The 288,358-nt window shown below is 45.8% G+C and overlaps 1 protein-coding gene across 1 annotated transcript; it reads right to left on the bottom strand.

Moving 5' to 3' along the window:
* Positions 1 to 84,728: 84,728 nt before the first annotated feature.
* Positions 84,729 to 276,959, bottom strand: GAL3ST3 (galactose-3-O-sulfotransferase 3). Its single transcript, XM_085625741.1, has 3 exons — positions 276,324 to 276,959; positions 108,007 to 108,303; positions 84,729 to 87,053 (listed from the first exon to the last, which is right to left on the bottom strand). The coding sequence occupies exons 2-3, from the start codon at positions 108,147 to 108,149 to the stop codon at positions 85,853 to 85,855; spliced, it is 1,344 nt and encodes a 447-aa protein (XP_085481867.1). The 5' UTR covers positions 108,150 to 108,303; positions 276,324 to 276,959; the 3' UTR covers positions 84,729 to 85,852.
* Between the last annotated feature and the right edge of the window lie 11,399 nt (positions 276,960 to 288,358).

Genomic DNA, 288,358 nt, shown 5'->3' with positions numbered 1-288,358 from the left:
CTTAGAATAAGTAAGTTTTACTGAACTTAGGGTTGGGTAGTCAATGGTCTAGCAAAACCCTTTCTCCAACCTCAGAGAGTTCAGTTTTCACTAGGTTAGATAGGTGTAACACCTCACTACACCAAGAACCATGTCTTTAGTTGGGGATGCTAGTATACCCCCAATCTGCTAAATACAGTGGTCTAAAGTTCCAGGAACTAAGGACTCTGTGTAATCTTAGAAAGTTAAAGACAGGTGGCAACCCCACCATTAAGCTGCTCTTAGAGCTGCTGATTAAGAATGATATTCATCCTTTGAGGGCAGAAGAATGGGAAAATGTGGGTGGGGATACTCCTAGAGAGGGAGCATCAGGAGCTCTTCCTGATGATCCCAACTCTGAGTATGGGCAGGAGGACTCACATGAGTCCAACCTGCCAAACTCTGATCCCTCAGGACATAGTGCAGATGGAACAGAGTAGGCACCCTGTGTTCCTCCTGGGAGGGTCCAGATTAGGCTGAGGAGGTCTAGATCCTCCTCTAGAGAATCTAACACTTCAGGACATGCTATAGGGACCTCCATTTCTAGTAAGAGGGACAGCTCTTTTGACACGGTGTACCAACTGCTTGAACTTGAGAAAGTAAGGCTTAGGATCAGGAGAGCTCAGTTGGCCCTTGATAAAGAGTCCCTAGAAGTCCAGAAAGCTAGGAAGAATTAGGGACTAGAGACCCATGGTGGCAGCAACAGTGTCCCTAGAATCAAAGAAACTTCTTTTGACAATATGAACCTGAGCAGGATAGTCCCTTCTTACCAGGAGGGGGGTGCTATCCATAAATGGATCACTGCTTTGGAGAGAGATTGTAAAGTTCAGAGAGTCCCTCAAGAGCAGTGGGCGGCTATTCCGTGGCTCTCCTTTGCTAACAGAGGTAGAGATAAGCTCCTGGCTGTTAGAGAAGAGGATGCTGACAGTTACTCAGTACTGAAGAGTGCTCTCATAGATGGGTTTGGCTTAACCACTGAACAGGAGAGGATTAAGTTCAGAAACACCCAGAAAGCACAGGCCCAGGACTGAGTGGATTTTGTAGACAGTGCTATTAAGGCTCTGAAAGGCTGACTTCATGGAAGCAAGGTACGGGACTATGAAGGATTGTACAATTTGATTATGAAGTAGCACATCCTTAATAACTGTCAGAATCAACTTTTGCATCCGCACTTGGTGGACTCAGATCTGACTTCTCCCCAAGAATTGGGTAAGAAAGCAGATAAATGGGTCAGAACCATGGTTAAGCAGAAGAACCATGGTAATGGAGGTGACCAGAAGGAGCAAGATTCGTCTAAATCCCAGGATATGGGTAGTGACAAGGGCAGATATAAGAATGAGTCTTCTCAAGTGCCCCAAAAACCTGCATCAGGAGGTGAGTCCCAGAATTCTACGAAAGGCAAGAAGAAACCTTGGTTCTATGTCTGTAAGGTAAAGAATCATTGGACAAAGGATGCTGATTGTCCAAAGGCCAAGGAAACTCCTGCTACCACTGCCCCTAGGGCAACTGCGCCCCTTAGCACCGGTGCAAGTGGTAGCACAGCAACCAAGAGATTAGTAGGGTTAACCTTGGGTTCTGAGATAGGTTCTGGCTTAGTCAGAACTACAGCTCAAGCTGTTTTAGTCTTTGAAGGTGGCATAGATCTTGCCACCTTACTAGTCAGTCCCACTAACTTGGGCAAGTACAGACAACCAGCAGCATAACTAAACTTGAGGCCCTCCCCTGCAAAGTACACGGAGGGAGTCCCCCATTCTCAGTGCCAGTCAAGAGCTCTCAGGCCTGCAACCCGCCATACTGTAGGGGCTCACCCCATCTATAAAAAAGGATTCTGATTCATCCATTGGTCACATCGACCCTCTCATCGGGTGATTTACATACATCAGTAAATACTGCTGCCGCGCCCTCCTGCAAAGTTACATAACACTGCCTCCAGCCGGCCCACCAAACACATCCTCCTACTTGATGACCCACCTCCAAGCGAAGCCCACTTTGTTGACCACCAACAAACACAGACCACTGCTGTCGTGCCTGCTACTAACGCATCCATTACACTCTACGCTCACCCCTACAAAACTTGCAGTTGTGCTTTTTTCCCCCTTTGAAACCACCCCTCGGATGTCACTGCGAACCCATGACCGCCGCCCTCTGCTCTCCTGTCCACCACCGACAGAAAGACTGATGGCTGGCTGGTCCCCATCTAACCGCTGGCTACCAATAAAGACAGTGCCTTTCAGCTGCTGCCCTCCAAATGCCACTGTGGTAGTTTAAAACATGTTAAACAATCGCTTCAACTGACCACCCCAAAACAGTTCTTCCTGCAAGCCTCTACGGCATCAAACCTGTTCCTGCTACTTTTCATCCTCTGCATGATGCACACAATATTATTAAATGTACAAAGGATCCGATTTTTGTTTCCTCACACCAACATTAATTTACACAATGTACCCCACTAAACCATACCTCCTGTCAAAGGCAAACCTGATCCCATATGTAGCACCAGTCAGCAAGTACCTCAAGGACAAACACCAGAGAGAATGCATGATTCATGTAATTAAACCTACAGTGACAACGTAGCATTTCCCCACCCACTGTCAGCCCAGCGAAGTCTGCAACCGCTCAGTAGCCATCACAACCGGCAACGTCTAAAGCGCATTTACACTTCCTTTCATTGACTGCTCCTGATACATATACCTATGCCTTCTGGGCGGCATCTACCACAGACCACAGCATTCTTTGTCTCCCTAAGACTAACCGAATGCTGTCGGTGAACACTTCTATTACCCCTTCCTTACTAATAACTAATGGAGGATAACAAAAAAATATATAGTATTTTCTTATGCAAATAGCGTATCAAGTACTTGCTGGCCGCAGTCCTCACCAGATCCACACATATCAATATTCTGCTATCGCACCATTCTGTCAACCCTAATAATATCTGCAGATTTTTGTTATACCTTCCGTGAACTGGGAAAAGCAATACCTTACACAAAAACAAGTCCCTTTAAAACCCTTGCTACTTATACAGGCTGACAAAGCACTTACTTGTTTTACTAACTGTCGTTGTAAAGCAAACAGGTAACTCATTTTAGGATTGGAATTACTGCTTAGAAGTGTGGAAGTTAATACTGAGACGTAGTATGATTTTGTGCATGTTTGCCAGACACTCGTTCTTCCCTGCATGCGCACACAATGCAACAATACAATTTAGCTTAACAAATTGTTCAGAAATGTATCATGAGGTAAAGAAACAGCCCATATTATTTTTACAAAGAAAAATAGACAATCGTCAACTTTATACCCCATGACATAAAATCCTTAGCGTGCACAGCTTGTTCAAATCCACGCCACCTAATTCTACCACACAGCACATTTGAACATCTCATAATTCCATGCCACACAATTCAACTATAAATAATTTAACCCTACAACATTCCTTACCACATAATTACAATCCTAAGAATTTAAAAACACATATTTCCACTTCAGTCCATATCACATAATTCCACATCACATATTAAAATTCCACACAACTTAATACTACTCCAAACCACATAATTACACTCCACACAACACAATTCAACTACACATAATTCCACTATAACCTATATAATAATACTTCACACAACATATTTACACTCAACTCCAAAACACATAATTACCCTCCACAAAATACAACTCTGCAACATGCTGCATAATTCCACTCTGCACAGTTATACACCATACCATGCCACTTAATTCCATACGTCACACAATTCCCCAATTTATCCCCACACAATTCATAACACAACATAATTACACCCCACATAATACCACTCAGCACCACATGATTAACCACCACATAATTATGCTCTACTCCATATTGCATAAACACACTCCACGTAAATCCAGTCTATGCCACGTAACAAAATTCCACATAACTACACTTCACACCATGCCTCATAATACCATTCAACATAATTTTCACTCAACAGTGCATACTTCCTTGTCACACAATTCAACTCTACACATTTCCATTTCACACCACATAATTCAACAACAAACTACAGAATTCAAACCAACAACACACCACATACATCCAATCAACCACAAAATTCCACATCATGCTACAATATTTACCAGCACACCACATAAGTAAACTCCACTACATACCACACAACACAAAATACCGTCATCATCATCAGTCTTTATTCGATTTAAAACAATCATAAAAGACACAAACATAGTACATAAAACATAAATTTCAATAAATACATTAAAATACATTTAAAAAAAACATTAAACACATCAATGGACTGACATATAATAGTAAAAGACACTTTTAAATAATCCCTAGTTCAATAGTCAAAAGGAGAACCCAGACGCTAAATTCATTAAAGCCCATCAAGGGTACGCTTAATTGCTTTTCTCCGCAATGCCCATGCCCAGCCCAAATATTTTGCCAGTGCGACAGAAACTATTGTTAAAGAGCTAGTGCGCACAATGCGTAATGCCACAGCGCAGCTCCTTGTGCCAAGAGTCTTACACATGGGGGAAAGCCAAACGCGCCTTGGGATAGTAAATGCCGGACAGGCAAACAGGAAGTGGGGAGTTGTTTCTATTGCAGCCCCGCATGCAGGGCACTGCAATTCCGAGTTCCTGGCCCACCTTCCAGTCAGAAATCTAAGAGGCAAGGAGCCAGCTCTAAACTGAAAGTAGAGTTTCCTATCACCCACATTAGTGATCAGATCCCAGTATAATTCAAGGCTAGGGGAGTCTTTGGACTCAAGAAAATTACCGGACATCCCTGTAGCTCTACTCAATACCTGGGAATCTATTCTTTCCCAGTATGCTATTTTAAGAGAACTTTTTGATGGAAACTGGGCAGTCGCTGGGTCGTTCCATATCCCTTCCATACCCATGTCTTTTAAAGACGCATGTAAGTTCTTCAGCCACTCAATTTTGTGGAAGACATGGGTTTTTATGATGTCCATAAGGCCATTAGCATAGTGGGAAAGTTCAGGAGTAGTCCAGAGCCTCCGCCAGTATAGAACCGGACGGAGCCTTGTGATATCCTTAATGGACCTCCTGCCCAGATCATACCTAAGTGGGATCAGAGGGGTGCTCTGGGGAAGACCAGTTATGCTTCGAAAAAATTTATGCTCCACACTGGTCAAAGTCGCCAGCTGATCAAAACCCCAGAGCTCCGCCCCATAAAACACAGAGTTTAGGGCCTTCGCTTCGTAAACTTGCAATACCGGGCTTATTGGTTTTGTGAATGATCTATTAAATTCCCTACTCAGGGCACCAGTTAGCTGTTTAATTCGCAGGGAGGCCATTTCAAGATGCTTACGCCAGTTATTGCTACTTGAAATTTGCATACCAAGATACGTAAAATTGGTTACCATTTCTAGAGATTGCCCATTCATGGACACTCTTTTCCCTCGGAAGCTACTATGAGGGTTGAAGGCCATAAATTTTGTTTTTGCCACATTGACCTCCAGACCATGATCAAGGCAGAAATCATCAAACAGGCGGTGGGCTTTTTGCAGTCCATTAGATGTTCTGGATACGATAAGCGTATCATCTGCAAACATTAATATGGGGATGGAAACACCAGCCAACCTTGGAGCATCGGTATTGACAGAAAGCATGAGATCAACTATCCCATTAATATAAAGAGAGAAGAGCGTGGGTGCCATAGTACAACCTTGTCGCTCACCACGCTCAACCGGGAACTCAGGGGTGTCCTCACCTGCCCCACCCCACTGAATCCTAGCATAGTTGGACTCATGCAAACGCATAACCATTGTCAGAATTTCTTTGGGGAGACCTAGCCTCTCAAGAACTGCCCACAACCGGTGGCGGGGAACAAGGTCGAAGGCAGCTCTTAAATCAACAAAAGCTGCGTAGAGACTGCCCTTCCCCAATGTCACCACCCTCCAATGGAGCTGGACAAAGCAAAAGACTTGGTCCACCGTGCTGGTTAATTTTCGAAAACCTGCTTGGAAGGGTGTCAGAATGTTGTTACCATCGATCCACTCTTGAATTTGGTTCAAGACCATCCTCCCTACCACCTTCTGGATAGAATCAATAAGGCTAATTGGCCTATAGTTTCCTGGGAGCGTCCTATCACCCTTCTTAAATACAGGGATGATGACAGCCCCCCTCAATGATTTTGGAACTGGTGCACCTACAGCCACAGCATTAGCCAGTAGGGTTATGTACTTGCTCCAATTATCTTTGTCATGGAGAAAAACATCCGAAGGGACCCTATCCTGGCCAGGGGCACGTCCACTGGTGACTGAGTCCAGGGCCCTTTTAGCGTCTTGGATGCAAAAGGGACCCTGGGAAACAAAAGCATAATTTGGCACCCATGCGAAATTGAACGAGAAATTGTAGGCATATTGGGGTTTGAAATAATGGACCCACTCCACCTGTGAGACATAATTGGAAGGACTATCAGGCCGCCCACCTCTGTCCCACTTAAGAATGTTCCAAAATAACCGGGAATCTCTAGTACGACAAGCACTTTTTAAATCAAGCCAACGTTGTTCGTCCCAGTTCTTTTTGGCCATTCTTACAGCTTTTTTGTATGCTAATCTGGCGAAGCGGACACAATCCAATCCTCCATTAGACAGAGCTATCACCAGGTTGGCCCTAGATTCTCTGCAAGCGCCGTCATACCATCTATTTTTCTTAGTTGAAGCCTTATTCTTGTTCCTCAAAGGCTTCGTAAAATAAGAGCCTATTTCGGCAAACAACTTATCATGGGATTCAATGACTTCAACACTGCTTGGCACATGATTTAGCATACCCTCGAGCTCAGCAATGGAATCAGCTAATTTCTTATCTATATCGGCAATAGCCAGGATGTTATGCTCGAGCTCACCCCACTTAAGCCTACGCATGTTGTTCGTTGAAATTACCTCAGGCAGGCTCGGAGCCGTCTCCCCGTCTAATAGGCGATTACTAGACCACCATCGGTGAGTTACACAGATAGGGTTATGGTCACTCTCAGCTCTAGCCTCAACAACCATATCTAGAACAGATTGCCATAATTTCAAGCTACATAAAACATAATCAATCCTGCTGGAGTGCCGACCATTATCAAATGTCTTCGTCCCTTGTTTATCACCTGGCGTCCTCCCATTCAAGGCCCTCAGACCGTACTCATAGCAGAGAGCATTAACCTGTACAATAATCTCAGTCCACCTTTTTATTGGACTGAGATCAAGCACAGGTACCCCCCACAATTGATCTTCCACAGGGTCAACGCCCCACCCAGAATCAGGGTCTAAAAGTGGTTCGAAGGTAATATTCAGATCCCCGGCGACGAGCACTCGCCTCTCACCCGAGTACTGGTCTATAAGGGAAACTAAGTGAGCCAAAACCTGAGAGCCCGTCCTATTGGGGTCTCTCAGATACAAGTTATAGATATCCAGGTCACCCAGAATCCCAAGTGATTCCCTGACTAATTGGATATCCTCAGACCCAGTTAGTATTGCACAAGCCTCTGGAAATACATCCTGTCGAACCCAAGTTACCAGGCCTCCCATTGGACGCCCCCTAGGACCCTGGGTTGCGGGAACACAAAAACTCAAGAAGCCCTGCAAAAACTGGGGCTCACAGGACCAGGTTTCCTGGAAGAGGCAGACATCAAAGTCGCCTATATAAGCTAATCATTTCGGGGAGTCCATTTTTGATTTTAAGCCTGCAATATTCCAAGAAACCATTGATCCCCCATCCCTTCCTGGGCCATGAACATGTGCAAGGTCAGCACAAGACTGCTCACGTCCACGTTGCATTTCCCCGGACAGTTCAGGGGTGATTACATCTACAATCTCAGCCGTCCCATTAACAGGGGAATAATATACATTTTCATTAAACTTGGGCTCTCCGGCTGGAATGCTTGGATTGGGGGATGTAATAAGAAACTGCGTCCCAGATACCGGTCAGGCAAGAGCTACTGGGTAGCACAGGTCTTTTGCTTCCCAATTTTTCAGAACTGAGCTAGATCCTACAGGAATATTGGGATTGAAATTGTAAAAGTACCCTAAATCATGTACCCCAGTTTTTGACTGGTCACTAGCCACTCGATAGTCACAGATATAATGCACTATACGACTATCTCCAAAGTTGACAATAATAGAGTCCCCAGCAACATCTTTGGGTCTTGGGCCTACTCAGCTAACCCTTCTAGCAAAGAGGATCTTTCCGTCCAAATAGTTTGGGAGCGGTCTGTTCCTATTTAGCCAGAAGGTAACTTTGTTTTTCAATTGCTGATAGGATTCCAATACACCTTCTTTTAATTCCGGGACTCCTGTCAGTACGGCTACATAAGGAGTACAAGCGGGGGGCAAATGTATGTGAGCCCTGGACAATATACTGTTTTTAACCCCAGATTCCAAAATCCTTCCCTTGTGCTCGCGCTTTTTCCCAACATTGGTACTACACACACTCGTAGGGTTATCCCCCTCATGGTCAACACGTTGTTTAATAGAATTGTCAATAACCTGAGCCTTGGGGAGAGCAGCCTCAGGTGTTACCCCAGGCATTACTTCATAGGCAGAAGATACCAGTGGGAGAATGGGGAGAGTAGAAGACAGCCCTAAAAGATTATCCCTTTCCTTGGTAGCTAGTTTGATGACGTTTTTAAATGAACAAAAATTGTCTAAGACAGTTTGTTCTAGACGATCAACCTTCTCACTAACCAACTTAACCCTTTCCAGCAGTGGTAGTAACAGAGAACGGACCATTTTCTCTATCTGTGGAATCATATTGCTCGATTGGGGCTGATCTATATGCCTAGTAGCATTCCCACCTGGAGATAAATGATCTTCGTCCTGAATCACCCCCGTTGAAGATTTTTCCGTAACATTAGGGTGTTTGGCCTTTCTCCCTCCCTGAGACATCCCTACTCTTTTCCTCTTAGGGTTGGGAGGATTTGCAGTTTTTCTGCTAGCCCTTGTCTGCGGGTAGGTTAAAGCAGATTTAGTAGTAACGGGGGGGCTGCGTGTTGTTATGGCAATGTCGCCTGAATCACCAGGAACATCACACACTTCTCTACAGATCTGCGATATAGAAGTACTAACCCCAAGATTCTCCCGTGGTACTAAATCACCCCCATCCTGTCCCGCTAGCTTCGAAGGAGATTTTGCCAGTGCCAGAATTCCCAGGGATGAGCGTCTGGCTTGCGCTAGCTCTGTGGACAGGCGTCGCTCAGTTATAGCAAGTTCATGCTCTAGAACTGATACAGCTCTAGTAATGAAATGGTCAAGAGTACCGGTCACAGACCCACACCCACCGGTACGTTTCCCTTTAGTCGCCATCATACGCTATATACACAACACTAAGGCCAATATAGTCGGTAACCTAGATGGAGTCAATTAGAAGTTAGTATTTTATACCACCAGAGCAGAATAATTGCGGTGTGGAATATTGGCCTATAGGGCAAGACAAAGAGATACAATAAACACTTGCGAATCCAATCAATGTAAGTGCACCCTTCTACCTTGAGTACACTGCCACAGCAGCAGCGTTAGAGATGTGGCCCAGCCCAGTCAGAATCGGTCAGAGACGGGCAAGGACGGGCCCGCCCGGGCGCGGCCCGCGCGCGTCCCGTGCTGCGGAACACCAGAGCCGGCTTTAAGCTCCCCCGGCGCTGCCTGCTGATGTCAATGACAGGCGCCTGGGGTGAGCACTGGCCGCTGGGAATGGTAGTTCGTGCTGGCCGTTCCCCTCACGGCGGGATGGAAAATGCCGGTAAATGCTGCAGAAACCCTCGTGGCCGTTCCCCTCACGGCGAAAGCAAACAGGGCAATGAACTGGTAAGGGTCAAGGCTTGTAGCGCGTCCCGCGCTGCGGAACACCAGAGCCGGCTTTAAGCTCCCCCGGCGCTGCCTGCTGATGTCAATGACAGGCGCCTGGGGTGAGCACTGGCCGCTGGGAATGGTAGTTCGTGCTGGCCGTTCCCCTCACGGCGGGATGGAAAATGCCGGTAAATGCTGCAGAAACCCTCGTGGCCGTTCCCCTCACGGCGAAAGCAAACAGGGCAATGAACTGGTAAGGGTCAAGGCTTGTAGCGCACAAAATACCATTCCAGATAATCTCACTCCAAGACACACAACCCCACTCCATGACACACAATCCCACTCCACATAATTCCAGTACACTCAATACCACACAACTAATATCGACATAATTACCCTGCATATCATGCCACATTATTTCACTACACAGATCCGATCCACATATGTCCACTTGACACCACACACATTCACTGCACTCCAAACACAAAACACATAGGTAAAATACATTGTCCTTTACAACGTCAACAGCTCTAACTCTCACAAATGCGAGACCAATTGCATTGCAAATGCTTGTTTACCTTCCAATGCCTCCCAGCAGATCCTGTTCATGGAGCTGCAAACATTCTCCTGCCCCAGTCAGCATTGTGCTGCCTGTCCCTTCTCAGAGGAGCAGTGGCCCGTGGAGAATGCTCTCTCTGAGGGCCCCCACCCCCATCCTTTATCCGGGCCTGGCTCTGACTAAAGTGAAACAATGTAACTTGTTACTTTGTTTCTCTTCAGTCCTGGGTCAACCCTAGGAGCTCAGAGCAGGCTGCACACTGCAGCTGCTTTAGAGCAAGACACACACAGCTCTCTACAGATAAGCTGAGGGGGCCCCCTTCACGTACTGAAGACTATGGGCCCCCCACACCACGGGGGGCTGTGGGGGTGTTTGTTACGCCCCTGCAGACAACAGCCTTTAATTAATGGAAAAAAAGCAATGGCCTTCAGGTACACAGGGGTCAGTGTCACTATGGTGACAGAGAAACTTTTGTCTCCTAGTCAGATCATACTTGGACAAGTGTACCAAGTGACCAACGCTAGCAATGTCAGGACTGACCATTTCATGGCAGTTGTGAACCTCAGCTGGGGAGGGGTAACTGGACCTAAAAAGGTTGTGGTATCTCCAGACCTACCTGTAGATTGTTTGCTGGGCAATAATCTAGAAACGTCAGCCTGGGCTCAAGTAGAGTTCAGGACTCATGCAAAAATGTTGGGCATCTCTGTTAGTGTGTTTGCTGTCACCAGGGCTAAGGCCAAACAGCTTACCACTGAACAGGCCCTGGAGCCTGGCAAAATGGCCCAGGCGCCTTCTAAGAGAAGGAGCAGATAGGATACTGCTTTATTCTCCTCACAGACTCAGAGTGAAATTAGTCTCCTGAGGAAGATGATCTTAGTCCCTGTGAACGTACTGCCCCAGAGGAACATGGGCCTGATCAGGCTGCGTTCTTGGGGGCAGTGAGCCCTTTCAGGGCAGATTTGAGTTTAGAGCAGCAAATGTGGCCCTCTCTTGAACCCCTCAGACAGCAAGCTGCTGCTGAGGCCACAGGGTATTTCAGTGGGTCCCATAGAATCTACCGAGAGGATGGGCTTCTATACTCAGAGGGTAGAGACCCCAAGCCTGGTGTCACCAGGAGGTTGGTAATACCGTAGAGGTTTAGAGGTTTCACAATCTCCCTGGCACATGATATTCCTCTGGCAGGACACTTAGGGCAAAGTAAGACTTGGGAAAGGCTTGTCCCTCACTTTCACTGGCCCCATATGTCTGAGGACACAAAGGAGTTTTGTCGCTTCTGTGGCACTTGCCAAGCCAGTGGTAAGTCAGGTGGCATCACAAAGGCCCCCTTAATTCCACTTCCAGTGGTTGGGGTCCCCTTTGAAATGGTAGGGATTGGCATTCTTAGTTCCTTGAATCTTCCAACTGCATCTGGGTACAGTTATATCCTAATGGGGGAGGACCATGCCACTAGGTACCCAGAGGCCATTCCCCTTAGAACCACGGCAGCTCCTGTAATGGCCAGGGCCCTCCTGGAAATCTTTTCCAGAGTGGAATTTCCAAAGGAGGTCTTAAAAGACAGATGTACTAACTTCATGTCTAGCTACATTACTGCTATGTGAAAAGAGTGTGGAGTGAACTACATGTTCACCACACCCTACCATCCACAGTGCAAAGGGCTTGTTGAAAGATTCAACAAGGCCCTTAAGGGTATGCTCGTGGGTCTCCCAGAAAAGCTTAGGTGAAAATGGGATGTCCTACTATCCTGCCATCTCTTTGCCTACAGAGAGGTTCCTCAGAAAGGGTGTTGGCTTCAGCCCATATGAACTTCTGTTTGGACATCCAGTTAGGGGTCTATTGTGTCTAGTGAAGGAAGGTTGGGAGCAACCTCTCAAACCTATAGTATATGAAGAAGGCCAGCAAAATCCTGGAGGTCAGCCAAGAACTCCAAAAAGCTTGGCATGACCGAAAGGCTGTCTTGACTGTTTACCAGCCAGGCCAGAAAGTGTGGGTGTTGGAGTCTGTGGCCCCAGCAGCTCTCCAAGACTAATGGAGTGGGCCCCACACTATACTTAGGCAAAACGGTGAGGTCTACTACTTGGTGGACCTAGGTACTCCAAGAAGTCCCCATAGGGTACTTCATGTGAACCGCCTGTAACCTTTTGTTGATAGGGCTGACATGGGTTTGCTCATGGCAACTGATGAGGGACAGGAGGAAGAGAGTGACCCTCTCCTTGATCTCCTCTCTCAGAACCCTGAAAATTGATCAGTAGATGAAGTAGCCTTGGCAGCAGCCTCACTGATCAACAGCAAACTGTAGGAAAGTCATTAACCAGTACTGGCGTATGTTCTCCCTGACACCCAGTCAGACCACCTTCTGTACCCATGAAGTGGACACAGGTGATAGTCAGCCTGTGAAGAATAAAATCTACAAGCAGCCTGACCATGTCAGAGATTGCATCAGGACAGAGGTCCAAAAGATGCTGGAGTTGGGAGTCATTAAACATTCAGTTAGCTCTTGGGCTAGCCCAGTAGTCCTAGTAACCAAACCTCACACCAAGGGTGGAAAGAGAAAAATGAGGTTCTGTGTAGACTACATAGGTCTCAATGCAGTCCCTAAGACTGATGCTCATCCAATTCCCAGGGCAGATGAACTTATAAATACTTTGGCCTCAGCCAAGTTTCTGAGTACATTTGACCTGACTGCTGGCAAATCAGACTATGTGAGGATGCCAAGCCAAAAACAGCATTCCCAGCCCCTAGTGGGCATTATCAGTTTATTGTGATGCCCTTTGGTTTAAAGAATGCGCCTGACACATTCCAGAGGTTGGGGACAAAAGTCCTAACCGGCCTGGAAGCCTATAGTGCAGCATATCTAGATGATATAGATATCCTTAGCTCCACCTGGGAAGATCATCTGGTCCACCTCAAGAATGTTCTGGAGGCTCTGCAGAAAGCAGACCTCACTATCAAGGCCACTAAGTGCCAGATAGGGCAGAGCAAGGTTGTGTACTTGGGCCACCTGGTAGGTGGGGGTCAGGTTCAAAATCCAGACCATAATGGAATGGGTTGCTCCCACTACACAGACTCAGGTCAGAGCTTTTTTGAGCCTGACTGGGTATTATAGAAGGTTCGTGAAGGGATATAGGTCCATTGTGACTCCCTTGAATGAACTGACATCTAAGAAAATGCCCAAGAAAGTTCAGTGGACAGTAAGCTGTCAAAAGGCATTTGATGACCTTAAGCAGACCATGAGCACTGCTCCCATTCTGCAAAAGTCCTAACTACTCTAAAACTTTCATTGTCCACACAGATGCATCTGAGTCAGGGATGGGTCTGTGTTATCACAACTTAAATGCAGAGGGCCAGGATCAACCAGTAGCTTTTATCAGCAGAAGGTTGACCCCCAGGGAGAAACGGTGATCAGCCATTGAGAGGAAGGCCTTTGCTGTGGTCTGGGCCCTCAAGAAGTTTAGGCCATACTTGTTTGGAACTCACTTCATTGTTCAGACAGACCATAAGCCCCTTTTGTGGCTTAAACAGATGAAGGGTGAAAACCCCAATCTTTTGAGGTGGTCCATTTCCCTACAGGGCTGGACTATTTAGTGAAACAAAGTGTGAGAAAGTGCCATCTTTCTTGCATGGTATGCCCCCACTTTTTGCTGAATTGCTGATGTGCTTTGACTGAGTGTGCCCTGGGCTCCTGCCAATCAAGTACCCAGGGCCTGTGTTCCTTCCCTAAAACTGCATTGTAGCCTAAACCCAATTGGCATCTCTGGCCACATGTCAGTCCCTGGTAAATGGTACCCTAGGTACCCAGGGCACTGTGACCAGAGAAGGCCCCTAAGGGCTGCAGCACTTAGAGGCCCTGTACCTTGACACACACACCCTGCCTTTGCAAGCTGAGTGTCTTGGTGCAGAAAAAAACAAAGAGTCGACATGGCACACATCCCTGTGTGCCATGCCCAGAAACACACTGACCTGGCATCCCTCAGTCACCCCTCTAGCTGGGTGCCCCATGTCAGTGGTGTGGGTACAGGTGCATGAGCCCTGCACCCCTACAGTACCCAGGTCCATTCCTGGGCACTGTAAGTGCAGTGCTGCCATTAAGAGTATATGGTGCTGGGAGGTTGTCATTACGAACTCCACAGCACCATAATGGCTACACTGAAGACTGACAAGTTTGGTATCAAACTTCTCAGCACATTAAACCCGCACTGAAGCCAGTGTGGGATTTAATGTAACATGCACGACCGAGGGCAACTTAGAGTTGCCCCCTGAAACTAACCCACAACCTGCGTCCTGACTGAGAGGCTGCTTAGGCTGCCACCCAGCAGACATGTTGCTGCCCCCCTGGGTAGAGAGCCTTCCGCTCTCGTGGGCCTGCAACAATACACATCCTGGGGCGAGGTGCTAGGCCTCCTCCCCCAGGATGAGTCGGAAGGACGACATCTGGTCCGCAGTCTAGCAAGAGACCCGATTAGTTTCCACACCGTGCAGGATGGAACGCAACTTTATTGAACCGTTGGGAGCATAAGGATTTGTATCCCGGCGCACCCCTGGTTACATTAGAAGACTTACTGTTGGAGATACGGGAATTTCCGTTTCGGAGTAAAGAAATTCACATAGAAGCGGCCAGTGCAAGACTGACGCAAACCCTTTCCAGTAAACTTGTTGTCCGTAGAGTTCCTATCTCTTCGAGCCTAGGCAGACCAGCGTGACCCCCATGGGCACTCAAGAATGCTGCTGTTGCTTTTTGTCCTGAAGAAGCCGTAAGAAATAGTCCGGCTGAAACGTGACTGCGTCGACAGTTGTTCTATAGAAGCATTATAATTTGAAGGAATTGTTTGTGGATGTTACAATCTCACATTGCCTTTCATGAATAATTTGGAAAAAGATGATCCTATATGCAATGTTTGAACCTTCTAGGTAGTCCACACTATTTAAAGGTGGCTCCACAATAAGAAAAATTCTCCGGTGGACAGTAGCTTTAGTTTGTTGCTTTTTAGCTGCGGAGGTGTTTAGTGTAAATATATGTTTTTTGTATATGCTCAATGACAAAATGTTTAAATGCGAATTTATACGCAGATGACAGGATAATTAAAGGTATCCGTGTCTAAAAATATTTGTGTATCTTTTCCTCCTTACCAATTGTTTATATATTGTCCTCCCCCAGGATGGGCAGGGGAAGCTTCAAAGGCATGCCGCCTTTGTGAGCCTCTCCAGACCACTTGGTGTACTCAACAACAGGTCCCCACCGGTTCTGACCCCTACTCTGGTGGAAAGACTGGCGGGAAAACCCAAGTGAGGAAATGGAGTGTGCCAGCCTCTGCCAACCCCACCCCTCAGGTGGGGGAGGCGAGGTGAAGCACAACTCCGGGCTCTCGCCATCTTGAGGATGGGAAGCCCTACCCAATCAGGACTAGGCTCGTGCCCCCTTCCACTGGAGAGTGGCAGGATAGGGGGTGCACTCACCCCAGGAAAGGGACCCATTGGTCCCTGACCTTTCCCTACCTGTAAAGCCCCTACATTTAGTATTTAGGGGCACCCTGAACCTTCCTTCCTCAGATCCCTATTCTGAAACTACAAAGAAGAACAAGAAGAAAGAAGAACTGCCGTGCAGCTGCTCACAACAGGACAACACCAACTGACTTGGCCTCAGCCCTACCGGCCTGTCGACCCTCGAACCTGCTCCTGCTACAACCCGGCGTCTCCAGTGGTCAGCAACCTCAAAAACCCCAGAGGACCTGACTGCCTTGTTCATCTAAAGACTAGGACTCCCCCGAGCAGTGGTTCTGCTCAAACAGCAACAACCCCTGGTGCCAGCCAGGAACTGCGAATCCAGCACACTCTGCACCCGCCGAGTCCGGCCTGTGCCTGAGTGAACAAAGACCACGAGAACGTCCCCCCGGCGACTGTGACCAAGAATCCAGCACTCGAGGACCCTCCTTGACGCTCCTGACGACTCCTACAGCCTCAATACCAGGGACCCCTCCAATCGCGGCCAGCAGAGGGTAAGATATCCCGACACCAAAAGACACCCCTGCACCTGGCGCCCCACGGCCCCCTGTGCCCAACTCCTGGGTGTCTACCCAACCTACAGCTTCCCAACGTACCCCTCGAATTGGGGGTCGCACCTGATGAATCTCCGTCCCTGAGCCTGCAGCCTTTGTTCGTCTCGCAGTTTTCCCATTGAAATCCATTGGGCGCCAGAAGGCCCAAAAGCACCCTGCACCCAGCCGCCCGAATGCCCCTGGAAGCGCAGCATCTGTTCTATTCTACTTCCCCACTTGCCCTACGTAAGTGACCAGGAGCTCCGCTCCCACAGCCGTGTGGCCTGCCTCCTAGCAGCCACCAACCAAAGGCCCCCTGCCCGCCATAGGCTTACATTGGGCCTATTCACTCTGCACCCGGCTGCCCCTGTGCCGCTGAGGGTGTAACGACTGTACCAACCTGAACCTGGGAGACCCTGAGTCTTGCCTCAGAACCTTAACTCTGCCAGTCAAGTACTTACCTGAAAGCCGATAACTCACATTTTCTCCATAGGGTAACATTGACTGGTTTTCACTTGGAAATTCTTCTACGTGTCGAGTTTTGAAACTTTAAAATATTCACTAAAAATCATCTGATCAACAAAAACGAAATTACTCACCTGTTACCAGGAGAGATCCCAGTGCTGGATTCAGGTACCCAGCCCTGACCCGAAAAAGTAATTACAACTGTGATTTTCCGATAACCTGATTTTCCTCCATAGGATAACATTGCCTGGTTTTTACCAGAAATTCTTCTACGTGTCGATTTTTACAACTTTGAAATATTCCTTAAAAATCACCTGCTTTACAAAAATGATTTCTTTCACCTGTTTACAGGAGATGCACCAGGGCTGAATCCAGGATCCAGCCCTGAGTAAGAGAAACCTACGTAAAGTAATTTTTATTGTGGTTTGCTTAAAATTCCCATTGAGCTCAATGTTATTATTGTGTTAAGATTGTGTTGCATATTGCAACCCCTGTATCTATTGCATTCAAAAGTCTACTGCTCGTTGAAAGTATTAAACTGTAGCATCTCATCCTGAGAAAGTGTTTTTATACCAACCTGTGGTTCTTAAATAAAACAACAATATATTTTTATAAACAAAACAAGTGGCCTAGAGTTCAGATCTTGAGTGTGTGAGACCATTTGCTGTATGAGTCGGTACACCAAATGCTTTACACTGTCCTCTGATACTGCCTTACTGCTTGACCAAGCTACCACTTTAGAGAGTAAGGTTATATCTAACTTTAACCTCTGCCAAACCTCTGGGGACTGTTGGACTCTGTACACACTGTACCTTACTTTGGTGCAGTATATACAGAGCCACTTTCTTACACATAGACCTGGGAGCAACCATGCCAATGCAGATGAACTCTCCAGATATATCCTCTTAGAAAATGAAGACCCAACTGGGCAAGGCTAGTCTTATCTCGTTTAGGGGGGGGGGGGATGGGAAAGTAGGATCTGCTTTCATGGTTACCCCAACTTTTTGCTTGATGTAATGCTGTGTCTGACTAGTCCTGCTTATCATGATACCAGTCTCTGTGCTTTCGCCACTAAATGAAAATAGTAAGTACTTAGGCACATCCCAGATTGGATGCTGGGGTACCCTTATTAGTCCCTAGTATATGGTACTAACGTATAGGTATAGGTAATACCCCACACCATAAATTGTGTGGGAGGTATGATTCCATGCATTGTAAAGCTCCTTTGAGAGGCCCTCGGTGCTCCCGGTCCCTGTCTTCCAGACCAGGACAGCAAGCCAGGACTGCTGCTGGCCAGAGATGCGCCTTTGCCCTCCTGCTGCTGCACCAAGCTCGGGCAGGGGAAGGCAGAACAATAGGTATCCTGTCACAGGAAGGTGTGACCACCTCCCAGACAGGATTTAGTGTATTGGGGCAGGGTGGGAGCGCTTACCAGCACCACATAGTCTGCATGCAGGGCGCACTTCGTGCCCTTCATGCACAGTCCAGTTCAAACCAGGGGTCCGACCCCTTGTCCAGCCGCTCCTTTGGGAGGGACCCCTGAATCGTCCCAATCCTTTCCTTAGAATATTTAAGGGCTTATCTGTGAGTGGGTCCCTAGATTCGTCATGGGACAAGATTCATTTCTGTCAACACTTCTTTGACCGTCTGGGCACTCTGGACCTCGCAGGACTTCGCTCTGGGCATCAAGGCTGCAACTAAGAAGACTCCGATCTCAACACCCTGCTCGTCTGCTGCAACGTTCATGCCGGTGCACCACACAGTAACCTTCCAAGGCCTGTGGGCATCCAATGCACCTGAAGGAATCTCCCTTGGAGTGAAGGAGTCACTTCACTGCATTTGCAGGCACTGCAACTAAGCTGTCTGGTCTGCTGACCCTGAGCTCCCAAGTTCACCAAAAGGCTCAGCAAAACAGGAGGTAGTTCCTCACATCTCTCGAGGCCTGCCCTGTTTTCTCACCAAGTTTGAGGCCAGTATCCCTTGTTGGAGCCACAGGAATCAAACCCCAGTGCAGAGTGTGGACTTGCAGTTGTAAAGGTTTGTTGGCTTCCTTCTACCAAGATCTTTGGGCTCCAAGTAGCCCTAACCTCAAGCATCTCCAGCAACCAATATCTTCATCCTCACCACATCTCTTGCATCGTGGGCTAGCATCTTTGGTGAGCTGCTGGAGGTCCTCTTGTGACTCGAGTTCCTCCTGCCTGTGGGTCATCTTGAGGGTCATCTTTGTATTCTTTGGGCTTCTTTTGATTACTTGGGGCCTGTCCTGACTCCCCTGCTTGTGGTGAGTCTCCTGGACCTTGCTGGTCCCGACATTGAATCTTTTTCCACTTCCACGTTGGTTACAGTTGCCAAAGCTTGTTGTCGCTCCCACCGGACACCGACCCTTCAACTCTCGACATCCAACATGGGACAGCTCGTGCACAGCTCCTGGTCTGCCACCGCATCGCCTGATCCACACAGCTGCAGTTCGAAGTTCACCGTCAGCTCCCATGCAGCACCCGACATTGGTGGGCATTTATCTTTCATGCCTCCTGGTCACTGCTGAGTGGCATAGACTCTGTCCCCTCTGCTTGCAGGTTCTTCACATCTTGAATCCACCTTTGGGTTCTACCGGACACCTTCATCTTCTCCAGCAGCAGCATCTTTCTGATGTCCTCCATTGGAATTGACAGCAGTTTCCGACGCCACCCGTGGATACCTTAGGAACCAGGATACCTAAGCCTGGCTTCCCTGGCTTAGGTATCCTGGTTCCTAAGGTATCCACGGGGAGGTGGCTCTCAAACCTTCTGTCTTCCACAGGGTTTCTTCAGGGTCCACTGGGAAGTGCCTTTCTTCTTTAAAATCGCAACCGCGACATAATCTATTGTTGTTGTTTGTACATCTTCCTCATTGCTGTCCTGTTCCTTGCTGCTCAGCCATGAGTGATGTCACTTGGAATGTTGAGTGTGGGGGACTGGAGGAGTTGGCAGTTGGTGGAGATGGGCTGAGCAGCAGGGAGGCTGCTCCTGGTGGGGCTTTACAGGGGCTTTACTGGGGCCTAGCTGAGGCCTTACATGAGATCTACATGGACTTTATGGCTAACCAATAAACCTATAACTTCTTCTAAGACACCTGTCTACGAGACATCCTTCATTATTACACTGGCGACGAGTTAAAGAACCTGCGTGTACCTTCAAGGAGCTTGGACTTGTGAAACTGATGGGCCTACTTTGGATGAACTTGGAACTGAAGAAGCGCACATAAGAAAAAAAAAAGAAGTAATTTTGCACTCCACAAGCCCCACCAGTGACCAGTAGATCGGTCAGCCCTATCGTGGACGTGCTAGATGATGAATTTGGGTGAGTGTTTCCCCAAAGGACATTTCTGTCTATCTGGAACGGTCAGCTCTAGCCTGGGCCTGCCGATTTTAAAGCCTGCTCCTGTTCTGGAGTATTTGGAGTTTGCCCTGTAGAAGGAAGCTGTGGGGATTTTACACTGGCAGCGTGTGTTTTTGTATCCTGGGAGGATCTTTTGCGCACAAAAGAGGACTGTTGTGGTGTTGGGTGCGACCTGTATCAAGTGTTGCTGTGGAGAGACTGACTAACTTTAATGCGAGTTTACCTACTGACACTCCTTTGTCGGGGGCATAAGTCGAGCCCCAAGGAGTGTTTGCCTGAACTTTATGCTCGCATGGAGCATTTGTGCGAGGCAGCTGTGAGTAGCCGGGAGTTCGTGGCATTGGCAGTTTATGGAGAGGAATTTCTGCCTACCGATGTGTGCCTTTCATACAGCTGGCTCGTAAGGATTAGTATTAGTATTTTTGGGACATTTGCGACAGTTTCTGTTTCTCTTGCTGACATTTGGAATTTTCGTTGGGAACAGTCACTTACCAGTAACTGCCATTCGTCCGTTGTTCACAGCGCGAGTCTTGCTCTCGGCTCGCGCAGCAATATGCGGCTTCCACACTTTGATGCACGCGCGTGCCTTGAGCCACCCGGTGCAGCGTGCGCTGCGTGCCGCCATTTTATGGTTGGCGTTTTAGACCGGTGGTACTGTTGTCTCAGCGCACGTTGCCAACCACGTCTGTACTTGTTTACTGAAATGGAAATGTTTGCCGGCCACATATGTTCCACAGTTCGTTGCACGCCTGTTTTTTTAACAGCGTTGCTACACTCTTCGGAGAGCCTGTGAGGTTTGTAGAATTTGGGCAGACATTTATTTTAATTTGGAGCTGCATATAACATTGGCAAGTTTTTTTGTTTTTTTGGGACGGTAACCTGTGTTCCACGTTTTGGATGTTATCAGCTGAGTGGATCCTTTGATGAGGACCTCGGGTGAGAGATCGCTCACCGGAGTCAGAGACTTTCCTTCTCTTTATTTTCAGCAATGTCACACTGTTTTTGTTTTTATTTGAATGGTGGGTTTTGTTTTCCTAGAACGTGGGGGTTGGTCATTGGTTACTGTTTATTATTGGGGGATTTGTGCATTTGTTGTTGAATTCCTTCTTGTGGCTAGTTTTTCTTGGGTTCAAAGTTACCCATCATGTCTTTAGTTTTTAGTTACCCATGATGTCCCTAGTCTTTAGTTTCCCATGTAATATTTATGGGTGTATTGTCAGTTAATTTTATGGTGGTTTGGCCAGTATATTTTGGGTTCAAGGACATACTGGATTTGCTATGTTGCCCTGAATTGTATGGGGTTGATGGTGACCCTGTGTTGTATAGGGTTAAAGGATACCCTAGATGGTCTAGAGTCACCCACGTGAGGGTTTTTGGGTGTGTCTTGGGTTAAGGGTGTGTGTCTCCATTCTTGTTCAAGGGTGTTCAAGGGTGTTATGTCATGTTAGTGGCTGGTAAGTACCCATTGTTTTGGTAGGGTTGCGGAGCTGTGTGGAGCGATTTTGAGGTGTTTTGGGGGCTAATTGCCCGGTTTTGGATCATAGGGGGTTGTTCCCCTATTTCTCAGTCTAAGGGAGGTGTTTTCCCCTATAGGGAGGTGTTTTCCCCTATTACAGTTTTTGGAGTTTCATAGGGAGGTGCGTTTCCCTATTTCAATGTTCTATGTGCCTATAGGGTGGTGTTTTCCCCTATTACAGTATTTGGAGTTTCATAGGGAGGTGCGTTTCCCTATTTCTATGTTCTATGTGTCTAAGGGAGGTGTTTTCCCCTATAGGGAGGTGTTTTCCCCTATTACAGAATTTGGAGTTTCATAGGGAGGTGCGTTTCCCTATTTCAATGTTCTATGTGTCTAAGGGAGGTGTTTTCCCCTATAGGGAGGTGTTTTCCCCTATTACAGAATTTGGAGTTTCATGGGGAGGTGTGTTTCCCTATTTCAATGTTCTATGTGTCTAAGGGAGGTGTTTTCCCCTATAGGGAGGTGTTTTCCCCTATTACAGTATTGGAGTTTCATAGGGAGGTGCGTTTCCCTATTTCTGTGTTCTATGTTCTAGTGTGTACCCATCTAATTAGTTTCCCTAGGGAGGGGGATGGGGTTCATTATTCTTTGGTTTTAGATATTTTCTTGCGACTGTTTGCTGATTTGATGTATAAATATTTGCATAATGTACTTTCTTTTTATTTCGGCAAAGGTATTTTGTGCTATCTTGATTCAATGCATTTATATCTTTTGCTTAGTTTTTCTAAGGAAGGGAGATGTGCTATAATCTATTGTTGTTGTTTGTACATCTTCCTCATTGCTGTCCTGTTCCTTGCTGCTCAGCCATGAGTGATGTCACTTGGAATGTTGAGTGTGGGGGACTGGAGGAGTTGGCAGTTGGTGGAGATGGGCTGAGCAGCAGGGAGGCTGCTCCTGGTGGGGCTTTACAGGGGCTTTACTGGGGCCTAGCTGAGGCCTTACATGAGATCTACATGGACTTTATGGCTAACCAATAAACCTATAACTTCTTCTAAGCCACCTGTCTACGAGACATCCTTCATTATTACACGCGACTTACCCATTGACTTGTATTAATCATGCGGTCTTGTTCCCACTTAGCACACGACCTCTGTGGGGCTCCTAGTTGCTTACCTCGGGTGGTTCCTTGGGTCCCTGACACTTCTACATCTTCTGGGCACAGTCTTGACTCGAGTCGTGGTTGGCATTCAACTAATTTAGTATATGGTTTTGGCCCCCCCTGGTGACCACTATGTATTATGTGCTACTTGTTTCTATTGAAAATAATTGTATATATTGTTTGTATCTCTGGCTAGGAGATACCTGTATGTGTTAGTGTGTGTTATATAATAAGTATATATTTTTAGAAATACACTGTGTGGTTCTTTTTCACTTAATCTATATCAATAAGATTATGTTCTGGTAAAACAAGCTGCTTTACACTCCTTCTGGACTAAGTGTGAAGGCTGGTCTCCACAGCTACCACTTAGAGAGCTTTCTAAGGTTGTCTAAGACCACTAAAATCATCATAAGGGTTGTCTGGGTTGGTGCAGAATGACCGCTTACATAAGTGTGCATCATATACCAAGCCAGCTTCTCACAATGACAAATGACATAAAATCTTAAAACCACAAGTTAAATTAATAATTAGAATAATGGTACGTTAAAATGAGAAAATATTCTCTACGTTAAAAATGATACATTGGAATACTTAATTACTGAAATGTAGGCACTATGCATGATGCAAGGAACAATACCCAGATTGACAGCAAGGTGTCAACCCTGAACATTCTCAGGGCATTCCTATACTGGCGCACTCCTATCAAGTGTAATAAGGGGTCAATCCAGCGCTTCTGCTGCTTCAAGTAGAAGGGACAAAGAAACAGGAGACGATCGTCAGTTTCTATGCAGCCATTGCATGCTGGACAGGGATTGCTTCCCTCCGAGAAACTTTTCCATTTGGAAGTAAATGAAGCAAAAGGAAGGGTGCCCAATCTAAGCCTTATCTAAAGGGCTTTATTGGAGGGAGGGTCAATCTTGTCCCTTTAGGCCTCAAAAGCCGGAAAGGGCTTGTACTCAATTAAATGATCACTGTAGAACCCCGGGATTAGCTGGTTTATCAGCATCATCTCCTCATGTTCCCAATAAAGAGACTTCACATTTTTGACAGAGGAAGATATAATGGCTGTAGTATTCACCCAGAGCTTGTGCACCCAAGAGAGTGGAGGGACAGTTTAATATACCACAGCTATGGCAACAAGGCCCCACTTTTTTGCCTACCCAATATGTCACTCAAACCCGCCCTGTAGTTTGACAACTCGGTAATGGACAAACATATAACCAATACAGTAAGGGTTTGAGCCGCACCAGGGAGGAGATATGGCAGTTAACTTTTCAGTCATATTTATTATATATTTCAGTATTCAGGGACGAAACAAGAAACTGGTTCAGGACATCAGAGAATACACTATTGATAAGTTTCTGAAAGATTGCTGGAGCATTGGTAAGGCCAAAGCGTATGACCTGGTACTCATAATATCCAAAGGTTGTCTGAAAGGCTGTCTTCCTCTCATCACCCTTTATCTAGAGGAGATGGTAATCTCCAATGAGATCTAATTAATGTAACATGTATCACTCTGAACGGACTCAAGAATGTCTTTGATGAGTAGAAGTGGAAAAAGGTTCTTTATGGTAACAATATTCAATCCACAATAGTCTATTGATGGTCTTAGCGCCTTGGATTTTGTTGCGACGAAGAAGAGAGGAGCTCCAGCAGTGGAAGTAGACCAGACAAAACAACAGTTTTGAAGGTTTTCCTCCCAATAGCCCCTCAGAACCTGCTTTCCTTGCTGGAAAAGAGAATATATCCTTCAGTAAGGAATTATGCCTCCAGGTATGGTTGAGATGGCACAGTCCAAATCTGTATGAGGAGGGAGTGACACATGGGTAGTCTTTTGAAAAACCTTCACAAAATCTTGATAAGTCTCAGGGATGAGCAAGGTCTGAATGACAGTAGAATGAGGCTGGTCCTCCGAAAGTTCTTGTACAACCGGAGCCCAATAGCCCCGATCAGAATAACAATTTCCTCTAAGGAACTTGGAAAGAAAGAGACACAACCCTGGCTTACCACTTGATGTAGGGGTTGTGTCAATCCAGCCAAGGTGTCCCAAGCAAAATGGCAGAAGTGATCAGATCAAAGGTATCTTTCTCCTTATGATTACCTACGGAAAGTAAAAGATAAATTGTGATGGATGTTGCAAGACCTGATGTAAATGGAGAATCTTCAATAATATGTACAGAATCGGCAGTTTTCTTGCTAGCTGGAATTTTTAATGTTCTGGCACAATTCAAGTCCATATACATTGCGGAGGCACTGGGTTTCGAATAGGGTCCTTACATTTTCTCCTAGCCTTTCCGCAGCAAGGTCAATAGTTGGACAATCTTTCCTACCAGTCCCTGTGATAATCGTTCACGTCAAAGAACTTTGCACTTCATTCTTTTTTTGTTTACGCTATACTTCAGTGAGAACACTTTTTTAATTCCTGTTTAAAGACCACTCTGTTTTACTTCACATAAAATTAGTTTTATGTATTTACAGCAATTAGGTTCTCCTGAAGTTTGTTGCGTGTGATCAGTTATATTAGAGGGTTGTTAACCATCAGAAATTTTCCTCACCAGTTTGTATCCAGTTTCATTTACGATTTTTAGCTCTTGTATTGGACAATATCAAGACAAATTGTACATGTAGTTTTATTAAGTATATTAATTAAGTATATTGAGATTCTTATCATTTTTATGTGAATTATTTTATTAATTGGAATTGGTTGTAATTGATTGTGTGGACTTGTCATTCAAATGCTGATCTTTTATGGCTGAAATTGCAGAATGAAGTAAATATGACTGACTGAGTGAGTACAATAGGATAGCACATCAGATTTTCCCTGAAACATTTCACACAAAATTGTCCGCGGCAGAAGTTTCACATTCTTGTCTCTGAAACATCTTTCTGAAGCTTGCTCAAACTATTTCATAATTGTTCAGGCTAGGGTCTTCAGCGACAACCAGAGGATTTGCCCGGCAAGAACTGCACTGGTCAGGGAGCCAATAAGATACACAACCGTGGATCAGGCAGAGGAAAATTGACAAGTTCGAAAGACAAAACTAACCATCAATCTATCCAAAAACTCCTTTAAACTTGAAGGATGTCTAGAATAGTTAGGAGTTGAAAAACTGATGGCAGCAAGGTCACAAGACCTGGAGTGTGTTGCTTGATGAAGGACAGCATAACCGTTCCTTAGCTGATCCTGTTTCATTGATTGTTGCTGAAGAACAGTCACTATGTCAACACCAGGATCCATAGCAGAAACACATGGATAATTGGGCTTCACCACCAGTTCTGGTCAGGACGCTTACCCGCAATCCGGATCTGGGTCTTAGAATGCCGGAAGTAAGTGCAACCATTTCCTGAAGCCACTATGTTACCAGCCACTGGAATATTTGGTAGACAAGTGTCCTCAAGAAGCTGCCAACTTCTCAGGAGGAAAAAGCCAAAGGCGTAAAAAAAACTCCTTGTTGGATAAAGACGTCAAAGGATTTAAGAAAATTACCAACCAGGAACCTAACAATAGAGTTCTTCTGGAATGAAGAGTCAGGATCCGCAAATGGAGAGGCCGAGGAAACAACTGAAGGAACACAGTGTTGTTAGGACACACCCTCCAACCAGACCGAAGCCATTAAAAAGCAAAAGAACAGGACAAATAAATTGCATCAAACATCACATGGCAGAAACCATATTAGATTGGGAAAATAAGGAAGAAACAAAGTAAGAGAGGGCCATGATTGGAAAAGAAAGGAACATGAAAACATGATCTGAACTAGCTTCAGAGTAACTTTAAAAGACAGCTGCAAACTCTCAGACAGGTGATTGCCATTTTATAGCCAACGGCATGAGGAGAAGCAACCAAGAGACCAGAACGTGAGAAAGCAACCCAAGGTGCGTGAGACTTACAGCCTGCAGCTGTTGGCTTCTTGTAATGTTTTATGATGCCTGGAAATGGTGGAACCATGAAAGGTACAGTGGACCTCAGATGCCCAAGTGGCTGAGATACCACAGTCACACCAACAAAAACCCTTTCAGGGATGGTCTAAGCAACCAACAATCCTATATGACCTAGCCCAGACCTGATCCTCCCATATTTGGACTAGTGCATCAAAACTAAAGAATGAATAATTGTTCAGAACCAAAGAAGGCATAATAATCAGCTATTATACTCTACACAAACCTATCCCTCTTCAATGACAATAAGGAGGGCGCAAAGCAAACACACTAAAACTTGAACATTTTAAGAGGCACTAACAGTTCATCCACTATCTAAGCAAAAGGGCTGAGAGGGTGGGACAAACTAGTGCCTAGTGAGAAGAACTACAGTGCTGCAGGATCCCAGAGCAGAGACAGCTGTCGAGCAAAAGAGGGTAAACATCTCTTGCTCACTGGTTTTGCACCTAATCACCCGTCTTGAGGTAGCAGATCGCCACATCATCTAAGTCTCTTTTGCTGGCTGCAAATTCTGACCCAAGAGTCATTGTCCAGCTGAGCAGCGGCACGCTGAATTAGCCATCCCACCTCAGTAGAGGATGTTCGATTTCTGTAGGCATGAAGAGCGCTGCCACATGGTCAACCCTAAGTGCACTATTCCCTATTGAGGAAGCATATATTACATATGAGGGGATGACACCTATAAGTGGAGGGATAACACTAGTTAGGGCTAGGAAAGGTGTAAAAGGTGCAGAGTGAACTATTTGATGAGCGGTGAAAGAGGAATAGGTCTATGATCAAAATGGAGAGAGTGGACATAGTGTTTGTGTTATCAAAAAGAAGCATTCAACAAAGTCATTAGCAGCTAGTATGGAGAAAGAGGTCCTTTTGCACAAAAGAGAGAACAACTTATAGTTGAAGATTTGTGTTTGGGTTGGGATGTGGGCAATGTGATGAAATTCTGGAAAAGGCACATTTTGGGAGCACTAAGCTGGATTTTAAGTATGTTGGTTCCTAGATAACATTTTTCGAGATCAGTGGTGGGCCACATTTTTTCTCGATTTCTATAACAAGAAAAATATTTTGGTTTTAAGTCCTGGAGAGGAGGGGATACCCGTGGTTGGCTGAGGCAATTCTCTGTGGCATACAGAACTCATGACCAGATAGGCAAACTTGTTACAAGTACTGCAGGTGTCACTGCAAATGCAGAAACAAGTTACTCCTGCGAGTTCTGTTAAATGCTAAAGGCTTTTTTTATAGGCCTTGTCGGAAAACAACTCCCAGCGATAATTAATGACATGCATTAATTATTTTACCCAGGGCACACGTCCTAAAAAAAGAAGGTGGGGGACGCTGACATCACGACAGGAAGTGGCCTCACGAAAGGTGGCTGGCACCATCAGACTCATTACCTCCCCTCGCTCACCCCTTAGATGCGATTGCATCAGAGAAGCCAGCGCGTGAGCAGCGTTCTGAATGAGCTCTGATCTCGCCCCAGAGAGGCCAAAGAGTGAATGTGTGGCTCCATTTGCTCCAATTATCGAGCTCCCGGTAAAATAAGTGGGGGGACGCCGTCCACCCGCGTGGTACCGCAACTCGAGCCCTGATTTTACCCTTGTGACAAATTAAAATAACCAGGAGTGGCTCCGCTCCTTGAGCAGAGGAGCGTCGTCCCACAAGCTGAAAAAAAAAACGGTAATAAAGTTTATTTATTGCCTTTCTATTTTTCAGCAACCGATCCTGAGTTAAGTGTCAGGACGGGGCGGGGTCAGCACTGCCAAGTGGCTGCAGCAGAGCGCTATGCGCTTTAAAATGTGCATGTCTCTTTGGCTGGCTGTTTTGGGCCAGCCAGACATGCATATTTTAAAGTTCTCTAACCCAGCTGTCTACTGGGTTATAGAAAGCACAGGCCTCTAGTGCTCTTAGGAGCACTTATACTGCATTATCCAATTCTGGTGCTGCTTTCATGCTGTGGAAGCAGCACCAGGATTGGATAGTGGTCTCTCTTAGTGCTCCTAAGAACACTGCAGGCCTGCAAGCTTCCTGCTCCCAGGGCTTACAGAAGACGCCTGAGGGAGGAGGATGATGCTTGGCTACGAAAGGAAGGTAAGATTATTATTATTATTTTATTTGTTGTGCCCCCGCGCCCCCACCCTAGGTACATGGCAGCCGCCACTGAAAATAACACACACCGAAATACATTGTTCAAATTATTTAAAACACATCATGAAAGAAACTGTACATTTTTAAATGAAAGTAGAAAATCCAGTTACCCATGGCCAACAGCATCTGAGCATGGCTTACCACTACCTGAGTCCAAACTTCCAAGAGAACTATAAGCTCTCACTTTCTGTCCCTGACTGGAAATTGACCACATTTTCACTTCATGATAGATTGGGGTGTGTTTGAGTGTCCTTGTCATTTTTCCTCGCACCACCTGATCTGCTCTGAGACAGCATTATCAGATGATGGTCCACGGCCTATGAAAATGTGGACACCCTTGCCCAGAAGCACCCTCACCCCTTAGACAGTGGTTTTTGCCTGGAGATTACTCTCCTGCCCCCAACTGGAATTTACCTGTACCGGTGCAGCCTAAGGAGGAAGCACCATTTCAGTAACCAGCCCAGAAGCCTGTCAACTTACAGTGACTACAAAGATTGTGTTTTACTGACTCTTACATCTCATTCACAGATTGGGCTGCTCCTGCGTGGCTCCTGATTTAAACCTGTTGTGTAGCCTTGATCTTAGGGTTCTTGCACCTGGGCCATCCTTTGTGTCTGCTGTAGTATTATTGTGTTCTAGAGTAAGGATTTAGGGGCCAGATGCAAATAGACTTCCGTTTACGATTTCCAAATAGTGAATGTTTGCGATTCGCTACTAGGAAATTGCAAACAGCCATGTACAACAGTGCGTTTTACACTGTTTGCAGTTACCAACGGGTCGCAAGGGACCTGCCTCATTAATATTCAGTAGGCAGGTCGCAATTTGCGACCCATTGGGAATGGCTACAGTCACAGGGATGGTGGCCTGCTTGGGTCATCAGACTACCTTTTCTGTGATTGCTCTTTAAATAAAGCAATATTATTTTTTGTAATGCAGCCCATTTTCCTTCAAGGAAAATGAGCTGCATTTCAAAAATGGAAATGAAAAGCTACCTCTTCCTTTTTTAAGAGTAGGCAGTGGTCTTAAAAATGTTGGCGCCCACATTCACGTTTGCAAATGGGCTACCGGTAACTGCAAATTTTTTGTGACTGGTCGCAAAACATTCATACATACCAGTGTCAGTCGGTATTAGGAAGGGATGCGCTAAACATGCTCCTGACTAATACCGCATCGCAAAAGCAAAATACAATTCGGTAACAAGGTACCAAGTCGCATTTTGCCTTCTGTACATGGCAAAATGCATTTTACCAGTCGGAAATGGCTAATTCTGCCCCTTAGGTGTTCTGCCTTTTCCAACAGCAGTCCTCTGTGGCCATATCTGGATTGCACATTTGGGATGAGAAACACAATCTGAGATCTATTTGCAACAGGCATTGGCATTATGAAAGGTATCAGCTCTCTGTCATGTTTGGGACAAACAGCAATAGCCACAATCTTGCAGGGGCTGCTCCTACGCTAAGGTGGAGGAGTGTCGCCCCACTACTCTCAGAGCAGTGGAAAAATAAAACATTTACTGAAATAACAACATTAATCATCATTTTATTTTTCGTAGCTACGCGGTTAGGTTAGGGCGTGGCTGGTGTCACAAGGGGAGGAGTGGTTTGTGCACAATAAGTGCACATGACGGTTTGGCTGGGCGTCTCGGGCCAGCCAAACAGTCATGCGCACTTTACATGTTTTCCACCAGGCTGTATTACATCCTGGGTGGAAAACATGCACAGGCTGAAAGTCCCTGTCTGAGCGCCGAACCACGGTGCTCAGACCAATCATGACGCTGCTGTCATGGTGACAGCAGCGTCGCGATTGGCTTAGGGGAGCCTGTGTGCTTCCTCCTGCTTCTGGACTTGGAGTCAGGAATAGAATTGGAGAGACGACGGAGGAGGGACGGCAAAAGAGGTAAGTGTTTTACCCCCGCCTCGCCACCACCTTTTCGTACCAGCCGCCACTGCAATCTTACTGTGTCTTCAGCCCTTGATGCAGTAGCATGCCTGTGAGACAACAAGTCATTGACAATGCCTTGTGAATTACAAAGATGACCCGTGACTCCTGAATCTCCATGACCTCTTGGAAGCTTCCAATACTGTCGACCACATTTTACTCCACACTCTCTCCATGCGCATGGTGATCTGTTTCTGGTCCTTACATGATCGGCCATCCTTCTCGCAAATAGACCACACTATGTTCAACTGGACTCCTCTAAACTCCCCCTCAAGCCCACTCCCAGTCGAATATGTGTTGTTTAATGTTTCTTTATAGCGAACATGGTATTCAGTCTCTTCATGGATCGCCGAGCAGCGGTGCTGCATTATGCAGACGACACATGTCCTGCACAACTGACATACAGCATCTAAACCAATGCCTCCAATCCATTCATTTTTTTTGTTTCCCTTTTTTTCCTCATATTGTGTATGTACAGGAGCTAGTTATCAGAGATGCAAGCATTTGCATGAACGCATGCAGCAACTCCTGCTTCCAGCTCCATCATAGCCTTCCCAGTGCCACTGATCATCAGTGGTGATGCTGGCATCTGAGTTGTGCTAATGAGTTTGCAGCTGTGTCAATGATTCTATCACGATGTTACTAAGAATTTGTGATCAGAAAATTATGGATAAATCATGAAAGTTAATAAAAACAACTCTCATCAATGAATAATTGTTAATACGTTAATTATTCACAACTGAAGAAACATGAGAAGAAGAATAAAGAAGAAGAGTAAACACAGAAAATTGGCCACCTGACTTTTAGAATTCTGTCAAATGAAACCATTATTAGATAGAAATGTCCCTCCAGTATGGTTGTAAAACAATTCTTTAATAAACTTCCAAATGGAGATGTTATATCATTTGATACGAGGCCTAGGATTTTACATTTTTAAGACAGAAGCTCATCAAGCCTCAACTCACCATCAAGGGAATTTTAGAGGGCTTTTATCTTTCCAGCACCAAGCAATTGTGAGTCTAAATATTCCTACGGAAAGCAAATATGCATCATAGACGGGGGTGGGGTGGCCTATATGGCAGCCACATTGGATGCTCTTTAGGTGACCCATCCATAATCACCCTTCATCAGGACATAATGGTGACCTGTACACGTTGTTCACCTACAAGCAGCCCTACAGAGGTGTTGGGGTGCCGGTGGAAGTGCGGAGACACCCCACTCTGTGCAACCAGGAGTAGAGGCAGCATCACCGGCGGTGGCCTGTGTTTAACCGCCGCACTGCAGTGAAGCTACAGTCCGCACAATGGCACTGAGAGTACATGGGCCCTGGGCTGGACTTGCCTCAAGGGCCATGGTAGAGTCATTCTGATCTGGCCCACAAAACTGACCTTTACTTCATCGGCGAACATCTCGTCGGACTACCCCAGGGAAGTAGGTGACACTGGTCCCTTTGGCGGCTAGTGTGCAACCTTCCGCCCGACTCCTGCAGAGTTGCACTGCTGCAGTGTGCCAGATCCGCTTGCCGTCTTGCCAGTGCCAAACCAGGGTGACCGAGGATGAAGGAGAAGTCCAAGTCATCTGCTGGGTCCCTTCCCTTATGAGCTTCACAATGGCCCATTTGTGAGAGTGGCAGTGCCCCCTCACTCGGTGGGACTACTGGCTGGCACTCCCTGTCGATGTCTCTGTGGTGGTGAGGCGCACCGCATTATACCAACTGGGGGGTGTCAATTTGGAACCTACCGAGACACCTGCAGGCTAGGCACCTGGGTGTTTTGGTGATCTTAGACACTCGCATGGACAGGCTACCTATTCCGCCAGACTGGGGGGATCCTCTTCAGTGTCATCCTCCTGGTGCTCTGGGGGAAACTACCAGGGTCCCCAGTGAGCTCGTTGACCAGCGCTACTGAGCGGGGGTGACATGTGAGGCAAACACGTCTAGCTCAGATTGGGCCCATCATGCCTTACCATCCCCCATGGAGATCGGGCCAATACATGCCCATTGCTGAGGTGGGGCTCACGTCATGCTGATGTGGCTTGGATCTTGACAGGGCATCCCTGACTGGCAGGAGCTGCCTGGCTGATACATTGACGTGGGCGTGGACTTACCTTTGAACGGTGTAGTGGTTGCTTCATTACCTTATTTATCTGACCTGGTTAACACTCCAACTAAGGATCAAGGGCATGCAACGGGCCTTCCAGCCGCAGATCTAATATCTTGGAACATAGCCGGTCTTCGGTCCAAACGAGGTAATCAAAATTGGTTGGCTTTTCTTTCCTCCCATCATATTATTGCTTTACAAGAAACATGGGAGGCTAAAGATCCTTTTTTTATGGATGGCTACCAATCTTTTATTAAATACGCTACACCCTCGGATATGGGCAGACCACGAGGGGGCCTCCTGCTATTATTCAGCCTAAAGCTTCGCTATAATATCGAGTTATTACCAACTAACTCTCCTCATATCTTAGCAGTGAAAATGGACTGTGTTAACCTTCCATCATTTTTGGTGGTGAATTTTTACAATTCATTTACTAGGACGGAAGAACTGGAACATCTCAAAGCACTACTCAGTTTCTTGGATGAGTTTGATGCATTGAATGAAAAACCTTATCTTCTTTTACTTTTTGGCGATTTTAACATACACTTATGTTATCTTAATTGTTGTTTAAATAATTATTTAGATTTTTGCCCTAATGAAGTGACCCACTTTGAGCATTCTAAAGGCGGGATCTTTTTAGAGAATTTAGTTTCGGCTCATTATCTCTATATGCCGGTTCAAGACTTGTCGGACCCGGTTCATACTTTTACTGGTCATGGCCACGGTAGTACAATTGATTATATTTTTGTACCACGTAACATGTTCAATTTATTGGGCACGTTCCGTGTTACACAAAATGGCCTAAGTGACCATAACCCACTAATACTGGAAATCAAAGTTAAGGCTTTGAGGAAAGATGTTACGCAGCCTTTGATTTCTAATTTAAACCTTAAGCCTACAAATCAGGGGAGACGACTTAGATGGGATGTTATCACCCCGGCTGATTTCCTCGTCAATTTATATGAAAGTAAAACAGAGGATTTCAGCTTGTGTCTTTCTTTAGGGGCGGAACCGACAGTGATTCTGGATGCTTTCGACAGAATCACCAAGCACGTAGAGGGGAGTCTCACTTCCCATGGCAAACCAAAACCTAGGAAGTTTAAAAACTGGTTTGACCATGCCTGTTCTAGTGCTCACTCTGCTCTCTTACTGGTACTTAAAGAACCTGGGAGTACCCCCAGTAAGATAACTGAGGCAAGAAAATGTTATAAAAAAGCAATAAAGGATAGGAAATGTGAGCTAAAGTTCAAGGCATGGGATGATTTGACGGATGCTAGCTTACAGAAAAATAGTAGCCAGTTTTGGAAAGTGATAAATAGTCCCCTCTTTAATGAGTCGGAAAATACTATCAAAGAATGTCTTATTCCGCCAGATAAATGGGTGGCTCACTTTAGCGGTCTCTATTCGGAGATACAAGAAGCTAATCCCACAAATTATGTGGATTACACGTTAGCTTCAAGAATCCTTTTCAAGGAGGAGGAAGTCCGGGAGGCCATTGAGGCCACGGCGTCTGGTAAAGCACCTGGTCCGGACGGTGTCCCAGCGGACCTTTATAGGGCAGACCCACAGTTTTGGGCGAAACTTTTAACCTGTGTTTTTAACGCAGCTTCTGAGGTCGGTGCCCCTAGATCTTGGGCAAAAGCCGTTATTGTCCCACTTTTTAAAAAAGGTTCAAGAGATGACCCGGCTTGCTACCGGCCTATCTCTCTCCTCGATTCTGCCATGAAAGTCATGGGTAAAGTAGTTCTTGCTCGCCTAACTATGTGGTTGGAGGAGCATTCCATTATTTCCGATCTACAATATGGGTTTAGACAGGGAAGGGGCACAGTGGGCCAATGCCTCAATTTACACCTTATTATAGGAAAATATACAGTCGTTAAGCAAGGGGACCTCCATTTAGCTTTTATGGATTTGTCCACCGCTTTCGACCTTGTAAATCGGCAAAAACTATGGGCATTATTAGCCGGTTTGGGGCTTGACCCGGTTTTGGTATCTTTCCTGGCTGTAATCCACGACGACACAACCGCAGTCGTCCGTTATAGGGATGATGGAAGCCAGACTGATGCCTGGCAGGTAAAGCGGGGAGTAAGACAGGGGTGTATTCTTGCTCCCCTGCTCTTCTCGCTTTACATCAATAATTTGGGCCCGGTCCTGAATACGATCTGTAAGGACACCCCGAAAGCAGGTTCAAAAATGATTCCTGCTTTACTATACGCGGACGACACAGTTTTGTTGGCCAGAACCGCGAGAGGATTGCAAGCTCTCTTAAACGGATTTTATGATTTTATGGTTTCTTTAGACTTATTAGTTAATTTTAAAAAATCACATTCTATGTCGATTGGCTCAGGGAAAGCAAAAAGGGTGAAATTTTACTGCAATGGGCAGGAATTAACGAAAGTCCAGACGTTCCCATATCTAGGGGTAACATTTGACGACAGATCATTTTGGGTTACACAACGTGCTCAAAAAAGGAACATCTTAGCTAGTGCCACAGGTGCTTTGTTGGGCTTCGCAAAGCGCTTAGGCTGTAAACCACTCCCTGCTTTATTAAAAATATATAGTGCGAAGTGTTTGCCCATGGCACTCTATGGTAGCGAGGTCTGGGGTTACAAGGCTTCTCCTAATATTCAAACAGTTGAAAACAACTTTTTTCGGAAACTGCTGTCTCTACCCCCCTCTGCTCCTACTTTTAATATTCACGAGGACTTAGGGATGGGTTATATTAGTGACCAGATAGCAGTGGCCCCGCTACTAGGTTGGTTGAGGGTTTGGGCACCACAGCCACCAAACCTAAACCAACAAATTATTCAGGACTGTCTGACCTTGGAAAAAGCCTTGTCTATCCCTTGGTTAAGCTACATTAAAAATAATTTGACTTCATTAGGGTGTTCGGAACTGTTCTCTAGTCCTTGTGTGATTAGTAAAGAGCAAATTAAAGCCATTAAGACCCAATTTTTGTTAAAAGTAATGTTGTCAAGAGAAAGTGATGAGCTGGGGAAACCGACAGTGAGGAGGTTTGTGATGTTGAGTTTAGGGAACAAGATTCAGCCCTACCTAACCTACATTAACAAACCTTTCCATATGTTTTTGCTAATAAGATTTAAGCATGGTTTGCTTCCCTGGCTCCTGGCATACCCGAAAGGATTTTTTAAAGAGGGAACTCTGGGGCCCTGTCCCTGTGACAATATTTCTGAACAAAATTTGTTGCACATGATTTTTTTCTGTAAATTTTACTCTGTGCAGCGGAAAAAATACATCTTGCCGATTTTAAAAAACTGCCAATTTAAGCAAGTCAGGCCCGCATTGGCTTATTTACAAATGTTGGAATCTCCATTGATTTGTTTTGGGGTTGCCTGCTTTATAGTGGGTGCCCTGAGAGTCAGAAATAGGGCCCAGTTGACATAGATACCTGATAATGATTACCGTTCCCATTACGTTGTGGTATATGAAATGTTTTTTAAGGTCATTTTGGAATTTTACTATGTTTTTAACTTCATGAATGAATTAACTCTAAGTGTTATTTTATTGCACATTGCGCCAATCTGTTTTGTATTTATTATTTGTGTTAATAATTTTTCTGTAAATGCATTGACCTCTATCTTGTTTTCTGTTATGTGCTTTGATGGTTTTAAATTTTAACCGAATAAAGCAAACTTTGACTTTGACTTTGACTTTGAGTTTGCAGCTGTGTCAATGATTCTATCACGATGTTACTAAGAATTTGTGATCAGAAAATTATGGATAAATCATGAAAGTTAATAAAAACAACTCTCATCAATGAATAATTGTTAATACGTTAATTATTCACAACTGAAGAAACATGAGAAGAAGAATAAAGAAGAAGAGTAAACACAGAAAATTGGCCACCTGACTTTTAGAATTCTGTCAAATGAAACCATTATTAGATAGAAATGTCCCTCCAGTATGGTTGTAAAACAATTCTTTAATAAACTTCCAAATGGAGATGTTATATCATTTGATACGAGGCCTAGGATTTTACATTTTTAAGACAGAAGCTCATCAAGCCTCAACTCACCATCAAGGGAATTTTAGAGGGCTTTTATCTTTCCAGCACCAAGCAATTGTGAGTCTAAATATTCCTACGGAAAGCAAATATGCATCATAGACGGGGGTGGGGTGGCCTATATGGCAGCCACATTGGATGCTCTTTAGGTGACCCATCCATAATCACCCTTCATCAGGACATAATGGTGACCTGTACACGTTGTTCACCTACAAGCAGCCCTACAGAGGTGTTGGGGTGCCGGTGGAAGTGCGGAGACACCCCACTCTGTGCAACCAGGAGTAGAGGCAGCATCACCGGCGGTGGCCTGTGTTTAACCGCCGCACTGCAGTGAAGCTACAGTCCGCACAATGGCACTGAGAGTACATGGGCCCTGGGCTGGACTTGCCTCAAGGGCCATGGTAGAGTCATTCTGATCTGGCCCACAAAACTGACCTTTACTTCATCGGCGAACATCTCGTCGGACTACCCCAGGGAAGTAGGTGACACTGGTCCCTTTGGCGGCTAGTGTGCAACCTTCCGCCCGACTCCTGCAGAGTTGCACTGCTGCAGTGTGCCAGATCCGCTTGCCGTCTTGCCAGTGCCAAACCAGGGTGACCGAGGATGAAGGAGAAGTCCAAGTCATCTGCTGGGTCCCTTCCCTTATGAGCTTCACAATGGCCCATTTGTGAGAGTGGCAGTGCCCCCTCACTCGGTGGGACTACTGGCTGGCACTCCCTGTCGATGTCTCTGTGGTGGTGAGGCGCACCGCATTATACCAACTGGGGGGTGTCAATTTGGAACCTACCGAGACACCTGCGGGCTAGGCACCTGGGTGTTTTGGTGATCTTAGACACTCGCATGGACAGGCTACCTATTCCGCCAGACTGGGGGGATCCTCTTCAGTGTCATCCTCCTGGTGCTCTGGGGGAAACTACCAGGGTCCCCAGTGAGCTCGTTGACCAGCGCTACTGAGCGGGGGTGACATGTGAGGCAAACACGTCTAGCTCAGATTGGGCCCATCAGGCCTTACCATCCCCCATGGAGATCGGGCCAATACATGCCCATTGCTGAGGTGGGGCTCACGTCATGCTGATGTGGCTTGGATCTTGACAGGGCATCCCTGACTGGCAGGAGCTGCCTGGCTGATACATTGATGTTGGAGACTTAGTTCTTGTCTGGAACGGTGGTGCCGGCTATCCCAGGCACCTTGACCCCTGATTGCTTTCCCCTCCTAGTGGCCTTTATGTCCCCTTCTCACCCACAAATATCATGAGGGGAAAACTCAAGGGATCTAAATCCTCAACTGCGAATGCCACAGAACCAGCCTGACTACTTTACAGCACCTTATCAACACACTCTCTGCACAGTCTTTCCAATTCAAGAAAATCCTTCATGCTATTCTGGACACCAAACATTTGCTGTAGGCGAAAATAGATGCTGCTTCTTCTGATGGGATTCTACTTCGACCATAGAAACTAGTAGATCGTATGAACGATGCAGAATTTACCTTGACGTTCCTGCATCCCACAGTTCTGGACCTGCAGCATCAGATACGTGGCCTGAAAGACGAGGTGGCCCAGTTGTATCGCAGAGCGGAAGATGTGAAAGGGCGCTCGAAGCACAACAATATCTGTTTTTTGGGGTTCCCGGATTGTGCCGAGGAGCGCAGTGCTGAAATCTTCCTTGACACATGGCTGATAAAGTCCCGAAATAGTTCTCCTTGGAGCGACAACATCAAATCCTGTGTCGACCAACCCAGTCTGGAGCACCTCCCCCGCCACTCATTGCCAGATTCCTTAATTATATGGGCCGTGACCTGCTTCTCCAATGCTTCTGGACAAAAGGCCTCTGGAGATATGAAAATGCTGTGATAACTGCCTATCCCGACTTCACAGCCAAAATGCAACGATTGCAAGGTTCCTACGTGAAGGTCAAGCAATGCCTCCGGGAGCTTCACCTCAAGTAGGCTGTACTTTCCCCCGCAAAGCTCCGGGTGATTGAGGGGGAGACATCCACATCTTTTCATCACCGGAGAATGTGTGGATGTGCCTCCATGCGAAAGGCCCGATCCACACCAACATGACTCCCAGTGGGAGGAGGCCTGGGTGATCCCACACCCTAGACGCAGGAGATACAAAGTTACCTAGACGCACCCTACCCAAACCCAGGTGGCCGAGGAGCAAGCCTGGGCAGTGGAGGCAGCTTCATAGTACAGTATAGACTCTTTTTGCCACCTATGTTCTGAACAGGCATCGGAAACTGGCTTGGACACTCCTAATTCGGTGACCCAGACAATCAGAACCAACCATGGCCAGAATCTCACACCACGTGCAACAGATGACCAGAGGTAACTATGCCCCAGCTCTGCGCATTTACCCTGGCAGTCAATAGGAGCTTGCCTCTGTTAAACATCTGCTCAACATGAGCTTTGGCGGCAGCTTGTTGGTAAATGTGCCTGCTTGACGGGCTCAACCCACAATGACTGTGGAAAAACACGGGTCCCATGGCCCACATTCCAATGAGGACTAGTTTGACCTGTTCTTTTGCCTATCTAGGTTTTGTTTACTAATTGGGGAGTTTTGGACGGAGGTGCAAAAGCCTTCTGACCTGGGAGGGAAAGGTCCATTTCAGGTCTTTGTTAGTTGTATTGTTGTTTTAGCTTACATGGAGTCAACTCTACAGACCGTGGTGCACCACTACACTACAGTGCAACACAGCAGGCAATAGAGGATAGGTTTTCTGGGTGATTCTGTGGACCGTCCTAATAATATGCAGCACACAACCCTAACACCTGGTGTGAACTATCACTACACAAAATGGGTACTCCCATATCTGACCACACCCGACAATACAACATTTTAACATGGAATGCGCACGGCATAGCCTTCGCAGTAAGCGATACCATATCCAAGCCTACCTTTAGCACCATCACACCCATTTTGCACTGCTACAGTAAACACACCGTACGCTTACTGAGCTGCAGGAGCTTCATGCGAGATGGACGGGGCAAGGGTACAGCACAACAACATCATCGTACGCCTGTGGTGTGCTCATCTGGTTTGCCCTAGGAGTCCCATATGTGGTGGATCATTATAGGGTGGACAAGTGGGTGCTTTATTATCACAGAGGGTTACCTTGATGGAGCTCCACTCACATTGGCCGTGGTGAGCGCCCCTAATGTTAACCAATCTGCTTTTTTAGACACATTTACTCCTGCACTCTTCTGAGATCTTCACTCCCCGACTATATGGGGAAGGACTTTGACAGCATGCCAGATATTACCAGTGATCGCTCTACTCCACCGGTCCGCAAGTACACATGTGTCCATACAACTCAACATTTTTGCAATTGGATCACGCAACATCATCTGCATGACATTTGGAGATGCAGACACCCGTTAGACATCTGAATTCTCTGTTCTATTCCCCAGTTCACAATGCCCATACACACCTTGATCTCTTATTGGGCACTGCACACATGGGATGATTGGTGCTGCAGTCGGAATACCTGGTGCACACTCTCCCGGACTACTGTCCACTGCTGGTGGCTATACAGTGATTGAGGCCGTGTCCCAGGATAACTACCTGGTTGCTGCAAACCGAGACCTTTTCAGACCCCCTGTTCCGAGATGAGTTGATGTCGTGCATTACCTAATACGTCAAGCTGAATGCGGAGTTCACTTATTCCCGGGCTCTAGAATGGAACGCAAATAAAGTTGGAGGGCGGGGCCACTGTTGTTATATGGCAGTTAAGGTCATTGTCGACATTGCTAAGTTAGCATGAGCTCTGCTGCCATGATGCCGCTTTTGCGCATGTTACTACATGACTTTATTTACCAAGACTCTGTTTGTGCCTTTCACATGAGAATTGTCTGCTTTCTGCGTACTATGCTTGCTCCTGGAGTTTAGTCTGAACATGATGTGCAAGGCCGATAAACATGCCCTTTGTTACTCTGTTCTGGTCAGTCCCTAGCACCCAGACAAAACATGCTAAACACAGCTGCACTGCTGGAAACTTGTGCTTTGATATTACGGGTATGCATGTTGTTCACACACACTTGGAGAGAGACCTTTCCTTAGAGAAGAGCTGTGCTGTTCCTATGGTGTAAACCTACCATCTGGGCTCTAATGTGAGGGGTCTGCTGGCAAAGCCCAGAGATCTTCCTTTATATAATAAAGTTCAGCTTACCAAGGGGATGGTGGTTAGGCCTTATAGTCCTTTTTCCACTGTCTGTATATGATGACATCCCCCTTTATATTCTATGGTATTGTAACAATGCTAACTCTTTTAGGTTTATGAATTTTGCTGCTGGTAGGGGCTCGTATACATAGAGCACGATAGGTAAAATAAACTTTTTGAACTATACAGTGACTCTGACTATCCTTTTTGTGGACAAGTATGAGTGAGTGAGTGAAAGGGTATGTCTCGCTACCACTATTCCTGAGAGAGTCGGGAGTGTTGTGTTCTGGGTTGTCTAATCATTTGTAGCTTATGATTATGCAGGAGAACGACACTACAGCTAGTCAGTTTGGGGATGTTGGGTACTAAGGTGGTAGGAAGGTACAACCCCTATACACCGAGGTCTTGTTTTCCTGCTCATAGTTCTGTGTATGTGCAGAATCCCCCCAACATCGTATGGCAGCCACATAGGGAAATTTACCAGCTTTTGCAGGGTGACTTGTCCTTGCTTAAATGGGAGCTGCGCCCTTTGGAAATAGAGGTGTGAAAGTACGCAGCACCGGCTGAGCATCTCCAGTAGATGCGTAAACAACGTAACGAGGCAGATGCGCAACTCAGTAAGCATGACCATAAACGACGCATAGCTATGCTACATGCCGAGGGTAACCACTCTGGCAAATTGTTAGCATGATGGTGCAGGAAGACAAGCAAAGATACCCTATTGGTGCTATTACGACTGATGAGGGTGAAATGCTTACAACACAAGTCCCCATCAATGATACGTTCCAAGCCTATTATCGGCCACTGTACAAGGCTGTACCCAATCACTGTTTTGAAGGACCTCCCACAAGCCTATGGCACCTTCCACTTTAATTATCATCTGCAGAGGGGATATCTGGATGAGCCTCTCCAATTGGATGAAATGAGGGTGGCCATCTCCCAAATCGCATGGAATAAGATGCCTGGCACCGTTGGGCATTACATTACCTTCTCTGCTCATATTACGCAACACCTCTTGGATGCGTACACTGAGGCTAGGGAGCTGGGCCAGCTACCAGACTCATTTCTGGAAGCTCTGATTGTGGTCCTGTCTAAACCAGGACGGAACCCTCAGGATGTTCGGTCCTATAGGCCGCTGTCTTTGCTCAATTTGGATTATAAAATCATGGGCAAGGTGCTGGCCAATAGATTGCTCCCTATAATTGGTAGCATTGTTCACAATGATCATTTGGGTTTACAATGATCAATTGGGTTTTATACCAGGGCATAGCACCCTTCTCAGCATTCGTCTGTTGCTCCTCTTAATCCAGGACATGCCCCAATGCTTATAGCTGAGTGGCGGTCTTCCTGGACATAGAAAAAGCGTTCGACACCCTGAGCTGAGATTATCTACAACTGACACTTGAATACATGGGGTTTGGCCCAGACTATCTGAGTTGGATTTGTGCCTTGTATAGACACACAACAGCGCGAGTCTGAACATGACAGGTGATATCGGATAGTTTCTCGATTCACAGGGGCAACCAGCAAGGGTGTCCGTTATCATGGTTGATCGTTGCGCTGACAGTGGAACCCCTGGTCTGATAGTTGCGCCACCGGTCACCCCATTGGGGGATCCCAGAATTGGGTATGCATCACATTATATCACTAAATTCAGATGACGCATCGGTGCACCGGTGTGACATGGAGTGTTCCCTCCCAGAGCTGATGCTCCTCCTGGAGGACTTCGGTGACGCTTCTGGGCTCCAAGTGAACTGGTTAAAATCCTGCCTGCTTCCTGTGGCCCGACTCCTGAACAACACAGGGCTGCACAGGTGGGGTTCTGTATTCTCTAGTATTTTAACACCTTTTAGCTATTTAGGTATCCAGAGCTATCACTCAGAGAAGGATCTCAAGGAAGGTAATGTGGACAAGGCTGTACTCTCTATTAGACAATCACTGCCATTTTGACAGTCACTGTCCATGTCCCACTTGGCAAAGTGGCGGTATCTAAGATGCTGGTACTGCCTACATTGCTCTACTTCTTTGCTGCGTTTCTGATTATGCTTCCCGAAGCTTTTTCCATCAGCTTCATGGTATACTCTTGGATTTGATATGGAATAAGTGCACAAGACCGGTGGCTCTCCCCACACTACAATGCCCCTTTATTTGATGGTGATCCTGGGGCACTCATTTGTGGCCTGCTAGTGGATAGGGATGTCTACATCTGTGGTTGTCGGCCCCAGGGAGGTGATTTCGAAGGGAGACCCGCCAGATGACGATGGCTCAGATGTGTTAGCGGCGCTTTGTGCACAGCAAGGGGCCTTGTATACCTTACTCCTCTGCCAATAAGTTGTAGAGACTACTAGCACTCCATTGGGAGGTGCAGAGACTTAACACAGATACTTGGAGGGCAGCAGGGATGATCTGTTCCAAGACAGGAAGTGTATGGCATTCCTGGACATCATGGAATCCTATGGCATAAGGGCCGGCTACTTTTTAGCACACCACACTATACAGCACCTCATACAAGCCACCTTGGACAATGGGGATGCGTAGCCTACTCATTCCCTCACATTTTACAGGTGATGAAGGTGTCTCATAATCTGAGATTCTGATTCACATAATTCAACTACATACACCAGGCTTATTTATCCCCAGAATGCATTCCACAGATGTTCCCAACCCTGACCACTGAATGCCCTAGGTGTAGGTTGGCAACAGCTGGTTTTTACCACATGGTGTGGGAATGCCCGATAAATTCACATGGTCTGACAGGAGATTACTGCTGTGGTGCCTACTTTACAGACCACATTATCGCACCCACGCCTGAATCCTGTTATTTGGCGATATGCCCCAAAGACAAAGGGGACAAACACCTTCACAGGTTTATTGACCTGGTCTTTGTGCTGTTCAAACAACAGATAGCAATGTCATGGAAAGCAACTGCAACTCCTGACCCACAGCGCTGGCTAGCCACATTACTGACCTGGGTGTGAGCAGAAGCGAACACCCTTCAGGCACCTTAGGATGAGAGGGGCCCTCACACTGTGTCTCCCTCTTTCTTTGACTTACACACTATTGGGCCCCCCCAAATGCGACAAAGCATTGACAACCACGTGTATGTATGTATGTATGTAGGGAATTTATAGAGCGCAGGAATCACCCCCGAAGGGGTATGTCCGCGCTAACATAGAAAACAAGTCAGACAGGCACAGATTCCCATAGCTCAAGCCTTGAATAATTCCGTCTTCAAGAGTTTTCTGAAGCGAGCAAGACTAGGACATTTACGTCAATCCTCTGGCAGAGAATTCCAGTATTTTGGAGCCAAATAAGCAACAGTTTTGCCTCCAGATCATTTTTTATTAAAACGAGGGACCACCAGCAACCTTTTGCCTTCCGATCTGAGACACCGGTTCGGGCAGTACACTTTGAACTTATCCGCCATATAACTCGGTCTAGTACCATAAAGAGCTCTGTGAGCAAAGCAACAGAGCTTAAACTTTATTCTCTGGCGGATTGGAAGCCAATGGAGTGAATGGAGAGGTGCGGGGTGGTTTGTTAAGAGCTAGGCTAGCGGCCACATTCTGGACGATCTGCAGTCTGGTAAGAAAAGACTCGTTTGCGGATGCCACTAAAGCATTACAATAGTCCAGGCGACCAATAATCAAAGCCTGAATTAGGGTTCTACGTACAGTGAGGGTTAGCCACATGAACACTCTGCGCAAAAGGCTCAAGGTATGATAGCAGGTCCCGGCAGTGGTCATGACTAGATCCTTCATCGATAACCATACATCCAGCCAGACCCCTAGATTTTTTGCCACCGAAGTTAGAGAAGGGGCGAGGCCTAACGCTGTCGGCCACCACTCAGAGGGCCAGGAAATTGGTGCAGCACCAAACAGCAGGATTTCTGTTTTGGCTGCATTTAACTGCAAAAAAGTGTTCAGTCATCCATTCTGCTATGGCTGAAAATGCCATTAGCAAAGCGCTGATCGACTAAGTCTGTGTCCTTATCAAAGGACAGGAGTAATTGTGTGTCATCAGCGTAGGAGAACGGCGTAAAGCCGTACTCTCGGATGACTTTAGCAAGGGGGGGCCACATAGATGTTAAACAAGGTAGGGCTCAGACAGGAGCCCTGGGGCACCCCCTTGCTCAGCTTCACAGTTTGAGATCAAAAAGGACCCAGATTGATGGCTTGCATGCGATGATCTAAAAAGCTGACCAACCAATCGAGAGCCATCCCCTGCAGACCGGCCTCTCTCAGTCGAAATATCAGTTTCTGATGAGAGACCGTGTCGAAGGCTGCTGCTAGATCCAACAAAACTAACATCACTCCTTTGTTATTGTCCAAGGCCATTTCAATATAATCCGTGACCCGGATGAGAGTTATCTCAGTGGAGTAGTTGGACCTAAACCCAGACTGTGAAGGATCAAGGATGCCGTTGGCCATAAAATAGTCCATTAGTTGAGTATTAACATAGCTCTCCGCCCTTTTGCCCATAAGTGGAAGGAGCGAGATGGGACGGTAATTGGAGAACACTTCGGCAGGCACCTGTTCTTTCTTCTTGATAGGTAGTACTTGGGCGACCTTCCAATCTAAAGGCACACTGCCCTCACTTAACAATGTGTTCAAGATCTCAGCAATAGGGGCGGCCAACAGAGGGACGAGGATAGCAAATTTGTGGGCGGGCATCATATCCAAAAGAGATCCGGATTTCGCCTTTTTTAGCATGGCTTCCACTTGCCAGACCTCAATATCCTTAAAGTGTGTCAGACCTTCACCTGAGCCTACTAGCGGTGCTAAATTGGATTTAGTAAGTAGCACCTGTGAGAAAGTGGCTCTGTATATACTGTTCCCAAATAGGTACAGGGTGTACAGAGTCCACAGTCCACAGAGGTTTGGCAGAGGCTAAAGTTAGATATAACCTTACTCTCTAAAGTGGTAGCTTAGTCGAGCAGTAAGGCAGTATCAGAGGACAGTGTAAAGCATTTGTTGCACACACTCAGCCAGCAAATGGTCTCACACACTCAATAACTGAACTCTAGGTCAATGGTTTATATTAAAAAAATATATGCGTGTTTTATTTTAGAAGCAACAATAGGTATTAAAATATACTTTCTCAGAACGAGATGCTTTATATAAATACTTTTGCAATATGCAATTGACTTTTGTGGAAAGTTACAAGTGGTTGCAATAGGCAACACAATTCTAAACACAATAATACATTGAGTTCAATGGACGTTTCAAGTTATTTGCCACAGATTACTTTTAGGATTACTTTTGATATTCCAGGACTGGATCCTAGATTCAGTCCTGGGTCAGTACTTGGAATCAAGTGATAAAAGTCGACTTAATTACTGTGATGATTTTTAGACAATATTTTGCTATTTTAAAAGTTGACACTTCGAAAATATTTCATAGAAAACAGTCAATGATTCCCTGTGGCAGAAAATTCAAGTTGCAGGTATAGTATCTTCTCGTTATTTTTGTAATCCAGTACTGGGTGCCTAGACTCAGTACTGGGACCTTTATCCAAAACAGGTAAGTAATTATGTTTTCAGATATTATACGATTTTTAAAGACTATTTAAAGATTGCAGAAATTGACACAAGAAATTTCACAGAAAAACAGTCAATGATTTCCTATGGGAGAAAATTGGGTTACTGGTAAGTACAGTTGTAAGTATTTTTCAGAGTCAGTGCTGGGCACCAAGATCCAGCACTGGGAGCTCACCTAAGAGCAGGTGAGTATTTTAGTTTTTGTTACTCGGCTGATTTTTGGTGAATATTTTAAGATTTGAAAAGTCCACACTTAAAAGAAATTTCAGGAAAAAGCCAGTCAGTGTTACCCTATGAAGAAAATGGAGTTATCGGTTTAAAGGTAAGTACTCGACTGGCAGAGTTAAGGTTCTGGGCATAGACTCAGGGGTCTCCCAGGGTCAGGTAGGTACAGTTGGTTCACCCTCAGCGACACAAGGGCGGCCGGGTGCAGAGAGAGTTAGGCCCAATGTTATACTATGAGAGGTAGGGGGGCCTTGGTTGGTGGCTGCTGACTAGCAGGCCACGCGGCTGTGGAAGCTGGGCTCCTGGTCACTTACTCAGGGCAAGTGGGGAAGTAGATAGGTGTAGAGATTGCACTGCCAGGGCCACTCGGGCGGCTGGGTGCAGGGTGCTTTTGAGCCTTCGGGCGCTCAATTGATTTCAATGGGAAATCTCCGGTTTAGAAAAAGACTGCAAGCTCGGGGACGAGGATTCTTCAGGTGCCACCACCACTTCGAGAGGTAAGTTGGGTAGTTGGAGGATAGGTAGGTACCCCGGGATTGGGTACAGGGGGCCGCGGAGCGCCGGGTGCAGGGGTGCCTTTTGGTGTCGGGAAATCTTACCCTCTGTTGATCGCGGTTGGGGGGGCACCTTGTTCTGAGGCTGCAGGCTTCTTCAGGAGTGTCGAGGGAGGTCCTTGGGTGCCAGACTCGGGGTCACAGTCACCGTGGGGTCATCCTCGTGGTCTTTGTTTACTCCGGCACAGGCCAGGCTTGGCTGGTGCAGTGTGCACTGGGTTCGCGGTTCTGGGCTGCTGCCAGGGATTAGAAGTAGATTTTGAATAAAGCCTCTACTCATGGGAGTCCCAGGGGTTTAGAGTCAAAAGGTAGTCAAGTCCTCCGGGGTAGGTGAGGTTGCTGGCCACAAGAGATGCTGGGTTGGAGCAGGAGCAGGTTCAAGGGTCGACAGGCCGGTAGGGCTGGGGCCAAAGCAGTTGGTGTCTTCCTCTTCTTAGCTGTTGCAGGGCAGGTCTTCTTTCTTCTAGCTCTTCTTCAGATTTTGGAATCTGGAGTCTGGGGAAGAAAGGGTCAGGGTGTCCCTAAATACTAGATTTAGGGGCGTTACAGGTAGGTGAAGGGCAGGGATCAATGGGTGCCTGTCCTGGGGTGGGTACACCCCCTATCCTGCCTCTCTCCTGTGGGAGGGGGGCAGTAGCCTAGTCCTGATAGGGTAGGGCTTCCAATCTTCAAGATGGCGAGAGCCCGGAGATGTGCTTCACCTCGCCTCCCCCACCTGAGGGGTGGGGTTGGCAGGCTGGCACATCCCCTGTCCTTATTTGGGGTTTCCGTCCAAGCTTCCCGCCAGAGTGGGGGGTTGCAGTGGCCTGGGGAAGCTCACAGAGGCGGCATGCCTTTGAAGCTTCCCCCTGCCCATCCTGGGGGAGGTGATTTAGCACCTCGCCCAGGATGTGCATTGTTGCAGGCCCAGGAGAGCTGGGGCTCTCCTACCCAGGGGTCCAGCAACATGTCTGCTGTGTGGCAGCCTAGGCAGCCTCAGAACAGACGTGGATTGTAGGTTAGGTTTTAGGGGGCATCTCCAAGATGCCCTCTGGGGTGCTTGGCACATTAAATCCCACACTGGCATCAGTGTGGGTTTAATGTGCTGAGAAGTTTGATACCAAACTTCTCAATCTTCAGTGTTGCCATTATGGTGCTGTCGAGTTCGTGTTTGACGAGCTCTCAGCACCATGGACTCTTAAATGGCAGCACTGCACTTACAGTGCCCAGGAATGGACCTGGGTACTGTAGGAGCACAGGGCTCCTGCTCCTGTGCCCACACCATTGGCATAGGGCACCTAGCTAGAGGTCTGGCTAATGTATGCCATGGCAGTGTAGGTGATAGGCATGGCACACAGGGATGTGTGCCATATCGACTCTTTGTTTTGTCTAGCACCCAGACACCCAGCCTGCAAGGGCAGTGTGTGTGTAAGGGTACAGGGCCTCTAAGGGTGGCACAATGAGTGCTGCAGCCCTTAGACACCTTCCCTGGTCACAAGGCCCTGGGTACCTAGGGTACCATTTATCAGGGGCTGACATGTGGCCAGGGTTTGCCAATTTGTGTTTTGTGTTTTTAGGGAAGGAACATAGACCCTGGGCACCTGATTGGCAGGAATCCAGGGTACACTCAGTCAAAGTAAATTCAGCAATTCAGCAAAAAGTGGGGGCATACCATGCAAGAAAGATGGCACTTTCTCACAGCACCTGGCAGACTTTTTGAGGGAATTGTTGATAAATCAGGTTGATTTTATCTTCGAAGTATACGGCTATATTATCACACAGTCCCTGAGAGGGGGTGACCAGCTGTGCACATGCCGTGGGATTGGTAAAGGAGTTAATAATTTTGTAGAGATCCTTTGCCGAAATTCCTGCCTGATTAAGTTTAGTTATAACATGATTGTTACGTGTCCTTTTTAGATTCTTATGGTAAGTAGTGAGAGCCAGTGTGAATTTACATTTTTCTGTTTCCAGCTGGGATTCACGCCAGAAATTTTCTAGGTGTTTGCATCTAGATTTTTCACTACGTAGGTCATCCGTGTACCATTCTTCACTTTTTTTTTTTGAGTTACTGAGTTGATGTGTCATGGGAGCCAACCTGTCTATCACATCATGCATGGTATCATTGAAAACCCTAAGTTTTGTGGTACTGTCCATATGCTCATTAAAAACAGGGAGTACATATATTTTACTAAAAGATTCGGATGTGACTCTGTGCCAATGTCTTTGGAGACCATACGAGGGGCGTCCAGCCATTAGGGGTCTAATGCTGCTGTTGATCCTAAAAGGAATCATAAAATGATGACCACATCAATGGGCAAGCAGGATCAGCAACAATATGTGAGGATGTGGAAAGTATAATATCCAGAGTATGAGCAGCTGAATGTGTGGGCCCAGAATTGATCTTATTTAAGCCTAAAGTGGCCATGTCAGCTAAAAAGGTCGCAGACTCTACATTCTCCTTTTCTTCGCTATGGACATTAATATCTCCAAGTAACAGAAAGTGCTTGGATGTAATTATGTAAGAGACAATTTTCTCCATAATTTTTAGGTTAAAGTTTTTTAGTGGCCCTGGCGGGCGATAAATAAGAGCGCCCTTTAACATTTCTTAGGGTGTCAGCTCGATTTTAAATATGCACATTTCCATCGTATTACCCAAGATTGAATCAATCACTGTAACTTTCAACGCCTCTCTATATATTATGGCTACCCCGCGACCTATTTTCCCTACTCTGTCCAGTCTAAGGATCCGGTAGTACTCTGGGAGGGCGAGGGCAATATCAGGAAGGGAGGTGGGTTTAAGCCATGTTTCTGTTAAAAACCGAGATCTGGGGATTCCAAGCTCACCAGATCCCAGAGTTCAGTGGCATGTTTAGGTATCGAACGTACATTCGCCAGAAATCCGTGCTACTTCCCTCCCAAAACATGGGCATGTCCGACTCCTTCTCACAATGGCGTCTTCGCACGGTCGACAGTATTTTCTATTTCTTTTCTTTTGAACACCGACTTCAATGTTTATTAAGCTGCTATGATTGGTGTTCCCTGTTTACAGATCATCTTTATTCCCTCCTCCCATTTTCAGTTGAACTCGGTTGCGTCACTGTATGCGGTGCATGAAATGGAAAAATAGAAGTGCAGTCTCCCTGAACCAGAGTATCTGCTTGTTTCTGAGAAGTGCCGGTATGTTCCAATTAAAAACATTACGTCATTATTAAAAAGTGCTGGTCCTCAGTACCGGACAGTACCGGCCCATTTAAAGCACTGACTGTATGCACATAATGATCGCACTGATGAGTCGTATCTGCTTTAATTGTGTTTGTCATGAATGAACGATGTATTTTTCTGTACCAAAGACACAAATAAATATATATTTAAAACAATATATGTGTCTAAGGTTTTTTCTGTTCTTTTTATTGCTGTATGTAGCGTTTTATCTATTGAGGATTGTAGCATCGCCTCACGATGTAAAGTTATCACCATCATGTTTCTAAACCAGAGCACATGAAAAACATACGTGCATGGTTAGCATTGATAGATATCCTTGCATGGGGATAGCTACATTTATTTTGAAATTCCATTTTTTAGATATTTTTTGGGCGGTGAGATGTATGTGTGAACTGTTATGTGGTGTGGTTGGCCATATTTGGGTTTGGTGAAGGTGGGTTTCGTCATCACGATCTGGCACTCCAGTGGTTGCCATCAACTTGCACTTCTTCATTCATCCATTGAGACGTCAGATCTTTCTATCAGTCGTCACCACTTACCAATAGCTTTTCGTAAAGTTGAAAGATGACCACTTTTGCATTCTCCACATTATGAAAACCAGTTAGGCAAGTCATATGTTTTTGTCATGCATGCATATTCTTCATTGGCAAATAATTTTTATAATGTGATAATTGTTTCAACTCGCCAAATATTTTATCTGTGTACAACTATTAACATCATACCCAATTAAGGGAAATGTCTCCTTTAAGGTAGCATTCAAAGGGATCTCATGAAGTGGAAAATCTAGATTTCCTCCATAGCACCACACAACTTGTCAATTTAGGAATTTGGGGGCATATTATCAAGAAAGGCGATAAAATTATCGCCGTTTTATCGACTGTCTTGATAATATGCCCCTTGAAGTTTTGTATATTCATCTAAGCATGGGTTGCATCCCAGATAGTTTTTTACTTAATTTTATAAAAGAATATGGAGCAAATATATTTTGTAGGATATCGTATTGGTCTAGGTGGACGTGTAAGCCAGATAAATGCTTAAACCAAATACAATCACAACGACGTGGAGCCAATAGAAATAGAATGGTGTGCAGTGTGGCTGACCATTAGCATTTTTGGAAATATGGGTGAGCCAGGACAGCTTCTTCCGATTTGCGTGTTAATTCACTCTGGGCAATTGCAGGCACTTTACTACACAAAATGAATCTATTTTCTTTAAAATTATTTTTATTGCTGGTTTTGCACTTTAATACAACGTAGCAGAGGCATTACAACGTATAAATTGCAATTGTTTCATTCTAGCACGTTTACACTAGCCCTTGGGTGGACCTGCTGGGAACTTGGGGTGGTGTAGGGTTGGGGGGACCAACAGTGGGACGTTCCGTCGCAGATGCGCGGGAGGACGAGCTAGCAGTGCAGTCTATTCTGAATGCATTGAGAAGTAACTCCAGCGTTTAGGTGTGAGACGTGTGCACCTCTGAAACAGTAACTGTGGGGCAAGGGTGAAGATGTGTAGTAGCAGGAGCGAAAGTGACAGGGGTTCCTGTGGTGGGTGTGGCAGTGGACGGGAGGCATAAGAGAATATCTACGGTGGTGTCCAGAGCCCATGCCCAACTCTGTTTTTAGATCTCGCCTGACCCAGCGCATGCGCTGGTCTGCCGAGACTTATTGAGAGGGCTCCAAAAAGTGCTACCAGGCCAGCCTAGAGCTACAGTGCATGTGCGCAGGCGCGCGCGCCGCGATTACTTTCACTTTCGCGGCCGCTTTGATGTTTGATCGCGATCACTTACGCGGCTTGGCATAGCCAATAGGTCTCGCTTTTGGGACCTTATAAGTATTTAGTTATGCAACTGTTGCATGGCTAAACACTTATAAGGTCCCAAAGGCGAGACCTATTGCTTATGCCAATGCTTGTTTGTCTAGTGTCAGGGACAGCGGTTGTATAGGTGTGAGCTCTGCGGTGGGGAAGGACCTGACCTGGTGTAGCGTGTTAAATGTTTTGACGTCCAGGCATTCCTGGGAGGGAGGAGGGGTGTCGGCCTCTTTTCTCGTTCATAAATCCCAAGGCTGGTGCCACCAATGTATTCAGGTGCAAGAGTTCTGCGATGGAGGCTAGGGTTTCCTGGACTAACCATCAGTAGGAGGCTAGGGTGGGGCACTCCCACAGCATGTGTTGGACGTCTGCCGGTGTCGGAGTAGCATCTGTCACACGTGAGGTTGGCTGTTGGGAATATATGATTTTGTTTGGCTACAGCCAGGTAGATGCACGCTGTACATTGGATAATCTTAAACCTTGCGTTTTGGGAGACAGTCTGGGGTGACTTAAGTGCTAATGTCCATTCTGAGTCATGTAGTGGCCGTCCAATTTCGTCTTCCCACCTTTGTATCAGGGGCAACGGTGGCTCGTGCAGTAAGAGCAGTGGGGCCGTGGGGTGGTGGGACCAGGTAGTGGGGGAGATGATGATGAGGGAAAATTAAATAATTACTTAATTTTCTCTCCACGTCGTCTATCGAACTCCCAAACTCGGCTCCAATGCCCACCGCTCTTACCTGCAAGAGCTGCGGCTGATCAGGGGTGTTAGAAAGACCCTTGTATGCTCTCTAATTGGCTTGTATAACTACATGAACAGATGTCTCCCAGATCTATTGTGATATGTATATATCTATTATGTATTATGTATGAATTCATGGGTGGGGGGTTCTTCGTCTGCCGTATGCCATATATGATGGCATATGGTCAGTAATTGGCCGTAGAGGAGAAATTGACCGGGGGAATATAATGTACTTGGTGTAACTGGTCAAGCATCATCAGGTGCTGGTCCTGGAAAAGGTTTCCTGTTGTTTCAACAGACCTGTCGTGCCAAAGGGTTAAGTCTTCCAAAGTGAAGGTCCCCGGAAAGAAAGGTAGCTGATGGAGGGGGATCTTGGGGGATATCTCGGGGGCTTATGCCAAGACATGTTGCATCAGTTGGAAGACTCGGGCCAGGCATTTGATAGATAACATATAATGGTCATGAACGTTATACTTTGACGGATAGCAGCTGGAGCTGGCGAAGGACTTTTGTCAGCAAAGGCACATTGTCCGTAACAGTTTCATATAAATTGCTTAATGCCAAACGGTGTAACGCCCACTGAAGTTGGGTCGCTAAGTAGTATGATTCAAAGGCCGGGTCTCCCAGTACGCACTGCCTCATTTGCAACTGGAGTTTGCCAAGAGCTGCCCGATGACGCTTACCCTCCCAGAGCAACTCCCCTAACATGATGTCATGCTCGCAGAAGAATGATCTAGGCGGTCACACTGAGACATTGACAAAGTAGTATTGAAGGCAGGAGAGGACTGACGTTTTAGAGAGGGCTACTTTACAAGTGATGGGTGGGGGCAGTTGCTTCCAGAACTAGGCATGGGATTTGTGGGACATGAATGGCCGTTTCAGGTTCCCATCGAAAAGGTTGGTCTGTGAGTGGTAGAGCTGGACTACCCCTGCAGTGTGGTGCCGCTGAGCTGTATTTCTTGTGGTGGCTCATCTCAATGGAGGGGAAGACTTTAGGATTTTGTCCAGTTGGCCCGTAGGCCTGCTGCCTCTTCAAACTCCAGTAGTGTTGCATGTATCCTTTTGGTTCCTACATGAATGTGTCTATATATAGGTATAACAGGATGTTGTTGACATACATTGACACTGCATGGATTGTCCCACTCAGTGGCATCCCCCATTTGTGTTCCCTCTGCTCTGAGGCAAATAGCGAGGGGTTCCATGCTGATGGCAAAGAGGATGAGGGAGAAAGGACAACCCTCTAGGGCGCCATGGCCAGTCTGGAAGGGAGCAAAGATTAAGCAGCCAACCCGTTCCTGGGACGTTGGAGAGGTGTGTTGCAACTTCAAGTATGCGAGCAGTCACTGACCTATGCCGATTTTAGCTACGACTTGAAAAAGGTAGCCCAAAGCCAGCATTTCAAACTCCTACTCCAAGTCAAGGATCAAGCTCTTGGCGTGTGGGAACTTCAATGGTGCCCGATCCATCATCACATCTGAGATTGTTGGATGTGTAATGACCAGTGCTGAATCCATTTTGGTCTATTTGCACAATGTTGGGTAGAATCTAGACATAAGAGTCTGCTAATATTTTTCCTAAGATCTTATAATTGGCTCCAAGGATGGCTATGGGTTGGTAAAAAGATATGTAGGCAGATCTCCCTTCAGAAGGGAGGATATGAGGGATTCTCGGAGCAACAGAGGCAACGTACCCGTATCCAGGGCCTCATTATATATGTCCGTAAACTTTGGGGCCAAGTGGCTCGAGAAGTGGTCGTAGTATTCTAATGGGAGGCAATCCATGCCTGTTGTCTTATTGCGTGCCAGGTCATGGATGGCCTTTTCACTTCTGCTACTGAGCTGCCGGCATCAAGTTCTTCATGCTTGAGTGCTGAAATGCTGGGAAGGGTGAGGCTTACTATGAATGTGTCTGTCGCTGTGAGGTGTGTTGCTGGTGGTGTCCAAAAGAGGTCCGAGTAATCGTTATAGAAGACTTGGAGTATGGTTTGTTGTGTGCGCAAGGAGGGCCATGGCCCAAGTCAATCACTGACATTGGTGCTGAGTGATCTTCTGACATGATAGCCGTGCCAGGAGGCAACTTGGTTTACTTCCTGTAGAATGGGTACGAGCTGTGTAGGTCATGAAGTTGTAGCAACGAAGGCGGTTTAGGAGAGTAGCGTGATGGGATTTGGTCCCTCTAATTGCCGATCGAGCATCTGCGTTGTGCGAGCCCCATTTGTCTGAGTCTGCCAGCATTGTCTCCATCTGGCTGCAATTTCTCTCTAGTTTCCAGTAAACTCCACTATATTTTGGATGCAAACCCCCTTGTGTGACTACTTCAAACTAGTCCCATTCTATGGCATGTGTGGTGGCTGTGGCTTGGTTCTCAGTGAAATAGCAATTTATGTCTGTAAGTTGGGAGTACCTGAAGGTTGGGTCATCTAGAATGTTCTGAGGGATCCGCCTGGTGGGACCTGGGGCCAATGGTGCACTCCAATCCATGTCCATGATATGTGCCGCATGATCTGAGACGATGCGCCGCAGGTAGTCTGAATGCTTAAGCTGTGGCCTATGGGAATATAAGTCAGTAGGAGCTGCTTGATACTACATTCCTTACCGGGCTGTCCTTTTGCCCCCAGGCCCTGCAGTGGTTTCAAAAGGTGCACATATGCAGCTGGCAAAACCAGACCTGGTATTTCATAGCCTCAAAATATTACGTCAGGAGTTTGCGGACTCAGAATTGGCAGATCTGGCGACACCAGAGCACTTAGAAACACGAGTCTCAGAAAGCCACCCTTTCACTCCCATGGAATTCTGCCACTCGTAATGAAGGCTTTGTAGCTAATCTGATTATCAAATCAGTAAATCAGAGGATGTGCCTTTGCTTAACTGGCCAGGGAGGAGCAGTGCACTCCTTACCTTTGTGATAGCCTCGCCATCCCAAGTTCCCTTTCCCCCTCCACAGAACAAGCAGTGAAAGTATGGAGTTTCTTGAAACCTCAGTTGGTGATTAAAACATAAACTGCATGGAGCAGCGCAGGGTTGGATTGGGATCCCTAAAAAAAGTGGCCCACATTTCGGGATTGCGCCTTATCGCAAAACACTGCTTCAGTGTTATCATAAAAAGAAGGGGGTGGCTCTATAGTAAAAGAGGCATGTTTTCTTAATTTCACTGAGATAAAAAAAATTCAAATGTTGCCAGGACTCTTGTCACGGATTAGTTCACAATGCTGAAGTACACCTGAATATAAAAAGGCCACTTTTGCTCAGGCCCCCTGCCCAATATGCATACACAATGGCCGGGCCAAGCGAGAGACTGGGAATGACACCTCCGCCTTGTTGGTCAAAGAAAGGTAATAGCAAGGGGACTGGCCATAGCGGGCACCGGACAATCCCCCGTTGCGCTGCATGGGTGGGGGCCGGTTTTGGGCCCCTGGGGGCCGTTTTTGTTACAGGGCCGTATAAATTGCCCTGTAACAAAATCGGCCGAAAACCGGCCCTGGCAAAGAGCTCGGCGGCACCCCAACCCCGGGGGGGGGGGGTTGGGGGAGTAGGCCGAGCACTTTGCCAGGGCTGGTTTTCGTTCCCAGTCTGGCCCTGGGTAATAGAGGACCATCTGCCTCTGGTTAGGCCACTCAAGTTCCCTCTGGGTCACTGGCGACACCTGACCAGCACAGAAACAGATCAAATCGGCCCACAGCTGCAACTCTAATACCGGCCCCTCGCCCATTGCCCGAGTGCCGCTTTACCAATCCGACCCTGATGGCAGGGTTGGACTAGGCGATTATCCTCTCCCACCAATTTAGACCACACCCTTTTTCTGCATTTGCTATATTGCAAAGGACGTTGGCACCCGGGATAGGTAAATCGAAGTGTCCCTGTAATGATCGTGCCATATTTATCACTAAAGCTGAACTTTGATGACGACATATGATAGAGTTGTGGACTCTGAGAGCTCCGCTTCACGGAACGTTTGTCTGGTAAAGTTAGTTCTCCTTGCCAAGGATGCACTCAGTGCCTGTCACAATGGACCACCCACTCAGAGTCTGCAGACTCAGAGACATTGGCAGTTTCTCCAGTAAAGATGTTCATTGGACAGAGAAAGTCACTTTCAGACTACTTCCACAATTGAGTGGTTTTTTGTGTTGGGTGCAACTGGACCAGTTGTACGTCTCGATATCACGGTCGAACTATCGAATAATAAAAATATTACATCTACAATATCAACCTGGACTATATCATCAAGGTAAGTATAACAGGAAAGTATAGATTTGCTATTCTTAATTCAACCTGCACTTACATCTACGTACCTTGACGATATAGTGGTAGGCGATACTGTGGATTCAATATTTTTGTCGGTGGATATTTCATTCACGAGATAGAGACCTCGTAACCCAATGAAACATGTTAATCCAGGACTGAATCACAGTTATAGAAATTAGTTTTAGTTGTTGTTTACTCATGCTGCTCTATACTATATCTCACAATACTTTCTTTCATAATACTTTTCCATTATCTTTGATTTTGCATTTTTTCTTCTATTCATAAAGCAAATGCTCACCAATTTATGTACTAAATAACGATGTGAAAATAAAAAAAAAATGCTTCAAAAATGCTTCATTTATACCTCTTTCTATAGCACGTTAACAGTTGCTAAAACCAGAATTAATTACTAGCCAATGCAATAGCTTTCTTGTTTTCATTTTAATTTCTTTAGTCTACATAATATACCACTATGCTGCTCATACCACTGTAGCTGTTTCCTTTCAAATAACAGCACTTCTTTTCATTCATGTGCAATACACAGTATCACCTAGCATCTTCATGTAATCTTGCTGAATTTTCTAAGAAAAAATCTGTTTATGACACACTCTTCAAAACACACTTACATATATATGGCAAACTCACCAAATCTCCTTTCATGCTGTTCCTATAAACTGTCTCTATTTTGTTTGGCTCATCCTACTGTTAGGCCTGTCAGCCTAATGGGAAGAGATTACAGTCCAAGTTTGGTGTCTCAGGGGGTCACAAATTAAAATCCTAACTCATGGTGAAGTTGGATTTTAAATTGCCATTCTGAAAATGCCACTTTCAGAAAGTTGGAATTTTCCTGCCTTATCCATTCAGTTAGTGCCTGTAGCCTTCTCTGGTCACTTGACTGGGTGTAGCTGACAGTTGGGCTTTGTGTATTCCTCCTAGACAGCCACACACAATAGGGAGCTTAGGTGTGCCTGGATGGGCCATCACTGAAAGGATGAGAGAGAGCAGCTGTGCACTGCTCCACTTCCACCTAAATAGGCTGTGTCCTGCCTCCACACAAAGGCCTGCATACCCCGTGTAGTTAGTTTGGAGCTAGGACAAGGAAGGCAATATTCAAGGAAACTTCAAAGGAAAACCTGTAAAAGCTTCTTCCCCACTTCAAAGTCACAACTGGATATAAATACTGGACCACAGACACCACCACTTTAGTACACTTCTGTACCTGTGGATACTCTGCCAGGAGGAAGGACTGCTGTGCTGTTGAGGGACTGCCACTCTGCTGGGCTGCATCCTGCTGGACTCCTGCTTTGCTGTTCTGGCCTGCTGCCCGTGTGCCTGGATGAGAAGGACTGGACCTGTATCTCTTGAACTCAGATCCCAGAGTTAGTCCAAGGGCTAGTTGGCTGGCCTCCTGATCTGAAGCCTCAGGGACACAACAGGGTTCCAATAACCTTGAATCTGCACCTGTACTCTGCCATCTGTGAGTCTAACCTGCCAAGTGGGGCCACACCAGTCCGGGACCCTTAGAAGTGGGCTTAAGGTGCTTTGCCAACTTCAGTGGATGCAGCAGAACCAACATATATCCTCTGCTGCGTGGCACAACCCGAGCAGACCAGACACATCTCTACTGCGCGTGTATGGGTCCAGTCATTAAGACTCGCAGCGCCACTGCAGCCTGCAATGCCTTCGGGACCGCAACTGCGCGGAGCATCTCAGCGACAACTGCCTCACGACGATGCCGGATTCTGCATTGCAGCCTCCCAGCTCCTCGAAACCGGCTCATTGCCCCGACTGCATGACGTCTTGCCAACTCTGGACTATGCATCGCAAGCCCTCGTTGACGGGATCCTTGCCGCAACAGGACCTCGTATCGCAGCATCACCGCATCTCAGAACCGACACAACCATTCAGCTGCACGACGCATCTTTGACGCAATTCCACGCTACGCTCCACAAACCAGGATTTAAGGTACTTTGAGTATAGCGGGCCTAACTGGGTCCCTGTAGACAGCCCACACTCCACGGTCCATCAGGGTCGGCCAGAACTTGTGACTTTGTCCCAGTCCAGCTTGGCCAGATATCTACAGTTAATGCTTTAGCCTTTTGGCACTATTTTCCTAATTTGTAGGAAATATACCTCATTTTCATACAGCTCTCACATATGCCACCAACATTTACACCTAAATCGTAGATGAGCTTGGAGATCTCTGCCACAGTGGCAGAGATCTCTACATAATAAAGAAAGAGGAGGAAGCAGAGGTCTCCACGTGTAGGGTTGTGAAAAAGCATTTTAAGATATGTGTGTATTACTACTTTACATACTCCAAAATGCAGTTTGTGAATTGGGACCATTGTTCCTTACATTGCTCTGTACTTGTTGCAGCTGGCATGTAAAGAGGTTGGTAAGGTGGGGGGATAAAAGTAAAAAACTGAAATAAAGAAAAAATAATCTTTCTTCTTGGCATGACGTCCTCCTCTTCGTTCGCTCGGGTCTTCTCCAGGCAGGCTCCAGGGAACTGCAGTAACCAATTCTGGTGCTGCTCTCATGCTGCATCAGAGCGGCGTCAGGATTGGAGGGAGCGGCCTCTCTTGCTGCTGCCGAGGGCACTGGAGACCTGTGCTGTCTCTAACCCAGGTGCTTAGGACAGTTGGGTTAGAGAGGTTTAAACTGCACATGTCAGACTGGCCGTCGCAAGACGGCCGGACAAAAAGACATGCACACTTTAAACTTAAAGTGTCCCATCCATCACTGCTTTCTGCTGCTGCCTGACTGGCAGCAGCAGAAAGCCCCCCTCCGCCCTATCCTGACTCTCGGCTCAGGACAGAGATTTGAAAAATAAAATGGTAATAAGTTAACTTTATTACCATTTTATTTTTCTATCTCTGAGGGCATTTTTAGTGGGGTGATGCTCCTCCGCCTTAACGGAGGAGCAATCCCCTCCTCTGTCCTATGCATTAGAGTTATATGAGCCTTCTTTATAGATTTTGTGATGGAGCCTGTCTTCCTGAAAGGTTTATATACCTATACTGACTGTGGAGTGATAATTGAGCAATAACTTTTATAAGGTGAGCTGCTAGGCCAACTGGGCTTAGGGCCGTATTGACGGATACAACTTTAATAAACTTCACAACTTCCACCACTGTGACAACCTGCTCAAGATTTTCTCCTTCATGCATGCCAATACAAGCAGATTCAGCTCTTGAAGTAAGGAAAGTGCATCATGGTGGCTATTTGCTTCCACTAATCTAGTTTTTGGAAGAGTGTAGTAAACACTCAGGGGCATATTCACAAGAGCTTATCACCACAGGCATGTCCCTTTTTATGACGTTCCTGTGGCCATAAGCCCTTCGCCTTATTTACAAGGCAGCTTTAATCTACTTAACTTGGCTTAGGTCCACCTTGTAAATAAGGCCTCCTTTCACTGAGCACTTACCGTGAAAGGGGCGGGAAATTGTGTTGCAGTGGGCGTTCTGCCGCAACACCCAATGCATTTTGACGCTGCCCTCTATTTACAAGAGTGGCGTAAATACGGGGCAGCACCAAAAATAAGACCAGGGAAAAACTGAAATTATAAATTTGTCCTCGTTTTTAGGTCTTGCCTACGCAGCGCGAATGCGCTGCATAGGAGGGAACCTCTAGGAATCAATCAGCTTTTTTGCGCAAAAACGTGCACGCTTTGCATTGCTTTCAATTGCGACGCGTGCACGTTTGGCATTTCCTTTGCGGGAGCAAGCTTTGGCGACATCTGTTTGTAATTATCGTGCTCGCTCCCGCAAGGTAAACGCTGCGTGTACCTGCTCTCGGCCGCACTCCCCCCATCCCTCCCACTTGTTTATTATTGTAGGCGGCCACTCCCCTTCCTGTTTACGACACTCGCCGGGGCCGTTGTCTTTAAGCGCTTGTTATTCTACTTTCTGCAGCAGCCCGTCACTTGTTTATTTAAGCTGCAGACTGCTTGGGGGCTGGGTTCTGAGCTGCCTGCTTGCTACAATGTAAAGACTGGTTTGAATCACCGCACAGTAGTGTAGCTTACTTTCACTTTCGCTAGTCATGTGCTGCCTCCTGTGACACGAGCGGGCAGCAGCTGAATTTAGAAATGGGGCCCTGTTCGTAAGCTCTGCTCTCCACTGCTGGCGTGGTAATGAATCCCGCGTCTCTCTGCATTGCAAGTGACCAACTCTCAGCCAGTCTCACCACAACCCCGGGCAGCGGCGTCACTTTCAACATCCGGACTGACTGCAGTTTCCGGAGTGTTTTGCTCGAGGCCCCAGAGCACCGGGACCTCTGACTGTGAAGTTGAGCCCGCCACCGACCAGAGCAAGCCTGATGCGGGCGGCCGGCCACCCCAGAGAGAGGGAAGCCAGGCGGCAGGCATCACGTAAAATGCAGCTGCTCTCCAGCTGGCCGCCACTGAATAAATTTCAAGTAAGTGTTCTCCGTGGTCACTTGTTTACCCCCGATCTCCCCCTCCCTCCCACTGTCCATTGTCACTTGTTTACCCCTACCCTCCCTCCCATGGTTACTTGTTTACCCCCGCCCCCTCTCGTTATCCGTGGTCTCATGTTTACTCCCGCCCTCCCTCCCGTTATCTGTGGTCTCTTGTTTACCCCCGCCCTCCCTCCCGTTATCCGTGGTCTCTTGTTAACCCCCACCCTCCCTGCCGTTGTCCGTGGTCTCTTGTTAACCCCCTCCCTCCCTCCCGTTATCCGTGGTCACTTGTTAACCCCCGCTCTCCCTCCCGCTATTTGTGGTCACTTGCAAATTCAAGCAATGCAAGGTTATTCTTTGGCCATACTCACTGAACAGGACACTAATTATTTTTTAAGAACATTTAAAAATAAGTTGGTCTAAAGATTTACAAAACTATAAATGTGCCCTTGTTCCTTTGATCAGTGGGTTTATTTATTTGGGTGTTTTGTAGAGCGCTGATATGTAACTTTACAGTGACTTCAGAGCGCTGAGGTCAATGGTCTGGAAGCTGGTTCTGAGCTGTGCTAATCCTGTTTGGTTTCAGTTCTTTAGCTGGGATGTAGAAAACTCATTACATTTGGCGAGGTAGACCACTTGCATGTGAAAACAAGCATTGGCAAAGCCAAAAGGTCTCACCTTTGGGACTTTATAAGTCTTTAATTATGCAGCACAATATCCTTGGTGCAACATCATATGTTGCATGGCTAAACACTTATGTCCCAAAGGCGAGACCTATTGGCTATGCCAATGCTTGCTTCTGTTTCTATGTGTGCTCCATCGGGCAAATCTCAATTAGTGATTGTTCATGTGCAGGAAGGTGTCAGTCCCTATGGTCAACCAATGAGGGAAGGCAGCAGCCCAACCTCATCACAGAGTGGGATGGGGTCAGTGAGACGCGACATGATCAATCATTTGCTGCGTAATTTGAAGATTTTAACAAACAAAGTTTTGTTTTGGGCTCAAATTGACCAAAAGTTATTAAAACACTGCAGCGTGTCATCACGCAGTTGCATGCCATTTGTAAAAGTTGACAGGTCCCTTTCTGTTACTTATTGCACATTTGCATGTTAAAGTGGCAATAATGAGGTGAAACCTTTGCCCAGACAGTGTTATCTTGTGTAAAAATGACAAAATAAGGAAGCAATACTATCACAAAATCTACCACATCACACCACATAATTTGCCTTTTTATTGCCGCATAATTTAGTCAACCTTGCTGCAGAGTTTGGACCTCACCTGCTGCTTATTTCCGGTGGTCTTCGTACAGATGATGTGAGGGAAAAGTTTGTGACTGAGGGGAGACCTACTGTTGAAGTTGAAGTTGAAGTTGAAAAAGCTTATAAAGCGCACTGTGACCAAGCGGTTTCCTGGCGCTGGTAGATTGCATGCATGGGATGAAGTGACAGGGAGGGTTAATGAGAGAGGAACGCTAGGGTGAACAGGTGAGTCTTGAGTGCCTTCCTGAAGTGTGGGTAAGAGGTTATGGACCTGATAGAAAAAGGAAGGTCGTTCCAAAAACGAGGAGCAAGAACAGAGAACCTGGTGCCGTCTGCTCTCAACTTGCGGAAACGGGGGATGATGAGGCGGACCTGGTTGGAAGAACGAAGAGTACGGCTGGGGATGTAAGGTGTGATCAGTGAGTTGATGAAGAGAGGGGCAGTATGAGCTAGGGCCATGAAAACAATGCATCCCATTTTAAAAAGGGTGCGGTACATAAATAGGAGCCAATGAAGGGATTTGAGAAGGGGAGAGACATGATGATATTTAGGAAGTTGGTGGATGAGACGAGCGGCCTGATTCTGGATGGTTTGGAGACGTCGCAGCTCATAGGCAGGGACTCCCGCATAAAGGCAATTGCCGTAGTCTAAACGGGAGAGGACCATGGCCAGGACGATTATTTTAAGAGCATCCGAGGAAAAGAAGCGAGAAATCTTACGGATAATACGTAAAGCAAGAAAACATGAAGAGACAACGGAGATGATCTGTGGACGCATGGAAAGATCCTTACTGATTCTGATACCAAGGGTTCGTACAGAGGCAGAGGGGGCGGGGGGGGAACCAAGACTGGGAGGCCAAAAAGCTGAGGACCAAGGGTGGGAGGTTCCACCAGTAAGGATTAGCTCCGTTTTATCCGGGTTAAGTTTGAGGTGATTTGAACTCATCCAGTCAGAGATAAAGATAAGTGTAGTTTGGAATTTAGGAAGGGGGTTGGACAAGGGGGAAAGATCAAATATTAACTGGAGGTCATCCGCATAGTTGTACACGGTGACCTCCTGGTTAAGCAGAGATGCAATGAGAGGAAAAATGTAAAGGTTAAAGAGAAGGGGGGAAAGAGAGGAACCCTGGGGAACCCCACAAGACACCGTACGTGGTGGGGCAGAGAAGCCAGAAAGCTGGACAGCCTGTGACCGGCCCTGGAGAAATGAGGCGAGCCACAAGAGGGCGGTGCCCTGGATGCCCGCCGCCCTGATACGATCGAGAAGGATGGTATGGTCAACCGTGTCAAAGGCGGCGGAGAGGTCGAGAAGTACCAGGGCCTGAGGGATGTTAGAATCCGCCTTGTTCTTGAGCTCGTCCAAGACAGAAAGGACCACAGTCTCGTGGAATGGACCGGGCAAAAACCAGCTTGGTTGGAAGCCAGAAGATGATTGTTCTCGATGTACGTGGACAGACAAGAGGTAATATAGCTCTCCAGGACCTTGCCTAAATAGGGAAGCAGTGAGATTGGCCTAAAATGAGAGGGAAGGGTAGGGTCAGAGCCAGGTTTTTTTAGGATGGGGATGACCGTGGCAGATTTGAATTGAGATGGTACAATTCCCTGAGAGATAGAAGAATTTAAAAGGGCCAGAGGGGGATCAGGGCAGCCAGCAAGCAATTCTCTAAGAATGCGTGCTGGTCCGCAGTCAGCTGGGGAACCTGATTTGATCTTTGAAAGCAAAGTCAAGTAGGTTTCTTTGGGAATGGGGGGGAAATGAGTAAGAGAAGAGGTCAGAGGAGGAGGGGAAAAGTGGTGGAGTTGGGAAGAGGGTGGTAGAATTTTAGATTTGATAGTGGTGATCTTATCAAAGAAATAATCATTACGAGATAGACAGAGGGTATGTGAAGGAATAGGGTTGGAATTGACTCGGTCTGATGCGGCCAGAATGTGAACAATGGAAAAAATCTCCTTAGGTTTATTGGCTGCTAGTAAAATTTTACCGGAAAAAAAGTCAGTTTTAGCTGATAAAATCGCTCTCTTATAGTTGGCCAGGCGGGATCGATATTGGTCCTTCAGGGCAGGACTGTAATGCCGCCTCCACAGGCGCTCTGACTGGCGAAGTGCTAGTTTAAGAGCTTTAAGGTCGCTAGTGAACCATTTGTTGGCATTTTGGGGGCGGCAGGCTTTGACTTTCCTGAGCGGGGCGATCCGATCACATGAAGTGGAAAGCCAGGTGTAATGGCGTCCACTTGGAGGTCAAGGGAGAGGGCTGACAAATCCGGGACAGATGTGGTCAAAGAAGAGAGAAGGGAATTAAAATCCAGCCGATTCCAATTGCGAGCAAGAACATTCTTAGGCAGGGGGGGCTTATGAGTGGCTGCTAAATCGATAGCAAAAGAAATACGAGAATGATCAGACCAGGTGCAGGGGAGGATGGTGGTTGAAGAAATAGCCCGATTGGCTGACCAGATCTGGTCGAGAATATGGCCATGGACGTGAGTGGGGGCGTTGATATGGGAAGTGAAGTTAAGGCAACGAAGAGTGTCAGAGAAGTCCTTGGAAGCAGGGTCCTCCCTAGGGTCACTGGGCCAAAAATTGAAGTCGCCCAACAGAAGAACGGACAAATTATTGACCACAAGAGTGGCAAGAAGTTCCTGTAGGTCAGGTACAAAATGGGGCGTAGTATGAGGAGGACGATATACAAGAACTAAGGTAAGAGGAAATAGCAGATTGACTGAGCGAGCCACAACAAAATCGATTTTGGGTATGGGGGAAAGGACAGTGGCTGAAATTGGAAAACGGACCTAATAATCAAGGCTACGCCCCCACCGACTTTCCCATCCGGGCGATCAGCTCGAAGTATGTAATATGAGTCGGGGAGAGCAGACAAGACATCAGGCTGGGAGTCAGCGGAGAACCAGGTTTCCGTCAGACAGAGAAAATCAGGATGTTCAGTGTCCAAAAGGTTGTAGAGCTCCAACTGATGTCTGCCTGCCGAGCGGGTGTTAAGAAGATAGGCAGAGGCCGCAAACGCGGGACAAGGGGTAGGAGGGGGAGGAGGTGTGGGGGAAGCAGATACCTGTGAACAAGGGGAAGTGACAGCAGGGAAAGAAACAGAAGGGACAGCAACGTTCAGCGCCTGAATGCGCTTGAGAGTGATAGGGCTGAGAGGCCAAAGGCCCTGGCATGAAAGGAGCTGATCGGAGTCAAAAACCAGCCTGGAGACAGGGTCTATGGCCCCGAGTCCCGACCAGGCGCGGACGGGCGCAGACGGGCTTGCCTTTGGAGCGCCTTCGGCGCGCCGCCGGCGCGCCCGCTGCGCCGTCGGGGAACTGTGAGCATTTTATAGAGAGAGAGGAGGGCGGGAGGCAGCCGCGACTAGAACGCTGCCCCTGGCTTCTCCCAAGATGGCGATCGTCGTCTCTGCTCGGCGCCGGATCTACCGGGCGTGGGCAGAGGCAGGGCCGAGGTAGGAGCAGACAATGGGCGAAGCCAAAAGGAGCGCTTTTAAAAGGTAAGCAAGCGCGAAAATAAAAGCCAAAAGGTGGTACACAGCATCAATTTTAGTGCAGGCAGCAAATTAAAATAATAAAAAGCACACGCACTGTGGCAAGAAGAAGACGGCAAAAATATATACCAGTGAAATGTAAGAAGATGCTGTTAATATGCTTGTCAGTTAAAGAAGAAGTAGACAGTAGGCAGTGCACCCTAAAAGCGGACAGTTTCTGGCTAAAATATGAAGAATTGAAGACAAGACAAAGCTTTGAGCGCTACAAGATAACGCAGGAGAGGAACATTGGATCGATCTCACATAAAATAGTAAGATGCCATTTGGTAAACTCACATTAGGTTTATATTTTCCAGAATATGTATAAGTTCTAAAATGTTAAGTAAAGCGACCTTTATACACAACAAAATACTGCAGTCCCAGGTCGTGTGTGACACCCTCAGCTAGAATTGGCTTTGAACCAATAGCGCATAGCATTCTGGTACATGCAGTTTCGATTTTAGTATAATGAGCAGAGGATTGAATGGCCAATCATGCAACTTTGTTGGCTGTATAAAAAATTGTAGCTCTTTTATTAGGTTCCTGATACAACACACAGATATTCAAAAATCAAACATGTATTTTCATTTCTAAATAGTCTGGGGCTATTTTAAAATAAATTATCTTTTTTTTTAAATTTCAAAATACTTTGTTGTTGGAGTCACGTGAAAGTTTTTCCATGGCTGGGCTCAGGCTTATTTTTGGGGTCATTTTATTAGCATGTGAAAATGTGATATACAATTTCAAGTGACATCATAGCGTATAATAGATATATTAGGTAGTGTAGTTATAGCAAGTCAAAGTTTTTACCATATGTTATTACAGCATTCCAAATAAAACAATTACAATAGACATAGCATCAAGAATGGCTCTCAATGTAAATTATCCAACAGGGATGAGAGTATAAAGTTTGACATATGCTCTCTGTTCTACTATTCCAGCATTGGCCGAGTATGCATCATTTTGCATGTCGAAGGTGGAAATAGGGGCACTGGTGGAATGCTCTTCTGCACTTCCAGGTCTTCCCATAATGCATCATCCTTTCTAGCATGTTTACATTGTATTTCTTTAGCTAATGGCCATTCGGTTAGATCATTAAGCCCTTCAAACATTTTTGATGGATTCAGCACTCATCCGTTAAAAAGCAATGCAGCATCCAGGAATGTCATTGCCAGCAGCATTGCCTTCTTTTTAGGTGAGGCCTTGATCATGAGTGCCACAGAGGATGGTGAGATATTTATCGCACCCTTTAAAGGCCTGTACCTAAAGGATCAGAATTTATCTGGTGTGATAAAAGGCAACAATTACGAGATTTCGGGCACATGCATCATGCTAGGATTTTGCGAGTCCTTAATTGCGAATATTAAGGATTCGCAATTAAGGACTTGCAAAATCCTATGCATGTAGGAATTGCTATAATAATAGCGATTCCTACACATTCCTTAATTGCGACTCGCAAATTGAGGGTCGCAATTAAGGAATGCCGTCCCATTCATTCCTATGGGCCTCCAGGCCCATAGGAATGAACTGGAGATTGCATGAGCAATTTGCGAGTACCAGTAAGTACTCGCAAATTGCTCATGCAATTTCAAGGGTGCAAGGGTATCAAAATGACACCCTATTGCACCCTTGAAATTGATCTGTGCACATATGTTGCACACACACACATGCCCTAAGGGCATGTGTGTGCGCTACATGAAACTTTGAAAAATGCACAAAAGTGCATTTTTCAAAGTTTATGCAAATTACCATGAAGTTCAACTTCATGGTAATTTGCTCCCCCTATTAGTGAAATCGCAAATTTTTTAACTTTAATGCATTGCATTTAAGGAATCTCAATTTGGGATTCCTTAAAGGCAATCGCAATTTAAGTAATCGCTATTTAGAGATTCCTTAAATTGCAATTTTTGCATTTGGGATGATGCATTCCAAATGCAAAAATACCGGTCGCAAAGGGGCAGATTCTGAGAATCTGCCCGTTTGCGACCGGTTTTTCCTTTGATGCATGTGCCTAAATGTCCTAACAATGGCGAATCAAATGCAGAATTTTGGGGCACTTTTTGCACCAAAATCCACGTCTCACTATTTATTATGCATGTGTCCACTGGTAAATTTCGGCTGCTTTGACCTTCCAAAAATTTCATGGGGAAAATTGCGAGGGCTTGGTGTTTTCCACAAAACTTTGGAACAGTAACAGAAGTTACTGGACTTTTTGAAATTGACCGGGACACTGGTAATCAGTGTATACATTTTGGTTTTGGATGGTGATATATCCCCTATGTATATCCGTAGATGCCAAAGGATTGTTAGCGACTTGTAACCCAGGTGTTTTATATATTCTGCCTCACACCGATCCCCCCTACTCTACACGTCAATGGCATTCCCATACCATGTGGTGGAAAGTGGCTCCCTGTTATCTACACTTGGGCTATTTTCTGATTTGTTTTTATCCATTTTATGTAAGTTTATGAGGGTTGTGTATGTGGCATAGCATATTGAAAAATGTCAATATTGATCTAGCATTGCTGGATGTTTTTAAATAAGTTTACAAGCCATGTCCTACTCTTTATCTGAAATTTCTTCACCAACATCTATTTTTTATTTTGTTCTTATGCTCAACCTTTTACATAATTTGGATATCATTTTATGCCTGGTTAGAACTTGGCCATCTAAGTCAGTTTCCACATTGTTGGTCTCCCTGGGATGTATTTCCAAGTATCCTCCGTTGCTTTATGCATTCTCCCATACTGTAGAAATTGTAAATAGGGCGAAGGAGTTAACGCCACCAGAACGTCGGAAAAAGTGACCTTCTATTGGAGTTAACCCCTTGTAAATATGCCCCCCAATCTCTTTCGCCTTTGAGGTTCCATGAACTTGAAAGGTACTCGGCCTACGGCCTCGTTCCTCTATATTGTCATTGAACTCATCGGTGACTTGCAATATCCTTACAATGTTCAGCGGTGGCTCCCATATATTCCAGTTTATTTTGAGACCGTAAAAAGCCACAAATAGGTCAACCTTGTTAAGCAACATTCCAAAAGAAAATTCCTTGCCTTGCATATACACAAGCGCTTGTATGAGGAAAGGAGCTTTCTGTCCATAACCCTGACAGCCTGTCCTAAATTCCTGACCAAAATTTATTCCGGAATAAATAATTCAAACTAATCTGCCCATGTTTTTTCCTCTCCAAGGGATTTCTCGTCAGCATACATCTTCTGCTCCCTCATGTGTGGCAGCCCGAATAAATCTTATCTTTTTTCTGTGTTGTATGAAACATTAGTACTGATGTTTCATTCATGAAACAAAGGGGCATATCAGCAAGGGCTGGCGATAAAATTATCGCCGCTTTAGCGTCCGTTTTCGGACGAAAAGCTGCGATAATTTTATCGCCCTATCAGCATGGATATGCTAATGCGTGGATCCATGCCTTAGCGCCCATTTCCTTAGCGCCTCGCATCGCATCGCTAATGAGATGCGAGGTAGGCGTTCCCGGCAGGAATCCAGAGAAAATAAAAGCTTACCCAGCTTCTCCCTATCAACAAGGGAATCGCTATCCCGCCTAGCGACTTAAAAAGCAGCGCTAACCGGGTGTATTGCCGGTTTCTTACGCCTACTATTTTTATTACCTAGCCATACTTGTCATGGGAGGTGGATTGTCATGATAAGTCCACATCTCCCTATTTACTATATTTGCCCTAACGCTGTGTTTTATCTCTGGAAATACTGAGATAATGCCGAATTACACCGCTATTGCCGGGATTTCTATCGCCTCGGCGATGGGCGTTGCTAATAGTGCGCTAGCCGGGCGATAGAATCCGGCGATAGGCGGCGTTAAAATTGTTCACGCTAAACACGGCCAGCGATAATTATCGCTGGCCGTTGACGATATGCCCCAAAGTTTCTTAGTCTATTCACAAATACTGTAGCAAATATTTTATTGTCCACATAAAGTGAAGCCTGCATGTTATTCGTGCTCTGACTTTCTTTGGCCCCTCTGTCTCTTGAAGCATAGCCGGGTTCTCTCGGGCCTCTTGGGAGAGAAGGGGTAGCAGACATGTGACATGTCAGACAGCATGTCTCACATTAAGGCCTCACTGGCATGTGCCATTTCACATTATCATTGCAAGCACATTGCTGCTTTGTGAGCTGCAGACCAAGCAGGTCCGATGGCATCACTGGTTCAGAAGCGCCCCATTTCCAGGTTTACAACACCAGACATGTCTTCCTTCAGCTAGTCTTCGCTCCATCTATTAACTAAAACACGCAAATAGTTGACAGAATGCACATTTAATATTTCGGGTGCGATTGCCACTAAAGTGCCTTCCAAATAGCTGTAACTTGCGAACAGGATATCTCGCTATAAGGTTTAAAGGTGAAGTGTATATAACAATGTCATGTGAGCTTTATGTTATAAGACTCGTATATTATTATTATTAATTTATCTTTATTCGGATATAAAAATATCCATAAAAGAGCATGACAAAGAATAAAAAACATTGCATGTTTAGATCAATATACACATAATTAAAAACAAGAAATACTTTGCGGCTTCTACAATTATGCAAAACAGCGTCACTTAATCGTCATGGGCGTATGAGTTCGGTAGGGCCACTAAGGAAGTGGGACTCTGGATATAGCAGCATATTATGGTAAAGTGCAGGGATTTGGCGAGTTGAGGCGGGATATTTTATCATAGCCCGGCCCAATGTAAACAACGTAAGACTCCCTATTATTATTAGTCTGACTATTAAACAGTGTTAAACGGATCCATGGATGGTGCAGTATTAAAAAGGAAGCAGAAAATGTACATTAAGACCGCTACCGGGACATATTAAGAAGTAAGAAACGTTCATCATAAAATTAGCTAATAAAAACTAGAAACCTAGGCTATATTGAAGCAACATACACATCTTCTAGTGTTCCTTAGTTTTACAGCTAGTCTTAAAAAATTCACGGTGCTGAACAGCGTAAATGGGTCTGAGGAAAGTTTCAGGAACAAAAGTGCCACCTTAGCCTGGCTAAATTTAGTTTGTCTTAAAATAGTTTTTAAAAACATTGACCTTGGGTACGCATAAAAGGGACAAAGTAAAACAAAATGGAGAGTATCTTGCGGAGACCTCTGATCGCAGCCGCAAGGGCCCTTTGTGTCAATGTCTGCTGTGAACCCTGCAGGAACTGATAAAATGACTCGTATATTAGTAGGTGCAGTCGTTGTGGGAGACGGTCATAGCAGCAACCATAATATAGCCCTTCTTTTATGTCTGTGGCCTCTCTCGCTGTTTGGTTTTAGACATCTGGTCACACCTAGTCATAGTGTTGTGCCGGGTTATGAAAACAGTTATGTTTTTGCCATAGTGAGCCGTCAGTTTGTACCTCTCACTTCCTTACAAGAGTTTACTAAAAGCTCAGATCTTACCAATGAGCCTAAAGGATCTACCGGATCCACTGACTCTTCTAGGAAGCCACCCAAAACAGAGAATAGCCTAGGGCAAGTGAAGAGGAAAGGGTGGGCATGGATGGAGGGCACACTAGCCATTGATGGCCGCAAGCTTAGACCTTGGGTTCCAAAAAGGCATCCATAAAAACCGGTAGAGCAGGATTGGGAGGTAGGAGCCACTGTGAGATGGGCAAGAACATGGTCATAATAAGTTGTACAGGAAGGAGACGACTTCATCAATGGTACTGGGCCACAAGCCTACCTCAAGAACTCTGTCTTCCGGGGGTTAAAATGGAAGGTCAGTGACGGGGAGGAGTTTAAAGCACAATGTCCGCTAGCCCACCTCGCTATCAGAGGTATGGTCCCATATTCGCTGTTTTCAGAAAGACCAGGAGGTATGAGTTACTCGGCGATATCTGAGCAGCAATGGCCTACTAGAGCTCTAGGCTATCCTTAGGGCTTGGCCCACTAGTGGTCAAAGCAGGCATACCAAGAGCTATCAGAAAGTGGGTGAAGGTCAAAACTGTTTGGCACTGCAGCCAGATGCCACCAGGCTCATCACCTTCTCAATCTGATTAACCTGGTGGCTTTCCTGAGCTGGAGAATCAAGTCACTGGTTCTCAGTTTTGGCGCTCACCATCAGAATGCTAGAATATGAGCTGTTAAAAGGATGTACTCACAGTGGTACCCTTTTAAAATGGGTAAATACTGCCTCCAAACCATGCCACGAATGGTGGGTGTTGAGTAATAGGCGTGGAGTACAGTTAATTTTACAGCCACCCTAGTGGTGAGATTACATACTGGCTATCCCTGAATAAAACTGTATAGTCTTCCATCAAAGGCGTCCTGATTAGTGTACGTGTGTGAGTAATGCCTGCATATGGGAGGGGATTACAGTTGTGGATCCCCTTGTATGCTTGTAATTTGTAGAGCTGAAGGAAACGCCACATTGTTTAGTAGTAACGAAAACTTCTGTTTCCCATTCTCTATCCATCTCAATTCTCTGCTCTTGTATTTTCCATCTCACTGCAGAAGCCATTTTGAAAATAAGTGTGTGTCTGGTTTGAAATCCATTAACTAACGATGGAGTAGGAAGAGCTATTTGTATTCATCCTCACTGGACCAAGCTTTTTGCAGTATGTGAGTTTAGGGTATCAGCTGTGCAGTACCTGAACAAAGGACTGTGGGAAAGGGAAAAATGAAAGCCACAACCTAACCTCAAAAGGGACGGTCTCCTTGCTTGGCCACCGGTCTGTTTTGCTTCAATCTCCAAGGTGAAACGGACGTCATATGCCACCCTCAAAACAACTAGACCGGTGGTGCACATTGGGTACTTGGTGGCCATGGAACTGCACAACACACAAAGAAAAACGGCCCTTTGATTGATTGGTTCCCTTCAAAAGTTGCAGGCTTTCATTTTTAGTGGGACTAGCTGCCACCTTTTCCAAATATAAGCAGACTACTTTGGCTCATTCATAGTTGACCCTTTGACTTAGTAGCATCGTCACACCTCTGCAGAGAAAGGCGGACACTAGATCCAGAATACTTTTACTGTTACCCTTGAAGGCAGTGGGACTAGAACTTGGGGTGCGGGTGGTGCTGCAGTACCCCCATAAAACTTGAGATACTTTAAATAGAGAACAAACCATTAAGAGTCCCTTCAAATGTTTTTCTTTTCACATCATAGTTTTGTTTTCAAGAAATCACTATCAAATATCCCCTATGCCTTTCGTGAGGTGACCAGCACCCCCTCTCTAAGGGCCTCATTACAATATCGTTCGGAAAAGCTCCGAATGGCATTCGGATTTTCTGAACCGTGTTGTTACCCATGTTTCCGACCAACTCAGAAACATTTTCGACCGCCTGATTATGATAGAAGGTCACCCTTCGGTCTTTCCGACACAGTTCTGACTGGCATTTGGAGACTCCGAGTCGGTCGGAGCCAACTCGTACAGCTCTACGGACCACATTTCCAACCGAGTGATTACGATGTCGGATTCGGACAGCATTTCCAAATAAGTTTGTCTGACACGGAAAGGTTGTTGGAAACTGACTTTGGGGGCACCCTAGCAGGCCCCCTTCATCTTGAGGCCTCCTTTTGGGAGCCTTAGGGGTACCCATGGGACCCCGTGTAAAACCATGCATAGTGTGGCAGGCACCGTTGGGTGCTCGCCACAGGGTGCAAGGTTTTCCACAACCACCTGTTTTTTCAATGGAAGCCTGTGTTGTTGGTCAAAACATAGGCTCCCATTGAAGTCAATGGGAGTCCGACCGAACGTTGTTCGGAAACATTGTAATAGGTCAGTCTGACTCCCAGAACCCGAGTTGGTCGTAAACGATTCCGACAAGAAGTCGGTCGGAATACTTTTCAGCCGACATCTTAATGAGGCCCTTCAGATTGTTACTGCATAGTGACCAAAGGAGCAAGGAATAGACCCCTGTGCTGAAGAATTAATTTGCATCTGCTTGAATAACAGGAGAGAATAAAGTAGACTGGTAGAGTGCTTAACTTGTACAAAAATACGTGCCAGGGCCCTCATTAGGAGGCTACTGCTGCTTGCACCACGCACTGGCCTTGCTACCGCTGCCAATGACAGTAACAACACAACTACTAAAAATTATACGCTTATAAGTGTGACTATTCAGACTGTATCAGCCCCCCAAAGTTCAGCTTGGCTTGGGTGGCAGGTAATAGTCATTTAAAATGTATATTGAATTAATAAACAACAGTTGACCTCATCTTTAAAATAGGCAAACAGTGCCACCATGTAGCTGACTGTCATAAGTGCCTGTGTTGACCGCTAAGTGCCAGTGCCAAGCACTGGAAACCACAGGCTCAAAGTAAGCACTGGACTGGTGTATGAAGAACCCACCTTAATTTAGTTCAGAGCCTAAGTTTGGGTATCTAGTGCAGTGCTCTGTGGAGCTTTGTTTATTAGCGACCTCCAATACTGGAGCCAGAACCTGCTGCCCAGCCTTTATGACGTCTGCAGCACCAGAATGACTTGTGGAGTGTGGGAAAGTGAAGCTGCCACCAGCCAGACCACTGGAGAATCACAGGTTTCCTAAAGCACCTGTGCCCTCTGTGCCTTGCACCACTGTTATGCAATTGCAAGGTACCACTGCTGATCACCTTGTCACAGGCCTGTGACTCCCCCCAGCACCTGACACACAGTGCCCGCTTTTCGTGTTGCCGACCCCGTGACTGAGGGTCTATGGGCTTCCATTCTATGGGCAACAGCCACACCATTCTCGCTGTTGGTGGTATCGACCCAATGCACGAGAGGTCATAAGCCACCTTACCTCTTCCTCTAGTATCTTTCCAGCATAGGAAGATTATTGTTCAGGCCTTGATCGGATCTCGACTGGACTACGCAAACGCCCTTCTCTTGGGTCTACCAAAATATCTTTTGACCCGTTTGCAAGTGGTACAGAACTCGGCTGCCCGTGCTATTTACGGGCTCCCGAGAAGAGCAGGTGCCACGGCTTTACTGAATTCTTTACACTGGCTACCGATCGCTAAAAGAATTCTTTTTAAGTGCCTGACTTTTGCCTTCAAAGCTTTACAAAGATCTGGCCCTAAGTACTTAAGGAAACGTCTCTCCCGATATGTACCTAGCAGGTCTTTGAGATCATCTTTTCTATCCAAAATGACAGTCCCGGTTATCAGGCGTGCAAGGATGGGAGGTCGATCGTTCCGCTACCTTGCCCCGAAGGAGTGGAATGAACAACCACTTTCTCTTAGACAGGCTCCCAGTCTCCTTGCTTTTAGAAAAGAGCTTAAAACGTGGCTTTTTACTAAATAATTTTTTTTTTTTATTAACTAAACTTGATCCTTCTCTTCTGTCTGCTTTTTTAGTTGTTATGTCTCGTTTTGTCTGCCGATATTCTTCATCAAAGCGCCGGGATGCTCCTTGGAGTAGCCGAGCGCTATAGAAGAAATAAATTAACATAACATAACATAACATAACCTGCAGTCTTGACCTCATTCCTCCTGTTGGGTATGCACACCTAAAACGTCACATCCTGTGAGCTTCTATAGCAATATCTCATGCACTTCCCTATCCAAGCTGTGTGGGATGGGGTAGTCTCTCAAACCTGTACCCGGCAAAATGTGTGTCTTTGTTCTCGGCGTGAGACTGAACGATTATGAGCATGCAGTCCTTATTTTGAGCCGGGGCCCACCTGCCCTCATTTTTATTGGCCTGTGTTTCATCATCGGCCTTTGGCCCAGAAGAAAAGAGAGCAGGGCAGAAAATGGTTAACAAAGGAAGACGAGAAAGACGTAGAAACAGAGATGATGGTATAAAGTAGCGAAGAAAAAGCAATCTGCCAGAGTGTGATAAAGCGAGAGGGACTGCCTGGTGATGGATGAAAGAGGCATAGGGTGGAATTAAGACCAGACAGCCTTGGTGTTCCTCAAGCCTGGCCTTTCGCAGCACTGGCTGCATGAAACTGAGGAGCACTTTAGGCACTGGCACTTTACAAATTACACAGTGTGCTCAGACAAATACCACATGGTGCTCATAACCTGGTCAGTAAAAGTAGGATTACCCTGGCTCTGTGTAGAGATCAGAGTTCCACTTTGCTATTTGTGGTCAAAAGTAGGAAAAAGAGTGCGATTCACAGTGAGCTGCCCAATTTAAGAACATGCTGCTGGACTGGGGGAATAGCTAAAAAGTGGGCCCCAGCAGAAAGGAGTCAGCCCTATAACCCTGTCATGGCTAGCATGATGGTTCAATGCAGAGATCTCAAACTCTGTTATCACTGGAAGCTTCACGTGTGTGCTTATGGTTTAGGTTTATGTAGGACACAGTCAGAAGCTCAACATTAATCAATTCTGAAGGTTATCAGGTGGAGGTAGATCGGGTGAGTATCAGGATACCAGGATTGAAAACTGATCAATCGGGTAAAAGGAAGGGCTTAAGTGGACCGGGTCTGGCCGGTGCTCAGCACCGGCAGTTCTAAAAAGCAGATGCCGAGTCGGGTCCGTATCGGGCTCTCCATTTTTACCCTCAGGGTGAAAAAAACAAAAAAACGTGTCTGCACCCGTCACTGCTTTTGTTGTAACTTGAAAGAAACTCGCTTTTCAGTTTTATACACCACAACCTTGGAGCACTTTACATGAGTACCAGTTACATCACATAGGGAAATATAATTATGTTTTGAATCACAGGATGTTGAGCCGACCTAAGGCTTGAACCTGCTTTCTCTACTTGAAGTCGGCAGCTACAGCCTTAAAACACAACCTCGCCCACAAGAATGGAAACATTTTCAACATGATATACAACGAAGTCATAGTTGTTGCTTATTCATCCTATGCAATTTACAACCATTGACAAAGCCAATAATTCTAGATTGTTGTAGGTGTAATGTTAATTGTTGAATAATATATCTGGATGTATGGACCGAAGCAGCAAAATACCAGTTGGACAGCACACTATACTAAGTGCAGATTTTTTGCTCAAGTGTTTTAAGCCACGCCTTTAATTACATCTGCCACACCCCTATGAGAGACCCCCACGTTTTTTCATTCCACTTAAAGCCCCGGTAAAGGGATTGAGTAATCTTTGGCTCAAAATTCAAGGGGGTACTTTCTAGAAATATGAAAGTCCATCTTAGGGGTGGTGTGGAATGGTAATAGGGTGCTGGTTCCCAAGCATGAATTTTCTCTTGTTTCTAGGTAAACAGTGCTATGAGTGTGGCAGTGCGCAGGGATGTATGATGTTACAACGCATGCTTTTACAACGCATGCTGTTACAACAAAATTTTTACAACGCAAATGCAGTGACAACGCAAGTCTTTACAACGCAAGTCTTTACATCGACTTGCACTAGATGGCGTGCTAACATTAAAAAAGTGTAATTTACTATTCTAACTCCAGTCCACGTAACAGTAGGGAAGGTGTTTGGATAGTAAACTACACTATTTTTAATGTTAGCACGCCATCTAGTGCAAGTCGATGTAAAGACTTGCGTTGTAATGGCATGCGTTGTCAATGCATTTGCGTTGTAACAGTTTCGTTGTAATGGTAGTGCGTTGTAAAAGTTGCGTTGTAAAGGTTGTTCCCCAGTGCGCAGATGTGGTTCGGCCATAAGCATACTCGCTTAGGACGGGAACTTCTTTTATATCAGACTCTATGGAAACATTAAAAGAAGGAACCCTGAAGGTCTGAAGGATGAAATCTGGGCAATTTAAGCAGTAAGTGTTCCTGGTCAGAGCAACTTGGAACAAAGAAAGGAAGTCTGCTAGAGCAAGTGATGGGGCTGTCTGGAGTTAGTGCTACTGTCACTCTGGACAGTGATGCCTCTGGCTGGTACATCTTTGGTTGGCATATCTTTGGCCTACCTTTATTGGGCACACAATCACAACTGTTGACATACCGATCCTTGACTTGAATAGAACGTGGCTGGCAATGGAGATGGCATGAGGAATGCTACGAATATGTGAGTTTTAGGAAAGTGTGTGTTTAGGGTCAGGTATGACAGCTCCAGCATTTTTAGATTTCATGTGTTGGTCTCTTCCGCTGTGGTACCAGAATATCGTTCTCAGACTATTGTCTGGCATAAATATCATGTCTTAAATATTAATTCCAAGAATATCGCCCAATGCATTTCATAATACAAAATCTACACCTATTGGGACAATATTTTTGAAAACATCATTTACAGCACAATTATTACATCCAACGATATTTTTTACAATGTTATCAATAGTCTGAAATACAATCCCCTAGCAACATCACAAGCTGTTCTTGTAGTTTGCAGCATTTACCATGGCAAGCTTTTACATTTTTTTCTAATTTACAGTCAGTAATAGATTGCTTGTATATGTTTGCCATCCATTGATGGAACTCAGCTTCCCAGTAGGTGTTCTACCTTGTTTGCTCTAAACAGTGATGGTGAAATGTCTTCTTTCTGATGCAAGGGTGTACTCCCTTGCCTGCTAACCATCAACCCCCGGAAATAAAAAAAAATGTTGGAAGACTATTTGTGGTTACCGTCAGATATGTCAGCTTCATAAAATATAGTATTCAAGTGTTGGTCTCCACTGTATTCTGGTATATGTACTATTTTACATCACAGCTATGTCTATATTGAGATGTTGGTCCACAGTGTGTACTGTTACTTACAGTCTTTCAGGTTACCTCTATTCACAAACATTTTTTATGGAGGCTTCCTGGGCTGTTATGACTTTATGCATGCTTGGCACCCTTGCTCCTGAATGGAATATTTAGACTTCTTTATCAGTATCCTGGTAGAGCTACACATGATTACAGTGTTAAGTTATCTCACATCATTGTCTCTTTAAACTTGGGAGTGACAGCACACCTATGGAGGAGTGAATTTTACTCTTACAATAGGGTTCCATGTTATCCAGCAGTTCATCATTTGTGCTGGTTGTTGCATGTGGTGGGTACCAGCACTCATGTTGAGCCAATTACTTGTTTCTTTTAATCAGACTTTGACACAAAGCAAGAGAGTGAAATGCAATCAATGGAGAAAGAAAATGGAGACGTCACTTCACCTGTCGCCAGGCATCGCCGAAAGACACTTAGGATGCTATCTCCTTCCGGAACTGCAGCTCCAACTTCGCCTGCCACCACACAGCAACCCAAACCACTGCAATTTGTACCTGAACGCCTCAATTGTATCCTGCTCAACACATGCTTCCTCCACAAACACACAGTAGAGATCTGGGACCTGTTCGACTCCATAGACACCTACATCGCCTTCCTCACGGAAACCTGGATGAGCCCCACCTCTGCCCAGGACATCGCCACCACCATCCCGGTCGGCTACAATATCATTCACAAGGACCACATCAACAAACCCAGGTGAGGCATCGCCATCATATATAAAAGCAGCACTCCGCCTCACCACCCACGCAGATGACCACTCGTCCAACTTGGAGCACCTCCACTTCCAGAGCCAGGCCAACCCGAACACCACCATCCACGGCACCCTCATCTACAGAGCCCCCGTACCCTACCCACCCTTCCGCAACTCCATCATCGACTTCATCGCACCACGCGCTCTTGCCTCCACAGACTACATCCTCCTCGGCGACCTCGACTTTCACCTGGAAAAGTCCAATGACAAAAACACCTCATCCCTGCTGGAGAACCTCGCAACCGTCTTACTCAAACAATGGGTCACCTCCATAACCCACTCAGCAGGACACACGCTCGACCTCATCTTCTCTTCCAGCAACAACATCACCTTCAGCCAGACCACTGAGCTCCAATGGACCGACCACTGCTGGGTCCACTTTTCTTCATCAAACCAGCCATACACCACCACTCCTACCGCTAACCTCAAAGAGGTTCAAACAACATCACCGAAGAGCAGCTCACCACCTCCCTCAGCAGAACCCCCCCCACCAACCAACACCGCAGCCCACAACCTCCATCGTTGGATCTCCAACTCTGCAGACACTCTGACTCCCCTGAAGAAAGCACCAAGAGAGCAACACTCCAAGAAAGCCAGCTGGTTCTCTCCTGCCCTTCATGAGTCCAGATGCACTTGTAGACGGCTCAAGAAGAAATGGAGGACCAGCAAGACACCGGAAAACCACTCAGCCTTCAAGACCGCTGTCACCGCACACCACCACCTCATTAGAACAACAAAGAAAGCGGCCCTACAAGAAAGGATCAATGCCAACGTACTCAGCAGTAAAGAACTTTTCGCCATGGGCAAAGAATTTGTTGGACCCAGCACAGACACAGCAGACATCCCACCCTCCCAAGACCTCTGCAAAAACCTCAGCACCTTTTTCCACTGCAAGATTAAGGAGCTATACAAAAGCTTTGACAACCACAATATCCAAGACCCTCCTATCCCACCAGCACCCAAACCACCACACCCAACTAGACCGGACCCCAACAGACCCTACTCAGCTGGTCTCCCCTCACTGCTGACAACACTCTCAAGATCATGAAGAGCATCCACTCCGGAGAACCCTTGGACCCCTGACCACACCATATCTTCAACATAGCCGGCATCCCCATTGCCCCCAAACTATGTCGCACCATCAACTGCTCCATCAACTCCACCACCTTCCCGGAAGACTGGAAACACGCAGAGATCAACCCCTTGCTGAAGAAACACTCTGCCGACCTGACGGACTTCAAGAGCTTCAGACCCATCTCTCTTCTTCCCTTCTCATTAAAGATCATCGAGAAGGCCATCAACACTCTACTCTCCGAATTAATTGAAGCAAACGACATCCTGGACCTTTCCCAATCTGGCTTCTGAAGCAACCACAGCACCGAAACCTCCCTCCTCGCTGCCACAGATGATGTCCACACCCTCTGGGACCGAGGCGAAACTGCCCTCCTTCTCCTGGACCTCTCGGCTGCTTTCAACACCAGTTCTCACTGCACCCTATGCAGAAGACTTCATGATGCTGGCATCCGCCACAAAGCCTTGGAATGAATCTGCTCCTTCCTCACTGGTCAGACAACAATCTACCTTTCCTCTCTGAACCTGCAGAGATCAGCTGCGGAGTGCCTATGGCCTCCTCCCTGAGCCCCACTCTCTTCAACATCTACATGGCCCCGCTGGCAGCCATTGTCAGGAACCACAGACTCAACATTGTCTCCTATGCCGATGTCACCCAACTGATTCTTTCCCTCACCAACAAACCTACAATCGCCAAGAACAACTTTCACAACAGGATGAAGGCTGGCGCCACCTGAATGAAGAATAGCTGCCTCAAGCTCAACTCTGAGAAGACCGAATTCCTCATCATGGGCTACACCCCCGCTGCTTGGAACAACTCCTGGTGGTCCACAGCATTTGGAACCCCCTACACCCACAGACCACGTATGGAACCTCAGCATTATCCTGGAGTCCTTGCTCACCATGAACCACCAGATCAAAGCCATCTCATCATCCTGCTTCCACAAGCTATGACTGCTCCGAAAGAACTTCAAGGGGGTCCCAATCGAGGCCAGAAAGACAGTCACCCACACACTCATCAGCAGCAGAATCGACTACAGCAACGCACTCTATGCCGGCATCACCCAGAAACTCCTCAAGAAACTGCAGAACATTCAGTATGCCTCCGCCAGACTCCTCCTCAACATCCCCTGCCTCAGCCACATCACTGGCTACCTGCGAGACCTCCACTGGCTCCCATTCAATAAAAGGATCACCTTCAAGCTCCTCACACACACCTACAAAGCCCTACACGATGCGGGACCTGCATACCTCAGCTACCACCTCAAATTCCACGCACCCACCAGAGAACTCTTCTCCACCTAACTGGCTCTGGCTACCGTCCACTCGTATCCGCAAGACAACGGCTGGAGGAAGATCCTTCTCCTACCTCGCAACAAAGTCTAAGGAACGCCCTGCCTTTCCACCTCAGGCAATCACCGTCACTGCCTCAATTCAGGAAGGACCTCAAGAACTGGCTCTTCGACTGAACCACAGCGCCTTTGACAGACCAGCCATTCCCCCCTTCCATCCCCCCCAGCACCTTGAGACCCTTACGGGTGAGTAACTGCACTTTAATCACCTGATTGATTGATTGATTTAAAGATAGGAAAAGTGATAAAGAAGGGATGAAAGTGAACCTGCAAAAGTTAGATAAAGGGACAGGCAGTGCAGGGTGGTGGAAGAAAGAAGGTTTGCCCCTGAATATCAAGGCAGGATTCTTGATGGCACCAAATATCATGAACCCAAATTCAAAGGGGATCATTTTGAAAGGTAAGTAACCATAGATTTTCAATACTTAACTCCACATATATGCACCATGATGATGTATATATGTCTTCAAAGTCCATAGATGTGGAGTTAAGGATAGTACATCTATACTTCGTCTATAAGCACTTACCTTTCAATATTTTGTCCATCAATATTCTGTACAAGATAGTAGAGTATTTTAATATTTCTATTCGCAATATTTCATAGTACAATCAGAAAAGGGTAAGAAGTGAAATCAAACCTTGGCAGGCTTATTATTTAGCATCAGTACTCTGGAATGTCGGGGACTGGCTCTAAAAACTTCGGGCCCCTGCACTTATGTTTGTTACAGATTACACACCAGGTGATCGAACAAAAAAGGTAACACACTGCAGCAGCACAATTTCTAATGATAAATACATGAAGTTTTGAAGTAATCAATTATTCAGAAAAGAAGAAGTACTTAAAAAATGTGCTTTGTGTCTGCCCCTTCAGGTATTAGCTTTGATGTATTTTTCGTAGTTTGACCTTTCTTGGATGAGCTGTCCATCAGTGCTATGGTATTTTGAGGATGGTAACATCGTCCCACTTGTGATTCCATCAGTTGACAGTAAAGGGACATTAAGGTAGTCATTTTGTTAGAATGCAATGAAACATGACATATAGATTGTAAGTGAGAGCCAGTGTGTTCTTTTATGTGTTTGCTCACAAGAAGATACTTTGATTCATTTTTGGCTTTTTGTTTAGGAAGTGCATGCTTTTTGGATGCCTTAGCCTGTCATAAAAACCTATTGCTATTCAGAAATCTTACTGGCGTGTTTGTTTTACTATGTTCTCATTACTACATGTTGTTGGAATTGAGGCAAAAGATGTGTCTACAGAAAGGTTTTCTTAAAGGTGCAATGAAAGTACTGGCCTTTAGTCAAAAGTGTCTACTATGCAGTATTTGGCTCTGTGTGCCTTTTAGGCTGACCACTGGTAGTGCAAACTTCTTCTTCTGAGTCCTTTTTATATCATTCTTCTTTAGGGTACAACTTAGCCCTGCTAATGTAGTCTGTCCAGCAAAGGCGCTCTACTCCCAGCTCTACTTTTGGAGCCCAAAGCGTTGCTTCATTATTCAGACTTACTTCATACAACATCTGGGGGATACACACAGAGAGGCGCCCAACTATTACCGCACTTTTCCTGTAACAAAAAAATATACAGGCCTATGGGCTTTGCCACTTCTTGTTGTGTTCAACTTTGCCTTCATAGTTCATCACAATACAATTGATAGTGCAAAACATCCAGCTTTCTGGTGTGCTTGGAAGGCACCCCCGCCCCACCAGTACCCAGGGTAGGCAGAGTAGGGAGCGCCACCACCTACTGGCAGGAATATCTACCATATGGGCAGGGGCAGAAGCAGAGCTCAGGCAGATCGTCAGCCAAAAAGTATGGAAATGCAGAGCGCAGGAGTCGGGGCGCTATTTTACCGACCTGCCATTTCCGTGTTAGTTCTAAAGAGGTTTGTGAAGACCCTTTGCTAAAGAGGTTTGCTATGATCAGGCGCGCAGCACCCATTGGACTCGTCGTGGCAGCACGGGATGAGACAGCTTCCCGGGCACACACACAGCTGCACCCGAGCACTTCACAGGTCTTTAAAAGACCATTTGCATGTTAATGAGGCCTCGCTGTTGTTTCACCCCTACTAAGAGCTCCTGCAGCTCCACTCTGCCTATTGCTTAAAGATTCAGCCTCCCCCCCCCGAAATTTTTTCTTAGCCCCCCCCCCCCGAAATTTGGCTCTAGTTGCGCTTCTGGCTATGATGCAATAGAAAATATCCCAGACTAAAACGAAGGTTCTTAGGGAAAAACATAGTGAGTCACGCAGTGAAGTCAATTAAACACAAACTCACAGAGATCAAAACATCAAAAGAAAACGTTTCATCTTCCGAAATAAAAAATAAACACTTTTAATATTGCTCTTGCTTGTTACTTTCTGGCATGTTCTGCTCCTTTTATCAAACGTGCTTGTCAGCTGGCTCACTGCATCTTGCGTTGCTGATTTTCCGTGCTCTGAAAATACTTTGGGGCATCATGACATCAGAGAACAGAGTCCCCGTTGCCCATTCGGTCCATTAACACGGGTCCCCTGCTCCCTGTAGGTTCAGGTTGTTTAAACCCCAAGCAAAGAAGGATGGGATTGCCCCATTCACTCCCATAAACTCTGATGCGTCTACTTATTGCCTCTCCACAAAATCTCTTTCAACTATAATATACATTAATGCAGAGTATCTGATCACTGATAAATACTATGTACATTTTAAATACTTTTAGTGCTGGTGTAAAGGATGGGTTGGGGTCAATGGAATTGGATAATGAAGTCCTTCATTCATCCTGAGTTCGGCGTTCAACGTCAGAGCGCTCCTTCCCAATGGCATACAGACAGGACATCCTCTCCTTGTGCTAATTTCACCAATGTCGAGAAATGAAAGGGGTTTCACGTATATCACACATTCATTTTGTGACTCTTTCAGATATGTTCACATCCACAGCTTCGTTGATCATCCTGGCCATTCATATATATTCTGCTGTCTGGAGAGAATTCGACTCTGGGTGGGCAGTGAGGCGGTATCTCAGATCCCATCCATAATCGTGAATTCAATACACATTGTTTGCTCTCAGCCTCCAAGACGTGGGATTGCTTCTTGTGCCAAAAGGCGGTCTATTTTTTTCTTTATTTCACTTGAGAAATTTCCAAAATGGCTGCTCCAGAGAGCCTTGAGTCATGTTGATATGCGACCTCTGAGAACACAGCTCAGGCAGCCATCTTGTCCAATACCTTATTGCCTGATAGTGTAGTGGGATTCATCTGGTGTGGGAAACAGAAGTCAATTTGTTGTGCATTTTTGTGCCCACAGCCCTCATTGGCGTACACCTAAACAGCTGTTGCTTGGAATGTGGGCTCTGATTATGGCAGTCATTCATGAACTATGGTCAAGATGGGAATGGTTCGTGAAGGTAACCTCTGAAATTCCATCTGCATGCCTACATCCAGCTTCATATTCAATCTTCCTACAATTTTGTTGACAGGAAATGGTGCCTGATTGGCTTCACTGCTGTGGCTTGGACTAGTCCAACTCCATTGTATGCCTGCTTGACCACCGCTTTGGGTGGCTGTCGTTGGACCACCTTTCTTCGGTTCTTCAGGCTCTGCTTCTTCAGCAGATACCTTGAGTACTGAACTTCAGGCATCACTAGTTTCAGGCAGTGCTCTTGTGAGCTAGAGCTGAGGTTGCCCGGCAGATCGTATCCAATGATGCTCACCTTTGAACTGGGCTGCCAGGGGCGGAGCTCCTTATTCTTGATCTGTGTGGCAGAGCGGAGCCTCAGTTGATCCCCGAAGCAGGTTCTCATGAGTCGCTCCTGTGCCTGCCGGAGGAGCTGCACCTCCTTCTCTACGCATGCAGCCCCCACCTCATGGACCTTTTTCCAGAAGGTAGCATTGAAGTGATTGTAGAGCCTAGAATCAAGGCTGTTCCAAGCCCGGATCTTACCAGGCAGAGTAGAGGTGATGTTGAGCTTGGACTCCTTGGTCCTCATATTCAACTTGACATATACCATGTCTTCTAGGTCCCAGGAAAGGAGATGCTTCATGAGGACCAGAGACTCATCAAAGTACTCTGCAATCATGACCAATGAGAAGATCGTCTCCATCTCGCGGATAAAACCATCTATGTAGACTTCTCTTGCAGCCCCGGTGCCATGGTCATTGTCACCACCTAGGTCATAAACTAGCGTATTGTGTGCGAACATGGAGAACTTCTCGTTGGGACGGTAATACCTGAGAGGATGGTTGAGGAACGTCTCCATGGAGCCATTGGGCACTCTCTTGAAAGACAGACAGTACTGGTTGTAGTAGCTAAACAGGGACTCAAACATTGCCACAGGCTCTCTGAGGATGGTGAAGTACAAAGTATCATTGGGCATGAGTCGACGGAGCTCCGAGGCATTGAAACGCATGTGGCTGGTAATGATACGAGGTGGCAATGTGTAAGGGTGAACAAAGCGCGTGGAGAAGTTGCGGGGGTAGCAGAACTGATGGTCACAGCTATGGTGGGGGAGTGCCACAGTCACGTTGTTCCTCTCAGCGAAACGGAAGAGAATGTTCTGTACTGTGCTGCTAGCAGTCTTGTGTGTTTTCAGGAAGGCGATGGCTGTGTGCTTGGGGGCCCTGTCAGAGGCCGAGCAGGGGTAGTAAAATGTTTTGTGGTACCTGGTTAAATTGAAACAAAAAAGACAAGATAATAATCACTTATGTGTTTATAAATGTGATGAATGAAAAGCAGAATGACACAGAGAACCATAGACATGGCATTTCCAAGACTCACTTGTCCACTTTGGATATTTAAGGGGAAACTCTAGTAGCTGTCCTCGTATTAAAGAGAGGAACTAGTGTGAGGAATATTGCTGCTGCCGCCCCGGATCTTGGAGTTGGGATGTTTACGTTATTCAGCCTACAATGTATAGCACTGTATTGGATTTCCAGGGATGGTGTGACTGTGCATTACCGATTCTTACTCTCCCTCACAGCCTCTGCTCCCTGCTAAACCTCACCATTACCCCACTCAGAATGGGTAAACTAACTCTTCTGACCTGGAACACCCATGGCATGAACACCCCGAGAAAGTGCTGTGTGTGCTTCAGTACCTTAAGAAGTGAGGGGCACATACTGCATTTTTGCAAGAAACACACCATGCTATGGGGGAGGACACCAATCTCCAGAAATGCTGGAGGTGCCAATGTTATGGCACTGGCTACTCTAGTTATGCTAGAGGAGTGCTTGTCTGGATTAGACCGGTGGCTCCCTTTAACCCCATCACAGTAGACACCAACCCAGAGGAACAATATGTCCTGTTTGAAGGGGTATTAGATGGTACTGTAGTATTACTGGGTTGTGTTTACTCACCAAATACTGGTCAATTGCAATAATTAGCTCCCTCTCGGCCCACCTGATATGCTGGGCTCACATAACTTGGATAATTGGGGTGATTTTAATTATGTCCTTGGGGCTATGATGGACAGCCCACACCCCCTCCCACACTCCCCATAGTCTGCTCTGTGGCCTACTTGTCATAATGGATCACACATTGTTCCTTAGTTGACAGTTGGAGAGAATTACATCCCAATGCTAGGGAATATTCCTTGTACCCCTCCCCTCCCCCACATGACTTACATGTTAGATTGAATTAGTTTCTTTGTCTCCCTGCTACGCAACAGCACATAACAGATGCTGAATACTTGGGTAGAACCCTGTCTGATCACAAAAACCTGCTGCTACGACTTGCCTGGGGCACTATCTGGCAGCTCAACTTCAATGGCCAGCCTGATGACTTGCTGGACTTAACCCGGCAGATGTGTCATGGCAATCAGTGGCAATACAGCGAACAGAACTTGGGAGCTATTTCTCCCAAAGTTACCACTGTGTTTGGCCCCCAACACCCTACTCTGAATACCTTACAACAGTTATCATTGAACCCTGCAACCCTCTCCAGGCAGGCTGCCATGTGCACTACATATCCCACTGAGTTCTTTTGGCATGTTTTGGGAGGGATTGGAGACTTGGGAGTCCTTAGGGGTGGACACTCTGGACAACCTATTTCATGAACGTAATCTGATCCCTTTGACATATTGTCAGAACAGAACACCCTATTTTCAGGGCAGTTTTTGATGCACAGATGCCTGGTTGTCGATATGATAGAGCCTCAGGGGCATCACAGCCTGTGAACCTACTATGCGCCCACTAACCCAGGTATTCTTCATCCTGGGAACTGGACAACGGCTTACCTCCTGGATCATGAAAGTAGTACCAGACAAAACCATTGACCCTCCCTGCTAACCTACGACAGAGGCAGAAACATGACGTAGGGCACCCTCTGACGCCCTAAGAGTGGAAATGAGACCTCATATTACCATGCAATGTCTTACGCAGGGCCCGCTTTTAATACATATATATATTCACTGAAAAAGCCATAGGTTTCATGCACATTATAATTAGGAATTGGCATTTAAAAAACCTTAGCAATTCACTGAAAAAAACATAGGTTTCAGTGGTGTTATAGTTAGCTGGACATTTCCCTCGTACAAAACCCTAGAAATTCCCCTGTTATAGTTAGTGCAGCTAACTATAACTCGCGCGCCCCCGCAATGCACCGCTGATGACGTCACATATTACATCACTCATGACATGGTCAGTGACATCACTGATGACATCTCAAATGACATCACTGATGACATCACTGATGACATCATCCAGTGAGTCTGTGTTGCTGTAGAGTTTTAATATGTTTAATATATATATAAGGCAAGACCTATGGAAGAATGAGTGGGTGTATAAGTGTGTGAATGGATGATTTTCTAGGTGTGTGACTGACTCTATAAGTGAGTCATTAAATGTATCTTACTGCAGACTAGTGACTAAACTGTGTGAATGTCTGTATCTGTCTGTCTGTTGGTGTATAAGTGGCTGCATGGTTTTGTGAATAGCTATATGAGTGTCTATATGGGTTACTGATTGGTTGTCTGAGTATCTGTATGGGTTCCTGAGTGTTTGTGTGGGTAGGGTGTGTGTGACTGTGCATAGATGTGTGAGTGGGTGATTCTATGGGTGCATGGTTTTAAGAGTGCATCTGTGATGGACTGTATGGTTGGGTGAGTGTATGTATGGGTGTGTTAGTGATTGAATGCATATCTCAGTGGTACATGTGTGAGTAACTACATATGTGAAAGGCAGGGTATATGTGTGTAAGAGTATATAACTGGGTATATGTGAGAGTGTGTGATTGTGAGAGTGGCTGTATGGATGAGTGTATACTTGTATCAGTAATTGTATAAGAGCGTAAGAATGTGGTAGTATTTTTATGAGTACGTGAACTTGTGTATGTATAACTGTATAAGTGAGTAAATTGGAGTGTGATTAATTATTTGCATGATTGACTAGGTGTGTGTGTATGTCCACGGATTATTGGCGGTATCTGAGTGTCTATATAGGTGTATAAATGCATATGCTAGTCCTGTACTGAGTGACTGTAAGTATGAGTGACTCTACAGGTGAGTGAGTGGAGGTGTGTGTAGACCTAAGAGTCTATGAGTGGGTATGTAGTTATTGGTATTGGAGTATCTATGGTTTTGAGAATGGCCGTCTGAAATTTTGAGTCGGTGTATCAAAGGTTATATTAGGGTGTGAGAAGACGCACTAATTTATGACATGGATGATGTCATCAGTGATGTCATCAGTGATGTAATATGTGACGTCATCAGCAGTGCATTGCGGGGGCGCGAGAGTTATAGTTAGCTGAACTAACTATAACGGGGGAATTTCTAGGGTTTTGTACGAGGTAAATGTCCAGCTAACTATAACACCCCTGAAACCTATGTTTTTTTCAGTGAATTTCTAAGGTTTTTTAAATGCCAATTCCTAACTATAACGTGCATGAAACCTATGTTTTTTTTCAGTGAATTTCAAAGGTTTTTTAAATGCAAATTCCTATCTATAATTTATCTCTAAAGCTATGATGTTTAATGATTTTCATTGAATTTCTACATTTTTCAATTTCAGTGTGTCAAATCCTTTAATTATGTTTTTTTTAAATACTTTTTTATCACCTTTTTTTAACTTATTTTTTCAATTAATTCTTTTAAAAATTAAAAAATATTATTTGTTTTATTGGGTTTTTTAAACAAAAATTGCTAATGTTTTAAAATATAGTTTTATATTTTTTTAAATATTTTTTAAACTATATTTTCAAAACTTTATTTTTTATTTTTTTCCCATTTTTTTGGGATCCACGCACCCAATGCGTTAGGAACCGCACACCCTGCGCGCATTTTGCCGTTTAAAAAAAAGAAAAAAAAGGGGGCCCGAGGGGGTCCTTCTGGGACCCCCTAAGCAACACTAGAGGGTCAGAGTATTTCTACCCTGCCCGCTTTACATCTTTCACACACTTATTTACCTTACTTAATCAGGCTCGCTTCTACCGAGGTACAAAATGGCTGCCCACAGTTCCTGGTTTCGAATGTAGACAGACACTTGACAGCCAATTAGCATTCAGTGCGTGATCGGGAGGGTGCGTGCTCAGTTCGGTGAGGGTGCGCTTAGGGTGCGCGGATCCGCCGAGGCCATAGATATATCTATCTTTTTTACTCTAATTTTCTCAGGAACTACTGAACGGATTTACACCATTTATGCAAAAGGCACGAGTCTGAACTGAGGACTACCTCTTTGCCAAATTTGGTGTAATTCCATTCAGCAGTTCGGGCTGTAGCTGCGTCAACAGGTCCTATGGGAAATTGCATGGGGAAAACGCGTTTTGGGACCCCCCTTTTTTCTCGGCTCCCGCTTGACAAATCACCACGAAACTTTCAGGATAGGAGCGGACCGGAGCTGGCCAAAAGTTAGGAAAATTTCACGAAGATTCATCAACTGGCGCCATACTTATTGGGAATAGAATGTTGCAGATTTCCTATGGAAAATAGGTCCTAACTATAACTACCTACTGGCGACCGCTAGTAGGTAATATATATATATATATATATATTTATACCCTACTATATCACCTACCTGCCCTTGTTGTCACAACCCTCAAGCAGCCATAAAGCACATGTTTTGGAACTGCCTAATCAAGCATACCTTTGGGATGCTGTTTCCATGATACTCAGGGGGGTCACGGGTCGTCAAGACCTGAACCGCTTAGACAGCTGTACTGGCGCACTTCAGATGCCCGTAAGAGCGGGGGAAACTACTCGATTAATTGACATGGTACTTCTGCTAGCCAGGTGTACAGTCACGATGAGATGGAAGGCTGAGTCACACTCAGGGGTCTGCAGTGATACGCTGGCTGGGATGGAATCCGTGGCTCTGAGCGGAACTGTGCAGCCTACGGAAACCTCCTAACCCTGCAACCGGGACGATCTCCTTCACACATTCCAAAGCGAACCCGACTATGACACTTATCTATCAGAATTACACGAGATCTCCAAGATATCAGATGACAGGTCGTGCTGCCAGACCAGTGGTTGAAGTGGGTGGGATCGGCAGGTCACGGCGTGGCCCTACTTTTTAAATTTAAACGAATCCATTCCCCTACTTTTTTATTTTTAAAATGAGTCCCAGTCAAGGTCTATAGATAAGACTCGGCCATTCGGGGAGGTGCGAGGTGGGCATGGAAGAAAAAGGACTTGTCTCCTCTTTCCTGCCAAGGAAAGACAAGGACATTGTCTACTTCTCCTGCTCTGCCCCTGGCACCTGCCCCCCTCTCTTCCTCATCCTTTCATTCCTTCTGTTTCTGTCTCTGTCTTGCTCCATCTCACTTGCTGAAAACTGACTTCAAGAAATGGCTTTTATCCTCTCATTCCTCTTTATTCCTTCATTCGTTCTGCTATGAAATGGATCCAAAAAAGAAAGAAACACTGTTCCTGGAAGTGTTGTCTTTTTCTGAAATCTTTCTATTCTGGAGTGCAGCCCTGGGAAGAAGAGAAAAACTAAGTTAAAAATAAGAAAAATAAATAAATAAGTAAATAAAGCCAGATAGAGTGGTCGCAAACAGGCCACATTGGCGTTATTCACACCCACACACATTAACGCCACTTTAAAGAGTATGCCAGTGAAGCGCTACTTTTATTTTCTCATCTTTCTTTGAACATTGTTCTCCCCGGTTGGGGAAGTGCACCATTCCAAGAGGTACTCCAATACCTGGTTGATGCATGGAGTGGAAAACGTTTAATGATTTGTTAGAAGGTGGTTCTGACCCTATGGGCCGCCCGGATTTTTTGCTTCTTGAGCACCTAATTGTTGAGCTTTTACTGTGGGGGAGCCTCGTAAGTTGGGACTCACTCACAGTGAACTCAGGATGTAAGAGACTGCATGGGGATTTTACTGGTGTCCCCCTGGCTTGACCAGGCCACTGCGCAGCAGCTGGAGTAAGGGACACCGGGCTGGTTATATGCAGACACATGTGTACATGCATGTGCACACGTCCACGGGCTGCGCAGGGGAGATTCCTAGTGGGCGCAGACCAGGAGCAGCTACAAAGTGAATGGTGTTGCAGGACTTATGCAGTATTGGGTGGTGACATGGAATAGGCTTTATACACTGGAAAGAAACATGCCAGGGAAAGTCAGTGTGTTTTACTGTTTTTTTACTTCATTATTCCCCTATGGGAATGTGGAGCCCATAGGCTAGATTAACTTCCATTAGGCCTACAGATTCCAGACACGCGCTAAAATCCACTGTAGCGGATGTGAAAATAAGTATTCTACAGTGTCCAAAGTCATATTTGTACTGCTTTTGGGTCATCTAGAACTGTCATATTTCTCTGAGCCAGCCAGGATCAGAACCAGGCTGAGGGCTGGCCTCAGCTGGATGGACTGATAACCTTTCTTGCACAAGCTAGGGCCTCCTCTCCACGAAGAGAAGATGGGAGGGGCTACAGGTTCATCCATTAGCAGCTGTCACTGGGTGCCAGGCACCAGGCTGCACCAAGGAGGGACGGCAGCGTGGGGGGAAGGGGCTTCAGAGACATGTGGCCAGAGACACTGGACGGCGCCATTTTGAACAAACCCAGAGGCTGGACAAGAAGGAGGGAGCAGGGGCAAGGACATGATGTGTCGCTGTTTGAAAGGACCAACAGAGACTTCCTGCCAGCCCCCTACTCAACTTTTAAAAAGTGCTTGCACAGGAAGGGAACCTCTCTCTGGGGTGTGATCTGCTGAGGCTGAAGGTGCTGGAGCCTGGCGCAATGGGCAGTTGGAAGGAGAGACCCCCTGACTGCCCCCAGGACCCTTACAGCACCAGAAGAAGAGCCCAGGACCGGTGCGCAGGAGCAGTGGCCTCTGCGCAGGGAGAAGAGAGGCCAAGGAGGAGAGCCAGGTGAAAGGCTGGCGCAGGAGCCAGTGAAGACAGCTCTCTGCTGAATCCACCCTCTCAGAGACCCCGATGGCGGAGGAGAGTGTTCCCAGTGGCTGAGGCGGAAGGTGCTGGAGCCTGGCGCAATGGGCAGTTGGAAGGAGAGACCCCCTGACTGCCCCCAGGACCCTAACAGCACCAGAAGAAGAGCCCAGTACCTGTGCGCAGGAGCAGTGGCCTCTGCGCAGGGAGAAGAGAGGCCAAGGAGGAGAGCCAGGCGAAAGGCTGGCGCAGGGAGCCAGTGAAGACAGCTCCCTGGTGAATCTACCCTCTCAGAGACCCCGAGGGCGGAGGAGAGTGTTCCCAGTGGCTGGGGCTGGTAAAGAGGAGCATGAAGCGCCCAATGATGCCTTGCCAGGAATTTGGAAATATGCCGTTTTGGTGCTTTGTGGCCACCAGAGGAGGGGGTTACCCTCACTTTGGAAAAGGTGCTGGGGATAGCTGCTGGGGAAGCGCAGTCTCCCCCCCCCCCCCCCCCCCCCAGCACGAAGAAAAGTCCCACCCTCAGTGTCATGGGGACCTAAAGGAAACTACCCCTCAAGGGCTCAGCTAACATTTAAACACCTCTTTTGTTCTACAGCTGAGGGTGTGTGGAGAAGTGCTTCATGAAGTGAAGGGCTGAGTTGGGGATGTGTGGAGAAGTGCATCCCCTGGAGGTGAAGTGGTGTAATTGCACCAAAATACATTTACTAGTGGTTATTTCTTTTTAGGTGGACTGAAAGTCACATGTGTAAAGTGAAGTACCTGTGTAACGTGATGTTAAGCTAAATAGACTTATGTTGCTGGACCTTCCTGCTAGGGGGTCTTGCTGTATTTATGTAATCCCATGCTTTTACCTGTGATTCCTTTTAAAGTGAAGAGGTTCACTGCAGGAGAAGTGTAGTTGCCAGGAGTACTCCTTTTGAAGGGCCTGTAAGTCACATGTGTAAGGAGATGTCATAATCCAAGTGGGGTTATGTTGCCAGACAGTCCTGCTAGGGTGTCTGGCTGTATATGCGTAATCCTGTGATTTCATCTGTGATGCCTTTAGGGGCTGTAATTGCAATGCATTCAAATGATCAACCAAGGTGATGAGTACTGTCATTCTAAAGTGTGCGTAAACATGGATTCTTGCTGCTGCACTTAGGTGAAGACTTTATGGTCAGTAGGAGATGCTCAGTCAGAGTCATGTGTCACCAAGGCAGGTGTACACCTTTTTAATGCTTGTCGAAGTAATGGGGTGGGTCGCCACTGGGATGGTGCCAGTGCGCAGGGCCCTCGCTCCAGGTTATGTTCAACCATCTGCATTGGGGGCAAGTTGATGTGCATACATGGGAGTGGTGGTACTAGACCCCATTCCCCCGCGGAAGGGGTGGAGATGTTATGCAATGTCACAAAGTAATTCCAACAGCTTATGTATATTTGTAAATTGGTGCATAGTATTGAGTAGTGTGTGTGTTTAATAAATTTACTCTTACTTTTATAAAGCAAAGTACAGACTGGACAATCAATTATTGAGTGTTATTTTTGCACACCGGCAAATGGCGATTACTAGCCCACACCACCTCCCTTGAGTAAGCCCCAGACTGCTCTGCAACGCTACCCTCTGAGAGTCAGGCGCTACAATTGGGTGTTTGGTTTCCAGTGAAGGACAAATGTAGTCATGTTATTTGTGCAGGCCTCACAGATGCTGCCTCGTTTTCCAACATGATTCTTATCAGCTGTTTTCCTTATTTTAGTTTTAAAATGTGTTCCACTTTTGTTTTGTAAGGATATAAGTAATAGACATTGAAACGGTTCCCTTTCGGGTCCTATAGTCATGTCCTTAACTTTTCAGGCAAATACACTCATTGATTTCTGAATAATGAGTGTAAATTCCATAAGGTAGCCATGTTGTTCCTGTTTACATTTCACATGCTTTCCTTAACCTTGCATTCTCTATGAGTATTTGCTTTTTCCAGGATGTTTTTACTTTTTTTTTATGCAGCATATAACTCTTCTCTAGTGCATAATTTGAATGTAGTCGCATCCAGGTGTTCATAGGGGGCGCAATAGGGTTGTAGATGAAGGCAGTGCGAGTTTCTCTCAGTGGGGCAGTATGGTGTTCAGTGGGGAGAGGTTGCAGCACTAAGGCCAGAGCTGCCGAATTTGGAACTGGGGAACCAGGTTCAGCCTTCAAGACCAGTCCACCTGCCCACTCTCCTGATGAAGCACATTCCCATTCTACACCTTAGAAGGCCCCGATAGAACTTAGAAGCCCTGGTGTCTTAGCACCAGCAGGTGGACCCTAGTGGTGGCAAGTGTGGGTTAACCTTGAAGCCTTGTCCACCACAACCCATACTGAAGTTCATCTCCAGTCTTGTGGGCAGGCCTATGAAGCAGCACACACCAGCGCAACAGTGACTCTGTCACTGAGGTCACAGGACCCTTGAGGTCAATCCGGCTCACCCATAGGTATTACAATTGGCCTTGTTTCAGCAGTATTAGTGCAACTCATCAGGGATCGACACCTGGACATCATTCGGGAGTAGTCAGGGGTCATAGCTGTGACCTCTAGCTTGCTCCCTGCTACTCTTGGCACTTCCAGTGATACTGGGCTAGCAAGCTAGAGGTGACAGCTGCGACCCCTGACTGCACCCAAATAACGTGCATGGATTGGCAATGCTGGATTTGCAGGCACACCAAACTAAGTTCGCAAACTTCACGATCTCTGCTTCATGAACAAGCAATTTTAATATGTGCTGCCTGCTTTGGGGGCACTGGTATTATGGCGCAGTGGAGGACAAAATTATGTCACAGTGTTGACTAAATTATGCAGCAAAAAAGGCTGCCCTGTAATGCGGTACATTGTCTGATGTTTTATTATTTTGACATTTTTACACATACTAACAGTCTCTGCAAAGATTTTGCCTCAGTACCAATGTAACATACAAATGCAGCAGTGAGAAAGGTGACCAGTCAACCTTTGCAACGGGCCGTCTACTCCGCAGCAACACAAGTCAAATCGTTTTAGTAACTTTTGATTTGTTTGAGCTACAAACAATTTTTTACTTTAAATCGTCAGATTATGCAGTGGGTGATGTATTATGTGGCAAATATGGCAGAACCAAAAATTTGCGGAAAACAGTTGCAAATTAGGATATTTTGCCAATCATGCTTGAATTGGTCTTGTGGGAAAAGGGAGGAGAAGTGCTGATGACAGAAACTGCATGACTCAGAGACAAATGGCTTGTGATTCCACTTTTAAGCGTATTTGGGACTTTCCGTGATTGGAAACGTATCCCACTTTCTGAATGTATTTTAATGTCAATAACTCATATTAAACCTTAAATAACGTTGGTATCCATTTGTTGAATTTAATAAAGTAATAGGCTGAAACTGGTCAGTGAAAGGCCAAACAAATACAAAAAATTGGAAAGTTTTTCTCTTTCTGGCCACACCTCTGACTACACCCACTGACCCAACCCTCGGGTTATTCCCGCCCTCAGATTCTTCGCACACAGTTCCCCTATTTTTCCCCCCATTTCGACCACTTTGTCAGACCCAATCTCACTCCCACTTCAGCTTTGCACTTGAAAGTAGGACATGAGTCGCCTAGTCGGGTCACCGAGGGACACTCTACATGCAGCACTATATCAAAACCACACCATGTGACCAGGCTCACAGTGATTGATGTACAGTTTTCTTTTTCTCTTGTTATCTCTTTACCTGTGGAATTATCATGAGCCTATAGTCCTGCAGGTGCTATGCGGATATTGACAAATGCTTGTCTTTCATACGACAGTCAGAATTGCGTCATCATAATGTTTTCAATGGTATACAAATGCTTTTTAAACAGTGCAGAATATGGCTGCTGTTAATTGTTTTCTGGCTTTAGAGAATCTGGAGGGTAGGGATAGGCGGGGGGACATGCAGATATTAGCTGAACAGTGACACCAAGGGGCCTGCAAGAGTAATGCCAAATTCCTAGAGAAAGTAGATAACGTACAGAGACGCCAGGTGGTCACTATGGGGCAGATTTATGTTGGACTTGCGCCACTTTTACGCAACCGCTGCGTCACTTTTGTGACGCAGCGGCGGCGTAAACCCTGCGCCACGTTGCGCCCTATTTACATCGTGACGCATCTATGGAGATGCGTCACGGTGTAAAGCCCTGCGCCACATGAAACCTGGTCCAGGTTTCATGTGGGCGTTTCTACGCAGGGGGGGGGGGCATTCCGTCACAGGAACACCCCTGAAAAGTGACTCAGTGAAATCTACAAGATTTCACTGAGTCACTTTTCCAATGCTGATGCGTCAAAACCCTGCGCCTGCTTGAAGCAGGCGTAAGGCTTGACGCACCACGTTACAGATAGGGCAAGTTGGAAGAGTGCTGGAGTTGCGTGTCACACGCAACACTACTTCAGCACTGCACCAACTTTACGCCCCAGATGTAACACGCATCTGTTTATTCCTGCGCCATGATGCGCCGCATTGTAAATGCGGTGCATTATGGGTGGCGCAATGGTAAACTTGAGTGCTGCATCTTTCCTGGCGCATCCCTGCTGATTTGCAGATGCGCTAGGCAACATAAATCTGCCCCTAAGATTATATCCCCGACTTACATCAGTGTAGCACGACACCAAGTGGTGATTAAGAGTATGACTGAGATCCAGATATCCACAGGCAGGCCTGGGGTCAGAAGTGTCCTCTTGCGGTCAGTCAGCGTGGGTTTCTGAAATGAGTCGCATCTGAGGTTGTAGTCTAGTTAAAAACGTGGAATTGGAAGAAGCCCCAATGAAAGCATAAAACCTTAGCTGCAATGTTGAAAACCAGTGACTAAGCACAGGGAGAGATTGTTTTTATCTTCTGGTGCGAGCAGAGTCCCTGGCAGAACTGAATGCCAACGGCAGGGGTAAAGAACAGGGGCGGCTGGTGACATTTGAAAATGGCAGGGCGTAAAAGGGCTGGAGGAGTGCCCCGTGACATAAAGTTGCGTCAAAACGCACTCTGAAACTAGGCCCAAAACACCCCTTCCCCTTCATGGATTTTCTTCAAAACACTTGCAATCAAAATTAGGCCTTCCCAACTCTCATCCCAGCTAAGCAAATCCACTCAGAACCATCTGCAACACCCTACAATCGAACCCCAAAAACATGCAAAACTCACGTTTAACATGGGCTCCTATGGCAGCTCCTTCCCTTCCTCGACTTTGCCAAAAAACACCCTTCCCATCGATCGATTCCTCCCAAACTTCCTGCACACCCATCAATTCCCCCTCCCTACGACTCACAGCAGCCCCGTTCCTATCGATCCACTGGAACACCCTAAAAACCACTTCTCCACGCACCCCACACCGCCCATTGGAGAACATTGCAATCCGGGCCTTCACAAAAAATGCTTTTTTTTGGCACTTCCACAACTTCGATCATCTTCAAACACACTGGGACACTAATTCCAGCGATTCCCAACAATCTCAGCAAGAATTACACAAATCCATCCACTGGAATGGGTACGACTTTTCACCCAAACACGCGCCCCCCGCAAGCCCACAAAAACACCCCAAAATCAGCCAAATCTGGATGGAATTTTGACAAACCACCCTAAAACCTTCCCAACACCATTATGCACGAACCTGAATCGGGCCCTGAGCCCTAGACTCCGGGAACCCTAGCAAATTTCAACCCTAAACACCACCCCAACCCTACCACCTAACCCTAAACACCACCCTAACCCTACCACCAGCAGCGGGAGAAATTCAAATGAATAAAATTAAAACAAACTTACTTGACCGCCTCTTCTCCTGGTCCGCGTTGGCGCCTCTGCCCCTTCAAACCGGAACACCACGTCAGCACTGGAGTGACTGGCAACCCCTCAGCCAATCCTGGCGCTGCTGCAGCGCCAGGATTGGCTGAGGGCACAGCTTACGCTACGTCCACCGCCTGCCCATTAGGAGACCGAGGGGCTCCTAATGGGCATGCGCAAGGCAGTAAAAACACAAGTACGCATGACTGGGCACGGGGTAAAAATGACTCTCCATGTCCACTCATGCCCACTTGTGCTGCCTTTCCCTGGCTTGTCTGACAATGCATGTCAGTCAACATGACGCCGGACCGCCCACGGTCCGACGTCATGCTGACTGACATGCATTGTCAGTTCTCCCCACCCTCGGCGTCTCTGAACTTAAGTAAACTAAGTTCAGAGACACCGAGGAGGGAGCTGAGGGCACGGGCGGGTGCGGGGGCGGGGGGGCAACGCCCCCAATGGACTCACCGTTCCTGGTAAAGAACGATTGTCGAGCCCCTGAAACGGAAAAACACCTGTGGAAAAGTGCTGATTGAAGCTGCAGTGGAGTTAAGTTTGGCTAAGCTCTCTCAAAGAGCAATCGAACACTGGTGCAACAGTGACAGCTAGTGGCTATTGAGGTTATTGCACTGGCTGAAGTTATGAAGGACCTTTTACAGCCATGGCCGGCCTGGCCTATGGGGCAAACTGGCAATGCCAGGGGTGCCGAAATCAGGTCAGTGGGTCGGACAGTTTTTGGGCTGTTTGTGGACCTGTTTTAGAGACTGGCAGGCCGGTGTGAACTGGGGATTTCCTTGATATTACCAGAAACATTAACTGCTGCAAGCACAAATTCATGTGGTCTACCTGGCAAAACACCAATACATTCTGTCCTTACGTGATCAAAACTGCCCAATGTGCAAATATGAACCACTTTTTAGCTACGTAATTCACTAACTGGGACCACTTTTGTTTTGGTGTGCGGTCCTATGTACTGTTGCATTGCAACCCGCGGAGGGAGGGGGCAGTGGGGGGGGGGGGCAGTAGAGTGGGGATCCTGGCTACCAAGTTTGCAACCGGCCCACAGGGTTAACTAAGTTGTTGTGACAGGTAGCATTTGACATGACAGGGAGCAAGGAGGGGACCGAAAAGTAACTTACAAGAAAAGGAAAAAAACCACAATTGTACCGTTAGAAGACTGGTTCTTCCAACCTGACCAATACCTAGCTAGTTCTGCAGATGAACTGCTAGTCCCAATGTCACTGGTCCTGACACGAAAGAAACAGTGAGTTCTTTACTGTGAAAAGACATATTTGTGTGTCCTTAAGGCCTGGGACAGTAATACTGATTTTAAGGTAACTCCAAAATCATATAGGGTGCTGTTGTGTCGCGTGCCGGCACGGGAACGGGGCTGGCGCCGACACACGAGGGGGCAACCAACGGTAGGCCTTAGACGAGTAATTAACACTCGGGAGCCAGTTTGGGTGCTTACTGGTATCGCCGCCGTAGCCTTACTGGCGTACGTGAGTGGGCGACCACTTTATTAAACTAAGGTCACATGGCCTTTACGTAGGGCGCCTGTTGTGTCACAGGCGCAACACAACATTCCTCCCCAACAAACATCAAAGCAACATTAGCAGGTAACCCTCCTGTTTGACTCCTAACTTGTCAAATTAACTAACAAAATGTTCGGCAGGTACAATTAAGAACAGTCTTACGTAAAGTAGTCCTTCAGTCTGCAAGAAGGCGCTGGATTTCCCCGCAGATGGTGTTGAGACAGGGCCTGGCTCTGGGTATCTCGGGCTCCGGCTTCAGGTGTAGTTTCGCTTGGCCGGGTCTCTGGATGACTGCAACTATTCTCCAATGCTTCACCCGCTGCCCATTCACATTAAGTCGACACGGGGTCAGGTGACTCCCGACCACCTTCTGTGGCAGACATGTCTGCCACCCCGCTTGAGTTGACATCCTCCAATGACATGATTTTAGGACCAATCTCAAGCCGGCTTGGTGAGGACACTGACCCCTCTGACTGGTACTTCTTCAAGTGTGACGCATTTCGGGTTACAGTTTCTCTTCCTTGAGTGGCGATGATCAGCGTTCCTCCTGACTGACTTGGGCATGCGCCTTGCAGCGTCTGGTGTCAATTTGGTTATCATCGGGTGTCTCCGGCTGCCACTGGGGGTGGTGAGGGATCGAGTCCATGACTACTCGTCCCATGAGAAGATGTGCTGGGGCTACGCCCGTCGTGGTGTGGGGTGTCTGGTGGTAGCTTCTTAGAAAAGTGAAAATAGCTCTATGGACTGTCCCTTGTCTTGAGCAATCCGGATCACCTTATTTAAAGTCCGCATGAATCTCTCCGCTTCGCCGTTCGCTTGTGGCCACCTGAGTGTGATTCTTTGATGATGGATGCCAAGAGAGCTCAGATAGGTGGCAAGTTCTTGCCCTTGGAAAGGAGGTGCGTTGTCTGTCCTCAACTCCTGTATGAGACCGTGAGTGGCCATGATCTTTTCAAGTTTTGGGATTACCTCCGTGGCACTAGGCGCTGATATGATTTCGACCTCCGGGTATTTGGAGTGATCATCGATAGCCACAAACGTGTGGTGGCCATCAGGAAGGCTACCAAAGTCTAAACTAACGCAGGACCACGGAGATTTCGGCCTTGGTTCCACAATGATCTGAGCGGGTCGGCAGTCACTTGGCAGGCAGCACATGACTGGGCAGTGGCCTACACAAGTTCGTCCATCAGTGGGAACCACACTTTGGTTTGGAGTCGTGACTTGGTCTTTACCATGCCTTGATGCCCAATGTGTGTGAGCTGAACAACCTGCGCAGTTAACGATGTCGGAATCACCAGCCGGTGTCCTCTTAGCAGGAATCCCGTGGCGTCTTCAATGAGCTTGTCTCTAACGTGGTATAAGCTGTCCATGATGCGCTGCGTGTTGGTCATTAGGATCCTCCATTCTTCCTTAGCCTTGTGCCAGTTACCACTTTGTAGAGCCGCCTTGGCCCGTTGTAGACAATCGTCTTTGCTCGTGGCTTCTCTGAGACTCTCCATGGAGAGGGGAAGGGGGCAGGAATGAGCGGTGATGCACCGGACATACTCTTCAGTATCGGCTGCGTCTTCCATCTCCTGGACCGTGGCTGCTCGGGGATGTCGAGACAGGTAGTCGGCAGGATTCCGAGACCCGGGCTGATATTCCACTTTGCAATTATAATTTTGGAGCTGCAACATCCACTTCTTGATCCGAGGTGGTGGCTTGGTGGATGTCCCCGAGAATAGAGCTACGAGAGGCTTGTGATTGGTCGCTACCACGAAGGGCTTACCATAGACATACAGGTGAAAATGCCGACACCCGCAGTGGATGGCAATGGCTTCCTTCTCGATTTGGGAGTACCGCTGCTCCGTTTCAGTGAGAGACCAGCTGGCAAATGCCACAGGGGCCCAATTCTCATCCTGGTGTTGTCTTTGCAACAGCACGGCTCCCAGTCCCATGGGACCAGCATCCACCGCGACCAGTGTCTACTTTCTTGGATGGAAGAAGGCAAGCATGGTTGCCTCTGAAAGGGCTTCTTTGATTTCCTTGAAGGCTTTGGCTTGATCCGGGCCCCACTTCCAGGGGGTGGAGTCTTTGGTGAGCTCCCTCAATGGTAGGGTCAGGTTGGCAAGATCTCGAATGAACCTCCCACAATAGTTCACCATACCGAGGAAACTGCGGACTTCGGTAACATTAGTGGGGGCGACGGCATCTTTTATATCTCTGACCTTTTCAGGGTCTGGATTGACTCCTTCTGTGGAGAACGTGTAGTTGAAGAACTGTAACTTTCTTTTTAAGAATTCACATTTTTCCCGGTGAGTCCTGCATCTCGCAGTCGACGAAGCACTTGAGTGAGGCGAGTGTTGTGTTCCGGGATGGTCTTTGCATGTATCATAATGTCGTCACTAACGTTGATAACGCCAGGGATGTCCGTGATTAGTTCGTGTATGATATTCTGAAAGACTTCGGCTGCACTGGGTACCCCGAAGCTCAATTGGGTATATCCCCGGAGCCCCACGTGAGTTGAGAATGTTGTGATATTGCGGGGCGCCTCATCTAGCACCAGCTGATGGTAGCCGGACCTCAGATCTAGCTTGGAAAACCAGCAGGCTCCGGCCATCTCCCCAATGAGGTCATCTATTGTGGGGGTGATGTGGCGCTCCCTCTTAATGGTGGCATTGGGTAGCCTCATGTCCACAGAGATCCTCACCACGCCAGGCGGTTTAGGCATTCGGGTGACAACAATCAGAGAGACCCACGGAGTAGGACCGGTCACTTTCTCTATTATGCCAGCGGCCTCCAACTTCTTGAGCTCTTCCTCTACTAGTGGGCGCAGGTGAAAGGCTATTCGCCGATGCTGCAAAGCCACTGGTTGGACTGTGGGGTCAATATGGAGATGGACCTCTTTACCCTTAATCCCTTCAAATTCCTTTGAAGACTTCTGAGAACTCGGTTAGAAGATGCTGGATAGACTCCTGGTGTACCCCGAAGGCAAACGTCACCATGCCTAGATCTTCGGCGGCTGGGCATCCCAGTAGCATGCCTTGTCCATCTTCGGTGACATAGACGTTGGTGGTGATGGACTGGGCACCATGTGATATGGACGTTCTGAACCGGCCTCGTATCTTCAGGGGAGTGTCTTGACCATAGGTGAATACTGTGATTGCCGAGGGGTTGAGAACTGGCAATGGATTCATGGTTCGATGTAGGGCAGCGGCCATGATATTGATGGTGGCGCCGGTGTCAACTACTGCCATAACGTCTTGGGAGCCCATGCGAATGCTGCACTGGGGTAGACGTCGGGCTTTCCGGGTTGTGGTGCCGATCATGGGTACTTTGTGCACTACCCGCTCTTCCTCCTCATCGTCGTCCATGTCACTTGGCCCTCTCTCTCGTTCTGGCAGGGCATTAACCACTTGTCAGGGCTTGCAATATCTCTGGGACCTGCAGACTTTCTCAAAGTTGTTGAATCGTCCGCAACCAGAGCATCTCTTGCCTTTGGCGGGGCACACAGCCGCCTGATGGGGTGGTCCTCCGCAGTATCCACAGGTCTTAGTTTGTCCTGAGGTTGACGTTCCGGGTCCCTTCTTGACCCACCTCATCGGAGGTTTGGTCGTCACGGCATTCACCGGTTCGGCCTTTACAGGCCCCTGGAGGGCCGCTTCCATGTGTGCAGCCCGACAACTCCTTGGTGCGCCCCAGGGTCAATATGTCAGCGAGGGGCTTTCCGGACTCTTCCAGTATCCTTTCACGGAGCTTGGCAGACGCGCAGCCCTGATTTGCTTGTCCCCTAATCTCCTCCGTTTCGTCAGGGAACCCGCACGTGGACAGCAGGTTTTTGAGTCTGACGTGGTAGGTGTCCAACGATTCCTCGGGGAGTTGACGTGCTTGCCTAAATACGAACCTTTCGTAGTCTTGATTGGCCATCGGTTCAAAATGTCCATTGAGGGCATTTATCAGTGTGTGGTGATTCTTGGGCGTGGCCTCTACCAGTGTCTTGGCGATGTTATGGACGTCCTTGCCCCCCAGGTGCAGTAACATGGCTCTCTTCTGGTCCTTGTGGACCTTAGTGGCCTCGAAGAATATGAGTAGGCGGTCCACCCAGTCTTTCCACTTGGGTGCAAGTGATGAGGGCGACCCCTCCACTATGAAGGGCTCTATGGGGGGTATTGTGGACATAGTCGGCGCCTTGACCGGTGTGTGTGCTGTCTCCGAAGGTTCCCTCGCGGGCTCGCTGTCTCTCCTGATCGCAGCTGCACTTGGGTGTCATCCCCCCAGGACTTGGTGATGCTTGCTCCCTGCTATATCTGTGGGATGACTTTCCACTCTGCCTCCTGTGTTGTACTGACTTGGGGGGTGTTCTTGTACTAGTGCTTGTCAGCATCCCAGACTGCCAGGACCCACAGCTCTCTGGTTGGCCAGTGGCAAAGGCCCTTCACTTCTCTGAGGATCAGGGGGGTTGCTTCCTCTATGGTGAGCTCCTCCACTCACCCGAATGGCTCCTCTCAACCAGGCCTGTGATGTAGGCCTCCCTCTTCTCCCCCACGTGCTGCAAGGGGGGCCTCTGTCCCGGCACGGTACACCTCAGCCCTTAGTTCAGCCTGGGCGAGGGGGGGCAGGCGGCAAGGCCCTTTGAGAGCCCCGCAGCAAGCTGAGGCCCCTGTAGGGACTCGCGTGCCCACACGGGGCGTGGTTCCACGTGGCCGGCTGGCCGAGACCACATGTGCAGCAGGCAGTGTAGCGGGGAGTAGCGTCGCGCCGTCTCGCCTCCGCGGGCCATCGATAGTGTTCTGGGGCCGACTCTGCAGTCGCGCCGGGCTCCAGGCGCTCCGTCCGAGCTGCCGATCAAGAGGGGCGCAGCGCGCCGCACACCGGGATACGAGCGCCGGGAGCCGATGGCAGTGCTCGCGGCCGCCACTCCGATGCTCCAAGCACAGTGAGGGCACGCCCACCCTCGTCGCCAGTTGTTGTATCGTGTGCTGGCCCGGGAACGGGGCTGGTGCCGAAAACACGAGGGGGCAACCAATGGTAGGCCTGAGACGGGCAATTGACACTCGGGAGCCAGTTTGGGTGCTTACTGGAATCGCCGCCGTAGCCTTACTGGCGTACGTGCGTGCGCGACCGCTTTATTAAACTAAGGTCACATGGCCTTTACGTGATGTGTTGCATCACAAGCGCAACACAACAGGTATCAGGAAAATGAGCAGGGAATTGTTGGCTAAGTTACGTTATACTATGCTATGTTCTTCCTTGTCATGTGATACGTTATTTATGTCAGATCACATTACGTTGAGTTATCTAATTAGAGAATTGTTTAGCGCTGTTTTGAAAGAGGGGACTGTCTGCGGAGTAAACAGGACATTGTTAATAAATAGCATCTAGCGACTTTTTTCCTGTTTGGGACTTCATTGTGACCTCTGAACTTGTCCGCCAGGGTCATTTAGCTTCCGGGGAACTTCTGTCATTCCTGCTCATTTACTCCTGAATTTCCAAGGTTTAAACTTGAGCAATATTTCCTTTCATTAGAATTTGCAGGCCTGGAAATAGTGTTCTTGATTCAATGTTGTGCTCACTGTGCCTCCGTGCAAGACTGTCAGTCGCACATTTTTGCTGTAGTGCCTTGTCTATGCCCAGTTCTCAAAATGTGGACTAAATATTCTCGTGAGAGAGACGTGTTCTATTTTTGTGCATGGTTATTTCAGACGGATTTGGCGGGAGAGCCAATAAAACTCTTCCCAGGCCCAAGCAGATCTCACTGTTTACCGAAGGCTGACAGAGCTTCACAGTATTTCACTCAAAATTCCCACATAAAAACAAACGTGGAGCCGAACAAGGCACTTCTACGTGACTGACCGCCAAGGCCCACACGTGACAAGCAGGAGTGACACAGGCGGGAGAGGCCAGCCTAGCATCAGGGTGGACCAGCTCACTACGGAGACATTCGTGAAACCGTGGTTGCGCCAGTGCTTAATATGAGCCGGTGGGCACTAGATCTCATTTTTGCGGACCCAGCTTAATTTTCAGCATCGGACTATGACCTAGGGAAAGAGAAAGAAAAACGGGAGAGGGAGAAAAGAGGAGGAGAAGCAAGATAGGGACGCAGTGGTAAAGATAGAGCGCAGGGGTTGAAAGAACCTGCGAGGTAAAGAGACAGGAGAGTAGGTGGTGGCCTGAGGTCGTGCTAGAAAATAAGTGCAGGTATACCAGAGTACCTATTTCCCACTAAATGTATTGCACCAATGCTGAGAAGTACTGATACTCCCCCTTTCAATTTAAGAAGTCCAAGTTATTCAGTACCTGACAGTACCTGTTCACTTTAGGAACTGTCTTGTGGTGGAGTCAAGATTAGGCAGCCTCTGTGTTCGACAGTCCCGGCTTTTAGCTGCGGGGCCCTGGTAGTGACGGTGGCCACTCCCAAGGCTGTGGAGGAGTTACAGGGCGATCCAGGGTCTGCACATACCAAGGGGTACATCATGCAGCAGCACCGTGGGGTGCTAAGCCAGGATACCCAGGGATGTTTTAGCGTTGTCCCCTGGAAGAACGACGGCGCCCCGTTAGCCGACAGGCGGTTGTGGGTCTGAGCAACCGGGGGCTGCCATGTATGCTCCGACCACCCCTCACGGGGGGGGGCGTGTGAAGCAAGTGGACTGGGGGTCCACGGATGGGAGGGGTGGCCCCTCCCAATATCTGGTATACAACATTTGGCGTTACCATGGTGACTTTAGGCTTATCAGACGGGCAGGCGGCATAGGGGCTGGCCTGCCCTGGGATCGCCCGTAAGATAACCCACCATGTTTGCATATTGGTTATGCTAATAAACCTGCAGCAATATTTCTCCACTTACAATACAGTGTTGTGTGGTTTATTTATGTACTTATGTGTTTTGTGACAACTGTTGCCGATATTGGCACTATTAGCTGCACAAACCGTGGGCCCTGTAGTGTCCTGCGGCCCCTGTACTCTTTATATCTCTACATGAAGCTACGTACCAGTTGCAGCGGCTGGTCCGATGGAGCAGGAGGGTGAGCATGCTGAAGACCACCAGCGCCAGCAGGATTTTCTTGTGCGACATCTTGAGGCCTCGTTGCACGCAGGGCAGGGCGTGGGCCACGGCCACAACCAGGCTGGCCATCCCTAGCCCGGTACTCGCCAGTCGGTCAGCTCACTCGCCATAGAGGCCGCGCGGGGGCGTCGGCCAGGGCAGCAGGCGCGTGGAGGCGTCCTTCATCGCAGGGGCATCGAGGCGTCCTTCATCTCAGGGGCATCGAGGCGTCGAGAGAGGAGACCTGCGAGGAGACAAGAGGAGCTCAGCTGAGTGGGCCTTGGTAAGAAGCATGAGGAGCAGGGGAAGGGGAGAGAGGGGGAGCGGCGGATGTGGAAAAGCACGACAGAGAAGAGCAGATGAGGCATGAGCGCTCCCATGGCTCCCCTCGATCGGGACTTTTTTGCTGCAGGGTGAAGCGTTCTGAACTTTAATGCCTTCTGCCTGACTGCCGTCCCTGGAGAGGGCGGGGGTGCCCAAGAGCATCTTGTGAGTCGCGGTAAGGAGCCGGGAGGCCGCTGCTGCTGGAAGAGCCAAAGCGGAGAATAGGAGAAGGGTTAATTATCACTGGCGGGAGAAACAAAAGAGGTAAGCTCTCAGGAGGGCGCGTGTGGGCGGGGAGAGAATGGAAGAGGGTTGTCGAGGATGTGAGTGAGATGAAAGGAGGGTTTCGTCGGGAAGCGGGTGTGTGAGAGGGAGAAGAACCACAGAAGAGAGAAGGAAGAGAGCTATGGAGAGAACGGGAGAGAAGAAAGAAAGATACGACGTCACTGACGGCTGGTGAGGGGGAGAAGGCCAGCTCGAGAAGCAAGAGTGCAACACAGACAGCGAAAAGACAAAGCTATAGAAAGGGAGAACAAGAAGGAGTGAGCATGATGCAAGGAGATGAAAGAGAGAGATGCAGCGATAGAGAGAGATGGAGGGAGGGACACACCCAGGGGGTAGAGAGCGGATAACACAGAGAACCAGAGACCTAGAGAGGAGTGACAGCTATAATGTAGAAAACATAGAGAAAGGGAGGGGCAAGGAAAAAGGAGAGATACAAAAGAGGGGGAATTTGAGGTAGAAAGAGAAAGAAGAGAGATAGAGGCGAGGCTAAGATAGTTACAAGAGAGACACGGATAATGTGTGACCAAGCAGTGAAAGATGCAAGGTAAACGCTAGACACTTAAAAAAGAAAAGCTAGAGAAAGGAAGTGAAAGATAAAGGGAGAGTAAAAGAGGCAAGGTATCGAAAGGACAGGATATGAGCGGAGAGGCGCAATGTACAGAGAGAAAGAGGGTCAGGAGACAAAGGGAAGTGGGAGGTGAGAAAGATGGGCAGGCCACTGTCATCTAGTGATTTGTTTTTTGGGGGGAGGGGGCAAGACATATGTTGGAGGGCCCAATTCGGAGACAAATGTAATTTTATTATGCATTTACCGCTGGTTCAAGCCCACATCTCCCAAACTATATGAAATATATGTTTTTTGTTTTTTTATTTATACATTTTTTATTTAAGTTCTTGTATCATAGTTACAAAATAGCAATAACATAAATTGGCAACCACATAATAATGGTACAAAAATAAAGAAAATCATTTGCGGAATACAAAAATAAACCATTACTCAAAATAAAAACTCCAAATTTTGTTGAACTTCCTTATCCCACCAATTCGCTGTGGATATCGCAATTGACTCTTTCTAACATTCCTGATTTTTTGAAGCCAAGTATTAAACAAAGGAACTTGGATTGACTTCCAGTTCTGGAGCACCAGGGACCTTGCCACTGCCATTGCGATAAATAATAGTTTAACCATCTGTTCCGTCAAACCGAGATCAGAATCATATCCATGCAGTACTAATTTAACATTATAAGTAATCTGGATCCCACAATATTTTTGCAAATATTCGAAGATCTCATTCCAAAAAGGCACAATTTTAACACAGTGAGCTACAATATGAGACCAATTAGCAGGAGTATATTGCTGACATCTAAAACAGGGGGCACTGGTATTAACGTACATTTTGGCAATGGCAGCGGGAGTACGATACAGGAGCCATTTACTGAAGAATAGCATTCTTCTCCAATTAGATCCCCGAAGAACACTAAAATTCAGCTTATTTATAGTTTTCCAAGTGTTAATAGTAAGTACGTGATTCTCCTGTTCTTGCCATTTTTTAATGATTTTCTGGCTCAGATCTACCTCAATATGTTGAGCTAGGCAGCGTTTCCATGCCCCTGGCTTCCTCATCCGAGAAGTCAAAAACAAATCGTCCCATAACTGACTAAAGGATCCAGTAATTCTTGGCTCTACTTGTTCCAACATTTTAAAGATCGAAACGTAAGAGCCTAATAACAAAAAAATCCCTGAAATTAAATGCTGCATCTCTCCCGGTGACAGCCATGCCCCTTCCCTTAAAAAATCTGAAAGAGTATAAAACCCAAGACGTGCCCATTGTAGTGCAATATCCACTCCAATTTTCATTCCCAGAAAAATGAGAGCATTCCTTAAGGGAATTCTGATATCAAACTGCGAGAGAGAGTATCTTTTAAGAAAAACGTCACAACGCTTAAAGATCCAAAGCATCGTCTTGTATCCAGTAAGTTTCGGTGATTTGGGAATATGCAACGGACATGGAGTCTGGGCCTCATGACAAATTCGATCAAAAAAAAAATTTATGAAGACATTAGGACTCTGTATTCCAGATTTAAACCGCTCTAAATATTGGGCAAAATATGCGCTATAATAGTCTCTAATATTAGGTACGGATAAACCTCCCAATTCAGTTTCGACATAAAGGGTCCCCATTGCTATCCTGGGACTTTTTTTTGCCCATATAAACCCTGAAAATAATGATTCTACTTTTGAAAAAAAAACACTGGGCAAAAAGCAAGGAATAGCAGAAAATAAAAAATTAAAAAGCGGGAGAATAGACATTTTTATAAGTGCCACCCGCCCCAGGATGGAAAATGGGAACGAATCCCATCTGATAAACAGAGATTGAACCTTAAGTAAAAGAGGATCAAAATTCAGCATAGCTAAATCGGAAACCAAAGTGAAAAACATAACCCCCAAATACCTCTTCGGTCTTAAATTAATGCAGCCAAGTAAATCACTATGGAGATCCACCTCCTCCCCACCACAGACTAATATTTCCGTTTTTTTAAAATTAATTCGATAACCACCCAAAGCTTCAAATTCTTCAAAAAGCAGGTGAGCAGCAGTTTGAGATTGGATATCCGTCTTAATCAATAACATGATATCATCAGCGTATAGTTTGATTCTTGCCATGGAAGGGATCGGCGGAGAAATATTCACCGATTCACGAATCGCTATAGCTAACGGTTCAATAAAAAAAGCAAAAAGAATAGGGGACAAGGGGCAGCCCTGCCTGGTGCCCCGTTGAACCAATACTGTACCCACCATAACTGAATTAATAATTATATTGGCTTTGGCACCCGTGTACAAATTCTGAATTAAACTAATAATTTGTGGAGGAATTCCAAAGTGCTTTAAAATAACAAATAAAGTTGTCCATACCACCAAATCAAAGGCTTTTTCCGCATCTAATAATAAAATTAAAGCAGAGATTTTTTTTGTCTGAAAATAATCTAAAGCCTCAGTGAGAAAATGTGTATTAGTAGCTAATTGATAGAGAGAGATGGAGGGAGGGACATACCCAGGGGGTAAAGAGCGGATAACACAGAGAAGCAGAGACCTAGAGAGGAGTGACAGCTATAATGTAGAAAACATAGAGAAAGAGAGGGACAAGGAAAAAGGAGAGATACAAAAGAGGGGGAATTTGAGGTAGAAAGAGAAAGAAGAGAGATAGAGGCGAGGCTAAGATAGTTACAAGAGAGATGCGGACAATGTGTGACCAAGCAGTGAAAGATGCAAGGTAAACGCTAGACACTTAAAAAAGAAAAGCTAGAGAAAGGAAGTGAAAGATAAAGGGAGAGTAAAAGAGGCAAGGTATCGAAAGGACAGGATATGAGCGGAGAGGCGCAATGTACAGAGAGAAAGAGGGTCAGGAGACAAAGGGAAGTGGGAGGTGAGAAAGATGGGCAGGCCACTGTCATCTAGTGATTTGGTTTTTGGGGGGAGGGGGCAAGACATATGTTGGAGGGCCCAATTCGGAGACAAATGTAATTTTATTATGCATTTACCGCTGGTTCAAGCCCAGATCTCCCAAACTATATGAAATATATGTTAAACTTTCAAAAAATCTGTCACACAAAAATATTTTAAATATGTCTTTCCCGGGACCACAAAAATCCTTAAGTTGATGCAGGCAAAGAGAGAGAGAGTGGCTTCGAAAGTGAAATAGACATAGTAGTCAGAGGTCAAATAGCACGCTCCTTTTTGGGGGCCCTTGAAAGAGGAGGGCCCATGGCAGTTGCCTACTTTGCCCATGCCTTAAAATGTCTCTGGGACAGGCAGACTTAAGAATAGTGCCAAGAGGGATCCAGGGGAAGAGACAGAAAGGCTAAAAAAAGAAGTGGGAAGGAGACGTGGATGCCTCACGCACCATCTGGAGGGACCGTGTGCAGTGGCGCATGGATGCAATGGAAATGGCTCTGTGAGCCTCTTTGGCCCTGTATAATTTCAGATAGACTGTGGCAGAATGTGAGAAAATGTGGGTAATTGTGAGGAAATGCCTATTTTTTTAATGATCTCCCCCAATGTTTGCCTAATTCTGATGGTTTTTGACTCTGAAAGTGCTGTGGGCTCTGCTAGCCAGGCTGAGGTCCAGTGCTTCTATCCCCAAAAGGTACATATTGAATTGATGTAACAAACAATTGGCATAACATAACTTACAACTTACTTGTAAGCTCCTAGTGTGTGGTACTGGATATAAGTTAACCATCAATCCTGGACTGTGGAACTCACTGTGGCATCACACCAAGATGATGACAAAAAAAAACCTGACTCCCAGACTGCCAATGCTGCCTGGCAGGGCAGTTAAACTGCCAACTCATTTAAACCTATGGCAAAGCACAAACCTTCCCCAGTATTATCTATGTCAGCCCTGAGCGAGACCTGTGATCCCCAACAGGTAGGATAAACGGTATTGCAAGAGGGGATCTGTTTTTTAACATATCCCAGCAGTAGAAACACCCCATGTCATTTTTACTGTAGCAAGGAAGGTCGTAGCCCCAATGTATAACGTGGGAGTTTCCCCACAGGGCTAACTTTGCAATGGAACTACTAAAGCTGGTGCTATTTGGTATCAATGAAATTGTTATATTAAACCTGACTTTATTCTGAAGTCAGATTTGAAGTAAATATATTACCAATGTCACTTTTAGAAAGTAGCTTTTGATTGCCCCAGTCTGCCGGCAGCCTGGCCGGTATTCACCTGCTGTCCCCAAGCTGCAATGCCCACTTGACAAGGTGCTTATGACCCTGCCAGCGGGAAGACAAAGAGCTGCCAAGGACGGAGGTGTCACCTTCTCCCTGGCAGGCTGCCATGGGACGAGTCAAGCCAGGGAGCGCAGGCTTAAAGAAGCCATCACCTGTGTTGAGCACATTCTTCTCACACCTGTCCTTGTTTTTCCCCATACATTTTGGTGCAGAGCAAGAGATCTTCCTTCCCTTAGAATACTACATTGTGGGATGCCCAGTTTCCATAGTTCACAGGGAGTTGTCACCAGGTAGGTGGGGCACCCCTGAGGAATGCCCCCTTGTCTTGTATCATAGTTTAGGTTAAGTAGGGCCTCTCTGACCCCTAGAACTCAGATCTGCTAGACCAACACTGCAAGGAGCTGAGCCTGTGACCACCGGACGGCTCAAGAGACAGGTGGCACCAAGGACTGCGCCTGCTGCACCTGCCTGATCACAAAGAGATACTACGACCTGCTGAGGATGAGGAGCGGGATCCAAAGAGCAGGATCTCCTCCAAAGCATAAGGACTCAGAGGTTCTCCCGAAGGCTAGTGGCACTAGCTCCCTGTTTGATTCCCAGAACTACAAAGGGTTCAAAGAAACAACTTGCTACTGACTATCGGGCCTGCCGAGGGATTTGCCCCTTTGGCGTCTGCTGGTGCATTCTGGGATATATAGTCCTGACCCCCGAAGAGTATCAGTGACCCTGTACCGGTGGCACAGCCCCAGGAGTAGCCACAGTGGTTTTCAACCTCTGTTCAAGAACACTAGTATTATCAGCCCCATTAGACCAGTGGGCACTGGTCTGTCGCTGGACCCTGTCAAATTCATCGTGGGAGGCCAAGTCCCAACACCAAGGGTCACCCCTGACCCTCGTAGACGCAAGAGGTGGGCACTGGAGGACTCCCTTCTGCATCTTTCCAGGACCAATCACCAGCTTCACTGTGATGGGATCTACCGCAGTATCAGGACCACTCTGGTTCCGAAAATCCAAAAAGGATACATGACTTGGTCCTGAAACAACACCACTTTGCAGGTAACTGTTTTTGGCTACCAGGTTGGTATCCCCTGACTGGTGCTCAGCCCAACTTTCTGCCAAATAGTGCCTGTTAAGGTGCCTAAAAGATAATATACACTATTGTGATTATAAATTGGGGGCCATCTCTTTATTGTGTTGAGTTTCTGTTCTTGTCATATTTGGTGTTGTTAAATGCTGTTACACTTGTTCCTCTAAGTAGGTCTGGCTGCTCGAGTGCCACGGCTACCTAGGACTGGGCAGGGTCACATACCAAACCTAACTGGACCTGTCAAGGGTGGAGTGTGATTGTTAGATGGTCAGGCCTCACAACCACACTGTATAAGAGCCCACTTTGCTACAGTAATGTTTACATTATATTTTATATAGTGTTGTTTACCACAGGGACAATAGATGGCTTTCACTCTATCTACTATGTACTAGAAGGTGGGCAAGCCAGAAAAGTTGTCGTATGAGTTGAGCCTGGTGTCCAGCTTAGCTCTTAGAGCAGATGTGAGTCAAGAAAAATAAGAATTAAATAGTACCCAGAAAAAAATGGTGAAATCACAGAAATGATAAGCTTTGTGCAAAACAGTTCTACAAATATGCCAAGACCACTTAAAAAGGAAAACACATGTAAAAAAGAAAAAACAGGCTGGGGTTTTCTACCCCCTACTCATAATACTGAAGGTGAAACTACAACTCCCAGAATGCAAAGTGCTGTTAATAGAAAGGACTAGTTGAAGGCGTCACGTGAAGACTTCACACGTGACACAGTTTACTTGGCTGCTGTGACTCATTGAGCATTAACCTTTCCTTTCAGGCCTGGGTCTGCCCTTTTAAAAGGCCACAATTCACTGATTTTATTCTTTTTTTTTGTTTGAGTTTATTAAGACCAACATGAAAAACAAAGGGAACAGCAATACAATGAATTATAATAAATCCTATTTAACATAAAGATTGTAGGAAAAACAAGAATATATGAAAATTATAACTATTACGCTGTGTGTAAGAGAAATATAAACAATATAACCAATAAAAGGGGAGGGGCCACCGATTTTATTCTTGATACATTCTCAGTTCGTTCAGGTTTGAGTGCAGCAAGCAAACAGTTAATGGTTTGCAGGTCACTCTGCAATCTGCCTTATGCTCCAGGTGTCTTATCCCATTGCCAGCTGTGGTGATTGCCTAGGAGGATTCCAGCTGTGCAGACCTACCTCCAAGCTACCTACAGAATCAGAGTAAAACAGGGCTCCCAGCGCCCCGCTGAGCCCAGCACGCGGTAAACCCCTGATTCTTTCAGTGTCCACCAGACCCATTTAAGGTGCTAAGACAGTAATATGATCATATGTGTTTATGTGAGGCACAGTTGCCTGGTAATGTTAATTATGAAGGTACAAAGCAAGCTATAGAATGGAGCATGGTAATGATCTGCTTTATTACAGGCAGCATAGAAGTTTGAGGCAGCTTGTTATCAGTTACTTAAATGTGAAAGACATTAACGTTTTATATGCCAATTTCTGGGGCCTATTTACAAGAGGCTATCGCCACCAGAACGTCACTTTTAGCGCCGTTCTGGTGGCGATATGCACTGCTCCATATTTACAAAGCAGCATTAAGTCACTTAACGTGGCTTACTGCCGCCTTGTTAATAAGGCCCCTTTTCACGCTTTCTTAGAGTGAAAGGGGCGTGCAATGGGTGTTGCAGTGGCCATTTTGCCGCAACGCCGATTGCTTTTTGATGCTGCCCCATATTTACAAGGATGTGTAAATATGAGGCAGAGCCAAAGACTAAGGCAAGGTAAAACCTGGTCTTAGGATGGCGATATGAGGAGGAATCATTAAGTTCCCCTCATATTTTGCTGTTTCTATGTGTGCTGCATTCTGCAGCACACATATAAACTGCAAATTGCCTTTCAAGGTTATTTATGTGCAGGAAGGTGTCCCTTCCTGCACATAACCTATCGCCCCTGCAGCGAGTCACTCTTGCAACATGGAGCAAGGGTGCCTTCACCGGCGTTAGGCAGTTCTGTATGCGCCAGCGCTAGAGTAAATGCAGGGGTGCACCATTTTTTTGTAAACACTGAACATCCCTGCGTTAAAAAAACTTCAGAGCGTGGCATTATCAATTTTGGCGTAACACAGCGCTCTGACATTTTATTGTAAATATCCCCTTATAAATTACCCTTTGATCCTTTGCACGGGTCTTTTTTGGAAGTTATTTATTTGGTTAAACTGATGCAATGTGTTATTTGGAGCAGAATCAAACCAAAGCCTCTTTGAATTGTAGGAGGTGTCCCTCAGACAGCACCTTAAGTGATCAAGGTCCTTGTTGCGTAGATTACAGTAACTGGCTTAGATATTCTTCCCACACCCAAGGCCTGATTCCTTGAAGTGCCACACATCCTATTCAATGTGAGTAACTTTCATCCTGCGTGCACATTTCTAGCCTTGTAGCCTCCTGCTGAGGGTTTTAATGGTTGTTAAAGGCCCTGTGGGGTTTGAGTCTTTAACAAGGGAGAGGGATTTTAACAACATCCTAATCTTTGACAAGGTTTAACCTTTTGCCATTTAGTATGTGTACTGGACAATTATGCCTCCTTCCAGAAGGTGTACGTTTTTTCAACCCAAATTACTTTTGTACCAATGATAGTAGCTAAGGATTAGCATAAAAAAAGAACATGTGTGGTTGCATGGGAACGTCCATGTACCACCCAAAGTACATCCTGTTGAAACAAAGTAGAGCAAAGTGCTACTTCCTATTACTTTAGGGCTACTTTCTTTTTTGGCTTATTAGTTTCACAGTTTTCGAACAACACAATTCATTAACATAAAAAAAATTGAGAGTCATTCCAAAAATATACAAAATACCCACATAGTCTTACTGAAGACCATGCTAAATTTCCTGACTGAAGGTCCAAAATAAGTGCTCAATTACGATTGAGAGAAAAAAAGAAGCTGCACCTGGCATTACTATATAAAGTGCTGGGAAAAGTGCATTGATCTTAATTCATCTTTCTTACATACATTCCATACATTTTCCAAGCATATTCCATTTCACTGCATTCAGGTAACCCTTATAGGGGTCCTACTACATTCCCTTCAATGGGGGAGACCAGAATAGATACTCAGTGTCGAACAAGGTAGAAATAGAAGAAATATTGCTTTATACAGTGCTAAAGAGAGATAGTGCAGCTGTGCATTGTTCTTAGTTCTCTCTTCTTTTCAACATTAATAAAATCTACTAGTTCATTTCACTCAATTGCTTTCCATATAACCGAAGAAGCCTTTCCAAACTTGTCAAAACATCTTTCCCTCCCCATCTTTTTAGCATATAAGTACTCTTTGTTACGAACAGTGAGCAAACTATTGAGCCATATTTTAAATATTGGTGGGTCCCTTCAGTTCTAATGGTTAGTTATCACTGAAAGAGCTAGCAAAATTGCTATAAACCACCAACTTTGCGTATTTCTAGTCTTTATACCCAGGTCTCTGGAGCTTCCTAAGAGTATTGTCTTAGAGTCCCGTACACATGAAGCTCCTAAAACCTCCTGTACACATGTTAAAACCTTCCCCAAAATCCCCTTAGCTTCTGGCAACTTCAGATTATATGCTTCCACGTGCCTGTCTGTTTACATCTAGGATCACTAGCTGGGATATTTGCATTCCAGTCATGTAGTTTCTTAGGGGTATAACATACTAACCACAATGACTACATCTGTACCCATTTAAAATGTGTACCCCTCAACATCAAGGTGTTAAAAATGATATTTCTGACCAGCCCCCTCAGCCACATTCACTCGAAATACCCTTCATCCGCTTTTTTTGAGCAATGCTAAGCATTTTATCAGCATTTTTGTGGCAAATACAGAGCCATCTCACTCATTGCCCAACTACTTTGTAATATGTGTAGGATTATATATTACCATTACTCTTTGCCTTGATTTCTCGGTCTGAAACATGAAGAGTTTCTTGAGTACGCTTTGCATTTGTTCACAAAATATGAATTTATTTTTACTTAACCAGTCTCCTATACTTTCCAGGTCAACTTTCCCCCCGTCTTGCTGTTTGTTTTAGTTCTGTGAGCCATATAAGTTTGAGGGGGATCACTGCATGAATCCGCAAGATACTAAGGTATTTCCAAGGCTGTTTTTGCTTCTGCTTAAATAGGGCAACTGTCATGCATGTAACCAGCGTAGGATTTCTCTCATAGGAGTTTGAGAAAATATCCCAACATTTTTTTCCTCTAGACATTATCCACAAATAATGCCTTAGATATGTTATGGATCCTGGTTTGCATAACTGAGAATGCAGCTAAGTAGTTCACTTTCCAATCTGGGAGTTCCATTCCTCACCCGAAGATTTAACTTTTGTAGATGTAATCAAAGATTGGTCATATTCCAACTATACACTGCGTACTCAAAAGCAACTGTAGAAAATCTGAGAGACACTGGAGAAAAAACAATACTGAAGCCGAGAAAATGTTATATGCACAATCTCTGAGCACTTATTAAAAAAATGATCCTGGACAAGAAAAGGAGTTACTTCTCAGAGAAAATCAGGCAGGCAGGCAACTCTAGTAAAATACTCTTTGCGACCCTAAAGGAATTAGTAAAACTACCGGTAGCACTAATAGATGACTGAAATGTGGTATTCTGTAACCAACTTGCATGGTCTTTTAAGGACAAAGTGGAGTCCATTTTTGACTTCCTCACAGACAAGGGTACCGACCTCCCAGTGGACACCCCCACTACATCTCCTTTGCTCTCTGTCCATGGTTTGGATTCCTTTGTCTCACCAAATGCAGAACAGATCTCGCATATAGTTAGATTTACAAAATCCGGAGCACCATCAGATCCATGCCCCCCTAAAATATTTCAACTGGCATTCGATAGTATTAGCGAGCAACTCAGCTTACTCTTCAAAGAGATTATCAGTTCTGGCATTTTCCCAGATGCCTGGCAAACGGTCTCAATCCTTCCTCTACTAAAAAAACCCAATCTGGATCCCAGCGACCACAACAACTATAGACCTATCGCGAGGATTCCTTTTCCGGCTAAGGTCCTGGAGAAAATTCTAGGCTCCCAACTCACCGCCTTTGTGTCCTTGGAAGATCTGCAGGATTCTTCAGAATATGGTTTCCGACAAGGGCATAAAACGGAGACCACCTTGGTTATGGCAACAGAGGAGCTTTGGACTACATTGGACACAGGTGCAAGGGCTGCCCTGATCCTATTGGATCTATCGGCGGCTTTTGACACCGTGAACCATGATATTCTTATCAGAAGGCTCCAAAAGGTGGGAGTTAAGAACTCTGTTCTAAATCTGATTGAATCTTATTTAAACAATAGGTTGCAATATGTTCAGATTGGTGACTCCTGTTCAGAACAGTTCACACTTCCATGTGGGGTGCCGTAGGGCTCCTCACTGAGTCCTACCTTTTTCAATTTATATGTGACCCCTTTAGCTGACATCATCAGGCAGCTTGGCTTTTCACTGGTTTCCTACGCGGACCACACCAAGATAGTGGTGTCCATCTCAAGTAACCTGGAGGGAACCGCAGTTCGTTTTAACCAATGTATGTCCTGCGTAGACCAGTGGATGAGTGCAAACTGCCTAAAGCTAAATGGAAGCAAAACAGAGGTTCTCCTGTTGGGATCCGACACCTCCTTTTGGCACAGAACTGGTGGCCTCTGGATATGGGAACTCTTCCAACTCCAGTGCACAAGGTTAAGAGTCTGGGCATCATCTTTGATGACAGACTAACTTTCCAACATCAGATCAACAAGGTTGCCTCTCAGGTTTATTTAACACTGAAGTCAATACGGAAAGTGAGAGCCTTTATCCCTCGAGACGCAGAAAAAACCCTGGTGACGAGTTTAGCCATGGCCAGACTGGACTACGGAAATGCCCTTTATTTGGGCCTTCAAAAACAGCACATGCTCAAATTTCAGCGGGTGCAAAACGCTGCAGCCAGAATGTTGCTGAATATTCCCAAGTTCCAGTCCGTTTCCCAAGGCTTAAAAAGACTCCACTGGCTCCCGGTAAAAAAGGAGGACAGAATTTAAATCCCTAGCATACAAAGCTATGCATGGAAAGGGACCTGCGTTCCTGAAACAGCACCTCTCATGGTATCATACATGCAGAATGCTACGCTCAGCTCAGAGCAAACTCCTCCAGACTCCCAAATTTAAGGAAGTTCTCTGGGGAGGAAGCAGCTTTATTCTGAACACAGTAAAACTGTGGAACACGCTTCCTTTAGCTATCAAAAATTGCCCAACACTACTTTCCTTTGGAAAATCACTGAAAACTTGGCTATTCTCAAGCTAATTCCTACCTCTTCCTTTATAATTCTGGCAGGCTCCTCCGTTGCAGCGCCTAGAGGCCCTTGGGCATTCGAGAGCTATATAAATCTCACAATCAAGTCAAATCAATCAAATATAAAGTCAGAGATTCTCATGTTGAGTTTGGAAAAAATGTGTTGGTTAGGGAAACTGGAACTGTCCTAATTAAGAAATTTAGTAAGGGCAAAATATGCATTTTAACCATTGGAACCCTGTCAACAATCGCGATTGGGAGCTTCTGTCACCTGTCCAATTTATCCCTGATCTACCTAAAAAGGCAAAATAATTTAGCTTATATAAATCATCAGGAACACTAGTGACTCTAAATTCCAGATACCTAATAGAATTTCTGCTATACTCCTTCTGAAGAACTTTTGGCAAGTCCGTCACGTCATTATTAAAACGCAGCATCTCTGTCTTGGTGGTGTTAATTGTATATTCTTCCAGAGTCGACAAATTTCCAAAAAGTTTGAAAAGTTTCTTAATAGCTACAGAGAATGGATGAATTTAAAGAATTAGATTGTCGGCATTCAGTTTAAGTCAAGAGGAGTCTGGTTCCTGGGATTGAAAATCCTCCTCAAGGCATATGCAAGGGGTTCAATAAAGGTTGCAAACAATAAAGCGACTATGGGCACCCTTGTCTAGTGCCTGAGAAATATTTACCACATTTTTCCCATTTAATTCCAATTGAGCTCTGGAGCTCTGATATATTTGAGCACTCATCATACTAACTGGCACAGGAATTTAATTGTTTCAAAACTTTTAAATGCAAACTTCCAATTGACAAAATCAAATGATTTTGCAGCCTCCGTAAACAACACTACTGCAGAAATCTGGTTAGCCATGTAATAATTACCGGCTTCAATAAAAAAGTGTGTGTTAGAGTATAGTTGGCCTGAAGGTACAAACCCATTCAGATCTGCTGCTACTAGATCAGTTATTACCTCCAATATTCTCTTAACTAGTATCTTCATAAAGATTTTGTAATCTGGAATAAGCAAGGTGATGTGGCGGTAAGAGTGCACCTGGTCCAGGTTCTCCTTTTTGGGAAAGAATTTTAGTATCCCTCTTTTAAATGAAAGACGTCGGACCCCTCCTTTAGGAATATAACTAAACAACCCTGTTAGAGGATTCCTCCGGTTTTTTATCATTAATGAGTACCATTTGGAGGGATAGCCGTCCTCCTTGGTAGCCTTACATCTTAGAAGTTGTCTTACTTCCTTCATCACCTCTTCTACTTCTACAGGGCAAATAAACTAACCTGCTGCTTCCGTTGCCAATGAGGGAATTTGAACCTGGTTAAAAAAATTGCAAATATCTTCATCCGAGAGGTCAAGACCTTCCTTGTAAATTCTACAAAAGTATGCACTAAAAGTAGACTCTACTTCCTCTGTGTCCCTCTCTAATTTCCCTGTCAAGGGATCTTCTATGTTGGGGATATATTGCTCACCGTTCAATACTGAATGCACCACGCCAGTAATCCACACTGGCTTCCCCTTCTTCATATAACTGTTGGCCATAAAACTGCGCACTTATAATTTCCTTCTCAAGTAAAAAAGTCTAGGTTTCCTTCTTGGCCACTTCTCTAGTTGAACGTCCCTGCTAAACTTGTAGCTGCTGTAATCTAATTTCGGCCCTCTGAAGCACCCTTGATAGAATTTGACATTTCTCAGCATCTATCTTTCTACAAGCGCTTTCATAGGCTATAATCTCACCCATCATTGTTAGCTTATATTCCTCCCAGATGTTTTCTGGTGATGCAGAACCTCTATTCTCTAAAAAGAAAAAGAGTTGAGTCCTGTTCCCCATCTCTTCCTAAGAATCCTCATTCGAGAACTGGACCTTATTAAAAGACCATCTGTGCTTAGGGGTGGGTATAAATGGCAGAGGAAATTCCAAGCTGGCTACTGCATGGTCTTAGAAACAATTAGGTATATAAGAAGCAGCTGCCCTTGACAGAGAATCGGATGGCAGAGAGAAGTCTATCCTTGAAGCTGTCTGAAACCGTATAGTGCCTTAAGCCAGGATTCGACCTACGCCAGGGGTCCAAGAGGCTAATTTCACCCCGTTGATATTTATGGCTTACACCACTCTTGGATTCCTTTGTTTACCTTCAGGATTGCTCAATTCCAACTCTGGAATATGAGCGCAATTAGAATCTACCCCAACTACAATATTTTTTTAAAACAGAGCTGGGAGAAGAATCAGATCATATATTGGCTCCGGCTCATCAACAACCAAGCCACATATTGAGACTAGTGTGGCTGGTGCTTGTTTGCTTAGAGTCTCAATCATGCATAATATGATAATCTCAACACTAAACCTCCTACTTGCTAAGACTTCAGCCCTTCTGTGCACTGCCAAAGTGGCAGAATGCAACAGTAGCTGATATGGACCACATGCAGTCACGGCCAGCATTAATCGTGGGTGGGGGGCATAGGGTTGCGAGGGGAGGGGTAAATTGAATAATTAAAAAAAAAGTACCTGTCCGCCGCACGAGCCCTGCATTTTATCGGCTCCTGCTCTCAGGAACAGAAAGCAGGCAGCCTCCCTCCCTCCTCTAAGCCAATCACAATGCTGCAATGGTAGTGTTGTGATTGGTGGGGACGCTGCCCAGCCAGGGGCTTACAGGGAGGCCATTATCTCCATGTAGGCTGATCAAAAAGTCATTGCGCCCTCAGGAGTAGGCACATCACTCCTCCCCTGCTCACAGATCAGCCTCGCCCACCCATCCGCCTGCAACCAAACCCTACTGCTTTCTCGCTGTGCGAGAAGCAGAAACATAAAACAGTGGTAATTACCATTTTATGTTTCTGCTTCTTGCACTGCGAAAAAGAAGTGAGGCAATGCTGCTCCGCCCTAGTGGAGGATCCGCCCCTATCCTCAAGTAGCTCGTGCCTCCTTGTCCTTATTAATATGTGTCACCTGGAAGAATACAAAAGTTGCTCTCTGTTTTTCAAGCCAATGAAAATGGCCTTACAATTTATGCCATTGTTCAGCCTTTAACATTCATAGACAGGATGTTAAACTTGTACCTGCTCATAGGGCTCTTCTATTAGACATATATTACACAAAAGGTCTCCATGTCCAAAGTCCTCGGTCTCCCCTACGCTCAGTTTCTATTTCTGAAAAGCATTTGTAAAGTTCTGGAAACTGTATCTGCCCAGACAGCAGATCCATTAATGAGCTGTTACCTCCCTCCTCTCCCCATCCTACTCTGCCCCTTTCTTCCCCTCCTATACCCCCATCCCATGCAACCCACCCTCTGTCCCACGATTAGGTACCTGTGTGATTTCTTCACCCTTCACATAGGTGTCCTACAGACCCTTCACCTTTCAGGTGGGGAGACTGCACTCAGTGCCCTACTTCCAGCTTCTCCTCTCCCCCATATCAGCAACCAATATGCCGAAACAATAGCACCCCCATCACAGAACACAAAATCTTCCGAAAAAAAGAAGAGTGAAAATTAAGAAAAAAAGAAATGTTGTAGGCTATATTGCAGTGTTCCCACTCACCTCAAAGTTCTTAGAGATATGTTTTTCCTGCTTCAACCTCCAGAAAGATCTTAGATGCCCCATTCACCAACACCTTCAACCTTGCTGGCTGCATTAATATAGCTTGAGCACACTCGGCTTTCAACAGAGCTATTAGCGTCATTGTATCTTTCTATGCCTTGATGTCTCAAAAGCCATATCCAGAAAGACCTGAAAACAAAAGTCCTCTGAAGACATAACACTCCAATGCATTATCGCTTGTGAGAGAACTTTTCCTAGCACTCTGAAGACTACAAAGTTCACTAATAATATAAGTGGCCACGCAGCATTTGCGTACTCCATAAATGGGACCCGATGTGCCTTCGTAACCCATGAGATCCTCTTTAAACTCCGGGAGGAAATGAGTGCCAATTAAACTCTCTATAACTTCTACTGGTGAGGATGCCAACACTATTCTTTTGGGTATACCCACAAAATGCAAATTCGATCTCCTTCAACGGTTCTTCTGGTCCTCCAGCTGAGATTTAATTGACTTAATCTCATTAGCTTGGAGACGTTTGCTGACTTAAGTTTACCCTTGTCCTTCAAACTAGAAACACATGATTTTACTGCCTCTAACTGAGCCGAATAGGTATCTATTTTCTTCTCAAATTCCTCTTTTTTTCACTCAGGGATGAAGCAAGAGAGCTCTGATTTTGTTTCATCGCCTTTATCTCCCCCAGTATATTGGTTAACAGTGTCTCAATTTTAATATTGGAGAGTTGAGATCCTGTATTGTCTAAAGTCTCAGCAGGGTTAACCATGCCCCCTACAGCATTGGTCAGTCTTGATGTTATAATAGGTGCTTGATGCAATCAATGTGGTAAAGGTACATGTGGTGGATGAAATAGTGGTTGAGGAACTGCAGTATCTGAGTAGCTGGCATTTCCAGATCCTTTAGGTGTTGTTTGATTAGACTGAGTATTATCTCGACCAGCGTCATCTCTCGGCTCCGGTGATTGTGAGTTGGGAGAGGCTTCTCTTTTCTCATCCCAACTCACACCCCCCACTCAAACTGGGATCTTCCATCCCCTTACCCATAGAAGCTCTGCTAATGCCCAGTGTAGTGTTGCCTTTGTTACGGCCTGCCAGCACACTTCTTGATGCCTTACAGCTGAAGACTGAGTACCCCTTAGCGCTGCCACTTTCTGTTCCCCTATCCAGAGTTGGAAGTATAGTTAATAGCTGAGTCTGTGCCCGATCAACCACGATGCCCTCTGCCAAATTTAAGCTGCTCTTCTATGCCAGCAGGGTCTCCCACGGCTGGTGACAAGGCGGACCCAGTTCAGTAAGAGACTTCCCAAGCCGACTTGTGTTGCTCTTATCTATCATTGGCTCCTTCTTGTTTTCAGGCATGCCCTCATTCGTCCTCTCCTCCCCTTGCACCCCAATCCTTCAGGGAGGGAGGTGCTTTACTCTCTCCATCAAGGGCTTCCTGGCTGGTAGTGTTCTCCCAGTTTTATTTACTTGCAGATATGCTGGACCTTTTCTTGGTGGTGGGGAAGTCTTTTTACTCTTCGGCATTTGCTGCCCTTGGATATTGTCTAATATCACAGTGTCTGTCCACTCAGTAGCTTAACCCCACTCGAGAGGCATGCAAGCTGATTGGCTTTGCTGACTTTGGATTGCTTCTACTATTTACTGTATCCCAATATCCACACTTGCTGTATAACAAGCCCAAACCGACTCGTGTCCTTTCACCCTTTTAATTGCCCCAACCAACTTGAAGGTTTCTCTGGCTGTGCTCAACCCTTCACTGTCTGAACATATGAGGGACATAAGATGAGTACCTTCTTGCTGCTCACCCGCTCTCTCCCACATCATCTCAGTCTCTCCGGGGCTGGAACAGGAAGCAGCCAGGCTCCCTCCCCTAAGCCAATCACAGCACTGCAATGAAGCGTTTTGATTGGTCTGAGCGCCATGGATCAGCGCTCAGCAAGGAAATGGGGGCCTGGGCATGTTCTCCAAGCAGGCTGTAAAGCAAGCCTCCATGAAGAACATGCGAAGTGCGCAGGGTTGTTTGACCGGCCCGAGAAGGCCGGCAAAACAGTCATTGCGCACTTGGAGTGGGCAAACCACTCCTCTCCTGCTCTGAGAGCAGAGCAACCCCGCCCGCCCCGCAAAGCTGCGCAGCAGGAACAAATACAATTATGATAACCTAGACTTATTATCATTTTATTTGTTTTTTCTTTCACTTTTTTGCATCAGTGGGGCGACACTCCCCCACCTTAGCAGAGGAGCCGCCACTGGAGTGGACTGAGACAAATCCTTCCAGCCTGGTAATAGTAAGAAGGAAGCCCAGCCTTCTTCCTATTGCTGTAGTACCCTCCAGAAGTATTTGCCAAGTCTTTACCAAGCTGCTCCTTACCGTCTCCCTCCTAGCTCTGCTATGGCTCTCTCCTTCCACCTGCATAAATGTACAGCTACACCTTCAGCTGGCTTTTCAGATGCAGGGAGGTTGGGTAAAAGGGTGGAGAAAGCCGCTTTTCAATCGGCGGGAGCCTGGTTGGCCTGCAGCACCAAGTCTAGTACCTTCAATTCCTGCAATCTCTCTGGGGAGGCAATTGTGAGGACGCCATCTTACTTCAGCGGGGGGTGGGTGCGCTGTGCTAAGCCGCTCACCCTCTCTCCTTCTTGGTATTTAGAAGTCCCTATGACTCCTGCTGCCGCTGCCCCGGCCATGCTGGTTGGGGGAGTGGCTTCGCAGGGGCAGACGTGCTAGGCAAAGTTGAGTGTCATCCAATCAACCACTTTAAGGCTACTTTCCAACACAATTCAGGATTCACTCTGGAACTAAATCCGAAAACAACACTTTGCACCAGATTTGCGTCACTTTTGTGATGCAAGTCCATAGCAGAGTGTTAGTAAATCTGCCCCACAAACTCAGGATAAAAACCGAAAGACAGTGGTTGGCATTTTCTATACCAATAAAAATGTATTACTATCCAAAGGAACCCTTTTTAGCAACCTTACAATGATAAAAAATGAAGAAAGAAGCAAATGTTTCTAAAGCTATGCCTTGCAGCTTGCATGCAGCACTTTGATATCAGTTAATAGCTTGCTATGTTATATTGGAAGGATGGTAACTTATGAAAGGCAAGTCACAGAATAATCTATGTGACAAAAATACATATCTGTGACATGCATGGTACACGTGCTTAGCAGCAGGAACATTAATCCTTTAAGCTACTTTAGTATGAGTCAAAACTCTGACTAGACAAATCACAGATATTTCCGTTAAGTGCATTAATCACGAGTTATCATGCTGTTTCTATTATCTCCTTAAAAATGCAGTGTGCACCAAGATCTCTGTAGCTGCTCTTATCTCTTCTCAACCTGTCATTGAATTGGCACCCCCTCGGCTTTTGTACCCTGTGCAATGGCACTGTTCATACCGCCCTAAAGCCAATCCTGGACGCACTCGTATGCCCACAGACTCCTTTCGGGTCTTTTTTTCTCACTTATGTATGCAAATCTTGGCAACCTATCAGAAGGAGGGGAGATGTAAACTTTCTTCCTCTTCCCAGGTGGTCCTTTCGACTTAATAAACAGAAAAGAGCCCTCAAATGTAAGAGAAGCTCCAAGCACTGGAGAAGAGGGGGGCTTGGAAAATAACTATCAGAAGAGTTTCTCTTCCCTCCACCCAGTGTCTGAAGTGATAAGGGAATTATGAGACACTTCATTATTTGATTAGCAGACCTGGTGCGTGTGAAGAGGGCGCATGTGCGTCCCATAAATCTTGGCTCGCTTTGAACTCGAGAGTTCAGGAGGACGACGAGCTCAGCCAGAGCCGGGTACCAGGCTCGAGCAAAGTGGCTCCTCCACCTCTGCTATTTGCATGAATAAAATGCCAACAGTATGAAACAGGGACAAGTAATATGAGTCAATAACAAGTCAATCAAGCACTTGCAAAACCAATAGGGCTCACCTTTTGGCTTTGCCAGTGCTTTTTTGGCTAATGCTGTTCAGCATCAGCAAAAAAAAAAATGGTTATCAGCAATGCTGACCAGCATCTTAAAAAAAAAAGGTCCCCGGGTGATGATGTATATGCATGCATGTGCCCCCATGAATGTGGGACATGACGCAACAACAGCCAAGAGTAATGATGAATGCTTATTTGTATGTTATGATGCAGCAGCCATTTTTTTAAAATGTATGGTTCCAAGATGACAGACACCAATCTTTGAGCTATACATAAAAAAAAGTGTGCAAAGGTGTGTTTGCAGAAAAGAGCTTCCCAGCAGCAAATTGTTGCAGGATTTTAGAGGGTAGGCAGCACAAGGGGGAGAAGGAGAGAGAGCGTGAGAGAGAGAGAGAGAGAGAGAGAGAAAGACCGAAAGAGAGAGAGAGCGGGAGAGAAAGAGAGCACATGCTAGAAATCAGCTAATTATATACAATGCTGTATTGTAGACTGTAAGTCTTCAACTACAGAAATCTAAAGCTCTCTGTAGGCGATACCCAATAAGCCTAAGGTATATAACATCAAAATGTGAAGTACTTTGGTTAGTGAAGTGTAAGACATATTGAACAGTTATGACTAGTTTAATTCAGGCTGGCAGATCAGAAAATGCACGACAGCGAGTCCACTAAAAATAGGTAATCTGAAAATAGCATTTATTTAACTTCTCAGGCAAAATATGTAAAGCTTTTATAACAGCATATATTGAAATCAGGTAACAATATATAAAAACCCATCCTTAATCTCCTCTCTCGACTCTCCTGATCACACATCCTTTAGCTCATATTTTTAGGAGTCCAGATAGACCCACCCTGATCAGTGACACAGCATTAGTGGTATATACCCAAATAATCCTGGGTTTTGTTTTGCATTCCGTGACTTGTGGTTCAGCTTATCAATTTACAGTATAAGGACTTCGATCCCCAGAATGCAAAGCAAAAAAACTGCACTAGATGAGCTGCTCGTGCATGGACCTAGGAAGGTTGAGAGCTCCGAGTCAAACAAGCAAAATAAAAGCCATGGAGCTCCACAGCCGGTGACTAGAGAGGCAGCAGCTCGAGGAACAGCCTCGAACAAAGGGAAGGCCGGAGAGTGTACAGACTCGGTTATTTGTTGGGCTTCTGAGAAGCAGAGCCCGAGGGAGCTGCTCGTCCTTGACGTAGGCCGCGTTGAAATCAAATCCACTTTATTTCCTCATGCGATGTCCTAGATATCAACAAAGGAGCCCGCTGCTGCCGCAAGTAATTCACCCGGGCAGTCACTTGTCTTGCCTGCACTAGAGGACGAACAAAGGTGAAAAATCCTCATGGGGCAAAGGAAAAATGCTGCTATGGCAGAAATGGGCAGTAAGCTGCGACTCAGTGGCACGGCGGGAAATCTAGTGGAAGTTCCAGAGCTTAATTTGTAAAGTATTAAGTGCCAGGGCTCTGACCAGCAGGCTGCTGCAGCCTGCACCACCCATCGCCCTCGTCATCGCTGCCAAAACAACTACTAACCATCTCTCTCGCATGCAAATGCGACAGTTCAGATCATTCCAGGTCCCCAAAGCTAAAGGAATGGCTGGGGAGGCAAGTATTAGTAGTTTTGATGTATATTGTATTCCTAAACAACCGTTGTTTTGCTCATCTCTAAAATTAGATGAGCAGCGACACTATGTGGTAGACTGTTCTATGTATGGGGTTGACCAATTAAGTGCGGGTGCTTAGCACTGGAAAGCCCCGGCACAAATTAAGCATTGCACAATATGGGGCTGGCTTTAGTGTTGATTGCGCCCGGTGCAACAATCTTTGTTGTCTCACGTCCTCCCTCCGTGACCTCTTTTTTGACGGATTCCATCACTGCCACCCTCCAAGGGGGCCCCCTCCTTCTCCGTAGCCACCCTCTCGCATTTAATTTATTTTATAACGCTACTCATGTAGGGTGTCAGAGTGCTTTACACCCACACATATTATACAAGCAAAATGAACCACACAGGTGCGTGAATCAATGTATAGGAAAGGCTACATAAGACAGTAAGGGCTACAAGGTGCAGAAGTCGTATCTAGTCCACACAGGCAGGCAGTCAATCTGCGGAATCTGTGTTACTCTTGTAACGCAGAGTTCCGGCCAAATTCTGCCAATCGCCGCATGGCAAAAAGGTTTCCTGCGAGAAATGCAAGAGTGAGCGAAATTTGGTGTCCCTAGTGCCTTTGTATAACGTTGGCACAAGCAGGTGACCGCAAGCGGTCGCAGTCAGAGAGCTGCTTCTCGAGTAGATTTGCTGCTGCGCAAGTATCTGGAATGACTGCGCACTCTTGGACCCCACATGGTATCACTTGCACTGATTTTCAGCGCTGCTTGCACTACTGGTGCTAAATTGCCACGTGAGCAGCACAACATGCATATTTCTGTCCGCTGGCGGAACTCCGCGGAATCTCACTAAGTTTTTATGTAACCCCACGAGTTACACCCACCCCCTAATTACATGTAAGAGTGCATGGTTGGAAGAAACACAAAGTCAAGAGTTAAAACACAGTGGTTGGGGCTGTCTATACTACTAAGACATTATTACTATCCAAAGGAATCCTTTAGGCATCTTCAGAATAATTTTTTCTTTTAGAACCATTAATGTTCTATACCCATGTTCTTCAGTTTGAATGCAGCTCTTTGATGCCAGCTAAGAGCTCACAGTGCTATTTTAGGAGGATTGTAACATAGATACTGCAAGTAGCAAAATTACTTTTGTGACATAAGCGATAACCCACTGAACTATAAGCATACAACGCAGATCTAAGATCTGCATGTTACGTGTTGTGCTTTGCTCCTGTTGACACACATCATGACAAGTGGGTGGCCCCTGGGTAGCTTTCCTAAAGTAAAGGTGTAGTGTGCTTTGTTCCAATCTCTGGATTGAGAGTTGTGTGGAAAATTGGACTGCTATTTTACTGCCATTTTAATTTTAAAGATAACCGTTTCCTACTGGTACCCATTTAAGTACGTGCATCAAAATTCCCACATTATTAGTAATTCTCGTATTAGAGTGGAGAGAATCTGGGCAACCAGGCCCCTCTTAATGGGCCTCGGGGTCGGACAGGCCGTAGCGGGCACCGGGCATTTTTCCGGTAGGCAGGAAGAGTAGGGGATGGTTTTGGACCGGCGGGGGCCGGTTTTGCAGCAATGCTGCAAAATCGTCCTCCTGTAACAAAAGCGCAGCAGCATTTTTTACCACCACCACCCAATACCCTCCAGCCTCCGCCCAGGGGCTGGTCCGATGTAATTGCCAGAGCTGGTTTGCGGACCCAGTCTGGCCCTGATGGGGCTCTAGTGTCCAAATGTATCTTCAAATTTCTAGACAAACCCTTGTATTAAAAGAAAATAATTCCAGGTTTTACCTCCTAAATTCACTGACCTTAGGAGTGGAACAAGGTGAAAGAGGCAGCGAAAACGAAAGCCAATGTCCAAAAGAGAGAGAATGATGAAGGGTAGGGCAGGGATAAACAGAATAAGACCTAGCAGGAAGGAGAAAGTGGTGCTAGATTCATAGCCCAGCACCACAGGGGAGACAAGCAACTGAAAAGAGAGAGATGATGCACAGGGCAGACGGGGGTAAAGAGGAGGCAGAACACGAGAAATGCCTGATAAACAAAAGTGAAGGAGATTCAGGCCATCCTTTTTGGGCTGTCCCTTAGGGCTCACTGTAGGTAGCAGCTGCAACCCTTTGTTTGCCCTTTTGTACCTGTGATAATAACCCTGTGATCACTGCCATGTGTTAATTCACTCCTCAGTGTATTTAATAGAAGATGGCATGTTGTGAGGCATTCACTTTGTACAGCAAATGTAAAACTAGAAACAATATCCTTCATTGTAATAAAAAAAGCAACGATGATTTGGTATTTTTTACAGAGTGCTGATCTATTTTAGATTCCTAAGTAAATGTGGAAATACTCTATTTTATTTAAAAATCACCTATCTGACACAAATTGAGCTTAAATATTCTTCCATTTTTATGTCCAGCTTGATAGTGCTGCTGTCTGGAGGACCTATCGTTACCAGTGCTTCAAAATATACATAGGGAGGGTTTTGGCTCCACCAAGAGGTGTGTTACTTTCTCATCTCATGCTATTGGCTGTTTATTGTATCACTCTTTATCAATTCTTCAAGATGGCCGACAGAACAGGGGTGTTAGCTGTGTGCTCCTGAGGGCCGGGATCACTTTCTGTGTAAATCCATGATTTTATCTGGCCATTCATCCTCCAAAGTCACCCTCCAATATCACCATAGCTGTTGATAGAAAATGAAATGCCTTGGCAACCAATTTCTCAACTGAGGACCTACCTTTTCCCACCATTTGCCATTGTGGTGCGACCGCAGCTGAGGAAATCGAAGGCTACCCAGCTGCAGTTTATGTGAGGGTCATGGTGAGCAGTGAAAATACCATTCCATCGCTGGCCCTAGCCGTCTCTGGTGGCCCATCTTCGGGACAAGAGACGTTTCCCTTGAAGACATGGAACGGGAGGCTGTCCACTCTGTCCCATCCCCACATGGCAGTCATCCTGTGGCAGGGCAATTGCAGAGAATGATTCTCCTTGACTGGATGCCTGTGATGGTTCTAGCAGCCCGCCATACCCCTGCAAAGACGTTGCAGGCATCGGGGTGAACTGCAGAGAATTCTTACTCAGAATCTGGCTGCCCGAGATTGTTGGCGGCCCGCCCTCTCCAACCCTGGCAAAAAAAGTACAGGCATCTGTGCTCGTTTGACAGCCTGCCTCCACCCGCTTTCGAAGCTTGTAGACATTGGAGCTCTTTCTTGGTGAGCCGCCTACCCCCGCATTAAAGCTGCAGGATAGTGACTGCGCCTGTTGCTGTATAACCTGTTTGATGGCAGCTAAAATGACTGCGCCAGAATCTGAGGGAGAGCGCCTCACATTTGAAAGATGTGGTCCGATTGACCAAACGCAGGTTGAGTTGGAGCTAACTTGCCCTTCCTGTAGTCTCCTCTTGGTGCGCCCGTCTCTCCCTCGGCTAATTTATTCTCTGCTCCTCAGCCCCCTGCAATCTCACTGTTAGGATATGGATTCCTGACCATAAATATCTTTCTGGAAGTCTCCACCACTCACTATTAGGAGGGGGCACCATTTTGAGGATTCCCCCTAGCACTTGGCCACCATCTTGGTGCGTGCCCTGTCGGTGAAACCAGTTGCGATAGAAGAGGTCCGTTTTTAACCCCTTTTCTCCCTTAATGCCTGGGAACGACACATCGAAATACTAGAAAGAAGACCTAACACCAGTAGCAGCGGCCATCTTAGTTTGGGGATTGCTCACTGTTTCTTAACTCAACCTATTAAGAAGAACAGAAAGAAGACTTAACACCTATAGTGGGCTTCTGCCCATGTCCCAATCACCTGGAATTGGCAAACGTTTTGTATTGGTCAGTTGCCTCTCACATCTAACCCTCTGCTGATCATCACCCCTAGCCTCCCTATTCACAGAATCAAACAGGAATGTCTCCTCTGCCTTCATTTCAGGACTACTGGCACCAAGAGCACATAACCTCAAAGACACCCACCCACCCCAACACAAACTCCAGCTCAGGCAATAACGCAAGATGGAAAGCTAATGAGACCCCACAATCACTCTAACCTTAGCCCCACTGTTATAACTCTCTATGCCCACTCATCTGCCCCAACTGAACCTGCTTACTCCACTTCTCCTGAATTCATCACCCCCTCACTCCCAGGCTACAAACCTCCCAACCAATCAGAGTAAGGATATTGGGCCAGCCACTAGCAACAACAACAACAACCCTAATCCTCAACCCATCAGCACTCGCAGCAACCCGACCATACCCTACCCCCCTTCTTCCATGCCCGGTGGAACGCAGACCTAGAGGCGCCTACTCACGGCTTTCTCCTACAGCTCCCCATTCCATGAGACTCTATGAAGCTCAATGCCTACTTCAACCCTATCCAAACCTGAGTGGAAACATGTGGCAACTCAACCCCTTCTTCCTCTAACCTAAACTCTTCATATCCAGAATCTCACACACATAACGACTCACACCTCAACTATTCCTCACCTAACCCTATGCCCATGACAGATCTAAGGGATCGATTTATTCACTTGGAGAATGAACTCTACAAAGTAACGCAGGGCATCAACATTATCCTAAGGATCCTCAAATCTTATCCTGAGCTGGCCAAATCCCCACCCCTCTCCGCTTCCTACTCCTCAACACAACTCCCCCAAATGTCTAAGATCCAGCCTTTATGTTGGAATACAACTCCTCTAAAAAAACAAGATCACAGGCCTAAAAGACCGACCCCCGCAATGTCTCAGAAAGAAGCAACTGCCTTAGCCACAACCTACAATCTGATTCCTTCCCAAATTTACCTCCCTCCAAGATACAGGTGATCACTGGAATCGGGAGAGACATCAACCCTCTAAAAGTTGCCAGACCTCCAATCCACCACATCAAGACTCCCCTGACCCCACCCCCACAGAATCCTCACAGCAACAGTAACATCAACTGCATGCTCATAAACTGCAGATCAGCTACTAAACTTGCCACAGATCTGGCCGAAGCCATCCTGAACCATGACGTAGACATTGCTTTCATCACAGACACCTGGCTAAATGACCTACGAGTCCTTCCTGGCTTGTTCGTCATCAAGAAACACAGGTGGGATCGCCCCGGGGCTGGCATAACTATTATCCAAAGAAAAATATTCTCATGACAGAAACAAACACCCCACATTTGAACTTATCAGCACAAACATAAAAACAATAAACAATAAACCTATGAAATGCCACTTCCATTATCACCCTCCAGGCAACTCACTTGCCTTCGGAGAACACCTATCAGATCTGATAATGCACTGCTCACTCTCTAATGACAACAACTTATTCCTAGACGATCTCAGCTTACCCTGGAAGGATGAGAATGACACACGTTTCCAATCATTAAAGGATCTCCTGCTCAGCAACAGCACTGCAAAGGTCAAACACACACCAGAGGCGCAACCCTAGATGCCATCATAGCATTCAAAGAAGCAGTAAGCATCAATAACATCTTTCTGGTTGACTGGTCGGACCAACACATCATCCTGTTCCATATCAATCAATTGGAACTACCTCCCCACTTGCACTCAAAATAACATACAATGGTCCCAAAACTTAAGTGAGATTCCCCTCGATGATCTGGAAGACAAAATGATGTCTCTACTTCCCCCCCTACTGACAACCTTTCTACAGATGATCTTACTCACCACTATAACTCTACAATGCCATCAATCCTAGGCTAACTAGCACCCCAGAAACTTTTAAAAATCTGAGACACTGCCTCGAGAGCCTGGTTCAACAAAGAACTCAATGCAGAAAGAACAATATTGAGAGCAACTGAATGACTCTGGAGAATAAAGTTATCCTCCACCAGCCTGCAACAGCTCAGAACAGAACGAACACAATATGAAAATCACATCCGAAAATAAAAAACTGCCTTCTTCCGCAAAGTGCTTGATAACGCAAAAAATGACCTAAATTTCTTTTCAATATCATTAAACAGCAAACTTCAAAAACAGCTAAACCTAATCCTCAAGTCTCTAAAGAACAATGTGACAATTTTTCAAAATTCTTCAATGACAAAATCTCTAAGATCAAACTCCCCTTCGACCCCCACACTCCGCCTCCTACTGGAAACTGTCCCCTCAAAGTGGAGTAAAACGACTCTCCTTCTCTCTCGCCAAACTCCCAAGGGATGGCCACCCACCCCAACTCTCTGGATGCAATATATACCTTGGATCCCCCTCAACTCTCAAGAGCTGGAAGATGTTCAACTTGCGCACAGAGGAAGACATATCAAAGATTTTTGCAAATTCCAAGCCCACCTCCCACCTAGAAGATCCTCTTCCGACTTCCCTAGCGAAGAGTCTCAACTATGAACTAGCACCCCTTTTGACGAAGATAATAAAAAGCTGCCTGAACAATGGATCAATGCCCAACTGCCTCAAACTAGAATAAGTCACTCCTTTGATAAAGAAACAAGGTGCTGACCCAGAGGACCTCAACAACTTCAGGCCCCTCGTATCCTTCCTTTCCTGACTAAAATACTTGTGAAATGCATCCTTGCCCCACTCAACCAATACATTCGACGCAAACACTCTTCTTGACTCTTTCCAATCAGGTTTTAGAAAAGGATGTAGCATGGAAACAGCCCTATTTAACATGGCAGATGACATTTACAAGTTGCTGGATTTTGATAAATGCTACCTACTCATCCTCTTTGACCTATTAGCGGCCTTCGACATGGTTGATCACAAGATGCTTCTTGAATCCCTTCAAAAGCGGATTGGAGCAAACGGCCTGGTCTTGAAATGGTTCGCCTCATATCTTCATAATCGCTCCCGGCAAAAAATAATAAACAACACAACCTCCGACACATCCACCATAACCAGGCATGTGTCATGGTTCCGATCCTTGAGACATACCTGACGAGTCCGACCTTGTTTGGCTGAGTATACATGGTCCGCTTCATTGAGGGCAGTCTACAGAACGGGAAACAGAGTAGACCAGTTAGCGGTCCTGCTTCCCCTGTACAGGAAGTGACCTCTAGGTCAACAGGTTTTGCACTACCGGGTGGGACTGCATTTAACCCACGGTGCTCAACCAGACAGTGCTTTGGATTCAGGAACTTGCCTCGGCTGACCTTCGTTGGACTCCCATGTGTCGTCAGCAGTCCCTTTGTCCATTCCGACCAGGTATTCCACCGGTGGCACTAGTGCAGGAGCGCTTCGGCTGCTTTCACGTTGAAACAGCGCAGGAGCGCTTGAGTTGTTTTCTCGCTGTGGCACGTGCAGGAGCGTGGAGTCACAAGACTCCCTTTTCGTTGTGTAGGCGCAGGAGTGCTTGAGTTATTTCAAGTTGTGCATGCGCAGGAGAGCATAGCCACAAGACCTCCTTTGTTGTGTAGCAGCGCAGGAGCGCATGAGTTATTTTCTCGTTGCAGCACGCATAGGAGTGCATAGCCACAAGATTCCCTTTGTTGTACAACAGAGCACGAGAGCATGGGTTATTTTCTTGTTGTGGCAAGCGCAGGAGCACTTAGCCACAAGACTCCCTTTTGTTGTGTGTGTGGAGGAGCACTTGACATCTCATTGCAGGACATATCAGCCATGCTGACCTGCATGCAGGCAGAAAACCTGAGTTTACGTCAGGACATAACAGCCTTACAAGGACCTCTGGCCGTTAGCCAGACAGGGGCCTGGGGTCAGACTTCTACGTTTATGGTCATACAGGAAGGGTTGCTAAGACCTCCTTAATTTAATCCCGGTAGGTCTTCTCCACCCACTCCAAGCGCTACCCCTCCCATACAAGTGATAGCCATCACTCTGTCCAGCGAGCTGCCCCAGAAACGCTTTTTTGGTGATAGCTCTAAGTACTGTATTTTCCTCAATCAATGCCATCTGCACTTCATGGCGCATGCATCTGCCTTCCTGGGTGATGCTTCCAAGGTCGGTTTCATCCTTTCCTATCTTGGAGGGGATGCTGCCCAGTGGTCCATATCCTTGGTTGAGAATGACAATCCCATGCAGTACAGTCTTCCGGTTTTCAAAGAGACATTGCGAAGAATGTTCGCCCGTCACACGTTCGTACAAGCGGCTGACAACAAACTCCTCAACCTTAAACAGGGTAATGCTGATCTGTTGCACTACAAAAACAACAATTGATGGACAGAATGCAGAACAATGTCATACATTCACCCCAGTACAGAGATCTGGGCCTAAATCCATCGTTTTTTTGCTCACCATGCCATTCCAGTTTGAACCCAGCCATATGCAAATCAGTCTTGACCCTGTCACACGTTCGCCCGTCACACGTTCGTACAAGCGGCTGACAACAAACTCCTCAACCTTAAACAGGGTAATGCTGATCTGTTGCACTACATCACCACCTTCAACAGATTAGTGATCGAAGCACGATGGCCCGAGATAAAAAATGTTTCCGTGTTCTACCGGGGTTTAAGTGATGATATGAAGGATCTTATTGCTCAGGTGTCAGAACCCCTGGAGGAGAATGGAACATTTATCAACCTGGTGGTCAAATTGAACTACAGGATGCAAGTACGGAAAACCGAAAAAAACGAGGGCAACGATTCCAAGTTCCTTGTGTTCAGAGAAAAACCCAGAAATGAGTCAGCAAGGACCCATGATGCCCCCGAAATAGGCGGAATCCGTGATCCTCTATCCAGAGAAGAGAAAGAAAAAATTCAAAGACAGAACCAATGTTTGTACGGTGGCAAGAGTGGACACTTTATCAGGGAATGTCCTGTGAAACCAGTAAAACTAAGATTGAACAAACCATTTGCCCTTCCGATAACCCGAGGAGACGGGCGGGAAACGATATAACTCAGTAGAAAACGGGGTCCGTCTACTGGTTTCTTCGTCCAGCAAGACTCCAACCTTTGCCTTCTGTGGCAGCAACGAACAAGTGGGTATAGCTGTGACATTACAGTCACAGACAGGCCAGTCATGGCAGGTCACCGCTCTTATCAATTCAGGCGCCACCAGGAACTTTATAGACACCCAGTACATGGTTGGCTTGGGTATAACCACTGTGACCAAAGAAAATCCAGAAACCGTGAAAGCAGTGGACCGCACGGATTAAACCTCTGGACTGATCCGTTTCCAGACAGAAGCCATGAAGATGACATGTAGGAACGATGACACAGAGTCCATTGCCTTTGATATTATTGATGCACCTCAGTTCAGACTTATTTTGGGCCTCCTGTGGCTAGTAACCCATAACCCACACATTGATTGAGTGTCCAAGATTATGACATTGGATTCCACTCACTGCAACATCTCCTGTTATCCACAGAAAGAATTCTCTGGTGGACGGGCAATAAAAGCCCATGCGTTACCCCTGACTGGCATTGGTATGGTTACACAAGAGGTTGTACCTGAGGCATATGCTAATTTGGCCCGGTGTTCGATAAATATGGTGCCAGCACCTTACCTCCCCATCGCTATTTTGATTGCAGGATAGACTTGATCACGGAATCCAAGCTCTCATGTAGCCGTGTCTACTCCCTTACCGAGAAAGAAAACAACCCCCTACGCATCTATCCGGACAAATATCTTAAGAACAGATTCATATGCCATTCCAAGTCACCTGTTTCATCTTCTCTCTTTTTTCGCAGCAAAGAAAGAGGGGAACCTAAGAATGTGTATTGATTACAGGGCCATGAATACCATAACTATCAAAAACCGATGTCCCTTGCCCCTGATATCCAACCTTCTGGATCAGGTAAAAGACGCGGCCATCTACACCAAACTGGATCTAAGAGGAGCCTACCATCTCGTGAGGGTGCGGAAGGGAGATGAGTGGAAGACTGCGTCCGAACAAAATATGGTCTGTTCGAGTACCAGATCATGCCTTTCGGACTTTGCAACACCCCTGCTGCCTTCCAGTATTATATCGATGAAGCACTGAGGGAATATACTGATCAGTTCTGCATCATCTACTTCGACAATATCCTGATTTATTCTAAGGACGTCCCAGAACACATAAGACAAATACGTACCATTCTCCAGCAACTACAACAACACGGCCTGTACATCAAGCTAGAGAAAAGTTTGTTCCATACTACTATGGTTGAATTCCTGGGTCACATCTTGACTCCTGCAGGTATTGAAATGGACACAAAAAAGTTCGAAACCATATTGCCATGGCCGCCACCTTGCTCTGTTAAACAAGTCCAGAGATTCCTGGGGTTTGCTAACTACTATTGACGCTTTATCGCAGGATTTTCAACTATCATTACTCCCATTACTAGTTTACTAGGCAAAGGCATGAAGTTCCTATGGGATCCCAGAGCAGAGAAAACCTTTCAGGAACTGAAAATCAGGTTCACGAGCGCTCCCATCCTGATACACCCCAAACGCAGGAGTGCGTAGCCACAATACTCCCTTTGTTGTGTAGCAGCGCAGGAGCGCTTGGGTTATTTTCTCGTTGTGGCACGCACAAGAGTGCATAGCCACAAGACTCCCCTTGTTGTACAGCAGCGCAGGAGCGCTTGGGTTATTTTCTTGTTGTGGCAAGCGCAGGAGCGTGTAGCCACAAGACTCCCTGATGTTGTGTATGAGCAGGTGCGCTTGAGTTATTTACACGCTGCGGCACGCGCAGGGGCGCATAGCCACAAGGCTCCATTTGTTGTGTATTCAGCGCAGGAGCGCTTAGAATTTCGTTCCATTCCTATCCTTGTGAGTGAGGACTTCTCATTGTTGTACCACACTTCAGGTGATTATGCTGATTCCTTTGGGGAACATTTATTGGCTGTGTGTAAGTCTGTATGAGTGTGATCCAGGGGTGCAGAAGGACTTACCCATATGATTTATCCCTATAGACGATGATTCCTAGAGGGGTTCCCTCATCATCGGTGGGCGTGCCCAACCAGGTCTTCACAGTTAAGGACACCACTCCACCGGCCATATTATCAAGGAACGGCGATAATGGGCTAGATAATATGCCCTTGTGAATTCCCATAGAAGCCCAGGTTCACACCAGAACCTGGGTTTCTATGGGAATTCACAAGGGCATATTGTCAAGCCCATTATCGCCGCTTTAGCGGCAGTTACCTGCCACTAAAGCGGCAATAATGTTATTGCCGTTCCTTGATAATATGGCCCCACACTTCTAGAATTCCTTCCCCCAGTCCCCATCTTCACCCTGGTGAGTATATATTCCATTGCTAGGGAAAGGTGGTGGTTGTTCACGTCCTCCGTGCGAGATTACTCCGCAAGCAGAAGGCAAGACTTGTGGGGTCCTGACAGCATTTCCCCAAGGATTAGTTTTCTCACCTACTCTCTTCAATATGTGCATGTGACCCCTCACTACTATACTGAAACAAGCAAAGATCCTCTACAACCTCTATGCACACAACACCCAACTCTACCTAGAAGTTTCCTCACTAGAAGAAGTACAACGACTAAACTCAACTCTCAAAAAAGTCCAAAACTGGCTCTCTCACAGCCACGTGAAACTCAGCCAATATAAAATGAAAATCCTGCTCCTATCCAAAAATGGAAATACAGCACAGGTCCAGGAGTGGCTAAAAAAAATTGATGCTCTGACCTGCAAATTGGCGCTATCTGAATCTGTCAAATCTCTGGGGATCATCCTGGACCCAAATCTTAGCATGAACCAATACATAAAAAACACAGCCAAAAGCATATTCTACAATCTACAGTGATGGTACTGTCTAAACTGGACTACGGGAACGCCACCCTTACTGGCACCGCAAAGTCACACCTATCCCCCTTAAGAGCCACACTAACAGCAACAGCAAGGATGGTCACTGGAATAAAAATACACATTCACATCTCCCCCTCCCTAAAAAATCTTGTGGCTCCTGGTCGATGCCCTCTGCAGCTTCAAAATGGCCTGCCTCAAACACAAAGTCATCCACACCGGGAAATCAGCCTTCCTTGTGTCTATACTATCAAGGGAAGGCCAGCCAAGAAATCCAAGAAGCACCAACACTCTTCTGCTCATCTCACCAAAAAACACAAACAAAAAGCTGTGTGCTCCTTTTCAGGCAATGCTCCCAAAATGTGGAACTCCCTCCCAGTCCAGATCATAATGAATCCCTCCTCTGTGAGCTTCAAAAGACAGCTAACAGTTCCTCTCCTCAGTCAACCCCTCAACCCACCGTAATCTATCCTTGCTTGCAATTTACTCTAGGCTTGCTCCTCTCCAGAACTTATGTGACCCAATGCTGACCATGTCTGTGATTTCTGCAACTCATGTTTCCTTATCACTATTTTGATCATGTCTGAAAAGTGCTCTGATACCCCGGGTCCTGCCAGCACTATATAAAACTCTTAAAAAAAAAAAAATTCCACCTACCACGGTGTTTGTTTAAATCACTGGTGGGTGGGATCTATTGGGAATGACGTTTCCAATTGTTTTCAATTTTACACTGACACTAGTTCCCATACTCCATGTAACCTCACCCCCAAATGTACTAAGCTCACCCCCAAATGTACTGACCCCACCCCCATTGCACTAAACAAAATTGCTCAAAAAAAGTATGCACTTCAACTACTGGTTTAAATTGAATGCAGGACTATGTTACTTCTCAAAAGTACACAGAATTATCACACACTGAATGATGTGTCTCATAGATGCATTGTTTAAAGAAAACAATTGTTTTCCTTTTTTTTTTTTTTTTTTAGCAAAAGGCTTTTTAAATGTTTTTTCTCTATTCAAAAAGGAAATCCAGACCTATTGGCTTTTGCAGGGCTTAGTTATTCTGTTATTTTGTTCTGGTGATAGTACACATCTGCAGGGGAAACAACCTTTACAACGCAGTCATTACATCGCAACATCCTTTACATCGCATGCCATTACAGCGCAGCCATTACATCGCATGTCACTACAACTCAAGTCATTACAACGCATGTCACTACAACACATACCATTACAACGCATACCATTACAACACATAGTTTTTACCCTTACACTATCCAACACTTACCCTACGGTTGCACTCACTGGAGTTGGAATAGTACATTTTACCCCTACACTATACCTTAAATACAATGTAATGGTAAGCATTGTAATGGTATGCATTGTAATGGTATAATGCGATGTAATGGAATACGTTGTAAATGTAGTTTCTAAAACTGCATTGTGGTGGCATGCGATGTAAAAACATGCTTTGTAATGGATGTTGCGATGTAAAAACTGCGTTGTAAAGGCATGCATTGTAAATGTTTGCGCTGTATCGTCATACATCCATCTGCAGCATTGATCTTTTACAGCTCAGGTGTACAAAAAACTAGAATTATGATTATCTCTAATGTATCACTTTAATTTGATACAAAGTTTGTACATAGGATTCACCTAATGTAGTAGATTGCCAGTTGTATGATATATCATGGCTATAGGTCTAAAGCGTTTAGAAACCAACAACAAGGTGTAAAAACACTACATAAATTAAATTGGAATAGAAGATAAATCCATTTAGCTTCCGACCAGAATTTTATCTGTGTCTTTAATTTTACAAATTCCCTAAAGTAAGTTCTGTCCTAACACATGTTCATCACACTCTGCTACAATCATGGACAGCTGCCCTTTTCTGAACAAAATACTGTTTCACCACAGCTGTCTACCAGATTCCATACAGCCATGAATAACCCTATATTGTAGGCTGAAACTGGTCTGGGGTTGCTTGTGTTCCCAGCTGGAGGAGACAGTTCGGATTGCCAGTTCGGGTTTGACTGTTCCTGTCTGAGCAGGCCCAAGACTGATTTGCATACAGTGTGTCTCTATCTAGAGCGCAATAATGGGCAAAAAATTATTGTCTGGAATATTGCCCTGAGCAATATTCAGTGGCTTAGATTAATTCAAGCATTCCGTTCATAAAATTGTTGTTCGTTGCAGGTCTATCTTACATACAGTCTTAAAGAAGGTATCTTTCATGTTGTATTTTCCTTCTGCTTATTGAGTATTATGTGACCAGTGGCACAACAAGGGCCGACCTTTGGCTGTGGCTCCCTGCAGCAGTCTTTCTAGAGCTTAGTTTCAAAGAAAAGTATGATGAAAAACTTTTTCAGGAGGATGCTGACACCCTTGAAACACAGACAATTAAAGATGAGGAGTGGGGAGGGTACCAAATTATGTTTTGCGCACGGCGCTCTCTGAGTAAAGGCCAGCTCTAGGCACAAGCATATATTGGCATGTCTCACATGCAGAGGAAGTGTTTGGTGATATTTTAGATCATGACAACGTTGGCCCCTTCCATGTATGTCTTTTTTTGGTAATTATACACACAGGTTTTCCCTTTCCCTGCCTCATATTTGTAAGGCGATGAATGGAGGAGGGCGCATGTAGGCCTCTGATGCAGAATCAGTGCTTAATTTGAGCCTGTAGAATCTGATGCTCAGCACCGGCACTTAATTATCAACACTGGTGCTTGTGACAGTCTGCCACAAGGTGGAGCTATCTGGCTAATTTAGAGATGACCACAACAATAGTTAACTATTAACTCATGCCAAAACTCATTTTACTAGTATGATCTCCCAAAACCATTTCTAGAGATTCTTCCCTCCTCCATCTCTCCTTATACTCATCCCAAACCTCATCTCACTACTAGGATCTCCCAATAAACACTTTCTAGACTCTTCCCTCTTCTATCCCCCATTATCCTATTTAATCCATCTAACACTCATATGTTCACTGCTCAAATTAACTCAAATTTTCACTATACTAACCCACAACTAATCTTTTTTGGGTTCCACAGTAGCGTGCTACTCGGCTAAAAGCACTTTGATGCATTGTCAGGGGTAGTGAGTGCTATATGAATACAATTACAATACAATACAATTCAATATATGTCAAAATGATTAGTACCTGCTGACCAAGCCATTCTTATAGTTTTGGGGCCTTAAATGGTCCAAATTGTCACACCTGTAGGAGAGTGATGGTTAGTAGTGGTCAGGGTCGGATTGGTAAGGCAGACATTCGGGCAATGGGTGAGGGGCCAGTATCGGAGTTGCTGCTGGCAGCCCGTTTTTAGGTCTCGGCTCGAAGGCTGCGCTTGTGCAGTCTCGCTCCGAGATTTAATGTTTTAGGAGTGAGGCTTTAACCCGCCCCTTTTTTTCCCTCTTCTCCATTGGCTGGCATCTTAAATGCTGGTCAGCCATTGGAGAAGAGCTTTGTCGCTCCAAACAAGCCCCGTCTTTTTGCGATTCGGGGGCGTGTTTTTTCGATTCTTTCTCTCCTCTGGAATGTAAACATTCCAGCCAATGGCAAGAGGAGAGAAAGAAAAACACGCCCCCGAATACCAAAACGCCGCTGCGTTTCTCCGAGGCATTTCTGCTTTACCTCGGAGAAACATGGTGGTGTTCATGGCGGACTCCTGCAGGATCCAGTGTCTGCTGTTACTGCTGCTACTTCCAGCTCCCCCAGCTTCGGCCTGAAAACAGGACGGAACCAAACAGAACATGACGCCCTTTCTACAAGGTCATGTAAGTATCAAAGCTAGATGCATTTAACCTGATATGTGACCGCTAGTATGACGCATGTAGAAGAGAACAGCTTTACGTTCCTTGCTATGCTCTGTTTATTTGCATAGAGCACGACGCGCTCGGGAGAGTATCCGTCTTAAAGCAGCAACTTCATGTCTCGGATTGAATTGCACGGCAGCATGAGGACTAGCATGGGTGTCCAATGCTGATTGGTTGACACTGTGTAATATCGGTAACCACGTTACCTCCTCATGGAGATCCTGGGGATTTTCCATGGACCGTATGCCTGCGGAGTCATGGCCTGTCATGGGCCTCACTGGTTATCTGACATCGGTGGGCCTGCCCGGATCACCCGGGGGTCGTCACCCGTCATGCATCATTTGCTGAGCCACACGACGAGAACGATAATTAATTTTCATAAGAAGACCACAGACCGTTAGTCACACACATGCAGTGCAGCCAGTGTCAGTGGGGACAATGGACTTATTAAGGGGCCGTTAGAGCCGTTGACATTTAAATCCGTGACAACACGAGCTCGAGCCATAGCCGCTTCCTGGGCAGCACTGTAGCGGGAGGAGCCTGCTTCCGATCGGCTGACTCGAGGCAGCCTCCGTGGAACATAGAAATGTGCACTAAGGTGATAGATTGTGTTTTTGCGCCACACGAAAACCTAATTTTTAGCATCAAAAGTGCGTCTTACCTGCCTCCCCCTCTGAGGGTAGACCCCGGCACCCCTCTTCTCTCCCCACCCTCCCTTTCGAGCCCTCAGGGCCCCTCCAAAGGGGCCCCAGACCCTTCATCTCCCATCATCCACAGGCGAAATAGAGGACAACTTCACTTTCACCTATAAATTCTCATCTCATTTATATAGTGATCGCAATATAACTCTGCAGGTTGTATCTGCCGTTTGTTTGTGGCGGGATCCAGTCGAAATACCCGGGGGGTCAACTTCAGTTTTTGTGTAAAACGCGGTAAAGTGGGAACAAGTAACACAGCCACCTGGCCACTGTCCTCAGACGGGGATTAAACGGGGGCGCGTTTATTTCAAATGATTAAACATTTTACGACTCCTGTGCCCCAAGGGTGGGATTTCTGGCGATCACGTCTTCTTTTTTTCCTTTGCTCAGATGCATCAGCTGAGGGCAGAGATAGAAAAATTGTAATGCAACATATCCCTGCGTTCTGCCCCAGCAATAAGTGTTACCCCGTTCAGAAAAAATATATTAGACACATCTGCTCCACAGCAATGCTGCCCAAATGTTACAGCACAAGCAAGATGTGTGCATAAGTCTCATTTTTTCTGAATTAATTACAATCATTACAAGTTTAAAATCACATAGGAAGTAATAAAACACAAATCCCATAAGTCACTGTTTTTGATAATATCCTTGTGTATTTCGCTGCTTCAAAATTCATAAATCTCAAAACGTCTTTTCCACCTTTCAGATAATCTGTCAATTTTTATTAGTCATTTACTTTTTTAATGCTTAATTTTTAGTGATAAATGCAAAGATCTAGAAACAACGGTGCCACTTCTGCTTTGGCTCCCAAGATCAATGTGTATGTGTCTAGATCTATGTGTGTGTGTGTGGTTCTGTATGTGTGTGTGTGGCTGTGTGTGTATGTGGCTCTGTGTATGTATGTGTGGCTCTGTGTGTATGTATGTATGTGTGGCTCTGTGTAAGTGTGGGTGGCTCTGTGTGTGTGTGGGAGGCTCTATGTGTGTGTGCGTATGTGTGTGCCTCTGTGTGTGTGGCTCTGTGTGGGTGGCTTTTTTTGTAGGTGGCTCTATGCGTGGGTGGCTCTGTCTGTGTGTGGGTAACTCTGTGTGTGTGTAGGTGGCTCTGTGTGGGTGGCTCTATTTGTGTGTGGGTTGCTCTATGTGAATAGCTCTCTGTAGGAGGCTCTGTGTGGGTGGCTATGTGTGTGTGGGTGGCATTTTTAGAGAGATTAAGCTATTGACATTGTAAATAACAATGCTGTTTCTTTAACCCCTTCCATGCTCATGACGGAACGGTTCCGTCATGAGCCACGGTTGAGCTGTGCTCATGACGGAACCGTTCCGTCATGAGCCCGCCCGCGCTCGAACCCTTCAGCACCGCGGCGGAATTCGCCCAGCGCTGAAGGGGTTAAATGTTTTAAAAACAAAAACAAAACAAATGTCATGAGCAATGCCAATAGCTCTAACTTTAACAATGCCGAGACCATTGCATTGTAAATGCTTGTTTACCCATCGTGGTGGTCGATTTAGGCTGTGTCTGTGCTGTTAAGATGCTGCCAGCGGCCCAGTGGGGGCCTGAGTGGCCTTTCCGAGGCAGATGGGCCTCTATTACCTCCCTTTTACCAAGGGGGCAGAGGTGTCATTCCCAGTCTCTGTCTCTAGGCCTGCCAATTAATATATGCAGATTGAGGAGGGGCAGCGAGCCTTAGCAGAAGTGGCCTCACTTATATTCAGGTGTGGTTCACTAGTGTGAACTAATCGGTGCACAAAGAGTCCTGGCAACATTTGCATCTTTTTACATCAGTGAAGTTAAGAAACCAGACCTCTTTTAGTGAGCCGCCTCCCCACCACCCCCCACCCCTCTCTTTTCATAATACCCGTGTTTTGCAATAAGGCACAATCCGCAAATATGGGCTTCTTTTTTTTCTATAAAATGCCCGGCTTATTTTTTATCCCAATTCAACCCCGGTAGGTGTGTTGCTACTATCATTGGCAGCATAGCAGGGGCAATGTGCGGTACAAGAGCCCTGGCCCCTATTTTTTATAAAAATTGAGCACTGCTCGGAATAAAGATTCTAATGTCATGGCAGATGGTTTATGGCGGTCAGGCCCTCTCTCAGAAAAGCCTCGGCTTCTCACGGCCTAGACATAATCTGCACCGAGCTTTATATATTTCATTTCAGCGTACAATGGCTCTTTATATTCCAGCAATATTGGATGACCAGCAGTGAATCTCACAAGGCCCGAGGGGAAGAGGATTAGCGCAGAACACCACTGCCTCGGAGCCATGCGCCATCACCGGTGAGTGATGACTGCACGCGAGCATCTGTAGCTTCACGCAAGAGCGTGACCGCGCGCGAGCATCTGTAGCTTCACGCAAGAGCGTGCTTGCGCCATGTCCGTGCAAAGCAATCTGCAGACTGTAACCCAGTGCGCGCGAGGACATAAGTGAAATATCATGTCACACGCGACATGTTGCGTGCTGAAGGTGGCGGACCTGTGTCTAAAAGCTTTTGCGGTGGTGTAGCACATTGTTTTTGCCGATGCCTCCCCTCTAATGTTCGATATATTTGTTTGCCTATATTTTTGTATGTCGGCAGTTGTGTATGCGCGGCTGTTCGCCCTGCTTGTGCGTGAATGAGCTGCTGGTCCGGTGTTCGGTGTTACTTTAGTAAACCAATAAGGGTAGCAAAACAAGGCTGTGGAGACATTTAACGGAAGGATTTGACAACGGAAGGTCATACAAAGCTGGAAAGGCTTGAAGTCACGTGCAATTGTGGGTCTTTGAGAAGAACAGTAGCTTCTATTCCGCACCAAGAATGCCAGCTAAATCATCAAGTTTTTAAAATGATCAGGAGTGGAAAGTGATTTGCAAATTCAATGACATCACAGAAAGCGACATCTCACAACGATTGACATCACTCACAATGCGAGAAGGGACAGCAGTGAAATAAAAACAAATCGAAGTACATGTAAAATAAATGAAGTAGCTCCTAGCCTCGTGGCATACAAAATTTGTGGAGCAGCATACACATATATCCAAAGAGGCTTTTTCAAACAAATCAAGGGACCTATAGGAGGACCCCCTGGGGTAGAATGGCTTCCTACTTTGCATAGAGCATATTACTGAGAGGGATAACAGAGATTTCAGATTCCTGCCCTCACCAAGTGTGACACTTAACTTATTGTGACTGAGAGCACAAATTGACCCCCAAATGTGTGAGACTGTCTCGTATGTGGTCTGTGTGCCTGAATTTAAGGACCTTCAATAGAACTCTACAGAAACACTCCTCTGTCCTTGTAATAGCAGCATTCTGTCCACGATATTCTGGTAGGAAAACCCACGAGGACATCAAAACTAGTCCTGGTCAACTGAATCCTGATAAAGTGTTCGCAAAATTCACATAATTTGCTTTTGCATAATTCTGCAAATAATTACACAACATTTAAAATCAGCATTTAGCATTACATTGTAGCCCAATATGCGCCCTTGCATCCATTTTGCACTCAAGAATGCATTTAATTCTAAAGCAAATATCACCATTAACACAAGTGCCACTAACAACAGCCACTCACATACTAGTGGTAATGTTGTTCCCATGGTGTGGTTCAGCACTAAAATCTTGCCATGTGACATTGAGGCCTAATTTTGGAAATTGTACGTAACAAGCAAAATATAAAAATCATGAAAATAAGCAAGATTATATCAGCATAATGGACATTTCTCTGGGCATAATCCTGATTCTCCCATTAGAGGAGACAGCAGCCAAATCCTCCAGGAACCAAGAAGCCTTCCTTCCTTGCCATCCTAGATCACTGCTGAGGCTGTTAGGTCCTTTAAAAAAAATATTGGTGTGTGCGTTTGTGTATTTATGAATATGTGTATTTGTGCATGAGTTCTGTAAATGGGTGTGTATGTTCTTGTGAATGGTGGGTGTACGTGTGCACACTTGTGAATGCATGGATGTGAGTGAGTGTGCATGTAGATGGGTGAGTGTATGTGTGTGCGTGTGTAGCCCACTTGCACCCACCATTCTCATATTACCAGGTGCCACTGATAATAGGTGCCTCTATGAGCAACATGCTGCTTAAAGGTCAGCAATCCGGCTGAGCCAATAAGCCTTACATCCTTCTGAGGTTGATATGACTGTCTTGAACCTATTAAATAAAACACTGCCTATTAACAACATTTTGCAGCATCATTTGCCATTATTGTTTGATAATTGTTCAGAGTGTCACCTATTTAAGGCCAGGTCTAAAAGTTGATGGGCCCTGTTATGCAGGGTGCTTCCTTTCTATGTCAATGCAGGGATAACATTTTATGGGTAATAATTTATAAATCTGCCACTTTATAAGTATATTGAATAAGAATAGCATTTCAAAGATTATTTATTGTTTTACTATCGCGCCTTATTGACCACAAATTAATTTGGCTTTTTCTAATTGTGATGTTCACAGTGAAGGAAGAAATAAAGATCACATCACCTATTAATCATACACTGTCCTTAAGGTTGTGAGAAGAAGACAGAGCTCTATCATACAGCTTCAAGCCTTAACTGACCCATTAGGCTTGGAAATGTTTATGGAAGTTTCACACCACTGTGCTTAATGTATGCTGGTTGCTGCAGGTGTTAGACACCGGCACAAATATTTCAGGACCTGGACTTACTTTTCATCATCAGATTTTGGCCGAAAGAAACAGAAATTGAGAAAGGAAGAGAAAAGTTTGAAAACAGACAAAAAAGTAAGAAAGCAAGCATGAAAAGGAAGCTACAAGGGAGAGATGAGAGGGTGGTGAGGGACAGTGATAGGATGGAATTACGAGTAGGCATCCCTGAGGACGCCTTAGGGTAGCCATCGCGCTTTATAAAAACTCCTTTCATTCATTCATTCATTCATTCATTCATTCATTCATTCATAATCTGCAACCCTTACATTTAACAGCAGAGTTTTAAGAAAACCTTTGGGTCCCTGCACTTATGTTTTTTAAGTACCAGGTCCAGCAGGCTTTGGCTCTCAGAGTGCCTTACGTTTGGGTTCAGCCTCTAGCACCCCTGGTCCTTACATCCATGCACAGGTTTAAACCTCATCTTAGTAAAAAAACACTTCTCATCTATCATGATATCAGAGCCTCTCTTATTCCCAAAACTACCCCAGAATTCATTTTGGAATCAGAAAGATTAATAATTAGCACACTTACATAGCACACACACTACAACAGAAGTTACTTCTAGGCACTGAGAATAGGATATATTATTAAGCGCGTGCAAATACCTTTTTCACCCAGGAAGGCTTGTGTTAGGGGTGGGCGAAACTTATGGTGTTTCACTCCACAGAATTCAGCAGAGTTACATGAAAACCCCATAAGATTCTGCAGAGTTCTGCGAATGGGGAAATCGGTACTTCACGCTGCTCGCACTGTTTTTTAGTGCCTGGGGCTTGTTTCGCACTGCAAAATTAACACGAGCAGCACCATGTGGCGTCTGAGAGGGCTCCTTTTTTTGCTGCCACTCAAGTAGATTTTCTACTCAAGTAGCATCTTTCTCACCACGAACGGTGCCCCCTCCTGTGACCGGCTGCATCGGGAAAATCCCGCCGGGTGCCCTCCTAGCACCCCAAAATCGCACTAGAGGACATTACTTCTCGCTCAAGCTCGCCAACGTACAATTGGCGAGCTGCATGCAAATACATTTCTCCACGCAGCGGTGGGTGGACTTTTATCAGAACTCTGCGTTACAAGCGTAACAGAGAGTGGGCAAAACTCCACAAACTCCGCCAGCGGAGCAGAATTTATTGCCCACCCCCAGTTTGTGTACCTTGGGATTAACACCTTTGCCATAGTTTGTACTTTCCCAGTATTCCGTGTCCTGCGCGTTTCCAGTTCTCAATGTGACTGCAGAGTAGAAGGGTACCAAAGCCCTCATTTAGAGATATCCATGAAGTAAGACAAATCGTGCTAAATGTGAGGAAAATGTTTTTTTTCACATGTAATATGATTTGTGGTACTTAGATCAAATTCGTATTGTGGATCAAGAAATGCATTATCAACAGTTCTCTTCCTGAGAAATCCGTGCCCATCCTGAGTAAAAAGCTGGTGCTAATAATCGACAATTACACTTGGAAAAAACCTAAGGAAACAAGCATTATTTGCCACTTCTTTCTAGATTTGCCGTAAAATGACTGGCACCGACCGCCCTTTGGAAGCAGCATGGCACAGGGCATGTTTTCTGGCATCCTATGTCACATGCTTTGTTTGCTCTGGGAATCATCATCACCGTAACCTAGTCTTACCCGAGAGGCAGGGCACAGGAAGCCCACACCTTCTGGGTTGGTGCCACTGCCCCTGCGCTGGTGTCTCACAGATAAATAGTTACAAGCAATTGTCTCAGTTTCCAGCTAACAGCCCTCATCAGAATGCTAATTACAGTGTGGGTTTCTCAGGAAATCGAATCTGTATTTAGATTGCATTTCTGTACACACTAATATGAAAAAGAGAGGCGACTTGTGAAAGACAACGTTTCTAACCCTCTTAAACACTCCTTCTCTGTACACACAATTATCCTTGAGGCACTCAACTTCGGATGGAGAAATGCGAGTTTCATTAACTTAAGAGGTGATTATCTTACTGCATGGCTTCAAGTCGCATGTTGCAGGGGTGTTGGGTGTCACAGCACAAAGACAACGGGTAACACTGAAAAGTGCTATCATAGATTTTCTCAAAGGTACACTTTGGTTGCGTTATTTCGCACCTGAAGCCATTTCTTTTCTTAAAAGCATTGATACAATTCGCATACAAAATATATGTATCTAATCTTGAGACAACATTCATATATTATACACTGAGAAAGGGGCACTGGATAGCTGGTTTACAAAGAATTATAGCCATAGTTCTTACCAACAGGTGCCCAATTGTAGTAACAAGCACTGGCAAAGCCAACAGAACTGGTGTTGGCTGCCGACCTTTGGCCTTTTCCAGTGCATCATTTGGTTATGAATGTTTTTTGTATGAAGACACGTGTCAAATGAGTGGCCCAGTATTTGGAGGAGTTGCTGATCACTCACCTAAGTAAAATAAGCAATGTCTAACAGCCTAAATATAAATAGATATTTTTATTAACGTAAACACGCACACACATTGCACCAGTTGTACTAAGCACTGAAGGGGCCTACTTATTGTGTGGATGTACTCATTGAGTGCAGTCAATTACAGTTATGTAAACCAATGGCTGGAATGGGCTGACCCTGTGTACCATGATGTATGCTGTAGTGGCGGAAGCAAGTTGTAAATGAAACTACAGCAGACCAGTGGGTTTGCCAAAAAAACCTTATATAGTATACCTTCATCGAACAAATATAGGTTAAAGTGAAGTTATAATTAGGAATTGTAATATGTTACTTAAAACATGTTTTAAACATAGAAATTCACTGAAAAAAACAAAGGTTGAAGGTACAATATAGTAAGGTGAAATGCCAGTTAAAACCACTGAATTTCACCAGTAACAGTTTTCTCAAGGAACTATAACTTGTGCTCTAAAGTAACTATAATTCTTGCCTCCGCCATGCACAGTGTTGTCATCAATGATGTAATTTCAGATGTTGCGGTAATGTAATCAATGATGTCATGGAACAGGTCATGGGTGATGTAAGATGGGAGGTTCTTAGCACTGCATAGCAGAAGGACGAGTTATAGTTACTTTAGGGCACACTTTCTGCAGCAAGGTCTAGCTTTCTGCCAAATTTGGTGCAATTCTGTTCAGCTATTTTGACTACAGCTATGTCTAATTTTCTTATGGAAAATGTGTTTTGGGACCACCCCTGTTTTCTCAAGTCCGCTTGATGGATCACCCCAAAACTTTCCAGGAATGTGCTGCAGTGGATGAACTTCTTTTGTGCAAAGTTTCAAGAAGATTCGTCAAACTATGTCAAATATATGAGCGAACCAAAAAATGCCTTTCCTATAGAAACAAGGTCCTAACTGTAACTACCCAGTGGTGACCGCCAATGGACAGTATTTTTAACAAAAATAAAAGGTCCGCAAACCTAAAACAAATTGGTCCATTGCAACATGGGCAGCTGCTTCTTGTACAGTCTTGTGCAAAGTGTTTGCATCTCACTGTGTTGATGCCTGCTGGCATTTGGAAGGTATTTCACTTCTGACTTACTAGGCCTCCATTGATGCCTTGAGTCATGTACTGGCATCTGACAGGGCTGCAGAGGCGATACCCCTACACATAAATGGCATTTCCTATTTTAATGTGATGAAAGGAGAGCCCTGAATGCAGGGACTGGGAAATCCACAAATTACTTAAACCTAGACTTACATAGGTGATATTCCTTAACTAGAACAATTATAAAAAATGCATGTGCACCTGCCCAGGCGGTGTCCCCTAAAGACATCATTTATACACAGAGTAGGCCTGAGGGTGTCAGCCCTGTTGTCTAAAGAGCTGGTTTTAAATCAAAGACTCACTCCAGGGAGCTGTCCTGGTTTCGGCCTTAATGGAAAGTATTCTTTTGATGTTGGTGCCAGAAACCCTCGCTCTCATCAGCTCCTCTTCTTTGTACGGGTACAAGACAGAGCAGTTCCCTCGTGCACACAGAGCAGGTGCAGCAGGGTTTCAAGAACATAACCATGCCTTTCTCAGAAAAATGGGTTGAGGTAAGGAGCAGTAGAGTAAGGCTCCCTTATTTACAGAGGAGAGATATATCCAGGTCAACTGGAATTATGCCAACCGAATGACCAGATCTTGGCCAACGCAATTATGCGGCAAAAAAAGGTGAATTATATAACAAGGAAAGGCAATAACATAATGGGGCACGTTTACTAAGGCTGGGAGAAACACAGCAGCCAACAGTGCTGCACTGTATTGCACGAAAGATAAAAAGCAGCATATCTACTAATTTATAGCTCTGTTTTTGATTCAACCACTAGCCTGTCATGCTTCACTTTTGTGATGCTAACCCCTTGGAAAGTGTTAGTAAATGTGGGACCTTGTGTCGTAAAGACAAATTATGTGGCACATTCTCTGGTAATATTACCTAGCTATTTGCACCTATTTAAAAACCTTCATCTACAAAACTGATCATGATGCAATAACATCCATTGGTTTCTTACTGATGAAAACTGTCCATATTCTGATATCTTATTTGAAGTAATGTTCATTAACGAAGAATGATTTCATCTTGCATGGAAGCCCAAGAAAGCTATTGTTCTAGCACCGATCTCCTTCCCAGAGTAGAATAGTGTGTAGCAAACAGACAATATGGCACTCAGCAGGGAACAAGCCTGCAACTAAAACCTGTCTTCACTTTCTGGTTTACCCTAAGTTCACACAGAAGGCCTTTGGATGCCCATCTTCCTATCAAGGAACAGTCCTGCTGAACTATGTTTAAATTACGTTATTAATATATAGGGATGTGAAGCCCAGGTGACTTGTTAAATGTATTTTACTATGATTCACCAAAGTATTTACAAATAAGAACTTAAAAAGAGATACACCATAACTGGGATGCTCCCAAACACCAGGAGTAAGTGTGTTTGATAGATGTGACTGTGAGAAGACAATAACAAAAAATGCTCATGACAAAGAGGGACTCATGCTTTCCACAAATTAGGAATTATTTGTAAGTGTTTAATGTTGTGTTTCTTGTGGCAACAAAAAGAGCTTTCCCCACTCTTCCAATCGGGGATATTTACACTACTTGTGCAAAATTTCAGATATAAAAAAAAAACAGCTTCTTGGAGGTGAGCAGATAACTTTTTCATAGTTTCTAAAGCAATTTTGTACACCAGGTGCACCAAGCTTATTAACGTTTTTAATAATATGACGGTTGCTGAACACAGGGGCACCCCGGTTGAGGGGAAAGGAAAAGAGAACATTAAATGTACAGGTGGCAGAAATGAGCAGGAACACATAGAAAACACAGAAGTTCCAAGAAACTCTTAGTTCTGTCCATTAACCCTCTGCACTGTGTGGGTGTCAGGAGTGCCCATGTGAGTGCACGGTGAGCGATGCAACAGTGTGGGAATAAGGTAAGAGGAGTGACTGCAGGGTAAATGAGGTGACCATATAAATTTGGGTGCGGATGTAAGTGCAGAGAGGGACGAAGAATGCATGGTTAGAGATGGGCTTGTTTGAGTGAGATTACAGATTGAGCAGTGAGGGGGGACAGGTGAGTGAAGTGCCACATCAGTACAGGGGGAGAAGTGTTTTATTATTTTGATGTCCCAGATGGTACAAAAATAAGCAGGCACCTAAAGCCGTATTATCAGCAATTATCTGTGCATACTTCGAACAGCAAATATAAATTGAAAACACTTTTAATTGTGTTGTCGGGCTGCCTGAATTATCCATGACTGATGACTGACAAATGAATACATACTTTTTTATTTATAACCCTATTTAGTGTCAAGACGAGGGCTTTGCAGACTCTTTAAACAACACATGGCTGGAATTTTTCTTTTAGCAACCCTACTTTAAATTTCTTTTCATGAAATGCATTCTCACACTATGGCAGTAAATGTAAACTACAAATGTACGGAATAGGCGGAGTGGGGGCCCAGGAAGCACTGGAATCAGAAAAAAAAACTAAGCCTCTGTAACCAGTTTACAAAGGCATGTAAATATGCATATGGTCTTTAAAGACCTGTGAAAAACTCGGGCATGCAGGAGATAAGATTCCAGACACTGCCCAGCCAAGCCCACCGCAGCTCAAGCTGCAGCAGCCCGAGCAGAGACACAGGACGGGGGACTGAAGCCCTTTTAGCCAAATGGGTTGTGCGACTGGCCTACAACATGGGGCATTGGATACATTCATTGAGAGGTACGGCATTCTACTCTTTCAAAAGGAGCACATCCGCACGCAAAGTTGCTCTCTTCACTGCAACGTAGTACAGTGACAATGTGTGACCAAAAAATGTTTTGCTTTATGCTCCTTTTTTTATACTGCTAATATACTGGGAGGTTCCCCATCAATATTGTTTTACGAAAACCATGATAAAATAAGCCTTGACTAAACTAAAAGGATGGCAACCAAAGCAAAGCCTTTTGGCTTTGCCAGTGCTTCTTTAATGCACTGAATGCAGCTTTTACTCTCTCCGTCCTCCCCCCGTGGCCTCAATTCGACAGCCTATTTGGTAACTGGCAGCCATCTTATATCGACAGTCACTGAGAAGGGAAATTAATCCAATCACGCTGGTTCACTTTCTCTTCACCAAGGCATCAGCTCTGCGTTCCCAGCAGCAGATCCGTTACCAGTCAAGAGGAGCAAGGCCTTTACCCGGGGTCCCTCCGGGGATGGGATTACAGGACATTCTAGAAGAGAAGACAATGGCGCTGCCCTCTTGAAATATTAATTCCAATTGACTACAGACAGCTTTGGTGCATGGGTTGTACTGTAATTTGGCCCCAGCATGGGAACATAACGTGCAGACTTTAGGAAAGGCCCAAGACAAAACTTCTAGGCCAGCACAAGGCCTACGCGCCTACCACTGTGCATAAGATGCCCTTTGATAGGATGTGTCCAGGAAGGTGGCAAAGACATCGGGCCCTAATCCCAGCACACAAAACGCCCTCACCCCGTGTTAGTGCTAAAACAGTGCCGTAACTGGGGTGTATGGGCCTTCTGCAATATTTATAGCTATGCCCCCCCGGGAGAGCGGGTGGCCCACCTGGGCTCCAGCTGAAGCTTCCGCCAATGGCAGGGGCCATTTCATCTTCCTGTCTGCTCAAGCATCCCTGCACATACTGAACATCAAACTATTCTGGGGACCTTTTGTTATTTACATTAGTGAGCTGGCCTTATTACTCGGATTTACTCTGCGCCTAATAGTGCCGTAGGTTGGTTTCCTACGTGTTATTTATACTTTCTAAGAAGATTTACCTCCATGAAGTCAAATCTTTTTCGGATCCCTCTATTCACCTAAAAGGAAAAACATTAGTCGCATTCAAATAAAATTCCACGTTAACAATTTAGTTAGAAAAGTAAAATTGCTGCTGTGACTTTTGCAATTATAATTTCTTTAAAAAAATCTAAAACTTTAGAGAATCCAGTTTTATATGCTAATGGACAGTATACCATGTGTCAGCATTATCATCCTATATGTGACTACACTGTACTGGATTAATTATAGAAAGAGGATTGGTAAAACATTATACATATCTGTAAATGTAAAGAGACCAGTAGCTTTGGTTCAGTGGTGTCTAAACTGCTGACTGTGCACAAGTAAAACTGGCAAAACTGAGTGATTCTGAGCAGAAGTGATTCAGTGGACTGTATTTGCACAAGAAAAAAGTCTTACACATACGTAGTTTAATGGACAGTTATATTGCACACGTATACAACAAATAATGAAGTATTTGTTGTTGTAAACACTACAAACTGAATTGACTCTGGTTTTCGTTGCTGAAAAATTCAGGTTAGATGTTTTTAAAGCGTTCCTGATTTGCCATGGCAAAATTTGTGACTCCCAAATAATTCAATATCAGTGTCCTGTAAGTGTGACAAGTGTTTTGAGGTTGTGGGAAACGTAGGACCAACAGTGTAGACCTCAAGTCCTAAGGGACTGAATACCCTAACATCTCCCCCAGAAACGCCAGACCCTCTTTCAAATGAGGTAGAATTGCCAGATAGCCCCATCGGATTGGGCACCGTTCTCCTTCCCTCTACAACCTCTCTAGCAAAGGAGACTAAAGCAAGCATGGCACCTATGTAATTTGGTCCGGTAGTAATACTAGTTGCACTGTATTTTCTTTTTTTTTTTTTTTTTTAAAAAACCTTTATTTTCAAAAGTCAGGACACAGCTATTCAGCCGACAACCCGGAGGTTCGGCAGCATCGATATATAGAAACAGAGATGCGTCCCCAGTACCGTGAAAGGAGAAGTGCAAAGGTTCAATTTTAAGTAAACACAAAAACACACAACAAACCCCAGCAAGGCAAGAACACTGAAAGCCCATGGTGAAGCCCCCCAAGGGGAGGCCGGACCCCACTCATCTACCAGTTACAGTACAGTGTAAAGAGGAAGAAGGGGGACAGCAGAGACCAAAAAAGTCCATAAACCATACTGAGCTGGAAAGAAGGTTAGGAGGAAAGCTGTTCCTCGGGAGGATCCAGATCCGGGGCAAGACATATTCCCCCCCTGTATTGATTCCACCGCCCCCAGATGGCGTGCCACTTCCGGGGGCGGCCTCTAGCGCAATAGACCGTCTTCTCCCTTAACATACTCCAGTCCATATTTTCTTTCCACGCGGTCAATGTGGGGGGCCCCGCGGAGCCCCACAATCGCGCGATATCTCTCTTAGCGACCATGTTACCCAGAGTCACCCATTGGGTCTGTGCCTCATCGTGGTCAGTGGGCCCCCAGACATTCAGGAGGCAACACCGCGCTTCCGGCTGCATAGGAATGCCCGTCACCTCCCCCATCACTGCATGGACTCTCCTCCAGAATTCCGTAATGACACCACATTCCCAAATGATATGCAGGAAAGTACCCACCATACCACATCCCCTCCTGCATAGGCCGTCCTCCGAGAATCCCATGTGAACCAGCCTTGGCCCCGTCACATACACTCGATGCAGTATTTTAAGCTGCACCAGCCTCAGACGCGACGGGATCGCGACCTCCTTAGGAGAGGAAACAGCCGACTGCCAATCCTCATCATCCAACTCGAGGCCATCCCTAGTCCACTGGTCCCTCAGCCCCAGAAGCATGTCCGCCCGGACGTTGATCAGTTTCTTATAGATGAGCGAGATCGTGCTCTCGGGCATATGGCCATCAAGGACCCGGTCCTCCAAAGGAGAGGACTCAGGCACCTTCTCACCCTCTACGAGGACTGATCGGAGGGCGTGACGCACCTGAATATATCGGAAATACTCGGAGGGCCCCAGCTCATACTCCGTCTGCAACTCTTCAAAGGACTTCACCTTCCCCTTATTCAGCACATCTCCCACCCTGGAGATGCCGATCAGGTCCCATTTATCAAACCCTTTTGTGTGCCAAAGCCTTCCCAGTCTCTCCGATTCAATCAGCGGGGTAGCGAGGGTGAGCCTATCCTTCCAGCCCAGCGAGTCAGTTGCCATCTTCCACACACGCACTGCCACACCAGTGGGCCCCGTGAGGGACGAGTCTAGGGACCGCGAGTACAACGCCCTGTAGTAGTTACCACCACGCAGCAACCACCTGTCCATGGCATACCCAGGGCTGAGGGCAGGGCCATAAAACCCATGATTAATCGCGCTCAGCTGGGTGGCCCAATAGTACCGTCGGATGTCTGGGAGCGCAATGCCCCCGTCGTACCATGGAAGCGTCAACTTTGCAATAGCTATTCGCGGCCGCCCATCCCAAAGCAATGTTCGTTGGAGGCCTTCGACCTCCCGAAAGTATTTGGCCGGAACCCAGTCCAAAGTATTCTGCAGTGCGTAGAGGAAGCGGGGAAGCGACATCATTTTGAACAGGGCCGCACGCCCAACGAGGGAGAGCGGCAGCCTCCGCCAGCCTTCAACATCCCGCCTCAGGCGTGCCAGGGGGGGGAGCAGGTTCTTCTCATATCGCACAGCAGAGTCCATGGAGATAAAAATCCCCAAATACACGAAGCCCTGCTGAGCGACCTGTATCGAACATGTTCTAGGGATCGGTGGAACCTCGCCACTAAGAACATACAAATACGATTTACTCCAGTTGATAACAAGACCCGAGTTCCTACCAAAAGATGTGAGTACGTCACAGACCACTATAAGTGATTTCTTGGGTGAGGCAAGATACAGCAGGATATCATCGGCATAGAGCGAAATACGGTCCTCGTGTTCAGGCGACCATCTAAGGCCCCGTATATCCGGGTGCCAACGTATCCACGCAGCCAGCGGCTCAAGGGCGAGGGCGAACAACAAAGGCGACAGGGGACAACCCTGCCGAGTACCCCTCCCAAGCTGAAACGGAGTCGACGCCCGACCATTCACCACCACACTCGCAAGTGGCCCCTCATACAGCAGCCTCACCCAGCTCACAAAACCGTGGCCAAAGCCGAACTTGGTCAGCACGGCCCACAAATATGCCCATTCCACCGTGTCAAAGGCCATCGTGGCGTCAAGAGACGCCACAATAGCTGGTTCACGCAGCGTGCCCGCCCTGGCGATTACACCATGAAGGCGCCGAAGATTTAACGCTGTGTTTCGGTGCGGGATGAAGCCGGATTGATCCGGGTGGACCAAGTCACCGAGTACCCTAATCAATCGGGTCGCCAGGATTTTAGCCAGAATTTTCGGCTCTGCGTTAAGAAGTGAGATAGGCCTATATGAGGCGCACTTATCTCGGGGTTTGCCCTCTTTGTGTATAACCACGATCGTCGCCAGTCGCTGGTCCAACGGGAGGGTCCCACTCCCCCGCGCCTCCACAAACATGGCGCGCAGGTGAGGGGCGACCCTATCCGGAAATAGCTTGTACAGGTCGACCGGCAAGCCGTTCGGTCCCGAGGCCTTGCCCGAGTTTAACGCGCGGATAGCCCCCGCCACCTCGTCAACCGTTATGTCACCATCTAGATCGTCCCTATCTATATCGGAGAGACAGGGCAACTCGATATCACGGAGGAGGTCACACGAGTCCTCGGGCGGCCTATCCGACACTGAGGCATAAACCCTACAGAAATAGTCCGAGAAACACTTTACAATCCTCTCAGGTTCCACAATCGCCTCTCCCCTCTCTCCCGTCAACTCTGGCACAACTCTATTGACCCGTTCTTTTTTGTCCAGCCAAGCCAGGAGTTTCCCCGCCTTGTCACCAACATCATACAAACGGCCCTGCTGTTCCCTACTGAGGGTCTTAGCGGCGTTCGTCACCAGGTCCTTATACTCAGCTTGCTTCAAGCAAAGCTCATGCAGTGAGGACTCTGTAACCTCCTCCTCCAGCGCTCCCTCCAGAGCCGCGATCTCCTCCTCAACCTGCAGAACCTCGCCATCTCTCCGCCGCTTGGCAGCTACTACTAGGGAGAGGGCTTCCCCTCGGAGCACGGTCTTAAATGCTTCCCAAAGCGACACTGCCAAGTCCACGGATCCCTGATTGTCCTTGAAAAAATTATCTACTTTCTTTACCAGCGCGCTGCGCATCTTGGGGTCTCGGAAATACCACGGGTTGATAGGGGCCACCCTTCCTCCTCCCTCCCGACCTAGATCCAGCCGGATCCACACTGGCGAATGGTCAGATATACCACGCGCCATGTGCCTCGCCTCGGAGACCAATGAGGCATGCGCAGCCAGAGTGAGTAGGTAATCAATCCTGGAAAGACTACCATGTGCCCCGGAGTGGAACGTGTATTGGCTCTGTGTGGGGTGCCGGAGCCTCCAGCAGTCTATCAGGCCAAGCGTGTCTAGGAAGTCTGGAAGCCACTTCTGAGCCCCCCCTGTATCTCTGGGCGGGTATCCATCCAGCAGGCCGGAGCCAACAGCGTTGAAATCACCTCCCACCACAAGCATACCCCCCGGGAGATCCAGCAGGGCCCTACCCAGATCTGTGAACGTGGAGGCCTGCAGGGCCGGCGGGACATAAACCGAAACTAAAACCAAAGTTCTTCCTTCCCACCGCCCCGCCACCGCCACAAACCTCCCCCTATCATCAACAATGGTGGAGTCCACCTCAAATGGTAGCGAGGCTCTGACTAGGATGCCCACACCCCTGGACCCAGAGGAGAATCCCGAATGTGCTATGAATTTATAACCCTTCCTATTCAGAGCATAGCACGTATTACCTATAAGATGCGTCTCCTGCAGCAGGGCAACATCCGGCATTGACCGTTTCAAGAATTGCAAAACAATCCCACGCTTAATGCGATCCCCCAAACCATTAACATTCCAGCTTATAACACTTAAACCCCTACCCCCCATCCTCAAACGTAAAGAGGCCCACCCCACACCCGAAGAGCCACCATGGAACAGTCCTGGAAAGAATCACCATGCCTTGCAGAAATAAACCCCCCAACAACAAACCCAAAGTCCCAGAAACCCCCCCACCCTGCACCCCTGCTGCAGCTTACAAAGCCCCCCCAACTTGCAGTGTGCCTGTCGCCCTACAAAACCCAAACTCTACAAAAAGTACCCTAAGGGAGGAAAAGAGCACCCCTCGTCCTCCCGCAGCCCTCCGCATTGACTGCACTCTATTCAAGTCTTCAAATATAGTCAAATCGAGTCAGACCAGCTCCGAAAAATCAGCCCTGCCCATCCCGGCCACTGTCCCCATCCTCGGCAATGTCCTACCCCGTCCGTCGCCGGGGCAAAGCGTCCAGCCATTCATCGGCCATAACAGGAGAGTCAAAGAAGAATGTCCGATCTTCGTGCACCACACGTAATCTGGCAGGGAAGAGCATGGCATACTTCAGATCCCTCTCCCGAAGCCGCCTCTTCACCCCCAGAAAGCCCTGTCTCTGCCTCTGCACCTGCTGGGTGAAGTCCGGATAGAAATTCACCGACGCGTTCTGGAAGGGGACCGGGCCCGTCACCCTCGATGCTTGCAGGATAGCGTCCCGATCTCGAAAATGAAAGAGCCGAGCGACGATCGGCCTCGGTGGGGCACCCACCTTGGGCCTCCCACCCGGCACTCTATGGGCCCTTTCAACCGCAAAGAACTTTCCAAGACCCTTAGGCTGCAGATGATTAAGCACCAAGTCCTCGACAAGCAGGTCAACCGAAGCCTCATCCGAGGACTCCGGGACCCCGATGACGCGCACGTTGTTGCGCCTGGCCCGGCTCTCAAAGTCCTCCAGCCGGCGGGCGGCGAGATCACTCTCGGTCCTCAGCTTACGAACCTCGATCTGCAGTTCCGTGACATCATCGGTGAGCCCCGTGGTCTTGAGGTCCAGGGTCCTAACCCGTTCATTCGTTTTGCCCAAGTCCGCACGGATCAGGTTAACATCCACCAAGATGGCATCCACCTTATGCGCCAGGGCATCAAACTGTCTCCCAATCGAAGTCTGCATCCCTTCGAGCGCGCCCATGACATCCTGTAGTGAGAGCTCCGGGGCCAAAGGCGAGGCCGCCTTCTGGGTATCCGGCGACTGGCTCGACCCACTCGGTGATCCCTTCTGCAGAGCATAGCGGTCCATACTATTGACTTGGGTATAGGCTCCCCGCCTGGTAGACTTAGCCTTCAGCCGATCCACCTCTGCTTTGCCCGACATGGTTGATACCAAGCAGGTCGGTTCAGATAAGACGGGTCCCTCTCAATGAAAGGAATCAGGAGTGATCAGTTCTGCAGTGGGCCACCAGAGTAGCCTGCAGAGTGTCCATAGGGTAATAAAGCCACCAAGAGCTCTCCAGGGGCAGGGCCGACAAAGGGAGAGAAAGCGAAAGTGAAAGGACGGGGACCTCCGTCCGACAGTTCACACCTCGCCTGGCCGTTGTTGTTCAACTAGAAGTCGGGCATCCTGCCAACTCTAGCCCCTGGCATCCCTCGGAGATAGGCCGCAATCTTCCGCCAGGCATAAGTCCGGTTCCCGGTGGGCGATCCGACCGCGGGTAGCATCAATCGCCTCCCTGGCAGGTCATCCACACGATGCCATGCATACCGACAGGATTAGAGACAGGATAGTCGACGGAGGGCGCGAGGGTCTCGGGAGCTCAGAGCTCACGCGGCCATCTTGGTCAAGCGCTAGGCTCCTCCCCCTGCACTGTATTTTCTTATGAATTTCTTTAACCAAGGTGCTTTTGGAAGCCCTTGGCAAGTCCCTTTCTCGGGTTCTCGTTCTTCTCTTTCCTTGCCCGTCATCCTATCCCACTTAATGATAGGAGACAGTTTCCTCTTTGTATTATTTCCATCATTAACAAATACAAATTCGAGATCACTCCTGAAGAGCCGGGCCAATGCTGCTACAGACTTCTCAAGCTTTATGCGCTCCTGGGTGTAAATAATACATGTAAAATAAAACCCGACTTCCACACATACTGTCTGTCAAAATGTATTACTTTCAGAGAAACTGTGAAGGCAAGACATTAAAAAATAACTTCTGTACGGATTGCCAGACAAAATGTGTTGCTTACAGTGGAACAATGAAAGCAATACATTTCAAAGTAGATGGACTATTTCCTGTTAAATGTAAACATCCGCGACGGATGTGCTGCCAAAACGAGAGGAACGCTCGACCAAGGCAATGCCTGAAAGGGTCTCACCCAAACAAGCTAATTGCTGAGAGGGCTGACCCAAAGACCTTTCCTGTGTAATGTTCTTGATGTATTATTGCCATGAGCCCGGAGACTGCAGCTGCCAGCCAGACCTAAAAAGGTGCAAGAGCAGCAGACAAGCTGCAGAGTTAAGTATGTGAGGGCACATGAATACTGAGAAACAGCACAGGTTATGGACAAGGGGTCAAGGTCACCCGGTGAGACAGTGTCTGTAGCTTATTTCAAAAAATTATCCAAAGTATGCACAGCTGATTCATCACAATATTTTCCCCCATGACTTCATGCTTACATTTGTGAATCTGTCATCAGCAGCACCTGTGGATGGGAATGGGAAAAGAAGCAGCAAAGCCTTGCCGGTGACACCAAAATACGTAACAAGAGTAAAATATCTTTGATTTGATTAGGAATGATACTATTTCTCCCTATGTGGAGAGTAAGAATATCTGTAATACATCCCCTGACATCCTAGGGTTAGCTCCCTATTTAGAAGCACATTTTAATAACTTGTATTTTCAGCCGCGGCCCGTGGAGGGAGTTCCGTGGGGCGGTAATGCGGGGCGGGGGAGGGGCAGGGTGGGGGGTTCTAAAAACCGGAATATGGATAATTGCAGGTAAGTAAACAATTAAATAAATAAAACGAATTTCGTAGCGCACGCTGCATCGCATTTTGCTTTGAAACTTGCTAGACCTCCTCTAACAGCTGCATTCCTTACTGGTGTGTTGGGTCTGCTGATAACGTCAGTCGATGTTTGGTTTCTGATGACTGCAGATCACGTTTAGGATGCACAAAGCACCAACAGCGAGTCAAGGTAACCTCTGCTTAAATGTGCACTTTAAGAACCCAACAAGAGAACTTTATAAATTATATAATATAAAATATTCATGTCAGCTTTGTATTTCCAAACAATTGAAAAGTGTTAATAAAATGTCATTACTAGTAAGAGTCATAGTGGAATTACCAATTACAAGTATTTATAATGGTCAAATTTTCATTCACAGATCATGGAGCACTTGACAGAGAGTAGATGCGATGCAGCGCGCGCTACGAAATTCGTTTTATTTATTTAATTGTTTACTTACCTGCAATTATCCATATTCCGGTTTTTAGAACTCCCCACCCTGCCCCTCCCCCGCCCCACCTTACCGCCCGACGGAACTCCCTCCACGGGCCGCGGCTGTGTATTTTATAGAACACCCTAGGGGCAGCTTCAACGTTTGAGCAGTGGAGCGTCACCCAACAGGCCAGAGCTGAAAAAATAAAATGGTAATAAATGTTATTTATTACAATTTTATTTTTCAGCAACCGACCCATCCTGAACTGAGTGACTCAACGAGGCGGGGCCAGTGCTGCCGAGTGGCAACAGGAAGCTGTGCGCTTTAAAATGGGCATGTCTCTTTGGCCGGTCGTCTTGGAACGGCCAGCCGACATGCGCATTTCAAAATTCTCTAACCTAGCTGTCTTAGAAATATGGGTTAGAGAAAGTGCAGGCCTCCAGTGCTCTTAGGAGCACTGAGAGAGGCCACTCTATCCAATCCTGGCGCTGCTCTCATGCTGGGAGAGCAGCACCAGGATTGGTTAGTGCAGATTCCTGGTCCAGCATTGGAGACTGCCTGGAAGGGAGATGACCAGTGGAGGAGAATGTTGCGTCATGCCTCAAGGTAGGTGTTTTATTATAATTTTTTTTTGTGTGTCCTCCCTGCCTCACCACCCTCGGTGCATGGCAGCCGCCACTGGAACACCCACTCCTAGAGATATAGGGTATTTTGTAGTGTGCCACCCTGAGCTATCTAACTGGAAAATGTAATAGTATTCATTCTGCCACCCACACCTAGGAGAGATTGGAGCACTGAGTGACTGCTTCTGACTTCTGAGTGTAACCCGCATCTGAGAGTTTTGAACACTGGCATCGCCAGCTTAGCTTTTGTCATTCCTATGTTCATGACATGAAGACAATTACGGTTCTTAATCACAGTACTTATTATTCAAGAGAACATTCAGTTTGTGGTCTGAGCTGTATAAACGGTTATCTTTAAGTACTAGATCTGACCCGGAACCATATATCCCCACAGTTGCCACAGTAGCGAGAAGGGGTTCCTACAAGATGCGCACACCCTGCCTTGGTTTCTGTATGGGAGTGGCATAATAGTGGTTCCGGGCAATTTTCTATTCCAAGATGGACCACAGATTAATGGCGTGCTCTGGACCCACAGAATAATCTATTGGAAAAATAGTAAGGGTATTTGAGAGATTAAGGACAGTTGTTTCATTAGGTTGCATTTAACTAGTGTTTTGTACTTCTTCTTTTTGCAGTTGATAAGCATTGTAAATAACAGGTGCATCACGAGACAGACCAGTATTCCTGTTTACTATTTCTAGAGTGAAAACATCAGTCTACATTTGCCACCAATAAGTGCTATTATCACCCAATTTCAAGTTCTTCACGTTGTCAGCTGAGGAAGAAGGACCAATTCAATCATGCTAAGATTTGACATTTTCTCCTTCACATCGCACAGAAAGTTATACAAGTCTTTAAAAGTATCATATTTTCACCTAAAATGTTCACCATCAAAAAAGCAAAACATTGTGACAAGTTAACAAAGGGATCCACACATTTATAAAAAGTGTTGCATCTCCTCTTTCAACTCAAAACTGCTCCTTAAAAATGAAACGTCACTACTGTATTTTCTTTCGCTGCTATTTCCTCTGTTCATTTTGTGAAAATTTCAATAAAAATGTACTTGAACTTAAAAATAAATAAATAAATGAAACGTTACCCTTTCAGTTAAAATGCTCACAGGCATCTTGCTGTCTTCAAAACTAACACCACCGAGGCAATCTGTAGTCCCTTACCTGGCTTGACTCTCACAGCCTCTAAACTGCTGGCCTTTCAGAAAACAGATACATCTAAAAAATTACATGTTCCTACTGGTCAGACCACTTTAAAGCCTGCAGTTATCTAAGTGAAGTCCAGGATGGCAAGGCATGGCCTCGTCCTTTAAATCCAATATAGAGACCGAAGTAGACGTCTGTCCCAAGCGCCAAAGCAGAGAAGGCTTAGCACTTGTTGTTGAGCTTATATGGTGTTGGTCAGTGTTACAAGAGCCAGTCAGTGTGCAATTTTGAATCAGACCCAGTAGTTAATTTGAGCCGGTGCTTTCCTGTGCTCGGCACCGGCACTTAATTGTCAGCATTTGGGCTTGTGACAGTCTGTCACAAGGTGGTGCTGTCTGGCTAATTTAAAGATGACCACAACAACAGTTAAATATTAACTCAATATACATTAAAAATGATTACCTGCCATCCTAGCCATTCTCAAGGCTTTCGGGGCCTGAAATAGTCTGAACTGTCACACTCGTAGCAGTGTGAATGTTAGAACTTGTGTTGTTGCTATCATTGGCAGCGCTGGCAGGGGCAATGTGTGGTACAAAGTGCTGTGGCCTCCAGAAGAGAGCCCTGGCACTTATGTTTTTGCAAATTAAGCACTGATCAGACCCATCCTCTGCCATGTGTCCTACCAGCATGTAGGACACCACTGTATGGGCCAACACTGCATGCACCCGACTTAACAGTGATGTGATGAATGGCCCTATGCCATTGTGAACTGTGACCTAGTTGGAAAAAATATTGTGGCGGGGTATTGCACCATAGAACCTCAGTGAAGCTATGTCCCAGTTTCAGTCATTCTGTTCAAGTTTGGATTTGCACAGCACCATCCAAGTCAACCTGGAATAAGTACAAGCATGGGCCAAGCCAATAGGTCTCGCCTTTGGAACTTATTATATGGGTCAATGGTTTTTAGCCACGCAGTACGGCCTCCCGATGCTAAATGTGGAAAAAAAGCTTATGATGTGGCCAGCCACATTGGTTTGTACTTGTGTGTACCATCCATGCATGTGCGGACACAGCTACTTTATTTTCTTTTTATTTGCTGATCCGAGTTGGATCAGCAAATCAAAAGAAAACAATGTGTGAGTGTAGATTGATGCCTCTTTTGATGAAGAAACTTTAGATGAAGGAGCTAGAAAAATTGGTTGCGCAAGGGGTAATTGAACCTATAGAAAGGTCTGAATGGGTGCCCCGTATTGCGATCACATCTAAAGCTCGAGAGAAAAACATTTGTTTATGTATAGACCTTCGCAATCTGAATGACAACATTTGAATTGACTGTCACCCATTGCCTAAAACCAATTAAATGTTGAGCATGATAGGAGAAGCCAGTTATTTTCTGTTATAGATGTATCTGCTGTCTACCATCAGGGGGAGTTGCACCCATGCAGTAAGTCTCTTACCTCCTTTGTCACATCAATTGGGGAATATATATTCTGCAGCATGCCCTTTGGGCTTACATCTGATTGAGCAGATGAGGTAGCACCTCTTGAAAGGAGTAAATAATGTCTTGCGTTTTCAAGATGATGTCTTATTTATTAACATTGTTGAAGAACACAGGATGCTCTCAGAACAATTTTGAGCAGACTCTCCTTACAAAGCGAGAATTGCCAAATAGGAATGGGATCATTCAAGTACTTATGTCATGCTCTGTCTAAATATGGAGTTAAACCCAAAAATGACCTTTAGGTTGCCACAGTGAATGCCCCTCCAAGTAATACATACAAAATTTCCTTAGACTTTTACAATAATATTCCAAACTTGTGGAACATTTTGCATTTCTAACAGAACCTTTAAAAAGGAAAATAAAAAAATGCAATATTCATATGGGAATAAACAAGCCAAGAATCATTTTTGAAAAAAATAATAATAATTTCTACTGCTCTGTTGCAAGGCAGCTTCAATGTAAAGAAACTATAATTGCCACTGATTTTTTATTTATTTATTTACAGAGTTTATATAGTTCTGGCAAGACCCTGGGGTATCAAAGCACTTTACAGATGGACACAAAAAGACCATGGACAAAGGCCATGATCGGTAAGATTGTGCAGATTACAAAATACAATATACATAGAGCATTGGTTACAGTATACATATTCATTGAGGGTCGGGCTACAGTAGTTCGTGGGGGGCAGATATGAAGGTAAACGTTCAAGGAGGTATTAGGGGTTAGGGTCTGAAGGGTTGAAGTGTCGGTTGAGGAGAAGACCGGTTACCTGTCTTTTGAAGCCCATATAGGAAGGGTTCGTCCAGATATACACTGGGAGGGAGTTCAGATTTTGGGCGCATTGCCTGGGAAGGGACATGTGAGGCCTTTGGTTTGTGTTTTTTGGTGGGATGAGGAGCAGAGTTTCGGTGCTTCTTAGGTTTCTGGAATGGCCTGTCTTAGAGAGTTTGGACACAATGTAGGCTGGTTTTCCGGTGTGGAGGACTTTGTGGGTGAGGCAGTCCATTTCGAAGCAGCAGCAGGCTTTTTTAGGGCAGGGGAGCATCGTTCCCTGTAACCTGCGCACATGCGCGCGCGCACGGTGCATTTCAGCAGCGCGCACAGCTCTTTCAAAGCACGCATGTAGTTGATTAACATGCACCAGCCACGGCCTTTAAATTTGAGCGCCGTGAAAGGTGTGGTCTTTTCTTAACCTTGAAGCGCAGTGGTATTACGGCACAGGCAGGACTTTCAGGTTACTCTTGACATGGGCGTGTGGAATGCCTTAACACAGCCTGGAGTAGGCAGTTATACATGCCTTTTTCGCTTTACGTGGCAGTGGTGCCATGGTTCTCATGAAATATTTACCTAACAGATCAGTGAGTCTGCAATGATTGTAACATGCAGGCGTTCGGGCATGTTACAGGAAACGAGATTTGTAAGCCCATGTTCACAATCAGAGGCGCAACTAGAGCCACATTTTTTTGGGGGGGCAGATAAAAATTACGGGGGGTGGGGGGCTAATTCTTCCAGCAATAGGCAGAGTGGAGCTGCAGGGACTCTAAGAAGGGGTGAAAAAACAACAAAGCCTCATTAACACGTGAATGGCCTTTTAAAGACCTGTGAAGAACTTGGGTGTAGCTGGCAGCTCAAAAACTGTCTGTGTGTGTGCCCGGGAAGCTGTCTCAGCCCCGCCTGACACAAACTTTGGGTGGGGGTTGCGGGAGGGGTACTGAAACCCTTTGCGCCCCTGTTCACAATGTAGGATCAGGGTTGCTTTTCACTTAAAGTTTTGAAAGTGTGCTGTACAAATGACTGTCTCTGGTCAGTGCTGCTAAAAATAAAATAATTACATTTTTATGTTTTTCCACCGGACGGGGAGCCGGTTCCATGTACTGACCAGCACGAAGACCTTGGTGAATAGTGCTGTTACTCAAAAGCTCACGACTGATTTTTTTATGTTTTCTTTGTTTCACATAAAACAGGATTAATGCCATCGCTGTGCGTGTGTTCAATCAAGGCCAGCTTTAGGACATTAGAGCAGTCACAACTGGCACTGACCTTGTGAGGTGTGTGGGGTGGGGTCACTGTGTTTTTACAATAACGTTTGAGTTTGAAAGCAGGTGCTGCTAGTTTCGTTGGGTGGCCATCAGTCTTGAGGCAACATTAAAAATGTTAAGATAATGACAGTGATTATTGCTCCTGCTGGAACCCTCAATGGGTTAATGTGCCTGCTGCAAAGAACGTGTAACTGACATGTACCATGATCGCAGAACTGAGTGTGGGTCAACAATGAGTATACTTATAAAAAATAAATGTATGCCAGAGAGAAGCTTTGGAGATGTGAAGGGTACCGGCCAATATCATTGCTGGATTCAACAGTGAAAATTATAGGCCGAGTATTATTAAATAGATTACAGGACTGGGCAGAGGACCAGTCGATAATAAGCGACCTACAATATGGCTTCCGTAAGAGTCTGGGTATGATTGAGCAGGGCCTTAATCTCAATATTTTGTTAAATAAATATACCAAAACAAAAAGGGGAACATTATTCTTGGCATTCGTCGACTTAACAGTGGTGTTTGATTGTGTTATACACAATAAAGTGTGGGTGATTTTAGAGGAGATGGGTGTAGACGTGGTTTTAATTTCTTTTCTAAGACAGCTTTATTCAGGGGCTAAAGCGAGGGTCCGATTCGGGGTCGAGGGGGGATTGCACAAGGCACTTTAGAGTGAGGAGAGGAGTGAGACAAGGCTGCGTCCTTGCACCTTTCCTCTTCACATTGTATATAAATAATCTTGGTAATGTTTTAGTTCGGAAGTGCAAGGACCTACCGGTAGATGGTAAACAACCTATCCCCGCACTCCTATATGTGGATGATGCAATGTGGATAATGCAGTCCTTATGGCGCACACGCCGCTGGGACTTCACAAGGTCGTTACCAGTTTTTCAAATTTTATGTTAGATCTGGGCTTACTATTAACTCTTCAAAAACGTTTATAATGAACTGCGGTATAGGGTGCAATAAGTCCAGAACTATATTTATTGATAATAAGCGGATCGAAAACACAAAGACTTTTTCCTACCTTGGAATTTTATTCGACTGTACAGGGTCATGGGTACAGGTAATTAAAACTAGGAGATTATTGTTTATAAGGACTTTATCTACCTTATCAAATTTTAGCAGGAAATTAGGCAGACACTCCACGGTAGAACATTTAAATATTTAGAAAGCTAAATGTGTAACAGTTGCTTCTTATGGAGCTGGCATTTGGAGGTACGCTGATGTGGGCTCTATTCAGACAGCCGAAAATATGTTTTTACGATTCTTGCTGATGCTCCCAAATAGTACCTCCTCTTTCATATGTCACACAGAACTAGGTTTGCCATACCTAGAAGATATCATAGACATTCAACCAGTTCTTTTGTGGCATAGGATTTGGACCGCAGAGGAGACGCAGTTTAATCGCTGGATACTAACAGATAGCATGGGGCTGGATGGGGTGAAGCAAGTTAGTTGGCTGTTATATGGTAAATCCTTTTTATATAATTTAGGCCACCAGGAATTTTATGACGACCCTAGTACAACGAGTACGATCTCCAGGAAGGACCTTAAAAATTATTGTCTAAATTTACTGAGTGAAAATACATTATGTCTAGAAATTAATAAAGTAATGGTGCAAGCACATAATCTCACACTGACAACATTTAGAATGCAGCCCTATCTATGTTTGATAACAGACGATTATGATAGATTTTTATTAATGCGTTTTTGCCTGGGTATTCTGCACAGATCGTTAAGCTTCCCAGAGACAAATGACTGGTCAAGAGAGTTAGGTAAATGTCTGTGTGATGACATATCGGCACCGTCGACTATACATGTGGAACTTTTTTGTAAATTTTACTCTGAACAGAGAAGCTTTTGGATTGTTCTCGTCTTAAAAGCATATGGTATGAAATAATGTTGTCCAGCGTTTGTGGTTCTACAACATTTAGAAACCGAATTTGTAATAGCGTCTTTAATCGTCTTTAAAAAAAATGTTTTTAAATGTAGGAAATCGATCACGATGTGAACAATTGATAAGTGATATTTATGATTATGTATTCGGTCCCTTCTTTGTAAATATTACGATTGTTTTTAATAATCTTATAATATCATTTTATGAAAATGTTTTTATGTGTTTTTCATGGTTATTGCAGTAACCGAATAAAGTGTTGTTGACTTGACTTGGGCACTGTTGGAGGATGGTAGTAAGGGAATTCTTGGAGAAGGTCGTCAGTTGGGGGCTCACAAAAGAATTGTCACACTGGGTGCCAGCAGCGCTAAAGCCTACCTGTTTTTCAGCCTCATCCAGTAGTCCCTGTGTTACATAACCCACCACCATTTGCAGCAGAAGGAATAGCTCTTACCATAGTTTTCAGAGTAGCATTACATATTATCCCATATTCTCTCATTCTTTTAATGGGAAACCATGTTGTGATACATTACGTCAGCACAGACTAGAAGGTCTGCTTGTTCCTAAGCACATGGCACATTGCAGCATCACAAGTATAAGGTATTTCCAGGGCCACTGGAATTATGCTTTATATTTGCATAATTATGGATTTGCCACATAATCCATCATCTGAAACAGAAAGCTGTAGATTTAAACCAAATAAAAATAGTTTCTAGCTTAAACAAAGTTGAGACATATGTTTGCGTGCATAGAAGGCCTTTTGCAAAGGTTGGCTGGGCATCTTTCAGTTGCGTACATCTGTATTTGGTTTCTATACCGGTCATAGGGAGGTGAAATATTTGCACAGACAGGATTACCGGGTATAAAAAATTTGTAAAAGAATGAAGTAACACTTTGAAAGCATGTGCTGTATTATCCCACACAATGTGTCTATTCTTGTTCCATCATTTAGCCAACACTGCTCCATAATTTGGTGTTTTCCTCTGCTGCAGAATTCCTGGGGCCCTGGGTATTTTTATTGAGCTTTTGCACAGTACACAATGTGCCACTACTATATTTCCATTGAATGTATAGACGCTGATAAAACGTTCTCTCACACATTTTCACTCACCTTCTCCTACAGTCTTGCACCACATACACACACCTTCAGGTCATATACTGTCTGTGTCTGGAAATGCACCCTGCATTCAGACAACTCACTCCTCATTCTCGCCCTTCACTTTCCCACTCACCCTGCACTCACAGTGATCACAATGCACTCACACTGATCACCATGAACCGAATGAACCTAGATCGGCTCCTCCACTACTACATAACATGAGATGTTACTACCTCAACACAAGGTCCCTAATAAAGAACCAGGTCAACATCTTCCTTTTCCTGACGGAAGAAAAACCAGATCTTCTGTTGTTGACCGAAACATGGACCAACCCTCATTCCTTGCCGGACATTCTGGCATCACTTCCCTCAGACTACTACATTCTGACTGCCAACCGTGCACAAGGGAAGGCTGGAGGTGGGGTAGCAGCAATTATTTCGAAATCCTTTCATTTCCGGGAATTACCTTCTCTCACTCTCCCCAACACAGAGAATTTGGTAATCACACTAGACTCAGAGAGCGGGGCTCTTACTGTAATTCTGTTATACCGTCCTCCCCAATACATGGCCAATTATCCAGTACTTTTGGCAGAACAACTGGCCTCCCATGTAATAAAGCACTCTAAAACTGTCCTAGTGGGGGATTTAAATTATTGGTTCGATAGAACAGACACAGACACCCAAGCTGGAGAACTGAGGGATCTGCTTACAGATCTAAACCTGGTCCAACACATTCACTCTCCCACTCACCAGAAGGGTCACAGCTTGGACCAAATCTGGACATACAACGTACCATCATTCTCTCCTATTATAAGCCCTTGCATCTGGTCAGACCATTATCTTATCCAGTTCCCGCTAGAAATTCAAGGGCAGCACAAGGCCAAACCTCCCATGGGTAAAGAGTTCCGCAAATGGAAATCCATGGACCGCTCTGGGTTCATGGACACGTTGAACAACACCCTTCCCCCATTAGACAAAGATCTGGAGGTTGACGAGAGGGCACTGTCCTCCTGGCTTCTCCATGCAGCAGATCTGTTCGCCCCCTCTGTATACCTACCTAACATTAGAGGTAATGATGCCCACAAATGGTTCACTCAAGAACTTAGAGCACTTAAATTAGGGGTACGACAGAAAGAAAGACAGTGGAGAGCCACCTACTCTTCACAGGATAGGGAAACCTTCTGCGTCACTAGGAAAAATTATCAAAAAATTTTAAAACAACACAAACTTAATTTCTTCTCTTCAAAAATTTTATCGTCATCCAACAAGTCCAAAGATATTTTTAATATAGTTAATGAACTCTGTGACAACGACAGGACAGCCCCTTCAATAGCTCCTACGCAGAAGCTTTGTGATTCCCTGAATAATTTTTTCAGAGAAAAAATTGTCACTATCAAATCGAGCATTGCTAGTTCCCCAACGTCACTTCCTTTGGATGACGTCTTTTACAATCCCTCTGTATTAGATACCTTCCCGGTCATTGATGGTAAAACTTTTTCTTCACTTTTGACGAGGGTAAAGTCCGGATCCCCTAACGACATCTGCCCCCCCCACATCTTCTCGGAAATCGGTCAGACTATCCCTCAGGGGATTCTACCCCTACTAAATAAATCACTGACCCAGGGCAGGGTACCTACTGGCTTTAAACACGCTCTGCTAATCCCTCTAATTAAAAAACCAGGCCTGGACCCTCAGGACTCATCAAATTATCGTCCTATATCCCTGCTGCCGTTCCTATCCAAGATATTGGAGGCTCACGTCTCCAATTGCCTTTCCAACTTTGTGGAAACCACTGGATTTCTGGAGCCAAATCAAGCTGGGTTCCGTCCAGGCCATTCGACCGAGACGGTAACCCTGGCAGTCCAGAATACACTTCGGTGTAACGCAGACAGGGATGTCCACCAGGCACTTGTGCTTCTTGACCTGTCTGCTGCATTCGACACGGTCGACCATACTATTTTGGTCGGCCGTGTCGAGCAGGCAGGCCTCAGAGGTGCTGCCCTGAGCTGGGTGGAATCATTCTTGTCCGACCGGACTCAAGCAGTGAGACTGGGCACTTTCACAGCCCCTAGAATTAAGAACGATTGCGGGGTCCCTCAAGGCTCATCCCTGTCCCCCCTTTTATTTAATTTATACTTGCGTCCCCTTTTGTACTCCTTGAGGAAATTCAAAGTGTGGATCTTTAATTACGCAGATGATCTGCAATTGGTTTTCCCCCTGGGGTCGCCGGATGCTGTCACTGAGTTTAGGGAGGTCATGGCTCATATCCAGAGATGGATGGGCCTTAACCACCTAAAACTTAACCCAGGCAAGACTGAATTGATCTTGCCTGGGAAGAGCGAACTCAGCTGGGGACCTCAATTTTGGCCTCTGGAGATGGGAAACCCCCCCTCCAATTCCCGCACAGTTAAGAGCCTTGGAGTCACCTTTAGTGAAGACCTCTCCCTGAAAAGTCAGGTAGGGTCAGTTGTTTCCGCTTGCTTCTTTCAGCTGCGCAAGATTAGAAAGATTGCCCATTTCCTAACCCATTCTGCCCTGATACAGGTGACCATCGCCCTTGTGCTGTCTAGGCTGGACTACTCAAATAGTTTATATTTGGGCCTTCCAGCCGGGCAGCTCAAGAGGCTGCAGCTGGTTCAAAATCAGGCGGCCAGGCTGATCTGTGGGCTTCCTAAATGGCAGTCCATCAGGCCAGGCCTGGCAGACCTGCACTGGCTGCCGGTAGCCCAGAGGGCGGCTTTTAAAACCGGCTGCATTATCTTTAGGGCATTACAAAGTAAAGGCCCCAAATTTATCATCAATTTGCTTGCCAGATACACCCCCTCCCGCAACCTCCGCTCTGGTCACAAAAACTTGCTCATGGTGCCGGTTGTTAGGAAACAACGTCAGGGCGGCAGCTCTTTTCATTTTCTTGCTGCCTCCCTCTGGAACTCCTTGCCAGCTTCTTTAAGGTCACACGAGGATATTCTAGCCTTTAGACTAGCCTTTAAGACCTGGCTTTTTAGAGAAGCTTATCCTTAGACGTTCTAAGTTGTCCTCCTGTTGTTGTGTTATGCTCTGAAAACCTCCTACAGCGCCATGAAGCCTACGGGCGTACGTGCGCTTTATAAGCTAAATTTAACATAACATAACATAACCATGCACTCACACCATTCACCCGCTCACCCTGCACTCACAGTGATCACTCTGCACTCACAATACACTTGTGCTGTTCACCCTGTACCTCACCCTGCAGTCACATGAGCACACTACTTACCCTGCACTTACGTGATACTTTACTCACCTGTCCCCCTCACTGCTCAGTCTGCAATCTCACTCAAACAAGCCCATCACTAACCATGCATTAATTCGTCCCACTCTGCACTTACATCTGCACCCAAATTCACATGGTCACCTCACTCACCCTGCAGTCACTCCTCTTACCCTACCTACTCTTACACTGTCGCATCCCTCATCGTGCATTCACATGAGCAGGCCTGCCACCCACACAGCGCAGAGGGTTAATGTGCCTGCTACAAAGAACGTGTACCATGCAGATCACTTAACTGAGTGTGAGTAAACTAGGAGCAGCGTTATTAAAAAATTAAATGTTTGTGAGAAAGGTGCTATTCATGGAGGAGGAGGAAATGGGGGAGGGTGCCAAAAAAGATTGTTGCACAGTGTGCGAACAGTGCAGTGCCAGCCTTTGCTGCGAGTGTTAGCCCCCCGAAGTTCAGGACTAGTTGCGCCCCTGCTCACAGCGTCCGTCATGGGCTGCATTTAAAATTAATTCTTTCAAACGGCAAACCATCAGCCCCACATTTAGAAAAGAAATGTAGCAAGTTTTATATAGTGCGAACACAACCCAAAAGTATTGGAGTGATTTAAATCATTTATTTATTTATTTTTGTATGCATGGGGAGATTAATTGATTTGCTGAGAATTACAGGATGCTAATCTGACCTGAGACTCAAAGCCCATCTCCTAAATCGGCAGCTCGAGCATTAAGCCACAACCTCTACGACAAGAGCGGAAGCATTTTCAATATTATATACAACTTTATGCAACAAACAACCATTGACAATATAGTCCTGGCTTCTTATAGGTGTATTGTTACTTGTATTATATATCTGGATGCAATGACAGAAGAAGCAAAATATCAGTCAGGTGGCACACTATGCTAAGCACAGATTTTTAGCTTAATTACTTTTAATTGCCCTTAATTGCATCGGTCACGCCCCTTTGAGAGACCCCTCTAGTTTTTTCATCCCACTTAAAGCCCTGGTCTACATGTGCAGTCGGGTTCTTGGCTACAGCGCACAGAGATCTTACTCTGCCGCACACAGAGGAAAAAAAATAGAGGGATCATTGCAGGGGAGATGTGAGCATGGCTTCTTGCTCCTGTGACCTGCTTACTGCTGCATTAAGTGTGGCTCTAAGGGAAGCCAGGTGAGATTTCACAGAGCCAGTGAGGGTGGCATTTCCGTAGTCCATTCTAGACAGTACTATCAATTGAGTGGTGGTTTTTAGATCATTTAGGGGGAGTAGGGGTTTGATTTTGTGTAGGAGTTTTAGGTTGTTAAAAGCACTCTTAGCTTGTTCATGTTTCGGGTTTGGTCGAGGGAGATCCTCAAGGAGTTGACAGATTCGGCAAGTGTCAGTATACAGTTCAATGCGTCAGTGGAGTTTATCCACTTTTGGACCTGGGAGGTCAGTCCGTTGTTGGATAGGAGTAGGATTTCTGTCTTGTCATGGTTGAGTATCAGGTGATTAAGTGAGAGCTAGTTTTGGACTATTCTGAGAGTGGAATTAAGTCGTTGTATGCCTTCTTGTGAGGATAGTTCTAGGTAGCTCTGAGTGTCGTCCGCAAAAAGGTGATAGAAGATACAAGTACTAAAGGATTTGGGGTAAAATAGTTGGAGGGAAAGAAATGTGATTGCATTTGCCTTTCATTTGCCTTTCATTCACCGGCAGATTCTGAAACCATATATTCGGTGGTGGAGCAAGAGGCCTTTGCATGTTATTGGGCAACAAGACATTTCAATTATTTTCCTTTGAGGGTGTACCGTTTGTCCAAAGAACAGACCAAAAACCTAGAATTTTCATATGGTTTCTTAGATTAGAAGGTTATAACTTTCACATGAGTTATGTTACAGGAACTACAATCTTGGCTAGTGATTGCCTTTCTATTATGCCAATATCACATGAGAGTGTAGAAGAACCCATTAATGAATGTGTAGTTGTGGCTATTCTTGAAGGATCATGACCTGAAGAGTCGAAAGAGAGCATGAGTGCTCATATAGTGTTAACCAAAGTTAAAGAGTTGATACTTCAAGATTGGCCAGGGAGATATTCAGAATTAGAGGAGTCTATGAGATATTCTTGCGAAGCTTGTGATAAATTATGTTTGTCGAAAGAAAACATATTTTTTCGAGATAAGCTGGTATCTGCACATGGTCTTCAGGATAGGTTAATTTTCTGGGCACATGAAGACCATTTAGGTTACAGCCTTACTAAAAACAAGGTGAGACAGCATAATGAGTGGCCCCTCATAAATCCCATGGTTGAGGGGAAAACAAGGCATTGTGTACAGTGTGCTTATGGTGACATAACTGGGCAAGTAAAGAATTCTCTTATTGTTTCTGTGCAGGTACCATCTTAGCCATAGGACAAAGTTGACCTTGATATCATTGGGACTCTGAAATTGATTGGATTAGTTGGAAAATTCAAATTGAGCTTGATTAACTACACACATAATGGGTAGAGATAAACGTAGTTTGATACCCCAAGACTACAGTTGTCATTGACTTTGTATGAGAATTTGTTTTTTAATAAAGGCGTTCCACATATTATAATATTTGACAATGGGGTATAATTCACTTCTATGCAAATAAAAGAATTTCTGAGTGGACGACAATAACGCAATTGCAATCTGCTTTATGTTGCCCGCAGTGCTGTTACAACTGTAATTTTTCTTTTTCTTTTCCCTTGTCACAACTTGTTTCTAAATATATGATGCCATGTGCACATTTCTCAAAAAACTTACCAAGAGTCTCCCTTTCTTTCTTGTAATATCCTGCTCATGCCTGCCTAACTCTCCTTTCTAATGATACCCGTTGAGAAATTGTTGCTTGTTTCACGTGTTAAGGGGATAATCATAATTTTTAAAAGGTCAGCAAAAGTGATCATTGAGTCTTACAAGACCGATATAAGGGGGAGATGGGCCGAGGCAAATATACACATGAATGAAAGATTGCTGGCTATAGTAGGGTATTATGGACCCAATGTAGACGATCCCTCTGCTCTACAGGCCCTCTATGCATATCTTTTGGATGTCCCTGGTCGCATTATCATGAGAGGTGATTTTAACTTTCTAATTGACCCCAAACAAGATAGGAGCCCTCCCCCAAAAAATTCTACTCTACCAAAAATGAGGAGTTGGCTAAAGTTATACCAGGATGACTTAGGTCTAATTGATATATGGAGAGGAAACGGTCAAAAACTCCACTTGTTCACGTTTATGAATACAAAATTGGGCCATTCTTCCAGAATTCATTATTTCTTAATCGATAAATCACTAGCGGGCGAAGTAAAAAAGGTTAGGCATCTTCCAGAACATCTCTCCGATCATTCGGCGGTATTGTTGGAATTTGAATTCCAAAGTGCGCAGTTTCAGCCTAGATGGACTCTAGCTAAAACTCTGCTTTTAGATGCTAAGATAATAGAGGATCTGAAAGAGGAAACTATATCCTATTTCCAGTTAAATGTGGTGGGGACTTCCTGTCAGGTCAGGTGGGATGCTTATAAGGCGGTACTCAGGGGGAAGCTGATTAGCTTAGCGGCCCACCGAAATAAGCTGAATAAAGAGGAAATAGAAAGTTTAGAGGGGGGAAATACAGAAACTGTAGAAGAGTATTAAGGAGGATATCCTAGCGGTTAAAGTGGAAGCACTTACAGGGAAAGTAGCAACAAGAAAAGGGAACTTGTTAATATCTTAGATGCCCGAGTTAAAAGAAAATGGGAGGCAAGCAAACTTGTTCACTATCAATATGGTGAGGGCTGTGGCAAGCTCTTAGCTTGGAAAGCTAAGACCGACTTAAATCTCAACAAGACTCTGAGCATCCAAGAGGAAGGTAAATATCAACCTACTATAGAAGAGTCAGAAATTAAGAAAGCCTTTTATAGTTTTTTAAAGAACTATACAAAGAGGAATCGTATGATAGGGAAGATCAAATTAAGGATTATCTTAACTCCTGGGTAAAGCAAACCCTGTCAGAAGAACATAGAGAAGAACTAAACGCAGAGATCACTGAATTAGAGGTAAGTGAGGTGGTTAGAGGTTTGAAAAATGCAAAGGCGGCTGGCCCTGATGCACTGCCTAACGAGCTATACAAAGTTTTGAAGGAGGAACTTGTGCCAGAACTTACAAGTTTTTTTAATTATATATTTTTAAGGGTACAGAAACCTCCTAAATCCTAGATTGAAGCAACTATCTGTATTATATGAAAGCCCGGGAAGGACCCTAGGAAATGTGAGTCCTTTAGACCCATTTCAATGTTAAACAGTGACTACAAGATCCTCACTCAAATATTAGCAAAAAGATTGGGGAAGCGGGCAGGTTGCTTAATCCATAAGGACCAGAAAGGATTCATAAGCGGCAGGCAGATTCACGAACTTACACATGAACTAATAGGGGCAATAGACCTTGCGGTTGAGGAGAAGCTTCCCTTATCGATTATCACCTTTGATGCCGCCAAGGCATTTGATAGGGTCAGCTGGAGCTTTCTACTGAACACCCTGGAGGCTTATAAGCTGGGTAGCAACTTTATAAGAGCAGTAAGAGTTTTATATAGATCTCCAACTTCATGTGTACTAGTTAATGTGTCCCTTACAGACAAAATATATATAGAAAGAGGAACTAGACAGGGGTGTCCCCTTTCTCCCCTGTTGTTTAACTTTAATATGGAGCCTTTAGCTAATGCCTTGAGATCAAATCTACATATATCCCCCTTTAGTTATGGCAACTGGGTGAAAAAGGTCGCTCTTCCTGTGGATGACCTAATGGTATTTACAGATGACCTTAATGGGTCTCTTCCAAGGATAACAGAAACACTGAAGCAGTTTGGCACCTTATCAGGCTATCAGATAAACCAGCAAAAGACCGACATCATGTGCTGGAATATTCAGAATAATGACCCCTTGGTAAAACACCAAATAAGAAATCTAGGGATCCTGATTCTGGGAGAGGTTAAGAGGATTGCACAAATTAACTTTAATAAAATTGAAACAGAGTCCAAAAAACTTCTCAATGCATGGAAAAGCCTCCCTATGTGTTATTTTTGGGTCGCTCAAACCTGGTAAAGATGATGATACTACCTAGATTCACGTATGTCTTCGACTCGATACCACTCGAGTTTAAAAAAGACTGGGTTAATAAAATGCAGGGAGAAATTAGCAGCTTTATGAGGGCCTCAAGAGGGGCTAGAATCTCATGGAAGAAGATAAGAAGGAAACAAGAGCATGGAGGAATAGCTAGCCCGGACCTGTTTCAATATTATAGGGCATTCCATTTCAAAAACTTTAGAGTATTATTCAAGGAATACAGCTCTTATCCATTTTACATGCAAGCAATGATAGGTCTAGAAGGAAGCCATTTCTTGTACAAATACGGCCATACGAAATTTTTCAAGAAAATCAAATTAAAGATATTGGTAGCGGCTATCAGACTCTGGGTTCTGATTAGGCGTCTGTGGAAGATCCCCTATTATTGTCAACATGCCCCAATCTGGGACTAGCCGGGAACACCGGGTTGTCTAAAGGATGCGTTATCAGCACCGTTAAGAGAAGGCGGGGTAGTGGAATGGGGTCAGTTTCTGTCGGGATCTACAATCATTGACTGGGATCAACTGTCAGTACTGTCAGGCACGGGTTTGTCTAAGTTTAAATATTACCAACTCACAAGCTGGGCTAAATCCTTGGGAAAAGATGGGGCAGGAAATCCAGAATTGGAGTCGAAATTCCAAATGGAAGTCGGGAAGAAAGAGATAGCATTTTGGTATTGGGCGCTTATCAATGAAGGACGAGAGGAATTCACCTTACCCATCGAGACCTGGGGGAAAGCACTGCCGTCGCTGGATGTATCCTTATTATGGCAAGTATCTGCGGCTGCATGTGGGAATGTCATTAAATCTGCACCTCTCAAAAAGAATTATCTATTTACTCTGCATAGAGCGTATTGGTCACCCAAGAGGCTGTCAAAATTGGGAAAAGGAGGGGGAAGTGCTGTCCTAAATCTGATGAAGAACAAGCTGACAGCCACATGTTCTGGCAGTGCCCCTGACTACAGAGTTTTGGAGAAAAAGTGGGTAAGACGCTCTCAGAGGTATTCCATCAAGAGATACAGGTAAGCACCCATTTTGTATTGTTTGGGGTGGAGCTAGATGCTAGTGGAAGACCTAGTTTTAGTAGAAAACAAAGAAATCTACTCTTTCTACTGATATTAGTTGCTAGGCGTGAGATATGTATTAAATGGGTTAATCCTTTGGCACCTACAGAGGATGAATGGCTAAATTATGTGCTTAGAATAAATCTGCTAGATAGAGCTGGTGCACCTAGTAAAAGACTAAAATTCTGTAACATTTGGGAACAACATTGGTCAAATAAAATGCTATAACCCTGTGTGTTATTGACCTGAGAAAGTCCAATGATTAAGTGCAGCAAAATTCAAGAAATGGGAGATGGCGTTACAGGTTTCGACTCCCTTTAAAAAGGAGTGGGCAAGTACCGTTTGAGATGCCTAATGGCCATTGGGATACCCCCACGCAGAAAATAGAGACATATCTGGTGTGTCGGGGAAGGGCTACGCAAAGGTTGGATAGGAAGTAAAGGCTCTCTAATCGAGGTAAATCTTGCCAAACTCACTCTTTTTTTCTTTAAACTGTGCGTGATGAGGAAAAAAAAAAAATCCTGACCAAACAAGCCAAGATCTTGTCATGATGCGCTAGCCGTGAAAAAACTCTCCCATGGCAGTTGGGCGTCAAAACTTTACACCCCTAAAACCCTGCCATCTTACTTGTCATCAACTATGAAGCCACGAGTGAAATATCACCTGATGAGATTACGTTTTGGCCTAATTCCGCTGATGGCGTACAAGTATGCCCAGAGGTACAAGGCAGATGTGTACTGACAGTGCCGTTTTTGTAAGAACAGGGAAGAATACTTAATCCACGTCTTGTGTACATGCAGAATCTTACTCCCTCTGCAAACTTTTTGGCTGCGTCCAATTTGGCGGATCCTGAACGTTCGGACATGTCAAGAAGCTCTGGAGGAGTGTATGAAGGGCGACTCAGCTCAGATGGCCGCCCGTTTTGTAAAATACATGTCTGAGATCAATTCCATGTTACCAGTAGATAACTGCCATTAATCTCTGCTTTGCCAGCTATGAACCCCTTTGTTACCACAAATTTCTCTTCTTAATAGAACTCAGAAAGTGCTTTTAACTCGTTTTTGTATGAATTGCAATGATTTTAATTAATTGTGCAAAATAAAAATATTGTATCTAAGTGTCACAGTCTCTAGTCCTAACATCTTAAACTTGAGTTGGTTATGACTTTTATTCAGTGTGGTGGGTCATGAAAAAGTGATGGATGCAACGGTCAATTAAAGGGATAATCCACTGTAGCCAAAATACAGTTTACTTTACCCTATCCTACTTTGCTAATTATTATTAACAACAATGCAATGCAGATTGTCACTTTGTTGGCGATGAGACCTATTGTAGCATCATTCACCAGATGATTACAACAACTCTATCTAACAGATTTCCACTTCAAAATTGTGTTGTACTTTTCAGACGGCACAGAATGTAGCTGTTGGTCTGATGGATATTAAGAGACAATAGGAAAATGATCAATTAATGATAGATTAACATTTTAGACTACTTGCCTGATGCTTAAATTGACACCAGGTCTACTGCCAAACTCTCTGTGTCCAAGATTGTGTCTCTACATACCTAAAACGAATCACAAATCACCAGGAACAACAAATGTAAAGCAAAGCTTGCATTTTAAGACATGTTGTCAGTGTCATGTCCGTAGAATTTTACATGGTCGCTCACAGGAATTTATCTGGCTTTAAATGATTCTTCACTGGAATATCTGTGGCTTTACATGTCTTTTCACTGCAATATCTTTCCATATTGTATGTTACATATCAGCCATCCGGAAACCCACTATGCGCAAAACTCTACTTACTCATCACACAGCCAATCAGATTCAAGCAATTTGGTGGAAGGCCTATCCACGTTCAGCCCTCCTCACTGTGGAGCTCCCTCCTCTTCCAGTTATGACTTGAAAACAACTTCCTCGATTTCAAGAGCTTGAAAACATACCTCCTCTCCCAGGCCAATGAATAGATCTTACTCCTTTATTTTGAGTTCCAAATTCAATACCAAACTATAGAACTCTGGCTATTCTTAACCAGGCTTTCACATTGCTTAATTATGCACAAGGAAGCGGGCCTCCAACTTTAAGCCAGACTACCTATTTCCAAAATTGCGATCACCAGAACAGTATATTACGATTTGGCATTCTCTCGTATGAAATTTAATTCCAAAATGGGGAGAGGAGTTGGCCTAACGGCTAGGGCGGTCGACCTCTAATCTGGGGAACTGGGTTCGAGTCTCAGCAATGATGCTGAACATACTGTGATTCTGGGCAAATCACTTAATCTCCCTGTACCTAACAAAAATGAATGTGTCCTCATGTAATGCAACTGGTGCTATGTAAAGCGCTCTAATACCCGATTCAGGTCAAGTTTGCGCTATATAAAACTATGTAAAAAAAACACTCTGAGGGTGTAGTGTAGCTCAGGATCATGTTGTGAATCAAAGAAATAAGAGTTCTTGTTGTATTTTCAACATGATTGCATGATCTGAATCCTTGACAAGCTAGTCCCATAGTCTTTGGCTTTTAAAGATCCCACCAGGCGTGGCAGGCACAGGTAAGAGTGGTAGGGCAGGGGTAGGGGGGCAAAGTCGACAGAAGACAGGATAGGTAAAACATTTTTTTTTTAAATAATACCTCCTACCTTGCGCTCCCTGCATTGCTGACTCAGCAATGCAGTGAGTGCAAGGTAGTGTTTTTATTTCTTTTTTATTTAATTTTACATACCTCATCATCTGTCGACTTCCCCCTAACCCTGTCCGCCCCCACCCTACCGCTCTTACCTGTGTCCCTGCATCACACCACACACAGGGCCATGATCAAGACCTTCCAATTCTTACCTTGGCTCCCTCGACTTTTGACCCTGATATCCTCTTTGTAGTGCTTTGTTTATAGTGTGCACTGCACCTGAAAACCTCAGATTCTTCCACTAAGGAAATACAAAATCCACGTTGAGCACTGGTCATCAAGTATGAAGGTGGTGAAAGACGGAGAACCATTTCAGTGTATTTCCAAACCTGTCTAACAAGGGATGCTATTCTTGGTTCAGGAAAGGCAAGGAGCCCGACTGTAACAAAATCCTTCTAGACTGCCAGAGTACGGTCTAAATAGTTAAAAGCACAGAACGGAACAACCCAAGGCTCAGACATTAGAGCTATGTATCAGGTGATACAAGCTTCCTGAGCTCAGGCCGCAGGTAGCAGCCCTATCGCGGAGGTTACTTAAATGGTACGGGCTCAGGAATGGCTCAGAACTTCTACTGCTGGAACTTTGGACCTGAGCCCAACAGCGGCCTAAAACAAAAAAGTGAACTTCTTGAAAGCATTGCCTGATTTTCTATGCATTTTGAATTCTTTCCCCCCTATTGTTTCCTATGGTTAGTAATTGCACGCAGAAGGGATATATTTTCCGAACTTTCAAAAATCACAACTCCGAAAGTACTTACCTTGGAACTGTGTACTTGGTCTTAAAAATTACATTGAAAATCACCTTTATATTTAATAAAGTGGTCTTGGATTTATTTTTGAGTGTGCATCTCATTTATTGCCTCTGTGAGAACACATGATTAACACTATTCTCCGATAAGCCTAACTGCTCACCCATGCTACCCCAAAAAGAGCATTAGTATTATCTACTTGTACCTCTGTATACAATTGGGTTTCTCTGGACTCTCTACATGGTGTACTTTATTTTAGAACACTGTAGAGAGCCAACTTCCTACAAATACTAACCCTCACGTTATACAAATCTTGTAAACTGTGCCCGGGATGCAGTGTTAGGCATCAGGTTACATTTACATCTAAGCTCAGACTTTATGCAGAATTACTATCCCTGGGGTTACACAAGCTCTAACAATAAAAGTGTGCCTAATGTCCCTACCACATAATAAACGTAAGACGCATTATTACTACAAACCTATTCCCCATAGCAAAGCTTTTTTTTGTAAAAACTAAAACAAATGGGCAGTACATTTTACTATATGTAACACACATTTAATGCACAGGCAACAGAGATGTTTTGCTTCGAACTATTTTAGGCCTGGATATAAACACCTTTAGCTAGCTGTCAGATATTTTGTGATGCCATTTAAATAAGTTATAAATAAAGATGATTTGGGTCAACTCCCTTGGAGTATTTCTTTCTTCCTGTTATGCTATTGGCTGTTGGGTATATAAACCCACCTTCTATGGAGTGCTTCCATTGTAATGCATAAGCTGCATTGTTTTCAGGAGCAGCAGAATCAGGAAATATTTGGCAAATAGCAGAAGAAAGTCCCTGAAAAAGAAGGCTTCTTCTAGGAAAAACAATACATTATCTTGCAAGCTCTTTAGGAAACAGGGAAAAGTGGCAATAATATTTCAGAGTTACAGAGAAATTCACATTATACAAATCATAATTAACCACTAGTTTTATTGTGTTGCTCACTGCAATGGAAGTCCTTTTAATCTTCATTATGCTTTGCCACAAACTGGGCTCAAAAGAATGATAGCTTTTCCTCCCGCCTGGTCGGCATGCTTGTGATGGGCACTCATCTGCAGGGCAGGCAGGGTAGATGGACATTTTGGAAGGCTTTGCTAAATTCAAAGAATTATAGTTGCTTGAAGACAATAAAAGAGCATTAAATGCAGTTTATATCACCCGTCCCAGATAGAGATTGAATGTTTTAAGTGCAGCAATATCATATGTGGAGGCAACAATGGAGTCAGGCTAAATGACTCGTCTTTGCATGTTCTACAGACTATAAACATAAAAGGCGCTGGTGTGTTCAGCAGTATTTCTTCATTTTCTATTGTTTTTGGGTAATCTATTTCACTGGCTATTTTTGGAAGTTTATTGGCTGCCCTAAAGATCATATAAATAAAGCTTAGTATCGCTTGGATTGGTCAGTTTTTCTAAATTCTTGGAGATGCCAGAATGAAAGCTAAAATGCACCTAAGTTGCATCACAGGGCATACCAACTGGGAAGCTACAGACACATGAACACATTTTGTTTAGGTGACCTCTCTTTCAGATATGGTTACTAGTGAGGGACTTTGGAGACTTTGGAGAACGTAAGTGTTCATCTTAGATTACTATAAAATGGCAAAAAGTACAAGATCTTTGAAAAAAACGGTTGTAATTACTTTCCCCTTGGTTCACTCCTTTCCCCCTTTTGCATTTGCTCCATTGGAACTTTCCGTGCCCAACTGTCAAATGAAGATTCTACAGCTGACTGGAAACCAGTGATGGCGTATGACATGCAAGAAAGCTCTTCTCTTCATGTAAGTGGCTTTCTTCATTTTACAACAAAAAACAAACTCTTCCAAGTAGGTGCTCTTGAAGACTGAGCAGCGTCTTTTTTTGATGTTCCCAAGGCACCGTGCCAAAATGGTGCACAGCTACAGCTCTGGTTCGGGCTTCTGTTTCCACTGGCTGTTTTTGTCCTCAACTCCACATTGAATCTTCATTCATAGAAAGGCAAAGCTAGCCTGTGTGGGATGACAGCAGCCTATTTTGAAAGCACAGACTTGTCAGTAGTTGCAGCCAGGTGTGGATTGGCTTAAGCCGGGCTGGTTGGGAGAAGCATGGCGAGCCACCAATAATGGTATATTTATCACAGCAGACAGAAGTTGATTTGACAACTTGAATTATCATCCTGAGCTGGTATAATCAGGGAGGCCTGAGGTTGATGTAACATCTTGTGAGTTGCATTTGCAGCATCTTACAATCAGACCAGCGGTTGTGGCGCTTTTCTGTCAGTGAAGGTGCGGTTGCAGCTCTTCAAGGATAATCCGTCCAGACATTCACAGGGAACCTACTCGTTATGGTTCAGAAGGGGAAGGTTTTCTCTGACAGAGTGATGAAAAGAGGATTACTGTACTTCAAAATGGGGGCTAGGGCCAGTCTCCTCACTTTAAAAATTGTATTGAGACACAGGCCTGTCACCATCTACAGTGTAGAAGGGACCTATGCACCTGAATGCACTACTTTTCCCCCTTATTAATCCCACCTTCCCCTGTTGCAAAGCCAGTGCTTAATTTGAGCCGGGGGTGCTTTTCGTGAGCACCATTTAAGGACACATTCATGGTAGGTATGGGGAGATTACGTGATTTGTCCAGAATCACAGCCATCACCCAGACTCAAACCTGATTCCTCTGCTCTAAAGTCGGTAGCTCTGGCCGTTATACCACATCCTCTCCCAGCTTTCATGGTTAGTAGTTGGTTCTGTTTTAGGTGGCACTAACAGGAGAAATGGGCTGGTGCAAGCTGCTTCCTGACAAGAGCCCAGCACTTATTTGTTTTACAAATTAACTACTGCTATGGCCAAGCATCACATACACATGGACAAGCCATGGATAATTACAATTTAGCAGTGCAGAGTTGGCAGGCGTCCCACTGCCTTCGAGGAGTGAATAATAGACTCTCCTCCTGTGGTAAGCGGATCCCCAGTGTGCTGGGTGTGTGATACCAAGTCTGCTCTTTGATTACCGGATAGGACTGACATCGATACTACAGTACTGTGTGCGGAGCGCCAGGAAAGGATACTGTAAGACAGCCTCTTGGCTTGGCAGGAAGAGACTGATGGGTCCACAGGAACACAAGGGGACTGCTGCTAAGCACGTGCCTCCAGAAGTCTCAGTTGGGCCGCGACAGAATCACTTCAAAAGACTGGGGCAGTCATTTTTCAGAAGTTGGGATGGGGAACACTTAGGGTGACCAGTGTTATCTAAAAGAAATTGCTGATAGGAAAGAAATAGTTTGGCGCTCCCTGTTCAGAATAACTTTGAATTGTATTACCCATTGAATGATGTGTTAGATTTTCTGTACCGGTTCAAAGAAAAACAGCCAATATCAATTTTGGATGGGGTAACAAAATCCTTAGAATGACACTCGGTAGAGAGAGAGAGACAGAATCTGAGGTAGAGGTTGGCCTACAAAGGAGGATGAAGTTGCTCATCCACTACACACCAGTATCTCAACCGGACAAAGCATTCATGTGTGGAGGGTTGGCAGTCTTGGGGGTCTGCTCTGACAGGAAGGGAGGGAGCCGTATGCAAGGAAAACCGGTAATTTGGGCTGGATCAGCTATAAGATAAGAAAAAGAGTTTGAGTGGGAGGTAAGGCAGAATAGAGGTTTAAAAGCCATGGTGAACTATTTGAGATATTTATACAGGAACGTCATGCCATGTGGGAGATTGTGCCCACCTCCACAATGTCTCAAGTCTATTCCATATCTGTCCACAACTGAAGAAGAAGTTGGAAGTGCGGCAGGGAGGTGGTTATGTGTACACTTCAATAGGTGCTCGGGCTTGAACAGAGGTATCAGGGTTAAGACTAGGGCCACACAGCACGCGATGAATGGTTTGACACTATCACTTCTCTGTTCAAGGGTGCAGGCATGGCCTCCACTGAGTAATTTGCACTCAGGACCTGGCCCTAAGTTTCAAAGCTGGTTGCTTCAAGGCCACCTTCTATGTGTTTTTGGCTGGTTATGGTTGGAACTTGCATTTTGGCACGTGTAGGACTCAGGCCCACAAACCCTGCATATTTTGCTCTAAAATTTGTAGGGCAAGAGCAAGAGTGCAAATGTGCATCATACTGGGAGGTTCCCATCAGGATGTATGCCTCCTAGGGGAGATTCTAGCTTAACATTGCAAAAAAGCTGACTGCAAAACCCCTAATTGACCTTAAAGATCCAGCCAGTGTTTGCACTTGGTATGCCCATTTTTGAAACACTGTTGATGGTTTTCTGTGTTGCGCTGCCAGGCTATTTCCTGTGATAGGTGCTTTAGGTCTCGCCTACGACAGCAAGCATATGCTGTTGCTTGTGAGCGATACTGTATACAACAAGGGGCTTGGAGCCTGCCCATTGCTTAACATTGGTTGGATTAATTGTCACTCCTAGTAGCTGCCTCCCAATTGGCTAATGTGTGTCTGGTTCACTTCCTCTTCTTTTGCATGGAGCATAGACTGAGTACACATTAATTGCTTTATTAGTATCATTCCTCTGGTTGCTCTGCATTGAGGTACTTTATTTGTCGCTTCCCCATCGTTGTTTTGTTATCTTTGATCTATGACAAATAGAAGTGGATTTGCTGGTCAACACACCATGCCTTTTTCACTTTACCTGCATTGTGGTAAGTGCACGCTGCAGAGATGTGTGTGTAACCGACAAGTCACAGGTTCTAATCGTTACAATACTTAGGGATGATAAATTGACTAGCATATTGTTGAATTGGCTAATTGGAACACCTTACAGTACTAAGACATGGCAGAAGTGCAGTAGCAAGCGCTTTGTGAAGCAAGCAACCTATTTGTTTACTATGCCAAGAAATGGCAAAGTTGTAGTAGCTGGCGCTGCATGAAAAATAAGTTATTGTAGACAGGCAAGTTAGGAGATTGAATCAGACTCTGGCTTTCTACACTGTACCTGGTGTGTACTGTGTGAGGGATTGATAGGGGTGCAGTGCAGTACTCAAGGCTTGCAGTTGTGAGGCGCTCAGAAAATCTGATGAATAATTACTCTGCTCTGTACGTTTCACAGCCAGAATTGTTGCTAGTTCTAGTCAGCCACTCTTACTTTTATACTTGTCACATCTCATGTCCCCCTCTGCCGCAACCAGTGCTGGAATTTGAAACATTTTCTCTGGGACCCCATACATTTAGAGTCAAGGCGCAGAAGAGGAAAGAGGTGGAGTCACAAGAGGCAGAGCATGAAAAGCAGAGTTACACGGTCAACTTATACCTTTTTTTTTTTTAAACCTGCTGCAAAGAAATCTGCAACAAGAGCATATATGACAGTAAATCTGTCATAGATTACTTAATTGCCCACATAGAGGCTGCATTTTAACATGTCTTATAGAGTTAAGACACTTGCTGCACAGATGTTTGTGTACCCAGCAATTGTGAGGGTATTATAATAGTGGTACAATAACTGTCATGGTTAGTACAGTTTGGGAGAGTTCTGTGTTTTATCCAGTCACAGTTTTGACTCTAAAGTAGCATAGAGGGTTAATGTGCTTGCTGTGGAGCAGGTCGTATAACATGCAGATCACAGATTTGTATTTTATGTAGCTAGGTAAGTGGGCTACTGCTTTTTACACAGGGGTCATGATGTTACCGCCATTTGATAAGTTGAAAGCCTTCTAATATAACACAGTGATCTATATTCCACCATCAAGGAGCTGCATGCAAGCTGTAAGTCGTGAGTTTATATCCTTATTCGGGATATTTCTCAATCTGTTGTTGCTCTAAGATTGCAGAGGAAGGTTCCTTTGGGAAGAAATATTGTCTTGGTAGTACAGACACCCACAATCACTGTGTTACGTTTTATATCCTGACATGTTTCAAACTGACCATTCACTCTTAATTATATAATGTCTACAAGTGTGGGCAATATGTGTTTCCTCATTGTCTTTTTTAACATTTTATGTATTGATTTACACACTTGTACGATTTATTGTGACTGTGTGTGATGTGAAGCACTCTGACAGCTTTAACTGGGATAAACGGCGTTGTTAAATAATTAAATAAAAAATAGTAGGTGCCATTCTAATAATTGTTTGTATAATTACTCATACACAAAGATAAATCTTGCAATCTTGCAGTCTTACAGAGCATGTACATCTCTTACATACAGGGCTGAACAAAGACAAAAACATGTCTCCAAGTCATATTTTCTCTAAAGTAACTGTGAAGTGATAAGCGCTGAGCCTTTGTTTCCTTCTATTACATTGACATCTAGGTAATAGGCTTCAGATAGCTCCCAGTCAATGTGATATTTGAACAACAGAAGGGCTAATGGTCCTTTAAATGATGCCTTTGTTTTGGGCCAGGCAGGAAGTGAAAATAAGAAAGGCAACTCACTGCCTGCAGGTTTCTGCTCCAAAAAGAATGCAGACAATATGCAGCACTGCTGAATTATATCTAAGTGTTGGAAAATGACACCAGGAGAAAGTCAGCATGTTTCCGTGGGTCAGCTGGATCTCAGATTCGGTCCAGCAATAGCTGCCGGGACTGGGATCTGGCAGACTCCCCCTACATTCTAGCACTGGCCACAATCCCACATTTATAGCAGGCAGCCGTGGTCCGTGGAGGGAGTTCCGTGGGGCGGAAAGGCGGGGCGGGGGAGGGGCAGGCTGGGGGGTACTAAACACCGGAATATGGATAATTGGAGGTAAGTAAACAATTAAATAAATAAAACGAATTTCGTAGCGCATGCTGCATCGCATTTTGCTTTGAAACTTGCTAGACCTCCTCTAACAGCTGCATTCCTTACTGGTGTGTTGGGTCCGCTGATAACGTCAGGCGATGTTTGGTTTCTGATGACTGCAGATCACGTTTAGGATGCACAAAGCACCAAAAGCGAGTCAAGGTAACCTCTGCTTAAATGTGCGCTTTAAGAACCCAACAAGAGAACTTTATAAATTATATAATATAAAATATTCATGTCAGCTTTGTATTTCCAAACAATTGAAAAGTGTTAATAAAATGTTATTACTAGTAAGAGTCATAGTGGAATTACCAATTACAAGTATTTATAATGGTCAAATTTTCATTCACAGATCATGGAGCACTTGACAGAGAGTAGGAACAAATTCAGAATTAAGAATGTAAAGTCAGAACCCTGAGCCTAAAAGTGTCAATCAGAGGCAAAGTATCAAGTGATGCAATCTTGGGCTTCATTGAAAAATGTGTGGGAGACCTATAACCAGAACACACCCCGGTTAACTTTGCAAGGTACTTTTTAAAAAGGTTTGCAATCAGTAGAAGTACAACTGTTTCAAAGGCATGAGTGGAGAGTACCAAAATAAACTGCCAACTACCTGAATAGGATGTTGAGGCCCTTTATGTGGCTCAGCCATCACAGTAATCACCGGTGTTGGCCAAGAGACGTTCCTCTTATGTGATTGTTACAAGATAAAACCAAAACATCGACAACTATAGCCACTTTCTATATCATTGTTATATATGAGTTGATCATCATATGTTCAATGACAATTTCTTCAAATGTATGAATTGGGTTGTTACGAAAATTACAATGAGATTATTGTAAAGACTAATTTTCGTATTAATTGTTGTATATGTGAATTGTCTTTTGTACCGTCAAGTTAATGATTTATTTAAATTTGTTTAGAAAAGAATACACCCTTTTGTTCTATTTTTCTTTTAATTTAATGTGTTAGTCAATTTTTGTTTTGATTTTGTCTTTTAGAATTTTATCGAATTATGTTTATCAATTCATTTGATTGAAGCCACTGGTTTGGGTTCTCAGAACTATTTTGTTATAAATCAAACAAAGTTGTATGTAAAAAAATCCCTTGTGGGCACCTGCACCTGATAATAGGTCTTACCCAAGCACTCAAGGGTAGATTGGGTTACCCAATTTAGGACAAACACTTCATGTGATGGCATGTATATAGCTCACTCTGCAGTGTATGTTGTGTTTGGGTGCTAATCTGAATCCCTAAACCTCACACACACATTGCCCAACTTTACTTATGTTTTGCCGATGTAAAGGACTTGCGGGTCATACTCTTTGTGTCTTTTTCAGTTTATATGTCTCACCTGAGACAGCATTTGAGAGATCTTTGGTTAGGTAAAAAAAACTAAAAAGGGCTTACAGGCACATGGATCAAGCTAGGATTTTGCGAGTCCTTAATTGCGAATATTAAGGATTCGCAATTGAGGACTCGCAGAATCCTATGCATGTAGGAATCGCTATAATAATAACGATTCCTACACATTCCTTATTTGCGACTTGCAAATAGCGAGTTGCAAATAGGAATGGCCTACAGGCCCATAGGAATTAATGGGAAATTGCAAGCGCAATTTGCGAGTACCAATTGCGAATTCTCAAATTGCGAGAGCCTTGACCCTTAATACATTGCAAAAGCTGATTTTGCGATCGCAAATGGCCGATTTTTGCGAATCGCACCGTTTGCGATCACAAAAAGCTTTGATGCATGTGCCAGTTAGAGCCCACCCATTACCATTGTTTGGCTTCATCATCACTCTCATTTTGTTGCTGCTCATTAGTCAGTACATGCTGGTTTCACTTTCTCTCCTTGTGTGCCTGTCTCTTTGATGGAGCATGGACCAAGTACTGATTAATGTCTTTATTACCGTCCTTCCACTGCTCACACGTGGATTCAGTTCCTTTTTTTTTGTGCTTCTTCCCCCATCATCATTGCTTCCTCATCGTTTTGGTTTGCACTTGTCCACCTACCATTTTTGTTGTTTGCTCTTTAGCCCCATCCCATCACTGTTGCTGGCCCCTATCTCCATACTCCCTTCATTGATACTTGTCTCACACTCCAAAGAAAAACAATGCTTGTTCTATATCTCATATGGTGTTGTGTAGAAGTACACTATGTTGCCCTATTCTAAGAGATGAATGTTACCCACATCTGCATAGTACTCCAATGCTTTACAAATATACATATGGGGGCAGATTTATGAGGCCCGTTGCGCCATCGGAACGTCACTTTTTGTGACGTTCTGTGGCGCAGAAGCCTGCGTGATATTTATCAGGCAGCACTGAGCCACTTTTTTTGGCTTAATGCTGCCTCATAAATATCAGTCCCTTTAACACAGTGTTCTGCGTTAAAGGGGCGTGCAATGGGTGTTGCTGGGGGCGTTCCCAGCAACATCCATGGCCTTTTGACACTGCCCCAGATTTACGAGAAATCGTAAATCTGAGGCAGCGCCAAAAGCTTCCGCCTCCCCAGGGGAGGCGTAAGGGAGGCGCAACGGGGAGAAATATCTTTATTTCTACTCGTTTTTCCTTTTTCTATGTGTGCTGCATTCTGCAGCACCCATACAAAGAGGAAAAACCTCTTGTGATTATTTTTGTACAGAAAGGTTTCCCTTCCTGTACAAAAATATTCATCTCCGCAACGCAGGCACCCTTGCACCATGGTGCAGAGGTGCCTGCGTTGGCGCAGGCAGCCCATTGTGCAGGGGAAAAGGACAGGAATGCGCCGCATTTTATAGATACGGCGCATCCCTGCCCTTTTCTTTTGCCGTAGGGAAGCGCAGCAGGAAGGCCTGCTGCGCTTCCCTACGGCAAAACCTCATAAATCTGCCCCTCGGTTTCCTCTAGGGCACCACTAAAGCTACTTCTTGGTTGACTACACCTTCAAGCAAATAAAAAAAAATGGGGCAGATTTATGAGGTTTTGCCGTAGGGAAGCGCAGCAGGCCTTCCTGCTGCGCTTCCCTACGGCAAAAGAAAAGGGCAGGGATGCGCCGTATCTATAAAATGCGGCGCATTCCTGTCCTTTTCCCCTGCGCCGGCGCACAATGAGCTGCCTGCGCCAATGCAGGCACCTCTGCACCATGGTGCAAGGGTGCCTGCGTTGCGGGAATGATTATTTTTGTATAGGAAGGGAAACCTTTCTGTACAAAAATAATCACAAGAGGTTTTTCCTCTTTGTATGGGTGCTGCAGAATGCAGCACACATAGAAAAAGGAAAAACGAGGAGAAATAAAGATATTTCTCCCTGTTGCGCCTCCCTTACGCCTCCCCTGGGGAGTCGTAAGCTTTTGGCACTGCCTCAGATTTACGATTTCTCGTAAATCTGGGGCAGTGTCAAAAGGCCAAGGATGTTGCTGGGAACGCCCCCAGCAACACCCATTGCACGCCCCTTTAACGCAGAACACTGCGTTAAAGGGACTGATATTTATGAGGCAGCATTAAGCCACAAAAAGTGGCTCAGTGCTGCCTGATAAATATCACGCAGGCTTCTGCGCCACGGAACGTCACAAAAAGTGACGTTCTGATGGCGCAACGGGCCTCATAAATCTGCCCCTATATATTTTAGGCTTGACACACCCGAGCTGTATTTGTCACAGGCCAACCATGGTCCTGCCCGGTGTCAAATGAAGAAGCATTCCTAGATATAAGGAGGTATCCCTGCAAATTGAAGATATCATGTTTGTGTGTTTCCAACATGTACACTCTATGGGAGAGCAAAGTTGAATACTTTTTACACACGTAACTCGAATAGTTCTTGCAAGTGCCAACTACGGTATTTTTTACAGATGCTACCCAACAATGCGGGTCTTCGTGAAAATTCTGACTTTTGCAAGCTTTTTTATCATAGCACCACCATTTTCACCTGGTTTGCAGATACAAATAACTTTAAACAGCTTTTCTTCATGACTGTGCATTCTCCACCAGTTGTGAGACAAATGTATGAGAGACTGGCACCAAGATACATCTATTCAGTTTCTGTAAATCAAACAATCAACCCGGGTAATGCAGCACCTGCGGACTACATACGTTTGCTTAGTTCCCATAAAACATTTCTGCTTGAACCAAATATTACCAGAGAAAATGCTACGCAGTCAGTGTAGATGTAGAAAAACAAAGGAAATTACACAAGCTATGAGTGACATAATAATCAGGGTCTATTTTAGGCCCTGGTAAAATTTCTGTAACGCTGACTTAATCTAGCATAATTTCAATAATTTTACATTACGCTTGTGAATTTACCGAAATTATGCCATTATTCCATGTCACATACTTATGCGCCATTAGTAGTAAAAAATGAGCGCAGGAAAAACACAAACAATTAGAAGACAAGTGGCGGCTGTAGCGATTGTGTTCTTTGTGCTAGTTTTAGAGCAAATTGCACCCTCAGAATTATTATGGATGTATCTGACACTAAATTATGACAGCAAATGCCTATTTTGCATTTTGCTTAATTATGTATCATTTTACATTATTTTATGTAATTTTTCTGAAATTCGGGTAATTGTGCAAAATGCAAATTATGCAAATTCACAAATTACTAGTCTAGTTGAGGGTACTGATGATACAAAGGCCTACATCTGGTGCACTCCCAGTGGATATACAGAAGAATGGGTGGCAAGGACAGGTTGAGGAATACGCACACACCATGACTAGTCTAGTCAAGAAAGTATGGGTTAATGAACAGGTACTCCATCACAAAACGTGACAGATATCCAATCGGACTTATTGTAGGGGCATTTTATCTGCCAAACCCCAGCAAGGCAGGAAGAGCTGGGACGGAGGAAGGCAAAAATAGATCTGCGAGAAAAGTATGCATTTCCTGACATGATTGCCCACACCAATGATTAATGTTTTAGGCTGCTAAGAAGCACACACAGAGAAGCATACCAGGTTTTGAATAATTCTGGCCATTTGAAGGATTTGCCTCCAAAACACTCCCCTATGCTTTAGTCCTTTGGCATTCCACTAAAGCTGTTCTTTTCCCTACTATCACCCAACATAATTTAAGCCAAATATTTTAGTTACATGAAGTTTTTCAAACACTATAAATAAATGCAACTAAGTTCTTTCCTAACAACCAATGGCAGGACAGTATATGAAATTTGTCTTTTGGTTCGATATAATACATTTAGAGTCCTACAAATGAGGTTAAAATCTTGTTATATACCCTGGATTTGGGCTGACCATCCGACGCAGGAGGCTGTGCCCGCACTGTTTGGTATGGCCTGGCAAGTGGTTTTAGATTGATATTGTAATTGTATTTATATATCTCTTACTACCCCTGACGAGGCGTTGAAGTTCTTTGCGGCGAGTAGCACACTACTCCAGAACCCAAAAAGGATTAGTGGTGGATTAGTATAGGGAAATATGAGTTAATTTGAGCACCAGACATGTGAGTCTGTTAGTTGGATTGAAATGATAATGCAGGGATAGATGAGGGGAGACTCTAGAAAGTGTTTATTGGGAAACCATAGTAGTAAGATGAAGTTTGGGATGAGTCGGAGAGTGGAGGTAAAGGATATATTGAGAGAGGTATATGATGAAACATATGGTTATGCTTTGGAGAGAGCCAAAGTTTTTCTTTACAGTAGGAGTAAAGTATCTTATGTATACTTATGTATATAGATACATAAATACATAGATGCAGTGCCGGCTTAATAATTGATGGCGATCAGTGCAACAATCTTTGTTGGTGCCCCCGACAATACACTCTCTCTTCATGGAGTCCCTCTGTACCACCCTCCAATGTGCCCCTAATTTCTCCTTTGTCCCCTCTCACATTATTTATGCCTGGTCCTTCTGAATCTGGCCCCAATGGGTGTGGTTGTTCTAGTCCTAGTCTTCCTGCCTCTGGTCCTGGACCTGCTGGTCAAGGAAAACACTTGTCTGCTGGTCTTTGTGGTCCTGAGCCTACTGCTCCTTCTAGTCCTGGTTGTCCAGGTGGTCTTTATGGTTCTGATCCTCCTTAAGGTCCTGTGGAGAGGATGTGGCGCAGCAGGCAGAAATGCCGACTCTGGACCAGGGGAACTGGGTTTGAGTCTCAACATTGGCGCAACATCCTGTGATTCTGGGTAAATCACGTAACCTCCCCGTGCCCATGGGCAGCGCCTGGATATCCTGATGGGTAATAACCTGCGCTATATAAATCTACAAACTATAAGGCCCCTGGCCTATACTCTTTCCTACTGAACATAATCCTGTTCCTGTCTTCTGATGCTTGGTTCTATACTTACTACCCTAGCTCCTTCTGGTCCTCTTAGTCCTAATCTTCCTGATGCCTTTCCGGCAAGTGGGGCTGTTCTTCCTAGCCATGGCCATCTGTTATTCCTTGCCCTGTCTTCCTGGTTATAGTGCTACTGCCCTTGGTTCTTATGACATGCGTCGTCAAGTCCTTGTTCCCATGGTCATCTGGGTTTTGGTTCTTCGCACTCCACCTGCCCAGGCACTCTGAACCCTGTCCTTCTTTACCCTGGTCCTTTTGATTATCCTGGATCTGACACACCAGGTCTTTAGTTCTGGTCTTTTTGGTCCTAGTTCTTCTGTTTCCCCTCATTTTCCTGGTTCACCTGATCCTGCTGGTAGTCCTCCTGCTGGTACTCCTCCCTCCTCTTGCTGGTGCTCCTCCTCTTAATCCTTGAAATTATCCATGGGTCAATTTGAAGCCTATCATTCTGTTTTTTTTTCTATTTGTTAGCTGTTTGCAGCTTCTTAACCTGGGACCAATGTGCTGGAGAATAGATGAAGAAAGCCAATTTGTACTAGTCTCATCTAGGGTTATACAAAATGTATGTAATTCGCTTTTGCATAATTATGCATAATTTCTGCAAAATTAATCAAATTGAGCGTAAATCCTTGAAATGCAAAACTGGCATTTGGCACTGTATTGCAGCACGGAATGCATCCTTGCGCCCACTTTGCGCGCTAAACAATTTGTGCAGAAACACAAAAGTATTGTGAACAACAGGTGCTTGTGCTCTGTTTCATATTGTTTCCTTGGATTTGCTGTACATTTTTACCATGAATGGCGCATTTGCTGAAAAGTTTTAGAGTGAATAATGTATAATTATGTGATATTGCGTAATTTGAGGAATTTTGCTTAAGAAGAGTAATGCAAAATTATGTTCATTACACCAGCATCACTTGGGTTAAGGCTGCTGCAGCAGAGATCTGTTAAGCAAGTTTCAGGGTATAAAAGTGGCAGGTTAACTTTTATGGTTGCTACACTTGCTGGAGATATATTACATATGGTGTTTGGTGTTTAACCCAACAAAACCCTCATGATATGGTAAATATCATATGCTTCTCCCATTAAATTTTGGCAGGTTTGACCTGCCAAAATGTAATGAATGTTGAGTTATTTAAGGAATTTGATATACTATCAGATGCGTTAAATATAACCAAACTTGTAATTCTGAGCCAGGCATAAACAGGGGGTTATGCATAGGTCAGAAATTAAAGAGCAAATTGTAATCAAGACCTAAGAAGTAGACTTTTATCTCCACTAGGTGGGCGGCCTAGACCAAGGAGAGTCTAAGATCTTTCACACCAGATTCATCTGGGACTGTGTAGGAACACCCACAGCAACACCCATTGCACGCCGCTTTCACGCAAAGTGATGCATGTAAAGGGGCCGTATTTACAAGGTGGCGTTAAGCCAGTGGCTTAGCGCCGCTTTGTAAATATGGAGAAGGGCATAGCGCAACCAGAACAATGCTAAAAGAGACGTTCTGGTGGTGCTATCCCCTCATAAATATACCCTACTATGCCAAAATGCTGTGCGTGGAGACCCAGATGCGGCCTACAAATTCCAGCCACAGAAGTCAAACATAAATTAGAAACAATGAAGTGAGGTACAGGGCTGTGGGAGGAAACCTGAAAAAAACTGGAAAAAATGAGGAGAGATTTGGGACATTTTTTAAAGCTGTTTTGCAGAAGCTATGTAACGATATGTAAAAAGACCATCAAAAAATCGCCAACTGCAAATGTCTTTAGGCTAACCAAGGTGAAAAGAGCAGTCAAATGTAAAGAATGTATAAAATATATTTCTCCTGTGTCCACTTGAACCAGACTGCCCGCTCAAAGGCAAAATAAAGGAACACTCTGGTTGACACACTGTATGCACTAAAAAAATGCAAATTGTGTGGCATAGGGTAGAAAGTTCTGTGGAAGTATTCGTTCACTTTTTTGTCTTTTTATTACACATTATGACTATCTGGGCACAAGATGTTCAAACAAGTTTTACACTGCATTACACCTATCAGGGACTTAAGATGACCAGTTAACCTTTCCAAAGGGTCTGCCACTGTGCTGTACCACTTGCAGCATTTTTAGTAACTTTTGATTCAGTTTGAGCTATAATCAATATTTCTTTTCAATCTGAAAATTATGCACCAGATTATGTGGAAAGTGCAGTAAATTAGGCAAATGTTGTCAAGGCTGGAGAACCATATAATTCCAGTGGCCCTTGTTATGGACAAGAATGAAAATCTAAAACTAGGTACTTGCAAAAGACGTTGAAATTGGGAGGGAGGTGCATATTACTTTTCCCTGACATATTCACCTGGGCCAGTGAAAATGGTTAAGGATCTTCAAACTCTGAGCCCAAAAAGTGTCTGATGTAAAGAAGCTGACCTAAGAAGTTGTAAGCCCAGAAGAAGGACCAAGAGACAATGCAAATGATTTTGCTAAAATATTGTAAATGAATGGTTTCCATGTATGTATGTGCAAACCTCCAAATATTTATTTCAGAAAATTCCGTGTAGTGTTTTTCAGTATTTTCAAAACTTTGCGATGGATTATAAAGTTTGCAAAGTTCTATCTTGGAAAAAAGGAATGCAAGAACCTTGGCTGTGTCGGAAAACGTTCTCAGCAAAAAAAACCTCTTACTTAGTTGTACAATCCACTCTCAAAAATGTTTTGGGTGCAAATTCAATCCCAAAACTTCTTTCTCAAATGTATGTGCATAAGGACCGAGTTTAATTGAGTTAGAACATTTCTCCATGTTTACCAAGTGTGAAACTTCCCATACACTTGCTGGCATTTTTATTACAATGAATTTTAATAACAGAATAATGAATAATCCTTCCTGTGCTAGTGTCTGGGTTCACACTCTTGAGCGCTTCTTATTTTATTAGATGTGGATTACGGTTTAATTGTTATTTAATTGTATCATCTTCTTTCTCGTTAATCATCAACTCACTGGCTGTGTCCTAAGTCTTTCAAATGAAGAATTGATTTTATTAAATAGCAGTCTTATATGTTAGACAAGAACATAAAGGTTCCATGCAAAGCGCCCTCATGCCTTTTCTGGTCCTGGGTGCGCTATAGAAATAAAGTTCCTTTTAAAGCGCCTTCATATGTCCTCTGATTCTGTTGCGCTATATGAATAGTGTCTCGTGTAAAGTGCCCTGACACGTCATCTGGAACTAGTGGTGCTATGTAAATAACTAAATAAATAATTAAGGACAGCAGACATGGATGGTGTACGCCCCTTCAAGATTTCCTCCTTTGCTCTCTTTGATTCCGAATTGGTAGCACTATAGACGAGCTTATGTCAGATGTTTATAAATCACACCTAGATAATTGACTGTCTGGCTATTTGTCCAGGACTGTAATCTTCCTTAAAATACCCTCAATATAGGTTCAATATGACTTCAATCATATGCATGTCTGAATTGTGTTTAAAAAAAATATGAAATGACATAAATATTGTGTTCTAAATATCGTTTATAGAAATTAGGGTACAATATTTTAGTATTTTCCCCCCAGGCTTCTGCAAGGTGGTTTGCTGTGCTTGACGGAAAACATAGGAAAAAATATAATTAAACAAAATAAACACTGAAGCCTTAATGATTGAGTATCTGAGGGGCCTTAGATTTATCTTGTTTATAGGTGAAAACATAAACAGGCACTGCAAAGCCAATAGGTCAGACTTCAAATAATTGTTGTATGGTGATGTGACGCATCACAAGAAAACAGCATGGGAATCAAAATGTTTTTGTGGGGAAGCAAAGAACTGTACAATAACATTGGTGCAGGTTAAAAGGTCAAGTGACAGTTGCACAGGTATGTTTCATCCTGATACGTCAATGAGATGATCAACAACTGTGTTTGCACCGGTTCTGGGAATCACATAGCCTCTTCAAAAATAAATGGCCATTCCATGGGAAAGGTATTGTCTGCTCTCCACATCCGACATGTTTGCTTTTCACATCCAACATATACTAAGCTGGGAGTGGTTGCTCATAGTTTCAGTATGGAAGTTCAGTTGTCTAAGGAGTCCACTCCAAATATTTGTGTTTCACCTCATGGCCACAGGTTCAAATTCTGGCCAGTCTAGTTAGACTTTCATCCTTCTGAGGTTGATTAAATAAGCACCATAGAGTTGGGTAACAACAAACACCTGTTATTCAGCATCTAGATGCTATACAGAATGAATGTGTGCTTTACAAATATACATGCTATGTTAACAAAAAATATATTATCATTACACCACTAATTGCCCTCTGATCTCTATAAATCGGCCCTCTTCATCTATCTTCACATTCATTTTAATGAAAAGAGCTTGGGAGCTAAAGAAAATGACTCCCCTTCTTCAGTTCTCAGCAGTCAGCAAGATGTTATATTACGCTTTGTTACTAACATGTGTATAGTGCACTCTTATCAGAATTTGTAAATCACACATAGTGCCATTGGGATGGCCTGTAAGTTATAGCAGTGTCAACTGCCTGGTGACACTCCACAGGCTTCCGAAGATCCCAACACAGACTGGAATCCGGTCCCGCCTTTGAGGATTTGTTAAACTTGTTGTGATCTGCTTTTATTTTTATCGCATTCTGTACCCTTGATGTATGACTTGGTGGTGTGTGGGCTGAGGCCATAGAGGATCACAATTTATGTATGTGTTGTCTTAATGGCAAGTTCCGTTAGGATCTATGATAGCTAGCGTAGACCCGAGTGGAGTACTTATTGCTCCCAGAAAATGCCATTTCCCTGCTTGAGGAATTTAGCAGGTGTAGTAAATACCTCCTATTTCAAGTATTACACAGTAAATAGGGAATTACATTTGGAATTCTGCTGGTGTCAGAACTGACTTCTAATTCCCCCTCCCCACACCTCCCCAACCCAATCCCCTTGAGCCCTCTCTCAACCATAGTTACATTCTGGAAGGCTAAGAGGGCCCCCACTTCTGGCGGTCTCAGTGTTAGGTATCTATGTATTCTGCTCTCCTTAGTGGGGTGGTTTTCCCCACCCCACCCACACCCCAGGGATCTGTACCTTCTCTTTTCTGTTGGGAATAGGTTGGCTACGGTGGATGGCGTATCCTTTTCTTTTCAATTGTTGCGCCATGTTATTAGTGTATAGTTTGTTGAATACTCATTACATCTTGCGTGCTGTACAACAGGCGACCTGGTTTCTGTGTAAATACTATTTTGCACATGCAAGGTCTACTCATCCACTTGTGTCTGCTTCCGTGCAATGTTATGCATTACTACGCATATCTGATTCAACCCTAAAATCAACCCCACTGATCAGCTCCCAAAAACATTTTATTGTTTTTTTAATATTATTGTATAAAAATATGTCCAGAATGTTAATTACAACTATATTGTCAAAGGTAAGTACATATATGGAATTGTAGATGAACTGTTATTAACTTCACCTCTATGTACCGTGACGATAGAGAGTTGCTATTCTTAACTCTGCCTCTATACACCTTGAAGATATATATGTTGTAATTGTAATTGTATTGCTATAGCGCTTACTACCCCTCACGATGCGTTGAACTGCTTTTCGGCGAGTAGTACGTTTCTCCGGAATGCAAAAGGAATAGTGGTGGATTAGTATAGGTAAATTATAGGGAGGTGTGGGTTAATTTGAGTGGAGGACATATGAGCCTGTTAGTTGGATTGAATAGAGTAATGGGGGGAAAGAAGAGAGAAGAAAACCAGAAGTGTTAATTGGGAGATCATAGTAGTATGTTGAGATCTGAGATGAGTAAAGGAGAGATGGAGAAGGGAAGAGCCTGTATAAAGGGATTAGGGAGAAAGAGAATTAGAGTAGAAAAATGAGGTTTGGGATGAGTCAAAGGAGAGATAACATGGGGGATAATTTAGTTGGATTGTTTGGGAGTTCATAGTTGTAAACTCATATTCGGGGTATGTCAGAAGGTGTAGAGGAGGGAGGAGTCTAGGAAGGGTCTTTGGGAGATCATAGTAGTAGAAAGGGTTTGAGATGAGAGAGAGTGAAGATAGAGGATACATTGATAGAGGTGTTGGGTGATGGTAGGACAGAGTAAAGCTTTCAAGAGAATAATTATTTTCTCTTCTACAATAGGAGTAAAATAATAAATATCTAGATACACGATCACATAGTAATTGAATATATGTGTAAGGAATAGAATATATTGAGATTTGTGTGTTTTGTTTTTTGCGGAGTAGTTAGTGGAGATATTGATGTAGTGGTTTTCTGTGAAAGATTTGTATGTGCAGTACTGCTGGTGAGTGGTATTTGAATAGTACAGGGGTGGTGATGTGTTTTGGAGAAGAGTATGTGGTGTGTAAGAGAGGATGGACAAGAGTTGTGATTGAATTAGATTTGATCATTGGAATAGGCAATGTGTGTGGTGGAGTGGGGTGTAAGGATTGTATGGTTGTATGTAATTGATAAAAAGAGAAGGCAGGTGTTGGTGTATGGTGTGTAGGTTTTGTCATGATTAAAGGGGATCTGTTAGGAGCACGTAGAGGATAGAGCTGTGGTTCTGTTTAAACGGGGAGTGTGTGTCTGGATGCATTAAAGTTATGTATAATGTGGATGTGTTAGTGGTATAGGACAGAGTTGTATTTGTGTGAGAATTCAGGTGCCAAGGTGTTGTCGTTGGGATAGAATTGTGTGTAGGTGTGGTTTGTGGGGTTCTGTAGTGGTTGTGTAGTGGCTCAATACATATTGAAATCTGTATGAGGTTTGTTTGTGGTGCATGAGTAGAATGCCTTTGCTGATATTGTGTATGGATGTTGGTGGATGTGGAGGGCTTAAGGTGGTAGCTAATAAGTGAAAATTGGGCAGCATCTCTGGCCCTAGGTCCGACCCAAACAGGCCCAAACAGGCAACTGCCCTTGTCCTCTCCACCGAGCCCAAACAGGCAACTGCCCTTGTCGTCTCCGCCCTTAGCCTCGATGCCCGGTCTGAGACGCCCTGAGCCCTATGCTTAAAATTGCCCTATAGGTCAATGGAACCCTAGCCCTAACCATAACCAGTCAGCACCCTAACCCTAAATCCTACCCAATAGGAGACCTGGCCCTATTAACCAAACACAGCCCTAACAGCCAATCAAAGCCAAAGCCCTAATCCCTAAATCCAATAGGAAACCCTAGCCCTAGTAGCCAATTAGAACCCTAGCCTAAACAGCCTAACCGTAGTCCTATAGAGGTACTAGTCCTAGCAACCAATCACATCAACAGATTATTGCATCAACAGATGCAATAACCCATAGACAACATATATAAGAGCCAAGTGGCCCTAAACCCAGATTGCTATGGCAGGGAGGTGCTCCTCTAATCGGAATCTCCCTGGATACAGACAGCCACCAGATTATACTTTTCAGGTAAGGGACCATTTTAAAGACACTGAAATACTGCTTTTCGGTCATTTAAACTAATAACTTCAAGCCAAAAAGTGCTGCATACACTTTCCGAGCACAGTTTAAAACCAGAGAGCAGATTAAGCAGTCTCCGAAGCACACCCTGGTTAGCCACTGAGGTGTATGGGTGGTGAGGCTTAATACAGTTTTTGTGAAAAATTCGGAGGGAAATGCATACTTTCACGGGTAGAACAAAACAGCAGTTTGAAAAAAAACAGGTTTGAAGATAGACAAGAAGTACATTCATCTCGACACGGTTAGGACAGAGCATCAGTTTAAAAATGCTAATTTAGCAGAAAAACAAAGAGGCAAAAGTAAACAAACACGGGTAGGGGAAAAACACTTTTTTTTTAATTGACAAATAAAAATCTATACTGCAAGAAAGGGCTTAGCTTCCTATGATGATTCAAATGGGCTTGAACATACACTGCATGTGGTTTACACATTTTAGGAAGACTCGTTAGGCAGCAAAACATTGAATTCTGGGATTTGATGTTTTTTCTTTAACATATTTGTTGACTCAAAAATCCCTGCATGCAAAGCCCTCATCTCACTCATTTCCAATAGCAGCTGTGAGAAGTGATCCACTCGGAGACAGAGATCCCTCATTGCGGTAGGCCCTCGACATTTATGACCTAAAGTTAAAAGGGCTTTTGAGGGTCTGCATATATCTTTCCTTCAAGCTAGTCCAGTAAACCATCAAAAATGCTTTCCCCCAAACCCACCACACACCAGCAACAATAGTCATAAAACATCAAGAAACATCAATACCCCCCCCCCTCCCCTTTACCTCCACAGCCCTCATGTGTCCACCAGAGCCACCACCGAGTGCCTAGACTTGGAACACAACTCGGTTCAGGGGAGAAACCAAGCTCTTTAACCTGTGCGGCTCCTGGAGGCACCAATCAAAGACAAGCCTTGGCATAGCCAATAGGTCTCGCCTTTGGGACCATATAAGTGTTTAGCCATGCAACAGTTGCATAACTAAATACTTGTAAGGTCCCAAAAGCGAGACCTATTGGCTATGCAAAGCGGCCGTGCGGACCCGAAAGTGAAAGTGATCGCAATCGCGATCACAATCAAACATCAAAGCGGAAAGTGAAAGTAATCGCGGTAAAGCGCGGCGCGCGCGCCCTCGCACATGCACTGTAGCTCTAGGCTGGCCTGGTAGCACTTTTTTTGGAGCCCTCTCAATAAGTCTCGCCAGACCAGCGCATGCGCTGGGTCAGGCGAGACCTAAAAAAAGATGCAAGGGCTGTGGCTGCAGAGTTGCGACAGCGGAGCGTGCCGTTCCTGGAGACACATGGACAGGGTGAGTCACAAGATGGATACGCAAAGGATAAGTTAGGAACAGTAGGTCGATATAAAATAAACTCATTGTAACAAGGCCCGCACTTGTGATCGAAACTATATAGTGTATCTAGACTCAGCGGCATGTATTTTAGGAGTTTGCACTAATGCGTCATTATGGATGTTAGTGTGTTCCATATGGAGGTGAAAAGCACTTTGAGTTAAGCTTCCGAGCCCTTCTCCTTCCCTGTCCTCACTCACATTTTCCCTGTTTCTCCACTTTCAAGAGCATCACATACCCGCCCTTCGCCTGTGTGTCCTTTGATTCCCTTGGATGACTGCTCTGAAGAGCCTGATCATTAGGGAGAGAAATCAGCCCTGGTCCAGATCGATAGAGAGATATTTTTGTTCAAGGTCATCCTCCCAGTGTGGAAGGTCAGGAGAGCTGCCAGAGTGAGGGAACAGGGCCAGACTTATGGAACGGAGGCTTGATTTCCAAAGGTTTATCAGTGCCTGTGTATGCTTACCTGCATGTAGTTCTCTACATACTAGTGTACATGCAGCAGGATGCCATCGCCTTTCACTTTTAAGATGGCTGCACTTAGGTTAATGTACTGGGGTACTGAGCCTATATGCTATGTGCTTGGATGAGCTAGAGAGATGCGTTCCTAGATTTCCAGTCTTCAAAATCTAGTACTGGATGCTTCAGTGGATTGGCACAGAGTTGCATAACGTCTGTCCTCTAAGACTTTCACCTATAGGCAGTGCCACATAAGTTATGCTATTGTGCAGTCAGCAATTTCCGCATAATTATAGATTTCTCGCATTTACCACATAGCCAATTATCAGCTGCATAATCGGCAGATTTTAACAAAATAACCGAATATTTCTATCTCAAATGGTTCAAAAGTTACTAACAACGCAGCGATATGTTGCTGTGCAATGGAAGGCCCTTTATAAAGCTAGACTGGTTACCTATCTGTTGCTTATTGGTATATTTGGGTGTTAAACTGGTACTAATAAAGTGCACCCAATGACATGACATTAACAAAGTGTAAAAAGTACAAAATAATGAAGTAATACTTTCAAAAAATGTGCCTCATTATGCTGCATAATGTGCCTTGTTTTGCCACATAATTTTTCTACATCCTCCCACTAAATGTGGCCTTACCCAGCTGCATAATTCCAGTGGCCCTGCCTATGGGGGTGCATGATTTAATAACACTGGGAGAAGTTACAGGACCTGTCACTTCTACAGCTGGTTGTGCTCATGAGATTGGCAGGGTCCTACAAAGTTACAAGATGCAGCAAATGTTTCTGTTAGAGCTAGATGGGCTAGGTGATTGGCTCGGGTTTACGGATCCTGAAACTTCACAGGATGCATTATTTACAGCATTGACACAGAATATGGAGTCGTTCACTTGTAGTGCTGGAATCCTCATGAGGTTGACACGGGGGCATCCCTAGAACAGGTAGAGCTCATATGTTCTGTGTAAGCAAACAAGCCCCTTAAACTACTACATACAAAGCCTGTCATCTTCATGGCTGGGTGGTCTCAGGGGATTGGCATATGGATGCAATGCCCCTTCATTATAGACCTTGATGTCTCCAGGACTGGGCACAGGGAAAGAGCAGTTTTCAACTCTGAGGCAACTTTGCCAGTTTATTGGCAGAAGGGAGAAAACCTCCTAACTCTTGGCCATTCAACCCACTGGCAGATTAAACCAATATTTTGTAGGAGTGGAGGTCACCAGGCATTTTACAGCATCAGGAAGCACAGCTTCGTCTTTATGGGCACAAAACAGCAATAGCACATGGTGGGGTGGGGGGCGGCATTCAATAGAGACAGCATACAACTTATTAATAAAAAAACTGAAACCACAATAAGGCATGATGTTTGCAAAGATGTAGGGCTCACAATTCAGTAGATAAAGAAAAAAGAAGAGAACGATTGTCAGGGGTGGGCAGAACTCGCTGAGTTTCACTCCAGGGAATTCTGCGGAGTTACATGCAAACTCAGCAAGATTCCACAGAGTTCCATGACATGTCACGCTGCTTCAGCTTATTTTTAGAGCCGGGAGCTTGTTCCTCACTGGAATATCCGCATGAATGGCACCACGCGGTGTGCCAGAGAGCGCAGCTTCTTGAGTTGGTTTTGCTGCCGCTCAAGCAGATTTTGTACTCGAGTGGCAGCTTTCTCACTGCCAACGGTCACGACCACCCACATAGGGAAAATCTCTCTTGGGCGCCCTCCTAGCACCCGAAAATTGCAATAGGGGACACCAATTCTCGCTCATGCTCGGCAACTTACCTTTGGTGAGCCGCGTGCAAGACAAAACTCCACCATGGGACAGTTGGCGGAATTTGGCCGGAACTCCTTGTAGCATGCTTGACACAGAGTGGCCAAAACTCCGCCAACTCCGCCGGCGGAGTGGAATTTATTGCCCAACTCTAATGATTATTCTGTGAGTGGGTTGCAGTAATAGTGGATAAAAGTTCAAAGCTCATTGGGAAAATTATTTCAGATAGCATCCTCTTGACAATCTTTTCTGCATCAGTTCACAACCTGTTCAAGCACAGCTGACTGCCACCACCTACACTTGTTCATTGTTGACACTTTGGGGTTTAAAGATTATCTGAGCTAAAGTACCTCTTGTGACCCATTAAACTACAAGAGTCATATGAGAGTGCATAATTCCATTCTTACAGAGGCCCTGAACGTGTTTCCCATTTCTCTCTGCTCATCTTTAATGGTAGCACACATATGTTGCAGGGCCAATAATTCTCTGTTTGTGAATTTTTTGGCAGAAGCAGGACTGGGGTACATTTGGTCTGTGCTATGGTTCTGAATGGGTTTTTGAATCAGATTACTGGTTGTTGGGTTTTGTTTTTTTCCACATTTTGATTGAGATTGTACTGTGCTTAGTTTGCATGCAATCCATCTTTCCATAAGGGACCACTATACTACCTGCATGCACTTCAAAATGTGTGATCTATCACTGGAATGTTGAACTGGTTTGACTGAAAACTCTGTGTGTGTTGGAAACTGGGCTTCTTTGCAGATGCCCCTCACTTTTTGCCCCATTTTAGAATGCTACATGCTGGTGATGGACTCTGATAGTGCATCGAGACCTGCTAACCAGGACCCAGTGCCCATGCTTTTTACCCTAAAAATTATGTGAGTTGGTGCACGCAATTGGCAAGGTACTTTGCCTCCTTATAAGTCTCTAGTACATGGTACCAGTGGTACCCAGGGCAAGAGTGGTAAAGGGGTCATCGGGGCTGCAGCCCTGTATTTTGCCACCCTGTGTGACCCATGTAAAAGTATGTCTGCAGGTCTACCATTGCAGCCCTGCACGAGCAGCCTGTCTGCTCGATAGTGACTCTGCACACACAGTGTGCTGCAGATCCACACCACTGACTTAATATAAGTAAGCCACTCTTAAGGTTGAACTTCTAAGTTCAGGAGGTAGAATGCATTATATTAACTGTGCGGATGTATATGTTTATACATATATATCTCTACAGTTACCCTGTAAAGCAAGGTTTTACTGTAAGTGACCATCAGTCCACACAGTAACATGGGCTGGGTACAGAAAAAACTCAAGATAACCAGTTCCATTATGGAACAACCGAATTGCATAGTTGTTTGGTGTCAAACTTGTAAAATCAAAAGGAGTGGAAGAGTTGTGTTGAGACAGAGGGTGGGGAGGGCAACACCAAAATTGTTGTGAGCCCCTCAACAGTATTGTTCCGCCAAAGGCATGTCTCTCGTTGGTGTACTTAGCCACTCATCGTTACAGCATTTAGTCTTTTCCTCCACCAGGAGGGATTGTCTCTTGAATCTGAGACCATTTGGGATCCACCATGTGAGGGAAAAAAAAGTTTTAAAATACCTCCTACCTTTAGAAAGGACAACTTTTATTAAGAAGATCAAAGGCAGTGGTATGATTAAAAAATGCAAGTTGTGAAAATAGAGGTATTAGTTGTCTCTCACATCTATCTCTGGGAGAACTAGATCAAACACCGTGATTTTTCACCCCAACACGATTCTCGTGTTGACAGTAAACTGGCATGCACAGGGGTGCCACTCTGAGTGGGTACCCCATCAGGATACAGTGACCCAGTGCTTTCCCGGGCTTCCCCAAGCAGTTTTCCACCAAGACAAGAGACTGCCCTCCTGGTGGGATGTGGTAGCATTTCCCTAGGAGGGAGACAAAAGGCTGGGCAGGAAGGATGTCACACCTCCTCACTCCCAGGATGGCTAGTGGTTACAGTCATCAAGGCAGTGACTCTCAAAGGTTTTCACTGCCCTTGATGGCCTTGTCCCCTACTCAAGGATAAAGCCCGTCCCACTCTGTCCTGCCCGACAGGCAAGAAATTAGGTATTCAGGAGGCATACAACTTCAAAAGGCTAGCCACACCTTTGATGTGGGCTAGGAGGTCTGGACAGCCAAGGAAGGATCGTGCCATGTTGGAAGACCCTAAATTAGAGGACTCTGGGTAGAAAGGTGATGTACACCCACAGTATATCACTGCTTGGCTGGGTTAACCGCAGTCACCAGTAGCCCATTGGCCACTAGCCCTCACACCCTGAATGCCCCTGAACTAGGATTTAAGGTGCTCCCCTGACATGTGAACCTCAGATCTGATTTTGAGTTCGAGAAGAGGCACAAAGAAGACACCGTCACGGAAAACAGGACTTTGGACTCTGCAGCTGTGCAAAGATAGGACACTTAAGTGCACTGAATAAACCATAAGATCCATGTTTTCAATGCATGTCCGTGGCAAAAGCTCATTGCTCCCAGCAAGAGGGACTCCAGTCGACGTCAGTAACCGTAGCCGACTCCCATGGATTATTGGGACCAGTCCCCTGCAAGCTGCAGGAAAATCGACCTGCTACATGACAAGAATTGCAACCCGCTGGGCCTGTCGAGAGTGAGCCCAAAGAGAAGTGGTGTCCTGCAAGCACGGAGTGGTAGCCAAGCCTTCCCCAAGTTTCAAGCTGCTTCTTCACTCATGTCGACCTCCAGCCGCTGAAGTAATAGTGGACTACATTTGCCGCAGCCAAGGCTTGGTGATCACCAGTCAGGTGATTGACCCCTTGAACAACATCTCCAACCTGAAGGCTCCTCACAGCGACAAACGTCTGCAATGACCCCTGCTGCTGTGTTCCTGCATCCTGAAGTTGGAATCATCAAGTGTGTGGTAATGCATCTTTGGCGCGACCTGACCGGGTGATTGACAACAGCCAACTACTTCTGCATCCAGAATAGAAAGGCTATATGAAGTGGGGGTTATGACAGGTCATTTGCTGGCCTGGCTCAGTAAGACGGAAGAGTTCACGGTGAAGAGGGGAAATAATGACTAGAGAAGGAACTACTAGTACTGCCTCTGACAAAGAGATAGCACAATCTTTCCCAGAATATTATACAGATCCCTACTGTGCAAGGGAAAATTATAGAGAACCAAACAATTGTAGCTTCATGTTAGATCTAATCCTTTCAGGACTAACAACACAGGTTTACTCTGTCCTTGATAGCAATGGGAAACAACGTTTACAACGCAGTCATTACATCGCACTACCTTTACAACGCAGTCATTACATCGCAACATCCTTTACATCGCATGCCATTACAACGCAGCCATTACATCGCATGTCACTACAATGCATGTCATTACAACGCATGTCACAACGCATACCATTACAACGCATACCATTACAACACATAGTTTTTACCCTTACACTATCCAACACTTACCCCACTGTTGCACTCACTGGAGTGGGAATTGTAATTTTTACCCCTACACTATCCAACACTTACCTTAAATGCCATTTAATGGTATGCGTTGTAATGGTATGCATTGTAATGGTATAATGCGATGTAATGGGATGCGTTGTAAATGTAGTTTCTAAAAATGCGTTGTGATGGCATGCGATGTAAAAACATACGTTGTAATGGATGTTGCGATGTAAAAACTGCGTTGTAAAGGCATGCATTGTAAATGTTTGCGTTGTATCGTCATATATTCGATAGCAATATAACGGACAAAGTGGTGACTGGGCCCGTCCAACAGATGTAAAGCAGCAGGGTCCCCAGACTCAACTGTCTCCCTGCTGAGCACTTTAAACACTAGCATCTAGTTAGGACCCAATCTGCTTGACATGTTCACTGAGGAAGTGGCAAAGGGTGGGCTTCCTATGGGCCTTCAGCATGCCATCATTATAACTACACATAAGACAATGAGGCCCTGGTCCGATTATTTATCTTATCAATTGATTTCACTCCTCAGTATGAAAGTTAAGATACTAGTCTAAGTGCTAACTAATAGAATTTTTAAAAACACTACAATGCCAATCCACCTTGACTAATCAGGTTTTATGTTGCAAAGAGCAAGTAGGTTGAATCAGTGACTATAGAACTGGCTTGACAAAACGAGAAATACTGAGGTCTCAAAGTCTATCGTGGCCTTTGATGCTGAGAAGGCCTTTGAACCTAAAGACTGGCAAAGCCTAACCCAGCCCTGAAGCGATTTAGGTTTAGCATGAAAATATGGGCCTGGATAACCCTGCTGTTGAACATGGCCCTCTCTATACAGTCACCGCCAAACGTTTTGCCTTCAACCCCCCAGTTCTGCTAAATTTATTTTTGTGCGCTTTCCCACTTCTAACCAGTGCTAAAGTGTTTGTGCTCTCTCCTATAAACATGGTACAATTCTCTTTCATCCAATTGGCACATTTAATTTATTTATAAGTCCCTAGTAAAGTGGTATACATGCACTCAGACCCTGTAAATTAAATACCATAGTGGGCCCGCAGCACTTATTGTGGCACCCACTTATATAGCCTTTTTAGGTATGTCTCAGGCCTGCCAATGCAGTCTGCGTTTGCAGTTTTAAACTGCCATTTCTACATGAAAAAACTAAAAAAAAACTTCCTTTTTAATACATATAAGTCACTCCTAGGATAGGCGTAAAACCGCCGATAGGGCAAGGTACATTGTGCTTAAAAAGTTCCACGTGTACTTTTATGTTTTACATGTCCTAGTAGTGAAAAACTCTTTCATTTGTTTTCACTACTGCATGGCCTACCTCTCCCATAGAATAACATTCAGCCTCCTTATTACATTTAATAAGTGGTACCTTTTGTTTGAGGGTAGGAAGTACTTTTAGGTTTGGTTTCTTAGGAATTGTAATGTAAAACCCTCTTTAATGGTAAAGTGGAATTTTAAGTCACCATTCAGAAAATACCACTTTTAGAAAGTTGATATTTTCTTGTCCTAACCATTTGGTGCCTGCAGCCTGTATTTTAAGTTACATGACTAGGTTGAGATGCCAGTTGGCCTGGTTGCATTTCTCCAAGACAATATCATACTAGAGGGTCTGGTTGTTGGCAGGATAGACCATCCTGGCTCAATGGGGGGGGGAGCTGCCACCTATGGCACTTGCACTGGCCCAGCTCACACACAAGGGACTTCACAATAGCCTACTGTGCCCCCATACAGATTGGGACCAGGGCATGGTGGCAGGAAATTCCACACACTTGTCTAAGGGGGAAACTCAGGAAGCTTCTCCCACTCCAAAGGAGGCACCAGGCATGAAAATTGGACCCTCAGACCCATTCTTTAGTACACTCCTGGAAATGTGGATACTACAGAAGAAGCATTAACAGCTACCTTACTGCCCTGTTACACTGCTGCCCTGCTGACTGCTGCCCTACTCTCTGAGAAGGAAGACTAGACCTGCATCCTTCATCCCAGGTAGAAGTGCCTCCAAGGATCAGCTGACTGACCTCCTGTTCTGAGCTTCAGGGGGGCAATAAGCTCCAGAGGTCTCAGTGCAACTGCCTAGCTGACCTGCTGCCTGGACCGGCCTGAGCCGTATTGACGTCTGCTGGATTGAGTTCCTGATCCCCAAGAGGTGCTTCAGTTCCTGGACAAGGTCCTGGACACTTTGTGTGGCATTAGCTGCCTCCTCCAGAGCGAATGGAATTCTCCTCAAGCTATACTTTTAGAAGGGAACTTTTTCAGCTGGACTAATCTGGGCCCCGTTTACGGTCCACATTCAATCGCAGTCACCGTTACCATGTGACTTTCACCCAGTCTCGCAGGACCACATAGCACGAAGTGGCACTTTGTGCTATTAGGCGCTATATGTACCATAAACCTTTGAAATTTCATCTCTCCGATACTACTGATTAGACTTTTGTCATTTTGGTGTAAAAAAATGTATTCAAATGAGACCCACTGCAGCAGCCAAGATAAAATGGGAGATTCGAAACCATCTTTAATCTATTCAGAGTAGGAATGTGCTCCACGATACATAACACAAAACATAACACAACACTAATATGCAGGTATTTATATTTGTAAAACAAATCCATTGTGTCATCTACTGATGCTAAGATGTTTTTCCACCTCAGAAACTTTGGAACTTTTAAGTGTTTAATATAATGTTGACATCAGTAGCACGTCGGTCTTTTGCCACCACTGCCAACACCAACGATCATTTCGCATCAGCTCATGATGGAGTTTATCACTTGGCAGTGATTTGACTCATGGTGGACACCGCATCCACTGCCAACACTAACGATCATTTCGCATCAGCTCATGATGGAGTTTATCACTTGGCAGTGATTTGACTCATGGTGGACACCGCATCAAATATGGGCCATTTAATAACTCTATTTTCACTATCAGCCTTGCCGGCCATGGTCAAACTGTTCTTCGCTCATTTTTATCAATCTGTTTTATCCTCCTATACCTACACATATACCTAGGATGTGGGCGCATTACGTGGAGAGTATATTTCCCAGCCAATGATGGTACACTACGCCTCAACAAAGGGTTCTCCACTCCTGTGTCCACTACTGCAGCAGCACCTCTGTCCCAGATGTGACAGGCATGCTCCTACCAGACAAATAGAGTTCTGCTTCTGTGGTGTTTACATAAGCTTTAAACTGTGCCACTGGTTACCTATGCCTAGGCAGAATATTGCATTTTCTGCCGCCCTGGCAAACTTAACTCTTTTGGATGGGGGCATGCCGAGGGTTTTGTTTACTGGAGTTTTATGAAATTGCCAACCTTTGTTGTCATATTTGTATGCAAGGTCTTGGAACTGTGTTTTTTTGTGCCCCCATCAACCTGCTCCAAAGGGAAAAAGAAAGAACAATGTCTTTATAATTAAGGAGTTCACATTTCAGTGGACTTTTCTTCCCAGTTGTTCTGTACATTGAGGTGGGCAGAAGGCATTTACTTGCTGGATTTAGTGTTCATTTCTTCGCGTTGTGCAGGCCTGTGGGGAGATTTGCCACTGGGACTAGCACTAGTGCTGCTTTTTGTGGGATCTGTTTTCTTTTTGAGGGAGGAGGTGTGCTGGGTGGTTTTCTCTCAAGAAATCATTTCTAGGGTGAGATTTCACCCCAAAGGAATGTGGTAGTTCTGGGTTTGCATTTATTGGAATTCGGCATAGCATGTTTTTTATGGTGCTGTTTCACTTATAACTGTCTGTAACTGTATAAAAGCGAAGACTTTACTTGACTCACGCAAGTGCATCCATTGACTAATGCTTCAGAACTAGTTTGGGGTGGTTGTCCTTCCCAAATGTCCTGTCCCCCTCACAGCAGGGTAGTCTCAAGTCTGTGGCACCTTCAATAGAGGCACAAAGGTGTGATGTTTCTAAATCAACCCAACTGAAAGTGTGATCAATGAAAACAAAAGGATAGGCCTCACCTAAGGGGTCCTTTCTCCATACACAACAGAATCTACTTTTCCGCCCTCAACTCTACCATCTACAGAGGGGCAGTGCTTTGAAGTTTTATCAGCTGCCCCTTGCTAACAAAGACTCCATTGAATTTCTAAGGGGGCCCAGTCACCATGTGCTACACCTCAGTGCCTGGATCTCCACCCTCCAACCACAAACGTGCAGGCAATACACTTCCACTATCTATGGAATTTGCACATGTCCATTATCTTGTACTTGTACCATGCCAAACCAGACACATCCAAATGGATCCCACTTGCTTTCGTCATTAATTCTCTGTGCCAAACATGAGGATGACCAACATCAGACATCCACTCCAGCATTTCCTATGTTTGCATTTGTTACCCATATATTTTACGGCAATGCTATGATACTGAGGTTACTGCTTTCTTTGAGTGCAGCCTAGAGCTCTCTATTTCCCTACAAACACACCCAGCCATTTAGCTTTCAACCCATGAGCTCATCAGCTGACCTGGCTGGAGCAGTGGCAGTGGATAGATTGTTTGCCTGATTCGTGTGCCTTCTTTTCTGGGGTCTGTGAGGGAGGGAGAATAGACCACTTTTGTCATGCTAATACATGGTGCCCGGGTACCTGTGTGTGCAAGTGGTGTCTACAGCACTGTGGTCATATGACTTCACAGTTAGACTTGCGCAGTAAAGAAACTTACCTAGCGCACTGTCACTGGAAGAATGAAAGGAAGACAGTGTTCTCATCAAACTACCTAACATACAACTATCTTCACATACACATAACATTGTTTCTTTTTACAGTCTTGCATCCTTAAATTGCATACTAATGCAAAGAAATCCTCCATAACCCATCTACCCTCTCATGCGCACTGGCAGTTTAGGTCTTGGCATGCTAGGTCTAGTTGGAGTCCTGAATTCAGACTTGGCTAGAGCAGTGCTTAGTTTGTAAAATAATAAGTGCTAGGGCCCTGATCAGGAGGCTGCTGCAGCTTGCACCCCCATCACCCCTGGCATTAACTACTAACCATCTCTCTCGCCTGCAAGTGCGATATTTCAGATTATTTCAGGTCCTCAAAGCTAAGGAATGGCTGGGGAGGCAGGTATTACTAATTTTTAAAGTATATTTTATTCATAAACAACCGTTGTTCTGCTCAACTCTAAATAGATTAATAGCGCAACCATGTGGCAGACTGTCATAAGTGTGGTGTCTCCAATTAAATGCCAATGCCAAGCACTGGAAACCAATTAAGTTCCAGTGCTGAGCATCGGAAACCACCATCTCAAATTTAGCACTGGGCTAGAGAATGAAATATCTCTCTACCAGAGAGGTTTTAAGGCATGGCTAAAGTGGGGTCTGGCACAGGGCCCCAGCCTTTCAGGGTGCCCCCTGATAGATCTGGCTCTGTTCTCCACACAGTCCTGCTCTGATGACCTTTAATGATTTTTAAACAAAGATTGTTTTTAAATACCATTTTCCTCTAATGTACGATTAATATGGGTAATGTGTGGGAGTCTATTACAGACATTTTGCATAGAAATGTTGTGTTTGTTTTTCAACCATCATGCAACATCGATAAAAAAGTTTCTTTTAGATCAAAACAGGATCTCACATATCATAAATGGCAGTGGGTCACATAAATTATTTGCAAAAATACTAGTGCTGCTATATTACAGTATTGAAAACACACATCACTCACTTTCCCTGGATATTAGATGGAAACTTATTTCGAATTTGGAGATGTCTGCCTGTCTGTGACCTGGCCAAAGAGCGCATGAAAAAGCTGAAATTGGATCGTAAAGTCAAAGCTGTTCCGAACAGGGGCCCCCAAAATATGTTTGGCCCAGGACCTCCAAAATCCTTAAGATGTCCCTGCTCCCAGTGCAGTTTCACATGATATTGTCTTGCATATCACTCACTCCCTCTCAACAATACCGGAAATCCTTTGTCTCAGAGGTTCGGATACTACTTCATCTATCAGATAAACTGGACCATGTCGACCGTCATGAGTGGAATGAGAATGACCTGCAGACACTGGTCCTCCACATGGCTGTGGGTGGCTTCAAATACCTAGGAAGGAAGATCACTAAAGATAGACATCTTTTGACCGTAACCTAGAAGTAATACTCATATACTTTCAGACTGTTTTAAGAAGATGTGCGCTGCCAACTTAGGCAAAGGACAGGGTGGCTATATTCACAATAATAATCCTTCCCCTGCTATTAGATTCTATAAAAAACGCCCGATATGTCACCCCAGGGCTCGCAACGCCCCCCCCCCCCCCCCCCCCCTGTCGTGTGTGTCAGCCCAGGCTGAGACAGCTTCCCGGGCACACACACAGACAGTTTTTGAGCTGCGGTGGGCTGGCTGGTCTGGCGTCCATCTTAGTCAGTCACACCCGAGAACTTCACAAGTCTTTAAAAGACCATTTACTTCTTAACAAGGCTTTGTTGTTTTTCACCCCTTCTTAGAGCCCCTGCATCTCCACTCTGCCTATTGCTGGATGAATTAGCCACCCCACGAAATTTTTAGAAGCCTCTCCCGAAATTTGTCTCTAGTTGCACCTCTGGTTACCCCGGATACCTTGGTTAAGAGACTGGAGGCAGTTACCCATTCCTTATTGTAGAAGACAGTGAATCATCTCACAGAGCGCTTTCAGCATTATATAGCACAGTATATGCTAGAGACCTGGCACTTTCAAATGTTAAACTGGATGCAAGAGTCCTTTAGTCTTCGCCCTGCTGGTCTTGGTTCTGAACCCAGACACCTTTTGCCTGAAGCCTTGGTAGAAGACCTGGTGGTCCTTTTTGCCGCTCATTTTTAATCACTCTACCTGCCACAAGGAAGGATCACGGAACGCTGCTCACGGAGGGCGCATTGCCACTTGCCTTGATCACGAAGGGTCGTGCCGCTGGTGGGAGCTTCTCCGCAATCGGCGGACAGCCTGCACGCTCCCAGCATGCACCAGACTCCAGGGCTACCTGTTGGCTTCACCGGGGGACTGCGAGGACCAGCAGCCCCTACATCCAACAGCTGGTGCCTCTTCCCCCGGAGGCCACGCCCCCCTCAGACGCCTACTTACTTTTCGCGACACCCGCTTCGCGGGTGCCGCTCATTTTTAATCACTCTACCTGCCACAAGGAAGGATCACGGAACGCTGCTCACGGAGGGCGCATTGCCACTTGCCTTGATCACGAAGGGTCGTGCCGCTGGTGGGAGCTTCTCCGCAATCGGCGGACAGCCTGCACGCTCCCAGCGTGCACCAGACTCCAGGGCTACCTGTTGGCTTCACCGGGGGACTGCGAGGACCAGCAGCCCCTACATCCAACAGCTGGTGCCTCTTCCCCCGGAGGCCACGCCCCCCTCAGACGCCTACTTACTTTTCGCGACACCCGCTTCGCGGGTGCCGCTCATTTTTAATCACTCTACCTGCCACAAGGAAGGATCACGGAACGCTGCTCACGGAGGGCGCATTGCCACTTGCCTTGATCACGAAGGGTCGTGCCGCTGGTGGGAGCTTCTCCGCAATCGGCGGACAGCCTGCACGCTCCCAGCGTGCACCAGACTCCAGGGCTACCTGTTGGCTTCACCGGGGGACTGCGAGGACCAGCAGCCCCTACATCCAACAGCTGGTGCCTCTTCCCCCGGAGGCCACGCCCCCTAACTGTCTCACTATAAACTGACCAGCCCCAAACGCAACGCGGGACGCGCGCGGGGAGAAGCCCGGGCCAAGGGCGGGCCCGTTTAAGCCTGTTCAAGACCGGGCAGGACTGGACTGGGCCACCCCATTTGCAGTTCGTGCTTTAATATTCTGCCACTGTCATTTCACATTAATTTTTTACTATTGGCTTGAGAATATTCATTGTTCCTTACTATCGTAATAATTCTCACGGTACAATGTCCCCGAGAACCACTAGGAACACAGTTAAAAAGCAGGCTCAATCCGCTGGTGAGGTCATTGGCCCAATTGACCAATTTATAACTAAAGCCAACGATGCTATTGAGCAGGGCATTATCCTACTGGATCGGAGGATCTCACAGGACTTGATGATTGCCAGACGCTCTTCGATGGGTCTACTGGCCACTGCAAAAACCCCCTTACGTCCTGTTGATCTACCTCCTCCAGTGACAGTGCATGCAGAAACGCACACTGTTCCCTGCACAGTGGACCTTTCTGCATCTTTAGACTTGTCTGATTCCCATCTCTCCCTGGAAAAATCTCCTGCTATTTTTGTTACTCAACTAGATAACACCTCCTCTTCCTTGATGGCTAGGGGTATACGAGAAGGAGCAATCCCTAAAAAATCAAAGAAGAAGACAACCACTAAGCTCCCCCATTCCACCATTCCTCCTGTTACAACCATCCCTGTAACTCCTCTTGCCTCTAATTTTCCCCCGCAAAACCCTAACCCTTCATCCCTCCACCATTCTCCTTCACTGTCAAATGTTCAAATAGTGGATTCTATTCCTGCTAATCTGAACATCAGCTGCACCAGCTCAAGTAGCAATTACAGCGGAGGAGATATGGTAAATGGTAATCTTACAATCAATGCATGTAGCAACGACAGCCTATTGCTCACCAGAATTGGTGATCTATTTAAATCTCACTTGGAACCCATAGAAAAGGCCCTACACATGGTTCAGTCTCAACTTACCCAACTGTCCCTTGCACTATCCCAAAGTAAAGAAAAACAAGAAGGATTCCAATTTGGCGAAAGGCAGGCCCACTACTTCAAACACTCCAAACGCCAAAGCGTTAAAACCTGGAACCTCCGCGCAGAACCCCAATTCTAAGAAACAAAAAGTCCCTGAGAAGCCTACTCAAAATTATTCCCTAGCATCTACAAACAAGCCGCAACCATCTCCTAAATCCTCTAACCCTTTACCACCCCGCCCCGTAACCAATCCTAAACCAACAGCACCCTCCCTACCAAACCCTCCTTCTTCCCTTCCCACCTCTACAGCCCCCACTCCCGCTCCTGTCCAATCCAATAATGCTACTGGATTCAACACCATTCCTAATAATCGTAAGAGAAGGATTCCCCCTATCCATCTCCCACCTGAGGCCTCTCCATATGTAGTAATAATGACTGGGGTTCCGGAACTCCCCCCAAACCAAGATGAACCGGTTTGGTCCCTAAAAAATAAAGTAATATTCTGGTTGTCCAACAATAGACCGCTCCCAATCTTTATGGACAACAGAGTTACTACAGTGCGTAGAGTGCCTTGGTTAGGCAACCTACCAAAAAACACACAGGGCGACTGTATTATAGTAAATTTTGAAGATCCAAATACAGTCGAGCATATTTGCTCCTGGGGTGATCAAATCTCTACTGAAGGGATAGCTACCCATAATTTGTCGTATTTCTATCCCCCCAATACACGACGTAACGCAGGTCCTCCGTGGTCCTGGACGAGGGTAGGAAACTGGGGCGGAATCAGAGACCGAAACCAGTGGTCGGGGTATGGCTTTAGCAACCCACCACCAGGCCACTTTAGCAATCGGAGAGGTCCACTACTATCCAATCGATACGATTGCCTGGATATGGTGGACTGACTACCATCTCTACCCATGACAGACAGCAGTTACAACAGCGTCTTTCCTAACCCAAAAGACCCCTGTAAGAGCATTCGGGCGGCTGGCTCCTTCTCGCCATCTCTGTATGGTACCCAGCTTGAGTCTTCCCCTCCCCAGTACACCCTGACCCAACAGCAGTCATCTTCTCCCCACCAGGTCGCGTGTCACACCATGTCAGCTACCCCCGCAGACCCGCTCCCAAATCTACAATCTACTACTCCTCAACCCAGTGAGCCTAAACCCAACCCTCCTCTTTCTGCTATAACCACTCAGTCCCCGTCCCAACTCCCACATTCCTCTGCTGAACCTCAGCCTCCAAATTCTACTTTTTCATCAACCCAGGACCTTCCAATTTTATTCTGGAACGTAGCTGGCTTAAGATCGAAAATCCATCTTCAGTCTTGGGTGGAAGTAACCAACAAATTTAAGTTAATCTGCCTAGAAGAAACTTGGGCAATTGACCCTATTCATATCCAGGGTTTTAAAACATTTCACCTCCCTTCCTTACCGTCCACTCATGGTAGATCCAAGGGCGGCTTAGCCATCTATGTTTCCAACTTAATTCCCTTTACGATCACGGAAGTTCCGTTAGTCTCGTCAATTTCTCAAATCCTCAAAATAGTTCCAGACAATAACTCCTGTTATTATCTCATTAATATGTATAATAACTCTTCACCCAGCGACTGTGTAAAATCTCTGTCGGAAATTACTTTGTATTTACAAGACCAAAAAGCTATGAATCAAGAGTTAAATTGTCATATTGTGTGGGGTGGGGATTTCAATGTGTATCTGTGTAACAATCATAGCAAAGGTATTTGTGGGCTTTTAGACGAGCATGATGTCCCCCTGGCCCACTTCACCCACAGTACAGTGGGTCACGCACTAAACACCTGTATTTTTGCACTAGAACTTGAATTCGCGAACATTTTAGTGTGTCCTGTTGTAGAGTTCAAGACGACTTTTCATGGTAGAGGTGCTACCACAATCATCGATTTTATTTTATGCTCTCAATCCCTAAACAACCGACTGAAGCAATTTACAACTGGCACCGACCCCTCAAGCGACCACTACTCAAATAGCATAACCATAGCATTAAATACTCCATCCTCAGCCTGCCCAAAAACAAGCCTCTTAGCGCAGCACTCTCTGGAGATGAATAAAAATAACGGTTATACTGTTAAGTGGACGATGACCAACCCCACAGAGATCACCAGTAAGATCATCCAAAAAACCCTTCCTTTAATCCACCACTGTCTGGAGACGTCATCTTCCCCCCAGCTGATCCTCTCCAGCTTTGTCAAGATATTAGAAGTCATCAGACAAGAGCTTACCCGTCCCCATAGGACTCACGACAATGATAAGGACTCAAGAGGGTGGTTTGACTCCCGTTGCCGTAAAGCGCAGCGTGCACTGAAAAATGCTCTACACAATCAGACCAGGGACCAGCCCCAAATCGCCTCCTTAAGGAAAAACTATAAGATGGCACAGCAATCCCGTAAACGGGAAATAAAAAATAATCTCTGGGCCCAACTACACCAGAGCACTCTAACCAAGGACTCCACCATGTTTTGGAGAACAGTTAAGGCCCCTTTCCTAGCTGATGAAACCGCGATACAGCATCTAGATGTGGCAGTACCCGCTGATAAATGGGTAGCACACTTCTCGCAGATCTTCGGGGACAACCCCTTGACAACCGAGGCTCCCAGACCAGATGCGGAAGCTCCCACTAGCAATAACATCTTCCCTATTGACCTCCACTTCGATCTAGAGGAGATAATCACAGCACTGACTGCCTCAAAGACCGGTAAGGCGCCCGGTCCAGACGGGGTCCCCTTAGACATATTTGTGAGCAATATAGATCTTTGGTCTCCAATTGTCACACAGGTCATGTCTGCAGTTACCCAGATCGGCCTTATTGATTCTTGGTCTACCTCTGTGCTCCTGCCCATTTTCAAAAAGGGAGATCGGGACAACCCAGCCTGCTACAGGCCCATCTCCCTTTTGGATTCCCTAGGCAAGGTTGCCGGCAGACTAATCCTGGAGCGATTAAGGGACTGGGCCACAGAGAATAAGATCTTAACTGACTTACAGTTTGGGTTCCAGGAGGGCCTGGGCACTGTGGAACAGGCCTTAAACCTGACTTTACTCATAGGCAAATACGCTGGGGCCAAAGGCGGTAAACTTCATCTAGTCTATGTGGACTTGAGTTCCGCATTTGATTGCGTAATTCATTCCAAGCTATGGGCGATCCTGAAAAATCTGGGCATAGATCTTGCACTGCTGAATTTTCTCCGAGAGCTATACTCGGACGCAAAATCTTGTGCGAGATACGGTATCAAAGGGGAGCTTACTGAATCCTTTAACATCGAAAAAGGCGTAAGGCAGGGATGCGTCCTTGCTCCATTCCTATTTAACATCTATACTAATGGACTGGAGCAAGCGATGCTAGCTGATAGCAAAGATCTCCCCTGCATAAGCTCCCGCCCTATCCCTGCATTACTGTATGCAGACGATTCAGTCATCCTAGCAAGGACACCTAATCAACTTCAGACCCAACTAGAAAAATACTGCGAATTTATGTCTTCTCTTGGTCTCAAAGTCAATAAGTCCAAGACTTTCGTTATGAATATCGGGAAGAGAGCCCAAAAATGTAAATCTCTCTTTATTGAGAAGACCAGATTAGAAACTGCCACTACCTACCCCTATCTAGGTATCCTTATTGATAACCACCTGTCCTGGAAATCTGCCATATCCAGCAAAAAATTGCAGTTTCAACGCACAACATCTGCACTGACTTCGTTCTCTAGGAAACTGGGTAAGCCCGCTCCTACTGTGCTTTTGAAGATCTACCAAGCTAAATGCATGAGTGTGGCTACATACGGCGCCGGAGTCTGGGGCTATGTGTCCGCAGACGAGCTACAAATTATAGAAAACTACTTTTTGAAATACATATTAGCCCTCCCCCGTAGTGCTCCTACTTACGGCACCCATGTGGAACTCGGTTGGGAGTATCTGACTGACATCATTAGATACCAGCCGATTCTACTATGGCATCGTATATGGACTCAGGAGCAATGTCATCTAACTAGGTCACTAATATCTGACTGTCTCACTTTGTCCCATTGGAAAAAGATTCCTTGGCTGTTATATGTTTCAAAATTTTTGACAGATTTGAACCACCCTGCATATTTCACTGACCCTGAATCTTTATTGGACATATCCAGAAAATCTTTGAAAAAGCTATGTGCTGACCACTTAAGCGATCTTCGTTTGTGTTCTGAACTTGTCAAAAAGTCAAATGTTCATTTAACGATGGTCCAATCTTCTTATGGCATTCAACCTTATTTGTCATTTTTTTTGTCAAATTATGAGAGGTATGTTTTAACCAGATTTCGGTTTGATGTATTTTATCGCCTTGTCTCACTGCCTGTGCCCTTAGACTGGTCACGGGAACTAACAAACTGTCCCTGTGACGGTCTTACTCGCCAGTCAACTCTGCATGTAACCTTTTTCTGCGGTTTCTATAAATCCCCGCGGAAACGATGGCTGGTTCCATTGCTCCGACACTTAGGACTGAGAAGATGCAGACCGGCCCTTTTGGCACTTCAATACTTAGACACCCCGTACGTTGCCAAAACCGTAGCCTGCTTTCTCAAAGCCTGCTTGAAAACTCATTCCCAACTATTGGCAACTGTTTCCTAAGATTTTACTGACTACTGTGCTATTATTCTTGTATATAGAGTGTTAGTGTTTACTTGTAAAATGCCTGCCTTCCTTAGCAGCCAATGAGCAAACCGAATTTTTACTGACTACTGTGTTATTATTCTTGTATTTAGAGTGTTAGTGTTTACATGTAAAATGCCTGCCTTCCTTAACAGTCAATGAGCAAACTGAATTTTTATAATGTTGTAATGTTTTAAATGTACTTTTTATGATTGTAAATTCAATCGAAATAAAGTCATGGCTTGCATGATCCTCCCAAGTCCAAATTGCAAATGACAAGGTATATGCACCGGGCAATGAACCAACAGTGTGCAAAGACAATAATAGCATTGGGGACAATACACACCTGCACTAAATCAATAGGGGGAGGCTTTTAACTCAACTGCAATCAGCTGCAAAATCAGTAATATGTATCTGTACCAAAGCCACAACATTCATGGCCTGGACCAGGAAAATCACAGAAGAGTGTCCCCTCTGGACAGTCACAGCTCTGCAAAATGTGGCGAATTTTGAGGGACTTAGATGATGGGACAACAATGACCTTTCTAACTGGTAGATCTAGGGCTTGATGGAGCCAGAGGACATTCCTGTAATGACAAGCCAAAACTATTTAGCCCCCCTCGCAATATTTCAGATATCTATGTGTCCTCCATGCGCTGATGACTTACGTATTAGACTGACCTAGACTTGCGGAAGCATCATTATTAGGGAGCCGGGTTCAGCCTGAGAAGTCAAATAGAAGGGCAGTCTCTGACATCAATGAAACATTACTCAAGAACATACCGAGTGTCTACGACCACCCAGGGCCTCGTGGAAGAAAGATCTACTGTCCCTTAAGAATATAGATAGGGAAGCCGCACTAATGCACCCTAGGAAAGTAGCAAATTTGAGGATCCTAAATCTGATCCATCTGGGAGTCCTATATACAGTGTACTATCGTAGGAGTAGATTTCACAAGATTGGCTTTATTGCTGATTCTCGAAATAGGAGAAGGGACAGGGCACGTTTCTACTCAATATTTGAACATGTAGACTCATAATGGCCTTTTGGGAAGAGGTTGGGTTCGAATTGTCAGATGTACTTGATACCACGCTCACGCCTTTACCACTAATCGCCATACTGGGTATCTCGAAGGAAGTAGAACCTGACCAGAATCAGGCAAACACTACGTCCCCGGCAGTTTATGATAGCAAAGAGGGACATCACTCAAGAGTGGGGAAATGACATACACCCTAAAAAAAAGAGAGATAGTGAGCTGGTGTAGACCAATGAATTGGGGATGAGAAAGTGATTTATCAAAGCAGTGTGTACCCTTGAAGGTTTGAGGAGATTTGGGGGGCCATAGAGGAGCTTCTATGGACTGTATAACACAGGAATGGACAACTCCACACTCTTAACAATGGGAAGTGGTCATTACTATAAAAAACACTAAGTACCATTAAGCCCTACGCAGAAATTAGATTACATCCAGAGAAGGCTGTCGACTGGCAATATCGAGTCCAAAATCTCAACAGGACAGAATATCATTATAAAAGTATCAAGGGACAAATTATCAAAAGGTGCATCTCTATACATTTTGTATACCTAACGCCACATCTTTGTACCTTTGTGATTAATGTATCTTCAAGGTACGTAGATGTGGAATGAAGAATAGTAAATCCTTCCCTCCCTCTGTCAATATGTTGTCCCTTAATATCGTTGTAACGATATTCTGTCAATGGAGACTCGGGACTCAATATTCCCTATAACAATCCCAGAGAAGTACTAATAATTGCAAAGTAGACGCTCTGTTTCAGCAGCGGTCCATGCAGGTAGCAGCGGTGGGGCAGTGGGGATGGCGGTGAGGGGGGATTTCGAGGGACGATGCAGAGGGAAAATTAAATAAAAAATTAATTTTCCCTTTGCAGCGTCCCTGGAAATCCCCCCTCACCCGCCCCATCGCTGCTAGCTGCACAGACCGCGGCTGCTCTGTGCGTTTAAATATCTGAAAATCCAAATGCCCATAAACTGCAGAGTGCTTTCCACTGTTAAATGAATGCTTGAAAATGTTTATTCTGTGACTACACAAAATAAATTAGGAAAAATTCTCTGTTTTAAAATAAAAAGCGAGAACTACAACCCTTCACAGGGTTGTAATGTGGTACTGCTGTTAATCTGAAATTAAATCAAAGCCTCACCAGGTGATGGATGAATATGCATCAAAGTATAAAAATTATATGACTAACTAATGCATTGTTGTTACTCTCCCTGAAAAAGCAAGTTGACGAATAAGATGGAAATATATTGAAATGAATAACTTGTTGTATGGTTCACAGCTTGTTCCTCAGATGCTTTAAAGGATGGTTAAATTCGACATTGCGGTTTTATTCGTCAGGTGATCTACTGAACACCTAATTTAACGGTTCTTAACCTGTGGTCCGCAGACCCCTGGGTGTCCGCAACGCCTACTCAGAGCTTCCACAACTGATAAGAAAGTTAAATAATATTAGGAAATTAATATATGTAAATGAAGAAGCAAAATGTAAAACAGAATTTTTATTTAAAGTTCTGTATATGTCAAGGATTTAGAAATTGGAGGGTAAGATTCAAGGGGCAATCCCCAGATTTCAATAATGATTTGGAAGAGGGCGTGGGGGGCTCAGAAGTCAAAAGGTTAATGACCTCTGACCTATTAAAAGGAGAAGAGTGAGCTTTGAAGTCATTTAAATCATTGAAGGGCAGTGGTGCTGGAATAATTTTCAGAGTGGGGGGTGCTGCAATCAATGTAACATCTCTGAAGTCATAGGGATTGTGAAAAATCCAAGCATCGCACAAGTGTAACAAATGAGCAATGCCCATTTAGCAGGAGAGTGGTAAAGGTGTGGTATGTATATGGTGGTGCTTTTTGGAGCACACTGTCGAAAATATATAACTAAAGCATGATGTAGTAGTACATTGTCATTTACACACAGTACATTTTCCATTGTTCCCATTGAAATGGACACTATATTTGCACAGAAATACAGTTTTACTGATACAGCTATACTGCACGCAATTTCTAAGGTGTGGAAAATTGGTTTAAGCTAACATTTCTCCTTAGTGCCTCACCAACTGGTGTCTTGATGTGTTTTGATCCAATTAAAATCTTTGTTTCTATCACACAGAATTAAAAAAGTGCTTCATGTGTGCTTTCTTAAATACTAATATATATTCTGAAATATCTGTACATTTCCTTTACAAGTAAATTTGTGTTTTAGAAAAACAATGAAAGCCTACAGCCTTCATTTCTCACTTGCTGTATCCCAGGAACATTGTCAGCAAGACTGCCACTTAGTTCACTTTACAAAAGCCTCCTACTTTGCAGTCAGAGAAAGACATGTAAACAGTAAAGTCCTTGTTGAACAAATTACGATTTAGGACTGATCATGGCCAAGAGGGAACTGACTCTGCATTGGAAATCCCGGGCGGGGCCTAGCTTCTTGCGGTGGAGGGCGGCGTTTGCGAGATGGGCAGGTGCGGAGGGTACGCTCCGGGTGCAATTAGCCCTTCGGAGGGACGATGAGAAGGCACTAGCGACGGCCCGGGCATGGGAGGCGTTGGTGGTGGAACTTCAGGGGTTGATGTCTGATGCAGGGGAAGTGGAGAGCACATCTGACAGGCAGGAGGTAGCGGGGAGCGGGGAGTAGGAGGGGAATAGTGGTAAGCCCTGGACGCATAAACTTTAGCTCGGCGCGAGGGAAGGCCTTGTTTCCTTAAGGAGAGGTTGAGCACCCGTACATACTTCATTGTGGAGGAGGAGTACATCAGAAGAGGGGTAGGTAACGGGGGCACACTGACATGGGGTGGGGGAGGGGGGTGAAGGGGACTGTGTGGGAAGGATGTTTCTTCTCCTGGATAATTGGTAGCGACGATAAATGTACAGTACTCCTTTGAAGGGTGGGGGTAGTGGAACGTGTGTTGAGTTGTTGCTTTGAAAACAATAAAAAAATGTTTCAACAAAAAAAAAAAGTCCTTGTTGAACAAATACGCAGCCTTTTTCTCAGAAGACATGGCTCGACATTTTACCTCTGTCATTCAACGCACTGTAAATGTGTCTAATTAAAAACAAAATGTAATGACCTCTTTATTGCTCATTCACCATCGGAACGTTGGGATTGTTATTTTGGGGGTGCTGCAGCACATCCAGCACCCCGACTTCCAGAGCCTATGTTGAAGCGAGGGTGCTTTTGCAATGTCATTAAGTCAAATGTAGATGTAGAGATGAGAACAAGCTCAGCCGCTAACACTAATCGGTGACAGCTTGAATGAGCGGTGGGGGCACACACATCACAGCCAAAACAGACAGATGGAAGCACACACATACAGGTGTCCAGCTGGAAACGCAGTGTCTGGCTCATGTCAAAGAGAAAGATACATGGGGCCAGTAAAGCACAACTCTGTTGCGCACATCAGAATCAGGTAAGATACAAAGGAACAGCTTGGAGCACCCATGTCACAGTCAAAGAAGACAGACAAAGACAGGTAACACAACGGCGGCTCCTCTGCTCAGATGAAGGGGTGTCACCCCACTGCTTGTCAGCAGTGGAAAAAATGAAAAATAAAGTGATAATAACATGTTCTTATTATGATTATATTTTTCCGTGCTGAAGCCAGTTTTGGGGCAGGCAGGGCTTGGCTACAGTCACAGCCATCAGGGATAGGAGTGGTTATTGCACTTAAGTGCACATGAAGGCTTGGCCGGCCATCTTGGACTGGCCAAACAGTCATGTACACTTAGCAATCTCTCCACCGTGATGTATTGCACAGCCTGGGTGGAGAACATGCACAGGCTTCCAGCCCCTATCAGAGCACCAAACCACAGCGCTCAGACCAATTATGACACTCCTGTCATGCTGGTGACAGCAGCGTTATGATTGGCGTAGGGAAGCCTTTGTGCTTCCTGCTTCCGGGAGGAAAGACTACAGAGGAGAGCTGGAGAGATGACGTGCGTGCAGAGGAGGTAAGTGTTATTTATTTTTTCTTTCACCTCTACCACCTCGCCGCCCCCGTTCCATACCAGCCACCACTGTAGTACAGGTTACAAGCAACAACCATGCACTTTCAGCTTAATTGGAGAAAGAAGTAACCAGATTCATTTTAGCACTGCAGACATGCACACTGTATCATAGGTCCAGACAGTGACACAGGTAGAAATGAGCAGCTGGAAATAAACCTGTCATACACATGAAACGTAAAAGCAGATAGGCCGAGGAGAACAGATGGAAAAAGATGTCAGACAGGCATAGACAGTCAGATATGGGTAAATAACTAGAAATACATAGTCACAGTTATGGTAGACTAATACACACAGGCAGATACACCTGAACAGCTGGAAATAAAGGCAATCGCCAGCAGACAAGTACAGGTGACCGTCTGAAACAGATAGCTACACAGCCAAGTAGATATACTGAAACTCCTATGTATAGAAAGTCAAACTCAAGGTGGACACAAATAATCAGAGTCCAATAAGCAGTTGAAAAAAATACATATGCACCCTTAGGTATATTAGACAGATGCTGGCTCTCAGAAACAAATGAACAGCTGAAACACGGATTGTCACAGCAAACTCACAATCAGTGTTCCATGAAAAGCGTGTGACTGCACGCGCGAACACCTGGCCTCTTCCGAGCGCTCGGACACTACTTCTTAGCATGCACCTGACTCGTACTCCACTGCCTAGATTAGGTGAGTGTATGAAACCGTTTCCTCAAAGCTACATTTAACAAGCATTGGCATAGCCAATAGGTATCGCCTTTGGGACCTTATAAGTGTTTATAACTGTTGCATAACTAAATACTTATAAGGTCCCAAAAGCGAGACCTATTGGCTATGCCAAGCGGCCGTGAAAGTGATTGCGATCGCGATCAAACATCAAAGCGGCCGTGAGGCCGCGAAAGGGAAAGTCATCGCGGTCAAGCGCACGCGCCCGCGCACATGCACTGTAGCTCTAGGCTGGCCTGGTAGCACTTTTTGGAGCCCTATCAATAAGTCTCGCCAGAGCAGCGCATGCGCTGGGTCAGGCGAGACCTAAAAACACAAGCAGCGCAACAAAAAAGCCATTCCTCGCAGCAGAGCAGCACAAGCATTGGCAGCTGTGGAGAGGGGCAGATTACCGAAGGGGGCATCAGGGCATTGCAGAAGAGGGCACCAGGTCATCGCATCAGGTGAGTGTTCTTCCAGCCAGGCCTCCGAGTTTCAGAAGGGCCGCGGAGTTCAGAACAGACGCTCCTACATATGCCGCTTGCTCTGTTCTTATCCAGGTTGTCAGGCGGTAGTCCGTGAGAGTAACTTTTACAGACTTCTGATCACTGCTAATCGCCTGTTATCTTGCAAGAGGATGCTCGCAGGCTTGGTTGTTTTGATGGGGGTCTTTTAATTTTGTAACAACGAAAGTGTCATCTTTTTTACTATTGCTTTACTGTCTTTGTCTACTTTAATTATTATCCTGAGTTAATTAACGCAGCTCTAGAACATATTTAAACGTGCTTTCCATCAATATTTCTTATTATGTATTGTTCTAAGGCTGCGTTAGTGATCCCTTACTAACAGTTAAAGTAAACACAGGAAGAACATTACGGGCCTTTGCACACCAACGACTGGTATTTCTCTCTTTGATAGGAGGCAAACTTAATAGATGTTTTAAGATAAATGATCTGCCTTTGTTTTCTTTAAGGATTACTCGAGAACCATTAACGCAGCTTTAGAACACATTTAAATGTGCTTTCCCATTATATTTACTTTTCTTCTTATTGTTCTAGGGCTACGTTAATCTCCCTGACTAATGATTAAAGTAAGCACAAACAGAAAGCTAATGTTTCAAATGATGAGGCAATCATGAGTATTGTCTGGGCCTTTGCAAACAAAAGGCCATATTTTCCCCCAGAAAGATGACAAACCTATGTGTTAACTGTCTCCTTCCCCTGTAACTGGTGTTTTTTAGGGTCGAGCCTGTGATAACATGCACTAGCGCATGCGTATCGCTTGCGAGACGCTGTGGCATTTAAAAAGGGACTTGGAGCCCGCCCGTTGCTTATCATTTGTTTACTAGCCTGGCACTCTTCTTTACAGCCTCATAATTGGCCATGGCTGGCACATCATCATTTCCGTTCCTGTCCATAAAGCAAGGACCAAGCACTGACTGATTCAACTTAATCAGTGCCAGTCCCTTGCAACCTATTTTTTTCTCTTTAACTTCTAGTACCCTTCAAAAACAAGGCGCTTGACTGGCAAAAACGTGCTCAGCGGTACAAACAACATTTAAAGTTGTATTATCTATATTTCTATAGTTAACCTTTTATTTTATTTTGTCAAGTCTTCTTTTGTCACTTTTCACTCATGTTTTGTATTGTTTTTGCTCAAGGGTGCTTTTCTCAAAAGATTACTATTATCTTGTTCTAAATATTTCATAGCAACATTATTTCTTTCTTATGTGTTATAGTTTTCAAAATTATGCTTTAACACATAATTGTGCAGTACGCTCCAATCCACCCCACTCCAATCCAAACCACTCACCCCAATCCACTCCAACCCAGCCCACTCCAATTCTCCCAACCCACCCCACTCTGCCCCACTCCAATCCAAAATAATCAGCCCCACTCCAATCCCAAAAAATCTGCCCCACTCCAAACCAGAAAAATCTATCCCAGTCCAATCCAAAATAACCTGTCCCACTCCAGTCCACCCCATTCCAGTCCAATCCACCACAATTCACCCTACTTAAATCCAGTCCAGTCCAATCCAATCCACTCAAAAAAATCCATCCCACCCCACTCCAATCCACCTCAGTCCAATTCACCGCACCCCCCAATCCCAAAAAATCTGCCCCATTCCAATGCAGCAATCCACAACAATCTGCCCCACCCCAAACCAAAACAATCTGCCCCACCCCAATCAAAAACAATCTGCCCCACTACAATCCAAGACTGTCTGTCCCACCCCAATCCAAAAGTATCTGCCACACCCAATCCAAAACTATCTGCCCAACTCCAAACCAATCAGCCCCAATCCACCACACTTCAATCCTCCCAACCCAATCCACTACAGCCTGCCCAACTTCAATCAAAAGCAATCTGCCCCACTCCAATACAGCAATCCAAAACAATCTGCCCTACTCCAATCCACAACAATCTGCCCCACCCCAATCCAAACAACTTGCCCCACTTCAATCTGCTCCACTCCAAGCCAAAAACTCTTCCCCACTCCAATCTAAAACAATCTGTCCCACTCCAATCTAATCCACCCACCCCACTCCAATCCAGTCCCCCTAACCTAGATGCATCCGACTCTGACCCACTCCGATCTGCTCCATTCCAATCCTCCCACTCCAATCAAATCCAGTCCACTCCAGTCCAGTACACCCCATTCCAGTCCAGTACACCACAATCAATCCACCCTACTTCCTAGTCCACTCCAATTCACCCCACTCCAAACAATCCAATCCAATCCACCATCCACATCAGTTCAATCCACCGCACCTAACACCAATCCAATCCACCTCACACCAATCCAATCCACCTCATACTAATCCCATCCACACCACACCAATCCAACCCACACCAATCCAATCCACCACAATCCAGTCCATCCCAAACCAACCCACCGCACTCAAACCAATCTACCGCACTCAAACCAATCCACTGCACTCAAACCAATCCACTACACTCCAGTCCAATCCACCCTACTCAACTCCAATTCACCCACTCCAGTTCAACCCCCCCTTCCCAGTTCAATCCACCCCACTCCAATCCAACCAGCCCACGCCACTCCAATCCAATCCATCTACTCCAGTCCAATTCACTCCAGTTCAGTCCACCCCACCCCAGTCCAATTAAAAAAATCCACCCCACTCCAGTCTACTTCAATCCACCCCACTCCAGTCGAATCCACCCCACTCCAATTCACCCCACTCCAAAAAAATCCAATCCACCCCAATCCAATCCTGCCCACTCTAATCCTATCACTTCAGTCCAATCCACCCACCCCAGTCCAATCTAATCACCCCACCCCACTCCACTCCACTTCACTCTAATCCACACCACTACCTTAATCCACTCCAAGCCACTTCACCCTATTCCACCCAATGTCACAACACTGCTTGTCACTGAACCATTGAACTCTACTCTCCTCCACTCAACTCTACGACACTCTACTCTCCCTACTCCACACCACTACATTTTAGCCATGCTGAACAGCAGCCACACTGATGTAAATAGTGGCTAAAACACAATGCCAAAGCCAATAGCTCTTGTATAGGCGAGCCCTTTAGTCTTTGCCAGTGCTTGTTTTTCTTCTTTTACACTTTCCTATTGAAAGGTTCGATTGCCACCTTTCCAAGAGAAGAAATACCAGCCATTTGATTACGTTTTAGCAGTACGCTGAGGCCTAGAAGTAATACCTAAACAGGACTTTTTTTAAAAAGCCTGTAATCATTAGTAGCATGACTTTCTGTCTTAATGTACTATAATTATTCAGGCAATGCCATGGCAAATGCAATTGATTTTGGTAGTTGTGCACTGCATTCGTGTGAATGGTCAGTTTCTTGGCACACTTACTCTATACAGCAGCGCACAGAGACCTTGCACTGCCGCACACAGGGGAAAAAAATCAGAGGGAATATTGCTCACAATAGTCGGGAATTTACAGACAGAAGTGCACAGCTAGAAGCACGGGCAGTCAAATATAAGTTGGTGTACATCCTGGAACACATTCAATCATAGTCATACAGGCTGGTACATTCTGACACATACAGGTGAACGTAAGTCCAGCTCCATTCATTCAAACACATTCCTTTTCGTCCCATGCACCCCGAGGTAAATAGTGACCAAGTGAACCATCAAAATTCTATCTTTGACAGCACTGAGGAAACAATCAGTGCTTAATTTGAGCCAGTGGTTTCTGGTGTTCGCTACCGGCACTTAATTCTCAACACGAGGACTAATGACAGTTCACCTCATGTTGGCGCTGTCTGTCCAATTTTAAAATGAGCACTACAACAGTGCTTTATAATTCCATATACATTAAAAATGACAATTAAGAGTATATTAAGCCATTCTTACAGCTTTGAGTGGCCTGAAGTCTTAATTGTCACACTTGTAGGAGTATCATGTTTAGTAGTTTTGCTCGTACTGTTATCGGCAGCACTGGCAGGAGTACTAGGTGGTGCAGGCTGGAGTGGCCTCCTAAGAAGTGCCCTGTCACTTGGGTTTTATTTTTTTTTACAAATTAAGCACTGGACAGCAATGTTATTTACCGCGACAGGCCAAAGAAACTGAAAAATAAGTGTGACTGTGTGAGAGGTGCTCGAAAGAAGTCATAGAGAAAGGAGATTGCAGCTGTGTGCAAGACGAATAGCTTATGGTTTTTGTGGGTGCGTGGTACTAGGAAGGGATTAAACACAATCAGGGCCTTTGAATGCTGTTTAGAAGTTAGTTTTGGTGATAGATGTTTGTCTTTTTGCACTGTGAATTTGAAGCCGAGAGTGCGGTAAATGGTGAAATCTTAGGCACTTAGGGCCATATGTAGGTAAATTACATTTACCGATTCTTAAATACCGAATTTTACCGATTCGGTATTTATGAATCGGTAAATGTAATGTATGTAGAAAAATACCGAATCGGTAAGTGTCGGTATTTTAGAATCGGTATTTACCGATTCGGTAATGACAACTGGCTTCCCATTCATTCCTATGGGCCTGGAGGCCCATAGGAATGAATGGGAAGCCAGTTGCCATTACCAAATCGGTAAATATCGATTCGGTAATGGGGGAGGCAGTATCATGGGTGGCAGGGTGTCACATTGACACCCTGTTGCACCCCTGATTCGTCCATGTGTGCACATGTGGCGCACATACATGCCTATTGCACACTGCAAAGTGCACAAAAATGCTTTTTTACACCTATTCGTCATTTACCACCAACTTTTAGTTGGTGGTAAACAACGAATCCCCACACCCACGACACACTCCCCCTACATCTCATTTCATGATTCGGTATTTACCGAATCGGTAAAATTACCGATTCGGTAATTTTACCGATTCGGTAAATTACCGAATCATGAAATGATCCCCCTACATAGCAAAAGCCTAAATACCGGTCGGTAACGGTATATTTACCGAAAATCGGCCGTTACCGACCGGTATTAGGCTTCCTACATATGGCCCTTGATGTTGTGCACAAGTCATAAGGCGAAGCTGTCATATTTCAGCCCTGAGGGTCAGTCTTGAACTCCTTTTTAGCACAGGCATACTCCTGAAATACATACAGAATCACACCCATAATGGCCGGATAAGGGCGGGAAGCTTGAGTGTTGAAATTGAAAAACAAGTGTGGTCATACCTACACCAGAGAGGCACAGTGTAACAGCCTACTTTTACATTCGCGACCCGAGCCTCTACTACAACATGGCTGCCGGCCAAGACACCTGTTTTGGACTGATTCACACGTCAGACGTTTCTGCTTGGACTGCGTCAACAATATCACACTTGGCGCCCAAGAACAGGTAATAGCCATGTTAGATGCATCATCATTAATAATTAGAGCAGGCTTGGGTTAAAATATCTACATAAATGGCGCAGCAACAGCACGAGGCCCTAAAAAACGCAAGGAGCCTGGGGTATAAAGATCTTACTGCCCAACTCCTGGTGGGCCTGCTGTGACGAGGTGCTTGAAGTTCATGTCAGAATGTTACTATAGGCTCTTGGTTGTCTGTGAATCTTAAAGGTGCCTTCAGGGCTGTACTTCAACGTTGTTAGCTTCTGTACTAGGTCTACCTCTGTAGGTATAGGTGTGCCACCTCGTGCGTCTTCGACTCTCATATCCGTTTTCGTCTTGATTTGTTGCGAAACAGGAAAAGATAAATATGCTGGCTGATCAACCACCACACCTTCTGTTAGCTTTTCCAATGTGTGGGGGTTTTCTGTTTGTTTGTTCCTTGTAGTCTGTGCTAGGTACACCAACCTCAGACTTAATTGTGACAAGCTTCTGGCTGGGACTGACTGTTATTCAAAACTGATGTTCTTGTGCCGTCTAGAGGAATACAAGGATGACGTCTTTTGAAATCCATCACCCTACTATATCAAGCCGGAGTTGCAAGAGACAGCCTTAATTTAGCAGTGGTGTGACCTAAAAAAATCTGTAAAACTAGCCACCCCCCCCCCCCTCCTCCTCTCATGATTGCACTTCATAATATCGAGGGAAATAATATTGTGATACACAAATATAGTGGTCTAAATATAGGCCACAAATATCTAAGTATATATTTCTTTTTCAGAACTAAACATCGATGTACAGGCACCGGGCCCTAGGCTAAATCCAAGACCTGCTATATCTTTAGTGACAAACCCACCAGGACTAAACAACAAACACATAAATCATACTAACAAATTATATAGGACCAACAATATAATACGCCAGACCCTGGCAACACCGGTCACAGATCACCTGTAATCCAAGTCTGGGTGAATTGTTGTAAATACAATCTAGAAAGGAAAGAGATCAGATAATCCAGACCTGCTCCAGCGACTTACAAACGAAACAGTTCACCAAACAACAAGGGAGTCTTTATGGCAGATGTGTAGTGTGCATGCAGCAACAACATGCAATAACCACTTCACAGGGCCTGAAGTCTGCAATAGACAGACAACGTATTCACTGAAAATGGATAATGTGGTTTGTTATTAGTAATGCGGTCTGACCTGGACCTGTGTACGGAATGTGCCTTTGCTGGCACACTGTCCGCACCGCTGTGGGAGTGCCACACTGCAAACGTGGCCTACTGGGCACCAACCGTGTTTTTGGGGAGGTTTGCATTGGGGGTCCTGTGGTCCGTTCTACTATGGCTCTGCTTAGCAGGCCAAGTATACCCTTTACGCACTTTGACCGTCAGGGTAGTGAGGGTAAGCAGTGAAAGGCTTCCCAGGGAGCCGGTGTGGGTGTGGCAGGGTAAGAACTCAGAACTCAACATTCAACCAACAGACACAATAAGAGCCCGCAGCACAGTGCTGTGTAAAAAGAGAAGTAGTTTAAAAAGACTGTATATTTTTATTTTACACACAGTATTGGGGCTCAGTTGCAGGGTTATTCAAATCTTAATGGGATGTAACCAATGAACACAGTGCCCGCACCAGCCTGGCATTACAGTGCTATCCTTCTGTGGCTGAAGATCCTGCTGCTCCATTCAGGACTTTAAATAATGGGAGTCTCAGGCAAGGATTGCCGTGGGTGCAAGTGCACTGGTATGGTTGTATGGTCAATGGCCCAGTGTGGGGACCAGTAGACCCACTCGGTCTGGTACTGTGCTAAAAGTTCTGGTAGCACTCTCATTGGGTTTAATTGAACAGTTCTAGTGTACATTACAGTCTCTCAGTCTTTCAAACCCAGCTTCCTGTCGCCATCTGGGGTGAAACTCCCCTCAGTGTTGTGGTCATCCAACGTTTGTCGCAGTCATTTGGCACAGACCTCTGGCAGCGGGAACTGGGTCACAGTGGCGGCCCCGCTTGTTGGGTCACATTGGAGGTGCAGCAGAACAGACTGAGATCAGTGGTCCTCCCTCTGTGGCAGTTGCAGGCTCTGGGCCATCATGGAAGTCCTCCGCTGCTTCAGTGATGATGGCTGGACACACTCCTTGTGGTCAGCAGAAGGAAGCCCCGCAGGTCACAGCGATTCAGGTCAGCAGGCCGGGATTAGAGGCTGTTTCTCCATTGCAGTTGAGGTCTACAGGCCATCATGAAGTCCTTTGCTGTAGCAGTGATGACGTCTGGACAAAAAGCTCAGCAGCGTGGTCAGGCAAGCAAGCCCCTCAGGTCATGGAGGACATGCTGGATGGCACACTGATTATGGAAGTTAATGTCGCTTTACATTGTTTCACAGAATAACGATAGAGGGGAGGGAGGGGTACCATATTTCATCTCACAACAGCATTCCCGCACACAAGTTAAGCTCTTCTGGGTGTTCCTTGCACTGCATAAATGGCTGGGTTCTCCTTTTGAAAAGTCTTTTTTCTTCCTGCAGAGCCAAACACTTTCCGTCCTTCTCTAAGCAGTCTTGTATTCTTCTGTACAGTAGGCAGGCCCACTGCTTCTTTAGTACATTTTGCAGACTTACGGTGATGCCCCCTCACATCTGAAAGATAGGCTGTCATGCAGACACCAGCCCTTGTTACACAGCAGACCTTGAGTACTTTTTGGAGCTCTTCCTTACTTTTTCAAGAAAATCTTAGAAATGGCACAAAGTGAGATTGTTTGGATTCTGCTTTTATACTAATTTTTCAGACGGAAGACAGGGGCTCTAAGTTTACTGTCTAAGGCTCAGCATTTGATTTGGGGTGGTTCTCTTTCAAATGTCATTTTCTAGTTGTTGTGCAAGCACAACCTCTGTGCAGGGTGAAAGCTTAATGTTGGGACAAAGCAATAGTCAGTAACACAAGGACAAAATGAAGTCTGAGCTTCCCTTTAATTAAAAAAAAAGCTGCAGGGTCCCCAGGGCCTAAAGAGACTTGGGGAGGGAGATTGTGTGGCCCCTACCCTTTTTTGTAAGGTTTGTCTCTGGGATGGGCTCCCTGGGGTCTATAATGGCATGGGGAGGGGGACCCGAGGTCTATGATGCATTAGAAGTGCATCTGTTTTGTAAACATTTACGCCCAGTACCTGGATACAGGCTGTGCAAATACAGGTATAAAAGTCATATGGTACCTACCCGGCACTATATAAACTATAAAACAAACTAGCGTAGTCATTGGATGATGTAATTAGTGAAGTCATTTAAGATGTCATCAGTGAAGTCATAAATGATGTCAGAAAATGTGTCATGACCCTGCTAAGGGGACGGCTGTCGAGGCACAGTTCCCCCGTCTCATCTACAAGCGAATGCCAAAAAACTACACTTCCCAGAACACCTCCTCCTTCTCAGACGCATCACCAGAACCAGAGAGCTTCCTGATAGGGCGGCTATATAGCCCCGCCCGTTCCAGGAAACAGGGCTTGACAATCTTCCCTGATCCACAGCCACATGTGAGCGCCAGGCGGACGGTGCTTCCCCGCCGGAGGTCGGGCGCTTTTCCACCCTTCACGAACCCTGTTCGCAGCGAGGCTTCCCGGAGCTGTTTTCGGCACTTCAGGCGAATGCCAAGCGGATTGGGGCTTCCCTGCCGGAGGTCGGGCACCTTTTTCCGTGACTTTCCCGCAATCTCTGCAACCGGAACAGGTAGGGTTCCTTGCTTGTGCGAGACCCTCGCATTTCACTATCCCGGATGTAGCTTTGTGCTTCCTTTCATACTAGGTACTTAGGACCTCGCGCTTGTCTTTCGACGGGTGTCCCCGTAAACCCGTGCTACTTCCAGCAGGAGAACTATTGGGCAGTGACATTAAGCTACCATGCCCTCGTTGTGCAAATAACAGCGTGAGTGTGGGATTGGCTTAACTGCTGAGAATACGATGCCTCACAGTGCTGCTACGGTACGTGGAGGATTACCTGCAAAAAGACTTCTTGTTTTGTTTCCCTCTTGAGGCTCTTCAGACGGGGGCTCCTTAGCTCAACCTACTCACGAACAGGTAGGCGGGGGGAAGAAATCACTTATAAAGAAGGGTAGCAGACTCCACCGGAGACACCACATTCCTTCCTTCTAACGCCAGTCCTTGTTACTTTCTTTTGGTACAGTGCCACCCATGACACGTGAGCGGATACAGCGAATCTCCATAGCCGTCCTGAAGGGGTACCTCACAGAGCCATCCTTTACTATTCCCTTCTCCCCCGGGGGGGCGCCTTCCTCCAGAGTAGTGTACTCCTCTCTGGGGAACGACGCGCCTTCGGGAAGGAGGGAACATTCTTCTGAACACCGTCTCTGCTGCCTTCTGGTCAGGTTAGTGGCGTTCTCACAGTTGTGTCACTAACGGTGCTGCGACAGATTGTCACGCCCACGTAGTTTAGGCAGCCCAGGCGATGGATACTAATCTGGTCCTGTCCTCCCTGCTTGAGAGCCTTGCGGCTCTACAGCAAGAGGTACATACCTCACGATTAGAGAATCAAGAATTAAAAAAGGAGCTGGGGACACCGCGTAGGGAGGTTGCATGCATTTCCCGACAGGATAAAGGAAAAGGGTCGTACATAAAGGAGTGGACGCTTCCCCCTCCGCTATCAACCACCCCACCAGGTGCACAGGGTCCAGGGCCTTTTTCCATGCCGTCTGCAACCACTCCTCACGACAGCACAGTTCCGACGTTCCATGTACTACAGACTCATAGCATTCCTCTTGCGCCTCCTGAGCGATTCTTCGGGGATCCCCAAAAATTCGAGATTTTCTTGAACCAAAGTAGGCTTCACTTTCTATGCAAACCGTCAGTGTTCCAAGATGATGAGGCTAAAACCTCCTTTATGATGTCATACATGGGGGGGAATGCCGCAAGTTGGACCATTCCATTAATGGAACGCAACGATCCAGTTCTCCATAATTTTCAGGAGTTTTGCAAAGAAATGAGGAAATTATTCGCCCGCAAATCCCATATGATGTCCCTTGATCGAGAAATCCTAACCCTTCGACAGGGATCACAGGACTTACTTACATATATCACATCCTTTAACCGATTAGTAGTGGAAACCGATTGGCCCCAAGAAAAAAGGACAACGTTGTTCTTACAGGGTCTGAGGGGAGAATTAAAAGATGTGCTGTCCCAGGTAGTCCAGCTGCCAAATACCTGTGAAGAACTGATAGACCTTACGGTCCAGTTGGACCATCGGATGCAGGAACGAAAAGGAGAGAAGGGAAGAAACGAGGTGCGTTTTCTCCTGATGCGCTCGAAGGCCTCGTCTGACCTTTCTGCAAGACCGAACGAAGGGACAAAACCTATGCAACTTGGGGGACTGCGAGAACCACTGACCCTTGAAGAGAAAGACAAACGCCGGCAACAAAAACTCTGTTTACACTGCGGGAAGAGCGGGCACTTCATCCGAGAGTGCCGTGCCAGAGCCAACGCATCGGACAGACCAACCCCTTCCCCTAAACAAGCCGCAGCCCTCCTCCCACCGACGGAAAACTAAATCGCCCAAGACAGAAAGAGACCGCTGCCTTGGGTCCAGACATAGAGAAGGTCTCAGCCTCTCTTGCCAATACCATCCAACCTTTGGTAGCGCATTTGAATGTATGTGTCACCTTATGGACCTGCAACACCACTACTGTGGAGATGTTGTCCCTCCTGGATTCTGGTGCTACCGGGAATTTCATCGATCAACACTATGCCCGCGCCATCGGAGTCCAGTATATACGGAAAGATGCCCCTGAGGTCATAAAAGCGGTGGATGGGAAACCCCTTACCTCAGGGCCCGTCCGATATCACACCGTTCCTCTCCAAATGCGGATAGGAAGGACTCACTACGAGACGTTGCAATTTTTACCTCATTGATGCTCCTCACTTCCGACTTATACTAGGAATGCCATGGCTCACCCTTCATGATCCCATTATCCGATGGGTGGAGCGTTCCGTATCTCTTATCTCGGAGTATTGCCGGGAACACTGCCTCGCGAAGTCAGCCAGAGCGCTTACTCCCCGACAACTCCGATGGTCCTTGTTTTTCTCGGATTATGACTTTGTCATTCGGTACCGACCAGGAACTCAAAATGGCAAGGCCGATGCCCTTTCACGCATCCACCTCCCGGCAGAAGACACACCTGAAACGACCGCGGATGGTCCACCTATTCTCCCGATAGAAGCCTTTCAACCCGAAACCCTAGCCACAACCTTCTCTGAATCCTTCCTAGAAAACCTGCAGGAGTCACTGACCCATATCGACCAGCAAGGTTGGATCAACGAAAATCCTGAACATCGTACCTTTGAGAAAGGCTTTCTCTATCACAACCGGACATTATACATTCCTGAGAAGGGATGTATGATGTTACAACGCGATTGTTTACAACGCGTGCCGTTACATCGCATTCGTTACCACGAACGGATGTAACCACGCTATGCCATTACAACGCAAGTCTTTACCTCGACTTGCACTAGATGGCGTGCTAACATTAGAAAAGTGTAATTTACTATTCCAACTCCAGTCCACTTAACAGTAGGGAAGGTGTTGGGATAGTAAACTACACTATTTCTAATGTTAGCACGCCATCTAGCGCAAGTCGATGTAAAGACTTGCGTTGTAATGGCATAGCGTGGTTACATTGCGTTCGTTGTAACGAATGCGATGTAACGGCACGCGTTGTACTAACGGCGTTGTAAAGGTTGTTCCCCCCTGAGAAGGCCCATCAAGAACAGGTTATATCCTGGGCTCACGACACAACCCTAGGGGGGCACCTAGGAGAAAACAAAACCATCGCTTACCTAGAACGTTCCTTTTGGTGGCCCACACTGAAGAACGACACCAAAGAGTATCTCAGAAACTGCGCCATTTGCGCCCAGAGCAAGACCAGCCATGCGAAACCTACGGGACTGCTTTGTCCCATACCTATACCCTCACTCCCGTGGCACACAGTGTCGATGGACTTCATCGTTGAGATGCCCCCGTGCGAAGGCTTCACCACCATCTTGGTGGTAGTCGATCATCTCACCAAGATGGGACACTTCATCCCCCTGAAACGGCTGCCTACCTCGGCGGAACTTGCAGTTGCCTTCCTCCAACACGTCGTTAAGGCCCATGGACTACCCAAAGTTCTTATCACCGACCGAGGCACCCAGTTTACTTCTCGGTTTTGGAAGGCGTTATGCACCACCATGGGAGTGGATTCTAGACTATCAACCAGTTACCACCCCCAAAGCGATGGAAAGACAGAACGTCTTAACCAAACTCTCGAACAATACCTACGCTGCTTTTCTCTCCAGAATGCCATGGACTGGTTCCCGTTACTCTGGATAGCAGAGTTCACCTACAACAACACGGATCACGCCACGCTTGGTTGTTCCCCATTTTTCTGCCTATATGGATTTCATCCTAACATGCTTCCATTCGAATGGTCTGCAGAGTCCAAACACCCCACCATACAAGAACACCACACTCATCTCAGAATAGTGCTTAAAGAAGCACGAAACCAATTAAAATCATCACAGACCACGCACAAATACTATGCTGATAAAAAGAGAAGCCAGGAACCTACTTATCAGGCAGGAGACGTGTGGTTGGCTACGAAATACCTACGGCTAAAGGGGGTGGGTAAACTGGGCCCGAAATACATAGGCCCGTATAGGATAGAACGTATTATAAATCCTGTAGCCATATGTTTGATCCTTCCCCCTTCCTGGAACATCCACCTCGTGTTCCATGTTTCCTTACTAAAACCCTGTCCCAAAGACATGAGACTGCCGGAACTCCCTCCACCTGTAGCAATAGACGGACAGGAAGAATATGAAGTCCGTGAGCTCCTGGACTCCCGACTAGTCAGGGGAAAGGTACAGTATCTGGTGGACTGGAAAGGGTATGGAGTGGAAGACCGAACTTGGCAACCCATATCAAACTTAAACTGCCCAAGATTAATCAAGCAATTTCATACCAAAAACCCAGAGAAACCTGGACAACCGCCGAGACGACAGTCCTCAAGGGGGAGTACTGTCATGACCCTGCTAAGGGGACGGCTGTCGAGGCACAGTTCCCCCGTCTCATCTACAAGCCAATGCCAAAAAATGACACTTCCCAGAACACCTCCTCCTTCTCAGACGCATCACCAGAACCAGAGAGCTTCCTAATAGGGCGGCTATATAGCCCCGCCCGTTCCAGGAAACAGGGCTTGACAATCTTCCCTGATCCACAGCCACACGAGAGCGCCAGGCGGACGGTGCTTCCCCGCCGGAGGTCGGGCGCTTTTCCACCCTTCACGAACCCCGTTCGCAGCGAGGCTGTTTTCGGCACCTCAGGCGAGCGCCAGGCGGATGGTGCTTCCCCGCCGGAGGTCGGGCGCCTTTTTCCGTGACTTTCCCGCAATCTCTGCAACCGGAACAGGTAGGGTTCCTTGCTTGTGCGGGACCCTCGCATTTCACTATCCCAGATGTAGCTTTGTGCTTCCTTTCATACTAGGTACTTAGGACCTCGCGCTTGTCTTTCGACGTGTGTCCCCGTAAACCCATGCTACTCCCAGCAGGAGAACTATTGGGCAGTGACATTAAGCTACCATGCCCTCGTTGTGCAAATAACAGCGTGAGTGTGGGATTGGCTTAACTGCTGAGAATACGACGCCTCACAGTGCCGCTACGGTACGTGGAGGATTACCTGCAAAAAGACTTCTTGTTTTGTTTCCCTCTTGAGGCTCTTCAGACGGGGGGAAGAAATCACTTATAAAGAAGGGTAGCAGACTCCACCGGAGACACCACATTCCTTCCTTCTAACACCAGTCCTTGTTACTTTCTTTTGGTACAGTGCCACCCACGACACGTGAGCGGATACAGCGAATCTCCATAGCCGTCCTGAAAGGGTACCTCACAGAGCCATCCTTTACTATTCCCTTCTCCCCCGGGGGGGCGCCTTCCTCCATAGTAGTGTACTCCTCTCTGGGGAACGACGCGCCTTCGGGAAGGAGGGAACATTCTTCTGAACACGTCTCTGCTGCCTTCTGGTCAGGTTAGTGGCGTTCTCACAGTTGTGTCACTAATGGTGCTGCGACAAAATGTCATGAGTGATGTAATATGTGAGGTCATAAGCAGTGCATGTCTGGTTCGTAGGTTATACTTGGCTCTGCTAACTATAACTGGTGAATTTCTTTGTTTATTTTAGTCCAATATATATGATATTTCCTTTGTCCGTACAGGTGATGAAACGGAATTGAATACCTTGGTTCAACATCTGATTAGAAACAAAGTTAACTTAAAATTCACCATGCGATACAGTCAAAATACCATTGATTTCTTAGACATCAGACTCAGGATTACTGATGGGGTTTTAAACACTGATTTGTTCAGGAAACAAACAGTGGGTAATTCCATTTTGCACGCATCAAGTTGTCACCCACACAGTTTGAGATGGAGTATCCCTTACACTGTGTATCTCGGAGCTAAGAGAAATTGCAACTCTAAACATAGTTACCAGAAAACAAAAAGTGAGATGACTAAGAGACTGATAGCAAGGGATTACCCACGCAAGGCACTGAAACAGGCAAGTCATAGGGCAGACAAAGTCAGGAGACAGGAAGCTCTATTCCGCTCCTCCCCCCCAACTAGAAGTCAAGCAGGCAGTGAACCAATTCGGTTCATAATGAAATTCAGTAACCAAGCAGGTAAGCTAAGAAATATTCTGAAAATAGATGGGGCACCTTGACACAGGATAACATCTCAAAAGAAAACTTTGGGTGTAATCCCCAATGAATTTCCAAAGAAATGTGTCTTTGAAAGACATCCTAGTCCATAGTCACCTTACGCCCAAAACTACTAACTGCCCGGGATAGGGCAGGAGTTTACATTGTTGCAGACAATGCAAAGCTTGTAAGTATGGCTGCAACATTAAGGAAGTCACCCTGCAAAGACTGAACAAAAAGTGGCAGATTCCCAAATTGATAACTTGTAAGACTGACTTTGTAGTCTATGTGATAACTTGGCCTTGTGGGAAGTGGTACATTGGCTCAACAACCTTCCCCATCAAGAAACGCATCCTGGAACACTGGAGAGTGATAATCAACAATGACAAAAGCTACAGCACAGCCAAACATTTCCAGGAAGCACACAATGGGGACTGGACAGCAGCCAGATATTTTGGCATTGATTCAGTACCTAAACACTCCAGAGGTGGGAACAGATTGTCTTCATTACATAGACAGGAATCTGATTCATCCTACAAGCTTGTTGCATTACCCCTCAGGGGATAAATACCTAATAATCTTTTCCATACAAAGTGATATGGACTACATTTTTGCTAAATGATAATTGATTTTTGTTTCGAAACAGAACTTTATGATAACTATGACAAACATGATTGTTATTTTCCACATATATGAAATTCTCCTAATGTGGAAGGAAAAAAATAGAGATAATTGTAGAATACAGATTAAATATGTATTACCAGCTTAAGGAATGTTTTAAAGAAAAACTACGGATACCACAATGCAAAGCGAGAGGTTACAGGAAGTGATGTCGACCTGTTTAAATAAGATGTAGTAATGGTGCGCTTTGTTTGTTTTTCCCCGTGAGGGAGGTCTCGGCGGAGACCGAAACGCTTAGGGGTTGCTGGCATGCTTTAAATAAACATCTATGAAAAAGCACAACGGAGTGGAGTAAACTAATTTACGGATAACTACGACTGCGTGAGGAATCCCAGTTGGGAGTCAAGGGTTAAGAATACATATATATATATATATATATATATTATACCTACTGGCAGTCGCCAGTAGGTAGATATAGTTAGGACCTATTTTCCATAGGAAATCCGCAACATTCTATTTGGAATAACGTTGGCGCCGATTGACAAATCTTCGCAAAATTTTCCAAACTGTTGGCCAGCTCCGGTCCGCTCCTATCCTGAAAATTTCACGGTGATTCGTCAAGCGGGGGCTGAGAAAAAAGGGGTGTCCCAAAACACGCTTTCCCCATGCATTTTCCCATAGGACCTGTTGACGCAGCTACAGCCCGAACTACTGAACGGAATTACACCAAATTTGGCAAAGAGGTAGTCCTCAGTTCAGACTCGTGCCTTTTGCTTAAATGGTGTAAATCCGTTCAGTAGTTGCTGAGAAAATCAAAAGTAAAATCATAGATATATCTATGGCCTCGAAGGATCCGAGCACCCTCCGCGCACCCAGCGCACTCTGCCGTGCACGAGCTGTATTCTAATTGGCTGTCAACACTCCAGATCAGGAAGTGTTGGCAGCCATCTTGTGCCTCGGTAGAACCGAAGCAAAAGAAACCTATCAAACAAACGCGAAAACGCGACAAGTGGGCAGGGTAGAAACACCCTGACCCCCTAGGCCTGCTCAGGGGGCCCACAAGGATTTTTTTTAAATCAGCGAGATTCGTGCACCCAGCGCGAATTTCGGCCGAAAATTTTAAAAAAAAGAAGCGCGTGGCTCCTGTGCTTCTTTGGTAATTGGCCCCCGGGGGGGCCAAATCCCGGGGGCAGAATTAAAAAAAGTGTGGGGGGTCCCAATTCCCCCCACACTGCCCCAGGGACCGCCACACCCCGGGGCTCAAAGATAATATATGCGGGGGGCTCACGGCCCCCCCGCAGCCCTGGGGACTGCCACCCCCAGGGCTTATTGAAAATGGGTGGGGGGGCATGCAGCCCCCCCAGCCCCGGGGACCACCACCCCCCGGGGCAACTTGTCAGTGTGGGAGGGGGGCCCGTCCTGGAGCCTTGAATAGGTCCTGGGGACCGCCACCCCCAGGGCCGGCTCCTGCAGTGTCCCGGGGTGCCCACCCCCACGACACTGTAGTTTGCAATGACAGGGCGGCTCAAGCCCTGTCATTGCAAACTGCTTTGCTTCATTGAAGTGAGAGCAGGGAAAGCTGCTCCCGCTTCAGTGAAGCAAAGCTGATTGCTTTTCCACATGGGGAGCAGCATGTTAGCTGCTCCCCATGTGGAAAAGCAATGCTGGCTCCCGCAGGACACGGGAAGCCGGCTGGGACCGTGGGGGGATTCGGGACACCCCAAGGACCCCAACAGAGGCCAGGCCCCGGGGGATGGGGTCCCCGGGGCCATAAGTGGCCTGGGAGGGAGGCCACGTGGCCCCCCTCCCCAATAAAGAAAAAAACAAAACAATGGCCGGCCCCGGGGGATGGGGTCCCCGGGGCCTTAAAGTGGCCAGAGGAGGGGAGCTACGCAGCCCCCCTCCATTAAAATAATTTTTCTTTTTAAAAGGGGCCATGCCCCGGGGGATGGGGTCCCCGGGGCAAATTATGGCCTCGGGAGGGGGGCCACGCGGCCCCCTTCCCGATTTTTTTTTTTTATAAATAAAAATAGGGGGCAGGCCCTGGGGGATGGGGTCCCCAGGGCCAAAAAAGTGATAAAAGAAGGGGGACTACACAGCCACGCTTCTAAAAAAAAGAAGAAAAAAAAAAAGACCGGGATCAGGCCACCCCCCTCATTACACCACTCTGCAAACGCGCCCCCTGGCGCGTTTGCCGTTGCAGAGGGGGATCTAATTCCCCTTGAATACTGGGGGTCCCTGGGGGCCAACTAGCCCACCAGGAACCTCTAGTATGCGCTAGGGGGCTGCGTTGCAGAGAGGTGTAATGAGGCCACGACACTTTTTACACCTCTCTGCAATGCAGCTCCGTGGCGCTTACTGGAGGCACCTGGTGGCCTAGTTGGCCGCAAGGGGACATCAGGACTCAAAGGGACTTAATACCCCAACTTAAAACGCACCACAGGGCGCGTTTGCACAATGGTGAAGGTAGGGGGCGGGGCCTGAGGTGATACTGTGCAAACACGCCCTGTGGCGTGTTTTAAGTTGGGGAATTCATTCCTCTTCAATCGAGAGGTCCCCTAGGGGCCAACTAGCCCACCAGGTACCTCCAGTAAGCGCCACAGAGCTGCGTTGCAGAGTGTTGTTAAAAAGGGGTGTGGCCTCTGAACACCTCTCTGCAACGCAGCTCCCTGGTGCATACTGGAGGTACCTGGTGGGCAAGTTGGCCGCCAGGGGACCTCAGGATTCAAGGGGACTTAATCCCCCAACTTAAAACACGCCACAGGGCGTGTTTGCACACGTCACCTCAGGCCCCGCCCCCTTCCTTTACCATTGTACAAATATTCCTCTAAAATCAGCCGAACTACGAATTCCGATTTACTCACCTGTTATCAGGAGAGAACCCAGGGCTGCATCTTTTAGACCAGCACTGACCCTGAAAAGTAATTCTAAGCGTACTTACCAGTAACTTGTATTTCCTTCCATAGGAATCCATTGTGTGGTTTTCAGCAGAAAAGATTCTGTGTCCATTTTTGAAACATACAAATATTCCTCTAAAATCAGCCGAACTACGAATTACGATTTACTCACCTGTTATCAGGAGAGAACCCAGGGCTGCATCTTTTAGACCAGCACTGACCCTGAAAAGTAATTCTAAGCATACTTACCAGTAACTTGTATTTTCTTCCATAGGAATGCATTGTGTGGTTTTCACCGGAAAAGTTTCTGTGTCCATTTTTGAAACTTACAAATATTCCTCTAAAATCAGCTGAACTACGAATTCCGATTTACTCACCTGTTATCAGGAGAGAACCCAGTGCTGCATCTTTTAGACCAGCACTGACCCTGAAAAGTAATTCTAAGCGTACTTACCAGTAACTTGTATTTCTTTCCATAGGAATCCATTGTGTGCTTTTAAGTAGAAAAGTTTCTAAGTGTCTATTTTCACAAACTAAAAATATTCCTAAAAAATCGTCTGTATGACTTAAACACATTCTTTCAACTGTTTACAGGAGATTCACCTGTGCTGGATCCAGGATCCACCACTGAGTAAGAAAAAGTAACGATAACACTACTTACCTGCTAAATGAATTTTCTGCCATAGGTTAACATTGGTGATTCTATGTGAAAACCTTTCTAAGTGTCAACTTTTAAAATACAATAATAATCCTTAAAAATCACTACTGTAACCAAAACGCTTTTACTCAACTGTTTACAGGAGATGTCCAAGGACTGAATCTAGCATCCAGTCCTGTGGTTAGAAAAGTAATCCATAAAGTAACTAATTGCATTTGACTAGAAATTCACATTGAGCTCAATGTTGCTTTGTGTTTAAAATGGTGTTGCCCATTGCAACAACTGTAACTACTGTACTTAAAAGTCTATTGCCTATTTGCAAAGTATTTAAACTAAAGTAATTCATTCTGAGAAAGTATATTTTGTATTGTAATGTATAATGTAATTAAAAAAATAAAATGTCTAAAAATGAACAGTTTAAACAATGTAGTAAATCAGTATCAAAAAAATCAGTATAACAATGAATACAATAAAAATTGTCATTTAAAAAACCTTTGAAATTCACTGAAATAACCATAGGTTTCAGGCCTGATATAGTTAGGAATTAGCTTTTAAAAAACCTTGAAATTCACTGAAAAAACCATAGGTTTCAGGCCTGACATAGTTAGGAATTAGCATTTAAAAAACCTTTGAAATACCCTGAAAAAACCATAGGTTTCAGGCCTGATATAGTTAAGAATTAGCATTTAAAAAACCTTAGAAATTCACTGAAAAAACCAGAGGTTTTAGGGGTGTTATAGTTAGCTGGACATTTCATTAGAACAAAACCATTGAAATTCCTCCGATATAGTTAGTTGTACTAACTCCATCTCGCGCGCCCGCAATCCACTGCTGATGATGTCACATATTACATCATTCATGACATGGTCAGTGACATCACTGATGACATCTCAAATGACATCACTGATGACATCATCCACGTGACAATCAGATACACCTCATCATACACTAGTATAACCTTTCATCACTCACTGTAAAATAGAGAGTGCCAGATTTAAAACCATTGACACACCAATACAAGTTTCTAAACACCCACTCAGTGATTCCTAGATCTATACACACATCTAATCACTTACCTATAGATTCACTCATACATGCTGTCAATGATCAATAGAACACTATTAAATATACTTTTACACCTATATCAACATTACACACCAGCACACATCCTAATCACTTATGAAGTCATCCTACCCACTTGTGCAAACAATGGATCATACTTACTTTTAGTTAGCTATACACTTATAAAAACACCACTTCATCTATTCATATAGATAATAGCTCATACTTGGTGTGTTTTAAAATCACTATTACAACTATACAGTTATCCATACAGTCACTCATACAATCACTGAGTCTTATGTATACTTATTTATATACAACAACTGATACATACACTGGCTTTTATTTTTCTAGTTTGTTGGACATGTACCATTGAGACATATATTTGCTCATTGCCACATCCATAAAGATATTCGTTCGTTCGATAACTTTATTTCGGCCACCAAGGACCATAAAAGTTCATAAAAAACATGTAATACAAAATTTAAATTAATGAATAAAAATAGCATTTAAAATACGTTACAAACGGAGGAGCCTAGCGCTTGACCAAGATGGCCGCGTGAGCTTAGAGCTCCCGAGACCCTCGCGCCCTCCGTCGACTATCCTGTCTCTAATCCTGATGGTATGCATGGCACCGTGTTGCTGAGTTGTCAGGGAGGCGATTGATGCTACCCGCGGTCGGATCGCCCATCGGGAACCGGACTTACGACTGGCGGAAGATTGCGGCCTAACTCCCGGGGATGCCAGGGGCTAGAGTTGGCAGGATGCCCGACTCCTAGTTGATCAACAACGGCCTGGCGAGGTGTGAACTGTCGGACGGAGGTCCTCGCTCTTTCACTTTCGATTTCGTTCCCTTTGTCTGCCCGGACACTGTAGAGCTCTGGGTGGCTTTATTACCCCAAGGACGCTCCGCGGGCTACTCTGGCAGCACAAGGCAGACCTGCTCACTCCTTATTCCTCTCTCTGAGAGGGAACAGTCTTAACTGCACTGGACTGCCTGGAGTCCATTATGTCGGGCAAAGCAGAAGGGGATCGGCTGAAGACTAAGTCCACCAGGCGGGGAACATATTCCCAAGTCAACAGTATGGACCGCTACGCCCTCCTGAAAGCATCGCCGAGTGGATCGAGCCAGGCGCCGGATGCCCAGAAGGAGGACTCGCCTGGGACACCGGAGCTCTCCCTACAGGATGTCATGGGCGCGCTCGACGGGATGCAGACCTCGATGGGGAGACAGTTCGAGGCCCTGGCGCATAAGGTGGATGCCATCCTGGTGGATGTCAATCTGATCCGCTCGGACCTGGGCAAGACGAACGAACGCGTTAAGAACCTGGACCACAAGACCACGGGCCTCACTGATGATGTTGCGGATTTGCAGACCGAGGTTCGGAAGCTGAGGGCCGAGAGTGACCTCGCCGCCCGCCGGCTGGAGGACTTCGAGAGCCGGGCCAGGCGCAACAACGTGCGCGTCATCGGGGTCCCGGAGTCCTCGGATGAGGCTTCGGCGGACCTGCTTGTGAAGGATTTGGTCCTCAATCATCTGAAGCCTAAGGGCCTTGGAAAGTTCTTTGCGGTGGAAAGGGCCCATAGGGTGCCGGGCGGGCGGCCCAAGGCGGGTGCCCCGCCGCGGCCGATTGTCGCCCGGCTCTTTCATTTTCGAGATCGGGACGCTATCCTGCAAGCTTCGAGGGTGACGGGCCCAGTCCCCTTCCAGAATGCGTCGGTGAATTTTTATCCGGACTTCACCCAGCAGGTGCAGAGACAGAGACAGAGCTTCCTGGGGGTGAAGCGGAGACTTCGGGAACTGGATCTGAAGTATGCCATGCTTTTCCCTGCCAGACTACGGGTGGTGCATGAAGATCGGACATTCTTTTTTGACTCTCCTGTTATGGCCGACGAATGGCTGGACGCTTTGCCCCGGCGACGGACGGGGGACGACACAGCCGAACATGGAGACAGTGGCCGGGATGGACAGGGCTGATATCTCAGAGCCGGCCTGACTGGATTTGACCATACTTGAAGATTTGAACAGAGTGCAGTAACTGTGGAGGGTTGCGGGAGGACGAGGGGTGCTCTTTTCCTCCCTTAGGGTACTTTTTGTAGATTTTTTGTTTTTGTAGGGCGACAGGCACACTGCAAGTTGGGGGGGCTTTGTAAGCTGCAGCAGGGGTGCAGGGTGGGGGGAGTTTTGGGGATTTTGAGTTTGTTGTTGGGGGGTTTATTTCTGCAAGGCATGATGATTATCCTCAGGGCTGTTCCATGGTGGCTCCTCGGGTGTGGGGTGGGCCTCTTTCCGTTTGAGGATGGGGGGTAGAGGCTTAAGTGTTATAAGCTGGAATGTTAATGGTTTGGGGGATCGCATCAAGAGGGGGATTGTTTTGCAATTTTTGAAACGCTCAATGCCAGATGTTGTCCTGCTGCAGGAGACGCATCTCATAGGTAATACGTGCTATGCCCTGAATAGGAAGGGGTATAAATTCATTGCACACTCGGGATTCTCTTCTGGGTCCAGGGGTGTGGGCATCCTCGTTAGAGCATCGTTGCCTTTTGAGGTGGACTCCACCATTGTTGACGATAGGGGGAGGTTTGTGGCGGTGGCGGGGTGGTGGGAAGGAAGGACTTTGGTTTTGGTTTCGGTTTATGTCCCGCCGGCCCTGCAGGCCTCCACATTTGCTGAACTGGGCAGGGCTTTGCTGACTCTCCCGGGGGGAATGCTGGTAGTGGGAGGGGATTTCAACGCTGTGGGCTCCGGACTGTTGGATAGATACCCGCCCAGGGACACAGGGGGGGCTCAGAAATGGCTTCCAGACTTCCTGGATACGTTTGGTCTGATAGACTGCTGGAGGCTCCGGCACCCCACACAGAGTCAATACACGTTTCACTCCGGGGCGCATGGTAGCCTCTCCAGGATTGATTACCTGCTCACTCTGGCCGCACATGCCTCGTTGATATCCGAGGCGAGGCACATGGCACGCGGTATCTCTGACCACTCGCCAGTGTGGATCCGGCTGGATCTAGGTCGGGAGGGAGGAGGGAGGGTGGCCCCCATCAACCCATGGTATTTCCGAGACCCCAAGATGCGCAGCGCCCTGGTAAAGAAGGTAGATAATTACTTTAAGGACAATCTGGGAACCGTGGACTCGGCGGTGTCGCTGTGGGAAGCTTTTAAGACCGTGCTTCGGGGGGAAGCCCTCTCCCTGGTGGTGGCTGCCAAGAATCGGAGGGATGGCGAGGTGCGGCAAGTGGAGGAGGAGATCGCGGCCCTTGAGGGGGCTATGGAGGAGGAGGTTACAGAGTCCTCACTGCATGAGCTTTGCTTGAAGCAGGCGGAGTATAGGGACCTGGTGACGAACGCCGCTAAGACCCTCAGTAGGGAACAACAGGGCCGCCTGTATGACGTTGGTGATAAGGCAGGGAAACTCCTGGCGTGGTTGGACAGGAAAGAACGGGTCAATAGAGTGGTGCCAGAGTTGACGGGAGAGTGGGGAGAGGCGATTGTGGAACCTGAGGGGATTGTGAAGTGTTTCGCGGAGTATTTTCGTAGGGTTTATTCCTCTGTGTCGGACAGGCCGCCCGAGGACTCGTCTGATCTCCTCCGTGATATCGAGTTGCCCTGCCTCTCTGACATAGATAGGGACGATTTGGATGGTGACATAACGGTTGACGAGGTGGCGGGGGCGATTCGCGCGTTAAACTCGGGTAAGGCCTCTGGACCGAATGGACTGCCGATCGACCTGTACAAACTGTTCCCGGATAGGGTCGCCCCTCACCTGCGCGCCATGTTTTTGGAGGCGCGGGGGGATGGGATCTTTCCGTTGGATCAGCGGCTGGCGTCGATCGTGGTCATACATAAAGAGGGTAAACCCCGAGATAGGTGCGCCTCCTATCGGCCCATTTCACTCCTCAACGCTGAGCCGAAAATTCTGGCCAAACTCCTGGCTACCCGTTTGATTAGGGTACTTGGCGATTTGGTCCACCCGGATCAATCTGGCTTCATCCCGCACCGAAACACAGCATTAAACCTTAGGCATCTTCATGGCGTCATCGCCAGGGCGGGCACGCTGCGTGAACCGGCTATTGTGGCATCTCTTGATGCCACGATGGCCTTTGACACGGTGGAGTGGGCATACTTATGGGCCGTGCTGGCCAAGTTTGGTTTCGGTCGCGGTTTTGTGAGTTGGGTTCGGTTGCTGTACGAGGGGCCACTAGCGAATGTTGTGGTGAATGGTCGGGCATCTACTCCGTTTCAGCTTGGTAGGGGTACTCGGCAGGGTTGCCCCCTGTCGCCTCTGTTGTTCGCCCTCGCCCTTGAACCGTTGGCTGCGTGGATACGTTGGCACCCGGATATACGGGGCCTTCGGTGGTCGCCTGATCACGAGGACCGTATTTCGCTTTATGCCGATGATATCCTGCTGTATCTTGCCTCACCTAAGAAGTCACTTATAGTGGTCTGTGACGTACTCGCATCGTTCGGTAGGAACTCGGGGCTTGTGATTAATTGGGGCAAATCGTACTTGTACGTTCTTAGTGGCGAGGTCCCACCGATCCCTAGAACATGTTCGATACAGGTTGCCCAGCAGGGTTTCGTGTATTTGGGGATTTTTATATCCATGGATCCTGCTGTGCGCTATGAGAGGAATCTGCTCCCCCCCCTTGGCACGCTTGAGGCGAGATGTTGAAGGTTGGCGGAGGCTGCCGCTCTCCCTTGTTGGGCGTGCGGCCCTGTTCAAAATGATGTCTCTTCCCCGCTTCCTCTACGCCCTCCAGAACACCTTGGACTGGGTACCGGCCAAATACTTTCGGGAGGTCGAAGGCCTCCAACGGACGTTGCTGTGGGATGGGCGGCCGCGAATAGCTATTTCAAAGTTGACGCTCCCATGGTACGATGGGGGCATTGCGCTCCCAGACATCCGACGGTACTATTGGGCCACGCAGCTGAGCGCGATCAACCATGGGTTTTATGGCCCTGCCCTCAGCCCTGGGTATGCCATGGATAGGTGGCTGCTGAGTGGCGGCAACTACTACAGGGCGTTGCATTCGCGGTCCTTAGACTCGTCCCTCACGGGGCCCACAGGTGTGGCGGTGCGTGTATGGAAGATGGCGACTGACTCGTTGGGCTGGAAGGATAGGCTCACCCTCGCTACCCCATTGTTTGAATCGGAAAGATTGGGAAGACTCTGGCATACGAAGGGCTTTGATAAGTGGGACCTGATAGGTATATCCAAGGTGGGAGATGTGCTGCATAAGGGGAGGGTGAAGTCCTTCGAGGAGTTGCAGACTGAGTATGAGCTAGGGCCCTCAGAGTATTTCAGGTATATCCAGCTGCGTCACGCCCTCCGATCAGTCCTCGTGGAGGGTGAGAAGGTGTCGGAGTCCTCTCCCCTTGAGGACCGAGTCCTTGATGGTCATATGCCCGAGAGCACGATCTCGCTCATATATAAGAAGTTGATTAACGTCCGGGCAGACATGCTTTTGGGGCTGAGAGAACAGTGGACTAGGGATGGCCTTGAGTTGGATAATGAGGACTGGCAGTCAGCGGTTTCTTCTCCTAAGGAGGTTGCGATCCCGTCGCGTCTGAGGCTGGTGCAGCTTAAAATACTGCACCGGGTGTATGTGACAGGGCCAAGGCTGGTCCACATGGGATTCTCGGAGGACGGCCTGTGCAGAAGGGGATGTGGTATGGTGGGTACTTTCCTGCACATCATTTGGGAATGTGGTGTCATTGTGGAGTTCTGGAGGAGAGTCCATGCAGTTATGGGGGAGGTGACGGGCACTGCGGTACAGCCGGAGGCGCGGTGTTGCCTCCTGAACGTCTGGGGGCCCACTGACCTCGATGAGGCGCAGACCCAATGGGTGACTCTGGGTAACATGGTAGCTAAAAGGGATATCGCGCGATTGTGGGGCTCCTCGGGACCCCCTACACTGACCGCGTGGAAGGAGAACATGGACTGGAGCATGTTTAGGGAGAAGACGGTCTACTGCTCTAGAGGTCGCCCCCGGAAGTGGCATGCCATCTGGGGGCGGTGGAACCAATACAGGTGGGGAATATGTCTTGCCCCGGATCTGGAACCTCCCGAGGAACAGCTTTCCCCCTGACCTACTTTCCAGCACAGTTTGGTTTTAGGAACCGTTTTGGGCCTCTGCTGTCCGACCTTCTTCCTCCGTACACAGTCTTGTAACTAGTAGATGAGTGGGGTCCGGCCTCCCCTGGGGGCTTTCGCCATGGGCTTTCAATGTCCTTGCCTTGCTGGGGTTTGTTGTGAGTTTTTTCTGTATTTACTTAAAATTGGACCTTTGCATTACTCTTTGAACTGTATTGGGGACACATCACTGTATCTAACTCTCAATGCTGCCGAACCTTCGGGCTGTCGGCTGAATAGCTGTGTCCTGAATTTTGAAATAAAGGTTTTCAAAAAAAAAAAAAAAATACGTTACATATACAACTTTACATATACATACAATACTATACGTCAATTAAAACAAGGATTAAACTTGAAATTCATTATCGAGTGTTATATTAATTTAGAGCAAGAATCTCGTGTACAGCACTGGGTTCAGTAATCAATTTCCTCCGTATGTGCCACATTGCATTCAAAAAGCGGGAGACAGCAAAAATTATGGGGGGGTGGGTATCCTTTTTTAACACCCTAAGTGCATGTGCACACTGGTGAAACCCTGAGTTTCTACAGATTGGAATTAGCTAGTGCTTGCGTGAACCCTGATATGCTGGGCAAAAAAAGAAAACATGAATTTCGTTTTCCAAATGAGAACCACAGGCAGGGCACTCCTTGCTCGTAGTTTTATCCCACTTGCCAGAAAACACTCTAAGCGGGAGAGTACCTAGCCTAAGTTGCATAAACAATTTTCGTGCTAGTGCAGGGAATATTAGGTCTAGGAATTCCTCTCTTTTATACTCTGCTTTAATCTGGAGGAACTCAGTAGTCAATCTGCCCCCATCAGAACTCGCATGCAGGGATGCTAAATTATAATTCTTATAGCAGCGACTCAGGTCAGCTTTTCGATATCTCCGGACAGGCAACTTCCGGAGATGCCCAAAGCTCAGATAGACCTAGCCTGCAGCTAATTAACTTAATGTGGGCCAGCCACCTGATATTCCTGTTTCTCAGTGCATCCCAAATTTCCCTAAATTCGTTTCTATAGCAAGCGAGCTCAGGTACGGACCACAATCTTTTCCAATATAATAGCGGGCGTAAAGGCATAACCTCCTCAATAGGTAGTAGCCCTAGGTCCATGCGCAATGGTACCAATGGGGTACTTATAGGAAGACCCAATATATTCCTCACAAATGCATGTTCCACCTTGGCTAGGTTGTGCGATTTTTGGTGCCTCCAAAGTTCGGCCCCATATAGGGCTGCCGATCTGGCCTGGATATTATAAATTTCAATTACTGGAGCCGCAGGCTTAAATTCGGACTCTCTATGTAGCTTCTGGATCCCCCCCACCACCTTTGTTAGCTTAAATGCAGCCTTGGCCAACTGCGAATCCCATTCCAAGTGTTCTCCCAAGGTGATATCCAGATATTCAAAGGTCTTCACTCTCTCCAGCGGGGTTCCACCTAGGACGGGATTCGGGCGTGTCTGCATCGGCGGGTTAAAGATCATGAACTTGGTTTTATCTAGATTTATCTCTAGTCCCGTAGAAACACAAAAATCGGCAAAACCATCAAGAATGCGTTGGATGCCCGTTAATGTCTTGGACAACAACAAAGTGTCGTCCGCGAACATCAAAGCGGGCACCCGACCAGTGGCTAGCCTCGGGGCATCTATATTCATTGCTCCCAGGAGGCTAAAAAGGGTGGGAGCCAGGACACAGCCCTGGCGCACCACTTGATTGACCGGGAAGCGGCCTGATAATTCCCCATTCTTCCCACACCTTACCAGGGCGTAAGTGCCACTATGGAGTCTCATTAAAACATTAATAAGATAGCGTGGTAAACCCAATTCTTGTAGTACCCTCCACAGTTTGTTTCTAGGCACCAAGTCAAATGCTGACCGCATGCTGATCATGTAGAGGCTGCCACCCTCTACCTTTACAGTTTTCCAATATAAGACCTGCAGTCTAAATAACTGATCCACCGTGGATATGCCCTGTCTAAAACCGGCCTGGAAAGGAGATAAAATCTCACCATCCTCCATCCAACTCTGTATTCTACTTTGAATGATTCTGCCGATCAATTTTTGCTTCACGTCTATGAGGCTAATTGGCCTATAATTAGATGGTTTTAAGGGGGCAACCTTTTTTAAAGATAGGAACTATTTCAGCTCCCAGCCATGTTTCCGGGGGATCCATACCATTCAGTATGGCATTAAAAAGAACACGAAAATAAGGTGCCCATATTTTCGGTTCAGAACGGTACAGATATCCCGGTATTTTATCTAGTCCAGGGGCCTTTTTCGGAGCTAATTTCAAAATGGCATCCTCTACCTCCACCAATGTAATCTCCCAGGCCCCCTCCAGTCGATACTCATGGTGGAGGCATGGGAGATTGGTTTCAAATTCATCATTACTTGGTGGGGAATACAGGGCCTCAAAATGCAATTCCCAGACCGATGCAGCTATATTTGGTTCATTGGCCAATCTACCTACCCTGCTCCCACAACTAACAATTGTCCAAAAGGATTTAAGATCTTTGGACTTTAGTGCAACTCTAAGATCTTCCCAGTTATCCGCCTCCCACTCTTTCTTTCCCTTCTGAATAGCCTGCTTATATAAGCACCGACAGTACTTAATCTTAGTTTTATCCTTTGACTTGACCGCAAGGACCAAGTCCTTTTTGGCTTTCCTGCAATGAGCATTGAACCAGCGATGGGCTCCAACTGGGTTTGTCTTTGACCTTCCTTCCGGGTAAAACACATCAGAGAGATTTTGAATGAGCCCTTGATGTATTTTCAAGGGCTCATCGCCAATCCCTGTGTGCTTAACTTTATCCTGCACCTCACCCATATCACTCAGGGAAGGCAGAAACCTTCCATACACATCCGCAAGTTTATTCGGGGAGCCTAATATTTGTGGCCACTTGACTCTCCGCCTGTTATTAGTTAATAGGAGCGGAGGTCCAATTAAGTTTTTATCTGGGATTAGATTTGACATACCCAGGCTCTCTGGTTTTAACATCATAACCAGAGGATTATGATCACTATCTTTCCTATTATATATTATGAAATCCTGAACCATTCCCCAAGATCTAAGTTCGACCAAGATATAATCCAGGATGGAATTGTGGCCTTCCCTATTAAAGGTCATACGCCCCGGTCTATCTAACTTTGTCCTCCCGTTACAGGCTCTAAAAGAGGACAATAGAGTAAAAGAGTTAATTTGCAACACCAGGGGAGTCCAAGCTCTAACTACCGGAATCTGCGTTTCCGGAATATGCCAGTGCCGGTCCTCATCATCTAGACCATCTTGGGTTGTATCAGTAAGTGGCTCATACTGGCAGTTAAAATCACCGCCCACAATTAGAATAATTGATGGGTTCAAGGTTAGAATAAACTGCCTAAGTTGGTCAATCGTCCCAGATTCCCTCCCACACACAGTTGGTCGTGAATAGATGTTTATAAAAGCAGTTTGTCTATTTTCTTAAAAAGTAAGCAAGACACACTGTACATCTAACGACCCAGTGGGGATCTGGTCTGCCTGGGCCCCCAGATGTGTACCAACCCAGATGCTAAGTCCCCCTGATGGTCTGCCCTTACCCTTCGTGGTTGCTGGTACACTAAATGTTCACTCACCCAAACAACTGTTATAACATGTAGTTTTAACTTCATATACCTACTGAATCAACTATTCACACATCTTTGGGCAGTCACACACCCCCCACCGAACCACACACACATTCACTCTCCCATACAAATACTCAGTTAATTAATCAATAAATAATATAGACTTTCACGTAGTTAGTGACCAACTAGTGCAGCAGTTTACACAACAACTGACAAAGTGATACAGATATTCACACAGTTTAGTCACTATCCAATATATTTAGTGAGACACTATAAATTAGTCAAGTAAACAGTCAATCACACTGCTACTAAATCCTCCATCCAGATATTTATATTTATATATCCACTCATTCTTCAATGCAAATTGCTATATATATAATACATATTTAAATAACGAACCAAACCACATTCTCTGGATGATGTCAAAAGTGATGTCATTTGAGATGTCATCAGTGACGTCACTGACCATGTCATGAATGATGTAATATGTGACATCATCAGCAGTGGATTGCGGGCGCGCGAGATGTAGTTAGTACGACTAACTATATCGGAGGAATTTCAATGGTTTTGTTCGAGTGAAATGTCCAGCTAACTATAACACCCCTAAAACCTATTGTTTTTTCAGTGAATTTCTAAGGTTTTTTAAATGCTAATTCCTAACTATATCAGGCCCGAAACCTATGGTTTTTTCAGTGAATATATATATATATACATATATATACTCTGCCGTTTAAAGACTTTATTAATCATTGACAAGTATGCACACTCAAATATTCACTATGTATCAAGTCATATGCCATGTTTGCTTAAAGCATCTTTAATTTTCTACTGTTTTATAAAGTACTCTGACGCCCCTTCTTTGAATACCGTTAAATTTTAATCTTTAAAAAAAAAACAATGTGAAAATATGTACACATATAAGCTTTTTGAGGGCTTTGGACAACTGTAAGTCAGATGAGCGATAACAAAAATATTGTTTGATATAAATATCATGAATTAAACATAATTTATTAAAATACGAGTCCATTTGGAGTAGATTTTTAATAATTAATTCCATTAGGGCAATATTTATCAAAAGATATTTAAGGCACAATATTTTTCCCAGAACATACTTAGGCTATTATATTCTGGGACCTTACACTTTGCACACCATAAGTATGGCAAAACAGAAAAACACTGAAAATAAGACATAATTTGCTCCTCTGCTAAGCAATGGATGGGCAATAAGGCCTCTGAGTACATTCAAATAGTCCAGTAATCATTTCACAGGGGGTTGTATCTTATTTTGTGACCCCTTGCCTGGGCAAAACACTTTACTGCACAGGTAGTGGCTAGAAACAGTATAGCCCGACTATTAAATGCGGTGGTAATTCCTGGCCCCTGTGCCTTGGAATGCTGATTAATATGTTAATTACTTCACCCTCCTGCCCCAACACCCTTCAATTTTTTTTCTGGGGTATTTCAGCAAGTCATAACTGCCAAAATGTACAGAGTAAAATATGAGTTAAATTCTGAGACATGCTGTATTCAGAGTAGAAAACAATGATTCTGCATGCTGCTCCACATTTTTCAGAGGAACTTTCTGTTACATGTCAGAAACTCAAGCACATAAATATTGTCTTACAAAAATATTGTGGCCAAAATATTGACAACCTAAATAACATGAAAATATTTTTCTAGCAAAGTTTTTAAGCATAGAATTAGCACACTGCCATCCATGCCAAGCTAGAAAGGATCAAAGTATTTTGCCATTTCTACAGCAGAGTCTTAAAGCAAAGTCTTTAAGCATAGGATTAGCACAGTGCTATCCATGCCGAGCTGTGAAATGGCAAAAGCCTTTTACCGCTCTAGGCAATCTTATACTTAAAGCCTTTGCTGTAGAAATGGCAAAAGTCTTTGTCCCTTTCTAGCTCAGCATGGGTGGCACTGGGCTAATCATATGCTTAAAAACTTTGCTAGAAAAACAGACATTTGAGGTGAGCAGATTCAGAGTTTCACTGGTGTTGTAGGGTGCTCTATACAGGAACTGCTCTCTATCTAAACTTGGGAACTACCCAGAGTTCTCTGTTTCTTTTTAGCATAATTTTTGTGGCACTCTGTAGCTTAGTTTATGGTGACGTTATATTGAGCTTTGGAGGAAAGGCAACAAAAATTTACTTTCCATTAAAAAGAACTTAGAAATTCACAGAAAAAGCAAAGTTTAAAGTGAAGTTATAATTAGGTGATAAATGTTAGATTAAATGTTACATTTTAATCTGTAAAAAACACTGACATTCACCACTTATTGTTAACTGAAGTAACTATAACTTGTAACCTCCTGCTATGCACAGTCATATCATCAATTATCTAGTTTCAGATGTCATCAGTGATGTTATAAATGATGTCATAAAACATGTTATTTGTGATGTAATATGTAAGGCCATAAACAGTGCATTACGAGGGTGTGAGTTCTAGTTCCTTCGGTTAACTATATCTTCTGAAGCTCAGTGGGGGTTGTTTAGTTTAAAATGTTAGGGTAAACTGATCTTTTCACCTAACTATAACATCCCTTTAACTTGTGATTCTTTCACAGAATTTCTAAGGTTTTTGTGTTACGTAAGATATTATTACCTTACTTAACTATACCACTTTAACCTTTGTTGTTTTCAGGTTCATATTTTGAATATGTATATCATCAAGGTACAATTATGGAGAGCTAAGTATAGTAGAACTATACCCACCCTCTATCTACTTACTTACACAATATTTTAATATTAGTTTTTTTGGCCACAATAATTTTTGAGGATGATATTTCATCCACAATATTATGAAGTATTTACCGCAAGGGTAAATGTTGCACTCAGTGATATCAGTACCTGCGATATCACTACTTACCTTTGACTCATTATAGTAGGGTGGAATAGGGTGAGCGATTTATAACACATATGAAGCACTATTACTAAAGAATGAGGAATTTACCACATGTAGGAAATACCAGAATCAATGTTTAACTGATTTGAACCTGTTTTGTCATTTTAAAGGCCTTCCAGGCTTCCGATTGTGTTGGTACCGACAGTGAGATATGGACTTTGATTAGTCATAAATAGAGATTTGACCTCAGGACTGCTGTGATACAGATGTGCATGCTTCAGCTTGTATACAGAAAACTTTTGCACAGTAATTTGCAGAGGCACAGCCCAGCTACGTCAGAGGGTACAAAAGGAGGAGCTGCTGGAGGGGCTGCTGGAGGGGATAGCCATCCACCCTTGGGGTGTGAGGTAGCTTTGAAGAAGACAAAGGTCCTCCATCCCACTAACTCATAAATCCTGAATAGAGAGCAAAAGGCAGTTTGAGTTGAAAGAAAATTTTAACCAGGGCCACTGGAATTATGCAATTTTGTGTATTTGCCGTGCTCTGCATTATTATGGCATTGTTGCGTTCACCACATACTCCTACATCTGCTGCAAAATCTGCAGATTTCAGAAAAAAAATGTTTCTAGCTTAAACAAATCAAAATTTACTAAAAATGCGGCAACACATGCTGCTGCGGAATGGAAAGCTCTTTGTAAAGGTTGAATGGTCACCTCTCTGTTGTTAGTTTGTGTTTGGGTGTCAACGTGAGACTAATGAGGTGAATCCTTTACCCAGAAAGTGTTAACATGTGTAAACATGCTAAAATAATGAAGTAACACTATCACATAATCTTCTGCATTCCTTTGCATAATTTGACTTTTGTTGCCTCATAATTTAAACAACCCTGCTGCATACATTGTTCACCCGGTGGTCATTGTGCTAATAACATCTCGCCTTGACTACTGTAATGCTCTGTATTTGAACGCAAACCAGTATTCCCTTAATAAACTTCATATTATCCAAAATGCTGCTGTGCTACTGGTTTTGGGCGTTCCTAAACATCTATCAGTGAGGGAGGGGTTGAGGACTCTTCGCTGGCTTCCAGTGAGGAAGAGGCTGATTTCCAAAGCACTGTGCTTGGCTGTTAAGGCCCTTAACCAGCAAGGCTCTTATCATCTAAGAATCATTTTCAACTGTTATCCTCCCAGCAGACAGTTGAAATCGGCTGACCAGAGGACAGTGGAGTGGCGGCTCCTCTGCTAAGGCGGAGAGTGTTGCCCCACTGCTTGAACAGCAAGCTAAAAAAAAAAAAAAATTATAATAACGTTCGCTATTATCATTTTGTTTTCTGTTTTCAGCTTGCAGCTGAAGCCAGGTGGGCGAGGATGGCCTCCACTCCTCACTGAGGAAGGAGTGGTGGCAGGACCTAAAGCGAGCATGATGGTTTGGCCGGCCATCACCGGCCAGCCAAACCGGCATGCGCACTCTGCATGTTGTCCACCCAGGCTGCATTACTGCCTGGGTGGAGAACATGTTCAGCCTGCCAGCACCCGTCTGAGCACCGAACCATGGCGCTCAGACCAATCTCAGTGCTACTGTAAGACAGCGTTGTGATTGGTCAGGGGATTCTGGGAGGCTGTGTGCTTCCTGCCGAGTGAAGACAGGAGGACGGAGGAAGGACAGGTGGTGGTCAGCGATATAGGTAAGTGCTTGTTTTTAAATCTATTTCCTACCCCCTTTGTCCATCCACCCCCCCACCTCACCTCCCTTGTTCGGTAGCAGCCGCTACTGGGAAAGTCACTGTTCTCCATTTTAGGAAGGCAATGGGGTGAGCGTGCATTTTCTATGTCAGCTGCTAGGTAATGGAACACTCAGCCTGTACACATCGCTAGCATTTCTTCATATTCTGTGTTTTTCACGAATGTGAAGACTTGGCTTTTCTCACAACTATAATTGCCTTTGTTGGTCCCCCGTATGCTCCTGCTGATTATAGCGCTTTGATGCCTTATGGTTTTAAGCGCTTTACAAATTGAAGTGACAAATTACATAAATCCACTGGCCCTGGTTATAACTGGTGCGGTAAAACCAAACCAAGCATTTTCATCCACTTGATATGCAGCTGGTGCAAACTATGTCTGCAAATAAAATATGCATATGTCGGAACGAGAGAAAATATTCACTATCACTGTACTATCCCCAACTCTGGGGTGGGCAAAAATTAGGGATGGCGTGAGAATAACCCATCTGGAAAATAGGACATCCAATGGTATTAGTAATTACCCCACCCAGGATTCCGGGGGGCGGGGGGGTCATGTCAAGGCCCATGGAGTGCAAGAGCATGCCTAGAATAGGTATTTATTTAACAAGTTCAGCCTGAGAAAACGTTATGAAAATGTAATTAATCAATTCAATAATGGGCATCTGTGAAACAGAATCCCAGACACCTACAATTCAGAGTGGAGGAGCTGATTGGGGGACTGTAAGACAAACCAAAGATTAAGGTTGTTGTCATTCAAGGCCGCACAAATCGCAGTTTTGGTGACAACACCCAGTTGTACATAAATAGCGATTCCAATTCACCACAGGGTTCTCACTAGAATAATTTGCAGATTAACCCTGGCATAAACTGCAGTGGTGTAACAATAGCCCTCACAGCCCCTGGGGTGAGGGGGGAGGCCCGAGGTCGAGGAACGCCCCCTCTGCCACTGTGAACGGGCCGCAGGCCCCTGGCCTGAGAGCTCCTGACTGGGTCCAGAGCATGGGGGCCCCCCAGGCCTTTAAGTTGAATAAAAAAAACTGGGGTGGGTCTCTCGAAGGGGGCGTGGCCTATGTAATTAAGTGCATGGCTTAAAACCACATAAGCCAAAAATGTGTCATTAGCATTGTGTGCCTCCCGACTTGTATTTTGCTGTCTCTGTCATTGCATCCAGATATATGATACAAGTAACATCATACCTACAAGTCAGGACTATTGGCTTTGTCAATGGCTGTTACTAAATGCAAAAAGAGAAGGCAAATCCTGAGAGAAAATGGCTCTCTTTAAAGGATTTCCCTTCCTCCTACAGCGCAGCTCACCTGGAATGACGTCATGCCTTGACCTCCACTACTCAGTAGTGAGCAAAATGAGAATGCGCACATCGATGTGCATGCTCTCACTGTAGTCCAAGAAAGAAAATTTAAAAAAAAGGACTACCTTTGAGAGGCCCGAAAATAGAGCCCGATAGAGACCCGTTTCGAGGCCCCCTGAAAAAACTGCCGGTGCTCAGACCCGGACAGACCCGGCCCACTTAAAGCCCTGGGGCCCCCTCAATGTACTTTGCAGGATGCCCCCTCATGTTTCGGTGCCGGCAAACCAAACAGTTTGAGTGTGTGCACCTCGAACTGGTGGGAAAAAATGCACAATTAGCACTTTTTTTTGCACATCCTCATGTCTTGACCTCAGAAATAAGCATGTATTCTACAGATGATACATACCATACCCCAAAGAATCAAGGTTAACCAGGTCCACAATTTGCACCCAGAACTGCGCGGCCCTTGTCATGAGAGGGTGTGGTGACATTTTTCCAATATCACATTCTAGAAAGATCTAAATGCCTTGAATCCTTTCACACAGTACTTAATTAGTAAAAGAATGGGTGCAGGTGCCCAAAGCTCTGATCAGAAGCCCCTGAGCGGTGAAATGAAATGGTGGCTTTCCGAATACCAAGGCTGAGTAGTCTTAAATCTGCCTCATGCTGCTTTAATCCACAACCAGGCAGTCCCGGCCGCCTCTTTATCTCACTCTTGCGGGTTCTGGCTTCCTCCCTTTGTGACGGGGTTTCAGGCTCTCTCTTCCACCGTCTTTACACTTTGCGTGTTTTTCCCTCTCTCTCAAATGTCTAATGCGGAAAATGAGTGCTGGTGGCCCCCACTGGCGACCACCGGCTTAAACTAAGCACTGCTTGTACAAACACGGGGAAAGACACACATTTACCTCAGGAGGGCCTTCAGCTCCTGCTCCAAGGTGTCATAAATACGCCTGAGTCGGATTGCCTGTGGAGTCATTAGGTTACGGACAATAGATTTTGAAGAGGGCAATGTCACATCACACTCGAGGCTTGATCCCTCGGAGGTGTTTATCCGCGCCACAGCGCGTGCCTGTTCGTTTCCGGTGAAGGCTCGTGCGAGCGGAGTGACGCAGGCCACAAATCAAATGGACTTCTCAGCAGCGACCATATGTGCGATAACAGGCGGCCTGCAGATGCATACATTACTACACCGTCTTATACTGCTTGGAAGAATTTTTACGAGGGCCGTTGCAGCTCGGACTTTTTTTTATGGCTAAGTGGAGAGTAGAATACATAGATTACGTTGATTTATGATGCACAGGGTGCAATATGTTATTTATTACCATTGCTGAGTGTGTCTCACGCTGCCCCTCCCAGCACTGGTGTTATTGTTATCAGAACCTCCAGATTTCTTTATGATGAGTATTTGTTTTAGCAATATGTGGCCTAAAGGCGTCGACCTTGAAGCTGGGGAACCGGTTCGAGTCTTGGCAGGGACGCCGAAACATCCTGTGATTCTGGGCATCACTTAATCTCCCGGTGCCTAACAAAAATGAATGCGTCTGTCTGTAAAGCAACTGGTGCTCATGTAAAGCGCTCTGATACTTTCGGGTCGAATTCGAGATATATAAAACTCACCCTCCTCCCCCCCCCCCACCCCCCACTCCAAAAAAACCTATATACATATATGCAGAGTTAAATGCACAAGGCAGAGAATACATATTGGATGCAGGGAAATGTATACATGGCTGATGGTAGCACCTATTCTCTAAATTTCTCGGGTGTGGTTTGGCCTTCCTCCAAACGTCCTGCTGCTTGTCCTGTTATCCCTTCTTTATAAAGTTGTCTCCTTTCTCTGTTTTATCTCTCGATCATGTTATCAATGTTATCTTTTTCTGCCTTATTTTCTTTTCACCATGCCACTCTTATTTCTCCTTCATTTATAGTCCTTATTCTTCTCCTTTTTATCTCACTTTAGTTCCTCCTTTCCCGCTCTACTACCCCTTTACCCTTTCCTTTGTCCTTTCTCTCTTCTCCTTTTAGTCCTCCTCTACCCCTACTTTTGTTCTCTCTCCCTTTTTCCAGTTTTTTTTTCTTCCCCTGTTTTCCCACGTCTTCCCCTGTTTTCTCCAGTCTTCTGTGTCTCATTGCACGGCTGCTCCTCTTTCGTTTCTGACACATGGTATCAGGTTTACGTTTTTTTCCGAGCACAAAGGCACGCTGTTCCCGTTCTTTTGACTACGCACCTCGATTCAGTCCTAAAATGCGTCCTTGCGATATTCCCTTACACTGACGATCCCGCAGACAATGCGCCACGGTTGGAGAGCGGAGCCTTAGAGGTGGGATGGAGGGTGGGAGGAGTGCACCTTTCTGACAAGAGGCCCTGCCAAAGCCCGCCCACCGCCTCGTCCAGCTTCCGCCATGCAGGCCTGGCCTGTACTTGTCCACTCTAAAACCACCGTCCCGCTAGCCTTTGGTGTCGGTGTAGCGTGCTACTCGCTGTAAAGCGCTTCAACGCTTCATTCGGGGTAGTAAGACCTATATAAATGCAAATACAATACAGAGCAACCCCTTGGGGCATCCTTTCCCTCAAGCATTGGACCGGTCCCTAAGGTCGTAGAGTGGGAGGGGTGAACTACATACACCCTATCTCCTTAATAATAACACCTGGTATTGGAGGGCACTGGTTCGTCCCTTCTGGTTACTAAATGGCTCTATGGCCGCAGATGGGGCATCCCATGTTCATCTCACCACATGTATTCTCATTAATACTAACATTGTTGCTCGGCCTTAAATTGGGGCTATTATTTATTTCTACTTCTGCTCATGATGCTGACGCTGCAAACAACAATCCTTTTAGGACACTAAACACATCCTTGTTGCTTAAAACACAACCACCACAACCCTTTTTTTGGGGTGGCATTACTCCGCATTTCAAAAATATTATTAACTCCAGTATAACTATATATCGGGGTGCTGTACCTCCGATCTCTATATAACGCTTCATTATAAGTATAATTCCGGCGGCGCACAGGGTTTGTAAATAAGCCCATCAGTAAATATCTCAGTACTGACAAACCAGTGTGCACCACAAGGAAGTGAACAAGGAAATGTCAGAACTTGGTGTATGTCTCGTTACTCTGATGGCACATGCTGTGGGTCAGGAGAGACGTGTACCGTGACCAGGGCCACTGAAATTATGTGGCAGGAGAGAGCCACATTGTGCAGCGGTTTTGAGTAAATTATGCGACAAGAAAGGGCAAATTATGCGGCATAATGCAGCACGTTTTGTAACACTATTACCTCATTCTTTCGAAATTTTTAAACTTGGTAGCACTATATGGGCATTGATTGCACCTCATTCATATCAGTTTAACACCCAAATATAGCTGTATGCAACAGAAAGATAATCAGTCCAGTACTGCAAAGGACTTCCATTGTGTAGCAACACGTGTTGCTGCATTTTTATTAACTATTGAAGCATTTTAGCTAGACACATTTTTTTTGTTACAATCTGCACATTATGTGGCGGATGATGGATTATGTGGCACATACGGCAAATCTATACAAATTCAAAAATCGCTGCAGCCGCACAATTTCATAATTCTAGTGGCCCTGGCTGTAAGAGCTTGTTATATAGCTGAGGTCTAAATCATAATGCATGTGGTGGGTATTAATATGTTGATTTATAAGATCTTGTGCAGGGTGCAAATCTGTACAGAGGTGGACTGTGAGAGATCAGTGGATGTCTCAGTACCAATGCCTTCAACTTTCATAGTTTTCTGCAACACCCATGCTTATGCGCTTATGCATGTGATCAATTGTGCACCAACCACGCCATCCACCATGCACAGAAAAATCCCCATATCTGAAATAGGCCAATCCAGGCGTTCAGAGGGCACCCAGGAACCCAATGGAAATTGGAAGACTTTGAGCCCTTGCCAGAATGTGAGGCACTATACAACAAATCAACCAAACCACCCAGAAAAGGCCACTACACAAATGCCAAGAAAAAACAATACAATGCAATTCAAAAGGTGAAGATAAAGGGAGACGGTGTGACCTGAATGAAACTTTTCGACAACTCGAAGTCAATTTAATTAGGTACGGCCACAGTTCAACGTGGAATGCTGGCCTCGAAACCTCGCAGGATGTGAGAGCAAGCTTGTGGGAATTATTTTGCTTCAGATAGGTAAAAGCTCCTACAATGGCCAGGCGCTATGTATTACATCAGAACCGAGACGTCCTCTCCCTGGCCCCCCCACGTCACCCTTTGTTTACCACACAGCCACCTGTGGGTCACAGAGACCCGCGCTTAGCGCAATCCTTTGTATAGCCAGGACACTGCTGACGGGCAGGGTGTGTAATGACAAGATATTAAGAATGAACGCTCATGGAAAAACGTTCATGAATTTATTGCACGTGAACCTCTCTCTGAATAATCACTCCAGTTTCACAAAATGCGCTATCAAAATTAATAACTTTTAAACAAATAGAGTTTAAAAATAACGGAGTATGTCCTTTCAAGTGCACTTTGAGCTAAATTGCTCATAGGTGCTCTTAAATGGTGCGGTGATGCAAAAAGAGACGCAGTGAAGTCATGTAGTTTGCCTAAAATCACACAATTTGGTATAGCAGGGTAGCCTGGATTGGACTCTGCTGTGCTGAGTGTTATGTTCTCAGATATCCAATTTTGCACCGAAAATCAACCCCTTCTGCCCACTGGTCTTAAGAAAAAGAGTAGGTCAGGCAGAGTTCACTTAGGCAGGCTTGCAAAGTACACAGCCCGCACGATACATAAATAAAAGCAATAATGTTACTAAAAAAAGGTTAAACTGACCGACTTTGAGTCAGTCTCAAAGGGTGAAATAGTACAAAAGAGGATTAACTTTCAGGACAGGAGTGTAGGTCAGTTTAGCTAACAATGAGGTTGAAAAGTACATGCCGCTGTCTGATTACCTGAGTGAAAAGTTACATGTAAGGAAGAGAATTGCACAGGCTTCCAGTGTGACACCTGTCTAGTGCAGCAGCGCTGCAGCCTGTAGACATGCTTTCACGTGGCTACTACTCAGTGGAAAAACGCCCCCCCAAAAAACACTTTTCTGTTTGGAATGACGCCTTGGCATAGCAATAAGACCCAGCTGTCCTGAAGGGATGCCGGTTTCTGTTTGTTTTCAATAGTGCCTTTGGGAGGAGAGAGATGGGATATTGTTAGGGATGCCGGCATGAGGTAGGATGCTAGGCGCTATATTGACTCAGCAGTCCTATGGGGGGAAGGACAGAGCCAGAGGCGGGTCAGACTTCTCGGCTGAGGCAGGCTCGACACTTCAGTGGCACGCTTACCTCGAGCCCAGGGCAAAGTCACTTGCACCCGTTTTGCGTTGCGTCTTGTTGAGCTCGAAAAAGATTCCCTCTCTGAGGCCACACCTCCTCCTGGGGGCCACGTCCGCAAAGGAAGTTATCATACAACTGCTTGGTGCTGACTCCCAAGCAATGGGCAAATATATGGAAAGACATCAGATCCCTAAGAAACCTTTGATAGGCTCCTTCTGTCTTTGGTGATTGGGTCTCGAATGACTCCTGCAATAGCTCCTATTGGTGCAGCAAGTCTGGTGGCGCAGGGGGCAACTGAACCCCGATTATTGCTGTATTCAATCTTTCTAACAGCTGCCAGGGGCCATTTCCTTTCCTGCCCTAGGGCTCGTGACACACCGCTGGCTGGGTGCAGCGGGCGCAGTGGCACCGGGTGCAGAGGTGCGAGGGGCCCACTAAACCATGATCATTGCTTCACTTCACAGTTCAGACTGCGGCGGGGGCGGGGGGGGGGGGCATTACTAAACCAGCCTCTGTCCCGGTCGGTCCTGCCTATTCCAGGGCTGTTTCGCGGTGCACCTGGTGCCGAGGGTTTACTGAAAAACACAGGAGGCAGAGCTCGCATCCAGATGCTGTTTATTTTATTTTATTTATTTCTAGCAGCAGCCCGCTTGGGCTGCAGCCCACCACTACTTTCCTAAACAGTGGAGTGTGCCACCCCCACCCCAGCCTCCTTCCCCGACTTGCGTGTTACACCCCTGCAGGTCGGTACTCACCGTCAGCAAGCACGGTCGGTGTCCTCTTCCACCGCCTTCGTCGTGTGCTCGTCTTCAGGGCGCTTCGGCCGGTGGTCCTGGTCACCAGATCACTGGAGGAAGGTGAGGGTGTAAGGCCTTGTGCCAGGGGGTTGTCTCTGGTGATGAGGGGATACTGGAAATTAATGGCCACCCGAGAGGAGTAAGGAGGCGTAGAACAGGAAATATACGCACGCTATATGGCACGAGGCCGGAGTCTTCCCAAATAAAGATGGGGGGCAGTGGTACCGGCTGAGAAGCGTGTCATGCCCGGGAGCCTTGAGGAAGGATGCGCGACGTTGGCGAGGGGGGCAGGAGGAGGATGGCAAAGAAAATTCGTCAACAGAAAGGGTTCATTGGAAGGAAGGGGGCGCACGGAGAATGGGGAACAGTGCAGGTAGCTTCAAAGGGGTGGGTGTGCCGAAGGAGCAGAGGGGAGGAGGTAGCAAACGGGCGGCTGGCGAGGGGAGCGGAGCCGGGGTGCAGCAGCACCGAGGGATGCTGCCGCTCTCTGCAGGGGTCCGCTCTGATGAAGCTCTGGAAAGCCGCGGTTGCCCTCTCTCTCATCAGGGTGTTTGATTCATTGTGGAGCGGATCTCCCCGCCCTCCCTCTCCCCCTCTCTCCTCGTGCATGTGGCTTTTAACCCCACCCACCCCCTCTGTTCCCTATCTCTCTCCTCCCTCCCCTCAATCCACCTGCACCTGTCTCCCTCCTTCTAGTGGTCAAGCGCCTCCTCTCCACCCTCCCTCTCCCGCATTCTTCCTCCTTTCTCGCCCGTGCTCCCCTGTCCTTCTGTCCCCGCCCTCCTCCTTTTAACACTCCATCTTTCCATCTGTGATCAGGTGGCGGTGCGGCTCTTTGGGCCGAGAGGGGGAGGGGAGAAGGACACAAAGCCCCCCATGCCTCCTCCCCTCTCAGATTATTAATACAATCTTCCAGGGATTGGGCACTGCGGAGGCAGCGCAGCTCCGGGCTTTTTTCTGATACATATCAGAGTAATGCTTCCTCCGCGTTAAAATAAAGGATTTACAGGACCATATCCCACCGGATACCCCCATATGAGCCCTAAACCTTCTCGGTACGTAGGCTGGCAACGTCCTCTGTGACGAATGCCACCTCTGTACAGCTCACAGATGTTACAGACGACCCCTCTGCTCACTGTCATCTCCCTGTAGCTCACACATATTGCCCCCCACGCCATACCCTACAATGAGTGCCCGGACTCTACAATCCCCCCAGGCTACCAGCCGACCCCATTAAGGGCCCTCTCTCCACAGCTCACACGTCACAGACGTCCGCTCTGCTGACTGCCGTTGGTCTCATAGCTAATTCGTGCCTTCGTTTCACAGCTCACTTGGGTTGGGACGTGTACTCTCCGAAAAATGCCATCTCTCTCAAATCCATCTATGCTACTAGACGCCCCATCAGAGTGCCGTCTCTCTACAGCTCACAGATGTTGGCAGACGCGCAGTCTTCTGACTGCCATTTCTCTACAGCTCACTCTGGCTGACAGGTGTACCTTCGGATTAGTGCCGTCTCTCTACAGCTCACTCTGGCATACAGGCGTACCAAGTGCCATCTCTTTACAGCTCACTCAGGTTGACAGGCGTACCTTCAGATGAGTGCCATCTCTCTACAGCTCACTGTGGCTGACACTGACAGGCGTTCTTCCAGATGAGTGCCATCTCTCTACAGCTCACTCTGACTGACAGGCGTACCTTCGGATGAGTGCCATCTCTCTACAGCTCACTCTGGCTGACAGGCATACTGAGTGCCATCTCTCTACAGCTCACTCTGGCTGACAGGAGTACTGAGTGCCATCTCTCTACAGCTCACTCTGGCTGACAGGCATACTGAGTGCCATCTCTCTACAGATCCTTCTGGCTGAAAGGCGTACTGAGTGCCATCTCTCTACAGCTCACTCTGGCTGACAGGAGTACCTTCAGATGAGTGCCATCTCTCTACAGCTCACTCTGGCTGACAGGCATACTGAGTGCCATCTCTCTACAGCTCACTCTGGCTGACAGGCGTACTGAGTGCCATCTCTCTACAGGTCACTCTGGCTGTCAGGCATACAGAGTGTATGTATGTATGTATGTATGTAGGTATGTGTTTTTTGTAAAGCGCACTGCTGCCGAGGCGTCGTGGCGCTGTAGACCGCTGGGGAACCCGTCCTGGCTATCCCTGTGAGATGGTCCCTCCTGGGTATCTTCAAGGTGAAACCAGGCATCCCCGGTGAATGTGGGGGGCCGTTGTGGAGATGAGGCAAACTAATGCCCAGAGTTGCCGAGTGTGATCCCTGGTTAGAGTAGGCACCGAGGCAAGAATTATCAGTCCGCTGGCCCTGGTCCACGACCCTGCCGCGTCGGAAATTGAACCCTTGTCCCGGGCCGTCCTCTGCTTCCAGGTCTGCCGCCTCTAACCAGTGAGCCATACTACTCCAGTGCCACTAGTGCCATCTTTTTACAGCTCACTCTGGCTGACAGGCGTTCCTTCAAATGAGTGCCATCTCTCTACAGCTCACTCTGGCTGACAGGCGTTCCTTCAAATGAGTGCAATCTCTCTACAGCTCACTCTGGCTGACAGGCGTTCCTTCAGATGAGTGCCATCTCTCTACAGCTCACTCTGGCTCGCAGGCGTTCCTTCAGATGAGTGCCATCTCTCTACTGCTCACTCTGGCTGACAGTCCTACCTTCCGATCAGTGCCATCTCTCTACAGCTCACTCTGGCTGACAGGCGTACTGAGCACCATCTCTCTAAAGCTCACTGTGGCTGATAGACGTACCTTCGGATGAGTGCCATCTCTCTACAGCCCACTCTGGCTGACAGGTGTACCTTTGGATGAGTGCCATCTCTCTACAGCTCACTGTGGCTGACAGGCGTTCCTTCAGATGAACAACCAACTCTCTACAGCTCTCTCATGTTGGCAGACGCTGCCTCTGGTGAGTGTCGTCTCTCTACAGCCCACTGAGGCAGGCAGAAGTTACCGGCGATGAATGCCAACTCTAACATTCACACATGCTACCAACCGGCTCCTCAGAGTGCCATCTTTCCACAGCTCACACATTACAGACGCCCCCTCTGCTGAGTGCCATCTCTGTACAGCTCAGGCAGTTTACCAATGGCACCGTCAGCGTGAGCAGAGGTCTTCAAACTTTTTGATGCCGAGACCCCCCTGTCAAATTTTTTTAGGCGTAAGGACCCCCTTCTGACAAAAAATTCTAGAACCTGGTACTCCTAATCATCGACAACTATCAATTACCATAAACTCCCCAAATCCCCACTGCAAATAATTTTTACGGGGGGGAAATAATATTAAAGAGTGTTTAGCAAACTAAAGGTCAGTGAGCGTGGTGGTGTAATCAAAGGTGTAGCTAAAGACATAGGGCCTCATTTATGGGGGATTGGCGTAGGGCAGCGCTGCAAGTCTTCTTGCTGCGCTGCCCTATGCCAATGTGAAAGGCCTGGAATGCACTATATTTATGAAATACGGTGCATCCCTGTTCTTTTCCCTTGCTTTAGCACACAAATTGCTGCATAGCACCGACATAGGCAGGGTTGTATTTGTACAAGAAGAGGCACCTTGCAGAATGCAGCACACATAGAAAGAGGAAAGAACGAATGAAACAAAAACATTTCTCCTTGTTACGCCTCTGCTGGAGAGGCATCGGTTTTTGGAGCTGCCCCAGGTTTACTTGATTTCATAAATATGGAGCAGCATCAACATCCATGGGTGTTGCGTGGGAACCCCACGCAATGCCCATGGAACAGCTCCTTGATGCAGAGTAAGGCAGCGCAGTGACTTGCGCTGCTATATCTTACTACATATCTCTGAGGCCATGCAAAGCCATGCAGGGTGACTTTGCACAGCCCCATAGGTATGGTTAAGACGATTGCGCCACCAGAGCATCAAAAAAAGAGATGCTCTGGCGATGCTAGCCTCTCATAAATAAGCCCTAAAATATAACTATACATTTTTTAGGTCTTTCACCATCAGGTATCCAGATATCAAATAATGGGCAGCGTAATAAAAAAATAATTAAAAAAGTTGTTACACAGTGGGAAATACACTGTAGTACTTTATGAAACCTCTCTTAGTTAATGCACTGCAGAGGTCTTTGTGTAACCAGAGAGCCGCATAATTAAGTCTTGATTGGTGCAGTAGAGAATAGAGACATGTATTTTTTTTTGATAAACAAGTTTTATTGTTTTAAACAGCACAATAACAAAAACAGGAGACATGTATTTTTAGTGCTACGAGGTAACAGCCTATGACAGAAAGCACTGTGAATATATAAGTGATTATTTTATACTTGCATTACATACAGTGTAAGATAGAGTGATGCAAAATGTGCAAATAGTTTTACAATAAAATAGTGCTTCCAAAATGAAGATTCTACTAATACCAGAGCATTTGAATGCAATTTTCTTTACATAACTGTCCCTTCAACACCTCTTTAGGGGTACTAATGGCTGTGTAAATGCAGTTAAAATGAAAAGCAAGCACTTCACTGCCCAGTTGTTGATTCTTTGCACTACCACTCAAAAAACCAAATCTTTGTCATCACAAAACTTGGAGTGATTTGAACAATTAAAGCCAGAACCAACTCCCAAGCACCCTTTACACTTGGAGATGCGCTCACAGCACACAGTTGCATTTCATTCAGGCAAGCAGGAACTCTGACCCGAAAGCTTTTCACAGCACTAGAGACTTGATTGATAAAACTTCAGCTGATAACAATCTAAATGAGCAGTCTTAGGATCACTGTCTTTTTCCAAAATGAAAGCAAACATTTTGGATTGTAGGCACAAGTGAAGCTGGGTAATGCAGAACCCCCTTCCCAGGACTCCACGGCCCCCCTTGGAGTCATGCCCCTTAGAATGAAGACCTCTGCTCTACAGCTTACATATGTTGCTAGATACAACCTCTGCTGAGTGCCATCTCCCTACAGCTCACTCTGGCTGACAGGAGTACCTTTGGATGAGTGCCATCTCTCTACAGCTCACTCTGGCTCGCAGGCGTTCCTTCAGATGAGTTCCATCTCTCTACAGCTCACTCTGACTGACAGGCATACCTTCAGATGAGTGCCATCTCTCTACAGCTCTCGTATGTTGGCAGACGCTGCCTCTGGTGAGTGTCGTCTCTCTACAGCCCACTAAAACTGGCAGACGTCCCCGGCAATGAGTGCCAACTCTAACATTCACACATGCTACCAGCCAGCCCCTCAGAGTGCCATCTTCCCGCAGCTCACACATTAGACGCCCCCTCTGTTGAGGGCCATCTCTCTACAGCTCACGCTGGCTGGAAGTTGTACACCCTGATGAGTGCCATCCCTGTACACCCTCACAAAGACCCAAGGGAATGCCACGAGCATGCTGTGTGGTTCATAGTATGTGCCATTGGATATTATCAAAAGCAGACACAAGTCCACAAATACACCGTAAAGTTGTTCCCTCTTAAGCACCACATATTTCTGCTGAAGGATGTAAAACATGAATAGCTTATTGATCATGCTGTTCCTTTTCCCTAAAACCCGCCTTGCAATGTGATAGAATCTTGTTTTCGTCAGCCCATTTTTAGACATTGTTGAGTCGGCACATGAGCTGTCTCTTGTAACAATCTATTGTTAAGAAATAAATAATCTTAAACAATGCAGCTGTTGTCATTTTCTTAAATCATACTATACTATACAGTGACATGTCAAACCATACCATACAATGACAGGCCATACCATAACATCCTATTCAATGATATACCATCTCATACCATGAAACAATGACATCATACCATACCATAACAGTCCCCACAATCCTATGCTATACAAGGCATACTATATAGCATACCATACTATATGCTAATACACCATTCCTTGATATATTATACAATGACAGGCCATACCATGCCACACCATGCTATGCCATACCATACCATACCATACTACAAAATGGCAAGCCACACCATACCATAGAATTACAGACCACGCCATACTATACGACAGCCCATACCATTCCATAGTATACAATGACACACCATATCATACAACATAATAACAAAAAACATTGACAAAGCCAATAGATCTCACATAGGTGAGACCTATTGGGTTTGCCCATGCTTGTTCTGTTCTAGAGGGCAATACACAGGCACACATTTTCTAGAAGTTGTCTAAAAGGAATTTTGGGTGATGGTTGGCTCGTGTTTAACACTAAACATAAGCCAACCATCACCCAAAAGGCCTTTTAGACAACTTCTAGAAAATGTGTGATTGTGTATTGCCCTCTAGAATAGAACAAACATTTTCAAACCCAATAGGTCTCACGTATGTGAGATCTATTGGCTGGGTCAATGTTTTTTTAAATTTTGTTGTATGGTGTGGTATGGTGTGTCATTGTATAGTATGGAATGGTATGAGATGTACAATTCCTGCTCCCAGGTAGGTAGTGGGAAGGAGTGATCACTTAGTAAAGCTTTGCTCAGAAAGATTATATATCTAGGGCCACAGGAATTATGTGGTTTTGCAGCTGAGGCATTTTTTGCTTAATTTTAAATTTGTTGAATTTGTCTCATAATCCATCATCTGTTGCCTAAACTACAGGTTTAAACATATCAAATGTTTCTAGTTCAACAAATGAAAAGTTACTAAAAATGTGGAAACATGCTGCCCTGCAGTGCAAGGCCCTTCGCAAAGGTTGACTGGTCACCTTTCTGTTGCTTTTTTGCTGTATTTAGGTGTCATACTGGTACTAATGAGATGAAACCGCAGCCCAGATAGTGTTAACGTGTAAAAATGACAAAAAATGAGGTAATACTCTCTCAAAATGTGGCTCATCATGCCGCATAATTTCACTTTTCTTGACACATAAGTTAGTGAACCCTGCCTACTTTGGTCTGCAGCGCTTAACAATTCCAGCAGCCCTGGACATATCTTTCTCATTAGATTGGATCTGAGCTATACCGATCGGCCAGGATTTTGTCTGACCCGATACCTAACACCTTTTTTTAGTCAAATAATAGCCTACATGAGTCATTGACTCATTGAAAACGGTTCAGTGTGCACCTGCTCGAATTTTTTTTCTATGTGATGAGAGTCTATGCCATGCAAGGTATTAGGAATAAGGTACAAGGGTGAGAAGTGTGCACGCTAGAGGTTGTCTGCGATGTGCAGTTCGGGACTTACCAAGATTTGTTGGCAGCCATTTCTAACAATGTGCCAATATGCACAGGCTCAACAATGTCTTGCCAACTGCTATATTCCCATTTTGCCTTCTTTTCGTTCAATAATTATTATAATATGTTATTTTGTCTACGATTACTTCCTCTTATCACACTGAATAGCTAGCTGTAATGGGCCAGGATACCCTCCTCATCTCAACAAATATGCATAACATAACATGATGATGTCCATGCCCAGCATCGGATTGGGAAGGCGGGCAGTCGGGCATTGGCCGATGGGCCGTGCCTAAGTGTCACCAGTCGGCCAGTTTTTGTCAACCTTATCCACTCTCAAGGCAGAAAGAGATTTTAAATAAAAAGACCCAGGGAGGTTGTGGTGCCTCTTGGCGCACTGCTGGTAGTCCGATGAGGTACTTTTGTGTCCTGAGGCCCTCAGGACACAAGTAGACTTCATCCCCCGAGCAGCAGTGCGCCAGGAGGTGTGTTTGCAGAGTGGTGGGAGTGGCCTCGGACCATTCTCTGCAATCCAGCTGTGTGGGGCTTACTGGAGGTACCTGGTGGGCTAGTTGGCCCCTAGGGACCCCCAGCAGCGAAGGGGACTTTAATCAACCATCCAAAAGCGCGCCAGGGAGTGCGTTTGCAGAGTGGTGGGGAAAGTGGGCGTGGTCTGCTAAGACACTTTAGCAATCCCGCTGTGTGGGACTTACTGGAGGTAATAGGAGGGGTAGTTGGCCCCCAAGGTTGTCCTTATGGGCCAACTACCCCTCCTGTTACCTCCAGTAAGTCTCATACAGTGGTATTGGTAAAACGTCTTCAGAGGCCACGCCTCCCTTTCTCCACCGCACTGCAAATGTGCCTCTGGGCACACTACGGGTTGGGGGATGCAGTCCACTTTGCTTCTGAGGGACTTTGGGGGACAAGAAGCCCTGTTGGTATCTCCTGTAAGTCCTATGCAGCAGAATTCCTGAGCGCTGGTCGGAGGGCCAGCCCCCTTTCTACACCACTCTGCAAACGCGACCCCCAGTTAAAGATGCATTTGTAATGTAATAGGTCTCGCATTTGTGAGGGTTAGAGCTATTGGCGTTATAAATGTAAACGTTTTTTACTAATGTTTTTTGGAGTGGAGTGGATTTACGTTGTGTGTAGTGGAATTATGTAGTATGTTGTGCGGTGAAATTATGTGGATAGAAAGTATGTGGTATTTAGTGTATAGGAATTATGTGGAGTCGGATTATATGTTTTGAAGAGTAATTATGTGGTATTGTAGTCTGTGATGTGGAGTGGTAACCTCAGGTTTAGTCTGCCTCGTTTCCATAGAAGTTAAACTATAAACTCAATGAGACACAAAAAAAAAGGAACCACTGAGGAGCACTTGTGGACCTACTTGGAGGTATGAGCAGGGCCACTGGAATTATGTGACTGTTCGGCTGCTCCAATTTTCACATAATTAAACATTTACCGCATTATTCCATCATCCGTTGTCTAATCTGCAGATCTGAGCAAAAAAAGCCCTGATTCTAGCTCAAATGGCTCAAATGTTCCCAAAACTGCAGCGTCACATGTTACATCGTGGTGGAAGGCCCTTGTCAGGGTTTGAGGGCCAGGGCGCCTACGTAGTTGCGCCAGGAATCCCGGCGGAACTACAAATCCCAGGAACCCCAGGCGAGGGGAGGGACTAACGTCCTTATAGGCACGCACAACGCGCAAGGACGTTGTTCGTGATTCTGAACTCGGGAGCAGCTCCGGGCAACAGCGCGGCTGCTCGACTCCGCTACTGCGAGGTTCGTGGTGAGCCTCGAGCGGTCGCGGTATTGTTGTTGGTTTTCGGGAGGATTCCTTGGGATAATTTGGAGGAGCAAGTCTCTTCCGGCATAGGACGAGCTTGCAGGCGCTTGCGAGGTGAATGAGACGGTGAGTCCAGCCACTGCAACCCCGCTGCAGGAAAACAAAGCTGCAAAGCTTGCGAACCAGGGCAGGTAAGCCGGGGTGGTCCGCACGGCGGCCTGGAACTTGGCTGGTGTAACGTTCATATAATTGCTTAACTTCTACGGCCATCTGGCAGCCATGTGGGTGGAGCCGGCCAATAACTTTATTTTACTAGTCTGACTTCCCAGGCCATCTGGCAGCTATGTAGGTGGAGCCTGGCCCAAAGTTACCTCTTACGAGACATTATCGTCGTTTGTTATAATTTGGGACCAAGTAGTACCTTGAGGAAAGTGCATCTTCCGAAGGAGGGAGGCTGCATCTGAATAGGTGGGAGCCCTGACTGTAAGGGTTCTCTCTCATCAGTACCTTGAGGCTTACGACATTTCTTCACGTTTCCTTCTATGATTTCAAGGGGGTGTGGTGATGGGTACGTATGAGGGTGAGGAAGTGGTGTGATACCTTGGGACTGAATGGTCAGGCGATAAGACGTTAACCTTCTGTGTTTTGGTTTTGGTATAGATGGTTGCTCAGCCGTCAGTGAGAGCCGGATCTTACATGATAGAGGAACCATCGTCAGGGAGATACCTTGGCAGGTATGAGAAAGGAATAGTGAGACTATATGAGAGTAGTTAGCAGGTTATAGGATGTTAATTGCATGTTCTTTGTATTTCAGGTTTCCCTTCCCACGCTGCACCTCCCCTACCCTTTCCCTCGCCTGATCGCCTCAACACTCTGGAGTTTATTTAGTCAGAGTTTGGGGATGTCAGGAGGTGGACCCCTTTGAGCATCGCCTAGATCCTGAGGAGAACCTGGAACCGTGACAGAATCACGAACCCACGATATACTCTCCTCCCGGTCTGGGCCATTCGCAAAGATGGCAACGTTAGAGGATGTGCTGCAAGCCTTGGCTGCAGTTCAACAAGAGTTGGTTGCGTCTCGAGCTGAGACGGCAGCGTTACGGGAGAGGGTGGATAGACAGGCTAGGAACCCTTTTGACGCTGCTGCCGGTCCTCCACAAATACAGGTGACAGTTCCCCCGCCCATTCCTTTGGCTAGTCCCGAGAGGTATGCGGGCGATCCTTTAAAGATCCAAACGGGGGGAGGAGCCTAGCACGCAACCAAGATGGCCGCGTAGGTGCGAAGCTCCCGAGGACCTCCGCGACCTCCTGAATTAATCCTGATTATATCCTGTCTTTGATGAGGGGACTGTGTCTGTGTACCCGAGCTGAGGCGGCACCCGTTTTCCGTTTTCGAATCGGACCCCGGACACCGGTGGGAGCACCGATCGAAGATTGCGGCCTTCTCTGCGCCGGCCCCCCGGATTGGAGTTGTGGGGCGATCCGGGGACAAAGCGAACAACAGCGGCGGGCAGGGCTGGGCGACTCGCGTACCCCGCGCTTTCACTTTCGCTTTTGCGCCCTCCTTGCCATCAAGCGAGGTAGGGTTGCGGAGCGGGGTGCGGTGGTGTGGCCTTGTCCCGGTGCCCGGCTGACCCGCCGGCTGTGAGTTGTCCTGCGGTCCAGTGGTCACCCCCCCCGGAACCCGTGAACTGGTTTATCGGCCCTTTCGAGGAGATTGGCACGACTTTGGGAGTGCGACATGTCCACAAAGCAAGATGGCGACCGGGCAAAGGTGAAATCGACCCGCCGTGGCCCGGCACATCAGTCTAACAGCATGGACCGCTACACCCTCCAGAAGGGATCTCCAGAGGCACCGCGTACATCCCCCGCGGGCCCGACTGAGGCGTCTGCTCAGCCCGCGGATCTGACCCTCCGGGACGTCATGGGCGCCATTGCCGAGATGAAGGCCTCGGTGGACCAGCGCTTTGATACTCTGGCGCAGAAGATAGACTCGGCCCTGGTGGATGTGGGCCTGGTGAGAGCCGACTTGTCTAAAACAAATGACCGGGTCGATTCCCTGGCCCACACTACCTCGAGTCTCACTACAGACGTGGCGGCCCTTCAAAAGGAGGTGCACCGGCTTGGCCAGGCGAGCGCCCTGATGGACCGTCGATTGGAGGACTCCGAGGGTCGGGCCCGGAGGAACAACGTTCGCATTGTCGGGGTGCCGGAGGGACGAGAGGAGGAGGCGGCAGATTTGTTTGTGGAAGACCTGATCCTCACCCGTCTCCAGCCCCGGGGGCTGAGTAAACTTTTTGCGGTGGAACGTGCTCACAGGGTCCCCGGAGGAAGACCTAAGGCCGGAGCCCCGCCGCGGCCTCTCATTGCCCGGATTTTTAACTTTCGGGACAGAGACGCTATCCTGCAGACTTCCAGGCTACAGGGACCGGTCAACCTCGATAATATGGACGTGAATTTCTACCCTGACTTTACTCCGCCGGTCCAAAAGCAGAGACTGAGTTTTCTCGGAGTTAAACGTCGCCTACGGGACCTGAACCTTAAGTACTCAATGCTTTTTCCAGCTAAGCTGAGGGTGGAGGTGGATGGTCGCACGCACTTTTTTGACCGTCCCGAGGCGGCTGGGGACTGGTTGGATACTCTGCCTGGGGATCGGGGCCGGGGGGGTGGGGGGGGTGCGGTTGGCGGGGAGGGCTCGCCGGATCAGAACTGAGGGGTGAATAGTAGGCCTTGCTCTGGACAACATTCCTGTTACCATTCACTGATCGTGTATGTTCCCCTCCTATGGAGGTCGTACGGGGTCCACTGGGGGCTTTCCCTCCTCCTCTGGGGGACTAGTTAGTTTTTCGTTTATGGGGCGACAGGCACACTGCACTTTGGGGGGGCTGTCTGGGCTCATGCAGGGGTGCAGGGAGGGGGGAGTTCTGTTGGGATGGGTGGGCGGGGGTGGAGTGTTGTTTGTTTGCACCGCAAGGCGAACCCTTTACTGTATTGTTGTTTTCGAGATGCTCTTTGGGGGACGACTGATGGCTTCCATGTATGATGGGGGGTAGGGATTTGA

This window comes from Triturus cristatus, chromosome 9 (genome assembly GCF_964204655.1).
Source record: "Triturus cristatus chromosome 9, aTriCri1.1, whole genome shotgun sequence".
NCBI classification, from domain to species: domain Eukaryota; kingdom Metazoa; phylum Chordata; class Amphibia; order Caudata; family Salamandridae; genus Triturus; species Triturus cristatus.
Note: the sequence above shows the minus strand (reverse complement) of the source record. Positions and strands in the feature narration are given on the sequence as shown.

Bases quoted from the DNA above. Each gene is read 5' to 3' on its own strand.
- GAL3ST3 (XM_085625741.1), bottom strand. From the start codon at position 108,149: ATGGCCAGCCTGGTTGTGGCCGTGGCCCACGCCCTGCCCTGCGTGCAA. The intron at 87,054-108,006 runs GTACGTAGCTTC...CAATTTAACCAG, and splicing joins CGGACCAGCCGCTGCAACTG to GTACCACAAAACATTTTACT.